Here is a 248,587-nt window from a genome sequence, read left to right as displayed (position 1 = left end):
AGGAGGCAGGGCCTTGGCCTTCCCTGCTGTGCTGAGCCTGGAGCCTGCTGGCTGGATGCGCTCCCCTGAAAAGCCCACATCGCCTCCCATTGCCCGCAGAGGGGTCCCAGCCACTACCCATGATGACCAAGCGCGTCTCTCCGTCTGATTTCTTTCCATGTGTCTCTCCATCTGATTTCTTTCCACTTGTCTCCCAGACCTCTGCCCGGGTCTCGTGGAGCCACACATGGTTTCCATAGCAACCCTGCCCAGGCCTTTTCCTTGTCTTCTCATGCTTTTCCTGCCACCGGATTTCTAAGTCCTCCCAGCCCACCAAGGCCTCCCTTAGCCTCCTCCTCTTCCAAGAGACCTTTTCTCTGAAGGGCCACGAGCTCTCTGTCTGTGGACCCTCACTTGCTGCCCTGTATTGTATGTCGAAAGTGTATCTTGCTTGGTTCCTCCTGTCCTGTGTCCGTGCTGTCTGGCTGTCCTTGGGCACCGGGCACTCAGCAGGCCCCAGGGAATGTTTGTTGAGTGAGTGAATGGACAGGAGGGGCAGAGTGGAGAGGACTCAGCCGTGGCCCCGGGTCCCCATTCAGACTTACGAGGCAGCTGGTGTGGTTCTTCTCGGCTGCCACGGAGAGGGACCCTGAGATGACGAACTGCGTGGAGACGAGGGGACCCCGGTGAGGCTTCGGCCGGGACACGGGGCAGGTCACACCATGCCTGGGCTCTGTCAAGGCCGTGGGCACCAGGGCGAGGGCAGTGGCCCCTTGGCTGTCACCTTCCCTGCCTCCCGGCCAGCAACCTTGGGATCTCTCTGTAAGGGTGCCCCCTGGTTACTAAGGGGCCTGTCCCGGGAACTAGGGCGGTAGCTGGTGAGGTGCATGTTTTCGAGGGACATCATTCACATCTCATGCAAATCTGGCTCTCTCTAAAGGGGGAATTGTTGCAAAGTGATGGTCACCATTTGCTGGTAATTAGCTCCTACTCGCATTAGTTTTTTGATTTCCTCAAAACTAGAGGACAGGCAGGGCCAGGACTATGCTTTTCAGACGAGGACGCCAGGCCTGGAGACTGAGTGACTCCATGGTGGCCACAGTGGTGCTGGGATTCAGACCCCACTGGCCTCATTCCCAAGTCTGCACGCCCACACCCCCTCCCCGGGGCAGCTGGGGAGACTCCTGTCTCGGATGGGGCTATGTAAACCCCGAAGTGCTCTCTTGACGTTCGAGATTGCCCACTGGCCACGTGCTCCCTGATTCTGCTGGAGTGGAAGGGTAGGCGGGCCGGGCGGGATGTGAGCACAGGAATGGGCTGGGGTGGGGGTGGGGGGGGGTTCGGAGCTGATCAGACTCCCAGGGGACGGAGCTCTTGCGGGGCTGGGACCCATGAGGGGGAGTAGAAGGGTTTCTGGGGGTGAGGCTTGGCATTCAGGTAATACCCAGGTGGTTAGTGCCCTTTAGCCCTGCGTCCCATCCTCTTGGCTCTTGGCTGGGAGCTTTCCTAGGCAGGAGTGGCGCCTGGAGTAGGGTTTGTAGTTAGGAGCTGGATGTAGATTCAGGCCCCTTCCTCCCGGGGCAGCTGTGCCCCAGGGAATGTGGGAGGGGGCAGGTGCGGAGGTGAAAGGCGAGCCCCAGATAGCCCCCCCCCCCCCCCCCCCCCGGCACTCACGCAGGCTCCTCCCCAGAAGGGGACGCCGCCTTCGATGAAGAGCATCCCACGTGGCCGCGGCGCACCATGAGCAGCACGCTGCCGAAGCCCAGGTGGATGAGGCCGATGAGGATCTGGACGGTCTGCGGGAGCAGGCGCGGCTCAGCAGGGCGGGCTCCACACCGCCCCCTGCCGGCCGCGGGGAGAACCTGCGCTCCCCCCCCCCCCCCCCCCCCCCCGTGATGCTTGGAACTAAACTCCGATTCTGCTCTCTTGAGGAGACATCCTTATAGCAACCATCAAGGACTGTCTTAAGGAGGAAAGCCAGCTCCTACATCTGAGGGCCCCCCCACCCCTCGCCTGTTGCCGCGTTCTACAGATCTGCATCTGCTTTGTGCTCTGACCCGTGGATGTCCGGCACCGCTGGGTTGCTACCTGGTTTTCTGAGCTCTCGTTTCAATGGCACAAGATTCCCTGCACCGGATGCCTCACCCTTTCCTCCTTGTCGCCCTGCATCCTGCAGAGAATATCTCCTCGAGCATCTCTCTCATTTCAGTGCCTGTCACCGATCCATTCCAGCTGTGTGCTGGGAGCTGACATCTGGACTCGGATTTGGGTTTTTCGAAGCTGATCCATTCCCAGAAGTAGGACGGTTTTCCCAAGGAAGGGGACATGTGGGCTTCTGCTAAGTTCCGCCACGTTTTTTTTCCCCCATATGTTTTCGTAACGATTGAGTTCTAGAACGGAGCAGGGACGTTGAAGGCCACCCCCCCCCCCCAATTCAACCTCTGCCTAACTCAGGTGCCCTTTCCAGCTCCTGACTTGTTAATAGCACCCCCCAACCCTCAGTGGGGAGGTGCCCACCACCACGCAAACCACTGTGGTCCGTTTACGGCAGTGCTGACTGGGAGCAGATGACTGGGGAACGTTTTCCTTGGATCACGTGGAATAGGCATGTCTTTCCGCGTGCCAAGGATTTGGATATTTATAGGCACCCCCCCCCCCCCGGATATTCTCTCCTGTTCTCTCTTCAGCTGCACATCTTTCGTCTTTGCAGTTTCCTTATGTGGCACGGGGTCCCCCGCCGCCAGCCCGGCTGTCCTCTGCGGGCTCTTCTCCTGCTCCTGGACACTCCCACCCCTGCCATTACTGCTCACGGAACACCAGCTACCTCCAGCCCCATGCCCATCCTCACTAAGCAACGTGCTGCGTGTTTATAGACGTGGCCTCCTCGAATCCCAACACGGTGAGGCCGGTGTTATTATCCTAATTTGGAGATGAGGACACTGAGGCTCAGAGATGTCCAGCGACTTGCCTGGGGTCTCCCAGCGCAGAACTGGCTGACCAGCCACCTCGAAAGCTGGTGTTCGTCTACTGGTGACACTCCCAAACACCCATGCGTAGTTTCCACTCTCTGGGTTCTCCGGCAATGTGGATTTGTCTTGTTGGATTCCTTTGGAGGTCATGGCTTCCTAGGTCTCTCTGAGGCTTCGGGATTCCAGGGGCTGATGACCCCGTCTCCCGTGCACGGTGTCTGGTCCCTTTGCACACCAGTGGACGTGGTGCAGCCTTTAGCGTAAATCTCGAATTCCAGCTTGTTCAAGCCAGAGCTCCTGCGTGCTACAGAGCGGTGGGTTGGAAACAGAACTGTACGGTCAGGCCATCCTGGGGTACAGGATGCCACTTAGCAGCTGGGTGGCCTCGGGCCAGTGACTTAGCCTTGATAAGCCTCTGTTTCCTAATCTGTCCGACGGGAGCCATGGTCACCGTCTCACAAGGTGGTGATGGGAATCTAAGGAGCCAGGGCCTGCACATTCCATGTTCAGTGCGTGCCCGGGAGACGACAGCTGTCATCACCGCCGTCATCACCACCGCCATTGCCTCAGCTATGTTTACATCTTCCATTTGGGGAAACTGAGGCCAAGGGACAAACTGAAGACACTATATATGTATGTATGAGGATGAATATGTCTGCCTCTCTGCCTGTCCGTCTATCTACCTATTTGATATTTTCTTCCCGCCCGGAGACCAACAACTCAAGGCCATCCGAGATTGGCAAAGACCTCATGGGACATCTCTCATGGACCCGCAGGAGCTGCCCCCTGCCCACCTCTCCAGCTTCCATCTCCTCTCCCTTCTTCCTCTCCCTCTTGTCATTCCAGCATGTTAACCTTCCATTTCATCTTGAACAAGCCGCACGCGTTCCCACCTCAGGGCCTCTGCACCTGCTGCCCCCTCCACCTGATGAGCCCTTCCCCTTGCTCCCCGTGTTCCCGTGGCTTTGACCTCCAGGTTGTAGCCTCCCTGCCATCTCCCCACGGAGACCTGGCTGTCCCCCATCACTAGCGTTGTCCCTCCCACATCCGTCATTTTTGACCGAATGACCCTGTTTGGAGTCATGTTCTCCATTTCTTGGCTGGTGTGGTCTCTGTGCGCTCCAGGGGGGATGGGTCTGTCTGTCTGGTGCACAGGGGAATCTTCAAGTCCTCACTAAGTATAGATGGACTGCCTGCCCCTTTCCGAGGCGTCCGTGAGCGCTCTGGTGCTGGGACGCTCCCTCCCGGCACCTGTGCGCACAGGCCTCAGGTGGCCTGGGAGGGGGGTGGGGGGTGGGGGGTGTCTCCTTACCCCTAAAGCTTTGGGCTCTCCCGTCAGGAACGTCTCCGTCTCCGTGGGCCGCAGGTTGGGCGGCTGGGTGGCCCTTGGGGTCTGTGCCCCCAGCGGCGGCTCCTCAAACTGCATCACCCCGGGAGGCTGGCACAAGGGACTGGACAGGATGGCTGGAGGCGGGCGGAGGCTGCCGGCATCGCTGGGCGGGATGACAACGAACACGCCGTTGCTGGCGGGAGCTGCGGACATGGTGCTGGACGGCCTGGGCGACGAGGGCTCAGGAGAGAATGACGATGCTGCTGGTTACACGTTTGCAGAGAGCCTTTTCATGTATAAACAACGTGCCTGCTCACTGCGGTCCCTGACGATGGCACCCGAGTCACCGACTGTCCTTGGCGAAACTTCGCCCCCCAAGAAGTGAAGGGATGTCTTAGATCAAGGCCTCTAGGAGAGGCAGGGCCAAGACTTGAATTCCCGTCTCTGACCCCAGAGGTCCCGCTCTCAGTCTCTGTGCTGTATTGCAGGGAAAGGACCTTTAAGAGGACCATGTACTTAAACCGCCTCTCTTCTCCAGAGAGGGCAAGTGACTTGCCCAAGGACACACAGTTAGTATGAGGCAGAGCTGATCTACCCACCTGCCATTTCCCGTCCCTCAGCCCGGGCTCATGAGCTTGTGTAAGTAATGCCCCTGGGTCATTTCTGGCCATGGACCCTTTCTCTCTGGCCACCCAAACAACTGCTATTAATGTAGCTGAGAAATGCATGCCTTATGGAAGCGCTGTGTGTGGTTGACCCGAGTGAACACTTTGGGGAGAAGCACCCAGCTGTCAGAAGGTGATCTTACTCGGGCACAGAAGAGTGACCAACGAATCTGCCAGATCACACGGTGACATTAAAAAGTCAGCCTTCTCATTGGCATCGGTTGGTTCAGTGCAGGCTGAGGAGACAGAAGTCAGCGTTTGAATCCTGGCTGCCCTTGTTACTTGAGACATGGGACAAGACGGCCACCTCCCCTTGCCTCGTTTCCTTATCTATAAAGTGGGGATAATACCACTATGATCAATCTCATAGGGTTTGGCATGAATTAGATGAGATAATGCACACCAACTTGATTAAAGCCGTCTTTTAGACTGATGTGTTATAATGCTGTTTGCATAAAATGTTTTTTTTTTTTTAATATTATGTATGGGGACACTTGGGTGGCTTCATTAGTTAAGCATCTGACCTTGGGTCAGGTCATGATCTCACAGTTCAGGGGTTCGAGCCCCATGCCAGGCTCTATGTTGACAGTTCAGAGCCTGCTTGGGATCCTCTGTCTCCCTCTCTCTCTGTTTCTTGCCCCTCCAACTCCTCAAAAAAAAAAAAACATTAAAAAGAATAGATGTAAACAGGTCACGATGAGCAGTTAATTTTTTTTACCTCTTAAAAAATGTTTTAAAAATGTTTATTCATTTATTTTTGAGAGAGAGAGAGAGAGAGAGAGCGAGTAGGGGAGGGGCAGAGAGAGAGGGAGAGAGAGAGAATCCCAAGCAGGATGCATGCTGTCAGCATAGAGCCCGATGTAGGGCTCGATCCCATGAACCATGAGATCATGACCTGAGCTGATATCAAGAGTTGGACGCTTAATTGACTGAGCCATCCAGACGCCCTGAAAAGTTACTTTTAGTGCCTTATTTTCCTGTGCTCTGAGTGCTATCACACCCATTTCTCTGGGAGAGAGCCAGCACATAGACCAAGCAGCAAATTCTCTGTGGTTCTGCAAAGGCTCAGCTGACGAGGGCTCAAGCCTCCCTGTCCTGGGGTGACCGTGCTCGAAACACGTGTGTGTCTCCTGGAGAGCCTCTGAGCCACTTATTTGCGATGCGTCCGACCTACATCGGTGGACAGTGTAGGGCCTGCTGCACAGAAAACAGAGTGACGAGCACCCATAGGCTGTTACGCAAAGTTTTCCACGGCTGGAGGCACCCCGCCAAGGACTCAGATGCGGGAACACAGGGCAAACGTCTGCCGGTGTTTAGGGGGTGACGGAAGTCATCTGTCATTTCGAAAGGGCTTCCGAACATGGCTCCCCGCACCCTGGGAGGAGTGACAATGTGCGGTGGCAAGGATCGAGCTGCACACCGGTTATGCTGTGACTTCCCCATAAAGCGCCCACTCTCCTGGGGCTCTCGTTCCTAGAAACTCACACTGAAATGATCATTACTAGATACGAAAACTGCTTAGAACGGGGCTGGCAAATGTCTGTAAGGAGTCAGACCGTAAATATTTTGGGCTCCGTGGGGCCCCAGGGCCTCTGTTGCAATCTCGAGGCTTCCACAGTAGCTCTAAGCGGACACAGGCCACACATGCCCGGACTGCATTTACCAAGACAAACGGGGCCGGATCTCATCTGTGGGCTCCAGGTTGCCAACCCTTTCTCAGAACACTGCCTGGCATGGTGCCGGGCATAAGAAATGCTCAGTAAATTTTGGCTACTGCTTCAACTATTGTTGATATTGATTATTTGCTGTGCGTTGGGGCAGGATGTTGAACTGCTCCGAGCCAGTCTACGAGCCTACGAAACAGGCATAATGATGGGTGTGCACCTGCCTCAGAGTTTCATGGTGAGTTTCATGGATGGATAAGAGAGTCTTGGAAATTGGCAAAGTGCTGTGGGGGTGTCAGGGGCCCCTTCCGGGTTCCCGTTTCAAAGCAATGTTGGTACGATCCCATCTCATCGTGAATGTCTCTGGAACTTTCTAAACCAATTCACAGTGATGGAGCTCTATCCTGCTTCACGCTGCTGGCTACAAGGTTAACAAGAGCTTATAATAGATATATTTTTTAATAAAGTTTTTTTTTATGTTTATTTGAGAGAGAGAGAGAGAGAGCCTGAGCAGGGAGGGGCAGGGAGAGAGGGAGGGAGAGAATCCCAAGCAGGCTCCATGCTGTCAGCACAGAGCCCAGTGTGGAGCTCGGTCTCACGAACTGTGAGATCATAATCTGAGCAGAAATCACAAGTCGGATGCTTAAGCAACTGAACCACTCAGGTGCCCTTAGATTTTTTTTTTTGAGGGCTTACTCTTTTCTAGGCACTTCATAAGTGGTATTTCTTATCCTCAGAAGGATGCTTTGATAATTGTTGGAGGCTTATTCTACAGATGAGACAACAGGGGCTCTGAGCAGTAGAGGGATTGCCCCAGGTGACAAGGTTGCTAAATGGCAAAGCCAGCATTCAAGTCCAAGTTAGCCCATCTCCAAAGCCTGCCCGTGTCCCCCTGTTGCTGCCCTAGTGGCAGCCATGGTTACCGTTTGCTCGTTGTTCTAGCTTTTCCAATCTGGGCACCATATATTTGGTGTGGCCACATGACTTGTTTTTGTTAAATAAATGTGGTTGGAAGGACATACACACACACACAGCTTCTGGATGGAGGCATTTAGGTATCAGAGAAAGACAGCACAGGGCTCTTTTTCTCTTTGTCACAGTGACTAACAATATCCCAGACAGAGGCTGCTCTGTCTGCCTGGGTCCCTGAGTGAGGACCACGGAGAGAAGAGCTCCCAGGGGACAGGAACATGAGGCAGAGATAAACCTTTATGGAGCTGTTTGTTACAGCAGCATCACCTAGCTTCTCCTGACTGTTACACTCTCGAGAAATGAATGTAACTGGGGGTCAGACGCAGAGCCCATGTCCTCCAAGGAGCCTAGCGTCTAAGAGGAGAAGCAAGAGAAGTTTGCCATTCAGTCCCACAGATGGCTAATGAGCATTTATCATGAGCACCAAATATAGGGGCTGAGAATACAGAGGTGAGTCAAGACTGGCGTCCTGCCCTCACAGCACCTCGCAGTGGGGAGCAGGGCCAGTGCCGGGAGAGGTTGGTGGAGGGAGGTTGAAGGGATATGGCCCCGGAAGGATGGGAGTCTGGGGCGAGGGGGACCGCCGGCCCCACAGGTCCTTGCCATGTGGTATGTGAACATGGAACACTGAACCCTCTTCTTCCTCTAAGGGAGAGACAGTCCTGGGCTATTAGCTGTTTTAGAGATGAGGAAATGGAGGTTCAGAGAGGGTGAGGGTGTCTCCCAAGGTCACACAGCACCTCAGTGGAAGAACTGGTCTGGGCCCTGGACTCCTGCCTCCCTGGAGGAGGAGCTCTGACTTTGAGGAACTCGCTCACTCCTGGGTTTGGCCCCTGCCTTTGTCAGAGGGAGGGGGCCAGCGCTGGAGCCCCACTCCCTGGAGTGACGCTTCTAAAATGCTTAGAGTCTGCAGAGCAGCAAGCACGTTCAAAACAACCGACCGAGCGAGCCTCCAACCTTCTGCCTCCCCAAGGCAGTTCACTGGCAACCACCCGTGTTCTCGCCAGCATCTAGAAAGGATCGGGAACACCCGAGAGCAGAGAAGGACAGGATTTTAGGGTAGAAAGACACAAGGTTTCAATGGAACAAACCTCACCGCTTTGTCTGTGGAACTGTCGCTTCACTGGGGACGGGGACGGTGAACACTGCCCAGACACCCAGGGCAGGTTGTGGCTCATGTAGGAGCCTTCCCTGGGGCTCCTCCTGGGCGCTGAGCAGCCCCCGGAAGGGAGCGAGTCGGAATTAACAACACGTCTCCGGGGCGGGAGGTGAGACCTCGCCCTCCTCCGGAGAAGAGAAAACACCTACAGAAATAGGGTCTCGGGTGCGAAGGCGGGCGGGGTGGGGCTGCCCGAGCACAGACTCATCACATAGCTCCCCTCTCTACCCACCCCTGCAGCCTCGGCCAGCACCTCGGCACCCTCGGGATGTGTCACATAGCTCCTGAGACTTGCAATCTCTCCTCTCTACCCACCCCTGCAGCCTCGACCAGCACCTCGGCACCCTCAGCCTGGGGGCCACCCCGCTGCTGCACCTGGGCCGTGCTGCCAACTCTGTGACACCCAGAAAGAGAATTCTTCTTTTTTTGCCAACCAATCAGCCAGCTCGCCTAAACACTGTGCATGTGTGCCAAGGTCAGGCAGGTGGAAAAGAGGGAGAGTCATGGTCCCCTGCCTCCAGGAGTTTACAAGGTGCCCACCAGAGGACATGACTGCCTGTGACAGATGCAGAAGACACCTAGACATCACCAATAGGCAAGTTACGAGTGGCTGAATGAGCAGGGGTAGTGCTGGCCCCTCGTAGGCACTGCCCTTTACAGTTTGTAAAGAACTGTCATCTGTACGGGAGCCATGGACCTTTACAATAGCCCTGCGAGGTAGGTGTTAGTCCATTTTGCAGACCGGTACACGGAGGGTCAGAAATAGCGATGTGGTTGAGAGGGACAGGCTGTGGACCTCGCCCTTGGGCATATTTGTCAGAGACGTTAAAACAGAGGTCTCCACTGAGACCATGCTAAGGGTGAGCTATGCCACGGATGGCCTGGGGTGGGGGACTTGAAAAGCAGGGGGCCGAGGAGCTGCTAGATGATGTCATACCTGCATCTGCAAGGTGGGGAGTGGAGACTGGGAGAGGATTTGGGAGGGAACATTTAGAGTGATCTGGGCACTGTGTGTTCACCTGGAGACAAGAATGACTGCCGGCTTTAGGGAGGCTTGGAGAAACTGATAGGCATCCCCTGCAATTTGGACCGGAGGGAGGAGCTGGGGGGGGTTCCCAGGAGACGGGGGTGTCTCCATAGATCCCATAAGACCCCTCTGCAGAGAATCGGTGTCAGGGAGGGTGAAGCCAGCTGACTAGAGCAGCGGTCAGGTACCCGTCTCCCTGCCCCCACCTCTCCTTCCCATTACCCAGACCCTGCTGTTCCCCAGCTGGGGGGAGGGGGAGGGAGGGGAAGCCGGTGGAAAAGCACATGCACCAAGTCCCCTTGTTACATGCGGTGTGCCGGGCTGAGGACCACGCGCCCTAAATCTAGCCATGCCATGACACAAGACCGGTGCCCCCAGGTGGGCAAATTGGGGCTGATTGTCTCTTCTGAGAGCATCCAGAAAAGCCACGGGGCTGCCCTGATTCTGCCCGACACAGTCACTGTTTTTATAAGACAGGGTGCCCCACCTGGCGCCCAGCACAGGGCCGGTCCAGCTTCTCCGTTGTTAACGACCTATTGAGTTAGATACTATCCTCCTTCCCATCTTGCTGGTAAGGAAACTGGGCTCAGAGACATCAAGTGAGGTGTCTGATCGGGGGCAAGTCACTTTTTCTTCATGAGTCTCAGCTTCCCCATCTGTAAAATGGGGCCGGGGGATGCTGGGTCCCTAAATCCCCTGCCAGCACTCGGATTCTGCGGCTCTGGAGCTTGGGGTGAGGTGAACGGTGCCCTGGCTGGGGACTGTTCTCCAGGACCCTCCGGGATAGGCAGGGGCCCAGCGGCCCAGCACATTCCACCCAGGAGGCGGGGCTCATTACCTGTCTCTTTGAAGATGAGCAGGTGGCTTGCCCGGGGTCACCTGGTCTGGAAGGGGAACTGAGTGGGGGCACAGACCTAGGCCCTCTGACTCTACCCTCTGCTCTTCCCCAACTCCCTGCGGCCTCCACCTCGATCTAGGGGTCACACCATTGGGGCAAGAGGTTGCCCCAGGTGGCATCAGCGAGCCCGAGGGCACTGACTGCACTGGCTTCCCTGCATTGATCCAATGTCCTTAGTCTTCGACCGCACTAACTCATGGACCTCACTGCCTTTGGCTGCAATCAGAGTCATAGACTGACCCTCCCCGCTCCCCTGCAGCCAGGACTTGTCTCATGAGCATCTCAGGGCATCACCTTTATTCACGAGGAGCCTGAAGCAGCTTTGCTCATTCACAGTTGGAACAGCATGGAGCGGTGTTACCATCTGGAGGAGAGAGGCTCGAGAGGAAGAAGACTTGGGTAAAAATGTGCAGGAGCACATCTGGTGGGGGGTGCTGCACAACTAGGAGGAGGCCTCTCTGCCTAGTGGTAAAGGTCATAGGGCCCAGGGTTAACCCGGGAAGAATCCACCGGACCACTCTACAGCTCAGTCAGCTGCATGACCTGGGGCAAGTTGCTTAACCTCCCCGGGTCTCAGATTCCCCATCCGTCAAATGCGTGGCTACGATGTTGGTGGCAACGGAGGTGCTCTAGGCTTCCAAGGATGTCCCGTCCGCTTCCCCTGTCTAGATCCCTGCTTCCAGACCCCGCCACTGTCGACCAGGCAGGAATGTGCGCCTTCTAAGTCTGACCCTGTGGCATCAGGCTGCCGGGGTGGGGGTGGGGGTGGGGCTGGGGGTGGGGGTGGGGGTGGGGGGAAGGGGGGGCCCCTCCGACCAGGCTCCTCCAATCCCAGCCCTCCGGGATCTGCCCCACTGGCCTGCAAAAGACGCCAGCAGATGCATAACATGTGATGGAGGAGGGCGGGCCTCGCCGCTCCCCACACCCTCCACCCTCCACAGCGGCCCACGCCTGCCCCTTGGCCCCTCAGCAGGGTCCCGCTCTGCTCTGCTGCGCACACTCCCTGAGGACCTGTGGGCGGGGACAGCCCCTTCCCTTGGGTAGGCCTCCCTTCCCCCATCTATGAATGGGGGTCCGGACAATATTTGCCCTAAGCCCCTTTCCAGCTCAGTTTCCCTGCACGTCCTTCTCTTTCCCTTGGAGAAGCAAAAGGGCAGGGTGCCTATGTCTGGGTCGGAATCATCTTTCTGCCCCACTTGGGGTGGAGAGGAAGACTCCATATCCCCAGAAGGATGATTAAGGTCCTAGGGTCTCTAGGGGATACCTGAGTCATCTCAGACTGGCTTTGAGGAGAGCAGACAGATGTCCCTCCTTCACCCGCCACTGGGGGTCCTGAGCCGGCAGGTGCTGGTCAGCGGGAGGCCAGTAGTTCAGATGGGGCCCGGGAGGGAGCTGTCCTGCCCCCTCTTACTGCCAGGTGGGGTAAGAACCCCGGTCACAGCATTCTTGGCCCAGTGGTCTCTTCCTCAATCCCTGTGGGATCCGATGCCCCTGCCCCACTTCCCAGTATACCCCCCCTCCCCCCGGGACCAGGCAGCTGGCCGCTGTGCCTCGGGTACTCACCGAGCTGCCTCCTCCGCTCTGCCCGCGCTGCTCGCTCCCTGCTGCCTCTGCTCGCCTCTTCTGAGTTCACACATATTCCTGTGAAAGGCTTCCTATTCGCGTGGGGCTTGGAAACCCGCTCTGCTGGGGGAGTTGCTGCCTCTGGGAGGTTCTCAAGCCCCTCCTGGCTCTGAGCCCTCCACGCACCTGGCAGGGGCTGAGGAAGCTGAGGAATCGCCCAGGAGAGCGCTTAGTTCCTTCCTTCCGTGTACAGAAGGGGAAACCGAGGCCCAGAGAAGCAAGTGGGCTGCTGGGGTCCCGCTGTTAGCACCAGAGCCGTGAGCGGGATCCACACTGGCCTTCACCCTCCTGCAGCGAGGAGGGACGCTCTGAGAGTCACCAGGAAGCTGCCGGACTTCCTTCCCCTGAACTTGCCCCACGTTAGATCAGAGAGGCCAGGTGCACAGCTTTCCGGTGACAGGGGGCAGCGTGTGTGAGTGGAGGGGCGAGTATGTGAGCCGGTGGGGGCATGGGGATGGATGTGTGAGTATGTTTGCAACCTGTGTGTGTGAATGTGTACGTGTGAGCATGTATAGTATGCATGAGTGTATGTGTGAGCACATGTGATGTGTGTAAGTGAATCGGCATAAGTGACTGTGCATTTGAACGTGGGTACACGTGAGTGTGGGAATGTATGGGTGTGTGAAAATGTTATGAGTGTATAAGGATGTGTGTGAGGTTGTGTGAGCGTGTTTGCGTGTGTGCGTGCGTGTGTGCGGACAGGGTGGTCTTCAAGTAGCACAGGCACGGAGAATTTGTGCATCGGTTTCCGGATTCAGGTTCGTGTCACTATCACCCTAGAGGCCTCTGCAAAGTCAGGAGGACCACACGGGACCTATGGCATCAAGATGGCACGGGAGATGGTCGAAGGGCATAGCCTGGGCCAGCTCTCACTTAAACCAGGGACAGAAGTGTGACAAGTTGACTGAAAAAATGGCCCCAGTTCTCTACTGCATCATGTATCCACACCTCTTGCAGCTAGAACTGGAGTCCGTTCTCCCAGAACCTTGAATCTGGGCTGCCTTGAGGCATCCTCTGCCAACGGAAAGAGGCAGACACGGCCATGTGCCGGTTCTGACCTGAGGCCTCAGGAGGCCTTGGCTCCTTCTGTTCTGTCCTGGAAATTTACATTTGCCACAGAACATGTCCAGGCTGGCCTGCTGGAGGATGAGACCCGGGCTGCAAAGCCAGTCTGCCCAGTTGTCCACACTGAGGCCCATGCGTGTGAGAGAATGCTGCCAAGGTCAGCAGGGTCATGTAGCTGACCCTCAGCTGAATGCAAACGCACTTGGGAATTCTGCCAAGCCCGGATCAGATCAGGAGAACTGCTGTGCTGACCTATAGACCCGTGAGCAAAAATAGATGCTGCTTGTGGTACGCCCATGAGGTTTCATAGTTGTTTGTTACACAGCCCTGTTGTGGTGATAGCTAACTGAAGCCATTCCTGTCTTTATGGTGGCTCTTTCATCTCCCACATCAGTGACCATAGGCCAGGGATCAGACAAGCTATATTGGCCCTCTAAGAACTAGAAATAGCAAGAGAAATGGAAGCTCCAGACTGAGCCCAGTGTGAAGCCCGACCCCATCCTCACCCACCACTTGGAGCTGTTGTCCCCGCTAATGATCTGTGGACAGCCCTGCTCTCTAGCAGAGTGATTCCTACCCTTGCTTTTCCTTTTAGGAATGCTCCATTCTCTCCTGTTATTTGCCAGTTTTTAGAATAGAGGGTGTGGCCTTTGGAAACCTCTAAAGGTGCCCTTTTTTAAAAAATTTAAATCCAAGTTAGTTAGCATGTGGTGTAATAATGATTTCAGGAATAGAATTAAGTGATTCATCACTTACATATAACACCCAGTGCTCATCCCAACAAGTGTCCTCCTTAACGTCCATCACTCCTTTAGCCCATCCACCCTCCCAACACCCCACCAGCAACCCTCAATTTATTCTCTGTCTTTAAGAGTCTCTTATGGGGGCGCCTGGGTGGCGCAGTCGGTTAAGCGTCCGACTTCAGCCAGGTCACGATCTCGCGGTCCGTGAGTTCGAGCCCCGCGTCGGGCTCTGGGCTGATGGCTCAGAGCCTGGAGCCTGTTTCCGATTCTGTGTCTCCCTCTTGCTCTGCCCCTCCCCTGTTCATGCTCTGTCTCTCTCTGTCCAAAAATAAAAATACACGTTGAAAAAAAAAATTAAAAAAAAAAAAAAGAGTCTCTTATGGTTTGTCTCCCTCTCTGTTTTTATGTTATTTTTCCTTTCCTTCCTTATGTTCATTTGTTTTGTATCTTAAATTCCACATATGAGTGAAATCTTATATTTGTTTTTCTCTGGCTTATTTCACTTAGCATAATAACTCTAGTTCCATCCCCATTGTTGCAAATGGCGAGCTTTCATTCTCTTTGCTGAGTAGTATTCCATTGTGTGTGTGTGTGTGTGTGTGTGTGTGTGTATACACCACATCTTCTTTACCCATTCATTGGTTCATGGACATTTGGGCTTTTCCCATAATTTGCTATTGTCGATAGTGCTGCTCTACCACACATTTAGAGAAGAGTTAACACCTATTCTTTAGAATGTTCCAAAAAATAGAAATGGAAGGAAAACTTCCAAACTCATTCTATGAGGCCAGCATTACCTTGATTCTAAAACCAGACAGACCCCACCAAAAAAGAGAACTATAGACCAATTTCCTTGATGAACATGGATGCAAAAGTTCTCAACAAGATACTAGCAAACTGGATCCAAAAATATTTAAAAGAATTATTCACCACGATCAAGTGGGATATATTCCTGGGCTACAGGGATGGTATCCACAAATCAATCAATGTGATACATCACATTAATAAAAGAAATGATAAGAACCACATGATCCTCTCAATAGATGCAGAGAAAGCATTTGAGAAAATACAGCATCCTTTCTTGATGAAAACCCCAAGAAAGTAGGGATAGAAGGATCATACTCATGATCAAAAAAGCCATATATGAAAGACCCACTGCCAATATCATCCTCCATAGGGAAAAAACTGAGATCTTGTTCCCTAAGGTCAGAAACATGACAGGGATGTCCACTCTCCCCACAGTTACCCAACATAACGTTGGATGTGCTAGCCTCAGCAATCAGACAACACAAAGAAATAAAAGGCATCCAAATCAGCAAGGAGGAAGTCAAACTTTCACTCTTTGCAGATGACATGGTATTCTATGTGGAAAACCCAAAGCCTCCTCTCAAAACCTGCTAGAACTGATCCATGAACTCGGCAAAGTCGCAGGACATAAAATTAATGTGCAGGGGCGCCTGGGTGGCGCAGTCGGTTAAGCGTCTGACTTTAGCCAGGTCACGATCTCGCGGTCCGGGAGTTCGAGCCCCGCGTCAGGCTCTGGGCTGATGGCTCGGAGCCTGGAGCCTGTTTCCGATTCTGTGTCTCCCTCTCTCTCTGCCCCTCCCCCGTTCATGCTCTGTCTCTCTCTGTCCCAAAAATAAATAAACGTTGAAAAAAAAATTAAAAAAAAAAAAAATTAATGTGCAGAAATCAGTTGCATTTCTATACACCACTAATGAGACAGCAGAAAGAGAAATCAAGGAATCGATCCCGTTTACAATTGCACCAAACCCCGTAAAAATGCCTAGGAATAAAGGTGACCAGTTTTAAAAATACCACCACTAGGAGGCCATGTATTTCAGTTCATCACAGGCATTGTTTTGTGATTCTTATTGCTGTTGTCATTATTCTTGATTTTCAGATTATTCCTTTTTTGGCCAGTGGGAGCCCCTTCTAACTGGCTCTGGCATCCTTCTGAGATGATCGCTGTGGCCACTGGCTGTTTCCTCTTTCTGGTCCAACGTATTCCTATACTTTAGTCCATTCTTCAAGGAGACTTGCTTCTTTTTATTTTATCTTATTAATTTGATTATTTTTAAAAAGTTTATTTATTTTGAGAGAGAGAGAGCACGTACACGCATGAGTGGGGGAGGGGCAGAGAGAGAGGGAGGGGTCAGAGAGGGAGAGAGAATCCCAAGCAGGTGTCTCGCTGTCAGCACAGAGCCCAATGTGAGGCTTGATCTCATGAACCGTGAGATCAAGACCTGAGGTGAAATCAAGAGTCAGATGCTTAGCCGACTGAGACACCCAGGAACCCCAGCCCTGCTTCTTTTTGGCAGGAAATGATATTTAGAGGCTACAATCTGAGCATCAGGGTATTTATCAAGCTGAGTTGTTATTGTTTCTAGTGGGCTTTCAGTGAGGAGAGCTATTTTTTCATGGTGAGAAATAAAATATTCTTTTGTATTGCTTTCTTTTAAAAAAAATTTTAAATGTTTATTTTTGAGAGAGAGAGAGACAGACTGAAGTGGGGGAGGGCAGAGAGAGAGGGAGACACATAATCTGAAGCAGGCTCCAGGCTCTGAGCCTGATGTGGGGCTCAAACCCACGAGCAGTGAGATCATGACCTGAGCTGAAGTCAGACGGTTAACCAACTGAGCCACCCAGGTGTCCCTACTTTTGTATTTATAATTCAAAATTTGTTTAATATTAGAAGAAAAGTGCCTGGCTTTTGAATATTTAGGTTTTCCCAGTGTTTAACTTCACTTTTTGGGTGTATAGTTCTATATAATTTGGTCACATGTGTGGATTCATGTCCCTGTCACCACAATCAGGACACAGAACTGTCCCTTTGCCACAAAGATGCTCCCTCTTTTGGGCCATTATTACAGCCTCCTTCTACAATTTTTTAAAATGTTTTAACTTTATTTATTTTTGAGAGGGAGAGAGAGAGAGAGCACAGGTGTGCATGAGTGGGGGAGGGGCAGAGAGAGAGGGAGACAGAATGGAAGCAGGCTCCAGGCCCTGAGCTGTCAGCACAGAGCCTGACACAGGCCTTGAACCCACAAACCATGAGATCATGACCTAGGCTGAAGTCGGAGCTTAACTGACTGAGCCACCCAGGCACCCCACTCAGCCTCCTTCTAACCATAACCCCTGCAACCACTGATCTGTTCTCCATCTGTAATTTCACCACTTTGAGAGTGTCATATACATGGGCTCATACAAGATGCAATCCTTTGGGATGGGCTTTTTCAAAACTCATGATATGCCTTTGAGATCCAAGCTGTGTGTATCAACAGCCTGTGTGTATCAACAGCTTGCTCCTTTTCATTGCTGAGGGGTATTCCACTGGACGGATAAGGTAGCTCCAGCATTCATCCAGTGAAGCACATTTGTGTCACTTGCAGTTTTTGGTTATTCTGAATAGAGCTTCTATGAGCATGTGTGTTCAGGATTTTGTGTGAAAATAAATCTCACGTTCTCTAGGATAAATACCCAGGACAGAGACTGCTGAGTCACAGAGGAAGCATGATATGGAACTTCGTAATAGTCCAACAAACTGTTTTCCAGAGTGGCAATGCCACTTATATTCCCACCAGCAACGCATGCGATTTCCAGTTGCTCCTCACTCTCATCAGCACTGGGCATTATCAGTATATTTTATTCCGTCCATTCTAGTAGGCTTGTGGTGGTGTCTCATCATGGCGTGGTGACTGTGTTGAACATCTCTTCAACTGCTTATTTGCAATTCTATATTCTTTAAGTGCCTGTTCAAGTGTTTTGCCCATTTTATAAGTGGATGATTTGTTTTCTTACCATTTGTTTTTTTACCATTTGTTTTCTTTACCATTGAGTATTTGTTTTCTTACCATTGAGTGTGGAGAATCCTTTATATATTCTGAAACATTGCTATATTGATAGGAAACTACACAGCATCAGGAGCTCTTTGTACTTCGTTCCGCTGACTTTGTCATGGTGGGACTCTGGGTGAGTTATTCTCTGCGCCTCTGTTTCCTCATCTGTAAGTTATGTTTTGGGGATTCCACAAGACAGCAGGGGTAGAGAGTTCCTTTATTGTAAGAGTTCTTGCTGGATGGTGAGCTCTAAGAGGATGGGGGCCATGTTGGTTATGTCCATTTTGTACCTGGGATAATGCCGCACCAGGGGAGACTGATGCACAGCATACTGGTTACTGTAATAAGGAAATGCTTTCATTCTTGTCACCATGGGCCCCTGAGGCCTCCAGACTCATCTGTCCAGTGGTTAGGCCCTCTCACTTCCTCTTGATCCAACAACTAAAGGACTAATGCCTGGCCAGAGACGTGCGCCTCCAGAACCCTGTTCCATCACTGGGGCCTTTGCTTATCCAAATTTGTTGGTGCCATTGGTGTATCAGTTGTTAAATATTTGGATTTTCACCTGGGTGTACTCTTGGCCTATGGCAAGTACTGAACCCCTATCTATACAAGATGACAGTATCTACGTGGTGCCCAGCACATGGTCGTGTGTCCCTCCCCTCCTCTTTCACTGTCCTGGCAGTGCTCTGAATCAGGGATGCAGCCCAGGGGCTGCTTGGGGTGCAGGTCTTGAGTAGGGATGACGAAGAAGGTGCAGCCTTGAGCTGGCATTTTGGATCCCCGCCTCCAAGTTTTCCTCCCTGGTGGAGTGACAATAGATTCCCCCAGGGGTTCCTCCCCACTACCCTCCCTAGCACCATGCCCGGGCACTGCTCTCAGGCCAGCAGTGCTGCTTCCCTACCTGTGGGGTATACATGGGAACTGAAACCTTTTAGAGAAGAAAGGGAGCAGAAGGAACTGGAAAACAGGGGTGGTCAAAAGAGCTCTGGGGTGTGGGCCTGTTTTGTGTCCACTGCTCTGTGGCTGAGGCTCAGAGAAGGATTTTTCTCCGAGTCTCTGTTTCCTCACCTGTGAAATGGGCTGAGAATACCCACCTGGATTATTGTTGGGGACTAAATACCCAAGCTTCGTGAAACGTAGGTGCCGCACACATATTAGGTGCCCATCCCACTTGCCCTCCTAGCCCTCTAGCTCTTGGATTAGAATGGTGTCTGGAAACACACTCGAAGGGGTCCATGGCGGTCACAGGGCCCTCTGGTGATTGGTGACAACAGTGTGTCACCCAGAAGTCCTGGCCTGGGAGGCTCCAGGCTCTCAGGTGTGATAGGATGGGGTTTAGACTCTCCACACATTGTGCTGCCCACTCTTCTTTACTCCTGGTAGAAAAGAAATGCCTGAGCATCATTATTGGTTGAAGTTCTTTGAGGAGCAGATATCACGTTAGCAAGAGAAAGGTTTGTGGGTCCTCTCCTCGATGCGTCAGTTGCAAATCATCCTGGAGTCTGTAAGGAGCCCTGCCGCCCTCCTGCGTGGCACCAGGAATATAGTTTCCAGCATCTTGACCTTGTCCCTGCTTGTAGACTAGAGCCAGGGCTCTGGAGGAGGGCAGAGATGAAGGGGCGCCTCCCACAGCTGTCGATGGGGTGAAAGGCACATGCGGGGGCCCTGTTAGTCCATAGGGCTTCTTTGTGCCAACGGGGAAAGGTACCTCTTGTCAAGGAAGAGTCGTGCTTTAAATTAGCATGTATGTCTTGCACATCGAATAGCTCGCCCTTTGGGGTGGGGGTGGGGCACGATTCCAGAGCTCCAGCAGGCGGCGTGTGTGTCCATTTCCCTCTTCCACTCATTCCCCCACGAGTGCTGGCCGCAGTGTGCGCCCCCCCTGCTGCTCCCTCTGCTTCTTGGGGGTGACAGCGTGCCTGGGGAAGGGGCCGGAGTTGGACCTCCAAGCGCTCTGTGTGCGCACACACCAGGAGCCCGGGGGCAAATGCACCCTGCAATTCACCAAGGTCAAAAGATGCCTAGAGCCCGGGGGACATTATTTATGAATTAAAAAAAAAAACCCACAGACATCAATAACAAACAGAAATGAAGCTGAGGAATAAAAGGGAGAAAATGGTTGTTCGTCTGGGCCCAGCAATGGTGTTAAGGCCATGGGCACAGTGGTTTCAGGGAGAAGGGGAGATTTCTGCCGCAATGGCTCCTCCTTGGCGCTGAAATGGGCAACCTGTGTCATCTATTGCTGGACAAAATGAGCTACACCTTCGGGGTGTTTTACCACTGGAGTGTCATTGGGGAAGGAAGGGCTGCAGGACCTGTAATGTTGGCTGGGCCAGTGGTAGGGTTGTTGGCTGGGTTGGCACTGAATATGGTTGGAATTGTCTGAAAGGCAAAGGATCTGAGGCCATCACCTTCCTCTGGCATAAATTGTACAAATGGCCACAAATTCTTCCCTTCCCTGTTTCCGTGTCTTTGGGTGGACCTTCCCTCCTGGATGCTGGGCTTGGACACGTAACCTTCTTTGGCCAACGGAACAGTGGTAAAAGTGTGATGCAAGCAGAGACCTGGAAAGCGTTTGCGTGTTGGGGCTCATTCTGTCTTGTTGCTCCTTGGACTACTGAGGCTGCCTTGTAAAGAAACCCGGGCTCGCCTGCTGGACAAGGAGACAAGCGGACCGGTTGTCCCTGTTGACAGACAAGCTTTCCAACCGCCAGACCTGCAAGTAAGACCATCTGAGATCCTCTAGCCACCAGCTAGTCTTGGAGCTCACAGTAGGGATCAGCTGAGCTGGCCCAGGCCGGAGATCGGCCCAACAGACCCAGAGAATCATGAGCCACATAAGTTTTGGGGTTGTTTGACAGGTAGCAAGGGCCAACTGACAGAGAAGTTGGTAGCTGGAAGTGGGGTAACAAAAATTGAATGCACGCATTGTCTTCGGGACTAGGTGGCAAGAGGGGTCTGGAGAAACAGTGAGAGCCCTGCCGTGGAAGGCTGGATCCACGGTTACCCACGGTAGGCAGTGATGGAACACTGTCCCGTTTCGGAAGACAGGAAATGCACGTGACAGCGTTTGGATTTGGCTGAGGAGACCATCAGGCAGGACATTGGGAACGTCCGCCGGGTGCTCCTGGAGGCGTATGATCAAGTGCTGCAGGAAAGGGATCAGACGGAGAATTATTCAGTTTGCAAGTGGCAGTTACAGGGATATAGAGGGCCTGGAATTTGGTGGGTCAGGAAATCACATCATCTCTTGTTTCCTGGGTCTCCAATGTAGAAATGATACGCTAAGTAAAACTAGACCCGAGAACAAAGATCACCTCAAGGAGGGGTCTATACAGGTGTTGTTAGGGTCTTTGGAAGACTTGCACAGTGGCAGTGGGCCCCTTCAGCTAGACTCAGAAGCTTCTAAGAATCTTGGGTGCACGGACTGACAAAACCAAGTCCCCAAACAGATGTGGGTAGATTTTTAAAAGAGAATTTTTTTTTTTACATGTATTTATTTTTGAAAGACAGAGAGCAGGCAGGGGAGGGGCAGAGAGAGAGAGGGAGACGCAGAATCCCAAGCAGGCTTCAGGCTCCGAGCTGTCAGCACAGAGCCGGACGCGGGGCTCGAACCCACAAGCTGTGAGATCACGACCTGAGCCACAGTCGGGTGCGAAACTGACTGAGCCGCCCAGGGGCCCTGATGTGGGTAGATCTTAAAGAGAGGCGTGTCTAGGGGCGCCCGGGTGGCTTACTCAGTTAAGCGTCTGACTTTGGCTCAGGTCATGATCTCGCGGTTCATGAGTTCGAGCCCTGCGTCGGACTCCGTGCTGACAGCTCTGAGCCTGGAGTCTGCTTTGGGTTCTGTGTCTCCCTCTGTCTCTGCCCCTCCCCTGCTCATGCTCTCTCTCTCTCTCTCTCTCTCTCTCTCAAAAATAAACATTAAAACAATTATAAACAGGAAAAGAAGGATTCTAATAAAGAGCATATGGCTACGTGGGAAAAACCCAGAAGACTTGGCGAGTGTGGTGTCCTGAACGCCAAGGGAAGAGAGGCTCGAGAAAGAAGGGCGTGGCCGAGGGAATGAAATGCTGCTAATAAATCAGGGAGGCTGAGGACTGAGAACCTGCTTCAGATTTAGCCACGTGGGCATCACGGGGATTTTGACAAGAGAGGTTTTTGGTGAAGAGACGGAAAACCCCGACTAGAGTCAGTTCGTGAGGGATGGGAAGGGCATGCAGACATGTTGTTCTGCAGACAACAGAGTTGCAGAAATTGTTCTGAAATCTTCCCCGTAAGGGGAAATGGAGAAACAGGGCAGCGTCTTTAGCTGGCTCTGGCATCAGGAGAGGGTTTCATCTTGCAGAGGGGAGAAATCACATGTCTGGGGGTTGTTGAGGGGGGTAATTGAGTAGCTTGTGAAAAGTGATGATGTGGATAAGAGTGAAACGGAAGGTGGAAGCAGGTGGCGGGGTGGGGGGGGGGAGCCAGGACATTTTCTCTGTAATAAATGGAGGGAAGGCAGGCCATGGTTTCAGCGAGGGCTTTGGTCAGGGCTTGTAATTCTCTTCTGAAGGCATTCAGTTACTTGGTGGAAACGGGAAGCAAGCTCTTTAGGAGCGAAGTGGGGAGGAGGTCTTGGGGTTTGCAGAGAGAAGGTAAGATACAAGGTTGTTGTCTAGAGGTCGGGAGAGTACAGACCAGGGAAGGAAACAGAATAGCTAGACGGGTTTTCAGGCACCAGGGAGGCAGCCAGTTGGGCTGAACCAGGGTTGGGGTTTTGCAGAGCAAACTGGGGTGGGAGGGGCAAGGGACTTGGGAGCTGTTGTAATGTTTGAGCCACGGGGGGAGTCTGAGCTGAGCCACGGAGAGCACGGAGTGGAGATGGTGAGAGGGTGGGAGCCTGATGGGCTGCAGGCCCCGCGGGAGCAGGAACTACAGGGCTTGGCGGTGAGCTGGAAAGCTAGGAGGTGGAGGTCGGCATTGACCGGGTTCAGGTGTGACCCTGAGAGTGAGTGACTGAGGCAGGGTGGAAGAAGCCATTACCAAGGGGAAGGGGGACTAGTTTCCATTTCTTTTCTGAGTAGGCTTCGCACCCAGTGCGGAGCCCAACGTGGGGCTTGAACTCATGACCCCCAGATCAAGACCCGAGCTGAGATCAAGAGTCGGATGCGTAATGGACTGGGCCTCCCAGACACCCCATAGTTTCCTTGTACTCAGTGGAAAGGGAGGTTGCAGAGAGGCGAGTCTTGCAGACATATTTCTCTTCTCCTCCTCTGCCTTATTGGGTTTGCCCTCATTTGTGTGGGGCTGATGGTTGGTGGAGGAAATCCTCTTTATGGCCATCTGGCTTATTTCCTGCCTGGACGTATTTTGCTGACTAATATTCGCTGAAAGCAATCACAGAGTCCCATTAGAGATCGGCGGATGCACCCTGCTGACATTTATTTGCTCCACTCTTTTTATTGCCTCCCGTCCCTGGGGGCGGGGGGGGGGGGCTCTGATTATCAAGGGCACAAGAGGATGGGTGGGTCAGAACTAATTCATTCCCACCGTGAGCGGGTAGCTGGGGACATCATGATTCTAGTACACAGAGGACAGTGACTGTTGTCTTCACCATCACCACATGCTTCTCTTCTGCTCCAGGGCCAGCACTGCGGACATGGCAGGATGAGGTGGCCAAAGAGCAACATCTTTGTAGGCAGGGGACATAGATTCAAATCCACCTCCCCCAGTTACTAGTGGTGTGGGCGTGGGCAAACGACCCTTCCTGAGGTCCAGATTTTCAGATTTCTTGTTCTTAAAACATAGTGCCCCTCTGTATCGTTTGTGAAATGGGATAATGCAGGTGAAAGGGCACGGAGCAGAACGATTTAGTAGATAGTAAGGACTCGACATCAATTCCTTCTTTTTCAGAAGACTGAGTCTATCCGTAGGTATTGTTGGGCACCTACATCCCTGTGCCGTGTTCAGTAGTAGTGGGTGAGGGATACTCTTTGATGGTAAAAGACTTCTGGCAGCCTTTGGACTGGCCCCACGGGGAGTCCTTTATGGAGTTTTATTGGTGTCTTACCTGGGCAAAGTCTAAACTTGTTGTTCCTGCCTTCGTTGCCCTTCCATCTGTCTAGGCTCTCCCTATTGACCCCTGGTCGCTGATTTAGCTTTATGAGACACAAAAAAGGGTACTTGGCAGTGGCCTCACCTGGGCAGGAAGTGGGGAGAAGAGGAGGCCCGAGGGAAGGTGAGGGACTTGGGTGTTCTGGAAGCTTTGGTGGGAAATAGATGGGCTGGGACTGAGTCTTATCCAGCACTCCGGTTGCTCAACTCCAAAGGGGAGAGTTATCCTTCTATCTTCCAGGTGACAACTCGGGGAGTGTCTTACTTGATTTTAGACATAGTTTATTCTTTGGCAAAGCTTCTCAGCGGAGTTGTCTAAGGACGGTATGGGCTGCCTTCGGAGGCACCAGCATGATATATGCCACCATATAAGGGGCTCAAAATCAGAAGGAGCAGTCATTTGAGAAGATGCTATTGGGCAAAGGGTCTCAAACCTGAGTGAGTGTTGGGATCATCCGGCAGACTTGCGGAAGCACAGACTGCGGGGCCCCATCCTCAGAATTCCTAAGTAAGCATGTCTGGGGTAGGGCCAACAGGCTCCCAGGTGATGCTGATATTATACATATGGGGACAATGACAGAGGATATTCAAGCATCAGATGGAGATTATCTTTAAGTTCTTGGTCACCTCTGGAATGCTATGTGCCTATGAGCTTTTGAGGGGAATATTACTGAAATTTGGGTTTTTTCCTGAAACTTTTTCCAGCCTTCCCCATTTCAGTAAGTGGCTCTTCACCCAGTTACCTAAGACAGAAACCTTGGCATTGCTCCCAATTTCCCCCTCTGATTCCACTCACCCCCCCCCCCACAGTCCATGAGCCCTAGAGGTCTCCCCTCCAAGCCATGTCCCAAATCTACCTCTTTGTCCCCACTGTCACTACCTAGCTCAGGCATTCAGCGGATTGTTAATGGGCACCTGTGTCCCCAGGCACTTCCCGGAACTGTGGTTGAGTGCCTACAGCTTCCGTCTGAATTGATTTCACCAGAACAGTCTGATTACCAAGGGCAACAGAAGGTGAGTGGGTCACAGCTAATCCTTTCTCACCATGAGAATAGCTTGGAACATAATGATTCTGGCACACAAAGGACGATCCTCCTCCTCCTCCTCATCGTCATTATCTATCTCCAGGGTGGGCACATGTTTCTGCAAAGGGTCCAATAGTAAATATTTTAGGCTTTGCAGGTTGTATGGTCTCTGTTGTAGCACAGAAGCAGCCAGTCAACCAATGGGCCTGGCTGGTGTCCCAATAAAACTTTATTTACAAAAACATTTGGTGGGCCAGATCTGGCCTTCCCACAGGCCTTACTTTGCCAGCCCCTGTACTGGACTATCACTAAATCTCCTCCCAGGTCCACCTGCCTCCTTCCTTCACCCTCCTCCTATCCTTTCCCTACAAATCAGGCAGGGTGGTCTTTCAGATTGTAAACCAAATTACATCACTCTCTTGTATAAACCACCCCATGGCTTTTAGCCCTAGAATAAAATCCAAAGCCCTCTGTGGCCCCTGCCAGCATTTCCAGCCCCTTCTTGAGACATTCTCCATCTTCTTCACTAGGTTCCAGCTGCACTGGCTTTCTTTCCAGTTCCCTGGATACTCCAAGCTCTTTTCCGCAGGAGCGGCTTCACACAGCTTCCTCTTCCTGCCTGGAATGGTCTTTACTGCCTTCTCTGTGTGGCTGGTTATTCTTAGCCTTCACGTCTCCTCTTTGGAGGGGCGTTCCATGCAGAAATTCTGCCCTCTTCTCCATTTCCAGTAATGCCTATACAAGCACTCTGTTTCCCCATGACTGTCCGCACTCAACTGATCATGTGACTTGCCAGTCCAGCGCTGGGGGGGGGGGGGGGGGGGTGTGCTCTCCAGGAGGGCGGGAACTACCTCTGCTCCATCCAGCCCGCAGCATACAATAGGTACTTCGTGTCACTGAATGACTGAGGGAGTGGGTACATAAGGGATTCTTTCCTGGAAGCAAGAGGAGACTCTTCATTCTAGGGAGTGTCTGGTGATAGCTGCTGTGTCCCATGTCTTATCCTGAGCCTGGCAAGACAGCAGGGAGCTGTCGAAGATGTTAGGTCTGCACCCAGGGAGACATCCACGTGGATGCTATAAACTGTGGGCAGCACGAGTCCTGGGAGGGAAATGTCAGGGAAGTATGGGCTGCCTCACGGCACAGGGGCTGGGGTCCCGGGAAACAGGTGCCTTTCCTTGACACCCACACAGATACTGACACTGTAATGCACCTCCCAAAGAGTGAGCCCGCTTTCCCAATGGAAGGTCGCAAAGTTCTTAGGGAGGTCGAGAGGGGCTATAAATGTCGCAAGTGTGAATTAGCTACTGTGACACATAGCCACAGTCATATTTTTTCAACTGCAACACAAACACCAGGCTTTTTTTTTCCAGTTAAGATAAAAAACAAAACAAAACAAAACAAACCAACAGCCCTCGAAGTTAAGCCCTGGACGTCATCACTGCCAGGTCACATTGCGCACCTCTCCGCTGCTCCCACTCTAGATGCCTGCTTTTCCTTTGGAGGCTTCAGGCTTTAGGAACCTAAGACAGCCTCCCTGGGGAAGTAGCACTTGAACTTACCAGTGGAGGAGATGGGGGCAGGCATATCAACTAGGAAACAGAATGATCTCTTCCATAAGAAATCCCACTTTGGGGGATGATGAGCCCTCAATTCAAGACCTGGCTGGAAAGCAGTGTAAACACTTTATAGAGCTTTTGTGCAGTGATGAACACATTTGAATCCCAGTCTCACTCGAGAGCTGGATCTCAAGTTCCCAGGAGACAGGCTTGAGTACCTGGGCTGGGAAAAGGGGCCAAGGGCAGTGCCATGTTGGAGAGCAATGCTGGAGGCCCAAGAGGAGAGAGAGGAGCTCATGCAGGAGAATGAGGAAGGCACTTGGAGAAGCTGGAGTGGAACTAGCCTAGTGTTTTAAGGAGAGGGCAGTTTGCTGGGTCAAATCCTACAGAGGTCAAGTAAGATAAGGACAGGAACAAAGCCCCTGGAGGGCATTGGTGACTTTGGTGATAGCAAAATTGTCACTGGATGGGGAGTTGGGGGAGAAAGCCAGTTGGGGGGAGGTGCCAGCTGAGGAGGCAGAGACGGTGTCTCTGACTATCATCACCTTGTTTTCCTATGATGTGTCCCTGTTTCTGCAGGGAGCCCTGGACCGGCCATCTGGAGTCTGGGTTCCAGTCCTGTCTGGGCTCCTGGCTGCTCTGATGATGCTAGATGGCCAAGGTCTCTTCCATTTTCTATGCTCCGTTGCTCTAGGGAGGCTGGGAGTGAATGGCATTGTGCAGACGGACCGCTTATGACGTGGTGCAGAGCAAGGATAAACATTTGTTGCCCACAGGAAGCTGTGAGCTGTCACTTCAGGTGGAAGGCCGTCTGGGATGAGGGGTCTAGCTCCCAGCACATTATCAGGGCAGGTGGTGGGATGGGAAAAGGGCTCTGCTCCAACAAGCTCCATAATGGTTTCAGCACGTGGCAGGTGGCAGGTGCTACGTATCCTGAGATGCACCAGGTGCTCGAGAAGATTCGATCTCCAAGATGACCCACACTGTAGGAGGTGAGGCTTGTCAGGAGTGTCTAAGTTAACTCACAGGTCGGACAAGTCAGGAAAGAGACTCTGAGGACCGAGTAGGAGATCAAGGTTGAGGGTTTGAGGTCTGTGGAGGGAGCAGGTGTAGGATGAGATAGGGCAGTGAGAGGCAGCAGTAAGGAAGAGGGCAGAAAGAAGGCCAGACTTGCTCTGCTCACCCAGACCTCGAAGAGTAGTCTAACTGGGCCAGTCCCTTTTGGGGAGCCCAGTGTACTAACATCTCAGCTTACAGAACAGATGAGTGAAGGACTGGTCTAGAAGCAGGATATTACATGCCCCGTATTACATTTTGATTGTCCATGATTTCCTGAGACCTGGTCAGTTCTAGCAAATGACAACCCACCGCAGCCTTGGAACCTGACTAGCCGATGGGCATCCCAAGGATCCCTGTCAGAGAAGATGCAGAAGAATTCTGAACAAGCCACTGAGAAGAAACTTTTTAGAGAAAGCCAGAGGCTAAATATATTTACAAGAGTAAAATCATGTTCTAACCTTTTCGAAACCAACTGCCATCATGTATATTTAAATAAATATTTAAATTAATGTGTGCAAACCTAGAAGTTCTAGACATAGCCAGTTCTCTTTGGATTATTCTCTTTGCCTTTACAAATAAAGGTGTGTGAGCCTCATAATTTTGGAAGATACCTTAGCATTGCCTGAAGACAATGTTTATTCATGAGTACTGTTGCATCCGGGGTAATAGCATATAAAAGGAGTGACCATTTTGTGAGCTTTCTTTCCAAGCTTTTGTGAGCTTTTTTTTCCATGGCTCACTTTCTTCCAAGGTCTTCCCAATGGTGTGGCTCCTTATTGCACTGAAAACCCCTGCTCTCTCCTTTAATGCCCCCCTCAAATTTGCTTCCTCGACCAGACTTGTTCTTTGCTTTCCCCATCACTGCCAGAATAAATCATATCCCTCTCAGGGTGCCTGGGTGACTCAGTCGGTCTAGTGTCTGACTCTTGGTTTCAGCTCAGGTCATGATCTCATGGTATGGGAGTTCGAGCCCCACTATCAGTGTGGAGCCTGCCTGGGATTCTCTCTCTCTCCCCCCCTCCTCTCTCTGCCCCTCCCCCACTCGGTCTCTCTGTCTCTCTCTCAAAATAAATACACTTAAAAACTCTCTCCTTCTCCCTCTGCCCCTCTCCCCTTGTTCACGTGTGCTCTCTCTAAAATAAAATAAAATAAAATAAAATAAAATAAAATAAAGTAAAATAAAATAAAATAAATCATATCCCTCCGTTGTATCTCTGTGTGTCCCCACGTTCTGTCCCGTGTTAGGGAAAATTGCTTGCACGTTGTCCTCTCCGTGAGGCCAGAAGTTCCCTGAGGTCACGGACTTTGCTGTGTTCACCAATGTTAAACTTCCTTGAACATACCAAATGCTCAGGACATATTTAATCACCAAATGAATGATTGAAAGAATGAATATTGGGTTGTCTAGACATTTGCTTTTCCAACCATGAGCTCACACAGGTAAGCACACAAGGCCCCAGGTGTAGACACCCCGGGGAAGGATCTCTTCATTAAAATCCACTTTCAATTTCTGTCTCCTTTTTAATAGAGTCATTGCACGATTTACCAGGCCGAATGGAACGAAGTCACGATGCACACCCGTTAGAGAGACATTTCCCTAACATTGTCAGGGAAGGAGGATCCTGGGTTTCAGAAGCCCAGAACGGGGAGGTCTTCTTTTGGTCTCAGCGAAAGATGCTTCTAGAAGCTGTGGCTTTGCTTATCTGGAGCCCTGGGCCTCGTTGGAATAAGTCGGTGGCAAGTTCACCGGTTCTGGGACGACCACTGGGTTTGCCATATAGACATTCGGGAGGACCACGCCCACCTGGAAAACACAGGCGCACAGGAGGGGCGCTGGGAGGGGTGCAAGAGGGACCAGGCAGGTGCGGAGGCCTTGAGGCCCTGGGAGACTTCTCTGCTCCTGGGCCGGAAGGGGAAGCATGGTGACCCTGGGGTCTCCGCCCCCTTCCGGGCGTCTTCCCTCCCACCCAGGAACCTCGGGACTCACGTTGTGCTGACAGCAGACCAGTTGGCAGCCCAGGTGGGAGGATGCACAGGCAATGCCGAACTCGAGGAGACAGAAAGTGAGCAGCACGCCCGAAATCGCCACTCCGGGGGTCTGGAACCAGAGCGGGTAGAGGTCAGGAGTGCTGGCTGTGGTGTTCCAAATGTGGCTCTGCCGTGGACTGTCCCTGTGGCTTGGAGGAAGGCCCCTAACCTCGTCTCAGCCTTGTGGGGACAGTGTCTCACCAGGCTCGTGTGAGGGTCAAGGGTGTGTGGACGAGACCTGGTCCTTTGACACTCACTGCCAGGGCTCCTCTAGAGGGAAGGGTGGTCATCCTTCAGGAAAACACCTGGATCACGTGAGCGGGGAGGGAGAGGAGGGGCGGCTGCGCAGATGCAGAGACAGCGTCTACGCGGACCCCTCTGTAGTTGCAGTCAGTCACCAATCCGGCAGCCACAAGCCCTGTAGCCGCGAGTCCCGTGTGGCTGCTGAGCACTTGGGATGTGGCTGGTCCCAAAGTGACAGGTGCTCTAAGTGCAGAATACACCCAGGATTTCAAAGACCGAGTAGCCCGAATGCAAAATAGCAAATTAATATATATATATATATATATATATATATATATATATTCATTTTGCACGGATTACATGTTGAAATGACATTTGGGATATATTGGGTTAAATAAAACATATTATTAAGATATTTTCACTTGTTTTGTTTTCTTCTTTTTTCTTTTTTGTTTTTAAAAAATTTTTTTTAACGTTTATTTATATTTGAGACAGAGACAGAGCATGAACAGGGGAGGAGCAGAGAGAGAGGGAGACACAGAATCTGAAACAGGCTCCAGGCTCTGAGCTGTCAGCACACAGCCCGACGCGGGGCTCGAACTCATGGACCGTGAGATCATGACCTGAGCCGAAGTCGGACGATTAACTGACCGAGCCACCCAGGCACCACCTTCTTCTTTTTTCTTAAGGCGGCAACTAGAAAATTTTAAATCACACACACAGCTCACATTATATTTCTACTGGGCAGCCCTGTTCCATAGCACAGGTTGGTCCATGGGCCAAATTACGATCCATGGGCCAACTCCTGGCAGCTGCCTACTTTTGTAGGTAAAGTTTTATCAGAACACAGCCATGCTCACAGCTTATGGATTTTCTATGGCTGCTTTCCCACTACAGGGCGGGGTTGAGTAGCTGCCGTGGAAACCAAATGGCTGGGACACCTGGGTGGCTCAGTCGGTTAAGCATCTGACTCTCGATTTTGGCTCAGGTCATGATCTCATAGTCGTGAGATCGAGCCCCACGTTGGGCCCTGTGCTGACAGCTGGAGCCTGCTTGGGTCTCCCTCTCTCAACAAACAAACAAACATTAAAAAAAAAAAAAAAAAAGAGAGAGAAACCAGATGGCTTGCAAAGCCTTAAGTATTTATTCTCTGGCCCTTCACAGAAAACCTTTGCTGACCCCTTGTCCATAGTCATGGGCAGCAAGGTGAGAACGTGAGCAAGGATTCAGGTAGAGGCACGTGTGTGTTATTGTCACATTTAATTCTCCTCATAATGTCATAAGGTAGATTACTGTGTTGTAAAGGCAGAAACTAAGGCTGAGAAAAGTCACGTGCTTAAAGTAACACAACAGTAAAGCGACATGTCGGGGACTTTAAACATTCTTCTGATTCTTGATGGTACTTCCTTCTGCTGTAGTGCTGTGTGAAGAAGCTTGGTGTTTGGGCCTTCTAACAATTTTCTAAATGTAGCTGAGTCTGAACCTGTGGGGGGATGTTGGCTCAGAGGGGTACTCACCACACCCCAGGTGTCATAGTAGGGATAAGAGTCAGGGCGGGCATAGATGGGAGGGAGACTCATATCCATGATGAAGAGTGTGATTCCAACCACAGAACAGATCGCGCTGACAATGTTCAAGCCCAAACTGCCATTCCGCTGAAGAAGACACAGAGGGTCAGGGTGGGAGAGGAAAATCATTGTAGCTGGGATGAACAGAGACTCGAGCTTCTTAATGTGAATCCCTGGAACCTCAGTTCTGTGGCAAGTAAAGTGATGTTCTGTGCAAAAAAGTGTGGGCGTAAGTTAGCTTTGAGAAAAGCTGGGCTGAACAAAGTGAAACAGGCCTTTGCAGTAGGACTTCTCAGAGCCTTTAACAAGGATCACGGATCTTGTGGAGAGGGGACTACTCAATCACGGTTTCCCCGAGTTTACCTACCCATCTTCGACTTGCTTATCCCACTGGGGATAGGTAGGAAGCTCCGCCCAGTGTCTTGGGATGCGACAGGCTCTGATGTCCCATGATTCTGGGCCATGTGCAGAAAGACATGCCCAGATCTCATGAGGCACAGGGACCTGGCCATCCTGAGGCCCCTCACCCTAGACAACCTGCCGCGAGGGGAACCAAGGCGCTTTCTCTGCCCATTGTTAGGGGACCTCAGAGTCTTGTTCATGGGATTGGCAGAGACCGCTTGGCCGGATTCCTGAGGGAAGCGGGTGGTTGGGCCTCCCCTGGCTTCCCTGCAGAGAGGGCCAGAGGCCCGCTCTGTGCGCCACGGCCACTGGCAGTGTCCGCTCTGTTGCAGGGGAGCGTGGGCCCCCGGGACTTTTGTGCCCCCTCCGGCACGAGCCTCTGAGGGACGGATGCTGTTCTGTCTCTGCCTCCACACCCTGATGCCTTCACTCAGGGCTGTGTTGTCCTTCCTTCCCTTGAACCCTCTGGACTCCTTCCTGCCATGACTCTGGCCAGGTTCACGTGCTCCTGTGTGTGAGTACGAGTGAGCACATGTGACAGCGTCTGTGTCTGGTTAGAAGTAAGCACAAGGAGGGGCGTCTGGGTGGCTCAGGCGGTTGAGTGTCTGACGTTTGGTTTCGGCTCAGGTCATCACCTCACAGATGGAGCCCCACATCGGGCTCTGGGCTGGCAGTGTGGAGCCTGCTTGGGATTCTCTCTCTCTCTCCCCCTCTCTCTCTGCCCCTCCTCCCCCCACACACTCTCTCAAACTATGTAAATAAAAAAAAAAAGCCTTATAAAAGGAAGTAAGTGCAAGGATGAGGGGGCTTGTGAGCTAACCTTTCCCCACCGTGTGTGTCTCCCATAGGTCCCGCTGGGAGAGCCCGGGTCGGGAGGTGACTTACCAGGTAAGAGGATTTTGGCTGATTTTCGGCTGACACTGAGAGGGATCCTGAAATGATGAACTGGCACAGAAGAGTCGGGGTTTAGAAAGAGGTCAGAGGTTAGGGCCCCGTCTCCAGGTTTCCATGATTCTGGTCACACGTATTCTCTCATGCACACTAGGTTCCTCTGCTGGGACCTCCAACTCAACATGGGGGAAAGGAAGGAAGGATGGAAGGAAGGGCGGAAGGAAGGAAGGAAGGAAGGGAAGAAAGAGGGAGGGAGGGAGGAAGAGGAAGAAAGAAAGAAAAAAAAGGAAACAGAAAAGGAAAAGAAAGGAAAGGAAAGGAAGGGAAGGGAAGGAAAAGGAAAGAAGAGAAAGAGGGGAGGGAGGGAGAGAGACAGGGAGGGTGAAAGGAAGGAAGAACAAGCTCTCTTGTACCATATGACAAGGCAGCAAAGTGAGATAAGTACAGATTCTAGGACTGAGCTGACCTGGTTTTTCAGTTCTGGCTTGAAACTCATGTGAGGTGGGTAAGGGATTAATTTCTTGAGGTCTTTATTTCCTCACACGAACAGCGGGAAAAACTACCTGTCCTCCTAAGGGTGACCGCCAGGAGCTGATCCATGCCTTGCGTGGGTCATTTGGCATTCATTACCTTACACGCAGTCGAGCTTGCACATAGGAGATGTGCAGGAAGTATTATTTCTTTCCTTGTCTTTTATTTGCCCACAGGCACATCTTGTTGGCTTGCCATCCTTCCCTTGGGATTCGTTAGGCACGGGGGCTTTGGAGGGAAGGAGGAAGGTCACCAGCATCTTCACTGCTTTGAGCTAGAAGCCCAACGTCACCTGGGTGAGGACTCGAAAGGTAGCGTCGCACCTCTAAGATGCTCCACCTCAAATATGAAGACAGGGAGGTGGACTGTGTGCCTTTATTTCGACACTGGTATTCTGCAGGCGCGGTAGATGGCGGGCTCACTCACTGTCATGAGCCCAGTGTGGTGGCAACGGTGGTCTGAGAGGGCATCGGCTGTGGTTGAACAACAGCTTCGCCGACCGCTCCCTGTGTGGGGTGCTTTTCAAACCTTGCCTTATTTAACTGCACGGTGGCCCATCCAGAACTATTATTTATTTATTTATTTATTTATTTAAAAAAATTTTTTTTTTCAACATTTATTTATTTTTGGGACAGAGAGAGACAGAGCATGAACGGGGGAGGGGCAGAGAGAGAGGGAGACACAGAATCGGAAACAGGCTCCAGGCTCTGAGCCATCAGCCCAGAGCCCGACGCAGGGCTCGAACTCACGGACTGTGAGATCGCGACCTGGCTGAAGTCGGACGCTTAACCGACTGTGCCACCCAGGCGCCCCCAGAACTATTATTATTCTCCTTTTTGCAGGCTGACGCTTGTGGAGTTTAAATAACTGACCCGAGACCATCCAGCAGATGGCTGGTCCAGATAGTTGAATCCAGACCCCATGTTCTTCGCCTTTACCACACAGACCCTCCCACCACTCAGGGTAGATGCGTGTACCTTGGGGTGGAAATGGTTTTACAATGGAAAGTTACTCTAGCTTCCTACGCCTTTTAAACAGAGTGTGATTTTTCCTATACGTGGAAAAATAAATCTCAGTCTTACAACCTTCTGTTATGGAGACTTGATGGGAAGGGAAGGGAACAAGAGGCTGGCCTTCTGCGGGCCTTGCTGGTCCTTTTAAAGTGCCAAAGGAAATGGGCCTTTGTTATGGGAGAGGACATTAGTGATCTTTAGGAAATACATAGTCCTGGACAAGGTAACCAAGAACAAAACTGCTTTGCAGATAAACGGAGGGGGGCAGTCAAGAGAGTTTAGCAACCTGGCAGAAGGGGAGATGCCAGGGCAATTGCCAGGCACTTAAGATTATTCAATAGCTTTTTTTTTCTCCTCCCCTCCCCCATGGTCTTCTGTTAAGTTTCTCAAGATCCACATGAGAGTGAAAACATATGGTATCTGTCTTTCTCTGTATGACTTCACTTAGCATAACACTCCAGTTCCATCCACGTTGCTACAAAGGGCCAGATTTCATTCTTTCTCATTGCCAAGTAGTATTCCATTGTGTATATAATCCATAATTTCTTTATCCATTCATCAGTTGATGGACATTTAGGCTCTTTCCACAATTTGGCTACTGTTGAAAGTGCTGCTATAAACATTGGGGTACAAGTGCCCCTATGCATCAGCACTCCTGGATCCCTTGGCTGAAGTTAGAGAGGGAGAGAGCCAAACCATAAGAGACTCTTAAAAACTGAGAATAAACTGGAGGTTGATGGGGGGTGGGAAGGAGGGGAGGGTGGGTGATGGGCATTGAGGAGGGCACCTATTGGGATGAGCACTGGGTGTTGTATGGAAACCAATTTGACAATAAATTTCATATAGAAAAAAAAGATTATTCAATAACATCCAATGCTTAAGAGCAAGCCATTCTTTGGCTGTGATGTCAGCCTCTCCTTTGCCCCAAACTCCATTAAAATTGGTTGTACAGACACAGGGCTTGGGGGGGGAGGAACAGGGGCTGAGTTCCAAGTCTAGGTCCATGCAAAGCAGAGAGAGGACTTCAGCCTCAAGAAATGAGACCCAAATGGAAACAAAAGAGAGCAGGTGCTCACAGAAAGATGCTCCCGAGAACATAAGCCCTACCATGTTGCAGGCGTTGTAGGGGGATTATGGTGGATGATAACACTAGGCTATTTTATTTAAATCTCATGGGATAAGAAGGATTTTGGTTAATTATCTAAGGTTACTTGGGAATTCTGCTATTTATGAGAAAAGTTGCATCTGAATCATAGATAGGTGTGTGAGTCCAGAGACGGCAGGCTGTGTAACAGCAGAGAGAAAAAGGAGGTGGGAGGGAGGACGGGGAGAAGGGAGGTGTGTGTGTGTGTATGTGTGTGTGTGTGTGTAGCTAAGAGGACACTAGAGAGAATACAAAAGAATCAAAAAGGCAGTAAAGTGGAGAAGATAAAGGACTTGTAGTTTTTAACTTTTATGGAGTCATAGATCACCCTGAGAATCTGATGAAAGCTATAGACCTTTCCAGGAAAAAAAAGTACACACTCGCATATCAGATATTTTGCCACCACGGGGACTCTGAAGCCCATCCGTGCACCTAGGTTGCGTCCCCATTGCTTAATGACTGTTTTGTGGCTGGGTAGCCACTCTCAAACATGGGTGGAAATGTCTTTTCTCTTGGAGCTCAGGCTGGGGGCCTAAGTTGAGCAACACTCGAGGGCTATTACCAATACATTTTTTACACAGGGGCATTGTTGTGTGAATTGGAAAAAGGTGCCAGCCCTGGGTTGATGAATAAGAAGAAAATTCGCTGACCCATGGCGTGAACCAATTAGAAAAGGTGCCCACTCCAAGTGAACGGTGCCCTGTAGGGCTGTCACTTGGTGTTATGGCTGAATCGTGTCCCCTCAAAATTCACCTATTGAAGTCCTAACCGCCCCCCCCCCCCAGTACCGCAGAATGTGACTGTCTTTGGAGAGGGGACCTTTAAAGAGGTGACTAAGTTTCAGTGAGATCACTAGGGTGGCCCTAATCCAATGTGACTGGTGTTCTTATGTGAGGAGGGGATTAGGGCACAGACACACTGAGGCCGCGTGAAGACACGGGGAGAAGGCAGCCATCTGCACGCCAAGGAGAGAGGCCTCAGAACAACCCTGCAGACGTCTCGATCTTGGCCTTCCAGCCTCCAGAACTGTGAGGTAACGCATTTCTGTTGTGGAAGCCACTTGGTCTGTGCCCATTGGTCACAGCAACCCGACCAACTGACATGCTTGTTAGGCGAGGCCTGAGCCAGATTTGCGCCCTGCTGGCTCCCTTGGCTGGGAAGCTGCTGCAGAGTGTAAGCCACACAGCTTGACAAGGTGGCCCCAGGTGTGCTGGCACTTTCCGGGAGCTCACTTGTGGGGTGACCTCAGGTTACTTACCCAGACGCCTCCCCAGAAGGGAAAGCCTCCGTAGAACGAGATTGCTGTGTAGTGCCCTGAGAGGACGGTGGCCATGATGGAGCCAAGGCCCACGTGGATCAGGCCAATCAGGATCTGGATGGCCTGTCAGGAGAGCCACAAGCTGAAGCCCTGGTTTCTGAGGCTGGATCCTGCCTTCCCTTTGTGCCTCCTTTTTATTTTCATAAATCGTTTGTTTTCCTGGTCTAACAAGTAATACGAAAAGTAGAAAAATGAAATGAAAACTTCCCACAATTACCCTCCGCTCGGGGGAAACACCCCACTTACGTTTTGGTATCTAGCCTCCCGTGATTCTTTTCAAATATATATTCCGAGAACACAAAATGGCTCTGTACATTTAACATCTTATCGTGAACACATCCCCATGGCAGTAAGCGTTCTTCAAACATATTTTTTAAAAGGCTGCCTGATTCCATCTTGGGATGTTTTGGGGAGTAGTTGGAACAGAGATACTGAACAGGTAAGATTGTTCCTCCTTTTTCCCTATTATAAATAATACTATCATGAACATCCTTGTAGATAAGTCTTTGTGTTCATCTCTTATTTCTTTTAGGGATTGAATTGTGTCCATCTCTCCCTCACCAAATTAATATATTAGAATTCTAACCCCCGGGACCCGAGAATGTGACCTCATCTGGAATTAGGGTGGTTGTGGATGTAATTAGGTAATCCGATGTATACTGGAGTAGGGTGGGTGCCTCATCCTACGGGACTGCGGTCCTTTTCAAAAGACAGATACGAAGAGACACACAAGCACACAGGAGAATTCCATGTGTGCCAAGATCGGCACTGTGCTTCCACAAGCCAAGGAACCACCAGAAGCTGGGAGAGAGGCTGGGAGAGACCTTCCCCTGGTGCCTTCACAGGGAGCATGGCCTTGGGGACAACTTGATCGTGAACTTTTGGCTTCCGCAACCGTGAGACAACTTCTGTTGTCCAAAGCCACCCAGTTTGTGGTACTCTGTTATGGGAGCCCTAGGAAACTAAAATAGATATATTCCTGCACAAGTGGTATTTGGACATTTACATAGATATATTAGGTATGTATACGTCTCTGTGTATACACTACAAATATGGCGGCACACACAAATATATTATTTCCTCAAATTTGTACAAATGGTAACAGACTATACACAGACTATTTTTTCTTTTCTTCAAGGATGTATCCTGGGCTAGGTCCATCTGTTTACGCAAAAGCCTTCCTTGTTCTTTTTTTATAGCTGTAGTACGTTCCATTCTTTGAATAATACATCTATGTAACCGGGATATATTGATGGATATTTTGGCTCTTCCCATTCTGTTGTCCACACAAACCGTGCTGCAGTTAATAAGCTCATCCACATCGCAATTCTTGTGTGCACGGGCGTATCTGCAGGACAGTCTCAGAAATGGAATTATCGGGTATTTGGTAAATTTGGAGGATACAAATTGCTCTCCACACAGGCTGTATCGACTGACCCTCGCATTAGGCCCTGAGCTCAGGCTGCCTGGGTCGGAATCCGTGGTTGTCATCTTTCAGCTGTGCAGTGAAATGTGCCCCTGCTGGTCCCGCCCAGGATGGCCTTGCAGGGGGAAAAACCGTTGTGAAGTGTTATTTTGTTGGCTGTCTAACCTGATTTCCCCCCCCCCCCCCCCCCACCCAATGGCCAAAGATTCCATTCGAGAAAGCTGGGTTTAGCCTCCACCTAGTGGCTTGATACACCCACTTTCTTCCAGAGGCCATGTGGATTGACATGTACTCTTGCAACAGGACCAACATTCCAGTTTACCACTTTTTTGTGGCTTTGCTTCCTCTTTCTTAAAGTGCCTAAAGCAGAAATTACAAGGCCCCACACTGAGACCCTGGTGATGTTGCACAGCTGAGATTTCTAGTAGATCTGGGTTTGGCAAGGCCGGATCAGCTCCTACCCCTCCTCCTGGATTTGAAGTTTCCGTATTTCCAAGCTTCCCACTTGGTCCGACTCCAGCCAGGGACCCCTGGCCTACAGAGTGAAAAGTCACTTACCCCTAAGACTTTGCCCTCTTTCAAGGCTCTCTGGGCAGGTTGCTCAGTTACAGATGACTTCAAACCAGGGGGGTTCACAGGAATGAGGTGGACTTGGGGCTGGTTGCTGGGATACGGGGGCACCTGACACATGCCTCCTTGGATCTCAGGATACCCGTTGGGGGGTGCCACCACAAACATGGAATTGGCCATGGGTCCTGCTGAAGCCATCGGGTTCCTGCTGCTAAAGAAATGTGATAAATATAAATGTGATAGGGGCGCCCGGGTGGCTCAGTCGGTTAAGCGTCCGACTTCGCCTCAGGTCATGATCTCGTGGTCTGTGAATTTGAGCTCCACATCTACCCCTGCGTTGGGATTCTCTCTCTCTCCCCCCTCTCTCTGCTCCTCCCCCATTTGTGCATGCGCGTGCTCTCTCTCTCTCAAAATAATAAACTTAAAAAAAAAAGAATACATGTGATAGACTCATCTTTTTAAAAATTAAAAAAGATGTTTATTTATTTTTGAGAGAGAGAGAGAGAAAGACAGAGTGCAAGTGGAGGAGAGGCAGAGAGAGAGGGAGACACACAGAAGCCGAAGCAGGCTCCAGGCTCTGAGCTGTCAGCACAGAGCCTGTTGCGGGGTGTGGGGGCTCAAACCCCCGAACCATGAGATCATGACCTGAGCCGAAGTCGGAGGCTTACCCAACTGGGCCACCCTGGCGCCCCTAGACTCATCTTTCACATAAGCACTAACGTTTGCATTAAAAAAGGACTTTTGCCTCCAGGAGCTCATTTGAGCATCTTAACCACTGATGAATGTATTAATCCTACTTTAAAGATCATATCAGGTACCAGTTATGGGGCACTTATATAAATGGCCAGGCAGTCAGCGCTTTCCAAACACATTTCCTTTAATCCTTAAAACACCAGACCAGCTTTATAGGTGAGAAAACTAAGGTTCGAAGGAGCTAAACGCTGCCAGAAGGTGAGAGCTGTGTCTTTCTCGTTTTCGAATCTCTTATAAAGCTTAGCATGGAGTAATACCGTCTGATTACAAAACTTTAGAGGTGGAAAGTCTCTTGGAGAACACTGAGTCCAATTCTCTCAATTTCTGGAAAGGGATACTGAAGCTGGGGGAGTGGACATGAATCCCCCAAGGTCCCAGTCACATAAATATTGGTTAAATGGAGAGCATACTCTTCAGAGGAAGCCCTGTTGTTAGTGCGGTGTCTATTCACTGCATGTCCCACGCTGCTCAGTTTTCTGGGCCACTTACAAATTCTGGTCTGGTTTTTAAAATTTCTTTAATTTTTTCGGAGCAGACAACCCCCCCCCCCCAAATGTTTGTGCAATAAACCCTGCTGCATGCTCCACCCCACACCCAGATTCATCGTGTCTTGTTTGGCAGAAAGATCTTATCACCATCCCTCCATTAGCCATAGAAACCATTGGACGACACATACTCACTTTGCTCTGCTGGCGGCTAAGTCTCTCTTGCTCCTGTTCCCAACTCTTTGCTGTAGGCAACCTGATTTCCCGAGAGAATGAACACACGAGGCTCGGTTGAGTGATAATGTTTAGAAAGATCTAAAGTCCCTTTCAATTTTCTCCCAGGTGCAGGCCAGGTCACCAGCTGCTTAGAGCTCAGCCCCCCCCCCCCCCCCCCCCGTGTTTGCTTCCGGTTTCGGTCAAGGAGCCAATTAAATGCAATTCAACCGGCCAAGTGTTTAAATGGTATCTGTGCAGAGAAGAAAGGTTTGTTTTTGGTGCTCTGGGAAACACAGAGCGAGCTGGGCACTCAGGGATCATGTACATGGCTGTACCACAAGACAGAATGACCTAGATGCTACAGTTAACTACAGTTGGAGAAACAAGAGTCCCCAAAGGAGAACAGAGGAGAAACTCACTTACTGGACTTGAAAACAGGGAAGACTCCAAACAGAAGGTGGAATTTTGAAATCGATAAATGGCATGAGAGAAGGGGAGTCACAGCATGTGAAATGAGGATTGCAATGAACTTCAGTCTATTTTCATCTAAGCCAGAGCCTACAGGAAATCAGAAAACACCTGGGGTGTATCCATGATGCACATCGTGTGACTTGCATGAAATGTAAATGTACAAGAACTGCTGTACTAGGCAATGAGTATCTTGATGGAATAGTTAGTGCATCGTGTTCACCTTTGTCTTCCTACTGGCGTATAATAGGGACTCAGCAAATGCTTATTGAATGAACAAATGAACAAATGAGGTCGATGAGATGGCTGGAACTTTGTAAAATGGTCAACAGAAAGGCCGCTATTGCAGACAGGGAGCATGGAGGGCAAAGGCATGGAAGAGAGGGGTGGAGGACAGATTCTGGGGGTGGCTGAGAGTGGCAGAAACATTCTGTGGGAGAAAGGATATTGAAAGTCGTGCGGATGAAAAGGTAGACAGAGCGAAACTTCATGTCTTTACCCATTTTTATATCAGATTTCTGGACCCTTGTTCTTCTGTGTTTAAGAGTCCTTTATACGGGCACCTGGGTGGCTCAGTCAGTTGAGCATCTGACTTCGCGTGGGGTGTGATCTCACGGTTCGTGAGCTCGAGCCCCATATTGGGCCTGCTGCTGTCATTGCAGAGCCTGCTTCGGATCCTCTGTCCCCCTCTCACTGCCCTTCCCCTGCTTGAGCTTTGTTCAAAAATAAATAAAACATTAAAAAAAAGAGTCCTTTATATATTTCAGGATATTAACACTTCATCTGGGATATCTTTACTCCAAATTTGACTACTATCTTTTTTAAAAAAATTTTTTTTAATTTTTTTTTCAACGTTTTTATTTATTTTTGGGACAGAGAGAGACAGAGCATGAACGGGGAGGGGCAGAGAGAGAGGGAGACACAGAATCGGAAACAGGCTCCAGGCTCCGAGCCATCAGCCCAGAGCCTGACGCGGGGCTCGAACTCACGGACTGTGAGATCGTGACCTGGCTGAAATCGGATGCTTAACCGACTGCGCCACCCAGGCGCCCCTACTATCTTTTGATTTTTATGGTGGCTTTTAATTATGTACACTTAAAAAATTTCTGTAGCGGCACATGAAAAAATGCTTAACGTCGCTCCTCATCAGGGAAATACAAATCAAAACCACACTGAAATATCACCTCACGCTAGTCAGAGTGGCTAAAATGAACAAATCAGGAGACTATAGATGCTGGCGAGGATGTGGAGAAACGGGCACCCTCTTGCACTGTTGGTGGGAATGCAAACTGCTGCAGCCGCTCTGGAAAACAGTGTGGAGGTTCCTCAAAAAATTAAGAATAGATCTACCCTATGACCCAGCAATAGCACTGCTAGGAATTTACCCAAGGGATACAGGAGTGCTGATGCATAGGGGCACTTGCAATGATTATAGCAGCACTTTCAACAATAGCCAAATTATGGAAAGAGCCTCAATGTCCATCAACTGACGAATGGATAAAGAAATTGTGGTTTATATACACAATGGAGTACTACGTGGCAATGAGAAAGAATGAAATCTGGTCCTTTGTAGCAATGTGGATGGAACTGGAGAGTGTTATGCTAAGTGAAATAAGTCATACAGAGAAAGACAGATACCATATGGTTTCACTCTTATGTGGATCCTGAGAAACTTAACAGAAGACCATGGGAGAGGGGAAGGAAAAGAAAACTTAGAGAGGGAGGGAGCTAAACCATAAGAGACTCTTAAAAACTGAAAATAAACTGAGGGTTGATGGGGAGTGGGAGGGAGGGGGTGTGGGTGATGGGTACTGAGGAGGGCACCTGTTGGGATGAGCACTGGGTGTTGTATGGAAATCAATTTGACAATAAATTTCATATTAAATAAAAAAAAATTCTGTAGTGGCACACCTGGGTGGCTCAGTTGGTTAAGCATCCGACTTTGGCTCAGGTCATGATCTCATGGTTCTTGAGTTTGGGCCCCGCATCGGGCTGTGGGTTGAAAGGGCAGAACCTGCTTCAGGTCCTCTGTCTCCCAGTCTCTGCCCCTCCCCAGCTCACACTCTCTATCCCTCTCTCAAAATAAATAAACATTAAAAACAATTTAAAAAAATTTCTGTAGTAAAATTTATCAATCTTTTGCTACTGCTATAGACTGAATGGTTGTATCCCCACTCAGCCCTGCAATTTGTATGTTGAAATATAATTCCTCATGCAATGGTGTTTGGAGATGCGGCCTTTGAGGATGATTGGGGAGGAGCCCTCATGAATGGGATTAGTACTTCCTGTCCTTGTCATGTATGGGATTAGTACCTTTATAATCTCAAAGAGCTCACTAGCCCTTTCTGCCATGTGAAGACATAGTGAGATGACCATCTGTGAACCAGGAAGTGGGTTCTCCCAAACACTAAATCTACAGATGCCTTAATCTTGGACTTTCCAAGCTCCAGAACCATGAGAAATAAATGTTTACTGTTTAAGCCACCCAGTATATGGTATTTTTGTTACAGCATCCCAAACAGAACAAGACAACTACCTATGGAGTTTAAGTCTTTGTTAGAAAGCCTTTCTTGGGGCTCCTGGGTGGCTCAGTTGGCTAGGCATCTGACTCTTGGTTTTGGTTCTTGTCATGGTCTCACTTTTTGTGGGTTCGAGCCCCGTGTTGGGCTCTGTGTTAACAGTGAGGAGCCTGCTTGGGATTCTCTCTCTTTCTTTCTCTCTCTCTCTCTCTCTCTCTCTCTCCCTCTGCCCCTCCCCCGCTTGCACTCACACACTCTCTCTCTAAATGGATAAACTTAAAAAAAAAAAAAAAGAAAGAAAGCCTTCCCAAGACTAAGATTAAATAGGAATCCACTTGTATTTTCTTCTAGAACTGGTATGGTTTAATTGAAAACAACAACAACAACAACAACAACAACAACAATTCATAAATAATCCAAATAGGCTTTATTTTCCCCTCAGACAGTTTAGTATTTGGTGTCAATGTGCCTTTTTCCTACCATAGTGCTTCCTTCCCCCAAACTATTCGTTTTTTTTTTTTTATGAATAATGCAGTATGTGATTTAGCTTTTTACATTTTCATTCCTAATACATGTAAAGTTTTGCTTCTGTGTAGTGTGAGGTATGGATGTGATTTTATATTTTCCCAAAAGGCTACCTTGTTGTCCCAATACCATTTATTAGACAGTCTATCTTTACTCTGGGGATGTGAAATGCCGTCCTTGTCACATGTTAAATTTCTGTATGTATTTGGACCTAATTCTGGCCTTTCTCTTCTATTCCACTGGTCCGTTTATCTATACATGTGTTAGTTCAAGCATTGTTTTAATTATAAGCTTCATAGTAGGCTTTAATATCTGACCGGGCTAGTTTCCCCCCATAGTATTTTCTTTCTCATTATTTTTCTGGCTATTTTCTATGGTTTGTTTTTTTTTTTTTTCATGTGAACTTTAGTACTAATTTGTGTACTTCCATAAAATAGCTTGACAGCTTTTTGTAAAGATGTATGACATGAACCAATCCATATTGAATGAAGTACTAAGAGGCATCTGAATAGGAACATGTCAGTGACTAAGCCTCAGTTTTGGGGGACCAGGCTTAACCAGGCACTGGAGAAGACAGAATTGCCCACCTTTTTATTGAGTTTGTAGAAATAGCACCAACTTCCTGAAAGGAACTGGAGACATACAGGAGAGAGGATTGTTGTTCAAACCTATGGCAGCAAATGCTACTGATGTCCCATCCACATCCCATTCTGGATATGGCCCATTCTGGAAGTCATCTTCAGACTGTTCCCATACCAACAGGTAATTCCTGCGTCTCTTCCTGAGGATGCTTGAGAGGGAAGGCTGAAGGTGCTGGGAAGTTAATAACCCAGGACTTTTTCTTAACAAAGGAAAGGCGGGTATTGATGGATAATTACTCTGGCTTTTTGACCCCCAGAGGGAAAATCCTGAAGTGTATTTCATTTGTCTTTTAGAGAGTCCTCAGAAAGACTGACCCCTACTTCCCTGTACCAGTAACCCACTTCTGAATGCATACTTCCCTGACTTCTCTCTCTTCCTATATCATTTTTCCGTTATTTCACAGTAAGTCTTGAGATCACCTCCTGAATAAACTGCTAGCATCCAAATCCTTATGTCAGAGTCTGCTTTGGGGGAAACCAAAATAAGACACCCCCTGCCTTGATTTTTGAAATAACTGCAAGAATAAGAGAATATGAGACTCTAAAGAGACTAACGTTGATTATGGAGGCTGTATGTCTAGTTTAATCCTCCCCATCCCCCAAATGATGCTCACCTGAAGGCAGTGGGTAAGGAAAGGTAGTGAATGAATTACCTTCCCCTACTGACCTAGAGAGAACATCATATCCTTAAAAGATTGTCCCTTTAGGCCAGCATTACCCTGACACCAAAACCAGATAAAGATACTACAGAAAATAAGTAAAAAAACAAACAAAAAAACTGATAAACAAAAACAAAACAACAACAACAACAACAACAAACAAAACAAGAGAACTGCAGGCCAATATCCCTGATGAATGTAGATTCAAAAATCCTCAACAAAATATTAGCAAACTGAATCCAACAATACATTAAAAAAGTCATTCCCGCCATCAAATGGGATTTATTCCTAGGATGCAAGGGTAGTTCAACATTTGCAAATCAATCAGTGTGACACATCACATCAAAATAAAGGATAAGGTCCGTATGATTATTTCAATGGAGCAGAAAAAAGCATTTGACAAAGTACAATGTCCACTCATGATAAAAATCCTCAATGAAGTAGGTTCAGAGGGAATACACCTCAGCATAATAAGAGCCATATAGGAAAAACTCACAGCTAACATCATATTCGATGGTGAAAAACTGAGAGCTTTCCCCCTAAGGCCAAGAACAAGACAAGGATGTCTATTCTCACCACTTTTATTCAACATAGTGCTGCAAGTCCTAGCCACAGCAATCAGAAAAAAAAAGAATGAAAGACATCTAAATTGGTAAAGAAGAAGTAAAACTTACACTATTTGCAGAAATCTATATATAGAAAACCCTAGAACTGATCAATGAATTCAGTAAATTCACAGGATACAAAATCAATATACAAAAAATCTGTTGTATCTCTATATACTAATAATGATGTAACAGAAAGAGAAATTAAGAAAATAATTCCATTTACAATTGCACCAACAATAATAACAAATCTAGGAATGAACTTAACCAAGGAGGTGAAAGACCTGTGCTCTGAAAACTATGACATACTTATGAAAGAAATGGAAGAAAACCCAAACAGATGGAAACATATCCCATGTTCATGGATTGGGAAAACAAATATTGTTAAAATGTCTACACTACCCAAAGCGATCTGCAGATTTAATTCAATCCCTGCAAAAAATCAACAGTATTTTTCATGGAACTAGAACAAATAATCTGAAAACTGGAGGTATCACAATCCAAGATTTCTAGATATACTGCAAAGCTGTAGTAATCAACTCAGTATGGTACTGGCACAAAAACAGACACATAGATCAATGGAAGAGAATAGACAGCCCAGAAATAAACCCAAGTTTATATAGCTAACAAATCTTTGACAAAGAAGGCAAGAACATGCAATGGGAAAAGGACAGTTTCTTCAACAAATAGTATTGGGAAAACTGGACGGCTACATGCAAAAGAATAAATCTAGACTATCTCTTAATACCATATACAAAAATAAATTTACAACGGATTAGAGACCTAAATGTGAGACCTTAAACCATAAAAATCCTAGGAGAGAACACAGTAACTTCTCTGACATCGTTTGTAGTGACATCTTTCTAAATATATATCTCTTAAGGCAAGGGAAATAAAAGCAAAGATAAACTATTGGGGTGACATCAACACAAAAAGCTTCTGCACAACAAAGGAAACCATCAACAAAACTAAAAGACAACCTACTGAATGGGAGAAGATATTTGCAATGACATATCTAATAATGGGTTAGTATCCAAAATATATAAAGAACTTGCACAACTCAACACCCAAACCACAAATAATCCGATTAAAAAATGGGCAGAAGACATAGGCACTTCTCCAAAGATGACATCCAGATAGCCACCAGACATAGGAAAAGGTGCTCAACATCACTAATCATTAGGGAAAGACAAATCAAAATCACAATGAGATATCAGTTCACACCTGTCAAAATGACTAAAATAAAAAAACACAAGAAACAGTAAGTGTTGGTGAGGATGTGGACAAAAAGGACCCCTTGTGCACTGTTGGTGGACGTGCAAACTGGTACAGCCACTGTGGAAAACAGTATGGGGGTTCCTCAAAAAATTAAAAATACGATTATATCATCCAGTAATTCCTCTACTGGGTATTTACCTAAAGAATATGAGGGGCACCTGGGTGGCTCAGTTGGTTAAGCATCCAACTTTGGCTCAGGTCATGATCTCACAGTTGGTGAGTTCGAGCCCTGTGTTGGGCTCTGTGCTGACAATCTGTGCTTCAGATTCTGTCTGTCTCTCTGCCTCTCCCCTGCTTGTGCTCTGTCTCTGTCTCAAAAAAAAAAAAAAAAAAAAAAAAAAAGAATATGAAAACACTGGGGAGCCTGGCTGGCTCAGTTAGAAGAGTATACAATTCCTGGTCTCAGGAACGTGAGTTCAAGCCTCAGGTTGAGTGTAGAGATTACTTAAATAAATAAACTTAAAAAAAAAAGAATATAAAAATGTTAATTCAAAAAGATATGTGCACCCTATGTATATCATAGCATTATTAATAATAGCCAAAATATGGAAACAACCCAAGTATCCATCCATAGATGAATGGGTGAAGAAGATACACACACACACACACACACACACACACACACACAATGGAATATTACTCAGCCATAGAAAAGAATGGAATCTTGCCATTTGTAACAATATGGATGGAACTAGAGGGTATAATGCTAAGTGAAATCAGTCAGTCAGAGGAAGACAACTACCATATGATTTCACTTATATGTGGAATTTAAGAAACAAAACAAATGAACAAAGAAAAGAGACAAACAAACAGACTCTTAAATATAGACAACAAACTTATGGTTGCCAGTAGGGAGGTGGCCTGAAGGTGGGGATGGGTGAAATAGGTGAAGGGTAAGTTGGTGAAGCGGCCCATTTCAGCTCAGGTCATGATCTCGCGTTCCGTGAGTTGGAGCCCCGTGTCGGGCTCTGGGCTGACAGCTCAGAGCCTGGAGCCTGCTTGGGATTCTGTATCTCCCTTGCTCTCTGCCCCTCCCGCACTCGTGCTCTGTCTCTCTCGCTCTCAAAAATAATAAATAAACATAAAAAATTAAAAAAAAATAAGTTTTAGTCTTTTTACACTGATCCCATCCATTCCAGGTATGCTGATGGCTTTTGCATATCTTTGTGCATATTTCTGTGCATTGTTGTATTATATGGGGCCCCAAAAGAAAACAGAATACAGCTTTTTTTAAGTTTATTTTATTTGAGAGAGACAGTGTGAGCAGAAGAGGGGCAGAGAGAGAGAGAGAGAGAGAGAGTGAGAGAATCCCCAGCAGTCTCCACACTGTCAGCTGGATGTGGGGCCCGAACTCATGAACCCGTGAGATCATGACCTGAGCCAAAATCAAGACACGGACGCTCAATTGAACGAGCCACCCAAGGCACCCCAAGAATGCAGTCTTAAGTGTTTCATTGTAGGGGCACCTGGGTGGCTCAGCTGGTTGAGCATCCGACTCTTGATTTCGGCTCCCATCACAATCTCACAGTTTGTGAGTTCAAGCCCTGCACTGTCAGTGCAGAGCCTTCGTGGGATACTCTCTCTCCCTCTCTCTCTCTCTCTGCCCCTCCGCTGCTCACATTCTGTCTCTGTCTCTGTCTCTCTCTCAAACATAAACATTTAAAAAAGTGTTTCATTGTAGATTAATGAAGGAACTATTTACAGAAGTGTGGGCAGGGTCATGAGAACCACGTTGGCACACACTGGGAAGCTGTTACAGGGAAGCTGTTACTTCTCCTAAGCCCTTAAGGGGCAAGAGGCAATAACTGTGTCACTGTAGTAACAAGAGTTGTAGCCAATTCAGCTGCCTATTCCGCACAGCTACTGCCGAAACTGAGCAGAAAAGGGGAGAGTGAACTTGGACTTCTTCCTCCTGACTTCCAATTTCATTGGTTGAACACCACCAGAAGGACAAGAATAGGGAGTACAGATGACACAGTCCACATTGGTCACCTTCCCGGGGTACAGAGCAGGGCAGAGGTCCTGCTGGCTATGTCTCACCCGCCCCTCCAGATCTCCTCTCCACCCTTCTCTATTCTCGTGTCCCTGGAGACTAGTCTTTTTATGGATTTCATCAACAGGCTCCCTAGCTCTCTGGCTTCTGATGGGTCTCCAACAACAGGACACCCTGTTAGGAAACTGGAGGGGGAAAAAGGGGCAAATGATTTATTGCCTCAGTTTCCTCCCTGTGCTTTCGCCAAGGGCCGGTGGGTCCCTTGACCATGGGTCACGACTGTCCAAGTGGCCCTCTCCATGCAACTCTCTTCTTCTGGGTCTGGGGTGCCACTCTTTTCACTTGCCTATGCAGGCTTCCGGGGTTACGATTTAACAGCTTTGGGACATTATTCTGTCCCTTGTGGTTTCTCTACACCCTGTCCACATTTTGTAGAAAACTGCTATATTAAATGTCCCTCCAATCTTACCCCTTGTCTCCTCTTGGAGAAGGCCTGGGTCATGGAAAGCTCAGGGCAACTATGTGAACATGACTTTTAAAATAATTTAATGGACACATTTTTTCTTTTTTTTTTTTAACTTTTTTTTTTTTAACGTTTATTTATTTTTGGGACAGAGAGAGACAGAGCATGAACGGGGGAGGGGCAGAGAGAGAGGGAGACACAGAATCGGAAACAGGCTCCAGGCTCTGAGCCATCCGCCCAGAGCCCGACGCGGGGCTCGAACTCCCGGACCGCGAGATCGTGACCTGGCTGAAGTCGGACGCTCAACCGACTGCGCCACCCAGGCGCCCCTGGACACATTTTTTCAACGTTCTCTTTGGATAAAAATTCATGCATATGGATTTCTCACTCATCCAAGAATTAAAAATTGTTTTCTCGTCGTTTGAGAAAATTCTTTTCCCTCTAGTGAAAGCCCTTATGAATTGAGAGCTGGGAGTAGGGAAATCCAGGAAGATGCTGGAATACCAGTGGGGGCTTCAGTCTTTTTGGTTCAAAGGCATCATATCTGCAGGACCTATGTATTTTCCAAGAAAAGAACATTGGAGAGAGTCAAAGTGTACAGAGGTGAATCGGTGTGTAGATTTCTAGAATTCTCAAATTTAAAGAAAGGCTTAGATTCTACTGCCCAATCCCCTCCCCCCCCCCCCCCCAGTAAATGTAAGCGTTTCAAATGCTGAAGCCATATAGTTGTAAAAGCTCCCTGTTCTTCAAGATTAAGTTAGATTTATGAAGGATAATGAAGGAAACGTCTCCTTTAGGTTTCCTTTGAATTGGGTTGATGGACCATCCTTGGAGGGCATTATGGGATACAGGTTGTAAAGTCTCTCAAGACACTGGAGCTCCATTTCAATCGGTTTCAAGAAATTGGTTAGCCCTTCTATGCAAAAGAAGGTAAAGGATTTAAAAAAACACTCTAAGGGGCGCCTGGGTGGCTCAGTCGGTTGAGCGCCGACTTCTGCTCAGGTCACAATCTCGCGGTCTGTGAGTTCGAGCCCCGTGTCGGGCTCTGTGCTGACAGCTCAGAGCCTGGAGCCTGTTTCAGATTCTGTGTCTCCCTCTCTCTGACCCTCCCCCGTTCATGCTCTGTCTCTCTCTGTCTCAAAAATAAATAAACGTTAAAAAAAAAATAAAAAAAAAAAACACTCTAAGAAGTGCTTGCTTCGGCAGCACCTATACTAAAAAACCTCTAAGAAGTAAAAGAAAAAAATAGTTAAGAAAAATCTCTCCAGGCTGCGACAAAATTAAAATATATACTTTGTAGTCATTGTATACGAAGAGAGCCAAATAGTGAATTACAATCCATAATTTGTACAAATACGCTAAATATTGTTGTCAGACAACAGAGTCTTATAATGATTTTCTAATTAGAAAAAAAAACTTCCTAAGTGAAAAACTAAATAATAATAAAGCTGTGGTTTGAAAGTAAAGATTACACTTGGAAACTGTAAAACAAAATAACGTACAACTATCGCATGGAATAAAAGTTTAAATAGGATTCAGTTTTTTAAAGCATTACCCCTTCTTTGCCTAAAAATAACCCATTAATTTTTTTAATGTTTATTTATTTTTGACAGAGGGAGACGGGGCGCGAGTTGGGGAGGGACAGAGAGAGAGAGAGGGAGACATAGAATCTGAAGCAGGCGCCAGGCTCCGAGCTGTTAGCACAGAGCCTGACGTGGAGCTGGAATTATGAACCAAGAGCTCATGACCTGAGCTGAAGTTGGACGCTTAACCGACTGAGCCACTGGGGCACCCCCCTCATTTTGTTTTTTAATGATAAAAAGAAACAATCTAGTACATGAAGACCTCATGTTCTCTGCCTAATTGACAACAGGCTGACACTCTGTACTCATGAAAATAATTATATTTAATTTAATTATATATAACTATTCTTATACAGGTGACTGTAGCATATTCTTTTTTTTTTTAGTTATTGAATATGGTTTTATTGCATGAATTCAGTCTCAAATATTGAGATATAAAGCTAAGTCAATTTTTCATGTTCTCGAACACAAGGATGGGTTTTCTCTTGCCCTGTTAATTCCCAAAGATGTGCTTAACTTAGAGTGTTTCCCTTCCCGTAGGTCAATTCCTTCTTCGTATATATGTACAAGAAATGTCGACTATTAGATGCTCCATGGTCTCTGGGGAGTCCAGATGTTCCTGTGGCTTCTAATACCTCAATCTATATTGAATTCTTCATAAGCAAACATTTCTGGAATGATTCACCCACAGCCAGGAAACAGAGTGTTTGTATTAAGGAGAGGGAAATTACGGCATAACCAATATGACAAACAACCCTTCTTTGAAGGTCAGGGACTGCTCACCAGTACCGTGTATTAAGAACACGGTATTAAGAACACTGTATTAGCAAACAGGCTTAGATGAGACCACAGAAGAGGTGCCTGGGTGGCTGAGTCAGTTGGGTACCTGACTTTGGCTCAGGTCCTGATCTCGTGGTTTGTGGGTTCAAGCCCCACGTCGGGCTCTGTGCTGACAGCCCAGAGCCTGGAGCCTGCTTGGTATTCTGTGTTCCCCTCTCTCTCTACCCCTCCCCCACTCATTTCTCTCTCTCAAAAAAAAAAAAAAAAAAAGACAAGGCCATAGAAAAGCAAGTATGTAGACAAAACTTATAAAAATAATTCCTTAAAAGGTCAAAAGAATAGCATGGGTTTAGAAGTAAAGTCCTTTATCCACCATGTTATCTTATATGAAATTTTGAGTGATGCATTTGGGAGAAAACCTAGAAAGTCTCTGGTCTGGCTTTCTTATTTCACACGTGATTTAACTGACACGCAGAGAAAGGCAGTGACTTGCTTACCAGGACACAACCCGTTAGTGGCAAAACCAGGCTTGCCCTATCTTCCAGCCCAGTGTAAGACCTTCACTGTAATATAAGGTACAAAAAAATTATAATAGGGGCCCCTGGGTGGCTCAGTCGGTTAAGCGTCCGACCTCGGCTCAGGTCATGATCTCGCGGTCCGTGAGTTCGAGCCCCGCGTCGGGCTCTGTGCTAACCGCTCAGAGCCTGGAGCCTGTTTCAGATGCTGTGTCTCCCTCTCTCTCAGGCCCTCCCCCATTCATGCTGTCTCTCTCTGTCTCAAAAATAAAAAATAAAAGTTAAAAAAATTTTTTTAATTATAATAAAATATCTATTTCATTGTATAAAATTTAAAGGCTGAATATATTAGAAGATGTAATAGATGCCTGAACATTTTTATAATCATAAGTTTATATTTAAGAGAGGTAAGAAAATCAGAAGCCATCTGTATAAGAAATGCAAAAAAAAACAAACCCAAAAACGAAAAAAACAAAAGGATCAGAGGTGGGAGCGAAATTATTGCAGTAAGCGATAAAGAACAGAATTAAAAAACAAACAAACAAACAGAATTCTTAGTAAGATAGCAGAAAGAAGGATAAATGTTAACCCACGTGGGCAGACCGGGCCGAGGCCAATTTCAGAGTGCTGAAGCTAGTATCCGAGTATGACTGAAGAACAACGGGGAAAAACCCAGGTGTGTAACTTCGATATGGGATGTTGAGGAGAGAGTTTTTACCATGTGTTATAAAATATTAAAATATGCATGTAAGGTGATGTATTAGGGTTCTCCAGAAAAATAGAACATATGTATATCTTTCTTTATATTTCAGACATCTATATAAAGAGATTTATTATAAGGCATTGGCTCACATGACTATGGAGGCCCAGAAGTCCTGTCACCTGCCCTCTGCCAGCTGGAGCCCCAGGGAAGCTGGCGGTGTGGTTTGAAAGCCTCAGAGTCAGAGGCAGATGGTGTAGATGCCAGTCTGAAGGCCTGAGAGAGGCGGAAGTATGATGTCCCAGCTCCATCAGTCAGGCAGAGAGCAAATTCAGTCTTCCTCTGCCTTCTCATTTTATGCAAGCCCTCAGTGGATCGGACGGTGCCCACCCACACCGGTCCGCTTACTCAGTACACCAACTCCAATGCCATTCTCTTCTGGAAACACCCAGCCATGATGCTTAACCAGGTAAACATCATTTGGCATCCTGCCGGCCCCTCGAGCTGACACACAAAATCAACCACCACAGATGGCAACAATATGCACCACGTTTAGAACAGCCACCTGGGTGGCTCAGTTGATTAAGAGTCAGACTTTGGCTCAGGTCATGATCTCACAGTTTTATGAGTTCGAGCCCCGCATTGAGCTCTCTGCTCTCAGCACAGAGCCTGCTTCAGGTATCTGTCCTCCTGCCTCTTTCTGTGCCCTCCCCACTCCTCAAAAATAAGCATTAAAACGATAATAAAAATCAAATGAGCTCCCTGTATTTCTTGTTTTTTTTTTTTTTTTTTTTTCCAATTTGGTAATTCATTTTACCTTAAAGCTGTCTTAGATCTCTTCTGTTACATGTTTGCATGAGACAGTGACAAATGCAGGCTGATACAGTGTGTTGTGTGGGTAACTTACATCCCACGGGTAGCATGACCTTTTCTCCTATTATTTTATGTGGTTAATCCCTCTTGGGGAAGTCCCAAGTGAAAAACAAAGTACACGGCGGCTACCTTCCTGGGAACTTGGATATAGGATAATTCCCGAAAGTTATTAAGTTCTGATCTTAGATAATCATAAATAAGTTCATCTTCCTTATGAATGGCTGGTGGGACACTCAAAAGTCCCAAGAGACAATTCATCATCGTCTGGGACTGTCCTGAGCATTGCAGAAAGTTCTAGCACTCCTGGCTCTCTTTCTCTAAAAGCTTTTATTGGCGTGTCAACCTGCTTCGCTCACCGCGACAAACAAGAACGTGCTCATAATTTCCCCAGAAATCCCACGATGGGGTGGTCCTTCCTTTGCCCGAGAGTTGCTGCGGTGTGCTTTTTCAGCATGAGTGGAAGCACGCCCACGTGCAAGAACTGACATCATGACAGGCCGCGGAGTACTTCTGAAAGTCTGTCCTAGGTTTGGGCTAGGTTTGAATAGAGAGCGGGGCACACGTTTTATGGGAAGATGCTAAAGGAAGTTTGTAAAACCACAGACTCATGAATGCCTTTGACTGTGCACATCATCTGAGATCAATGGGGGCGGTAAAGCATGCAAACGGAGTTAACAAAAATTAACTAGGCAGAATTTGAGCAGCATGTGAGCTAAACCGCCTAGAGGCTCTGCCCCCCACTCTCTTAAGAACTTGAGATCTGTGGTCAACACGACACTTGAACTCTGGCCGCCTGAAATGCTCATGAGCCCGCCCGTGGGACTGCTGATGCCCCTCTGGCAGCTGCCACCGGCAGGAATTCATGTGCTAGCAGATGTTGTGTTAGAGATCACAGAGTATTAGTTACGTGTGCCAGTGGATTCCACGTTTTAGGAATACGTGTTCATGGGAGAGAACTCACAAAAGGGCTGACGGTCGTGACCGTGTGGGGTGGCGTGTCCGCCCTGGGGGCGCTCAGGTTCCTGCAATGGAACTGACGCTGTTTTCTCCTAGGGAGCGCAGGTGAGTGGATGGTCCTTCCAGTCCTGATGATTGAAACATCCTCGTTTAAGCTCTCAAGGCTCAGAGTTGACGATCTTAAGCCTTCCATTTCACATCTGAGTCCAAGTTTTGCCCCCCGCCCCCTAACAAAGAAGGGTGGGCCGGTCTTTTGGCTCCAGTGGCTTGTAGAATGGTTCGTGGGAGGGCTGGGGACCGCTCCCACCCCCACCTGATTCCTTTACTTGCAATTCGGGCACCCAGGAGATACCTGAACTGTGACTGCTCGTGGAGAGGTGACCGTCTTCCTCGCTCACTACATGCCTTATTCCCTGTGCATATAACCCCATGTCAGGATACGGTCCTCTTTCTGTAGATTCTACCTTCATTCTAGGTGGGTACGTGGAGGCTTCCACTGTCTACAGTATCAAGTAGACAGTTCTGAGCAGTTTTTTTCAGGTGGCGGTGGCCTCTTTTGTAACCTGGCGTCATCTTCCGGCTGACATCAGCAGCAGCATTTTGCAGAGGTGCCTTGCTGCGTGTTCTATCAAATACGTATCCCCCATGCTGTGGGACGTGGGGGTGTGAGGATCACCCCCTCTATAAACCTAACACTCTCTAAGGAGGGGGGATGTAGTGCTCATTACAGTGAAAAGCCACCTGTGGTAGTTTTCTAGGCTACCGTAACAAAGTATCACAAACGGGGTGGTTTAGAACAATAGAAATTTATTGTCTCACTGTTCCGGAGGCCTGACGTCCAAAATCCAAGATCAGGGTGTTGACAGGGTCATGCCCCCTCTGAAACCTTTAGGAAAAGATCCTTCCTTGCTTCTTCCTCGTTTCTGGTGATTTCCCAGCAATCTGGTGTTTCTTGGCTGGTAGATAGATGTATCCCTCCCATCCTCTGTCTTCATGTTTTCTCTGGGTCTTTACATACTCTTTCGTGTGTGTGTGTGTGTGCGTGTGTGTGTGTGTGTGCCTCTGTGTCCACTTTCCCCTTTCCATGAGGACACCGGTCATTAATATGGGGTCCCACCCTAATGGTCTCATCTTTATTGTAATTACCTCTATAAAGACCCTATTCCCACAAAGGTCACATTCTGAGGTACTGGGGGACTGGGACCCCAACATATCTTTTTGGGGGGACACAATTTGACCACAACAGCACCCCCCCCCACCCCAGCAAGCTCTCCAGTGGTTTTTATGGACTTAGAATATTGAGCACATCTGCTTTCAGAGGGGGACTCTGGTCACTAATTCTTGGAAAATAACAATTCCACCTAGCCTCCTATATCCTCGTCCTACAGCTATAATGAGAAGAGCTCATAAATGATAATCAATAATCATTTATTGAGGGATTAGAATAAACCAGAAGCTCTTCTAAGTCCTTTAATGATGTATTATAATTTAATATTTGCATCTACTCCGTGGGCTAGGAACTATGATTTCTGTGTTACAGGTGACGAAATGAAAGCACAGTAAAATCAGAAGTCTTGCCATTGCTACCTTGACATTATGCCTGCCTTCAAAGTCAGAGCAGTTCCCGTTCTCAGATGACGGCGTCCCTTCGCTCAGACCGATCTCCTCCAGCCTAAGATAAAGTAGCCATTCACCTTTACTTTCCTATAGTCCCTGGACCGGCTGTATCTGTCTATGCTCACTCAGATCGTTTTTAAAAAGGGTGGAGTCGACTTGTGATCAGATTGCATCCTTTATTGAAGAAGTAGGGAGAAGGCGCACTGGGAAGGACTTCAGTAGCCTGTGTTTTCCGTGAGGCCTCTTGAGAACAATCGCGGAGTTCTTCCCCAGTTCACGATTAATCTTTCGTTCTTGATGGGAGTCACACTGGTTCTTTGTGAGCTATGTAGAGACACTGCACTGCGACAGCTATGGACCTGGGGGAGTGGGTGATAGCAGAGTGATCACCGTGACACCAGAAGATACGAGCTTAGTCCCGAGCCGCTGAATCAAAACAAGACAAAAAACAAAACAAAACAAAACAAAACAAAACAAAAACAAAACAAAAACCCCAGCAATGACAAACACACACATATGCAAACCTAAAATGTGACCAGTTGAAACCACACTGAGAAGATAACACCCACTCTGTCCGGGGGGAGAGGTAAAAATGCCACAGACCTGTGGCCCGTCAGAAACCAGAGGTTTCATTGAATTACAACCATCACATTCAACTAAAATATAAGTCTTCAGAAAATGACTTGAACCTTCGGCTGGCCTGTGGTGGGTGCTAAGAATCCTCTGGGGTGCTCTACTTCCTATTCTAGGTCAGAAGGAGAAACAACCAACGGAGAGGGGAGCTGTCTGGCTTAGACTATAGGATTTGGGGGGGCGGGATCCCCGCAGAAGGCATTCTGATGGGGAGAGCCCACGAGATGGTGATGGGATGAGCGATGTGGGCTGGTGAGGTAGCCTTAGGCTTCTGACCATCTGTCAGGAGGATCTCCCCCTTCTGGCAGTGGTGGACTGAGGATAATTGAACCCCTGGAAAGTGAAACCACCGATAAGGAGGGACTACTGTATATATAACAGCAAAGTTTGATCGAGAAACCCTCCCTGCTGCTAGAAAGGCTTCAATAGCATCCTGGTACTTACAGGCTAAATTCCAAATTCTTTTCTAGGGGTGGCTGGATTCTATTAAGATCTGGCCTCAATTTGCCTCTCCAGCTTCATTTTCTATCACTTTCCTCTATTTATTTATTTATTAAAAATTTTTTTTTTAACCTTTATTTATTTTTGAGACAGAGAGAGACAGAGCATGAACGGGGGAGGGTCAGAGAGAGGGAGACACAGAATCTGAAACAGGCTCCAGGCTCTGAGGTGTCAGCACAGAGCCCCACGCGGGGCTTGAAATCACGAACCGCGAGATCATGACCTGAGCCGAAGTCGGACGCTTAACCGACTGAGCCACCCAGGCACCCCTCACTTTCCTCTAAATACTAGCCTACAGGAATCCCTCGAATGTGCCATGCTGGCTCCAGGCAGAGTTTTAGGCTGATTTACCAATATGTAGGTTTTGGTGGGAGGGATTTAATGACCTATCTTGAAAGAATTTAGACAAACTCTGTAGGTAAGGAGATAAGATTATCAGCCATTACAACCTATTTCCTTCTATCACAATTTAGTGATTGTTTCTATCCTTTATTCTATCCATGGCGTGTATTATATTGACTCTTTCCAATTTAAAATAAATTATGTGTTAAAATACACATAATAGTTATTATCATAACCATTTTTAAATGCACAGTTCAGTGGCATTAAATACATATATGATGTTGTTGCAAACATCACCACCATCCGTCTTCATTGTTCTTTACTTCCTGTAAAACTGAAACTCTACATCCATTAAACAGTAATTCCTCACTCCCAGCCCTTGGCAACCCTCATTCTCCTTTCTGTCTCTACAGTTTTGACCACTCTATCTCCTATGGAGTAGAATCACACAGCATCTGCCTTTTTGTGACTGCTTTATTTCACTCTGCATAATGTCCTCAAGGCTTATCCACGATGTAGCACACGTCAGAATTTTCTTCCTTTTGAAGGCTGAACAGTATTCTATTATAGTTGTATACCACATTTGGCTTATCCATTCATCTGTTGATGGAAACTTGGGTTGCCACATTGTAGCCATTGTGAATAATGCTTCTCTAAACATGGGTGAACACATAAATACCTCTCGGAGACCCTGCTTTCAATTCTTCGGGGTATATATGCAGAAATGGAATTGCTGGATCCTATGATAATCCTATTTTTAAATTTTCAAGGAACAATCATATTGTTTTCCACAGCAGCTGTACCGTTTTATGTTCCCACCAAAAGTGCACAAGTGTTCTATTTTTTCTCACATTCTAGCCAACACTAGTTATTTTCTGTTTTTTCTGTCTTTTATTTTTTTGATAATAGCCATCTTTATGGGTATACAGTAATACCTCATTGTGGTTTTGATTTGTATTTCCCTAATGGTCAGTGATGTTGAGCATTTTTCCATGTGCTTATTGGCCATTTGTAGACTTTATCTGAAGAAATCTCGATTCGAGTCCTTTGCCCATTTTTGAATTATTTTTGTTGTTGAGTTTGAGGTGTTCTCTATATATTCTTGATATGAACCCCTCATTATATATGTGATTTGCAAATGTTTATTCATTGTGTTGCTTTTTTACTCTCTCTTTAAAATGTTTATTTTTGAGAGAGAGAGTGCATGCGAACGATCAAGCAGGAGAGGAACAGAGAGAGAGGGAGACACAGAATCTGAAGCAGGCTCCAGGCTCTGAGCCGTCAGCACAGAGCCTGATGTGGGGCTCGAACTCATGAACTGCTAGATCATGACCTGAGCGGAAGTCGGTGCTTAACCCGGGCGCCACCCAGGCCCCCCCTTTTACTCTGTCTTTTGAGGCACAGCATTTTTAATTTTCATGAAGTCCAATTTATCTGTTTTTTCTTTCATTGCCTATGCTTTTGGTGTCATATCCAAAAACATCACTGCCAAATCAAATGTCATGAAGCTTTGGACTCATGTTTTCTTCTAAGAGTTTTATTTTTGGTCTTACATTTAAGTCTTTGATCCATTTTGTGTTAATTTTTGTACATGGTGTTAGGTAAGTCCAAATTCATTCTTTTGCAGGTGGGTAACCAGTTTCCGAGTACTGTTTGTTGAAAAGACTGTGCTTAACGTGGTTTTGATGATTGTATCTCTGTAGTAAGTTTTGAAATCAGGAAGTGTGAATCTTTCAGCTTTGTTCTTTTTTTTCAAAGTTGTTTTTGCTATTTGGGATCCCTTGAGATTCCATATAAATTTCAGCATGGGTGTTTCTGTTTCTGCATAAATGGCATTTAGATTTTGATAGGGATTGCATTGAATCTGTAGACTGCTTCGAGCAGTATGGTCATCTCAACAACATTGATTCTTCCTATCGTGAACTTGGGATGTGTTTCCATTTACTTACATCTTCTTTAATTTTTTTCAGTAGTGTTTTGTAGTTTTCAGTGTGTAAGTCTTTCAGCTACTTGGTTAATTCCTAAGTATTTTATTATTTTTGACGCTATTATAAATGGAATTGTTTTTGTGATTTCCTTTTCAGATTTATTCAGGATTTATTTCTGGACTCTTGGTTCTACTGCACTAATTTTTACGTGCAGTAAAAATTACGATTTATCCTTATGCCAGTAGCACAATGGGTCTTGGTTATTATAGTTTTGTACTTCCTTTTGAAATTACGAAGTGTGAGCCCTCCAACTTTGTTTTTCTTTCTTTTTTTTAAAGACTTTATGTATTTATTATCATTAAATAAATATTATTATTAAAATAAATGTTATTAAAGATATTTATTTATTAAATATAATTTTTAAATTTTTAAAAATATAATTTATTGTCAAGTTGGCTAACATACAGTGTGCAAAGTGCGCTCTTGGTTTTTGGGATAGATTCCTGTGGTTCATTGTTTACATACAACACCCAGTGTTCATCCCAATAAGTGCCTTCCTCCATGCCCATCACACATTTTCCCCCTCCCCCACCTCCCTTTGTTTATTTATTTTTTAGAGCAGTTTTACGTTTGCAACAAAATTGAGAAACAGGCACAGAGAGTTCCCATATATCCCTTGTCCCCACACATACATAGCCTCCTCATTATTGACATCACTCCCCAGAATGGTAGATTTGTTACCAAGGATTCACCACCACTGACATACCATAATCACCCGAAGTCCATAGCTTACCTTAGAGTTAACTCTTGGTGTTGTATATGCTGCAGGGCTTGGGAAAATGTATAATAACATCCATCATTATATATGTATACATCCATGTATAATATCCATCATTAGATAATATCATACAGAATATTTTCACTGCGCTAAAAATCTTTGTGCTCTGCCTGTTTATGCCCCACCCCACCTTGGCAACCACTGATTTTTTTACTCCATAAAAAGTAAACGTACCCATAGTTTTGCCTTTTCCAGATGTCATATGGTTGGAATCATACAGTGTGTGTACTTTTCAGGTTGGCTTCTTTCAGTTAGTAATACGCATTTGAGGTTTCTCCATGTCTTTTTCCTGGCTTGATAGCTGATTTATTTTTAGCACTGAATGATATTTCATTGGATGGATGGACCACAGTTTATTTGTTCATTCACTCACCGATGGGCATCTAGGCTGCTTCCAAGTTTTGGCAACTATGAATAAAGTTGCTATAAAAGCCCGTGTGCTGGTTTCTGTGAGAGCATAAGGTTGCAGCTCCTTTGGGTAAACACCAAGGGACTGATGGCTAGATTGTATGGTAGTATGTTTAGTGTTGCAAGAAATCCTCAAAGCCACTGCCTTCCCAAGTGATTGTACCATTTTGCTTTCCCACCAATGCAATGTTGCTCTCTATTCTCACCAGCATTTGGTGAAATCAGTGTTCAGATTTCGGCCTTTGTAATATGTGTGTAATGGTTTGTTTTCTTTTCTAAAGATCGGTTTGGCTATTTTGGGTCCATTCCATTTTCATATGAATAGTAGGATAAGCTTGTATAAAAATCAGTGGAGATTTTGGTAAGGCTTGGGTTGAATTATAGATTAATTTGGGGACTATTGCCATCTTAATATTAAATCTTCTGATCCATGGACATGAATTTTTTCCATTTATTTAAATCTTCTTTAATTTCTTTCAATAATGATTTCTAATTTGTGGTAGACAAGTCTTACACTAATCTTAATTTTTTTCCTGAATATAAATTACATAAACATTTTACGTTTTGATGTTATTGTAATTGTGTTCTCATGTATAGAAATAACAACTGATTTTTTGAAAAATATGTTGATCTTATACCCTTCCAACTTGTTGAACTTACTTGTACTAGATTTTCGTGTGTGGATTTCTTGGAATTTTATAGCCACAAGATCTTATCAGCTACAAAGAGAGTTCGTGTTACTTCTTCCTTGACCAACCAAACTGAATATTTTTATTTCTTTTTATTGTCTAATTTTCCTGGCTAGAACCTCCAGTACAATGTGGAAAATAAGTGGCAAAAGCAGACATCCTTGTCTTGTTCCAGATCTTAGAGCAAAAGGATTCAGTGTCTCTCCATCAAGTATAATGTTAATTGCAGATTTTTTCCCCACACCTAACTGCCGCTTTTCAGGTTGAGGAAATTCCTTTCTACTCCTAGTTTGTTGAATGGTTTTTTTTTTTTAATCATGAAAGGGTGTTAGATTTTATTAAATTGTTTTTTTCTCTGTCTATTGAGATGGTCATGTATTTTTTGTTTTTATGTTATCAGCATGGTTATTACACTGATTGATTTTAATGTTAAACCAGCTCTGAATTCCCACGATAAATCTTAATTGGTCATGATGTCTGATACTTTTGGTATGTTGCTGGATTGTATTTGAAACATTTTTTCCTTTGAGGTTTAAAAATTTATATTCATAATGGATAATGGTCTATAGTTTCCTTTTGTTTGATATATTTGTCTGGTTTTGGTATCAGGGTAATACTAACTTCATAGAATGAGTCAGGAAGTATGTTCTCCTCTTCATTTTTAGAACAATTTGTTAAAGACTGGTGTTAATTCTTTAAATGTTTAGGAGTATTTGCAGTGTAACCACCTGGGACTGGGGTTTCTTTACAAAAAATTTTTGATTTTCAGTCTCTTAACATGACGGATCTATTTAGATTTTTATTACTCCTTGACACAGTTTCAATAATTTGTATATTTCTAAGAATTTGTCCATTTTATGTAGGTGAACTAAATTGTTGGTATATCATTATTCATAGTATCCCCTTTTAGTCTCTCTCTCTCTCTCTCTCTCTCTCTCTCTCTCTTTTTGTTTTAGTAGGCTTCATACCCACACGGTGTCCAAAGCAAGGCTTAAACCCTGAGGTCAGTACCTGAGTTGAGATTAAGAGTCAGATGCTTAACTGACTGAGCCACCCAGGTGTCCCCTACTCTTTTACATCTGTTTATCTATTCTGTATTTCATTTTTTCCACCGTAGTCTTGATTATCTACATTCTTCTTCTGACTTTGGGTTTAGTTTTCTCTTCTAGTTTATGTTCTTAATATTTATTGTTTTTAACTTTAATTCCAGTAGAGTTAACAGAACATACAGTGTTATAGCAGTTTCAGCAGTGTTATAGCAGCACTATAGCAGTTATAGTGCAATATCGTGATTCGACAATTCAGTACGTTACTCGGTGCTCATCATGATAGGTGTGCTCTTAATCCCCTTCACCTGTTTCTCCCAGTCCCCCATTCCCATTCTAGTTTCTAAAGGTGGAAAGTTAGGTTTCTGATTTGAGACTTGTTTCTCTTTTTAAAAATATAGTATTTATAGCTATGAATTTCCCTCTAAGCACTACTTTAGCTGCATCAAATAAATCGTGGTATGTGGTTTGTTTTATTCATCTCAAAATGTGTTCTATTCTTCTTTTTGATTTCTTCTTTGACTTTTTTGTAATTTAGGAATGTATTGTTTCATTTGCACATATTGGTGATAGTTTAAAATGTCCTTCTTTTACCAGTTTCTTTTTTTTTTAATGTTTGTTTATTTTTGAGCGAGAGAGAGAGAGAGTGAGCACACAAGCATGCAAGCAGAGTAGAGGAAGAGAGAGAGGGAGACACAGAATCTGAAGCAGATTCCAGGCTCTGAGCTCTCAGCACAGAGCCTGATGTGGGCCTCAAACTCATGAACTGAGATCATGACCTGAGCCAAAGTCAGACACTTAACTGACTGAGCCACCCAGGCACCTACTTCTTTTACTGATTTATAATTTAATTCCATTATAATCAGAGAACATACTTTGTATGAATTCCATCCTTCTAACTTATTGAAACTTGTTTTATAGCCTAAAATATGGTCTGTCCCAGAGAATATTCCACATGCACCTGAAAAGAACGTGTACTTTGAGTTGTTGGATGGAGTGTCGTATAGATGTTTGTTAGGTCTAGGCAGTTGGTTAATAATGCTGTTCAATTCTCCTATTGCCTTTTCTCTTCTGCAGAGTTTTCCTATACATTGTTGAATATGGGGTATTGAAGTTTCCAGCTGTTGTTTTTTAAACTTTGTGTTTTCCTGCCCAATCTGCCAGTTTTTGCTTCATGTGTTTTCGGGACTCTGTTGTTGGTGCATATATGCTTACAATTGCTATGAGTTCCTGGCAGATTTAACTTAAAAAATAATTATAAATATGTCCTTCTTCATGTCTACTAACAATCTTTTGTCTTAATGTCTATGTTCTCTGACATTATTTTTATAGCTGCTCTAGCTCTCTTTTGGTTTCTGTTTATATGGCATATATTTTCCATACTTATATTGGACATATTTGTGTCTTTTCTTTTTTCCTTTGTAGAATTCTTGGCATCATCTCATCTATTCTGACCATAGAGGTTTAATTTTTTTTCAACGTTTTTATTTATTTTTGGGACAGAGAGAGACAGAGCATGAACGGGGGAGGGGCAGAGAGAGAGGGAGACACAGAATCGGAAACAGGCTCCAGGCTCCGAGCCATCAGCCCAGAGCCTGACGCGGGGCTCGAACTCATGGACCGCGAGATCGTGACCTGGCTGAAGTCGGAAGCTTAACCGACTGCGCCACCCAGGCGCCCCAAGAGGTTTAGAAACTAGAGTTCCGTGAAATTGAGCGTCTTGCCCAATGCCAGTATCTCTTTAGGTCAAGGTCGGATAATTAATGTCTTTCTCAACCATATTTTCCAATATTTGTCTTTGAATCTAAGGTGTGTCTCTTGTATATATCATTTAATTGGAGTTCATTTTAAAAATCCATTTTGCCAGTCTCTGCCTTGTGATTAGAGTGTTCAATACATTTACATTTAATGTAGTTACAGATAAGATAGGGTTTATGTCTGCTATTTCATGGTCAGTTTTCTATATTGTATGTCTTCGTTCTTCTGTCTGTCCTTCTATCTGACTGCTCTCTTTTACGTTAAATAAATGCTTTCTTTCATACCATTTTATTTTTTTTCTTCTATACCACTTTATTACATTTTTATTTCTGAATTATTTTTAGTTTATTATCAATATTATTTTGTATTAATAATGTTGTAATATTTATTATATCTAATTCTTGATTGACAGTGTTTTTCTTTCAGTGTTCTGAAGATGTCATACCACTTACTGTCTTTTGGCTTCCATAGTTTCTGATGAGGAATTTTATTAAAGATCCCCTTTATAGGATGAATTCTTGTCTTCTGCTGATTTCAAGATTTTCTCTTGGTCTTTGTCTATTAGCATCTTGGTTGTGACGTGTCCAGGTTTGGATCTTTTGTAATTTCTCCTTTTTGGAGTTTGTTGAGCTCCTTGGATATGTAGAGTAATGTTTTTCATCAAATTTTTAACTTTTCATCCAATATATTTTCAAGACTTCTTTGTGTAGCTTTCTCTTTCACTATCTCCTCCCATTATGCCAACTTCCATTATGCACATTTTGGTATGACTGATGGCATTTCAAAGGTGTCTGAAGCTCTGTTCAATTTTCTTCGTTTGTTATCATTTTGTTCCACAGAGTAGACGATTTTAATTGAACTTTAAAAAATTTTTTTAAATGTTTATATATTTTTGAGATATAGAGACAGAGACAGAGTGTGAGAGAGGGAGGGGCAGAGAAAGAAGGAGACACAGAATCCAAAGCAGGCTCCAGGCTCTGGGCTCTCAGCACAGAGCCGGTTGCGGCTCAAACTCACAAACTGTGAGATCATGACCTGAGCTGAAGTCGGATGCTCAACCAACTGAGCCATCCAGGTGCCCCTTAATTGATCTATCTTTAAGTTGGTGGATTATTTCTTCTGTCAGATCACATATTCTGTTGAGCCCCTTGAATGATGTTTTCATTTTAGTTACATATTTTTCTGCTCTAGAATTTCTACTTGATTCTTTTCAATAGTTTCTGTCTTTATCGATATTCTTTATCATGAAACATTGCTTTCTTACTTTCCTTTAGACTTTTTAGACATGGTTTTTCAGTTCTTAGAGCATACTTATAATAGCTGATTTAAAGGGGTTTTTTTTCCCCTAGTAAGTCCAATATCTAGGCTTCCTCTGGTACAACTTCTATTGCTTTTTCCCCAGTGTTTAGGTCATAGTTTTCTGTTTCTTTGCATATCTTATAATTTCTTTTGTTAAAAATTGCATATTTAAGATAATATAATGTAGCAATGTTGGAAAGCAGATTCTCCCAGGGACTGGTTTTTGTTGTTGTTTTTGTTATTCTAGGGGTGGCTTTCCTGAACTAATTGTGTGCAGTATTCATGTCCTGTATGGGCACTGATGCCTCTGTTAGCTTAGTGTCATTACATGATTGGGCATAGATTTCCTTAACTGCTTTGAACCAAGAAATTTCCCAGGCTTTGTTGAGAAGCTGTGTGTGCGTGTGTGTGTGTGTGTGTGTGTGTGTGTGTGTGTGTTGGGGTAAGACTTTAAAGGCTTGGAAGACAGGTTGCAACTCTATATTAGCTATCACTTCCTGTTTGCAGACAGCTTCAGGTCAGCCAGAGGTGGGAGGTTAGCATATTGACAGGTCTTTCCTGGGCACACACACATCTCCACATATGCACAAGGTCTTGATTTCCAAGTATTACCACCGTTTCAAGGTCCCCAGCGGACATCTTGTGCCCTAGTTTTTTTCTATTATCTTTTTTTTGGTAAGCGTCTTGTTTTCCCCAACTCTTATCCCTGCTCTAGGCAAACACAGTGTTAAAGGCCACTAATTGTTCTGACAAACATCCCAGAAAACTTTTCACTGTGATTGAGCTCAGAGGTGAATAAAGAGCCTTGCCAGTGGGGATTTCCAGGGACCTGCCTGACAAATCAGAAACCATGCTCTGGGAATGTTTTGTTTTTGTTTTTGTTTTTGTTTTTTGTTTTTTGTTTTGCTTTGTTTTGATTTTTGGGCAACTCCAATCTCAGTTTTCCTCTGCTTGTGGTTGTTAGGCTGGTGTTTTTTTTACAGGTAGTGTGGTCGCAAGGTTATTTCATTTGAAGGTTACTGTGGAGATGGGACAAGGGGGATGGGCACCGGGCAAATGATAACCACAAAACTCGCTGTTCTTACTAAGGTTTAGCCATGGTTTCTTGCATAAGTGTTCCCTGGATTGTCACAAGTCTTTGATTAATTCCCAGAGGTAAGAAATGTTAATTCTGACAACTTTTCCCAGTGTTCTCATTTATTTTATGGAGGAATCGATTTTTAGAGAGCCTCATTCTTCTATTCCAGAAGCAGTCTCTTCAGCGTCCTCTAAAATCCTCTAAATTTTCTGAAGGGACAGGAAGATCTCAAACTTTGGCAACAAAACTTTATAACTAAATTTGAATTTCACAGTCTAGAACATTCAGTGTCCCCATATTGCTTTTCAGTCTATGTAAAATCTTTTCAGTCTATTTATTTCCTCTAGTAATCTTCTAGGTGATGCAAGTCTAAAAGACCTCAGGGTGCATGTATCCCTTCTAATCAGATTTTTGTATCCTTTGGGTAAATACCTAGTAGTCCAATTGCTGGATCATAGGGTAGTTGTATTTTTAGCTTTTTGAAGAACCTCCATACTGTTTTCCAGAGTGGGAGCACCAGTTTGCATTCCCGCCAACAGCGTAAGAGGGCTCCCCTTTCTTCATATCCTCACCAACACCTGTAGTTTCCTGGGCTATTAATTTCGGCCATTCTGACTGGTGTGATGTGATAACTCACTGTAATTTTGATTTTGATTTCCCTGATGATGAGTGATGTTGAGCATCTTTTCATGTGTCTGTTGGCCAGCTGGATGTCTTCTTTGGAAAAAAAAAATGTCTACACATGTCTTCTGCCCATTTCTTAAAAACTGGATCATTTGTTTTTTTGGGTGCTGAGTTCTTTAGATGTTTTGGATACTAACCCTTAATCAAATACGTCCTTTGCAAACATCTCCCATTCTGACGGTTGCCTCTTAGTTTTGTTGATTGTTCCCTTTGCAGTGCAGAAGCTTTTTATCTTGATGAGGTCCCAATAGTCCATTTTTGCTTTTATTTCCCTTGCCTCCCGAGGCACCTCTGGTAAGAAGTTGCTATGGCTGATGGCAAAGAGGTTACAGCCTGTGTTCTCCCCTAGGATTTGGATGGTTTCCTTGCAGATCCTTAACAGAAGCTGTTTTCTCCTGACTGACCAGCCAGAAACAAAATTACTCACTTATGTCACTGCATTCTACAGGACGCAATGCTGCTTCAATCCACTTGACAGTCACGTATGCACAGATCACTTCCACGATCGTGGTGAAGAGTATATATTGTAAAAGCATACTACCAGCTATCTGAATTAGGAAGAAAAGAAACATTCCTCATATTAATTAGCCATTTAAAAATTATACAAGAACAACACTTCGCAAGCAGGGAATAAAGATCATTCATCCTATCAGTCTCACACAACTATGAGGATTTTTGTGTATTTTTCCTAAGAACAAAATATGTTTTCAATTAATCAAGTACTCTTATATGCACCTTACATTATGTCAAGTCCTACTTCTAGTAATGACTGTACAAGTTGGATACTTTTATTTCTCTTCTGCATGTGACCAGACTGGAAAGCAGAGAGATTACCTTAGTACCGTGGGCTGGGTGAAGTTCTTCAGGGTTTGGCACTGAGTGCCCATCTTTTCTCTCTTCATACTTTCTCTTTTGGTAAGACTCATTGCGTGCTTTGTGTTTCGTGCTTTTCCATTTAATGCACATATAATTTGCATGTTCTATTTTCTCTTAACCTATGTACCATAAACATTATTACATGTAGTAGGTGGAACCATTCTCTCTCCCTTTCCACATTTCTACCACGGCCCATAGTAGGACTTTCTGCTCTAGGAGTGGCTTCTAGTGTTTCTTAACGCTCCTCATTTACAATTCCCCATTTGAGAAGCAGAGATTTATCTAACCCATGATTTCCCAAGAAGGAACCCAGCCCCTTCTGGGTTGTTTCCCCTTTTTTTTTTTTTTTTTTTTTTTCAGAATCGTTTTGTCTTTATGACCCCAAGTTCTCCTCAACCTCTGATACCTGCCTGGTCCCAGCACAAGGAGACCTGTCGTCTACCTGTATCTAGGTAGATAAGTTTAATTCATGGAGGGAGGTTGCAGCAAGTTCATTTGGTCAAAGATTTAAAACGTGTTCTCCAACTATAATAATCATCATAAAGCTGATAGTTTTTATTTACATCTGCTTGAGTGTCGTATTTTATCTCAGTTGGTTCAGAATGTGAGAGAAGAAAAGTTGATGGCTATTTACTGGCCTGCTATACTAGTGTCCCAGGGGCCCTGTAATAAAGTATCACAGCTGGGTGGCTTAACACAACTGAAATTTATTGTCTCACCGTTCCGGAGGGTCAAAGTCCAAAAAGCATGTATTGGCAACAGAATGCTCATTCCAGTCTTTAGGAGAGGATTCTTCCTTACCTCTTTCAGCTTCTGGTAGCCCCAGAAGGGTTCCTTGGCTTGTATCAGTATAACTACAACCTCTGCCTTCACGTAGACATGGCCATCTTCTTTCCAGGTCTGTGTCCAAATTTCTTTCTTCTTATAAGGACACGAGTTCTATTGGATTAATGGCCCACTCTATTTGCGTATGACCTCATCTCAACTAATTACATCTGCAAGACTTTGTTCTCAAATAACGTCACATTCTGAGGTACTGTGGGCTAGGACACATCTTTTTGGGGGACACATTTCAACCCATAATAGTTTGTCTCTGCTCTGCCTCTAAGTTCATGTCCCTCCCACGTACCAAATCTATTTGCCTGATCCCAATATCTCCAAAAGTTTTGACCCATTTTAACATCAACTCCAAGTCAAAATTCTGACCTAAATATCATCAGATCAAAAAGCCTCAAATCCTATCATCTAAATTATCTAAATCAGTTATGGATGAGACTCCTAGAATGGTCCATATTGGGGTAAAATTCCTCTCCATCTGTGGACCTGTGCAATCAGAAAACCAGTTATCTAAGACATAACGGTGGGACAGGCATAGGATAGATATTGCCATTCCAAAAGGGAGATATAAGAAGGAAAATAGGGCTGGGGTGCCTGGGTGGCTCAGTTGGTTAGGCATCTGACTTTGGCTCAGGTCATGATCTCGCAGTTTCTGAGTTCAAGCCCCGCATTGGGCTCTGTGCTGACAGCTTGGAGTCTGGAACCTGCTTCGGATTCTGTGTCTCCTCCTCTGCCCCTCCCATGCTCATGCTCTGTCTCTCTGTCTCTCAATAATAAATAAATGTTAAAAAAATTAAAAAAAAAAAGAAGGAAAATGGGGTAATGGGCCCCAAGCAAGCCCAAAACCCAATAGGGCAATTCTTTAGATGTCGAGGCTTGAGAATAATCCTGTGTGGCTCCATGCTCGGTCCACAGGGCCTGCTGAGGAGGTGGCCCTGCTTCTTCAGCTCACCGTGGTGGTGGCCCCACCCCTGCAGCCTACTGGTTGGTGGGGAGTCCCACTCTTTGGGTTATTGCTGTCTCAGCCTGTAGCATATCAAAGACGTAAATATTTGTGACGTGAAATGTGTTTCTTTTTCCCCATTCTTGGTTTTCTCATTTGCTTTTGTAACAGATGTACTAATTCCATACTTTATGCCATTTTCCAATGGCTTTTAGGCTTGTTCATTCATTTCTTTCCTTTATTTCTTTTTCATTGCTCATTCATGAAATTTTATTTCTTTTTCATTGCTCATTCATGAAATTTTATTTCTTTTTCATTGCTCATTCATTGAATCTGTGATTTCTTTTTACACACTGCCAAGTAGAGCCCATTACTATTTTCTTGGAAATGGAGAGCTTATTGATTGAATATTATTTTATTAAACTTCACTTTTTCCATATTGACTGGTAAAGTGATCTCCCATAAAATAATGTTTTTGCCTATATTAGGATTTATTTCTCAACTCTCTGTTCTTTGATTAATTTTTCTTTTTGTGTGTAAATACTATACCATTTTTATTATACTGCATCATCTCTTGATGTAACAAGTTGCCTGGCCCTCCCCAATCATTATGTGGCTTCTAGAATTTCTTGGCCCTTTTCACACAATCTTTTTTTCCATCCATACACATTTTGGAGCAGTTTTATTTCATTCTCCCCAAAACATTTTTGGGATTCTAAATGGAATCACCTCACATCTATGTATTAATTTATGGAATCTTGTAATTCTATGACATTGTGAATTTGCATTCAAGAATGTAGTTTCTCGGGGCACCTGGGTGACTCAGTCGGTTACATGTCTGACTTTGGCTCAGGTCATGATCTCACAGTTTGTGAGTTCCAGCCCCATGTCTGGCTCTGTGCTGACAGCTCAGAGCTTGAAGTCTGCTTTGGATTCTATGTCTCCCTCTCTCTGCCCCTCCTTCACTCATGCTCTGTCTCTCTCTCAAAAGTTAATAAATGTTAAAATAAAAAAGAATGTAGTTTCTCAAAGTATTCAGTTCTTATATTACAACCCTCATGTTTTTAATATTTTTGTTGTTATTTTGATTGGGTTATTCATTTTTTCTACTTCAATATTTAAGTGGTAAGTTCTAGTGTAAAGACAATGTATTGTCTACATTTTTCTTTACTAAATCATTTTTTTTTAGTTGAGTCTTTGGGGTTTTCTAGGGATCCTATCACTTTATCTTCACATAATGACAATTTTGATCTCTCTCTTAAGTTTCTAGTGTTTCCTTAGTTGGACTGAAATTGATTTGTTAATATTCCCATGGCAAAAATTTGGAGGAGATACAGTTTGTTTTTATATTTCTAGGCCAAAGATATCAAATTTGGTTGTCATTTCCATACTTTACCATTGCAACACACATCATTTACTATAGTTTTTCCACTTATATGTACAATTTTAATCCAGTTGTTATTAAACTTGGTACTTACATGTGACCACAGGTATTCATTGGTGTCTGGATAATACGTTAAACTTGCAATACTTAATATCATTATACCAAGTACAGAAAAACAGGCACTTAGGATGTTCATAACCATGCTAGCAATAAGCTGTAACAGACATACAAAGAAAACTGGTCATGTGCAGCATAAACAGGTTTTGATGAAGCAGTCAGTCAGTCTGCTGTCCTTCCTAGAACATTCAAGTTGGAAATTTTTTATCTGACTCTCTGGAGCCTTACTGTGGTTGATATCAAGACTCTGCCTCAAATTTGTCTGGAACCCAGCAGGATTAAAAATATTTTTTTTTTCAGAGGAAGTATTTAGTCGACAAATTATTAAACAGGGCCTGCAACATGCTGAACACTGTGTTAGGGATAAACGCAGGCTTCTACTTGAAAGTCTTACAAACTAATGCGGGAGGCAAAATTACAAACAATATATTTCATTTGACAAAATTTCATAAACATCATGCTATGAATAAGCCTCAGGTCCAGGATTTGCCAGTGTCATTCGTACCCCAGTAAGGTCACCTTACTACTACTTACTACCTTTCCATAGTTCCCAGCTTCCCTCAAGAAGCTCTCTCTTTTTTTTTTAATTTTTTAAAAAGTTTATTTATTTAAAAAAAAAATTTTTTTTTTCAACGTTTATTTATTTTTGGGACAGAGAGAGACAGAGCATGAACGGGGGAGGGGCAGAGAGAGAGGGAGACACAGAATCGGAAACAGGCTCCAGGCTCCGAGCCATTAGCCCAGAGCCCGACGCGGGGCTCCAACTCACGGACCGCGAGATCGTGACCTGGCTGAAGTCGGACGCTTAACCGACTGCGCCACCCAGGCGCCCCAAAAGTTTATTTATTTTTGAGAGAGAGAGAGAGAGCATGAGCAGGGGAGGAGCAGAGAGAGAGACACACACACACACAGAATCCAAAGCAGGTTCCAGGCTCTAAGCTGTCAGCCCAGCGTGCAATGTGGGGCTCAAACTCACGAACCATGAGATCACGTCCTGGGCTGAAGTCACTGCTTAACCGACTGAGCCACCAGGCGCCCCAGTATCTGCTCTCTTTTGAATGGCACTGTGAGCCTTGCATGACCTGTGAAGAGAAACTCTGCCCCTTTGAGAAGGGACTCCATGGATTTTTTTTTTTTTTTAATGTGTAAGGGATCGTTACATTTTAAAGAGGATTTTTTTTTTAAATAATGGGAAGAAGGAAGTGATTTGATACTGATCAACCAAAGAAAGAACTTAAGTAGGCATATTAAATTTTGATTGTTCAGCAGGCAACTGCCCTTTCATTTTGGGAGCTCTCACTTGTTAAGTCTTTATGAAAGAAGTTTATCAAACTTTGCTATGACTTCAATCTGTAGGAGGCAGAGCCAGGGCATTGCCAATGCAGTCCGTTTCCCAAGGATTGTGAATCTTGAGCAAGTAACTTAAAGATGAACAGAAGACTGGAATTCATACCTAGAATGGGCAGCTCAGATGTTATACGGTGGGGATGGTGGGGCACTTGGGTGCTAGAGACAAGCTGTGATCTCTAGTGATGGTAACAACTTGGCCAGATTCTCCTTGCTAAAAGATAGCTTGCACTTCTGGGTTTCTGTTTCTGGCTTCTGGAACTTTCTCAGATCCTATGTTCGTTCTTTCTTTCTTCTTTCTTTCTTTCTTTCTTTCTTTCTTTCTTTCTTTTAGTGTTTATTTTATTTTTGAGAGAGAGAGAGAACAAGCAGGGGAGGGGCAGAGAGAGGGGGGACAGAGGATTCGAAACAGGCTCCAGGCTCTGCATTGACAGCGGAGAGCCCGATGAGGGGCTTGAACCCATGAACCATAAGATCATGACTTGAGCCGAAGTCAGACACTCAACTGAGACACTCAGGTGCCCCTCAGATCCTGTGTATTTTCTAAGTTTGGTTCTTCACTTCCCAGATGCTAGGACCCTGGCTTCTTCCCAGTAGAGCCTGTCTTTCCTTGCTATAGCCAGGTTTCAGTTCACAGTGGTGGACAAATTGAGTGGTGGACAAAATTGAGAAAATGTCTTACGGAAGAGAGAAGGTGTATACAAAATTTCAGACGCGTGGGAAAGAAGGTCTTCAGGAAAATGAATCGTTTGGTGTGGCTGGAACGTGGGGCATGAAGGGAAGTTGGATACAATGTGGGTGAAGTGGGCAGGGCTGGATTATGAGGAATCTGGCAGGCTGTGCTAAGGATTCCAATTCATCTTTTCGAAACGTAGAGCTATACTCAGGGCGTGTCAGCTAGAAAGACCCTTCCTTAGTACAAAGCCAGGTTGTGGTATGCTCCAGAAAATGCACACTTATAATGCTTCTGCACACTTACCCTGTGTCCACATATGAGGTCAGAAAGGCTTATGAGCCAGGATCACCTATAGAGAGATATTTATGTTCCAGGGGCGCCTGGGTGGCTCCGTCGGTTAAGCGCCCAACTCTTGATTTCAGCTCAGGTCATGATCTCATGGTTCGTGAGTTCGAGCCCCACAGCACAGATGCCTGCTTGGGATTCTCTCTCTTTCTCCCTCTCTCTCTACCCCTCCCCTGCTCATGCTGTCTCTGTCTCTCCGAAAATAAATAAATTTAATTGAAAAATTAAATATTTATGTTCCCCCCAAATCCTGATCAAACATTTGATTTAAATATACAACATTATTATTTTTGAAGCATTCCACTTCCAGCATGAGAGTGTGAGGGACTCCACGGATCAACTCCTCAGCCAAATTTGTGAAAATTACTAAGAACCCCAACATTTAAAATCTTTGGAGTCCTAAAGGCCTACAACAAATGACGAAACGGTTAGTCAAGAAAATCTACTAGGGGCGCCTGGGTGGCTCTGTTGGTTAAGCATCCGACTCTTGGTTTCAGCTCAGGTCCTGATCTCACGCTTTCACGAGCTCGAGCCCTGCATCAGGCTCTGTGCTGACAGTGCGGAATCTGCTTGGGATTCTCTTTCTCTCCCTCTCTTTCTGCCCCTTCTCCACTCACACGGTCTCTGTCTCTCTCAAATAAATAAATAAACTTAAAAAAATTTTTTTAAAAACCTACTAAAAGTCAAAAAACTGTAGGAGTCTGCAGTATCTGAACCAAGAGCCACGCCCACTCACCCCCTTCCGGGTTCCACAAGAACACTCTGGGTTGGTGCAGGTCCCTTTTCCCCAAAATCCCAGAGTGCTAGCTAGTGCTCTCTCTCCCCCCCAGCCCCCCACCCCCAGGAGCAGATCATCTGCTTAGCATTTCTAATCATGCTCCCAGCTATTTGCTACTGAGGCTAAGTCCGAGTGCAGCCAGGAGAGGTGGACTCTCTCCTTTTGCCCCTACTTGTGGGATGAGGGCCTTCTCTTGGTGGCAGTGCCAGTGAGGTACCAGGTCCTGATCACTCTTGCCTTCACTTATGGGGTAGGGGTTCCACATCATGAGAGGCAAGCTGTCCCCCTCCACCAAGCCCTCAGCTCTTACAGTGGGGGTGTCACTCAGAGAGAAGCCCTCCATTGTCCCTCTGCACCGCCCCCCCCCCCCCCAATCCTAGGAGCAGAGCTTTGGCTCAGAGATTTTGCCTGGGGGAGAGGTGGGTTACAGAATAGAGAACAGCATCCTAGGGCGACTGTGGATATACCTAAAGCTGCACTCACCCCTGAGGAGCAATTTAACACAGACAGGGAGAAACAGACTGCAGGAAATTATTTCAGCCAGCCATTAAAACAAAACAAAACACATCAAATAACAATCATAAGCCCTTGGGCTGGGAACTCTGAGTTCTGAGTGCCCAGAGTTGCTACAATGTATTTGCCCAGTTTCCAGAGCATCTATGGCTCAGTCAGTTGTGTCTGACTCCTGATTTCGGTTCAGGTCATGATCTTAACGGTTTGTGAGATTGAGCCGTGTATCGGGTTCTGTGCGGACAGCATGAAGCCTGCTTGGGATTCTCCTTTTCTCTCTCTCTGTCCCTCCCTGGTGCATGCTCTCTTTCAAAATAAATAAATAAACATAAAAAAATAAAATGCCCAGTTTCCAACAAGAAATTTATGAGACAGGCAAAGAAACAGAAGTATATATACACCTATGCACTTTGACCTACACATCAGAAAAAAAGAAAAAAAAGCAGGTAACAGAAACTGTCTGTGAGAGTGGCCAGATGTAGCCTTCATTAGCCAAAGACTTCAAAATAGTCATAAAGACGGTCAGAGAACTAAAGTAAATGATTAAGCAAGTAAAGCAAGATTTGCTGATGACATTGACTATGGATGATTATATGGCAACAAATTATACAACCTACATGAAATGGACAAATTCCTAGCAATGTACAAACTATTGAAACTGACTCAAGAAGAAACAGAAAATCCAAACAAATCTATAACAAATCTGAATTAATAATAAAAACCTTCCATGAAGAAAAAGCCAGTTCCAGATGACTTCAATGGTGACTTCTACCCAATATTTAAAGAATTAATACCATTGCTTCACAAACTCTTCCATAAATAGAATAGGAGGGGACACTTCCTAACTCGCTCTAGGAGGCCAGTATTACCCTGATACCATAACCAGACCAAGCCATCACAATAACAAAACTATAGACCAATATTTCTTATGAATGTGAATGCAAAAACACCCCCCTAATCCAGCAACATATAAAAAGCATTATATACACCACGAGCAAATGGGATTTATTCCATGAATGCAAGGTCAGTTCAATTTCCAAAAATCAATGTAATACATCAGACCAATAAGATAAAAAACAGCCATATGACTATCTCAGTAGATGCAGAAAAAGCATTTGACAAAAAGCCAAGACCCTTTCGTGATTAAAACACTTTGGCATGTTCCTTAATGTGGTAAGGGTATTTAGGAAAAACCCATAGCGAACTTACTTACTGGTTTGCTTACTTCCTGCACACTCACTGGATGCTTTCCTCCTAAGATCAGGAAAAGACAAGAATGTCTGCTTTCACAGCTTCTACTCAGCATTGTATTAGAGGTTCTAGCCAGGGCAGTTAGGCAATAAAAAGAAATAAAAGGCATCCAGATTTGTCAAGGATCTATTCACAGATACCTGTTTTTCTATCCAGAATATCCTAAGGAATACACTAAAAATGATTAGAACTAATAAACGACTTTAGCAAAAAGGACAGGATACAAGATTAACATAAAAATCAATGGTATTTCTATACACTGGAAACGAACCATCTGAAAATAAAATTTAAAAAAAATTCCATTTACAATACCATCAAAAAGAACAAAGTATCTAGGAATAAACTTAACAAAAGAAGTGCAAAATTCTGAAAACGAAAAAACATTTTTGAAAGAGTCATGCAAAAATATCCACATTCACACGGATGTGAAGATTTAATACTGTTAAGATCAATACTCCCCAAATTGACTTGCAGATTCAGTGGGATCCCTATCAGAATTCCAGCTGTTTTTCCTTACAGAAATTGGTAGGCTGATCCTAAAACTTGTATGGCATTGAGAAAGACTTGGAATAATAAATAAAAACCTTGAAAAAAGAAGAGAAAATGGAAGAACTCACACTTTCTGATTTTAAAATGAACTACAAAGCTACAGTAATCAAGACTTTGTGGTACTTGCATAAGAAAAGACATGTAGATCAATAAAATAGAATGTGAAGTCCAGAAACAAACCCACAAAGGTGCCAAGACAATTTAATGAAGGAAAAATAGTCTTCTCGACAAATGATCCTGGGACAACTGGACATTCACATGCAAAAAATGAAATAGGGCCCTAAGGTTACATCATCAACAAAAATTAACTCAAAACGGATCAAAGACCTAAATATAAGACCTAAAGCTATAAAATGCCTGGAAGAAAACAGGCATAACTCTTTGGGTCTTTGGTTGTGGCAATGGATTCTTAAACATGACACCAAAAACAAGAACATCAAAAGAAAAATTGATAAGTTAGGACTTCCACAAAATTAAAACTTCCATGCTTCAAAGGATACTATTCAGAAAGTGAAAATATAATCCACAGAATGGAAAATATTTGTAAATCATATATCTGATAAGGGGTTGTATCTAGAGTACATAAAAACTCTTATAACTGAATAATAATAAAAGGCTAATATCTAATTTTATTTTATTTTTATTTTTGTTATTATTTTTTTAAATGTTTATTTATTTTTGAGACAGAGACAGAGAACGAGAGGGGAGGGGCAGAGAGAGAGGGAGACACAGAATCCGAAGCAGGCTCCAGGCTCCGGGCTGTCAGCACAGAGCCCGACGTGGGGCTCGAACTCACGGACCATGAGATCATGACCTGAGCTGAAGTCAGATGCTTAACGGACTGAGCCACCCAGGCGCCTCGCTAATAACTAATTTTAAACGGGCACAGGATTTGAACAGACCTTTCTCCAAAGAAGACAAAGAAGCGGCCAATGGCATATGAAAAGATGCATGACATCAGTAGTCAACAGGGATATGCATAGCGATACCACAGTGAAATGCTACTTCAGACCCACTCGGATGGCTAAAGTCTGAGGTCAGGTAATAATAAGTGTTGGTGAGGATATAGAGAAATGCGAATCCTGCTGGTGGAGTAGAGAATGGTGTCATCACTTAGAAACCATAGACTGTCATTTCCTTCAATGGTTAAACAGAGTTACCATACAACCCAGCAGTTCTATTCATAGGTATATACTAAAAAGAATTAAAAACACGTTCAAATACAATATCGTACACACGTGTTTACAACAGCACTGCTCCTGGTGGAATAAACCCAGATGTTCAGCAACTGATGAATGGATAAATGAAATGTAGCATAGCAGCACCATGGAATATTATTTAGCCATAGAAAGGATGAAGTACTAATTCACATATGCTACAACATGGATGAACCTTGAAAGCATTATGCTAAGTGAAAGAAGCCATTCATGAAAAATTACATATTATATGATTGCTTTTTTTTATGATTACTTTTTAAAATTTTTGAAATATTTTATTTTATTGTTAATTTTACTTTTTATTTTTTAAAATTGACATCCAAATTAGTTAGCATATAGTGAAACAAAGATTTCAGATGTAGATTCCTTAATGCCCCTTACCCATTTAGCCCATCCCCCCTCCCACAACCCCTCCAGTAACCCTCAGTTCTCCATATTTATGAGTCTCTTCTGTTTTGTCCCCCTCCCTGTTTTTATATTCTTTTTGTTTCCCTTCCCTTATGTTCATCTGTTTTGTCTCTTAAAGTCCTCATATGAGTGAAGTAATATGATTTTTCTCTTTCTCTGACTAATTTCACTTAGCATAATACCCTCCAGTTCCATCCACATAGTTGCAAATGGCAAGATTTCATTCTTTTTGATTGCCGAGTAATACTCCATTGTATCTATACACCACATCTTCTTTATCCATTCATCCATCGATGGGCATTTGGGCTCTTTCCACACTTTGGCTCTTGTTGATAGTGTTGCTATAAATATGGGGGTGCACGTGTCCCTTTGAAACAGCACATCTATATCCCTTGGATAAATGCCTAGTAGTGCAGTTGCTGGGTTGTAGGGTAGTTCTATTTTTAGTTTTTTGAGGCACCTCCATACTGTTTTCCAGGGTGGCTGCACCAGCTTGTATTCCCATATGATTGCTTTTTTTATGATTGCTTTTTTAATGAAATGTTTAGACTAGTCACAGCTACAAAGACAGAACACAGATTAGTGGTTTCCTAGGGCTAGGGAAAATGGGGGTTGTGGTATGGGGAACAATAAATAGATAAATGATACAAGGTTAGTTTTTGGGGCATTGAAAATGTTCTAAAATTGACTGTGGCGGCAGTCACACACATCTGCGAATACACTAAAAAAAAAAATCATTGAATTGTACACTTAAAAAAAAACCCAGAATTGATTAAGATGGTATATGTTTACCTAGGCAGCTAAAGATTTTTCCAGGTTAACATGAAAATAAGTTGGTATGCTTTCAGAAAATAACAGTTGTTGAACTCAAATATCTATACCCAACTAAGGGGCAGCCTAATGGGTTTTATTTTTAAAAAATAATTTTAAAAATTTTAGGGCAGAAGACATATGCCCTACATTCATTTTCAGCTTAAATTTGAAGGGATACACATGAATAAAATATAAGTAACATTGTACTCTTTAGGAAATGACAGTAAATTAGGAAACTTTTCAACTAAAAATATTATTTTTCTCCTCTTCTTCCTAGTCGTCATCTTGGAGTGCCCTAGGGCTCAGCCTTCTCTTTTCTTCTTTGCTTTTCCCTTCCACTGGAGGTCTTGGCAAGTCTCATTGCTTTCAATATTATTTCATATCTTGAGATTCCCAATTCAATCCTTTCAATTAATTGCTCAAGACAAAAACTTTGCTTTAGTTCTTGGTTTCGCTCTGTTTCTCACACCCTATACCCATCAGGAAATCCTGTTGGCATCACCTTCAAATATATCCAGTAGCCAAATACTTATCATTTCCTCCGCTTCATCTATTCTGTTCAAACCACTGCCATCTTTTCCCTGGCTGACAGTAGCCCTGTAACTGGCCTCCCTGCCTCTAACCTGGCACCTCTTGCATGTAATCATCAAGCGAATTTCTGTCAGAATGATCCTTTTAAGGCACACCCTCATCAAGTCTCTCCTCAGAATACTCCAGTCTCTCCCAATTTTCCTTAGGGCAAGAGCTCATCAAAGAGGCCCTGCAGGATCTGGCTCCCATAACCTAAGCTACTTGGCTGCAGCCACACTGGCCTGCTTGCCAGAAGGTGCCAGATATGCTTTCACTCTGTGGCTCTTCCAATGGCTGATCCCTTTGCTGGGGATGCTATCCTGTCTGCCATCAGTGTGGCTAACTTTCTCCCTAAAGTTTTGTCCAATTGCCACCTACTTAATAAGACTAATTTGGAGATGTGATACACACACACACACACACACACACACACACACACAGGAATATTACTTGGCAATAAAAAAGAATGAAATCTTGCCATTTGCAACAGCATGGATGGAACTACAGTGTGTTATGCTAAGTGAAATAAGTTAGTTAAAGACAAATATCATATGATTTCCCTCATATGTGGAATTTAAGAAACAAAACAGATGAACATAGGGGAAGGGAAGGAAAAATGAGATAAAAACAGAGAGGGAGACAAACCGTAAGAGATTTTTAAAGACAGGGAACAAACTGAGGGTTGCTGGAGGGGAGGTGGGTGGAGGGGATGGGCTAAATGGGTGATGGGCATTAAGGGGGGCACTTGTTGAGATGAGCACTGGGTGTTTAATGGAAGTGATGAATCACTAAATTCTACTCCTGAAACCAATACTCCACTGTATGGTAACTAACTTGGATTCAAATAATAATAAAAAAAAGACTTAACTTGGATAATCTTACTTAAACACCCCCCAGTGACAGCCCCTATCATGTCTCTTTTTTTTCCATGGCAGCTATCACCTTCTAGCACACTGTATTGTTTCCTTACTTGCCATGTTTATTGTCTTTATTCTGCTATTAGGGTCTCAGCTCCATGGAGGCAATCAATCTTTGTTTGCTCATTGATACATGCTACATACACAGAACAGGCCTGAAACTCAGTAACTATTTTTGATTGAATATTGGAATTTGAGCACACTACAGGTGCATGATGGTACCTAAGTATAACAGAATATTGTGCTGCCATTAGGATAATTTTTTCCACAGCATTTGTTCATGACCTGATAAATCATTATTTGATTTCTTCTTATGAAGTTGAGCCACATTAGTCTGGGAAACTCCTGGGCAAGTGTCCCTGAGGTAGAAGAGTGTCTGCACTTCTGTGAGGAGTGATGTTAAGTGTTTCCAGAGAAGGAAGTAGAGTTACTCTGCGCGAGTCTCGAAGAAGAGTCTATTTTTGCTTCTTGAGGTGGAGTGAGGAGAGGGAAAGGGAGAGAGGAAAACAGCGAGGCTGGAGGTTGGGGGGAGAGTTACAGGGGGAGCTGGATCATGGCTAGACCTTGCGAAACTAGAGTCATGATCTTCCCCCACCATCCCTCAAGGAAGAAGCAAAAACAAAACAAAACCAAAAAAACTTTTTGTGAGTTTTTGTGAAAACTGAGCAAGAGGCCAAGTTTAGCCAAGTTCAGTCATGCCTGGGTTTGTTTTTTCTGTGGGTTATTTTGTTTTTTGATGTTGTGAAGCAAAATTGGAGCAGTATACAGGGCGCCTGGGTGGCTCAGTCAGTTAAGCATCTGACTTCAGCTCAGGTCATGATCCCGCGGCTCGTGAGTTTGAGCCCCACGTCGGGCTCTGTGCCGACAGCTCAAAGCCTGGAGCCTGCTTCAGATTCTATGTTTCTCCTTCTCTCTTTGCCCCTCCCCCGTTTGAACTCTGTCTCAAAAATAAACATTAAAAATTAAAAAAAAAAATTGGGACTCTATGCTCAAACAGAGAAACCGAAGCATGAGAGTGTCAGTTTCAGGGATCTGCAAAATCTCATCGGGCCTTCCTGGGCTTTGAGGTCCACTGTACTTATATCCCCGGGGGAAAAGCAATGCCAGGTAACACCTGGGTCACATGTATACTCTGGAAATCCACGGCAAAGCTTAGAAAAAGGGCTACGATAGAAAACTATGTTAATAGTGGTAGAAGTTAAAAAAAGATATAAAAGCTTAATGCCCATGTTATAGCCACTAAGTGGCTGCTGAGCCAAAGAGCCTCCTGTGTCTCTTTGGCCCTATCTTTTTGGGGCAAAACCCGCTAAAAGGGCAGGCAGACCTTTCCCTGAATGATGAAACAAGAGTTTTCAGTTTTTTCTTTCACCAGTCCCTGAAAGCACCTTGTTTCCTCAGTAGGTTCTGATTTGCAGAGCTAATAAGCATTGGCTGCACGCCAAGGACTGTTGCTCATTTACTCACTTTTAACCCTCAAAACAATCCTCTGAGGCAGGTGGTATTAGTGGCCATATGTTTTTCAGACGAGGAGTGTGAGCACAGAGTAACTTGCCCACAGTGTCAGTGGTAAGGTAGTCAGAACCTGAATTCAGGCAGGCGACCTCCAGAACTGTGATCCCAACCGCCATGGGGGGAAGAAGTTCTCAAGGCGAATGTGACTCCTTTAAGTATATTTTAATGATGCCTGATCTGTTCGCCGAAGGCAATTCTATTTTCACACGTTGTTCTGTCTTATGTCCTTCCCTAATGAAACACTGATCTCCTGAGCTTGCCCGACCCACCTTGCCTCCCTTCCCAGGTCAGTTTTGTTTGGTTCTATCTACCCCTTTAGAGAGCTCGAAATGATTTATTCCATCCAAATCCTCACACCAGACGCCTTATAAAACCGGTTCCTCACGCTACACCCTCCTTAACACCCATACTCAAAATACACACTGGAGGGCGTCCTTATAAAAATCAAATGACTTTTTTTCCTATCCAAACGTTTGGAAAAGCCCCCCATCCCCCACAAAAGCAAAACAAAACAAAACAAAAAAACAAAAAAAACAAAAACCACAAACAACAACAAAAACAAAAAGCAAACAAACAATCAAAACCAAAAAAACACGTGGCTCAGAAGTAATCGCTTCTCTCCAGTTTGTGCCAGGGGACCTTTTTATCTTTGGCATTGTTCCAAGCATTTCAACATACCTTGGATTTTGTAGGATGCTTCTGTGCTTGTACGCTGATGGAGCCCGAGCTGATGAACTGGGGATAGAAACAGGCATTTGTAAACCCCCACTCCTGTTGACGGTCCCGAAAACTTTCCCAATCCCAGTGACATTCTTGAGATCTAACGTATCACTGAATTCTCAGAGGAAAGCGGTTTTCACTCCTGCAGTCCTGGGATGACCACCAGCGGACGCTCTGAAAAATGAACGTCCCATTCCTCTGTCACAGGTGTCACAGAGACGAAAAGATATTTTAACGTCCCTGGCCATTAAGGGAATTTTGGGTTGGCAACGGGACCTAGCCACCTCACAATGATTTTATGAGGTTGATACTTCATTGGTTTGGAGTGTCATTTATTAAGCTCGTGACCTGCATCATTAGAAAGTCATCCCTAGCAGCCAGTGGGGCGCCTCTCACTTGCAAGAACTCTCCCCCCATCACGCTGTGGAAGAAAGATGTCATCAACAGAAATAGCTTCAGAAAACATTTGATCTGAAGAGTGACAGGTTGTCTCCCACAAACATCACGTCCTGAGTGCTAACGTCACCTGCTGGCACCCGTCGAAAGATTTGTTGTGTCTGGTATATCAAGAATTTAATTATCTTCCCCAACGGTATTATAGCTTATACCCGCCTTCAACCTGCCCACAGCATTAACAAAAGTTTGACTCAGGGCTGGGGATCTCACAGTCCCGGAAGATGAGATCCTGTCATGGAGGCCCGGGCATCTTGACCTGATGTTTAAAAAGTCTCTGACACTTTACTGCTGGGTCACTCTGTAGAAGTTTATGTACATTTTTTTCTAAGTCTCGGTTTCCTAATTTGTAAAATGGGGATCAAGAGTAGGGATCACGGAGCTGTTGGGGCAATTATATAAAACAGACCTGAAGCGCTTTTGGATGGTGCCTGATACACGCTAGTATGAAATCGAATAATTACTATTTGTGGCTAATTTCTGCTGGTACAGCTTCTCTTCTGTGGCTTGGGCTTCGGATCCTTTCTACGTGATTCACGGTACTCTCTCAGTTTAAAGCATTTCTCTTTATGACATACCATTCTTTCCAGAGATCTCTGAGTGTTGGTAAATGCCCTCAACTTGGGGACTAGCACTGTAAGAAAGCCCCTAAGGAAATGTCTCCCTTCCAGACCACTTACTACTTGACCCTCCCCGTAGGTGAAATTGTTACAGTTGCATGTGTCAGAGGCCTTTTTGCGAAAAGTCATTACATTCAAATCTTCTCTCCCTTGAAGCCCAGTTTTTGGTTGAGGAGTGCAAAAGGGTGGATAAGGAACTAATAAGACCCTTTCTCCTCTAAGGGGAAATGTGGCCTTTGGTTAACTTTCTGGCTCTGCTCAGTGGGGCTCTTGATACAATTGGAATATCGGTTGTGTTATTAGATCACATTGCTTATGAATCCGATCACCCCGATTGGTCATTTGCTTCTGGATTAGATGTAACTGTGAACAAAAAATAACTTGTGCGAAGCCATGGCTTTGGGCTTCCCTGAGATTTGGGCATGTCTCTGGTGGGCACTTTAGCAACCATGGCCTATGGAAATATTACAATAGCCTTACTCGAAATACTCACTGTATTTATTTTATTTAATTTATTTTTTAAAGTTTACTTTAAAAAAGTTTTTAATCTTTATTTATTTTTGAAAGAGAGAGAGAGAGCGAGCAGGGGAGGAAGAGAGAGAGAGGGAGACCCAGAATCCAAAGCAGGCGCCAGACTCTGAGCTATCAGCACGGAACCCGAGGCGGGGCTCCAACTCACAAACTGTGAGTTCCTCACTTGAGCCAAAGTCGGATGCTCAACCGACTGAGCCACTGAGGCACCCCTGAAAGACCCACTTTAGAAATCTCTGTTTTCCATAAGAGACTCTTAAATATAGAGAACAAACGGGGCGACTGGAGGGGTTGTGGTGGGGGGACTGGCTACATGGGCAAAGGGCATTGAGGCAGACACCTGTTGGGATGAGCACTGGGTGTTATACGGAGGAGATGAATCACCGGAATCTACTCCTGACATCATTATTACGGTAGATGCTAACTAACTTGGATGTCAATTAAAAACTAAAAATAAAAATGCAAAAATAAATAAATATGTACTTATTTAATTCCTGAAAAAAATGAGGAGGATGAGGAAACAGAAATAGAACGATACTGTGTTGGCCCTGTACATAGATTCTCCTACTGGATCCTCAAAGCAATAATCTAGATGGTGACTATTAGCCTCCTTTAACAGATGAGAGAACTAAGCTTCACAAATTAAGTGGCAGAACTGTCTGACTTGGAGGCTTTGCTTTTGAAAAACAAGATCCGGGGCGCCTGGGTGGCTCAGTCGGTTGAGCCTCCGACTTCAGCTCAGGTCATGATCTCACGGTCTGTGAGTTAGAGCCCCGTGTCGGGCTCTGTGCTGACAGCCCGGAGCCTGGAGCCTGCTTTGGATTCTGTGTCTCCCTCTCTCTCTGCTCCTCCCCTGCTCATGCTCTGTCTCAAAAATAAATAAAAACATTAAAAAAAAATGAAAACAACAGCAACAACAAACTACAAGTTTCATGGATATTAGTAGATGTTAGTCAACAAAGGGATAGATAGTGAGTCAAATCGCAAGTGTTGTAAACGGCCACTTAAATACCTTTAGACAAGTTCCTCTCCTGCAATACCTCTCCAAGTCTTTAATATCAAAGTGGATACTATGAATCTGCAAACATGGGTGTGATAGACTATATGACCTCAGAGCTCCTTCTGCGCAGACTATCTTGTGGTACTCGTGTTCTGTGGCACACATATTGGGGAATCCCATTCTATGGTATACTACCTTTCTAACTGATAAATACATAAAAGTATGAATGAAAGACAGAAAAAGAAATCTCTGTTTTCATTTCCCCAAATTCTTGACGGCTCTCTCATGACCCTTTTCTTTCCGTATGTAACCTCCCTAAAAATCACTATAGCCCCAAACATTAAGCTCAGACCTTTGGATTTTCACTCTGCCTCTCCTCCCTCATCCCCCAAAAAGCCTTATAGTCACTCTCTCTATTGTTCTTAAAGCATACTCCTTCAAAATCTTTTCTGCCCGCACACCCTCACTCTCGCAAGGAACTTCTCAAAATGTGCAACGAACATAAAAAGACTTTTCCTGAGTATCTACTCTGCACTCCTGCCCACCATTTTGTTTCCATAGTAAAATGAGCTCCTTAGAGTCAGACATTGACTGAGTCTTTAGCTCATCGCTTGATCTCTTGAGTAATTCCCTGGATACGTTAGAAAAAAGAAATAGGTTAAAATCAAGAACACCACGTTTTACTCACAAATGTTGATGAACAAAATACGTAAGTTAGTGTAACAATGACAGGGATATAACCAGTAGCTTCTCTGTTCTCTTCTTCGACAAATAATGCAAAACAGAGAAAGCCCAACGCGCAGTAAAACAGGCCATTCATGATTTGCACGGCCTGTGAGAAGAGAGAGCCATTGTTATTACTCGAGTCAAATCTACCACGGATGATTACAATACGATGACTGAAAGGTCATGGCAATATCCAGCTTATCCCGGTATTTCTGAAGTTGCAATGAAAGAATTATGTGTCAGAGAAGAAAAGGGCAGCCACGAATGGAGGGGGAGGTCTGCACATTTATTTAAACCGAGAGTATCTGTTTTGGTTTCATAGAAATCTTCAGAGATATTTAATTTTCTAGTTGGTTCCTGTTAAATAAAGAGCAGAAGTCTATTTGTCTGTTTGGTTCAGGAGGACACGTGACCAAAGGGAGGGCTGTTGGCCCTGGGGATCTCTCAGGCTCTGCCTCGACACCCCTCTCCTTCCTACCATTGGATCTGTGAGATCAACTCTAGCTCGCAGATGAGTTCTCATCCTCCACCACCAACCCAAAAAGGTACTTTTTGACCTTGCCCTCATTCTTTCGTCCTCGCTTGTTGCGGAATTAAGCTTCTGCTCACTTTCATACTCTGTGCTGACTTTGGTAATTACGCTCTGGACCACAGCCCTTGGCTCTGTTCAGAAAAGCATGAAGGAAGCCTCTCCTGTGACCTCTGATTTTCTATAACTCTTAAGTATTCTCAGGGGCCATGCGTGGAGCCGGGCCTTATTCTCCAGATGGAGCAGGGCCACGTACACACACAGCAGTGACGAGGGCGCCTGCAACCCCTGAAGCAGGCAGGGAAGGTCAGCCTCTCATTCTAGCCAGGCCTTCCCCTGATTGGATGAGGCCCACCCACAGTATGGAAGGCAATCTGCCTGATTCAAAGTTCATTGATTTAAATGTTAACCTCCTCTAAAAAAGCCACCTTCGCAGGAGGTGGTGGGGATGGGCAAAATGGGTAAGAGGGTGGGGGAGACACAGGCTTCCAGTTATGGAATGAATAAGTCACGGGAATAAAAGGGACAGCACAGGGAATATAGTCAATGGTATTATAATGTTGCATGGTGAAAGATGCCGGCTACGTTTGCAGCAAGCAGAGCATTAGGTATAGATTTGTCCAATCACCATGTGGTACACCTGACACTCATGTGACACTGTGCATCAACTATACTTGAAAATAATAAATAAATAAATAAATAAATAAATAAATAAAACACAGTCACAAAAACACCCAAAATAATGTGACCAAATACCTGGGCACCCTGTGACGCAGGTAAGTTGACACATAAAATTAACTGTCACAGAAAGACAAGAAGTGGCTATTGGGTGATGATCCTCCTGTCCCTTGAAGTTTACATTGAGACAACACAAAACCACGCATTTACTGGTGACCCCTGCCTGGATCTGGCACATGGGGGGTGGCCGTTTGGGACGGGATCCCATGGACTTGCCCACTATTGCCACACTCTTCTGAATCAACTCCTTTCTGGGCCATGAATCCACTGACTTACTCTTGAGTTCAGTGGGAGGCTCAGGAGGGTTTAGTAGGAGGCACCCAGTAGAAGATCCTAAACCCTTTATCTTCTTTCAGGTGGTGGATCTTACTGGTAGGTCAGTGGATGGCCAGTGACAGGCCTATACCTTCTCCCTCATATTGCCATGACTGCCGTCCAGGCCAGATACAGAGACAAGGAGCAAGCAATCCAGCTGTAAGACACCATGGCAAGGGGGGATGAGGTAGAGAAAACACCAGCAGCCCCTCCTTCCTGTCCCCCCATACATGAGGCTCTGCTACATTCAATTGTACCCTGCGTTCTGGCAGTGGGCCAAATCGCTTCCAGCCAGCTGGAGATAATCATAGACTTGTTATGTTGGGAATTTTCCTAGGCCATGCTTTAATTTTGCTGGCTTATACTGAAATGTGTTTCAAGCCCCCACAGATATCAGCGCATGATACAAAAGGGTATAGCATTCTAAGCTTTAGGAGAGGTGAGAGGGAGAACACATACGCAATATGACCTCAGAGCTAAATACAAGGGGAGCATGTTTTGAGCCCAAAGTTATCAAATGGCCACTGGCCGCAGAGCTCCAGTGTCTCCAGCCCCTTCTGGTTTTGGGTCCATTGCCTGAGTCCAACCACCTCATTTATGATCTATAAGTTTGTTTTGACCTGTTTATAAACAAAGGCAGAAAATGGACCTTCTCATTGCTTATGAGATTCATAACCCATCTCAGAGCATATTTGCTAAAATAGGTCGTGGCGTGGTTGACCTATTCAGAAATGGTTTGTGGATCCGTAATTTGTGTCCAATTAGCTATAGGCTCAGAACACTTTAATCAACTTTCCTTCCTTTGGGGAGTTCATGGTGGATGTGGCCAATGTCTCTTCCCTTTTATGTTAGGAAGATGGAACACTCACAATTTATTAACCTAAGTAGCACTTGGTCCTTACCCCCAGTGCTCTGGTCTCCAATTTTAGGGTGTATCCTTCTGACATTTTAATGAAGATACGGTATAGAAATTGTAGAGGGTGAATGGACTCTTTTTCTGTAGAGAAATATAGAGAAAAGGTAAACTAATTATTTTTGAGAAAAGGCACTTCATAGTGCAGACTCTACTTTTACACTACGTTCCTTGAAAGAAGATTTGAATCAACCCACTTATATCACTCTTTGTTACGTACCTAATAACTTCCTGTCAAAAACCAAGAGCTACTTCTCAGGTGTTACACTTCCTTCCTGGTCTTTAAATGAGACTGAGTTGTTACCTTTTGGTGTCAGTGCCCCACTCCCATTATTTTCACCTTTTCTAGGAATTACCTGCTCCCACAAATCCCTAGGGTCACCCAAGTTAGGGTTTCCGGCTGCCATGTTTGGTCTTCACAAGAATGTCTCTCAATCTAGCCATAGTTGCTTGGATAAGATGTGGGCATCTTGGGGCGCCTGGATGGCTCGGTCAGTTAAGCATCCAACTTTGGCTCAGGTCATGATCTCGCAGTCCGTGAGTTCGAACCCTGTGTCAGGCTCTGTGCTGACAGCTCAGAGCCTGGAGCCTGTGTCTCCCTCTCTCTCTCACCCTCCCCCATTCATGCTCTGTCTCTCTCTGTCTCAAAAATAAATAAACATAAAAAAAAAAAGATGTGGGCATCTTATTCTGATTGAGCCAATCAGAGTTCCCTTCCCAGGAAGTTATGTTTAGCACCAAGGCAATATAGTCCCGTTCTGGGCTCGGAAAGAAGAGTAGAGAACACCCAAAGAGATGGAGTGAGAGGACTCCCTAAAAATCTCTAACAGTTCTCACCTCCCTGATTCTAGTAGCTTTCTTAGACCTATCTACGAAACACACCTGCATCTTTAAGACAAATTCCTCTTTATTTTAGTTAAAACAGGTGTAAGAGGATGAACATCCAGCGAGAATTTTCATAGTGTTCCAGAATAATGGCTAGGTATTAAAGCTTAAAACAAAAGGCAGTATTTTGCATCTTAAATTGACAAAATTGCCAGAGGCCCTGTCCAGTAGCCTTCTCCAAGGGCTTTTGGTGGGTAAGGTTGGCAGCTATGGTCAATTGAATTATTGTCTCCAATTGTTTTCCCTTTGTTACAGAGTTATACACCTTCACATGTTGCCTTATGCCTTGCAGTGTCCACGGTCCACTCCATGGAAAGAATATATCTCTCTACCTCGCTGATATTGGATGTGACCTTGGAACGTGTTTTGACCGGTCCAAGGTGAAGGCCAGGACACAAGCCAAGCCTGAGCCCAAACCTACCGAGGTATTGGAAGATTCTATCATTTCCCTCTGTTGTGAGGACATCATTTCCCAGGATTGGCTGTACGTGAGTGCGGATTCCAGAAGGAAGTCATACAGAGGCAGGCCCATAACTGACCTGCAGCATTGGACAAAACTCCCACAAGTGAAAAATAAATATTTGTCCTTACAAGCCTGAAATGTTGTGGCTACTGTATCTGATACCCTGGCACCAACCAATACCGCTGGGCGATGTAAGAGGAGGGGGAGGGGAGAGAAGACAGAATTTTGGGAAATGACATGGTGGTAAAGCTATGGGAAGATACAGTAATCACACTCGGAGTATGAGTGTGCTTGTGAGACTAGCTTTAACGGACCTACTGGTGTCTGTTTTCCAGCAGATGTAGTGGCTTGCCCTTGTGTTGGTTAAACAAAGGAAGAGAGAACTGGAGAGAAATTACATGGAGGAAATGACTGTTTAAAAAGACAAGGCTGGGACCGAGCCAACCCTCTATGCTGCAGCTGCAGGCATAAAGTTTTGGGAGAAAGATCTGTCTGGTGGCCCTGGGCTGACAGATGTGACTGGGGCTACAGTTTTGCAGAGAATACTGTTAGTATGAGGGGGAAGGGCGGGTGGCAAAGACAGCAAAAGAGGGACTCACTTCCGGGAAATATGGCTGGATTCCACAAATTCAGATGTAATCAGTAGAGAGTTTTGATAGTCAATAACGTCTCAAACAAAAAGGATAAGTGTGAACCCAGACCGCTTCCAAAATAAATATCATTTCTAGCGTGGTTCCCAAAATGTGTCCAACAGAAATAGAGCTTTTGGTCACTGTGCACTCTCACGTGTAACCCTAGTGCTCATGCTTGGGTCTCCAGTTGTCTTTTCTTGCACAAGGAATCAGGAGGGTTGTTGCTGTAGAAAAACATCATGTGTCTGGACATCCTCTTCTTGAAAGAAAGCAAGGACGCTGTTGAGAATGTTAGAAATAGTGCCCAAAAGACAAAGAAACCAGGTTCATGGGCTCTCACAGGCTAAGTTGAGGCCATTTGAATACTGCCCCCCCAAAAAAGAATAAAAATCATCATCATTTCAAAGGACCTGTCTACAAAAGGCCACAAATTCATCATGATAACACAAAAGAGAAAACTTAAAGTGTTACTAAAGATGATTAGGACACCTACGAGATGTGGACATGTTAGGATGCATTTCAATTTTCACTGATTTGAAGTGGTAGGAAAGTGAAAATGTGCATATATGTATTTCCTTTCTCCTTTTTAGTGGATATCCATTTTTAAAGCACAAATTAGTGTATAAAGACATAGATGACATATAAAGACATACACGAATACATATGAAAGACGTACTCGAATATAACGCGTCAGCTCTATGGTCCACTGGTGGTTATTTTCAGTGTCAGGGGCATCAAACAGTTGTTTGTCACTACAGGTTTCATTCATTTCCCAGGTAAAAAAAAGAAGGGCAGAAATTAGCACTGAAGGTTATTTCCAAACAATCGCGAGTTCAAGGATAGGTCCACGCTGCATTTCAAGACGATCAATTAGCCAAATGTCCCACAGAAGAGAATTAACACTCAGACTCAGCCTGCCATCACTTATTCAGTGTAAACCCTAGATGACTGTACATATTACAATGAAAGTTTAAGAGGGCATTCATACATTTCCAATTATTACAGTCGGCCAGGTCAGTGACCTGTAACGGTGGGATAAAGGAGGGGTAGGAGGTGACGGCTAAGCAAAACTGAAAGCTTTTCTTATTCATGTGAGAGGCACGGAACTAAATGTCCTGTGCTGTAACAGAGACTCACTTTCTTTTTTTTTTTAAATTTTTTTTTTCAACATTTATTTATTTTTGGGACAGAGAGAGACAGAGCATGAACGGGGGAGGGGCAGAGAGAGAGGGAGACACAGAATCTGAAACAGGCTCCAGGCTCTGAGCCATCAACCCAGAGCCCGACGCGGGGCTCGAACTCCCGGACCGCGAGATCGTGACCTGGCTGAAGTCGGACGCTCAACCGACTGCGCCACCCAGGCGCCCCGAGACTCACTTTCTGAAGAGACTCAGTTTGATGACGGGTGCTCAAATATAAGCAACTTTGGGCTGCTGAACCAGATCCTATAACTCCACCAGCCATCCAGGATCTGACAACCCATATACTGTAACCTTGCTTGGACTGAGACACTTTATTTTTCTTTTGGGTCTGCTAAGATTATTTGCAACCCCCAGTATGTTTAGAAACTATTGGGGGGCACCAGGCTGGCTCAGTCAGTAGAGCACGTGACTCTTGATCCCGGTTGTAAGCTTGAGCCCCATGTTGGACGATGGGATTGCTTAAAATTAAATCTTAAAAAATAAAAACAGTATCTGTTAAAAATGCTGTTACCCCAGGAATAAAGAAAAAAGGAAGTTAAAAATGACCGAGTGCTCGCCCTGCTGGGTACTTTTCTAAGTTCTATACATGTATTAACATATAGACTACTCAGTAACCCTGTGCATTAAGCACAGTAGAGGGCACATTTTAGGAGCTCAATGATTGTTGAATAACTGTATCATACAAACAAATGTCCGCGTGTTCTGCAAACATAACTGAACTGACTTTCATTTCATGGTATTTTAGGTGACAATTCTTAGTATATGGTATGTGGGCTTATACCATTCATGAAGTCAATATTAAAGGGAAAGAGGGGCGCCTGGGAGGCTCAGTCCGTTAAGCATCCAACTTCGGCTCAGGTCATGATCTCATGGTTGGTGAGTTTGAGTCCCGCGACGGGCTCTGTGCTGACAGTTCAGAACCTGGAGCCTGCTTCAGGTTCTGTGTCTCCCTGTCTCTCTCTGCCCCTCCCCTGCTCCTGCTCTGTCTGTCCCTCTCAAAAATAAATAAGCGTTAAAAAAATTTTTTTTTAAAGAGAAGGAAATTAGAAAGGCGTTTGGCACGTAGTAAGTATAGAATATAGCCATGATTGTATTATTATTATTACTGCCCTAAAAAGCAAGCTCAAACTCGACATAGCCTTTCATCACATCTGGACAGCATGTCTGCCGCTGAGTGACTTCCATCTAAGCTATGGGGACATATACAATTCCCTTGGGGGACCCTGCAGACACCCCTCCAGGTGATAAAACACTGACCACACAAAACAGCCGAAGCCCAGACTCAAGAATCTCTCATTATGGAGATGTGGAGCATTAGGATAAAAAGAGAAAGCAAATGGTTTCAAACAGGAACCCGAACTGGGTGGAGCCTGAGAACTGCAGGAGTCACAAGGTCAACTTTCCCTCCGGCCATTACTTACTTCCAGGGACCGAAGATTCTCCCAGGCAGAGCGTGGTAAGTCCCCCAGCCGTCCGAATGGGGGCGTAGGGAGAGCATGGATCTTCTCCGCTCAAGTAGTGTTACCCGTACAACATTCCCAGCGACGCGAGAACCCAGGACGAGGCAGTCCAGGGCCTGGCGACCTCCGTCCGGTTCAGCGTGACCGAGAGGCAACCCGGCCAAGGCTGCCTACACCGATGGCATGCCTTGAGCACAGGGCCAGAGGTGCGTGATCCTGCAGGTGGAACCCTCAATTCGGGGCCTCCCAGCCCGGGGAGCCGGGTGGGGCGCTGCTTCCTCGGTTGTGCCCCTCATCCCCCACCTCGCGCGGTTCTAACGCTGCGGTTGCGGTCAAGAGCGCGGCGTCGGAGGTGGGGGGCGGGGGAGGGGCGGGGCGTGCTGCGCGAGGAGCCCCGCGCGGACCCCTGCTGCGTGATGAGACCCGGCAGCTCCCCGGGTGACCTTGGGGTAGTGGGCGGACAGCGATGCCACCCTTCACTGGTCGTGTTTGTACCATGCTGTGTCCTTGGACCTGTGCACACCCAGGGGAGGAAGCCCAGCTTGACTCTACCCTCCCGCTGATAACTCTGCAGAGACATCCCTCTGGAGAAGGGACGTCATGGAAGTTCCCTGCCGCCGAGAATCTTCCACAGTCCTTCCTCCCTCGCCACTGGAATAGCAATCAGCTATTCCCAGGGTGTAGCACTATGTCTGGCACAGAGTAAGAATGAATGAACGAGGAGGGGTGCCTGGGTGACTCAGTCGGTTAAGGACTTCGGCTCAGGTCATGGTCTCACAGTTCAGGAGTTCCAGCCCTGCATGGGGCTCTGGGCTGACAGCTCAGAGCCCGGAGACTGCTTCAGATCACAGCTGTGTCTCCCCCTTTCTCTCTGCCCCTCCCCTGCTTGCACTCTTTCTCTCTCTCAAAAATAAATAAACATTTAAAAAATTTAAAATATTACCCCATCAACATTATGCTTCCTCCCTGCCTCCATCTTGTTATGACCAAGCCTCCTTTGGAGATCTTGTCCCTATTCCCTTCCTGCCTCCCATCCTTCCTTCCTCCCTCCCTCCCTCCCTCCCTCCCTAGAGCCCATGTTCATATTCAGACAAGCCTCATTGCAATAATTCCTCCGTCTGAGCTGTAAGAACTGTGTTCCCTTACAGCTTATTTCTGGAAAACAATACAGGGCTGCTAGCCCTAAGTTTTCATTCTGATGTGGCGTTCATAGCAACCACTGTGTGTGAGCCATGAGAACACTGATGTTGCCACCTTCTTTCCAGACTGGAGAAAGTCTTCTCAAGAGGATGCGGCTACATCAGGGCTTTTCCGCCCAGTCCATCTGGTCATGGGTGGGTGCGACAACTGGGACCGCCAGTGGGACTGTGAATCCTGAACACTCAGTAAAACAGATTCTGGAGTCTTCATCTGGGCAGCACAGCCCACATGAAGGAAATGTTTCTTTGGCCTCCCAGTTTGGAGAGAACTCATTGTTTCCTGTACTGATTTTCAAAACTATAAGCAAAAGAATTACTACTCTTAAGATTCTCTTCCTATTTGGAGGTCAATGTGCCTTTACACTTTTTTCCCAAATGTTTAGTTTTGAGAGACAGCGCAAATGGGGGAGGGGTGGGGGGGAGAGAGAGAGGGGGAGAGAGAGAGAGAGAGAGAGAGAGAGAGAGAGAGAGAGAGAATCCGAAGCAGGCTCCAGGCTCTGATTTGATAGCACAGAGCCCAACGTGGGGCTCAAACCCACAAACTGTGAGATCATGACCCGAGCCAAAGTCAGATGCCTAACCACCTGAGCTACCCACGCACCCCCAGTAAAAGAAGTTCCAAAGCTTAAAGGCAGGGGCTCCTGGGTGGCTCAGTTGGTTAAGCATTGACTCTTGGTTTCCTTTCAGGTCATGATCTCATGGTTCATGGGTTTGAGCCCCCTGTTGGGCTCTGTGCTCACTGATAGCTCTGCTTGGGATTCTCTCTCTCTTTCTCTCTCTGCCCCTTCCCTGCTTGAGCTCCTCTCTCTCTCTCTCTCTCAAAATAAATAAATAAACTTTAAAAAAAATACTGTACTGGAGGAATGACTCCAATTAGAAGTTTTTGTTCTTCCAAATGTTTATTTTCCTCCAAATTTATTGTGTTTCCTGTAATGTTGTGAAAAGTCTCCATTTCGTTTTTCCCAAGTGTTGACATTCAAAAAGCCAGCTCTCGACTATAGACCCGTCTTCGTTTCTTCAATGTCTTCTACGTCGATTTAGTTTCCTATGTATTTATATGAGTGTTCCTCAGATATACACGTTTTTTTATCCTCATCTTACCACTTGACAATACAGCTGTTCGTACGTTTTACACAGCTGTGCCTTGATCAAGGTTATCTCTTGGAGCAAGTGGATTTCTGAAGAGATCTTGTCTGGAGGGTGAAGGATCCATTGAAGGTTTCTCATCAGTTTTATAACCTGTATTCTGACCCATTAAACCTCAATCTGGGAATGGGAAATCTGTGATGTCACCACCCGCCACAAGGACCACAGAAATCTTCATTGGTTGCATTCCCATTTTTCTTAAAAAAATTTTTTTTAATGTTTATTTATTTTTGAGAGAGAGAGAGAGATAGAGCACAAATAGGGGAGGGTCAGGGAGAGAGTGGGAGACACAGAATCCGAGGCAGGCTCCAGGCTCTGAGCTGTCGGCACAGAGCCTGACATGGGGCTCGAACCCCCGAACTGTGAGATCATGACCTGAGCTCAAGTCAGATGCTTAACTGACTGAGCCACCCAGGCACCCCATTCCCGTTTTTCTTTTAAAGAGCTTTTTTAAGGAGCTGAGAAATCCCCCTTTCTGGTCTTATCTGGGGTTTTGATCGCTGGAAGATGTTTGTTTACTTTCTCTTTCTCCCTTTGGGCAGAATCTGGTGGTGTCTTCTAAACACATCTCTTCCAAATAGGTCTGCTTCTTGCTTTGGGACTCTTGCTGGGGGAAGGACCCTTTGTTGGGGGAAGGTATATCTTGGACAGTGGCCCTGGGGTTTTCTTGAGTAAAATAATTCTGTAACTCAAGACCACTGGATCCAAACTGGGAGAACTTCGCACTAAACATCCCCCATACGGAAAATAGAACCAGAGTCGTTCATTTTAATTTTCATTTACAGAACCGGGAAAAAGACACATTGGGACAAACTTTACTAAAATGTATTTCTAGAAAGCTGCTTGAACAAAATGGTGATATTCTTCCTTCATTCACCATTAAACTTTTTTATTCTGGCCTGAGGCCATGATGGTTCTTTTGTTCCTTAATGTGTAATAAAAGGACTCTCTTGTATCATGAACCTGAGATAAGTAGAGTGTTAAATTGATAATTAGTGCATTTTGAAAAGTGTCATTGAATTTTTCTACTAAATGACTTTCCAAATTCATCCCAATTAAAGACCTACTCTGATTCGGTAGTTTGATTCAGAGACACAGCATGCAGGGACTCAGAGAAAGGACGCAATCAGGTTGAAATAAACATTACTCATTTTGGCATATTCTCTGCTTTTCTCAGGTTATTCTTGAATAAGAATATTAATTCTTGGACTCTGAGAGACACCTCTTCGTGAGTCATCTCTTCTCTGGGCAGACAAGACATATCTGAAAAACTGATCAAAGAGGACCGTCTATGTCAGACCACAGGATTTTGAGTGGACATTTTGGAAGGGATGTTAATGGGAATATTCTCACCATTCAGGACCCTCCCCTCCCTCGCTCCCTCCCCCCAGGAATCAACAACCCATTTGCTCTTGGTGTTTTTCTTTGCCTTTTTTCCCTTTTAGGTTGGAAACTAATGACCATGCTTCATAAACACTAAACACCTAGTATAAACATACATGAATGTTTAGTTTTCTGGTGAAACTAATAAAATTTAAACTAATCAAATTTGATGCTATGCTTAATGGTTACTACGTGATGAAAGAATTCAGAAAACATGTGAAATATAACTTCATTTTTTTAAAAATTTTTTTTTTTTTCCAACGTTTATTTATTTTTGGGACAGAGAGAGACAGAGCATGAACGGGGGAGGGGCAGAGAGAGAGGGAGACACAGAATCGGAAACAGGCTCCAGGCTCTGAGCCATCAGCCCAGAGCCTGACGCGGGGCTCGAACTCCCGGACCGCGAGATCGTGACCTGGCTGAAGTCGGACGCTTAACCGACTGCGCCACCCAGGCGCCCCAATATAACTTCATTATAGTTAACATCAAGTTGTATTTTATCCAGTGCCATTTGCTATGATGGCATAACACAAAACATGATTTCACATTCAAAGTTGTCTTGGTGCGTCTCTTCTCCCTTGCTTCCTACATTCCATTCTCGGTTGGTCCTCTCCATCTCCAAAGCCAACCCTCCAGCAGAGGGTCAAGACTTTGGAACCCAAGGGCTAAAATTAGCTGGCATTCATTGTTGCTGTGTATATGTTGTTTCTTTGTTCCATTTTTAGCTAGGAGCATGATTTCTGCCTTTGACAGTTGGAGTGATGATCGTAGAGACCAGATCTTTGTGATGCCAGCCACGAAAAAGAAATGATAATTATGTGATAGGATAGAGGCACTAACCATCGCTCCCATGGCAATCATATTCCAGTATATAAATGTATTAAGCCAACATGTTGTACATCTAAATTTACAAAATGTTGTATGTCAAGTATATTTCTATTAAAAAAAATAAAAAAGGGCACCCATCACTTGATTTCTCTGGCCAGGTTGCTGAAAGCTACTTTCAAATCGAAACGACTGGAGAACCCTTTTGATGCGACATCCTAAACATTTTTCAATTCTGTCTTCCTTTGAGATGTTTTCTTTTATATCAGGTTACTTTCATATGAATCGCTCACACCCCAGAAGCCTGGATGGAGTTCGGTAAATGGTGAGAACCTGGGTTTACGCCTTCTGTTCCAACTGCCCATACACACCTCCGACCTGAGTTTCCCTGAACTTCTCTCATTTCCTCACCTGATTTTGGTTTGTATTTCTATTCCTTCTCTCCTATTAAAGGTTGACACACTTTCAGTTAGTTGTGAATGAGTTTGAATGTCAAAGCATGCTTGGAGTGGAGAAATAAAGAATTGAAGTATTACTGGTTTCTTCCAGGACTAGTGGTATTTTTTTTAAATTTTTTATGTTTGTTTATTTTTATAATTTAACTTTATTTTTTATTTTTTAAAATTTACATCCAAATTAGTATATAGTGAAGCAATGATTTCAGGAATAGATCCCTTAATGCCCCCTACCCATTTAGCCCATCCCCCCTCCCACAACCCCTCCAGCAACCCTCAGTTTGTTCTCTATATTTATGAGTCTCTTTGGTGTTGTCCCCCTCTCTGTTTTCATATTATTTTTGTTTCCCTTCCCTTATGTTCATCTGTTTTGTCTCTTAAAGTCCTCATATGAGTGAAGTCATATGATTTTTCTCTTTCTCTGACTGACTAATTTCACTTAGCATAATACCCTCCAGTTCCATCCACATAGTTGCAAATGGCAAGATTTCATTCTTTTTGATTGCCGAGTAATACTCCATTGTATAGATATACCACATCTTTATCCATTCATCCATAGATGGACATTTGGGCTCTATTCATACTTTGGCTATTGTTGATAGTGCTGCTATAAACATGGGGGTGCTTGTGTCCCTTCAAAACAGCACACCTGTATCCCTTGGATAAATGCCTAGTAGTGCAATTGCTGGATTATAGGGCAGTTTTATTTTTAGTTTTTTGAGGCACCTCCATACTGCTTTCCAGAGTGGCTGCACCAGTTTGCATTCCCACCAGCAATGCAAAAGAGATCCTTTTTCTCCACATCCTCGCCAACATCTGTTGTTGTTTGAGTTGTTAATGTTAGCCATTCTGACAGGTGTGAGGTGGTATCTCATTGTGGTTTTGATTTGTATTTCCCCGATGATGAGTGATGTTGAGCATTTTTTCATGTGTCAGTTGGCCATCTGGATGTCTTCTTTGGAGAAGTGTCTATTCGTATCTTTTGCCCATTTCTTCACAGGATTATTTGTTTTTTGGGTGTTGAGTTTGATAAGTTCTTTGTAGATTTTGGATACTAACCCTTTATCTGATATGTCATTTGCAAATATCTTCTCCCATTCTGTCGGTTGCCTTTTAGTTTTGCTGATTGTTTCCTTTGCTGTGCAGAAGCTTTTTATTTTGATGAGGTCCCAGTAGTTCATTTCTGCTTTTGTTTCTCTTGCCTCCGGAGACATGTTGAGTAAGAAATTGCTGCAGGCAAGATCAAAGAGGTTTTTGCCTGCTTTCTCCTCAAGGATTTTGATGGCTTCCTGTCTTACATTGAGGTCTTTCATCCACTTTGAGTTTATTTTTGTGTATGGTTTAAGAAAGTGTTCCAGGCTCATTCTTCCGCATGTCGCTGTCCAGTTTTCCCAGCACCACTTGCTGAAGAGACTGTCTTTATTCCATTGGATATTCTTTCCTGCTTTGTCAAAGATTAGTTGTCTATACATTTGTGGGTCCATTTCTGGGTTCTCTATTCTATTCCACTGATCTGAGTGTCTGTTCTTGTGCCAGTACCATACTGTCTTGATGATTACAGGTTTGTAGTATAGCTTGAAGTCTGGGATTGTGATGCCTCCTGCTTTGGTTTTCTTTTTTCAAGATTGCTTTGGCTATTTGGGGTCTTTTCTGGTTCCATACAAATTTTAGGATTATTTGTTCTAGCTCTGTGAAGAATGCTGGTGTTACTTTGATAGGGATTGCATTGAATGTGTAGATTGCTTTGGGTAGTATTGACATTTTAACAATATTTGTTCTTCCATCCAGGAGCATGGAATCTTTTTCCATTTTTTTGTGTCTTCTTCAATTTCTTTCATAAGCTTTCTATAGTTTTCAGTGTATAGATTTTTCACCTCTTTGGTTATATTTATTCCTATGTATTTTATGGTTTTTGGTGCAACTGTCCGTGGGATTGATTCCTTGATTTCTCTTTCTGTTGCTTCATTGTTGGTGTATAGGAATGCAACCTATTTCTGTGTGTTGATTTTATATCCTGCAACTTTGCTGAATTCATAAATCAGTTCTAGCAGTTTTTTGGTGGAATCTTTGGTTTTCCGTATAGAGTATCATGTCATCTGTAAAGAGTAAAAGTTTGACCTCCTCCTGGCTGATTTGGATGCCTTTTATTTCTTTGTGTTGTCTGATTGCAGAGGTTAAGACTTCCAATACTATGTTGAATAACAGTGGCGAGAGTGGACATCCCTGTCTGATTCCTGACCTTAGGGGGAAAGCTCTCAGTTTTTCCCCATTGAGGATGATATTAGTGTTGGGTCGCTTGTATATGGCTTTTATCATCTCCAGGTATGCTCCTTCTATCCCTACTTTCTTGAGGGTTTTTATCAAGAAAGGATGCTGTATTTTGTCAAATGCTTTCTCTGCATCTATTGAGAGGATCATAACGTTCTTGTCCTTTCTTTTACTGATGTGATGAACCATGTAAATTGCTTTGTGGATATTGAACCAGCCCTGCATCCCAGGTATAAATCCCACTTGGTCGTGGTGAATAATTTTTTTAATGTATTGTTGGATCCAGTTGGCTAATATCTTGTTGAGGATTTTTGCATCCATGTTCATCAGGGAAATTGGTCTATAGTTCTCCTTTTTAGTGGGGTCTCTGTTTGGTTTTGGAATCAGGGTAATGCTGGCTTCATAGAAAGAGTTTGGAAGTTTTCCTTCCATTTCTATTTTTTGGAACAGTTTCAAGAGAATAGGTGTTAACTCTTCCTTAAATGTTTGGTAGAATTCCCCTGGAAAGCCATCTGGCCCTGGACTCTTGTTTTTGATTGCTAATTCGATTTCCTTACTGGTTGTGGGTCTGTTCAAATTTTCTATTTCTTCCTGTTTCAGTTTTGGTAGTGTATATGTTTCTAGGAATTTGTCCATTTCTTCCAGATTGCCCATTTTATTGGCATATAATTGCTCATAATATTCTCTTATTATTGTTTTTATTTCTGTTGTGTTGGTTGTGATTTCTCCTCTTTCATTCTTGATTTTACTTATTTGGGTCCTTTCCTTTTTCTTCTTGATCAAACTGGCTAGTGGTTTATCAGTTTTGTTAATTCTTTCAAAGAACCAGCTTCTGGTTTCATTGATCTGTTCTGTTTTTTTTGTTTTGATAGCATTAATTTCTGCTCTAATCTTTATTATTTCCTGTCTTCTGCTGGTTTTGGGTTTTATTTGCTGTTCTTTTTCCAGCTCCTTAAAGTGTAAGGTTAGGTTGTGTATCTGAGATCTTTCTCTCTTCTTTAGGAGGGCCTGGATTGCTATATACTTTCCTCTTATGACCACCTTTGCTGCACTTCAGGGGTTTTGGGTTGTGGTGCTATCATTTTCATTGACTTCCATATACTTTTTAATTTCTTCTTTAGCTGCCTGGTTAGTCCATTCATTCTTTAGTAGGATGTTCTTCAGTCTCCAAGTATTTGTTACCTTTCCAGATTATTTCTTGTGGTTGATTTTGAGTTTCATAGCATTGTGGTCTGAAAATATGCATGGTATGATCTCGATCTTTTTGTACTTACTTAGGGCTGATTTGTGTCCCAGTATGTGGTCTATTGTGGAGAACGTTCCATGTGCACTGGAGAAGAATGTATATTCTGCTGCTTTAGGATGAAATGTTCTGAATATATCTGTTAAGTCCATCTGGTTCAGTGTGTCATTCAAAGTCATTGTTTCCTTGTTCGTTTTTTGATTAGATGATCTGTCCATTGCTGTGAGTGGGGTGTTGAAGTCTCCTACTATTATGGTATTACTATGGATGAGTTTCTTTATGTTTGTGATTAATCAATTTATATATTTGGGTGCTGCCACATTTGGCACATAAATGTTTACAATTGTTAGGTCTTCTTGGTCTATAGACCCCTTGATTATGATATAATTCCCTTCTGCATTTCTTGATACAGTCTTTATTTTAAAGTCTAGATTGTCTGATATAAGTATTGCTACTCTGGCTTTCTTTTGTTGACCATTAGCATGATAGATGGTTCTCCATCCCCTTATTTTCAATCTGTAGGTGTCTTTAGGATTAAAGTGGGTCTCTTGTAAACAGCATATTGATGGGTCTTGTTTTCTTATCCATTCTGTTACCCTATGTCTTTTGATTGGAGCATTGAGTCCATTGACGTTTAGAGTGAGTACTGAAAGATATGAATTTATTGCCATTATGATGCTTGTAGAGTTGGAGTTTCTGATGGTGTTCTCTGGTCCTTTCTAATCTTTGTTGCTTTTAGTATTTATTTATTTATACGTATATATTTTCATCTTTTCTCCCCTCAGAGAGTCCCCCTTAAAATGTCTTGCAGGGCTGGTTTAGTGGTCACAAACTCCTTTAATTTTTGTTTGTCTGGGAAACTTTTTATCTCTCCTTCTATTTTGAATGACAGCCTTGCTGGATAAAGAATTCTTGGCTGCATATTTTCCTGATTCAGCACACTGAATATATCCTGCCACTCCTTGCTGGCCTGTCAAGTTTCTGTGGACAGGTCTGCTGCAAACCTGATCTGTCTTCCCTTGTAGGTTAGGGACTTGTTTTCCCTTGCTGCTTTCATGATTCTCTCCTTGCTTGAGAATTTTGTGAATTTGACTATGATATGCCTTGTTGATGGACGGTTTTTGTTGAATCTAATGGGAGTCCTCTGTGCTTCCTGGATTTTGAGGTCTGTGTCTTTCCCCAGGTTAGGAAAGTTTTCCACTATGATTTGCTCACATAACCCTTCTACCCCCATTTCTCTATCTTCCTCCTCTGGGACCCCTATGATTCTGATGTTGTTTCTTTTTAATGAGTCACTGATTTCTCTAATTCTTAAATTGTGCTCTTTTGCCTTCATCTCCCTCCTTATGGTATATCCATAAAATGAAGCTTTATTTGACAGTGAAACAGAAGACATTACTGATTCATTCTATAACATGGACAAGCCTTGATAACATTACACTAAGTGAAAGAAGTCAGTCACAAAAGACATTCTTATGAAATACCCCAAAGAGGCAAACCCATAGAGACAGAAAGTAGATTAGTATTATTCAGAGGCAGGGTGAGTAGTTCAGGAGTTGTTCAAATGACTGCTAATAGGTTTGGGGTTCCTCTTTTGAATGACAAAAATGGTACAATGCTAGGTAGGTAGTAGTATTTGCACAACTTTGTGAATATATGAAAACACTACTGAAGTTTATACTTTAAATAAGTGAATTTATGATATGTGAGTGATATCTCAGTGGAAAAAAAATGTAAAGCAGGATGTGTGCCTGATTTTGTCTCTTTAGTTATGAAGTTTTGGAATAATGAGTCACCCTCAGTGACTCTTTCTTCTTTTGTGGAGGCCCCCAGGGTGGGCAGGAGTGGCTGTTTAAATTTTTGTATGTTTGATTTGCTGACCAGAGTGTGATCCAAATAGTGCTGCTGTCTTCCTTTCCCTAGTAAGGAAAGAGGATGGGGTCTTGATTCTTGTTTACATCTGTGTTCCCAGAAGCAAGAATTATGTCTGATGCACAGTAGGTAGTCAATAACTAGTGTTGGATAAATGAATGAATGAGTGCCTCCAATAGTTCATCACTTGGAACTAATTCTCTCTGGTTTCCTAATTCTAATATCTTGCTCTGTGATCACAAACAACCATTCTCTAGTTTCCATATATTATGACTCTGCCTAGAGCTACTCTTCGTGTTATTCTAGACCAGACTGTACAGCAAGGTGCATGTCAATGAGGGCAAAAATTGAGGTTGAAATTCCACCTGGGCTCCAGTTGCAGAGTTGGCTCCCCTTGTGCTAAAGTTGGTCATCCAGGGAAAGGGGGCCTCAATTCCTAATTTTACTGTCCAAAGGGGGACCCATCTTCTAATTCAACCCAGAAGGCCTACTGTTGCACAATCTCTCCTCTTGGACTGGGTGCTTTTTTCTAATTCTCACAAAGGCATCTTACGTGTTGGTAGCCATGTTTTCAAATCATTGGCCCCCTGAACCCTATGTTTCTTCCAAAATTATTGGCCTTTTCCTGGCATCATATCCTTTTTCATTCAGGCTGGATCCCATAGATCCAATTATTTTACCTTCTTATTAGAACTCACAAATGCAAGTTTCCCACATTGTAATTTCACCTTCTCTGTATGGAGTGTTGTAGGGAAACCCTCACAATCACATGGATAAGCAGCACAACAAATACATGGTTTCAAATCTCATTGGCTTTATCTGTGTTTTTCATCTGCCCTTTGACTATGATTTGATCATTTCTGTATCTGATTCATATAACTCTTAACCCAAACAAGTCCTTTACCAACTACTACCTTTCACTCTTAGATGACTGCCTAGCCATTTATTTCAAAGGAAAAATTAAGGCTGTCATGCCCTTCCCTTATGTCTCCCAATATATGTATTTACATGACAATTATTTCCTATTTGTTTACTTGCTGAGAACCGGGTATCCTTCCTCTGTTCCTAAAGTGTATATCTCTATGTCCCTGTGCTATTAATCTCATTTCCTTTCATGGGCTCATGATCCTTATTCCATCAGTTACCTCTTTGTCTGCAGTATATTCAAATCTTACTCCCTATTCTACATTTCCTCTTAAACTATATACGTACTCAAGTCTCTCTCCCTCTTTTTTTTTTAAGTTTATTTATCTTTGAGAGAGAGAGAGCATGAGCTGGAGAGGGGCAGAGAGAGAGAGGGAGACACAGAATCCAAAGCAGGCTTCAGACTCTGTGCTGACAGCTCAGCTGGGGCTCAAACCCACGAAACATGAGATCATGACCTGAGCCAAAATCGGGTGCTCAACCAACTGAGCTACCCAGGCGCCCCTCAAGTCTCTCTTATAGTTGTAGTTTCTAGTTGATGGTTGGCTGAACAGATGCTACTTCTTTCTCATGTCAACTCCAACGCCAAGAAATTAAAAAAAAAAAGCCCTTGCTACATTGGAAAACAGGAAGTGACATTATTGTTGAACCAGAATCTGTGAATTCCTAGGCAACAAAAAGTATACAGACTGTACTGAAGAAAGAGTGCATAACCTAAAGACACTGCAACAGAAGATGGTTCTAAATGGTGGAAGTTCCTGCATTTCATGAGCAAACGACATACACATATAGCACACAGGTATATGTACACATATAGTACACATATTCCACTCCTGAATTCATTTCTTAAAGAAATTATTCAAGGGGCAAAGAACTGTAGGCAACCTAGATGTTTATCTCTAGGAGAGTTAATGTGTACAATGTTCTGGATGCGTGCCGCAGAGTGTTGGGCAGCATTTAAAAATCAATTTGATAGATGTACTGATAGCAGTGTGGATAGATCTTAAAAACGTACCGCTGAGAGAAAAAAAAGTACGTTGTGTATGTATGTTGTGTGTTTGATCTACACGAATTACAAATACATGCTTACCGTACAATGTCATGCATTGTCTGGAAACACTTAAAAATATGCATATTGTATACAATGGAACAGTTGCTCTTGGAGGGAGGGAAATGTGAGTGGGGTATGGGGGATGGGACATGGTGTTTTTTAAAAATAGAGGAGGCTTACAGACATATAAAATTTCTAACAAGGTAATGTACCTAAAATGTTTATAAAATTCAAAGTGTGATAAAACATAAAGTAAACTTGGGGGCAAAGAAATGTAACATTTTGGGAGTTGGACTTTCTAGAAAAATGAAAATCCAAGAGACATTCATTCATTTAGTCCCAATAATATAGGGAGATATTAAATTATAATACACTCGACTCTGGGCAAGCAATGCAAATGTTAGCAACATCTAGGAAGAAGGAAATATTAGAATTTGTATTTCAAGCTAATCTATTAAGAGACACTCACAGGTAATGGGATCTTTTATAATTTATACTGACTTTATTTTCCACAATGAGATGATTTCCTTGAGTCAGAATTTAGCATATCATCATATAATATTAGATCTAAATCCCACTCCAGAAACATTATACCCATTTTTAGAATTTCTATTGTATGGAAGAATCTATGACCAGATTCAACTTGAGATAAATTTATGCTCACCTCCCCACAGAAGAAAAACCATATTTATCAATTAAAATTTTTATTAATGAAATGGGGGAAAGGAAATACTACGATGGACTTCATTAAAATGCATTTTCCAAGAAGCCTCTTGAACAAAATGAAGTTCTTCATTCACCACTATGCTTTCCTCCTTGACTCAGGTCATTACGGTTCTTTAATATGTAGGAAAAGGATCCCCTTCTGCCGTGTACCTGAGGTAAGTTGGATGTTAGTAAACTGAATCATTAATACACTCCCAAATAAATAACTGCAGGATTTGGGGTAGAATTTTGGAAAGAATGCTGATTGGAAAGTTCTCATCCTTGAGATTTAAAAATTAAACTATGGGCTTTTGGTGCTTTTAAAAAATTTTCCTTCCTCCTTCTTCCTCCTTTGCTGCCTTTTTCCCTTTTTTCCTTCTCTTTATTTTCTTTCTCCCTTCCTTCCTTTTTGTTTCCTTAGGTTGACAGCCAAAAATGATGTTATAGGAATAGATACATCCCTTAAAAATATTGATCACATAAGAACATATAGTTTTCTACTCAAACTAAATTGCATTATTTAGTATAGCGTTGAATACCTATCAGTTTAAATTCTAATTGGGTCGAGAGCTATATACATTCTCATAGGTTCAATTCATGATTTTTCTCTTTCAATTTATTCATAGGGAATTATGAAGTTGACGTGTGTGTATGTGTGTTTGGTGCGTGTGATCTAAATATACGCGTCCTCTTTTTCTCCATCTCCCAGTATTAAAATTTATGGCAGCCAACACTTACAGCATGAGAGTTTGATATTATAGCACAACATTCATTTCTGTAATCATTTAGATCCAATCTACTTTCTTGAATCGCATTTCCCACCACTCACCTCCACAAAGACTATACTCCATGCTAATTAATTTATTTACCATTTCATAAATATGCCTTGTTTGGGTTGCCATCTTAATCTGCAGAATTGCTTTTCTTAAATAACCTCTATTTTGAATTAATCTGATAAAACTATTTGGAATAGAGATGGGATTATCAGAAAAATTTTTCCCTTCGAATTTTCCACTTTCTCTTGATACTCAGAGGCTACATCTCCATTTCTACTGCAAAAGGCATTTCCTTTTGAAAATACGTGAGAGGTAATTCCATAGAAATTACAAGGGTGTTGAAAGCCTGATATCTGGAACACTGATTGCCTTTTAATACATTTTCTATAAAGTTTCCCTCTCCATTGCTAGTTTCTGGGAACCTAAGAAACATATCATTTGAGGATGTTTTCCCATATTTTGGTGTTCCATAATTTCCATAATCATACATTCCACACATGACACTTCTGATAGGAATGAAACCTAATAGTCTTGGGTATAGCTTTCAAAGCTGAGATTTACCCATATCATTCTTACCTCATCTCATAGCTTAGATGAAAGGTTTCCTTGGGCTCCTTCATTTTTTTCACATTATTTGGCAATTTGCATTTCCATTCTCCTATCAGAGCAATGGTTGATTTGATCTCAGTGATTTGTACTTTAGTATGAATGTTTCAATGCCTATCCTTACTTAGCAGATGCTTGAGGTGGAAGAAAATATTATCTGGGTATCAATGGCTTCATCCAAGTACATATGAAGGCTTAGAACCAGAAATATTTGAAAACAAGATCTGTAAGTATCTCCCTTCCCCTTTTCTCTCAACTCTTTTTTCCTACTTCTGCTCCAAGACCCCCGGGGTTCTAGGCATTCTGATTCTTTTTTTTTTTTTTTTTTTTTTTTTTTTTTTGTTAGTGTTTATTTATTTTTGAGAGAGGCAGAGCATGAGCAGGGGAGGGACAGAGAGAGAGAGAAACAGAATATGAAGCAGGCTCCAGGCTCTGAGCTGCCAGCATAGAGCCTGATGTGGGGCTTGAACTCATGAACAGCAAGATCATGACCTGAGCAGAAATCGGTCGCTTAACCGACTGAGCCACCCAGGCGCCCCTAGGCATTCTGATTCTTAATGATCATTTCCTAAATCTCCCTATGTATCTGGTCTAGAATACATAGATAAACCCCTCTTTCCTCCACATTAACGTTGCATTCCTTCTGAGTTGTTCTTCTGATTCAGTGATCCTTAAACCTGGGCCTCTGATAGGGGAACTGGGGAGGAAAGGGCAGATGTATCTTTTACCAAAGTTCTCTGATTCTGTGATGTTGAGGTCAGTTGGAGATAAAGTTTGTCTTTAGACATGAAGTAGTAGATGTGGAGGAAGTAGGAAAATGGATTTTACCATCTCTTCCAACTTCTCAGTTACTGTAAAATTGTGGTTTCTGAAAATGCCAGAGTCTACACTTTGCTATTCAACACGTTTTCTCAAACTTTGAAAATTAAAGGTATAAGACTTCAGTATTCCCATATCCCTGGACCTGCTTATAACCTCCAAAAAGTTCTTTTTGTTTGTTTCCAGTGAAATATCTATTGACTTAAGCAGACTCAAGCCAGAAAATCATCTATCTTCTATCCTGTTCTCTTACGAGGTGTGAACATAAAAAAATTATGTAATACAAAACATCTTTGTCTAGGGCAAATTATCGTCCCTCAGTTGTGTAGAAACCTGTTCAGTGCACATTAGTACAGTGTGTTTTCAGCTACCTTTAACACATCTTAGAGACGACACTAAAATCTTATTAAAACTTTAGTTCAGTTCTTCAAACAGGTTCATAATGGAAGCCAGTATCTTCTAATTCACCAAGGGAGAAAGGGGATACTTACCACATCTTTATTATCTGAGATGTTTAGCTTTGTATATCCAATGGGCCACTGTGCACGCTGTAAACAACTCCAAGATGGTGAATAAAAACAGATATTCTGAAAGGATTTTACCACTTCTCTGTTTCCAAAAATAAAATGTACATTCCTTACAGATATTTATACGTTAACACTTTTAAAATAATCAAAGCATTGTACAATTAATTGCAAGAAGATAAAAAACTAAGAGAAAAACTACTCAATATATCCTCAGCCCCCCAAACTGTGGTTATTTATATATATTTTCTTGATCATAGTGATAACTCAGAATTATTGAGGATGAGCATAAGCTGACAGTTTTCTGCCAAACGGATAAAGAGAATTATCGATTATGTTTTCCTGTGTGTGGTTTTGGGTAAGGTCAGCAAATTTTCACTGAAGCCAGTGGACCTCTAGAGAAGATGGACTTGGAACACTCTTGAAGTTCGGTGTTACAGAACTTATTTAATGGAAAGATGTTTAGAATTAGGCCTGTTTTAGGAAAGGGCCCTAAAGAGGAGCTTACAGTGGAGGGGAAAAAAAGGTTTGGGTTTATGACTAGACTCAACAGAAGGGCTTTTGTGTCCTATGGGTAGCTGGTTTCCTCCTGGGATTGTGCCTCTGACTATAAACCCCAGTAGACCCATATCCTTGTAGGACACTTGGATAGTTGCAGGCCAGAAGGGCCCAAAGCACTTTGTGACAAGGCCACCTTGGGCTATTGACACCAGTTTTCAATACTGACACCATTTGATAGCAACTGAATCCATGACATGTGAAATTATGGGCATGTTGGTAGATCACTGAGGTAGTCTACTACTACTCAACTAGAGGTTTGGAGTCCATACTGAATCTTTGGCTGTCAATGTTCTTGAATAATTTGAGATGGTCAATGGGGAAGAAGACCTTGGATTTCTTGCTTATATAAGCATTGGTGGTTCGAGAGATAAATTGGAAAAATGAAAGAATCAAGATTATAATTGCACTCCAACCCAGTAAAACGAGACATTCCTATTGTGTAAATATAATCTGAAGCAATATCTGGAGGCTTATGTTTATTCAAGGTTTTACTTTAAGGTATCCTTCAGGGTATGTGTCATAAAATATTAGCATTCCCTGCAGCCAGAAGATGTTTCTCTGATGTGTCATTTAACTGATTTCTGTTAGGGCTCAATTTTGTGTAGTGAAATAACTTGGAATTTAGACAATTTTTTATTAGAATGAATGTTCTGCAAGTAAAGAGCTCTGACCATGAGTAAGTAGATTAACATTTCTTTTCTTTTTTTTTAATGTTTATTTATTTTCAAGAGAGAGAGAGCATGAGTAGGGTAGAGGCAGAGAGAGAGGGAGACAGAGAATCCCAAGCAGGCTTTGCATTGACACAGGGCTCAAACCTACAAACCATGAGATCATGACCTGAGCCAAAATCAAGAGTCAGTCGCTTAACTGATTGGGCCACCCAGACGCCCCAACATTTCTTAGCTTATTTCTGTAATTGAGTCAGAGACATAAATCATTCCCTGAGGAAGTTTACAATCCCACTTGCTGTAAAATCACTTTCAAAGCTATGTAGAAATAAGAAAAATTCATCAAAATGCAAACCAATGTATGTGCTTTGGAGCTAGCTAATTAACTAAGAGTTTGAGATTTTGAAGTAAAGAGAGCTTGATGTATTAGGCTAAAAATTTAGAAACAGGCAACATCTGGTAGGCTCAAATCAGGAAAGCTGGTTTCTAGGTTTTGGTCAAAAGCCCATCTCTTTTGACCTCTGTCAAGCTCTGGGCAGATAGGATAGAACAGAAAGACAGGAATCCACAGAGAAGGTTTTAGAACTTATGGTTTTAACTCCCACCCAACTTGCTTAGCACTGATTCCTATCTCCTTGCCATCATAGCTTCTTCTCCCCCCCACATGAACAAACATATATGGTTAAATGCACAAATGTCCACAGTCCCACGTGGATAGAAACACAGCTATACACACATAGTGAAACACAAACATAGACACACTTAAAACAGACTCAGACCTGCTGACAGGAAGATTGACAGACACGAAGCAGGAAGTTCAGAAAGATCCATATAGTCGTGTGTATACAGAACTGATTACACATAACATTCCAAATCACATCCATTTATAGCGTTCGACTTTATTCTGTCTGAAGATCACATCCCTGGCGAGCATAAATCCCTGGGTCCCTGGGTGTCACAAGTACATAAGGATGTTATTTCCTTCTTTGAAGATCAAATCTTGCTAGAATACACTTGATCATTTAAGGTCTGGGAAAACTGGCTTCCGAGATGAGGTACCTAGGAAGAACTGAGCTGCCCATTATGAAAATACTAGGTGGGCCTATTGTATACCAGAATTGGTATATAATACCAGTTTTGAATACAATACTAATTCAATACCAGAATTGAATATAATGCCAAACCACTCAAAACACATCTATTAATATTTAGAATACATTCCATTTGCTTACTTGAGGTTTGGGGTGATCCTAGATTTAGAAAGGTAACCTGTAGTTTGAACCACATTTGTAGCAGAAAGCACACATCAGAGTACACTAATGATAAAGGTCACTGCCATATCCTGCCTAATACTTAACTACTTCGATCGCGCACCAAAGAATTTAAGTGTAACTCTAAATCTCTGACGAAATTCTCATAGAAACCTGGTATTTACCTCGGGCCAAATAGGAGCTTGTGTAGTCAAACTGTATATTATAAACTCAAATGATAGTATAAGCAGACCAATCACGGCAGCGCAGGCACTTACGATGTTCACTGCCATAGTATAGGACATCTGGAATAGAAAGAAGCGAGTCACCAGTCACCGGAAGTTATCCATATACATCACTGCCAGGTACATTCAAGTAGAAGATTTATACAAATCCTGATCTTTCCAGAATAGTAAAGGCCATCAAAAGGACTGTCAGAACTGCAGATTTGTCCCAATAACTGAACAATTTGGGAGAAAATAAAACTTTTGATGTAGCGTGCATATATTTATTCCTTCTCTGACAACTAATTGTTGAATGCCAATTCTGTATCATGTAAACTGTCCTCTGTGTTGTTAGATAAAGAGGCAGAAAAGAAGTGGTCCTGCTCTCAAGGAAGACTGGTGAGGAAGGTGAACAAGTGCCTATCAGATGTGAATAAGATGGAAAAAATGTTAACAATAGAACCAAATTTTCAGTGCCACACAGGCACAGATGACCAGAGAGCTAATGTTCCAGGAGTTTGCCATGGTTCATTTAACAGTGCTAGAAGGGGAGTCATGGGGAATTTTGCTGGAGAGATAGGTGTCATCTAGATAGATAGGATTTTATCTTGAAGATAGTGGGGAATTAATTACATCCCTCAAAGTGCCATTGTTTTCAGGCCACATCTTGTTAGGCTATGTACTCAGGACAATGCATATGTAAATGTTGCTGCATAATCACACTTTGTCCATAGATGAAGTCAGAGGAGAGATAAGCCCTATGATACTTTTGGAGGATGTCCTTGTCTTATACTTATTTCCTTGTAATCATTTGCATCAGTGGAATTCTATCTTTTTTTTTTTTTAACGTTTATTTATTTTCGAGACAGAGAGAGACAGAGCATGAACGGGGGAGGGGCAGAGAGAGAGGGAGACACAGAATCTGAAACAGGCTCCAGGCTCTGAGCTGTCAGCACACAGCCCGACGCGGGGCTCGAACTCACGGACTGCGAGATCATGACCTGAGCTGAAGTCGGATGCTTAACTGCCTGAGCCACCCAGGAGCCCCAAATCATACGTTTATCTATATGCTGTTCACTGTTGTACACTGATCTTAATTTATTCTTTTGGAATAAATTCCCCTTAGAGATAATTACATTAAAATAAAATGTTCATTAACTCTTAAAACCAAGTATTATTAGTTTTACACTTTCTTTCTTTTTGATTATTTCCACATAGATTTTGAAATCAACTTATCAACAATGAGAAAAAAATCCTTTTAGGACTTTGACTGGGATTGTATTGGATCTATAAAATCATTTGAAGGAAAACTGACATCTTAAAAGTGTTTGTTTTTCCATCCATGAACATACCCATTTATTTAGATACTGTTCAGTTTCTCTCTGTGATGTTTTGTAGTGGTCTATGCAAAGGTTTTGGAAATATTTCATTGACACTTAGGGATAAATTCTTGTTTTTTAAGTTTATTTATTTTGAGGGGGGGGAAGTGTGTGGGGAAGGGACAGAGAGAGAGGATCCCAAGCAGGCTCCATGCTGTCGGCTCAGAGCCCGATATGGGACTCATGCCCATGAACCATGAGATCATGAACCGAAATCAAGAGTTGGATGCTTAACTGGTTGAGCCACTCAGGTGCCCCTAGGGAAAATAATTTCTAAGTGTTTTATTTTTGAGTGCAATTGTAAAGGTGTTTTTACAAATTTCATCTCCAATACACAGAAATACAGTGGACTTCTTAATGTGAATTTGTATTCCTCAATGTTGATAAATTCTAATTAGTTGAATATTTTTTTTTGTAGACTTCTTAGGATGTATAGGAATGTCTATGAATAAAGCAGGTATTACCATTAACTTTTTAAACTTGATGGTTTTTATTCCTTCTTCCTGACTTAACTGCACTAGACAAGAACTCCTGTACAATATTATATAAATTTGGTGAAACAGTAATTACTGGCAACATTCAGATCCAAGGGAAAAACAGGTTTTTACCATTAAGTATAATATTAGCTATAGAATTTTTTGTAGGTGCCCTTTAGTGGGTTGAGGACATTCACTTTTACTATTTTGATAAGATCCTTGTAAAAAAAAATTTCAAATGCTTTTTCTTCATTTCTTTAATTACCCTAATATATTGAATCACACTGATTGTTTTTCGAACGTTGAACCAAGCTTGCATTCCTGGAATAAATTCTACTGCATTATGATTTAAAAAATATATCACTGAATATGATTTATGATATTTTAAGTATTTTGACATCAGCATTCATTATGGGCAGTGATCTTCTATTTTTCTTTTTCTTTTAAGGTCCTTGCTAATTTTTGGTGTCAGGATTATGTTGGATTCCAAAAATTCCATTGGAAAATGTTCCTTCTCCTTTGTTTTCTGAAATATTTTGTGTACCATGTGATATCATTTGTTCATTAAATCTTTGATAGATTTATTACTTAACATGTGTGCCTAGAATTTTCTTCATGGAAAGATCTTTAATGATTAATGCAATTCCTTTAACAAATACAGGGATATTTAATTTTCTATTTCTTCTTGTCCTTTTGGTAAGTTGTGTTTTTCACAGTTTATTAGTATAATGTCGTTTATAGCATTTCCATGTTATTTCTTTACTGTCTCTAGTATCTGTACTGATATTTCATCTTTAATTCTTGATACAGTAATTTATGTTTTATCTTATTGTTTCTTGATCAATCTTACCAGAGGTTTATCAATTTTATTAATCTTTTCAAAGAACAAATTTTCAGCTTTGCTAGTTTCTTGTGTATCTGTCTTCTATTTTATTGGCACCTGCTCTTATCTTTATTGCTTCATGCCCTCCACTTACTTTGTATTAAATATTCTCTTTCTTTTCTAGTTTTTAAGTTGGAAATTCAGATAATTGGACTTTAAACCCTTCATTTCTTCTACTATACACTTTTAAAAGCTGTAAATTTCCTTCAAGCATTGTTTTATCTCAAAAATATTGATATGTAGTGTTTCTGTCATTCAGCTCAAAATATTTTCTAGTTTTTTTGTGATTTTTTTATTCATGTGTTATTTATTAACTGTATTGTGTAATTTCCAAATATTTGGATTATTTCTTGGATATACAATGATTAATTTTTAATTTAATTTGCTTTCATTTTAATTTAATTCTATTTCAAGTTATTTCTGTTCCATCAGTAGGTTGCCTATAGTAAGAATAATAAACCTATTCTATAATATTTCGTGCAGTCATGTGAAATTTGTTATTATTTTCTGTTTCAGTGTATGCTGTATCTTGGTGAACTTTCTATGTGCAGTTTAAAAGAGTATGTATTCTAGAGTCTTTCTCTGTGTAGTGTTTTACAAAGATTAACTAAGTCAAATGTTTCAATTTTCTACTCCTGGTTTTTGTTCACCTGTTCTTTCAATTACTTAGAGAGACATGTCAAAATCTATTATGATTGTGGATTTTTCTACTTCTCCTTTTATTTCTTTTGTTTTTGCTTCATTTATCTTAAACTTCTAATATTAGATACCTACACATTTGTGTTAGTTATGTATTCCTGATGAATTAACACTTTATTACACTGAAATGTCTCTATTGGTAGTCACATGGTATGTCTTCATATTTATTGGTTCTTAATGATTATAACACATGAGCTTCCTTATGCTTACGCATGTCCATCTTTTCATGTATATTTTTTGATATTCTATTACTTCTAGTGGGCATTACTTGTTTGGCTAGTCTCAGGATATTGGAATTTTAACTGGAGTGTTTGTCTATTTACATGTGATATGATTATTGATATATTTGGGTTGTTCTATTTTTTTTTTTGTTTTTCTTTCTCTGCTTTGAGTTAAAATATTGTTTTTAAGGTTTTTATTTTACTCATTTGAGAGAGACAGAGATGGTACGAGTGGGGTAGGGACAGAGAGAGGGAGAGAGTGAATCCCAAGCAGGCTCTATGACGCGAGCGCAGAGCCCAATGCAGGGCTCGAGCTTACGAAACACCACAAGACCATGACCTGAGCCGAAATCAAGAGTCAGATGCTTAACCGACTGAGCCACCCAGGCACCCCTGGGTTAAAATATTTTTTAAGCTTTTGTTTCCTTAATGGGAAATTTTTTTATTTTTATTAATTTTTTTAATCTTTATTTATTTTTGAGAGGGGGGAAGCCGGAGTGGGGGAGGGGCAGAGAGAGGGAGACACACAGAATCCAAAGCAGGCTCCAGGCTCTGAGCTGTAGCACAGAGCCTGATGCAGGGCGCCAACCCATGAGCTATGATCATGATCTGAGGCGAAGTCTGACACTCAACCAACTGAGCCACCCAGGCGCCCCTCCTTAATGGGCTTTTTAACTGCATAGTTTTGTATTATTGTATAGTCTAGGTTCTACTATATGTATCCTTAATATATCACTCAGAATTAATATTGTCCCACTCCTTGTAAAACATAACACATTTATGGTATTTTAATTCTATTTACTTTTGTGTTACTTTTGTAAAATATTTTACTCACACATGTTATAAAATTGAAAATATAATGTTAATTTTTAAAGTGAGGTATATAATTGACATGCATGATTATATTGCTTTCAGGTGTACAACATAATGATTTGATATTTGTATATATTACAAAATGATCACCACAATAAGTCTAGTTAACATCCATCATCATACATAGTTAAAAAAATTTTTCATCCTAGTGATGAGAACTTTTAAGATTTATTCTTTGGGGCACCTGGGTGGTGCAGTCGGTTAAGCGTTGGACTTTGGCTCAGGTCATGATCTCATGGTTCGTGAGTTCAAGCCCCACATCGGGCTCTTTGCTGTGTGCACAGAGCCTGCTTCAGATCATCTGTCCCCCTCTCTCTGACCCTCTCTTGCTTGTGCGTGCTCTCTCTCTCCCCTCTCTCTCTCTTTCTTTCTCTCAAAAATAAATAAATAAAAACTTAAAAAAAGATTTATTCTTTTAGCAGCTTTCTAATATGCAATGCAGTATTATTAACAATATCAGTTGCCATGTTGTGTATTACATCCCTATGATTATTTATTTTATAATTGGAAGTAGACACATTTTGACTCCCTTCACTCATTTTGCCCACCCCCACCCTCCACTTCTGGCAACCACCAATCTGTTCTCTAGTTGTATAAAGGTTTGTTTGTTTGTTTTTTTTAGATTTTTAGAAATTTTAGACTTTTTGTAGAATATTCATGTATATATGTAAATTTAGATTTTTCTAGGCTGAGATTGCACTGTATTTATCTTTCTCCATATGACTTAGTTCATTTAGCATAATGCCCTCAAAGTCCGTCCATGTTGTTGGAAAAGGCAAAAATTCATACTTTTTTATGAGTGAGTCATATTCCATTGTGTATGTGTGTGTGTGTTGTTCTTGTATCTTGGCTATTGTAAATAATGCTGCAATGAACATAGGGATGCATATATCTTTTCAAGTTAGTATTTTTGTTTTCTTCAGATAAATCCCTGGAAATGGAATTGGTGGATCACATGGTAGTTCTAGTCTTAACTTTTTCAGAATCTGTCATATTGTTTTCCATAGCGACTGCACCAATTCATTCCCACCAACAGTGCACGAGGGTTCTCTTTTCTCCACATCCTCTCCAAAACTTATTTCCTTTTTTTTTTTATTGTAGCCATTCTAACAGGTGTGATATTATGGTTTTGATAGGCACTCCCCTGGTGTTTAGTGATTTGAGCATCTTTTCGTGTACCTGTTGGCCTTCTGTATGTTTTCTTTGAAAACAACAGGTGCTAGTGAGAATGTGGGGAAAGCAGAACCCTTTTGCACTGTTGGTGAGAATGCAAACTGGTACAGCCACTCTGAAAAACAGTATGGAGTTTCCTTAAAAAGTTAAAAATAGAACTACTCTATGATCCAGCAATTGTACTACTAGCTATTTACCCAAAGGATACAAAAATACTAATACAAAGGGAGACATGTACCCCTGATGTTTATACCAGCATTATCTATAATAGCCAAATTATGGAAATAGCCCAAGTGTCCAAAGAAGATGTGGTATATATATGCAATGGAATATTACTCAGCCATAAAAAGGAATGAAATCTTGCCATTTGCAAGGGTGTGGATGGAGCTAGAGAGTATTATGCTGAGTGAAAGAAGTAATCAGTAAAAGACAAATACCATATGATTTCACTCATATGTGGAACTTAAGAAACAAAACAAATGAGCAAAGGGGAAAAAAAAGACAGAGGCAAACCAAGAAACAGACTCCTAACTATAGAGAACAAAGTGATGGTCACCAGAGGGGAGGTGGGTAGGGGGGATGGGTAAAATAGGTGATGAGGATTAACGAGTATGTTTGCTGTGATGATTACTGGGTGTTTATGGAAGCATCAAATCACTATATTTTACACTGGAAACTAATATTACACTATATGTTAACTAACTGGAATTTAAAGAAAAACTTTTTAAAAATGTCTATTTCAATTCTCTACCCAACTTTAAACTGGTTTGGCTTTTTTTGCTATTGCTTTGTGCTTGATCTTTATATATTTTGGATATTAACTCCTTATCTGATATATGATTTGTAACTATTTTCTCCCATTCAGTAGGTTGGCTTTTCACTTTGTTGATGGTTTCCTTTGCTGTGCAGAAGTTCCTAATGTGATGCAGTCCCATTTGCTTATTTTTGCTTTTGTTGCCTTTGTCTTTGGTGTCAAGTCCAAAAAAAAAATCATTGTCAAGACCAATGTCAAGGAGCTTATGGCCTATGTTTTCTTCTAGGAATTTTGTCTTCAGGTCTTGCATTCAAGTCTTTAATCCATTTGAATTAATTTTTTGTATGGTGTGAGATAGTAGTCTAGTTCCATTCCTTTGCATTGTGGCTGTCCAGTTTTCTTTAAAATTTTTTAAAAAGTTTATTTATTTTGTGTGTGTGTGAGAGAGAGAGAGAGCACACAGCAGGGGCAGAGAGAGAGAGGGAGAGAGAGAGAATCCAAAGCAGGCTCCGCACTGTCAGCACACAGCCCGATGTGGGGTTCAAACTAATGAACCGTGGGATCATGACCTGAGCTGAAACCAAAAGTCAATGCTCAACTGATTGAGCCACCCAGGTGCCCTGGCTGTCTAGTTTTCTTCACACCATTTATTGAAGAGACTGCCCTTTCCCATTTTATATTCTTGGCTCCTTTATCATAAATTAGGTGACCATATATGCATGGGTTTATTTCTGGGATTTCTGTTCTGTTCCATTGATTTATGCGTCTGTTTTTATGCCATTTATCATACTGTTTTGATTACTATAGCTTTGTAATATAGTTTGAAATTAGAGACCACGATGCCTCCAGCTTTGTTCTTCTTTCTCAAGATTGCTTTTGGCTATTTAGGGGTACATTTTTTTTGTTTTTAGTAGTCAGTAAAGATATTAAGAAATAAAAAACACAATATTTTATCTTTACCTATATGTGGTAGGCTAAATAATAGCTCTATAATAGATGTCATAATCCCCAGAAACTGTGACTATGTAAATATGAGGCAAAGGGGAATGTATAGATGTGATTAAGTTAAAGGCCTTGAGATAAGGTTATCCTCAAATATCTGGTTTGGCCTAATGTAGTAACAAGGGTCCTTGTAAGAGGGAGGAAAGAGGACAACAAAGAAAAGACAATGTGTTTATGAGACAGAGGATAAGAGATTAGAATGGTGTGGCTCCAGCCGAGGAATGTGGCAGCCTCTAGAAGCTAAAAAAAGGCAAGGTACAAAATCTTCCCAATAGCCTCCAGAAGGAAAACAGTTCTGTCAACATTCTGATTTTGAGACTTTTGATCTCTAAAACTCTAAGATAATAAATTTATGTTGTTTTAAGTCAATAAGGTTGTGGTAATTTATTACAGCAGCAATAGTGCACTAACCTACTATATATTTATAATTTCTGGTGTTCTTTATTTCGTCTTGTGTGTCCAAGTTTCCATCTGCCACCACTTCCCTTCAGCCTGAAGAACGTTAATTTCCTTTGGTATTGCAGATCTGATAATAGAAACATTTCTCAGCTTTTTCTTATATGAAAATGAATTGATTTCACCATTGATACTAAGGGGATATTTTCAGTAGGTATGGAATTCTAGTTGACAGTTTTTCCCCCCAGTGCTTTAAAGATGCCATTACATTGTTTTCTTGTGTCTTTTTTAGAGTAGAAATCTTGCACATATGTTGATATATTTGTTTCTATGAGTCTTAACAGTTTTAATATTAATGTAAATGGTATTTTAACATTTGTTTATCCACTGGTTTCTGCAAGCATATAGAAAGATAACTTATTTGGTTTTTATATATCGAAGATATAAAATTCATTTATTTCTTAAACTTTGTCATCCAGAAATATTTTTTCTTCTTTCCAATATCATATACTTCCTTTTTCTTTGCCTTATAGCAATGGATAGGACACCTTAAATAAAATACCGAAGATATATGATGATAGCCTATATGCTTCTCTTGTTAAAAGATAAAGCATTAGGGGAAGTATTAAAATTTTCAGTTTTCACTATTAAGCATGATATTATTTCTCCCTCTCTCTTTTGACAGATACCTTTTGTTTTTTTATTCATTCATTGAGTTGATCACTTGATTTTTATGTTTTTAATGTGGTAGATCACATTGATTTATTTTCAAATGTTAATCTAACCTTGTATTTCTGGAATTAGTCATGATGTATGATCCTTTCTATTTGCATTTTTCACTATATTATCCTTTCTATTTGTATTTTTCAATATTCTATATTTTATTTGCTAATATATATTTTTAGGATTTTTACATCTATGGTCATGAGGGATTTTAGTCTGTAATTTTCTTTCCTTATAAGATCCAGGTAGAGTTTTAGAATCAATGATATATTGTCTTCATAATGGGTTGGGAGGTATTTTTCTTCTTTTTCTATTCTCTGGTAGAAAGTCACATAGCTTCTCCAAATATGATTGTAGATTTCTCTTTCTCTCTTATTTTGTCAAAAAATTTTTTTTGCTTATTTTAAAGCTACCTTAATAGGTAAATATTTATGGGGCACCTGGGTGGCTCAGTCAGTTGAGCATCCAACTTTGGCTCAGGTCATGATCTCATGGTTTGTGAGTTCGAGTCCCGCATCAGGCTCTGTGCTGACAGCTTAGGGCTTGGAGACTGCTTTGGATTCTGTGTCTCCCTCTCTCTCTGATACTCCCCTGCTCACACTCTGTCTCTCTCTCAAAAATAAATAAAGATTAAAAAAATTTTTTTAAAGAGGTAAATATTGGGGCGCCTGGGTGGCACAGTCGGTTAAAGCGTCCGACTTCAGCCAGGTCACGATCTCGCGGTCCATGAGTTCGAGCCCCGCGTCGGGCTCTGGGCTGATGGCTCAGAGCCTGGAGCCTGTTTCCGATTCTGTGTCTCCCTCTCTCTCTGCCCCTCCCCCGTTCATGCTCTGTCTCTCTCTGTCCCAAAAATAAATAAACGTTGAAAAAAAAAATTAAAAAAAAAGGTAAATATTTAGGATTATTATATATTATGTTGAACTAAACCTTTTAGTATTATGCAGTGTCCCTTTCTAATAAAAATCTGATAACTTTTGCTTTAAAGCCTAGTTTGTATAATATTAATAAAGCTTTCTTTTGGTTGGTGTTCACAACAAATATTGTTATTCCAACTTCTACTTAAACCTGTCTATATGTAAAGTATGTTTTTAAAATAAATAACAGCGGTGTAAGATGAGGATCCAATTTTATCATTTTGCGTATTGTTTATTTGGTTTTCCAGTACCATTTGTTGAAACGACTATCCTTTCCCCATTGGGTATTCTTGACTTCCTTGTTGAATATTGGTTGACTATAAACGCAGGGATTTAATTCCAGGCTCTGGATTCTGTTCTGTTGGTCTGTCCTATTTTATGCCAGTGCCATACAGTTTTTATTACTATAGTTTTGTAGCATAGTCTGATATCAGAGGTGTGATGTCTCCAGCTTTGTTCCTTCTCAAGTGACTCAGAGACAATGTTACCTGCTTACTGACTCTCCTTCTTCTGGCAAATAAAACTGTTATCTCTATAGTTGCTACAAGTATTCTGACTTACCAAGAATGTTGAACGCATCCTCTCTGTTAATACTGCAAAGACTCCTGAGAAGAGAAACTGGAAACAAAAATCACATTTATTAATATGCCAAGTCATTATTTTTATATATAAACTTAAAGAGTAAAAGAATTCTGGAATGCTGTAACATGAGGAATATCATATTAATTCTTTGGTGGGACCATTGAGAAAATCATTCCAAAAATAATTCAATTTTCTGTATTACAGAGATGGAGAAGGCAAGAAGTCTCTGTTCAGTAAAACAACACATGCATTGGAAATGGAACCATGTGGATCTCAAGTTGACTTCATAGGGCAAAAGGAGTGTCAAATTTTACTTAGATTTTGTCAATCATAATCTAGTGATCCCATTAGGTGAATTATGAGAAAATATATCCCATTAATGAACTTACTACTAGACAATGATATATACTGGTGATTTCACATGGAAGTACTTTTATTACAATGTTAAAAATATTTTAGTAATGGAAAATATAATTCAGAAATTATTGAAGTTTCATTTTACACGTTTAAATATAAGAATTATATAATGTCTTCCATGAGTAGCTTGTGCTGAAACCTTCTATCATTTCCTAAAACTTGTTAGAAAGATGACAGGGTGTACCAGAAATTTATTCATTTCATTGGTACAACTTTACGCATGCATGGAAACTTCCCATAGCATTAAAACATTAACTATTCCATTAGTGGTAAAGGGAAGGAATGCTCTTTCCCCAGAAAAATGGGGCCACTAACATGTCAATACTAAGTAGCATTTTGGGGTCAGAAGGCTCTGAATTTGAATCCTTGCATTTGCTTTCTATGTGACTCAGTGGAGTCACATAGACTCTATCATTAGTTTTGCTTTTTTCATTGGTAAAATGGGGATTCATATTTTCTGTCTGTTTTACTGTGTTGTTGTTGTAATAATTACATAGAGAGCAATTCGCTGAATTATTTATACCCAACTTGGTCCTACTAGCTTCCACCTAAGGCTCAGAACTACATTTTCTAGAATTCCTTTCCTCTGATGGTCTCTGCTTACAAGTGGCCAAAAGAAAATCTGGAGCAGTATTTGGAAGAGAGAAGGGAAGGAGAAAGTATCACTCTCACAAGATCATGGTGATCAGATATGGCAGCCATGGCCTTATTTTTTTTTTCCCTCCTATTCCTCTGTTATGTTTTCAGTTTTGTCTTCCACAGGCAGTTTCCAGACTTCTCCATAACCTTCTCTCGGCAACCCCACTCTGGTGGCCAGGAACCCATGGCTTCTTAGATTTAATTACAACTTCAACCTTTCCACTCTTGCTGGTGCCTCAGGCAGAAGCAGTTAGAGACTCTCCTTACGATTCTCCAACTCTCCTTTCCACGTCTTCTCATCTCCAGGAACTCCCACATTTGTGAAGGCTCCGATTCTCATACTAGTTTCTGTATTTTCATAAATCTTGTGGTGGTCCTGTTTTCTTTAAAAAAAAAAAAAAAAAAAACCCTGCAGTGAAATAAGCACTTTACCAAGTGCTTTACCAAGTACTAAGCACTGGACCAAGAAGACTCTGTTCTTCCTTAGCATCTTGGACTTTCTCCACTTGAGGTTCTCATTCTGGAAAAGCCTCCCAGAAAACCAAAACATAAAACAAAGTCATCAGAAAGAAAACCATCACCAGGATGTTTTCTTTTTTAATATCAGACAGAATCATGGTCATAAAGAAAATTACTGTAGTTATTTCTTGTATATTGCAGGCCTCATCCCAAAGTGCAGAGCCTGAACACACATACGTTCATTCACTTTTGCAGCTCCATTTCTGGATGATGGTCCATTAAAAACATCAAAGGAGTATATGAACAACAGTGAATTCCAAATGATGTATAGTTAGATCATCAACTGTTTCAAAGATGTCAATTCCCCTGAAGAAGGGCTTAGGACATAGAGACCAGCTAATGGGATGTGGTATGGCAAACAAACAAAACAGAAACAAAAAACCCTTGAGTTTATGGGCTATAACTGATTTATAAAATTCCCATTTTCTCTATTCATACATTTATATTTGTCGGACTCAGGCTGGTGGTATATAAGAGAATATTTGGGGGCCACTTTAAATAGGTGAATCAGGCACCTGGGTGGCTCAGTTGGTTAAGCATCTGACTTGAGCTCTGCTCATGATCTCACAGTTCGTGGGTTCGAGCCCCGCATCGGGCTCTGCTGACAGCTCAGAGCTTGGAGACTGCTTTGGATTCTGTGTCTCCCCCTCTCTCTCTGCCCATTTTGTAATAATATTGATTTTTTTTTTTTTTTTGGTGTTGAGTTGCGTAAGTTCTTTACGTATTTTGGATAGTAACCTCTATTGGGTATATCATTTGCAAATGTCTCCTCCCATTCGGTAGATTGTCTTTTAGTTTTTTTTTTTAATTTATTTTTTATTTTTTATTTTTTTTATTTTTTTTTTAACGTTTATTTATTTTGGGACAGAGAGAGACAGAGCATGAACGGGGGAGGGGCAGAGAGAGAGGGAGACACAGAATCGGAAACAGGCTCCAGGCTCCGAGCCATCAGCCCAGAGCCTGACGCGGGGCTCGAACTCACGGACCGTGAGATCGTGACCTGGCTGAAGTCGGACGCTTAACCGACTGCGCCACCCAGGCGCCCGATTGTCTTTTTGTTGATGGTTTCCTTTGCTGTGAAAAAGTTTCTTATTTTGATGTAGTCTCAATAGTTTATCTTTGCTTTTGTTTCCCTTGCCTTGGGAATTATATCTAGAAAAATGTTGCTACTGCTGATATCAGAGAAATTACTGCCTGTGCTCTCTTCTAGGATTTTTATGGTTTCAGGTCTCCATCCATAGGTCCTAAGACCTATGGTTTTAGGTCTTTCATCCATTTTGAGTTTGTTTTTGTGTATGGTGTTAAAAGGTGGTCCAGTTTCATTATTTGCATGTAGCTGTCCAGTTTTTCTAGCCCCATTTGTTGAACAGACTGTCTTTCCCCCATTGCGTATTCTTGCCTCCTTTGTCAAAGATTAATTGACTATATAAGCGTGGGTTTATTTCTGGGCTCTCTATTCTGTTCCATTGATCTATGTCTATTTTTGTGCCAGTACCATAGTGTTTTGCAGTATATCTTGAAATCTGGGATTGTGATATATCCAGCTTTGTTTTCTTTCTCAAGATTGCTTTTTCAAGATTTGGGGTCTTTATGGTTTCTGCAAATTTTAGTATTATTTGTTTTTAGTTTTGTAAAAAATGCTATTGGTATTTTGATAGGGATTGAATTGATTCTGTAGATTGCATTGAATCTGTAGACATTTTAACAGTATTAATTTTTCCAATCCATGAGCACAGTATATGTTTCCACGGGTTTGTGTTGTCTTCAATTTCTTTCATCAATTTTTAAAAAAATTTTTTAATGCTTCGTTTTTGGAAAGACAGAGAGAGAGAGAGAGAGAGAGAGAGAGAGAGAGAGAGAGAGAGAGAAAGGAGCAGGGGAGGGGCAGAGAGAAAGGGAGACAGAATCTGAAGCAGGCTCCAGGCTCTGAGTTCTGAGCTGTCAGCGTATGGACCTACGCAGGGCCTGAACCCATGAACTGTGAGATCATGACCTGAGCTGAAGTTAGACGCTTAACCGACTGAGCCACCCAGGTGCTCCTCTTTTCATCAATGTTTTATAGTTTTCAGAGTACAGGTCTTTCACCTCTTTGGTTAAGTTTGTTCCTAATTTTTTTTTTTTTGGTGTAATTGTAAATGGTGTTGTTTTCTTAATTTCTTGTTCTGCTGCTTTGTTATTAGTATATAGAAATGCTATTGATTTCTGGGTATTAATATTGTATCCTGCAAGTATACTGAATTGACTTATTAGTGGAGTCTTTAAAATTTTCTATATATAGTATCATGTCACCTGCAAATAGTGACAGTTTAACTACTTATTTACCCATATGGATATGGATGCCTTTTATTTCTTTCTCTTGTATAATTGCTGTGGCTAGGACTTCTGGTACTATGTTGATTAACATACACAGATTTTCAACTGTACAGGGGTCAGTGTCCCTAACCTCCACGTCACTCAAGGGTCAACTGTACTTTTGTTTGTATGCCACTGGGTTTTGTCATGGTTTGTTATATAACAATAGGTTACTAATAGTAACTTTTTCAATGAGAACTACTTTGACCATTCAATTTAAAACAGTAACCTATATCCTTTCACTACTTCCCCAGAATCTTCATTCCCCCTTACTCTTTTTCTTTTTTACTTCCATAGCCCTTGTAACATACTACCCCTGCTAGAATAAAGCTCCCTAACGTCTGGGATCTGTTTTGTTTGCTGATGCATTTCAGGCACCAAGAACAGGACTTGACATATAGTAGGTACTCTATAAGTACTGGTTGAATGACCAAATTTCAAATTTCTTCTCCTTCTCTCCTTCTTCTTCTTCTTAATATTATTATTATTATTATCATTATTAAGATTTTCACTCAGGATTTTGTGGGGACAATGTGGCATTATCCACCATACTCGCAGACATAGTGAATTTTTCTTTAGAGATTTCTTTTCAATTCCACCAAATTCTTCTCAGATCAACAGAACAAAAAGACTTCAGTTTTCTTTCCCTATGCAAATTCTGTATGTCCCACTATTTCCTTAGCAATTGTGCTAGCTCATATTACTTGCTCCACTGGCAAAATAAATGGCCTATGGGTAGTGAAATAGTCACCAACCATTTTCTATTTTACAAAAATGCACCTTATGCACCTTACTGTTACTATTGTTCCCATTATCCAAAGAGCATGTAAAAAGTATCCTGTTAACAAAGACATACTCTTATTATGAAGGAATATTACTGGTAAGGATCTAGGTTCTTTTCCTATTGATAGATTCCTTTTCAACTAAATATAAGAATGCATTCATTGAGAATAGAGATTGTGATTTTTTTGAGTGTTCTATCTCTGACACACTGCTTGGTTCGGAAACAGTCACTAAATGTGATGAATAAATGAATAACAATGAAGGAATAGATTATTCACTTACACACACAGATGACCAATATGCGTATCTTGTTATTACTACAAGAGGAAGATACGCTTTTCCAAATGCAATAACTTGTGTGGTAAACAAATACGTCCAGAGCTGTCCCACGAAGTGAACAATCAGACCAGTCATTATTTGTATGGCCTGGGAGGAAAGAATGCCATTAATTAATTACTACTATTCTAGTTCAATCTTTGAAAGGAACAAACATCAAGAAAATGTCAAGATGGAGAAAAAGGCGACTACCTAACAGAATTTTAGGATTCTCAACATTTAATTTAAATGAGGAGGCTAGGTTATTATTTCAGAGCAGTTTTCAGATACAATGACTATTCACATGCCCAATAAAATTGTACTAGGAGCTTGTTTATCTACTTGGTTAGCTAAGAGATCATATGGCATGATTCTTGGAGCCCTGAAAGAATTGATCTCCCTCAATGTTCATCAGTGCCTATGTGGCCAACAATCTACACCTGCAGATACAGCTACCAGACTTGGCATTTCTGACCTTACTTGTCCTTCTCTCATCCTCCTAAAATTGAGATTTTCTTTTACCACCCCCATGCCCATCTGGACATATAGTAGAGTCCTCTGTCCTTTATAAACAGGAGTCAAAAAAAGAGATAGTGAATCCTTGGGATTTTGGGTTTCTTTTTTTTTAATGCTTATTTATTTTAGAGGGAGAGAGGGATAGAGAGAGTACAAGCGAGGGGCAGAGAGAGAGGGAGACACAGAATTTGTTTTTTTTTCAATATATGAAGTTTATTGTCAAATTGGTTTCCATACAACACCCAGTGCTCATCCCAAAAGGTGTCCTCCTCAATACCCATCACCCACCCTCCCCTCCCTCCCACCCCCCATCAACCCTCAGTTTGTTCTCAGTTTTTAAGAGGAGAGACACAGAATTTGAAGCAGGCTTCAGGCTCTGAGCTGTCAGCACAGAGCCCAACGTGGGGCTTGAACTCATGAACCATGAGATCATGGCCTGAGCTGAAGTCGGTTGCTCAACCTACTGAGCCCCCAGGTGCCCCAAGGGATTTCTGGTTTCTTATAACTCTTCCTAGGAAACATTATCAGGTGTGGAGATTGAGGAGGATTTCTGCCCACTAAAGCCAGACCAGCTACGATCATTTCCAAGTCAAAGGAGGAAGAAATTTTTAAGCTTGCTATGTAGAGCCACAACTCGCTGTAGGGACTTTCCATTGGTTTTCAGATAGATGTTTCTCAGGTGTGCCTCCTTCTGCCACAGCTGAATCAACCACCCCTCCTTGCACCTCCCTACCACTGAAACACAGGGGTTAAGCCTGAAAAATCTGAAGGAGTTATATTGGAGTTCAGATCCTAGTACCTCTTGCTTTACTCGTGTTTCTACAGTGCCTGGGGACACTGACATCTTTTTTTCCTCACAGATCCTCTTAAACAGGATAACTAACTTGAAATTTGCAACAGGCTTCTGTTCTGGTATATGATTATAAGGAGAGCCAAAAAAGTGGCTAGTTGGTGGGGATATCTCTCTCATTTGGAGAACACTTTGCCATCCATGCAACACAATACCATGCATTATGTGGCACTTCTGACAGGTTGTGGCAGGGGAAGGAAGCAAGGGGTCTTTGGGGTAGATAGGGCTTTTCCCACATGGCAGTGGTGTAGAGTTTCATAGGATACAATAAATTTGTCTGAAGTCTGAGTTTAGTGAAGGATGTAGGATCTTTAAAAACTTATTTTTGTGCCTTGAGTTTGATACACTTTTTATAGATTTTGGATACTAGCCCTTTATCTGATATGTCATTTGCAAATATCTTCTCCCATTCCGCTGGTTGCCTTTTAGTTTTGTTGATTGTTTCCTTCGCTGTGCAGAAGAGTTTTATCTTGATGAGGTTCTAATAGTTCATTTTTGCTTTTGTTTCCCTTGCCTCTAGAGACATGTCTACTAAGAAGTTGCTGCTGCCGAGGTAAAAGAGGTTGCTGCCTGTTTTCTCCTCTAGGATTTTGATGGTTTTCTGTCTTTCATCTATTTTGAATTTATTTTTGTGTATGGTTAATAAAGTCATCCTGTTTCATTCTTCTGCATGTCACTGTTCAGTTTTCTCAACAACATTTGCTAAAAAGACTGTCTCTTTTCCACTGGATATTCTTTCCTGCTTTGTCAAAGATAAGTTGGCCATACATTTGTGGCTCCATTTCTGGGTTCTCTATTCTATTCCATTGATCTATGTGTCTGTTTTTGTACCCGTACCATGCTGTCTTGATGGCTACAGCTTAGTAATACAACTTAAAGTCTGGAATTGTGATGCCTCCAGCTTTGATTTTCTTTTTCAACATTGCTTTGGCTATTCGGGGTCTTTTCTGGTTCCATACACATTTTAGGATCATTTGTTCTAGTTCTGTGAAAAAATGGTGTTATTTTAATAGGGATTGCATCATGGAGGCTCCTCAAAAAATTAAAATTAGAACTGCCCTATGACCAGGCAATTGCACTACTAGGTATTTATGCAAAAGGATACAAATATGCTTGTTTGAAGGGGCACATGTGCCCCAATTTTATAGCAGCACTATCAATAATAGTCCAACTATGGAAAGAGCCCAAATGACCATCAACTGACGAATGGATAAAGAAGATGTGGTATATAGATACAATGGAATTCTACTCATCGATCAAAAAGAATGAAATCTTGCCATTGCAACAATGTGGATGGAACTAGAGTGTATTATGCTAAGTGAAATAAGTCAGTCAGAGAAAGACAAGGGTCATGTGATTTCACTCATATGTGAAATGTAAGAAACACAACAGGTGAACATAAGGGAAGGGAAGAAAAAAATGAGGTAAAAATAGAGAGGGAGGCAGATCGTAAGAGACTCTTAAATACAGAGAACAAACTGAGGGTTGCTAGTGGGGAGATGGGTGGAGGGATGGACTAAATGGGTGATAGGCATCAAGGAGGGCACTTGTTGGGATGAGAACTGAGCATTATATTTAAGTGATGAATCACTGAATTCTACTCCTGAAATCAATACTACACTACGTGTTAACTAACTTGAATTTAAATAATAAGAAAAAAACCCCTTTTTATTTTTAAATGATTATAAATTCACAGTAATTTGCAAAAATAGTACAGGTCTTGTGCACCCTGAACCTGGATTCTCCCAGTGGTTACATCTTATGTAATTTATAGTATAATATCAAAATGAGGAACTAGACCTTGGTATAATATGTGCCTTAGGGCAAAACATGTTTCTTATCCCCCCCAAATCACTATCAATAGGCTGGGATGACACAACAAAAACTTAGTAGAAAATATAGGAGACAAGCTTCATGACACTGGATTTGGCAATAATTTTTGGAAAAATAGATTGAATTATGTCAAAATTTAAAACTTCTGTGCACCAAAGAACACAATCAACAGAGTGAAAAGGCAACTCACAAAATGGTAGACAGATTTGTGAATCATATATCTGGGAAGGAGTAAATATCCAGAATATGTAAATAACTCCTACCACTCAACAATAGTAACAAAAATGGACAATCCAACTAAGAAATGGGCAAAGGACTTGACCTTTCTCTAGAGATATGGAAATGGCCAATAAGCACATGAAAAGGTGCTCAACAGCCTAACTAACCGTTAGGGAATTGTTAATCAAAACTACAATGCCACACCACTTTATACCTATTAGGATGGCTATCATCAAAAAAGAATACAAATGTTGAAGACCATGTGGAGAAATTGGACCCTTTGTGTACTGTTGGTGGGATGTAAAATGTTACTGCTGCTAGGGAAAGAGTTTGGCAGTTTCTCAAAGGTTAAACATAGAACTACTCTATGACTCAGCATTTCCATTCCTAGGTATATATATAAAAGAGTTGAGAGCAGGGACTTGAAGAGCTACTTTACAGCTATGTTCTTAGCTGCATTATTCACAATAGTCAAAAGGTAGAAGCAACCCACGTGTCTATTGACGGATGAATGGATAAACAAAGTGTAGTTATGCATACAACGGAGTATTATTCAGCCTTGAAAACAAAGGAGATTCCACATCAACTACATCACGGATGAACCTGGGACCCATTATGCTGAGTGAAAGAATCTCATCACAAAAGAACACGTGCTACATGATTCCAAGTATCTGAGGTATTACAGCAGTCAAATTCACAGAGACAGAAAGTAGAATTGTTATTGCTAAGGTCCATGGGCAGGGAGAGGGAGTGGGGGAATTATTGTTTAATAGGTACAGAGTTTTAATTTTGCAAGATGAAAAGAGTTCTGTGGAGAAACTGTCAGTGGTGATGGTTGCCCAACAGTGTGGATGTACTTAACGTCCCTGCACTGTACATTTAAAAATGGGTTTGATGGTAAATTTTATGCTTCTGTATTTTAGTACAGTTTAAATCTTCTGTTTCAGCAAATCTTCGTGTGTATTGTGTTGGCAAGGACATGGGGGTATGGCCTTGTTACTGCTAGGAGTCTTCTTATATCTGTCAAAAGTTTTAGCTGTAATTAGTGATAGGAATAGGGAGAAGTGTGTCTATTCCATCTTGTCCTGGACGCTGGAAACTGGAACTGGAGGCTAGAATGTTTTATTAAATGAAATGAGACCTGAACTCTTGGGTAATGGTAGATCTCATTAGAAGGGCAGTAATGTAGCCAGCAACCGTCCTATTTATTCTCAGACACACTTTAACTATTCCTTCTCAATATCCTTGCCCAGATAAGTGGGCAAGAAGGTCAGAAATAAAAACCTTTAATATCATATTATTGGGAAAGAGGAGAAGAAATTTTGGGTTCATTGCGTGCTTTAACGTAGAGTCCTCGTCCAATTCTCTCAGAAGATGAGGTAGATCTTAAATAAGTGAAGGCAATAATACACTTGAGATGTTGGGAATATTCCTGGACCAAGCTTTAATCCTGTTGGTTTGATTCCTAATCTGACTCGATCACCCAGCAAAATGGGGAGATCATGCGAAAGGATAGCCTGCTACATTTGCTGGGAGCTGATTGGGAAAACAGTGGCATGTCCTGGGGATGAAGTCAAGAACACATCGCCACTATGATCACTGGCCACAAAGCCTTATGTCGGCAGCTTCTCCTGAATACAGTTTCTACAATCTGACCATCTCATCTGGGGCCGTGTTATCATTAGCTTAACATGAAATAATTTCTAGATGCCCAAAAGGGATTTTCTACCCATAACTCAGAGTATATTTTTCTTGGAGTGTGACTAAGTTGTAATGGTTTGGAATTATTTAAATGTAGTATTTAAAGTTATGTAGCTTTAGCCTGATGTACAGTTTAGATGATCGGCTTGCATGTGGAAAATGCAGGCATGATGTAACCATTAACCCTCTTCCGTTTGGAAAGTTCACAATAGAGGTGGTTAAAGTCTCCTCAGTTTTGCATTTAGAAATTGCGACACTACAGTCATTTAGTTGTTCAAGAAGCATTTTGCTCTTACCCCCAACAATCTTGTTTCTTCTCTTATCCACAGACGACGTCTTGGCATTTTTCACTAAGATACAATAGAGAAATGGGAGGCTGAAATGTGTTTCTTTTCTGCAGGAAAATTTAAGGACAAGTTAATTTTAATTATTTTCTTGGGTTAAAATTAAGAGGAACATCTACCCCTAGAGTTGCCAATTTTTCACTGTTTTGTAGTCCCCCGAGAGAATGTTTTTCCTCAAACCATCAAGATTGCAATCTTGAAAAAAAAAATCCAGTAATTGTTTCTCAAATAGTCTTACTCATTTTCCAACCTTAAACCGGACTGTAGCAAATTGTTGTGCGGTGGCTTCCCTGATCCATCGATCCCTCTAGCAATTACCCATATCCCCACCTTCATGATGTCAGGGAGATTGGACTTTTGTTTGCTGAGCTTTGTTCCCTCACTCCACGCTATTTCTCTCCAAATTAGAACCTGGTGCAGGGGTACCCGCAGAATCTATCCATGTGCCTATATTGGCTGCAAGGGAAGTTGAAAAATAAAATGTCATATATTCTACTTTGGAAAGGTGAGCTTCACAAGTTAGGGATCTACAAAAATGCAGGGGAGGTGTTCAATAGATAAGACAATTAAAAATAACAGACAGCTACCATTCAATTGTGGATAACCTTTGAGATTTCTATATAACTCCTATCAGTCCTCCCTAGACTGCATATTTAACATCCATGAGGATTTTTCCTTGATCCTAGCTGATTGGGCCAAAGGTGAGCATCTAACTTGAACTGGGTCCATAGTATAAGTATACTCCTTCCTGGATTGTTTGGGCTGGTCTCCCGATGAGAAGATAGACCTTGGGAGATGTGATTTGTCACGCCCCACCGTAATGGACAAAGTGGGAGAGAAGGTGAGTTTTGGGAGGGAGGTGAATGGAAAGGACACCCAGAGAAATGAAGAGACGGACAAGGAACAGAATTTCCTGAGTTTCTGATGGCTTTCAATCTTCCCCTTCCAGTTTCTTTTGGAAAACTGGTTGACTTCTTGCCCTTACATTATGTAAACATAGCTATTCTTATATTACGATAAATATATCTTCATTGTGCTAAAACTAGTAACAGAGAGTTTCTGTTTCTTGCAGTGAAAGTCTTTTTATTTTTTTAATGGCCTCGTCTTCTAACTTTTCTCACACGGCTTTGAGAATCTGCTCTCCAGAATCTCCAATGGCTGATGGCTCTTCTGTTTTTCTCCGGCCTCTTATCTATAACTATACCTTAAGTCTAAGATGGGTCTTCAGATTCCTCACTTACAAACTTTCCCTTCCATTTACACAAACCAGGAAATCTATGGCTTTGAGTTGCCCCTGACATGGCCTGTCAGCGCTTGCAACTGAGAAAATGTAGAAAGGCATAGTGGAAAGAGTCAAACTGAAGTTCAAATTTTGTCCTTACCAGTTACTACGTGGTCTTGCCCATATCACTTATTCTTTCGAAGGCTGTTTCCTCAGCAGCAACCCGCGCCCCCCCCCCCCCCAACAAAAAACAACAAAAACAAAAACAAAAAACAATCCTGTAGGATTGTATTGGGGGAGGGGGACCAAATAAGAGAATTGGCACAGAAGTGAAACCTGAACAAGAGCCAGCACTGGGAACACCTGCCCTCAGAGTGGTGCGCACGGACCATGGATCCCTGCGGTCACTTGATTACAGGGCTAGAGGGGCTCGATCTCACAGGTGGTGCCCTTAGTTCGGTGCCGTCCAGCTCCGGGAGTCGTGGGGGCGGCACTTGCCCAGTGGGCGCCACTTCTTCCGCGGCGCCCCTCATTTCCCCTCGCGGGGCCCTAACGCTGCGGTTGGAGCCAAGAGCGTGGCTTGTGGGCGCAGCGCGAGGGGCCCCGCGTGGACCCCTGCACGGCGGGGTCCTCCAAGTTCTGCTGAGCGCAGGCTCCCAGGACACTGTCAGGGCGTGAGATGAGAGCTGACTCAGGCCAAGCTCTTCCTGCCTGGTGCTCTGACCACGGATCTGGGCCTTTCCCTGATTCCCTGGCCGCCTCCGCAGAGACCTCCCCATCAAACAGATGTCCTCATCTCCCCTTTTCTGCTAGGTTGGGGTCAGCGAAAGTCTTTCCACCTTTAATCTCGACGCAGTGTAGCGGAGACAGTACTGGTCCGTAAACCTGGGCCTCGGTCCTTAACTCTCCTATTAGATACGTGAATGCTTGCGGCAAAATATTTATCTTCCCTGTTCCTTAGATTGTTTTTCTGCACCCTGAAATAATCTATGTTCTGTGTACCTCCCACATGTACGAAATCGTGTAATACAAGCTTCAAATTTGTTGTCATCAGCTCCCAACGGCTAATATATTGGAATCCTAACTTGAGCGCCAACTCCTTGAGGCCAGGTGCCATTTATAACCTTATTTATTTATTTATTTATTTATTTATTTATTTATTTATTTATTTATTTATTTATTTTACTTATACTTCTATTTTTTGAGGAGATCACACATGCTAGCACAGGAGAAGGGCAGAGGGAAGGAGAGTATCCAACAGGCTCCACACTCAGCCTGGAGCCTGATGTGGGGCTCCATCCCAGGACCCTGGGATCCTGACCTGAGCTGAAATCAAGAGTCCCACACCCAACCAACTGAGCCACCCAGGCGTCCCAGGAATATTTAATTTTTTAGTCAAAATAATACAAATGTGGCTTGGAAGTACTAGAAATTATGTTTAAGTGTTAATTGTAGGGGCTAGAAATACATAATTGTTATTTTAAGCTATTATGGTTAAAACAACTGTATTTTTGTTTGTTTGTACCACTTGTCAATGTCTTTCTTTACTTTCCAACATTTGATTTGCTCCTTGTTCTCTTTGGGCTCCTGTGGACTCCCTTCCATGGCCTTATGTTTCGGTCTTAAATGATATTCTTCCCTAGGGTCCCTTCTATTTTCATTCTCTTCAGAAACTACAATTAGAAAGATCCTTGAACTAAACTTACCAATTTAGCTTACAAACTTTAAGGGGTTTTGTTTGTTTGACTAATTCTGTGATTTGGTTTCTTAATTCTGATTTTAAGGGCCTTTATAGAAGGCTTGGGATCTCTAAGATATCATCTGGCTACTACTTTATAAAGTTTTATACTTGGTTTCTTGTGGACATTTGGATTGCTGGGCCTGGGTTTCTCAATGGGACATGACATTTGCACATATAGAGTGGACCACAATCTTGCCTCAAGATCATGAAGATATTCACCTATATTAAAATCTAAAAGCTTATTGTGTTATCTTGTTTAAAGATTATGGTACAATATATGTAACATTTATCATTTAAAGCAATTGTAAGTGTACAATTCAGTGACAATATGTTCCCAATGTTATATACCCATCACCATTACCTGTAGCCAAAACTTTTTCATCATACCCAACATAAATTCCATATCCATTAAAATATAACTTCCCCTCTTCTTTCCTAGTGCCTGGTAATATCTATTCTGCTTTCTGCCTTTATGATTTTGACTATTCTAGGTACCTCTTACAATTGGAATCATACAATATTTACCCTTCTGTGTCTAAATACTTAACTATGCACAATGTTCTTCAAGGTTCGTTCATGCTGTAGCATGCATCAGAATTTCACTCCTTTGTAAAACTAAATTGTTACTTCATTGGATGTACAGACCACATGTTGTTTACCCATTCATCTGTTGATGAATATTTAGGTTGTTTCCATGTTTTGCCTACTGCAATCATGTTGCTTTGAACATTGGTTTATATGTATCTGTTTGAGTCCCTGCTTTCAATTTCTTGGGATATACACCTAAAAGTGGTGTCACTGGAATGTATGGTAATGCTATGTTTAATTTTTTTGTTTAATTCCACTGCTTTCCAGAGACTACATTTTATATTCCCACCAGCACAGCACAAGTGTTCCAACTCTCTACATACTCACCAACATTTGTTATTTTATTTTAAATAATAGCCATTCTAGTGTGTGTGAAGCAGTATATCATTGTAGTTTTGATTTGTATTTTACTAATGGCTGGTGATGTTAAACATATTTGCATATGCTTATTGGCCATCTGTACCTTTTTTGGAGGAGTTTTTATTAATCTGTTGCCCATTTTTGAATGTTTTGTTGTTGAGTCGTAGGACTTTTTATATATCCTGAATAGTAATCTCTTGTCATATATATGATTAGCAAATATTTTCTCCCATTCTGTAGGTTGTTTTTCTTCCCCACTTTTTGGTAGTGTCCTTTGATGCACAAAAAGATTTTAATTTTGATGTAGTTCAATTTATCTATTTTTTCGTCTGTTGTCTGTGCTTTTGGTGTCATACCCATAAAATTGTTGAAAAATCTGTCATGAAAATTTTCCACAATATTTTTTCCTAAGAATTTTATAGGTTTAGCTCTTAAGCTTAAGTCTTATTCTACCTTGAGTTAATTTTTGTATATAAGGGTCCAACTTCATTCTTTTGCATGTGAATATCCAGTTTTCCCAGTACCATTTGTTAAAGAAATCCTGTCCTTTCCCCATTGGATGGTCTTGGCAACCTTGTCAAAATCCATTGGCTGAATATGTGAGGATTTATTTCCGTCGGTCTATTCTATTCCATCGGTCTATGTCTATCTTAATGCTGGTACCACACTATTTTAATTCCTAAGCCAAAATGGCATAAATCAAAGAAACAGTTACCACTCACTCATATGGAAAACATTTTGAATGTTCCAGACCCCCAAAATAACCTCTTAGGCTTTTCTGACAACTTAGGATACATCTTGCTAATGGATACACAAAATAAATCAAGATAAAGCACAGATGCTCACAGACGCAATTCAAAGTGACGGTGGCTTGATGCTGAGATGCTAAGTATAGTTCTCTGGGGAAGGAACATGGCAGAACTTCTGTTGCTGCTCAGGATGCACAATGTCTCTATAATGGCTCACTGCAAAACAAATGCTAAACATTATTTTCACTTTTTGTCCTTTTTTGTTAAAGTATAAACCAAACTAAAACCTTTGGATTTCTTTCAGTTAGTGAAAACAGGCACTAATGTAGATCTCTTATAAAAGCAAACTGACAAAACATGGACTTTTGAAAAGCAGGGGATACAAGTATAATTAAATTAACTTATAATCAGAAAGTGTAATGCCTTCACTTTGTTTTTCTTTCTCAAGATGGCTTTAGCTATTTGTGGTCTTTTGTGATTCCATATGAATTTTAGGATAGTTTTTTCTATTTCTTAGAAAAATACCATTGGAATTTTTATGGAATGCATTGAATCTGTAGATCTGTTTAGGTAGTATGGAAAAAAAATATATTTTCAGTTTTATTTGAGAGAGAGCATGCACAAACCGGGGAGACGGGCCGAGGGAGAGAGAGAATCTTAAGCAGGCTCCACGCTCAGCACAGAGCTCAAGACAGGGGCTTGATTCCACGACCTTGGGATCATGACCTGAGCTAAAATCAAGAGTCTGACGTTCAATGGACTGAGCCACCCAGGCACCCCAATAGTATGGATATTTATAAACACTATTGATTCTTCTCTTCCAAGAACACAGGGTATCTTTTCATTTATTTGTGTCTTCTTCAATGTTAATGTTTTCAGTGTACAAATTTTTCAGCACCGTGGTTAAATTTATTCCTGAGTATTTTGTTTTTAATGCTATTGTGAATGGAATTCTCATTTCTCTTTCAGTTAGTACATTGTTAATGTAAAAATGCAATGATTTTTTTAAATTCCCCTAGAGACTTCTTGTTTGACCTGTGGCTTATTTAGAAGTGTGACGTTTAATATCCATTCTTTCCTCTGCAAAGTTACTATACTGACTTCCAAAAGGTCTTTTACTTGCTTTGATCTTTAAGCAAATTGAATCCTGAAGTATATAATACTTGGTGCTTGGTATTTTTGTTCAATATTAATCGATTCTATTATTGATGAGTATTTGGATTTGGAATTTTAGATTTTTTTCAGCTGGGCTTTGGAATTCTGATTCTATGATTATTCTATGAATCTCTTGTCTTTTGTTGAACATATGTACTAATTTTCAGGCTATAAACCTAGGAATGGAGTTTCTAGTATTAGATATTCTTAAACTGTTATCACAAGTGGTTGTAACAATTTATGTGTTTCTAAAAGCTGGGTATATAAGTTACAGGTTCTCTACATGATCCAAAAGAGTTGATTCTATCATTCTTTTTAAATATGTTTTTGCCATCCAGGTGGGTGGATACTATCATGTTTTATTCAATCCTATACTCTGATTTTTTGTCTGCTTGTTCCATCAATTATTGAGAAAAGTTATGAAAATTTTCCTAGTATAATCATGGATGGTCCATTCATTATTTTAGTTCAACATTTGCTTTATGTATTTTAATGATGTGTCATTATTTACATACAAATGTAGAATCATGTCTTCCTGATGGATTGACACTTTTGATGAAATTTCCTTTGCATCTTAAGAATTTTTTTGCTTTAATATTTACCCTAATACTAGTTTGTCTTCCTTTGTTCTATTTCTTTTCTTTCCTTTCTTGCCTTCCTTTGGATTTCTCATTTTTATTTGTTTTATAAACTATTAGGTTGCTATACAGTCTTTTATTATTCTTTAATGTTTTTATTTATTTTTGAGACAGAGAGAGACAGAGCATGAGCAGGGGAGGGGCAGAGAGAGAGACACAGAATCTGAAGCAGGCTCCAGGCTCTGAGCTGTCAGCACAGAGCCCGATGTGAGGCTTGAACCCATGGACCATGACTTATTTGCTTTTATCTCTACTCTCCTGAAATTCTAAATACATGGTATTAGAATTTTTCATCAGTGCCATAGGTCTCTTACTCTTCCCACTCCCCACATTGCATTTTCGATCATTTTATCAATGCTTTAGTCTGATTTTTCCTTCTACTTTTTCTTTTATCTCACTGATTTCCTTATCAGCTATGTTTTTTTTTAAATTTTTTAATGTTTATTTATTTTTGAGAGAGAGAGAGAGATTGCTAGCTGAGGGGGGGGGGGGGAAGTGGGGGAGACAGAGAAGGAGACACAGAATCTGAAGCAGCCTCCAGGCTCTGTCAGCACAGAGCCCGACGTGGGGCTCGGACTTACGAACTGCAAGATCATGACCTGAGCTGAAGTCAGACACTTAACTGACTTCCAGGTGCCCCTCCTTATCAGTTATGTTTAATAGCTGTTACATTCACATATTTAGATCTTAATTTGTTATGTCATTTCTCATTTCTATTTAATTTTTATAATTTTCATTTCTCTGCTGAAATCTTAAGATTTTATAATTTTGTTATTTGCATCTATTGTGGGCCTGTGGTTTCTCTTGGATTTCAGTTAATTTTTTAAATTGTTTTTTTAAAAAAAATTTTAATGTTTATTTATTTTTGAGAGAGAGAGAGAGAGAGAGAGAGAGAGAGAGAGAGAGAGAGAGAGAACGAGCATGAGCAGGGGAGGGGCAGAGAGTGAGGGAGACACAGAATCTGAAGCAGACTCCAGGCTGTGAGCTGTCAGCACAGAGCCCAACATGGGGCTTGAACTCATGGACTGTGAGATCATGACCTGAGCTGAAGTCAGACGCCTAACCAACTGAGCCACCCAGGTGCCCCTTTAAATTCTGGCTTTGACTGAACCCCCATTGTGTATGCAAAACCTTAGTGATAACTTGATGCTCAGGATAATGATGTTTTCCTCTTGAAATTTTTGCTTTGGTAGAGTGTTAGATTTAGAGAAGCTCGCTTTAGTACAATCTGTAACTGAGCTGGTTGGGTCTCAGCATCGGTCTGTGAGAGAGATGGCCCGCTTTTGCTCACTTTCACTGCTAGGATATAGCCGTTGTAGGGAACACAACAGAGAATTCTGGATGTTTATGAGTTTCTCACTTTTCAGTGAGCCTGAGCTCCAAGTACTTGTCTCCACAACCCAAAAGAACACTGGAAACTCCTCTAGCTTCTTAACCTCTCATCTGCTGTTTGTGATCCAGAAAATGCATCTGGTGGAAAAGCTATGCCAAAAGCTTGTATTGTGCCTTGTTTTCAACTCTGGAATCTTAGCTCCTTAAATCCAATCTCCCTAAATCCTAGATCTCAGGTTATCTTCGAACAGATGGTGTTTAAAAATTGTGGCTTGCCTTTGTTGCGTTCTTTGTAGGATGTCTGGGCTGCAAGAACCTAGTCCTTAATTGCTGAAAATGGAAACTCTCATTTTCATATTTTTAGCTACTACCAAAATCAATCTCTATAGTGAGCTTTCATTCAACTCCTAGGTATGTATTTTCAACTGCCTAATAGATCTCTCTACTTTAATGTCTCATAGTTATCTTAAATTCAATTTATCCAAAAATAGAATTTATCATATTATTGAAGCCTGCTGTGTCTTTTACACTTTGTATCACTCAATCCAGAAACTGGCGGTGGGGGGGGGGGGGTTGTTTTAGATTCTTTTTTTCCTTTATCACCTATGTTTAATCAGTCATTATAGCTAAAACTTACCCTCTTTTTCATTACTTTTCTGAATCATTGTAATAGTTATCCATTACTCCCTCCCACACTCTAGCCGTTCTTATCAAATTTAACCTTTCTAATGCATTTCTCCCTATTCTATACTTTTTCCTCAAAAATAAATCCAAGCCTGCCATTCCCTACTTAAAAACTCTTCAATGGCTTCCCACTATCTTCAAGATACAGTTCAATACAATATAGTCATCAATCTTTGATGATTTGACTTAGTATCTGGCCTTTTCTTCCCTCTCCCAACTTTCACTCGAACTGCTCCTTCTTGTCATTGTGTTTTAATTATATTTTAGTTATTAGAACATACTATGATCGTTCTCACATTTTGGTTTTTGCACTAGCTACTCTCATTTGAAATGTCTCCCCACCTTCCAATCTGCTTCATCAACTACAATTAACCCCCCTGCTCAGAGGCCATATCCTTCATAAAGCTTTATTTCCTCTTATATCCCAACAGAAGGATCATTATCTCTTCTGTGCCACTTCATTTGTTTCATACTTCTGTTTATATACATACATCACACTGCATAGTCTTGATTTGTTACCGGTTTGTTTCTTCCCCTAAAACAAAAAAAACAAAAAACTCTTCGTGGTGAGGTCCCTTATTAGTCTTTGATACTCCCGAGTTTAATATAATCATTAGCACACGGAAGACACTCAATGTGTGTTGAACTGAAATTCTTAGACCCATGAAATCTTTTTATAGCAACTGATGAAACCTTTTGAGAGACAAGGCCGAAAACCAACAAAAAAACGGCAGCACATTTAAAAGAGAGCTACATGAACTCACTGGCATGATTGATTCTGCTGAGCAAGGCTTTCTGAAGTGCTGTTCCCTATTAGAAGAGAGGGGGAATCTGAATTCAGAACAGATTCTTGGGAGATTCTCCTGATTATGAAAAAGCATCCTGTTCACTTTGAAAAGCAATTGAACAGATGATCGAAGCAATGATGAGAAATAAGAAGCAAGGGAAATGAAAGGGAAGAAAGACAGCAGAGACTTTCAGGGCAGGAAGGAACTTTAATGAGGAGAGAGACAGTCAAAGAGGAACAATGAAGGGACTATGAGTCGGATGACTTTGGATTCATCCTTTGTTCAAGTAGAAGCTAGTTCTGGTAGAAGAAGTCATACTGAAATGTACTCTTTACTTGTATTTTAAAGTTTTCCTGAGAATTACGTAGTATCACTCACCAAGTCTTTATAGCCTGCCCTCTAGAGACAATCACAGATCTTTTTTATGGTCTCTTACAAAAGCTCTCTTAGGGAGAGGTGACAGCTTCAGAGTTAAGACAGGGTTGACAGGTTCAGAGTACTAGAAGATAATTTTTCCCTCATAATAACGTATTTAAATAGGGAAAAGCTTTCTACTTGGAGCCTACAAAAATATGTGCAGAGAAATTTCTTGAATACCGAGAAGAAAAAATCCAACTTGTTTTGTATTTTCTTTTGCACAACACCTGTGGGCTTTGTAGCAGCTTTGTTATACAGAGATATCATTAGGGCCCACAGCAGGTATGAGCACCAGGAAAAATCTCACATTTTTAAGGTTCTTAAAAAGTACTCTCAAATTCCTCTGGGACAGCTGTGAGACTATCTTCATTATGACGACTCTGAAAAAAAAATTAACCTCATGTAAATCATATCATGCTTCCTAATATCACACATCTAATAAAGACTTAGTTTAAAAAAATATATAAGCAGTACTGATGTTTATAGAGTAAAATGTCAAAGTTCCATTTGTTCTCTTTCTGTCCCATCTCTACTTCAACCCACTCTCTTAATTCCTACTAGACACTGGTAGATTTGGCAGACTTCCAGACTTTAACAACAACAAAATATTCTTCTTGAACATGAACAGATGCCAGCACCCCTCACGATATTTCCCAATTTCTACCCATTTCTTCCTTCCCAAAGTCACTGTCATTTTGACTTTTAGGTAATTAATCATTTCTTCCTAGTTTTACTAGCTTGCATCCCTCCGTAAACATTACAGTTCAGGTTTAGTTTTGCCTGGTTTCAAACATCATATGAATGGAATCATAAAGCATGCATTCTTTGAGTCTCACTTTCCATACTTAACATTGTGTAAATGAGAGTCATCATGTTGTTAAGGGTAGGTACAGTTCATTTTAATTACTATGTCGAATTTTGTTAGAGTAACATTCCTCAATATATTCACCACTCACCCATTTACACTGTTTCCACCTTGGGACTATTATGAATTAATATTGGTATTTCCCTGAGAGTATACCTTAGTACATTGCCACACACATTTCTGTTGGGTACATACTAAGAACTAAAATTACTGATAGGGTATGTACACCTTAACTTTCCATAATAATGCCCCAAAAGTTTTCAAAGTCGTTGTAATATTTTATATTCTACGTAGGAGTGAAAGATTTCTTTTACCCATAGTCATTATCATTAATTAGAATTGTATTTTGAAATGTAATCATTCTGTTAGGAAATTAATATCTCAGTGCAGTTTTAAGTTTAATCTTATTATTGAAACGGTTGGATTTATGTCTAATACCTTGCTATTTCTTTTCTATAGGTCTTGTGTCTTTTATGTTCCTCCCTTACCTATTAATACTTTCTATATATTATCTTAATTTTTTGTTGACATTAATTTCTTATAATTTTTCAGTGTTCTTACTCATTAGTCTAGGACTTCCAATGTGCATCTTAATTTACCACAGTGTTTCAGATGAATGCTAATTTAATTCCAGTAAAATACAGAAATTTTGTTCTCGTATAGCTCTATTCCTTCCACCTTCCTTTGTGTTATTATTGTCGTATTACACCTACATGTCATATAGTCAACAATACAGTGTTATAATTATTGATTTTGTAAACTTATTTCTTAAAATTTCAGAAAAAAAGGAGAAAATATGTATCTATAGAACAGGGATTGGAAAATTATGGCATATGGACCAAATTTGGCCCACTGCCTGTTTTGGAAAGTTTTATTGGAATAAAGCCATATCCATTCATTCATATATTGCCTATGGCTGCTTTAATGCTACAAGTTAGAGCTGAGTCATTGTGACAGATGGAATTAAGGTTGATAATCACATGACTTGAAAAAAAGATTATTTTCGATTGTCTGGGTGAGTTCAATGCAATTTACGCAATTGTCTTTTAAATCAGTTAAGAGAAGCACAAAAGATATATTTATATTGTTTTTATAGTCATCTGTGTAATTACCTTTACCTGATGCTCTTTATTTCTTCAGGTGTTGAGTTCCATCTGATATTACCTTCTTTTAGACCAAAGAATTTCCTATAGTGTCTAAGGCAGTTCTCCTAGCCACACATTCTCTTTGTTCATCTGTGTGTGTCTTTATTTCACCTTCATTTCTGAATGGATAGTTAAAGGATATAGAGTTCATGCTTGACTGTTTTTTCCTCCAACACTTTAATATGCCATCTCACTACCTTCAGGCCTCCATTGTTTCTATTTTTTAAAAAAAAATTTTAATGTTTATTTTTGACAGAGAGAGGGAGAGAGAGAGAGAGAGAGAGAGAGAGATGGAGTGTGAGTGGGGGAGGGGCAGAGAGAGGAGACACAGAATCAGAAGCAGGCTCCAGGCTCTGAGCTGTCAGCACAGAGTCCCATGTGGGGCTTGAACTCACAAACCGTGAAATCATGACCTGAGCTGAAAAGTCAGAAGCTTAACCGACTGAGCCACCCCAGCGCCCCAGGCATCCATTGTTTCTGATGAGAAGTCAGCTGTTAACCTTATAGTGGTTCTATTGTATATGAAATCAATTTTTCTCTTGCTGCTTTTAAGATTTTCTCTCCTTTTAAAATAAGTTTGGTTCTCAGGTGTCTAGCAGTGAATCTCTTTGTGATTATTCTAAGTGGATATTATTAAGCTTCTTACATATATAGAATAATACTTTTCATCAAATTTAGGAAAATTTTGGCCATTATTTCTTCAAGATTTTTTCCTGTTCCTCCACTTTCTGGGATTCTCATTATGCATATGTTGGTGTACTAGATGGTGTCCCATAGATCTCTGGGGCTCTATTAAATTTTCTTATTATTTCCTGTTCTTCAGATTGGATGATCTATATTGTTCTATCATGTTTGCTGATTTTGTCTTCTGTCAGAGATCTGCTCTTCAGTCCTTCTAGTGAGTTTTTCATTTCAGTAACAGCGTATTTCTAAACTCCAGAATTTCCATTTGGTTCTTTTTAAAAATTAGTATCTCTTTCATTTATATCATTGTTTATTAAAAATTAATAGCTTTATATAAAGAACTGTACATACTTGATGCAATTATATGAATTTAGGTGCAATTAGATGAATTTAGACATACACAAACACCATGATACCATATGACCACAATCAAGGTAATAGACATTAAGACTCTTATTTGATGAGTCATCATTTTTAATATTAATATGTTAATTAACATATTAGTCAATCTGTTTTTCTTTAGTTCTTTAAAGTATTTCTTTGTGAAGCCCATCATTTGTCATTCTCCTCCTCCCTAAGACTGTATCTATTGACTGCTTTTTTTTAAGGGTGTCACTATTTCCTGTTTTTTGCATGTCATATTTTTTTTTCTTTTTGTTGAAAAGTGAATATTTTACATAATATATTTTAGCTACTCTGGATTCTGATTCCCTAAGAGTGGTTGTTATTGCTGCCCTTTGTGACTTGCCTCTATCAATTTTGTGGAGTCTGTGTCCCTTGCAGTATATGGCCTCTGATATATCAATCTACTTACTTTTTTCATTTATGTTTTTAATCTTAAGACTGGTTTAATGGGGTTCTTCCTTGGTCAGCATACGTGGTCAGCCAATCAGTGGTCAGAGGTGTGCTTAAACACCTTGTGATGTGCTGTACTGTGTCTCCCTAAAGTTTATATATTAAAGTCCTAACTCCTAGTGCCCCAGAATGTGACTGTATTTGAAGACAGAGTCTTTAAAGTAGTAATAAAGTTATAATAAAGTCATTAAGGTGGGCTTTACTCCAAATGACTGATGTCCTTATAAGAGGAGGGAAGACCATGTAAAGACCTAGGGAGAAGACAGACATTTAAAGCCAAAGAGAGAGGCCTCCGAAGAAACAAAACCCTGCCAACACCTCGATTTTGGAATTCCAGCTTCCAGAAATGTGAGAAATGAACTTCTAGTTGTTTTAGTCATCTAGTTTGTAATAGTTTGTTATGGTAGCCCTAGCGAAGTAATACATATTTTGAGCCAGTAACATTTCCAGCCTTTGTCAATGAATCAATGTAGCTTAGGGGATGTATTCAAAGTTTAGGCTGTTTGTAAATCTGCCCCAGCTTTTAATTTGTGTTTGCAAGGTGTCTTATTCAGCCAGGGGTGAGCAGTTTACTAGGACCCTCTCCAGTGTCCTAATGCATGCATAGCCTAGCCCATGCACATTTATTATGTTCCAGGAAACAAGGATAAGTAGGATATTATCAAGGCCCACTTTGGCTCTCTTGCTCTCAGGATCTCCCCGTTAAGTTTCTGGCTGGTTGCCAGTCAATTCCTACCCGAACAAACATCATGAGCTCAGTTAGGTTGAGTGTTATATTGGCTTTCCTAGATTTTTGGCCACTGAGATGACTACTGTTTTAATAACACCCCTGGTCATTAAACTTTCTGTACTCTAACAGAGTAAAACTAAATAAAAACCAATCCTATGTAAACTTCTGCAAAAGGGAACCTGGGAGTGGAGGCTGGGAGGAATTGGAGCAGCCCCAAACTAAAATGTTTAAACTATTCTTAGTGAGATTTAGTGAATTTTCTTCAGTAAATGCTTCTCAATACTTTGTATGCTTTGGTAAATTTCCAGAATCTTTAAAAGATTGTTTATTGACAGTTTGTCCAGTTTTAGCATTTATTTTCAGGGAGCATTACTATATCCTCACTCAACCATTCTGGAAGCCCCACCCATCCCCTATGTTTAGAAAACTCTTTTTTCCATGTAGTCTCAGTTACTTCTGTACTTCAGTTAGTCCCTGCATGGAGGCCTTTTCTTACTATCCTATGTAAAAATAATCTTTGCTTTGTCTTTTTACTCCATTTCCTTTTACTCCATAAGTTTTCCACTTCCTTAAATTATTTATATATATATATATATGTATACATACATATATGTAGTATATATATAAACACTCAAAAATATAGTACTATAATATATATAATATATAAAATATGTAATATATAAAAGTATAGTATTAATCTAACATATAGATATATAGTACTATAAATTAATATAATATAAATATAATATGTATATAAAGATATGTATATGTGTGTATATATATACATATATGTACATATGTTTGTGGGTGTATATATGTGTGTGTGTGTATGTTATTTGTTAATTGTCTTTCTCTTCCACTGAAATGGAAAGCTTTCTGATGGTAGGGATGTTGTCTTGTTAATCACTGCATTCTTTTTTTTTTTTTTAACTTTTTTTTTTCAACGTTTATTTATTTTTGGGACAGAGAGAGACAGAGCATGAACGGGGGAGGGGCAGACAGAGAGGGAGACACAGAATCGAAAACAGGCTCCAGGCTCCGAGCCATCAGCCCAGAGCCTGACGCGGGGCTCGAACTCACGGACTGCGAGATCGTGACCTGGCTGAAGTTGGATGCCTAACCGACTGCACCACCCAGGCGCCCCTGCATTCTTTTTTTTTTAATGTTTATTTATTTTTTGAGAGAGAGAGAGACAGAGTGTGAGTGGGGGAGGGGCAGAGAGAGAGAGAGGGACACAGAATCCAAAGCAGGCTCCAGGCTTCAAGCAGTCAGCATAGAGCCCCACGTGGGGCTCAAACTCACAAGCCACTTGAGCCAAAGTCAGCTTAACTGACTGAGCCACCCAAGTGCCCCTTAATCATTGCATTCTTAGTGCCTATTACAATGCCTAGTAAAGAGTAAGCCCTCCATAAATATGAAAGAATGAATGAATGTAGGTACTTAGCTTTTTTAAGCTTGTGACAAAATAATCATTCTCATAAACTTCTGTAGTACTGTGGATTCTGACAGCATTTTGGGATGTTATCAAACCTGTCACTACACTTCTAGAAATCAGCTACCTACAGAAATACTAGTTTTATATGCAAAGATCATTGCTTATAATTTTTAAAAAACTGGAAAAAAGATAAATATGCAGCCAAAAAAATGTTGAAATAGATACTAAGGAAAAGTATGATGCTACTAAAAGGCATTGTTTTATTTTATCATGGAAAGATGTTTATGATAGTTGAGAAAAAATGCATGTGAGAAAGCAATATGAATAGGATCACACAGTTAGTAAAAAAGAAAACTGTATGTGTGGGTCTGCGTGTGTGTTTGCGTCTTTTTTGTGTGGACTTGGATGTGTGGGTATGATGAGGACAACAATTTACTCTAATTTTACTTGATAGTTTCAGGTATTACTTTGGTAACTTTATAAACAATAAGGAAAAACGTTAAAAAGAAATAGTCACATATTCAATTTTCATGAGTTCTAACACATCGTATCATCTCTTTATAGAATGTGTGCTAGAAATCAATATCTCTTGACTTGCCGGAGACTACACGTACACTTACCAAACCAATACAGCCAAAGATTGCGTATGTTAACGCAACAGAAATCTCAAAGGAGTAAGAGAGCAGTAAAATACGTGAAACTTCCCTTCCAAGTTTCTGAAAACAGAAAATAGGGAGAAATCTTGCATTATTATCTTTAGTAAGTGCAAGTACATTCACAGAAAGAGCTCCTACCGTGACAGTCAAAGAAAACAGGAAAAATAAGTAAGATGCTTTCACCATCTGACTTCCCTAGTCATTTTCTACTCCTTTGCCTTTGGCTCCACTTTTTTCTAGCCTTAATTCCCCCAGTTCACCATCTACAGCTTCCGTTTTTGATCTTCGTCATTCAGCCTTCTAGTCTTGCTTCTTAGAACTCTTCATTCTTGTTATTCTCTTCATGACAAGGGGCTCTATCCAAACACTTCAGTCAATAAGATTTGATTCTTGTCTCCAATGGTAAGATGCCTAATAAAAGATTTTATCAAGCAATCTTCATGTATTAAAACAACTATTGTTAGTTACAGACCTACTTAAATGTATCTGTGTGGTGATAAAAATCTCACATAGAAATTGCTGGAACATGATGTGGAAGGATGGGTAAACACTCAAACACCAGCATCTCACTTGGAAGTATGAGGTGATTATGATTTTGCTGGGATAATAAAGCAGATCCCTTCTGTTGTTGTCAGAAAGATATTTTCTTTTTTTTTTAAATATAAAATTTATTGTCAAATTGGTTTCCATACAACACCCAGTGCTCATCCCAACAGGTGCCCTCCTCAATACTCATCACCCACCCTCCCCTCCCTCCCACTTCCCATCAACCGTCAGTTTATTCTCAGTTTTTAAGAGTCTCTTATGGTTTGCCTCCTTCCCTCTCTGTAAAGAAAGATATTTTCAACTACATATCAGGATGAATGATACTGGTCTTAATCCTGAAAATAAATATAGTTTTTGTGCTGGCTGTAGAAAGACAAGAATGATATGCAGATGTGGAAAGAATAACATTACAATTTTCTCTCCTTCAGTTCTTTCTCTTCCTCCTTCTCCATTTTCATTCAGTTTATTTGGTATCTCTTATGCAAGAAACTATTAGGTGGTAGGGAATAGACGGTAAGAATGAAATGACCAAAAATTCTAGCTTTATTAAGGTTTATATTCAAGTAGAAAAGACATATAATGTAAGGTAACATATGATAAGGTTAACTATATCAAAAGGGATAAAAAACTTGCTCGGTAATTTTAGGGGACCAGAGGTTTACCCTAAGCCATTCATACCTAGGAAGGCTTCATAAAGAGGTAAGACATTGGAAATAAGAGTAGGACTGAGAAAAATGAAGGAGGGAATACAACATTCTAGGCAGCTTTAAATTTTCATTTACTAGTTTCAGTGTAACCTATCTTGTTCTGGAAAAAATGTAATAGCACACATTACAAGTGTGACAAAATAATTAAGAAATGGAGACATAAAATAGAAATGATAATAAAGTGAAAATACATATCACACGACCTATGGTTTGATAATATGAACAAAAAATTGAATGCAAGAATGACCGTGTTTTGGGGCGTCTGGGTGGCTCAGTTAAGCATCCAACTTCGGCTCAGGTCATGATCTCACGGTTTGTGAGTTCAAGCCCTGCATCGGGCTATGTGCTGACAGCTCAGAGCCTGGAGCCTGCTTTGGATTCTGTCTCCTTCTCCCTCTGCCCCTCCCAACTTGTGCTCTCTCTATGTCTCTCAAAAAATAAATAAATGCAAAAAAAAAAAAAAGAGTGACTTGTGTTTTAAGAAAACGATAAAGGGAATTTAACTCGGGTGTAGGGAGTGCATGATGTTAACAGGAGGATAAAGAAAAGATTATAGAGGGTTTGAAATGGCAAGTTACCTTATCAGAATTCTGATCTAATTCTGTTGGCAGAAACACAATTGTAGTATCTTAGCTGGGAAGTTCTCGTGACCTCTTAGCTGCCAAGATTGTAAAAAGTCATTTTGTCCACGCTCCTTAATTTATACATGTGAAGTGTTACTCTCAAATTCTCCCCGCTTTTTGCCAGAAAAGTTCAAACAGGCAAACAGCAGAGAGTGACTGAGTTCTTGACACGTGATTTAAGCCTTTGAATCCCACATAAATCAGTGAGTGCCCTTTTCTTGCTTAAGTCAATTTGCATTGTATTTCCTGGCACTTACAACCAAGAGAGCCCTAATTAATAAAAATTAGAGTAAATAATAAATAGTACTTGGTAATTGGAAAGACAGTGGAGAGATAAGGGTACAGGATTACATCAAGGTTTTGAGCTCTGGAGGCTGAAATAAGGGAGTCTTGCAGTGCAGTACTTTTGAGGAGGCAAATATTTTCCATTTTATATCTGTTGAAATTCTGTTTGACACCAGAAGCATATATCCATATGAGATATACAGGCATATTTGGAATTACAGGCCTGGAGTCTGGGAGACAAAGCAGTTTAACTAACAGGTATATGTTATCATTTGCTCCATTGACACATAAAAAAACTAAGGAACAGGGAAGTTAGGAAACTTGTCCGTAGGGTTACATACAACGAGTATTAAAGACAGTGTTTGAATAAAGTCAGTCTGGTTCTGGATTTATACTAGCAACCATTTTCCTATCTGAGAAGTATGTTTCAGGGGCATGCACTTTTTGGGATAGCTGAACCTACCTGGAAACACTGGTAACTTGATGAATTTGTGGGGTTAGCCAAGCAACTTGCTTATGTTAGAAAAGCTGGCATATGGGAAATACTGTAAAATGTTGGCTGCCTTAGTAAATGCAGGAGTAGAATTCTATAATGCCTCCAGGAAAAGATTGTGGGTCTAATATATAAGTTCATTTCATGTAATTAATCACAGCAAACAAAACTGAAACGTGTGCATTTGGGAGACTGAAACTGATCATTAATACTGAGTTCAGGTCAGCACTGATGGTCCCTTTATAATACAGTGCAGGTAGAGAGCGCGATGGGGGGAGTAGGAAGTTCATCCCTCATCTACAATGACTCTTCTCATTAGAATTATTTTTGGACTAAAACTTTCTTTTTTTTTTTTTTTAAATTTTTTTTTTTCAACGTTTATTTATTTTTGGGACAGAGAGAGACAGAGCATGAACGGGGGAGGGGCAGAGAGAGAGGGAGACACAGAATCGGAAGCAGGCTCCAGGCTCTGAGCCATCAGCCCAGAGCCCGACGCGGGGCTCGAACTCACGGACCGCGAGATCGTGACCTGGCTGAAGTCGGACGCTTAACCGACTGCGCCACCCAGGCGCCCCTGGACTAAAACTTTCAAATTGTTATTTTTTGTTCTGTTGTTCTAAAATAAAGAGGAGGGCCATCTGGGTGGCTCAGTCAGTTAAGCGTCTGACTTTGGCTCAGGTTAAGATCTCACGGTCCTTGAGTTGGAGCCCTGTGTTGGGCTCTGTGCTGACAGCTCAGAGCCTGGAGCCTGCTTCAGATTGTGTGTCTCCCTCTCTCTCTGCCCCTCCTCTGCTTGTGCTCGGTCTCTCTCTTTCAAAAATAAACAAACATTGAAAACAAAATTGAAGAAAAAGAAAGTAAGGAGGAGCCCCACTCTAGTATGTTCTCATTTGAAATGGAAGATTTTTATTTGTAAGTATTGCTGAAGTCTTTTGCAGCACTACTATTCTGGGATTCTGAATTTAAAGCCAACACAATTGAAACAGATTGTGATATCAGTGAAGATACTCATATTTAATGGAAGATGTTACTATCTTACAAAGAAAGGCAGTTATTTCTCTAGTACAAGGTATACGATTGGTTATTCGATTAAATGGAAGCAAGACAGATTCATGTACATTTAGCATTTGAGGACACAAGGCAAATTGATGCGAGACACAAAAATAGGCTACACATGAAAAGCTCTGTGTTAAACCAGAAATTACTAGGTGTCAACAATTCCAACTATAAGCATTGGTAAGCAGAATTCTTTTGTTGATTTTGGGAATCGTTTTAAGGTCTAGGATTATACTTTTCTTTCATTAAGAGAATCATCAGTGACCCTACGCCTAATGCATATACACTTATCACTGAAGCCTTCACATTATTTACTTGCTTTGTTTTAATTAGGCATGCCAGGAATTCAAACATTCCAGTAATATTTACCAAAAAATCATGTCAGAATTATTTTTGAATTAAAATTTTCAATCAAGGGGCGCCTGGTGGCTCGGTCAGTTAATTACCCGATTCTTGATTTTGCCTCAGGTCATGATCTCATGGTTCATGAGACTGAGCCCTGCGTTGGGCTCTGCGCTGACAGTGTGGAACCTGCTTGATATTGTCCCCCCTGCCATTCCGTCCCTCCCTTGCTCATGCAGGTGCACATGTACTCTCTCTCTCTCAAAGTAAATAAACATAAAAAAACCCAAAATAACTTTCAATCAAGACCTTATTACTTAAATAAAAGAATTTCCTGAAGACTAGTAAAAGCTTTGTTTTACTTCCAAAGGCTTTAAAACCTTGGAAGAGAACTGTTTTAAATTAAGATGTTCCTAAGGAATTGGCCACTTACCGCTTGTCCATAATTCCTATATGACACCGAATTAAAAGAAGACAACTCAATTATTGTTAGAACTGATGCAATAACTGAAGTAATTATGCATGAGATGTTCATGATCAAAGCAAATGTAATCTGTAAAGAAGATACATGGTAAGTTTGTTATATTCAAAATAAACACTTTGGTTGTTTGTACTGCTGAAAAAAAATCATCTAGTCAAAATGCTGATCTAGTTTCTGAAGTTTCAGAGGTGTTAGTATGCTTGCCATTACAGTAAAGTATTTTTCTGGTTTACATGATACCCAGTTAATCTGGAGGGAACACTGAAATATCACACCAATAAGCATCCATCTTCCATTTGGGCTTAAAAATGTTGTATTTTACAATATTCCGGGTCATATGAAAGAAAGATTAAGATAGGGTTTGAACAAAAGGAGTTCCACTGCAAAGAGGGAAAAGAAAAAAAAAGATGGAAAATGACTGCTTGTAGAAATAAGTCAAATAAGAGTCAATGATTTTTAACCCAGGATTTTCATTCTCTAGGGAGATCCATCAGTATCTTTGGATGTAAGATTTTATCTGTAAAACTGTGAGATCAGACTCATTGATTTCTAAGGTATCTTTGAGCTCTAAGATTCTGAGAGTTTTTTTCTTTCCAATATCTTACCTGTACCATAGATGGATCCTCTGGGTAGATCCTCTATCTTATTACAAGATCCAATACTATCCCCAAACTAGATAGACAGTTTGGAAAATAAAGTTTTACAGTAGTATTATGTCTATACATAAAGGCATTATTAGGTCCTATTAAATTTTTTCTACTAGTAAAGTTCATACAACGTTAAAATAAGATAGACTACTAAACCAAAAACGCCCTATCTTTAAATTTAGAAACCTTTGCATAATGATACGGACCACTATAGAATGTCTACATTAAATTATGTGTTCCTAGATTTTCACTTGATTCTTTATTTTACAAGCACGGCAGATTCCTTCATTGTTTAGATACTCACTAAAACCTTTTAGTTTTGTGACAAGTGATTTCTAGGATACCCTAAGCATCTCCACTTACCACGCCTGGAGTTGGATGCTTTGCTACTCTTATTATGGAGACTCCTGCAATGATAAACTGGATATAAAAACATATTTATAAATACTCATTGATGATGCTCATCAACTTAAAACATATTTTTAACAACTCCTCTTCTAAGTCAATTATTTTTAGACTACCAAGAATTATAAAATATAAAGAGGTTTCAGTAGAAGGGGTCAGGACAAGTTTCCATCATATAGTCATGAACTGAAACGTTATAGCAGGGTCACTAATCACAGAAACTTATGGGGAACAGTGGGCAGAATTCAGGTTGTGGGTTATGCCAAAGATGACTTCAAGAGTCCCGAGTCAGGGACCAAGTTTGCTTATATCTGCACAGACTTTCTGAACTCACTTGATTATTATTTCGAATGCTATCCTTCCTAATAAATTGAAGCCACTGATTGTAATTACTGTGCATATATCCAGATGTGGAAAAAGTGGTTCATGAGTCTATTCCAAATTGTTTGTACAAAACATACCTCCTGAGACTGTAGTCATTATTAAGGTAACAACTACATTTCATGTTTTTGCCTTTTTTTTTTAAGAGTTTCCATTATTTCATACCAGGTTACTTTGTCTATTTCCCAGAAGTGCAAAGCTATGCCATATTGTTTGAAGGTGAGCTGTACAATTCCCTTGATATATTCCTTTTGTCTTATCTGTTTTAGGCATTTTCACAAAGATCTAAGTCAAAGAATAATTTGTGGGAACACAGCATTCATGCTATCCCGTTTACAGGAAGGCCAAACCTTGAAGCTTACTAACTCCTAATTATCTTTAAGGATAACTTAAATCTGCACACTCAGCACTTCATTCTGTAACATTCTGTAAGCTGAGATTTCTAAGAAGTACACAGTGAAAGGAAGAACTAATATAAAGTTGAATTTTAACGTTTGTTTATTTTTGGGACAGAGAGAGAGAGAGCATGAACGGGGGAGGGGCAGAGAGAGAGGGAGACACAGAATCGGAAACAGGCTCCAGGCTCTGAGCCATCAGCCCAGAGCCTGACGCGGGGCTCGAACTCACGGACCGCGAGATCGTGACCTGGCTGAAGTCAGACGCTTAACCGACTGCGCCACCCAGGCGCCCCTAAAGTTGAATTTTAAACTAGAGTGCTCTCTAGCTAATTACCAAACCATGTGCTTCACAAAATACCTTTCAAAGTTTATGACCTCAGTGAGAAGTTTTGAAGTTTTAGATAATTTATTCTAGGAGCTACACATGCTATTTTTGTAACATGTATGATTAAACGCTGAGGGCCATGAATCATTTATCTGGATTTTGACTGCAAATTCACTATTCTACTGTTCTGTAAAGCAATGCATTGACACCTGTGAACCAACATATAAAGGCAGGGGATCTCCTAGAGGCCACAACTTTCTCTATAGCCCTCTCAAGTGGTGGTCATTTTCTCTTACAGCCCTGATACCATTGGTTCTAGGCATAAGATAAGTGGTCTCCTTGCTCCTCATTATTACTTTCAACTCTCTCTCTCGTCAAATATTGTCAGATTCTACCACCCACTATCTGTCCTGGTTGAAGTCATCTATTGATGACTTGGTCACTCCTCTTGGTGATTTTAATTCTTGTCTCACTCTCTCACACCTCTTACATCTTGGTAATTATCCTTCTAACACCCTGGGCTTGTGGTTCTTTGACTTTCTCTTCTCCAGACCTCCGACCCCATCCTATCTCAGTCACTCACTCCCATATTCATTCTCTTGTGCTTGTTTCTACCAATAAGTGTAACATATTTCAAATCTCAATTTAAAGTATCCTACTAGGACCACCAGCTTCTATCTCTATACCTCATGCCTGTAGTATCACAACTCTAACAGTCCTTTGGATTGGATTTATAATCGAGACCCTCACCTCTCTGTTATATTCTCTCCTTTGCCAGTTTAAACTCCATGGTCAACACTACATTCACTTACATACACTTTTAACTCCTTTTCACAGTTCTTGTTTGATCACAGATCATGGTTAAATCCAAATCCCGATTAAATGCAGTTCTCCTTCCTACTGAATGCCTGCACCCACGTGGCCAAACATGATCTAAGACACACAACCATCATGACCCATCTCACTACACACAAATCATGTTCCTAAAGCTTAAGTGAGCTCTTAATGCTTAGCGAAAGGCAAACTACTTTTCCACAATGCATGCACTCTCTTTTTCTGGATGACTATTTCATATCCTTTCTTCAAACAACCAGTCCATTATCCCATTCTCATTCTCAGCTCATGATCTGACTTCCTAATTCACTGAGATATCTGAAGCCATTGGAAGAAAAGTTCCATAAGCTCCCAATGTCCCATCTACTTGCAAATCAAAATTTGTCCTTTCTGTTCCTCTACCTTTCCATCCCATTACCCACCTTGGCTCTGTTTACATTATAGATGGACAGTTCTTTGTTGTGGGAGCCATCCTATATGTTTGTGAGGTATTTAGTCATATCCTTGTCTTCTGCCTGCTAGAAGTTCACCCCAGGTGTGAAAACCAAAAATGTCTCCAGACATCACCAAATATTCTCTGCGGGGCAAAACCAGCTCTCATTGAGAACCACTGCTAGAGATGAACTGCCCATGGACCTAGCTATTTTATGTATTAAAATTCATCATCTCTTGCCTACACCAGTACATGATTCTAAAAATCCCAACCTGCTTCCATTTATTTCATATCCATTTTCTCTCTTCTGGTTCAGTCCCCTCGATAAAAGACATGATACTTCCAACTTACTGAAGCAAATAAGCAAACCCTCTCTTGACCCAAAGTTCCCCAGCTACTACCTCATTTCTCTACATACACTACATTACACTGAACTCCTTAAAGGAGTTGTATCTGCTGTCTCTAGTTCTCCTCCCGTTATTTCTTAAACCAACTCCAGTCAGGTTTTTGCCCCATCATTCAACTGAACCTACATGTCAAGTTTATTGCTGGATTCCATATTGCTAAATCCAATGGTCAATTCTCAGCCCTATTTGGCAAAATAACAGATTTCAATATAGTTTATCTTTCCTTAATTGTTTACTTGGCTTTGAGGATGCTGTATTCTCCAAAATTTTTATTACTTTACGGCTGTCTAGAAACCACAGAATACACACATTAGAAAATGTGAGTGTAGACTCATTGTGTGAAGGACCCTAAATATGAAAACTAACCAGGATAATGGATATTATAATTCAGATTCTTTGTCTTTCACATATCTAAGGATAATCCAACCTGTGGTTGTCACAGTCTATTCCCTCCTGTATCCACATCTCTTCAAATAGCACTGGTAAATTAAAGGGGCTCAAAAAATATCTGTTGAAAAAAGGAATTTGATTTTGAATAAGTTACCAACATGGGATTTACTTACATAATTCTGAAAACTCTGTTTAGAAATTGTTCCCTATCTTCCACTAGTAGCACGAATAGTATTTATGGCATGATGAAATCATATAAATATATTCTACTCACGATGACTCCCCATAAAGGACATCCTGCTTTGTAAGTTATAGGTTCGTATGCGCCAAAGACTCCTCTAATTTGTCCCATATACAAAATCAGTAGGAAGTACCACATGAAAACATGAAATATGCCAATCATAATCTGGACAGCCTGTGAGAAGAGAATGGTATTAGTACTGAAACCATGCAATTTACAACATAATTCCAGTAAATGTTAACTAGAAGACACGTTCAAGGTTTTTATGAAAGATAAAAGTAAAATAGCAATGCACTTACCATGTATTTTCTGGATTGGTTAGCTTCAAAAGACAGCCCTAACTAGAAAGTACTGAGGTTTACCAAATAGGAGTAAGCCATACTTGGAGCAGCAGAATGTTCAATGATAATTCTGGTCAATTCTCTCATAAAAAAGTTGACAGTCTGACTCTACTACTGGCTGTCTTCCCTACCTATCAAGTAATGGCAGGAGAAGAGAAAACTGAAGGTATTTGAGGAAAACTGTGGTTGCAATTGATTTGCATGCAGGAAGCCATGTGGCCAATATTTGCTTGTACATTAGTAATTTATTAAGGTTGAGTCACTTTTTGCATCTTTTATTTATCTTTTCCTTCAAGGCATACTTGTTGTGTATGTTGTTCACAGCATGCTGGGGTGAGGCATGGTCCAACACAGAAATACAAAGAGGGGCACCTGGGTAGCCCAGTCAGTTGAGTGTCCGACTCTTGATTTCAGCTCAGGTCATGATCCCAGGGTCGTGGGATGGAGCCCTGTGTCAGGCACTATGCTAAGTGTGGTGCCTGCTTAAGATTCTCTCTCTCTCCCTCTGCCCCCTCCCCTCCCCATGCTCTCTCCCTCTCTCTAAAACTAGGGATAAAAGAAAAAGAAAACAAGAAATACAAAGATTTCCAATGTAGACTTCCTTGTACGAGGTCTTCCTTTTGGATAGGGGAGGGGTTGTGTAGGGGAGAATTATTACTCAACTTTAATTTGTAAGAAGATAATTATAATCCAAGTAAATAGGTGCCAGTAAATTTATTCCTCAATTTATATGTGGACTGGTATTTCATATATTGGATCACATTTTTAACTACTCTTTAAAAATTTCAGAGGGCACATTATTTTCACTTTAACATAAATTTTAATAGGACACTGCTTAGTGTTTTAATAGTTCCAGCTCTTGGTAAAGCAAGTAGTCTAAAAACACATAAATGCAATTGGCTAATATTAGAGATACACTTTAGAGACTTTTCTTTTATAGAAAGACCACTTTTGGGTAACAACCTTATGCACTTTTTACAGATTTAGAATTTAGGATTTCCTCTGCATCAAATTTGGAAGAATGGCATTGTCTTCAGAGATTCTTTGGATTTGATTGGGAGAAAATCACAAAATCCTTGAGGGCCCGGACTTCAGTTATCTCCCCGTTGTCACCAGCCTCTAATACGGTGCCCGGCATAGAGCAGGCATCCAGTGAATACTTCTTGTAGAAGCACATCAGTATGAAGAACATTAATTCCACATGGCTTTCCAACTGTTAAGAGAGTGGGCTTGAAAAAGTGTCTCCTTGGCAGTTTTCCTGTATAATACTATGAAACATCCAAGTAGCCAAAGCTTGAAAAGGACTCTACAAGAAAGCAAGGTTGCTGGTGTGTGAAGGACAAGATGGGTTTTCTTATTTAAAAATGGTTCTTAACCTAGAGTCAACAGATGGGATTCTAGGAGGTCACAGTCCTCTTCCCCCAACACAAAAATATGAGGGCCAAAGATTATTATATACACATGAATCTGGGGAGAAGATTCAGAACCTTCTTCCCATGTACAAAGGGGTCTGCGACTACAAAGAGATTAATAACCTCTGCTGAACAGTCAGGTGGGAGACTTAGACAAGTGATCTACACAGCAGCCAAGTTCAAAGGAAAAGTTCACATCCAGTGGAGAAGTTCTTTCTCCTTCAGATATGAAAGGGCATGATCTTCCTAATTCCTTGGTGTTTATTAAGAGCTAGCTAAGCTCTCTGTTTATAACTTAAGAGATGAATTAGTAACCATCCTCCTGCATAGACATCAATACAGTAATTGAAAGAGATCAGCAATGGATCTCTCTCTTAGTTAAAAAAAATACCATGTCTTTGATTTCTTTTGGGATTTATTTATTACCCTGTGTATATTGGTTTAGTCAGTATGCTTATATCTAAGCACGTATTTCTTTATGAAGAGACAGAAGAGAAGTCAAACTTTGTAGAAGGCAATTAGCATTAAAAAACATTTTTTGGGTGAAGGGGAGTGGGAGATACAGGCTTCCAGTTTTGGAATGAATAAGTCACAGGAATAAAAGGTACAGCACAAGGAATATAGTCTATATCGTAATAGCATTGTATGGTGACAGATGGTAGCTATGCTTGTGTTGAACATAGCATAACAGAGTCATGTTGAGTCACTACGTTTTATACCTGAAACTGATGTAACATTGTGTGTCAACTAAAACAAAACAAAAAAAACCCCAAAAATCTTAAAAGCCCATTTTTTACTTTTTTATCTTAACCAAATATGCCCCTCTTCAGATGGAAGAACCATCCTCGCTCAACTGAAATAGTGCATGTTCCTGAATTTAATCAAGAGCGAAGTCTTACTTACCCCTAAAACAAGACCATCTGCTGTAGAGAGTTTTGAACATACACATACAGCCATACTACCAGCATTTCCTCTGGATGATTATGCTTCGAATCTTTGGTGGTATCTTTATTAGCAAACTTCTACAAAACGACACAAAACACATATACACGCTTTGCTTAAAAGACAGTTTGATTCTTTCCCTACTGTTTCACAACCACCTCCCCAAACTCTGAAGCAATTGCTTTCTTCTTTCCCTGCCTTACTTTGTAAAGGTATCAGTTTGCATCTGCCTGTTCTGAATAACAGCCTCCATAAGTGAAAGGTCTCTCTCTATGACTAAAAAGTATAGGTATATTACAGTTATTTTTCCTGAGTGGGCAACAGTGGCTCTGGATGATAAGGTATAAAGAACACCCAGGGAACAGAGCTAGAGAATTTTCAGTAAAGCTTTTACAATTCATTTGCAATGTGTAATCGATTCAATGCAATTCATAATGCCATGTTTGCATTTCAAACCCAAGTTCTTGTACTTAAATTCATCATGGGCTCATGATTTTTTTCTTTTTTTTCCCACACACATTTGCTATCTAGTTCTTCTTTCTGTGTGAAAGAACTTTTTCTGCCATCAGACAACTTACCAGAGTTGCTTCTACAATCCTAAAGGCTTCTCCTGTTCTTTTGTTATTGTTTTTTCCTGTTATTCCTGCATTTCTCCCTCGTGTTCAGAAAACCTGGCTAATAATTGTATCCTTTATGGATCTGATGTTACATCGTCCTACGTCTTCTAACATGTCATACTTAGGTCAATAACATGAATCATGCTACTTAGCCCGGTGATCATCTAAGGTATGATCTTAAACCTTGAGTCTTGGTCCTTTCAGAAAGGAGTGTTTGAGTAAATGATCTCTCATTCCCTATACCCTTAAAATCTCATGATTTGATTATTTTAATGAGTCGTTAGTTTCAAATATCGGTTTTCTGAGTGTCTCTTAAATCTCTTAAAGTATAGAGACAGAAAAAAGCTAGGCAAGAATTTAAGAGCTACTGACAGCAGAGAAAACAATGTTAATAACCTAAGTATAAATAGTAAGTTTTGTATATTAAAATGCCACCTCTGAGAAATACCAAAGAAAGGGTATAGGCCTAGACAGCAACCAAGATTGATCATTTTGTCATGCTTAAATAAAAGGCATAGAATTTCAGAATTCATATATAAAGTAGTGAGGAAGTCATATCTAGGTTGCTAGGAAAATAATAAAAAATAATTAGCCCTTTGGCGTACTCAGAAAAAATTCTTTTCACAAAGCTGATAGTGGAAGCACCACGAGTGACTTGGGGAGAATATTCAGCACCTTTAGCGTCTCCATCAGGCCCCCACCAAAACCACCAAAACTTTAATGAAGTACTCATTAAAGTACCAAGAAAAAACAGGTTGTGTGTGTGTGTGTTTAAAATTCTTTAGCTTAACTGCTGGAAGGAAGAAACTAAGAAATTCGACAACATATTGCTGGAATAAAGGATAGTTAGCACTTTTTCAAATGACATTCTATCTACATTCAGTTACCCTACAACCCAGTTAAACATCTCATTTTTGTAAAATTAGATGAATAAAAAATAAAAAATAAATAATTTATTTGTATTTATTTTCTGGTGGTCCCATCCCTAATCCCAAAAGCCAGCTGCAGAACAAGCCCCTAGCCCTTATTCCCAGCCCTATCTTCATCCCCTACACTTGCCTTATTACATAGTAATTCTGGAACAGTCACAGAGAGCTCATGTCTAGAAACCTCTTGTCCATCTTTAGCACGCAACGCCTCACTGTCTTCAGAATGAAGTTCAAACTCTTTGGAAGGGCAGATAAAGCCCTTCATCAAATGTTCTCTGTCCACCTTCTCAGCCTCATCCCTGTCACTCCCTGGGGTTCAGCCCCAACAGCTCCAAAACAACCTTCCTTGGGAAGCCTCTGCCCCACCAGTCCGTTAATACTCCTCTCCTTGCTCCCCTAAACTACATCACCGTGTCACCTCACTTTGGATGATCAGGACTGGCTCCCGAGGCAGGGTGAGCTCCCGGAAGTGGAGGGATTCGTTTCTGCACTTCCAGGGCCAGACCTGGGCTGTGACCCTGGGACTCACACTTGATGAAACGGACTGGCTGAGGCCATCTGCACAAAGATGGGCGGGGCAGAATAGGGGAGGTGGGGGACACCCAATCCTGTCTCCATGCCCCGAGGGCTTTTAACACCGAAGAAATGGCGGAAGCAAAGCGACATCATTACCCCTCATTTTACTTGGTCAAGGTCCTAAGGATCGAGTTTTGCCCTCTCAGGTCCAAGCCGAGGCTAAGAGGCGGATCCCCGCAGGGGCTGGTCTCCCTGCCCAGCAGCGCTCCTCCAGCACCCCGTCCGGGTCGTCCTGCCAGTACCCAGGCCTAGCTCAAGACGCAGATTTCAGCTGGCGGCGCCCTCAGGGCCAGGCCCCCAGACTCCACCGGGCGAGCATCACTGAGCTTGCCAGGAGCCCAGGACCCAGCAGGCCCGCAGGCTCTTCAGGCCACGCGGGCCTCCAACGGCAGCAGCAGCAGCTGCACCTTCCTCTTGTGCCTGCGCCTGCGCCTGCGCCTGCGCAGGGACTCCTGGTACAGGACGGCAAAGAGGGCGGGGACGGTGGGGAGAAGGGCCGTGTGCGCAGACTCACTAGGGCTCTGCGGGCCACGTGGTCGGACCCGCTTGGTGTCTGGAGAAATGGCCCTTCCAAACTTCGCCTTCTGTTACTGACCCTTCCGGTGCATGTTCTATATAATGAGTGGCCAGGATCACTGATGAAAAGTCAGTCCCTCACTTTCTCTGTCCTCAAAGGAAAATTGTAGCACAAGTGGCGCAAATGCATTTTAGGAGGTGTACCTGTTGAAAACGGCAGGTAGTTGGGTCGATGACTACCCTCCACCGTTTTTTTTGTGTGTGTTTGTTTTTGTTTTTTTTGTGTTAAACGGAAGAAGCCAAGGAAGGAAATTAATGAAGAGACTATTTAGCGAGACACCGGCATGACTTTTTGATCCTCTTGCTGAGGTGAGTTTACCTTTCAGGTTACACCGGTATCAGTTTTCTGTTTGATGTGGAGAGTCGTGAAAACAATCTTTAGGAAAAGATGTGTAGAGAAGTAGAGGTAGCAGCCGGAGGATATAGAAGAGTCTGGTGTGGGAAGGTAGATGAGGAAGTCAGAGGTTGGGGGGAACCTTAAGCAGAAAATGTGATCTTAAATTAACTGACAAGTGCAGGTACTCCTGTTATGCAATTAGCATGACTTACTGAGGCAGTAAAGTCACGGCAGAGCGGACATTCCTGCAGCCACAGAATGGCTTAATGTTATAAAGTCTCTTTTGTTCTAGGAAAATTTACATTGGTATTTGGGAAAATTAAAATTCAAGCTTGGGATGTAAATATCTAGTGAGTGATAATGAGCAAAGCATTCAGAAACAGATTTTTCTTTTATAAGGAAATTACCTAAAGGTCGCTAAAAAACCCCTTTGTGCCAAAGGCAAATTACCAGTATATGTTAAAGCCACCAAGATCTTTTAGGATCATGCATAGCCTGAAAATCAGTTACAAACTCAGTAACTTTATTGTTAGCCCCACAGTTAGGTTCCTTGCATTCTGACTCTACAGTCCCCTCAACTGAAAGAAAAGAAAATATGTCCAGGCTGTTCTAATGCCTTTACGTCTTGTATTGGTCAGTGTATCACCGAGGGTATTTGTTTTAGTGCTGTAATAGAACACTTCAGTTTCTAACATTAGGATTGTTGTTTTGTGCTTTACCTGTCTGAGCAGAGAGCGATCGGACAATATTAAGCATTCTATGCGCTATAGAAAGAGGAACTCGCTTGAATATGTTATCGATATCAGGATTATGGATTTTGTAGAAATGAGAGTCAGTTTTGATGAGATAGTTCCCTATTGGAATTGGCTGCCATGATTGACTGATTGTAAGAGAAGTGATATATCTTTTCTTTTCATTTAAGAAAGGAAGTTACCTTGGATTTGAGGATTTTCTTGGACGGTGGGGGGGGTGGGCAAATATGTACTCGTCTTTATTCAGTGAATACAATACATATTCATATGTATTCGGTGTGAACATAGGCAAGAATAGATGAGTAGGTCAAACTGTGGGATGGGCAAAGTTCCTTAGTACTTAATTCCTCTGATAATATTACAGATCAGTAAACCAAGTTTGCTTTTCTCAGTCCCCATAAACTGGGTTTAGAAATTGAGAATTAATTTCATTCTCGTTTTGTCACTTGGTTCTCAAAACGCTGCATCCTTCAACAATAAAGAGGCAGTCAGTCATGGTATGACATCCAATATGACTTACTTTTTTTTTTTTTGACTTTTTAATTTTTGTCGTTTAAACTATTTTTCCATGCCGGTTATATTGTTAGTTTCTCTTGAACTGGTTCCAAGGATAACAAAGACATTACGAAGGTAACAAAAGTATTATGAGGAAATGTGATGATACCAGTACGCTTCTTGATATAACATTGTTAAGATCATTGTTGGGTCTTATTGCAAGAACTCCACTGGCTATAAACCTTGATAGAATATTTTGTCAAAGTTGCTGTGAGCAATTTAATTTCACTTATGTATAGGAGAAAACAGTTAACTTCCTCTGGGTAAACATTAGGTTATTCTAGTAAGAAAAATGGAAATAAATCTGTATAACACTGGGGAAACTAAACAATTGAGTTTATTGTAGATATGCAATAAATATATATGTATATTTATATAAAATATAGTATTTATGTATATGGATACATATACTTGCACACATATATACTTATGTAGTAGATTTTAATTTCCATATAATTAGCATTATTACTTAAATTCAGTTCTTTAATGAGATGCTAATTAATAGCATAAAAATTATTTTGCCTTTTTTTCCTGCATTTTCTATGTCCAGACAGTATGTTATGTGCTTGACGTGTGTTTAAAGGTAAACTGAGATACATTAAAAGTTTGAGGAGTTGAAGCAAACACTGATTTGAATTGGGCAACACAAACCGAAAAAAGGAGCACTGTTAGCAGGAGCTAGGGGAAAGGTTTTTGTGTAGATGTGGATGCAAAGCAAGGAAGTTATGTGATTGGCTATAGTTTAGGCAGCTGCCTTCTTTGGAAGAGCCTCGTTGGCTGTTTGTGGTTAGTTGCTCTTAAGTTTAATTTTCTGAGATTGGAGTGCATTGATTCTGGTGTTGGTTGCAGTTTGCTTATGTAGGCTGTCCAGGCATTAGAGCCACTCTGCTCTAATGGCCTCCTTGTTTAACAAGGTTGATCACATTGGTTTATCTACTTAAACTTTACCATTATTATTTTAACTGGTGAGATTACTGAGGCTTAGAGAAGTTGAGGCTCTTGTTCAGAGTCACGTAGCTTATAAAATGTGCAAGTTTGCCGTCCTAACTATAGCAGTCTAGTTCCAGAATCTGTGCCCCTTCGCGTTCTCAGGCCTGCTTCTGGAAGAGCTCTGCCTTGAGGCCTGTCACGGAATTGTGCAAGGAATACTGTTGGTGGAATCACAAGGTCTAGGATGGTTCTCAGCTCTGGTTCTGACAGCGCGTACTCCCTTGTACTGGTCTTTGACTTTGTTTTCTCCCCTGTAAAGTTAGGGTCTCATGTCTTAATGTCCCTGACATTAAGCTTTTGATTGCTAGTGCATCCATTTCAAGGATATTCCTCTCAAAGAAACAATTGCCAGCTGCATGACACAGCTACTAGTGAAACAACTGGAGAAGAAACAGGCCGCTTTACTTATGATTTCCTTTGAGAAAGCTCTGGTTAACATGGATTACTAACTGCTTGAATGGCCCCACTTTTCCCTTCCTGTGTCCTCATTCCTGATCTTATATTTTTTTAATGTTTATTTATTTTTGTAATTTTTTAAAATGTTTATTTATTTTTGAGAGAGAGACAGAACGTGAGCGCGGGAGGGACAGAAAGAGAGGGAGGCACAGAATCCGAAACAGGCTCCAGGCTCTGAGCTGTCAGCACAGAGCCTGACGCGGGGCTCGAACTCAGGAACCATGAGGTCATGACCTGAGCTGAAGTCGGCCACTTAAACTACTGAGCCACCCAGGTACCCCTTAACGTTTATTTTTGAGAGAGAAAAAGAGTGCGTGTGCGTGTGGGCGAGAGAGGGAGGGGCAGAGAGAGAGGGGGCAGAGGATTCAAAGTGGGCTCTGTGCTGATAGCATCGGAGCCTGATGTGGGGCTCGAACCCACAAACCTTGAGATCCTGACCTGAGCTGAAGTCGGAGGCTCAATGGACTGAGCCACCCAGGTGCCCTATCCTGCTCTTATGTTTAAATTCACCCATAAAGGGGCTCCTGGGTGGCTCAGTTGGTTAAGCCTTTGACTCTTGATTTTGGCTGAGGTCATGATCTCATGGTGCGAGGGTTTGAGCCCCACATTGGGCTCTGTGCTGAGAGCGTGGAGCCTGCTTGGGATTCTCTGTCTCTCTCTGCCCCTCCCCTGCTCGTACTCTCTCTGTCTTTCTCAATAAATGAATAAATGAATAAATAAATGCACCCATAAAGAGCGAACCCCAGAAACTGTAGATATTCCACCCTCAACCCTAATAAAGGCAGAACCCCATGTTTGTGCTTTCTTTCTCCTTTTCTCCCTCCCTCCCTGTGAACTTGCTACCTGGCCCTTAGGGCATGCTATGTACCCTCCAGGACTTGTGAGTAGTAAATCTTGTTCTTTGGAGTTTCCTGATGGTTGCTGCCGAGGTGCAACCTGCATTTACAGTAAGGACCACAAGGACTGTGCCAGTCCAGCCACAGCATTGGCTTCAGGAGGGGACATGTCTGTGGGGACTGCCACAAGCGGTAGGGCCCAGGCGAGGGCCGCAGACATTCAGGTCGATAGCATCACTATCAGTAGGCCGCGACCAACGGGAACTAGACATTGCAGCTGGCATTCAATGACTACATGAAGTGGCCTTTGGCCTAAAAGTCTGTACCAGATTATGAGTGTTGCTAAATACTTGAGGGCATGGCGGGAGTTGGGAAAACACAGCCACATTGTGAGTGAGGTGTAAGCTGGGTAGATACCGGGGTAGAGAAGGAGACTGATGCAGCTCGCTGAGTACTGGTGAGCTGCTAGAATTGAGTAAAGGGCTGTCGGTTTTTATTTTTTATTTTTATTATTATTTTTTGATGTTTTTATTTATTTTTGATGGCTGTCCGTTTTTAGAGTGAAGTCAGGAAACTGGGGAGCAGAGAAGAGGTGGGCTTGGGGAGAAGAGGGAATACTTCAAAAATATAAATTGTCTTGTAGAGAATAGTCTGGGGGAGAGGAAGTCTCTGTTTTAATTGCAAAATGAAGGGAGAAAGGCAGAAATGAGCCAGTTTTAGGAAAATAAATGCTAATGTCCGACTCCTCTCCAGCCTGTGGGAATTAGGACACACTGGTGGTGTGGCCACATCTGCCCGCCTTGCCCCCCTATCTGCTCAAGCACACCTCAGTTCTCTGCAGATCCCCACTTCCACAGTACTTTTGGGAGTCCCCAGAGTTTGCACCCTGTTGTGAGCACAGCAGCCACTTTCCTTCAGGGCTTGCAGGTGCCTTTTGTTTGTCTGTTTTTTAAAAAACAATTTTTTTTAATGTTTATTTATTTTTGACAGAGAGAGAGAGAGAGAGAGAGAGAGAGAGAGAGAGAGAGCGAGAGCATGAGCGGGGGAGGGGCAGAGAGAGAGGGAGCTGCAGAATCTGAAGCAGGCTCCAGGCTCTGCGCTGTCAGCACGGAGCCCAACGCAGGGCTCGAACCCACAGACCACGAGATCATGACCTGAGCTGAAGTCGGATGCTCAACTGACTGAGCCACCCAGGTGCCCCATTGCAGGGGCCTTTTGTGAGGAGGTGGCTCTGCCCCAGGTGCTGTCCCCCACTGCTTCTCAAGCTGTAGAGCCCGGGGGGCCCAGCAGCCTTGCATTGTCTTCAGTCCTCCTCACAGAGCAGGAGCCTGGGTATAGTCCATGTGTAAATGAGAACACAGCTTTCCCCATGGAGCTCAATCCCGGTCATGGTCATGGTCATGGAGGCCAGGCTGGCAGCTGGACTCTGCTTCCTGCTCTTCGAGCTCCAGCTTCAGATACTTGAGCTCAAAACTTCCTGTAGGATCTTTCCCCCGATTCGAACCGCTTCTCCAAATAGATGCCTGGGGATCCTGGGCATCTCCCTCCTGGTCATCCAGGTTTAGGATAGCTTCATCTGCTCCATGGGAGTAGGGGACAGTTGTGACCGGTTGATTTTTAGAGGGATGTAACAAATGCAAAACACACTGTGGAGAAAAGAGCTTTCGGAATTGTTGTGTAGGCCTTGAATGAATCAACGATACGTACGTATCCGTGATGTATGTGTGGATTCTGGAAGGAGGACTCTGAACCCATGTATCTCATGCTGAGATCTTGACCTTCTTGAAGTCTTAGAATTTAGAATTGGTAGACACCCTGGAGCCCTAGAGATCTAATCATAACCTGTGTTGTTCTGAGGTGGGAAGACAATAAATATATGGTAAATGTGGGTTCTCCTCGTATAGCTTCACTTACGTTTCTTGAGTGAAGTCTTGTACTCAAACCCAGCATTTTTTCCTTTCATATGAAAAAAACCTGTATATACTGGCATTTAGATAAGGCCTGCCCTACCCCATTTTATATTACCCCAAATACAAGGTATGCAAAACCTTAACTTTGTGTAATAGCCTAGAACAGTGTTTGGTCACAAAGTAGTAATGTGTTTTTTTGAGCAAATGAATGAAGAAATGAATATGTTTTTAGATGATCCAGAACGAACATGATGGCCCATAGATCATCATGGATCCATCCAGCATGATCCATAAGGCCTTCCAATAGTGATTTAGTATTAGTAATAGGCATATGACTTTTATGCTAGGGTATAATATTTCTACTCCAGTCACTTTCCCAGGTCTCAGATCACAGTTTTTAGAAAGCTGAGGCAATTTAAAACTTAAAGTTAAACTTACTGATATGATTTTCCATAGGAAGTCTAACACTTAGAGGGTATAGGAATCCAAGAACAGAAGCTTTGTTTTTCTCAAGCGCACAGAGCAGCACCCTCTACAGAGTAGGCACTCACTAGCTATATGATGAGTGAATGAATGATTGAATGCTTTCCCCAATTGCATAAAAACATGTTTGCTTTGTTTAAAAGGAATCTACTACATATGAATGTTATGCTTACAGCAGTGTTAAAATTGCAGAAGTAGGCAGTCTTTTTTTTTTTATTTACACTATCCAAGGCCTCAACTTAAAATACAAATTTTAGATGGTTGAAACCCGTATCTGTTAGCATCTTTTGAGTATCCAGCCAAAAGAAGAATCAGAGGGGGCAAATCAATTGACACGCTAGATATTGAGTTAAGAGACTCAGGTGTGATTAAAAGGTACCAGGGCAACTTTCAGGAAGCAAGTGATGACCGTACTTATTATATTACTAAACTCCTTCTCTCCCATCGGAGTCAGGTGGTTCCTTCAACATGGACTAGAAGTTTACTATAGAGAAACATTGTTTGTTTGTTTGTTTTGGAGCTACAAATCTCTCATTCTACCCCAGACCATAAGAAGAGTGGGAATAGGGGTTAGGAACACTGTGTGGACTTGGGAGCCAGACTGCCTGGGTTCAGGTTCATGCTCCCGTCTTGCCAACTGCATGTCTTAATGGCAAGTTTTTAATCTCTCTGCTGTGGTTTTCTCATCTGAAAATGATACTTATTAAAAAAAAATTTTTTTTTAATATTTCTTTTTTAGAGAGAGAGAGAGAGAGACAGAGTGTGAGCAGGGAAGGGACAGAGAGAGAGGGAGGCATAGAATCCAAAGCAGGCTCCAGGCTCTGAGCTGTCATCACAGAGCCTGATGTGGGGCTCGAACTCATGAGCCATGTGATCATGACCTGAACCAAAGTTGGATGCTTAACTGACTGAGCCACCCAGGCCCCCCCAGAAAATGATGCTGATTATAGTACCTATTTCACAGGGGTGTTGTGAGCATTAAACGTATTAATTTTTCCTAAGTGTTTGGGATGTGCCTGGAACATAGAGTGGTCTAAATATTTGTTATTATCATTATTACGGCTACTAAAGTAAAGTGAGAAAAAGAATATGGAAATTTATTTGATGGAAATTTATTTCAAAAATCAGCTTTGCTAGACATGCTTCTCTTCCCTAAAGCAAGTCTTACTTTTTAAGTTGTTTATCTAGATTTACAGTATGCTACCCCTCCAGGCATTTTGGGTGCTATTTAGTGCCCTCCGACCATGGGGTGCGTGTCTTTATTTTCATTTAGCTGCTAAGCTTCATGGTGAAGGGCACAGCATTCCTGATTACCCAAAATGCTAAATAGTGGGGACCCAGGCAGACCAGGAAGTTTGGAACTGTGTATTAGTCACCTGACATAATACATCTGCTTTCCCAGATGCAAAAATTCCATTCTTCTCATCTGCCTCTTCCTTGATTTCAATTTCTCTGCCTACTCTTTCCCTATATATTTTGTCCCATTTGGCTTTTACTTTTTTTTCTTTTTCATTTTATTTATTTTGAGAGAGAGAGAGAGAGAGAGCGCACAAGCAGGAGAGAGGGGCGGTGTGAGGGAGAAATAATCTCAGCCAGGCTCCATGCTGAGCATGGAACCTGACTTGGGGCTCGATCCCACAATGCTGGGATCATGACCTGAGCCGAAATCGAGTCGGACGCTTAACTGACTGAGCCACCCAGGTGCCCCTGTCCCACTTGGCTTTTAAAAATAATTCAGAAACTTTAAAAATGGGTAATACTTTGCTGTTTCCAAACTGCTTTCACATAATGTTATCTTATTTGATCTTTACAACATCTCTACTGGAGAAAGGCAGATAACAATTTTTGATCAATCTATCTGTCCTTTCTTTTTCTTCCCCTCTTAACCTAGTTTAGATTTCATAATCCATCATTTCAGTAATACTTTTGGCAGTGTCTCATGCTTTTCTGCCCCTTTGGTATTTTGTCATCCTGTCTTGCAAAACCCTAATCCTGGATGAAACCAAATAGGCACTTTATCTAGATTCGCATCTGAGCAGCCCAAGCCGTGTCTTTCTCCCAGATAGGTTATTCTCTTTCAACGTAAAAATTCAGTGATTCTCTTCGTTCAGGATTTTTTACTCAGTATCCCTGGTTACTTTTTTTCTGTACCATTTGTTGGATTCTCTACTCAGGGAAACCAAGTATTATTATGTTGGATGAAACTTGCCTGTCTGCCATGTTTATCATCTTCTTTCTATTTAATATATTTCTCATTGTCTTCTGTGAAGACTGTGATAGCACGTTTTCTCTCTACCATAGTTTTTGAGTCCCTTGTGTTTCTTGCTGTGTGTGATTTCTTTATTAGATCTGTAATGGTCTGGGCTACTCGGTTTCTCTAGTGCCACAGTTCTTTTTATTTCATCCTGTCATTTTCTCTCTCTTTTAGAGAGAGAGAGAGAAGAGAGAGAAAGAAAGTGTGCACAAGTGGGAAGAGGGGCAGAGGGAGAGAGAAAGAATCTTAAGCAGGCTTCGCATTCAAAGCAGAGCCCGATGCAGGGCTTGATCCCATGACCCTGGGATCATGTCCTGAGACGAAATCAAGATCGGATGCTCCGCCAACTGAGTCACCCAGGCCCCCCCCATTTTATTTTCTTATTAATTAATGATTTTCAGTAGTATAAAAATGCTCATGAGAAATCTTCTATTGATAATTGGGTAATGTTTTCTCCCGTATTGTTTTCTGTTGGTAGTATTGTTTTGTTTGTTATGTGTGCCACTGCTGCAACATGGTATAACATGGCTTGACCTGCTATTGGAAATTTCTTTTGTTGTCTCTGTGTTAAATGGAAAAACCTATACCTGGGATTGAATACCAATACCTGAAACCAAAGAGCTGGTTCATGTGTTAATCACAGAGTAGAGTCATTCTGTCAGAGAACAGGAATTTGAGCTAAAATTTAAGGAAGTGGTTGCCCAGACTAGTAAGGAATCTAACCACGAGAACGAGGACACTCAGTGGATTCCTCATTGGTGTGACTCACATCTCCATCAAACCAGGGCACATCTTGTGAGGAAGAGGGAAGACACGTGTGTTTGCATCCGTTTTATCATCTGATACGTCTTTTGTTCTAATCAGTTGAGTTGTGTATCTTTTATTCAAAGTTAATAATAGGCATCTGAGTGTTTTTGGTGACCCATTAACCCGCAGGAATCTTAAGTTTTCTTTCCTCCTCTCTTCCTTTTTTTCCTTCCATTTCTTCCTTTAATCACTCTGATGTATTTAGTTTCCTACCACTTTTTTCAGTTTTCTCATTCTTCAAGTGAACAACTGTGTATAGGCCTTATGTTTGTTCAGATATAGTACAGGTGAGTTTTCCCCGATTATATTTCTCCTTAACTTTGTCCACTTTGTCTTCCTTGTTTCCAGCTTCAACTTAAGGGCTAGATACAGTTTTGTGTACATTTTGCTCAATGCTAACTATGCAGCTGCAGCAGTGAGAAAAATAGCTTAGCTGGCACTGAGCACAGTTCTTGCTGGTGAATGTGGGCTCTGCTCTCTCTCTCTCTTTTGAGAAATGCCTATAGTAACACTTGCTCCAAGGTCAGAGGTATATCCTGTTCCTGTGGATTTCTGCTCGCTCCTCTATGTTTTCAAGGTGCTCTGGAAGAAGTTAACTCTGGTGACCTTTCCTACTTCTCTTGAGGTCCTGGGATACCATGGGCTTTTAGCATTCAGGATTTGCTGTATACCTTCTTAGAATTGACTGCTCTCCACCTAAGTCTCCTTAGCCCTCGATCAGAGAGCATTAGCGAGACTTCTCTGTATATTGTCATTTCCTGCTTTTCCTAGTTTTGTTTCTGGGGAGTAGGAGTAAGAAACCAGGTCAGGAGCTGTGCTCTGCCACCTTGAGACACAGCAGAATCATTTGGTTTTTCACTTGGATGCCTATTTAAATGGTGATTTTTGAGTAATTTGTGTTCTTTGGTTTGGTATTATAGAGGATATATATTGTGTTCTTGCTTCACTCCGTGGTACTTACCAAGAAGTCCCCTCATATTCTTGCCTTCTTATAAGCACTTCTGTGCACTTGGCTTTTGGGGAAATGGTCAGAGTCCATGCTTTGCCTGACTGTGGTAATGAATGGATGATTCTGTTTGGAGAACATTGAGAGGCACGTGCTTCATTTTCAAGTTGCTTCATTTTCCGAATTTCTCTAATACAAGTTGAACATCCTTCTTGTGGCCAGTTTACCTTCATCCCGTTCTCAGTCTAAAGTGAAACTACTCCATAACTTGACTGTCTTTGTTACGCAGAATTTCAAACCTCTAGAAAATACTGTCTGGGCGTCTTTAAGTCTCTTCAGCTGTCTTCCCCATCGTTCATGTGATCAACAGTGAGAGCAATAGAGGGTGTGCTTTCTACCCCAATCCATCTGCAGAAGTGGCTCTTCCACTTTATTCTACAGTCCTAGTGATCCTGTGACGTAGTAGTGGGGCTGCTATACAGTCATGCGAGATACGTGTGAGAATGGCCAGAGAGGAGACGTGTGGTGGATGATGGGATACTTACGATTGCCCAGCAGTCTTGGCTGAGGATCCCATTCATACCCGCATCCAGCAGCAGCAGAGTCACTCCAGTGGAGACAAAGATCGCACTGACCGTGTTCATGCCTAGGCTGCCTCTAATCTAATGGAGGTGACAGGAAAAAGAAACCATACGTAGGAGAAAAACGAAGCAAAATGAAATAAGAATCAGTTAAATATAATGGCTCTCAATCCTTGAAATCTTCAAACAAATTTTGAAGTCGAAATGACTTTTGTTTTTCCTGCCTCTCTGAGTTTTCTTGAAAACTGTGCTGTATGCAGAGTGAAGGTAGCGTACTTCTAGTATCTGTAGAAAAAGGTACATAATACAGAGCAGAAGCTCATCCATCGCGTTTGTCTAAAAGCCTCACACACAATAACAAGTGTGTTCCCGGTTTAAAATACTAAAACGACAAATAAAGCTTCAATGAGCATTTTTCTGTGGCACGCATTGTGTGAAATTATTTACGTACATCGTCTCATGGAACTCCTAAAACCACCATACAAGGCAGTACAACAAAGCATCCAGTGTTACATAGATGGAAAAGCGTGTCTGCAAAGACATGTTTGCTGATAAATTTAGAAATTGATGAAAACCCTGAAGTCGTTCTAGGGACTCGATAAAAAAAACCCCAGGTTTAGAATGAGGAAGTCATTAGGCTTTTGTGGGTAGAGATGTATGTGTAGAGTACAAAATTTTCTTCAGTTTCTACAAGAAGATTTCGACACGCAGCAGGATAATTGGGAAGCCAAGTCTTCAGCCAACTTGCTAGCAGTGGCTGAGTTAGTTCTTTAGAATTCACAAGAGCTTTGGCATGCCTTAGGGTCTCCCACGGGCCTCTAAAATGCTGCTGGAAAAATTGCTTCAGGTACCATTTTAGTAGCTGTCTTCTCCAAATGGACAGATTCTGTGCCTGGACAACCTCAGTTAGAGGGAAGGATCCATAAATGATGCAGAGAAAGGGTGCTTTATTTTGTTTTTTAGATGACGACAGGAGTGGTTAATCGAGGTTAGACTGATTTTAGTTTTGTTTAGTCTAGCCTAGTCCCTAGTCCAGTCTCTAGTCTAGCGTTTAGTGTCTAGTTTAGTGTCTGGTCTAGGAGAACTTGAGCAGCAGGACTCTGTGTTCCCATTTTTCCATTCTTTCCTCCTGCGCCGGATTAAATACAATCCTGAAGCCACCTCTGCTCTGGTTGTCACCATGTCTCGGCAAATCACGTTCCTGCTCCTGTTTCAAAAGTAGACCAGGAAATTGCCAAAGGTGGGGAGCTGTGGCCAAGAGAGTTGAAAGACCTGTCTCAGTGATTGGTTTCATAAACTTTTTCTGTACCCAATTGGTGCTTTCAGTGATGACTTAACAAACTGTAAAACAAAAGTCACATCTGAGTAAAAATAGGCTGTGTGCAAATAAAAAATAAAAATACAAGGCAAGGCAGAACTGAGAAGTGGCAAATGAATAAGAGAGTCTTTGATACCAAAGTGGCGGGTGGGTATTTCCTGGCTCCTATATTCTGCTTTGGAGTTCCCCTAATGCAGTGTGATCCGGTGGAACCAGGGAGCCCTAGGATAAAGCTAAAAACCTTACCTATACCAGTTTCCGCTCTTGGGAGTTGGACAGTCAGGACATGGGGCTCTGCCATTTCTGAGTGGCAAATAGTGTGGACCGTGCTGGGGCACACATACCATGGAGGCAACCGGTAGAAATATTTTTTGGGGAAAGAGTGCTCCCCTTTGCATTTTCTGAATCCACTTTCTCAATTTTCCTCTCCAGATCAATTAAATGAATCTTTCAAAGAGTTTAAAAAGTAGAAACATTCTGACTTACCAGACTAGGGGAAAACTGCTTGGATGCCAGTATATAGAGAGCACTGGTAGCAATGAACTGTAGAAACAGACACACTTATTTGTGAAACATGGGTTCTTTGGTCGTGGGAGCTTCTCTTTTAGTAGGAAAGATTGGTCTCTTTATGTTCATCTAGTTTCCCTGTCAAAAGTTCCTCTCATACTTCTCCATTTTCTGGAGTAACTTTCTGAGATTGTTTCCTTTGGACTTCTCCCTTTTTTTCTCTCCTTAGTTTCTCGCATGTAAAGAACTCATTCTCTTGTGAGCTTACCATGTGTGATGACTTCTGAGCTCACAGCTCCGTCTCTTGTCATGATCGTTTGCGTGTTTTAATCATGTTCCCGATCACCTCCTTTTGCCTCTCTCCACCCAGTACATACATTTCCATCTAAAACATAATCAGGAACTAAAACTTTGGCTTGTTGGTTACTTGATCAGTGTAAACTTGAGGGTATGAGTTTAAACTGCAGGTTAAAATGGAGAAGAAAAGCTCTTCTTTTTTAAATACTCAACCAGAGCTGCTATATCTCACTTTTACAGTGGATCAGATGTGGGGCTTTTATAAAAAAAAAAAAACAAGGGCTATGCATAGGCTCGGGACAGCGGTATCTGATAGACTGAGAAGGAGAGGTGTTCTAGCAGTCTACTCACAGAGATGCCACCCGGATCGCATATCCGCTAATAAAAGCAAAGGAAAGAAATGCAAAAACTAGTCCATAAATAGCGTCCATTAAACCTAAAATAATTCTGAAACCAATGTGCATCAATCCAATCAGGATCTGGATTGCCTGAAAAAAGAAAACGGGCATTTTAAGGTTGCTTCTTCATTTTCAGGTATGAGTGAGGCATCACTGTCATTGCTGCTGCTGCTTTTTTGTTGTCAGCTCCGTCAAGATGCATGCTGTCCTTTATGCATGTATATCTGTACCGTAGGAGGTGGGCCACAGAGATTTTGGCAGATGCTGGAGCCAGGCCCTCGGCAGAGGCCTTGTTTGAGGTATTTGGGGAGGCTTGTAAGGATGGCCCAAGGAGAGTTCTTCAGGTGCATGGCTAAGCATGCAATGGTGTCCCCTGAGAGCCTCTAAAAGACTCTTAGGAAAAAATACTTAAAAAAAAGTTTATTTTGAGAGAGGCAGAAAAAGCACACATGCATGAGGGAGGGACACAGAGAGAATCCCAAGCAGGCTCCACACTGTCAGCGCAGAGCCCAACGTGGGGTTCGAGCCCACAAACTCGTGAGATCATGACCTGAACCAAAATCAAATGTCAGATGCTTAACCAACTGAGCCACCCAGGTGCCCCTGGGAAAAAATGCTGTAACTTTTTTTTTTAATATTTTTTTAATGTTTATTTATTTTTGAGACAGAGAGACAGAGCATGAATGGGGGAGGGTCAGAAAGAGAGGGAGACACAGAATCGGAAGCAGGCTCCAGGCTCTGAGCTGTCAGCACAGAGCCTAATGTGGGGCTCGAACCCACGGACCTGAGCCGAAGTCGGACACTTAACCGACTGAGCCACCCAGGCGCCCCCCAAAAAATGCTGTAACTTTGATGGCCGTTCCAAATGGACCTGTTTTCTGCTTGGGAAATCCCTGTTATGGGGAAAATATCAACGAAGGAAGTATCGGTGAATTTATGGGGCATTAAGTACATGTTTGATAATATTCTAAACCCTTCACATTTATTGTTTCATGTAATCTTCCAACCGATTGGATGGAGACACAGAGCTGTCTGTCTTAGTTTTCTCAGGCTGCTGTAACAAAATACTGTGCTACCTACTGGGTAGCTTATAAACAACGGAAATTTATGCCCACAGTTCTAGAGGCTGGGAAGTCCCACGTTCAAGGTGGTTGCCTTCTGGTGAGGGCTCTCTCCTGGGTTCATAGCGGGGGACTTGTCACTGTGTTTTCACATACCGGAAAAGGCTAGGGATCCCTCAGGAGCCTCTCTTGTAAGTCACTAATCCCATTCATGAGAGTTCCTCCTTCATGATCCAATAAGTATTTCCCAAAGGCCCACCTCCTAATACTATCTTTAAAGTTAGGATTTCAACATAGGAATTTTGGGAGGACATTCAGAACACAGCAGTGTCCAAGGTCATATAATTCCTGAAGAGCAGATCTGGAAATTTAATATAGGAAATTGATTCCAGAACTTGTGTCTTAAATATTGAATCCAGCCTCCCTGAAGGTGCAGCTCCACCTCTCCACAAAGTCATCTTGATTATACTGGTCAGCGTAAGCTCTTCTTTCTTTCTAAATTCCTGTTTTATCTTATGGTATGGATTATACACCTTATTACTTGGTCTTATGCTTATTTATTTGGTCTTTTTTAAAAAAAATCTTAGATGCACAAACATTTTCTTGTTGGCCAAGACATAACCTCAAAGACAGGGAATACATCTTTGTACCTCTTAGAGCACCTTCCTTCATCCTTAGAGCACCTTCTCACAATCCTCATTTGTGAGAAATAAGTACTGTTAGATTGGGCCAGAAGTTAACTGGAGATTTACCGTTTGTTTCTTCCGAAATGTATGCCTTAATCTGCCCAAGAAGACTGCAGATACAAAGATTGCTGTGTTTATTTCTTCAGTAGCTTTGCGTTGAGTACAGTTAAGTTATTAAGTTGAATCAGAGTTGGAAAAAACATCACAGATTCCTAAATAGTGCTAAGAGATTCCTATTTTCTTTGAATAATGAATTTCCTTGAAATTCAGACTAATGAAAGCTATGAGCCTTTTCCCTGAAAAACCATTCTTAAACATCCATCCATACACACATCACACTTCTGTATAGAACTTCAGAGGTGTCATGGGCCTCTTTTAGCCAACCACGGGTCTCAGTTGAAGCGATTAGGCATTATATTTGGCTTTTACAGACTCTTCTTTAGAGCAGAAGTTCAGTCATCTGACCTCAGGCTTCTTATCCTCACCCTTGCCATCATCTTGATGGCAGTTAGATGTTGGGTTAATGCTGGTCTACTCTTCTCCTGGTATCACCCTGGCTGTACCATATGCCGAACAAACTTGCCTACAGGCCAGATTTGGTAATTTGGTCATTTAACTCACTCTTGATTTTTGGCCACAGCTACTTTACGTTCTGAGTCTGCTGGGGCAGATGCCCCAAGTCCTACCACCTGTGGCTCCTGTACTGTTGTGGTGCTTGGGGGCTACTAATAGTATAGATGTACAGTCTTCAGGGAAAATAAATAGCTTCTGTCAACTGGAACTTTTACAAACAAAACGGCAACCATCACTGTAAAGTCCTTCCCCTGAACACCTCTCTGTGACCAGTTAGAATGCCCCAGTGGCTCCCCATTTCCACTCAGAGTACAAGCCAGAGCCTCTGTCCTCCAGGCCTCACAGGGTCTGGCCCCCACCCCTCCTCTGCCCTCCTTGAGACGACCACCTCCCTCCATCATACTGTTCTACTTAACCGGCCTCCTTTCTGTTTTCCAGACACAGCACATGTTCTCCTCTAAAGGCCTTTCCAACTTTACCTGGAAGCTCTTGCCCTGATGTCTGCATGGTGTGCTCCTCCCTTCCTGTCTTTGCTCAGATGTCATCTTCTAAGGAAAGCCTGCTCTGATCAACTTGAAATTGCTACCCCTGCCCTTCACTGCCTGGTACTTCTTATACTTTTTATGCTTCTTTATTTATTTACATTGGTTGTCATCCCCCACTATACAGTTTCTAGAAGAATGTTCAGAAATTTTTAATGATTGGACATGTAGGTCATGAGATCACAAACTTCTCTCCACCTATAACTTATAAGCACAATCAAACCTTGCAAATGCAAAATTAAAATTCTCATAGTAAGTAGACTTACCCCTAGTATCTTTGCTTCTTCTCTAAAGTTTGTGGTTGCTCCTCCTGTAGCTGGGTTTACCATTTGTATGTTTCCTTGGCCCTGCTGACTCTTGGTGATGATTCCTGGAGACCCAAAGAAGGGAGGCTGGGCACTCTGAGCTTGTTTTGTGGGGTGTGTGAAACCCAGAGGTGGTGGAGACCCAGGAGCCATGGTGTTGCTTGGTGGGTAAGGACTGAGTGTGGTTTCATATGTTTGAGGTTGGTTTGTTGGCTGGGATGACATCACTATGTCCTAAGTACTACAAAACATAACAAACTTGTAAATTTACCCACGAAAGAAATTAAAGACAATCTTGTCAAGTGTCAGTTTTCTGTGTGAACACTGTAGAGCAAGTGAGCAAATAGTGGGTGATGACAACCAATGTAAACACGATCCTCGTTTGACTTTGGAAGGTATACCTCCTATAGTTCAAAGGAAGCGAAGGAGGGGGAAGACAGGGATGGTTTTATTTTCCAATGATTGTTCAATTTTGTGAAGTATTTATACATACTAACCTTCCCTGAGTTCATTGCTTCTGAAGGACAACAGAGGGAGGGAAGTGATGGTGGGCAGAATTACGCACCTTCTCTCCCCCAGAGATGTCCACATTCTAACCGAGGAAGCCGTGAATATGGTGGGTTACACGGCAAAGGGGGTTTAAAGCTGCAAATGGAATTAAGGTTGACAATCAGCTGACCTTAAAACGGAGATTTCCTGGGTTATTTGGGTGGGCTGAGTGTAATCACGGGGGTCCTTAAAAGTGGAAGAGGGAGGTAGAAGAGAGAGAAGGAGGTGTGGAGATGGAAGCAGGGTTGGAGAGAGGCTGTGCTGCTGGCCTGGAGTGGAGGGAGGAGCTGGGAGCCAAGGACTAGGGTGGCCACTAGAAGCCGGAAAAAGCAAGGGAAACATTCCTTCCTAGGGCCTCCAGGAGAGAATGCAGCTCTGCCCACACCTTGATCTTAGCTCAGTGGAACTGGTGGGCTACAGAACTGTCAGAGAATTTGTATTGTTTTAAGCCACTAAGTTTATGTTAATTTATTATGGCAATAAATAGAAAACTAATACAGGGGCCAAGGATACAATTGGATGGTAAAAAAGCGGTCCAAGATTTAAAATAATCTGTCACTGCTTTTCCAAATAGATAATTCACATATGGCCAATTAAATCGTCTTGTTCTATAGGAAAAATACTCTTGAGGTTCCCTATTCATTTTTGTCCTCTGAAGCACAGAGTATCTCGGGCCCTTTGTGGCCAAGGGGAATTTTGTTGTAAATCAACCAGCACAACTATATATGGACACTAATCATTATTTACCCTTGAAAAAAAAAATATATGATACTTAAAAAAGTTTGTCTTCGGTGTCCTTAGATTCCTTTTTTTAAGACTTCTTTCCCAAACCATTTTCTCGTTACATTGTAAGTATTAAAAAAGTAGGAGTGCTGAACGCCTGCATCATTGCGTGAAGTATGAGTAGTCTGCTTGGCGCATTCCTCCCCTGGTGTTTAATCAGTGACGCTTATTCAGACTATGTCCTAGCATCCTGAAATTTCAGAGTCTTGCCAATTGTTTTGTCTTTTACCTTGGGTTTACAGAAGAGAATTTGGAGTAATACGGATTAAATGCCGTGATTGAGGTTGCATAGAAAATGTGTGGCAGAACCAGGACTAGAAGGTTGAGCTCTTGGTTGTTGGTGTGGAGCTCCCCATTCCAACCACACTGCTCACTCTGGATGCTGGCAGAGCTGGCCTGTTTATTTTTGAGACAGAGAGAGAGAGCGAGAGAGCATGAATGGGGGAGGGATGGAGGGAGGGAGAGAGACAAAGACTCCAAAGCAGCTCCAGGCTCTGAGCTGTGACACAGCACAGAGCCTGATGCAGGACTCGAACCCCAAACTGTGAGATCATGACCTGAGCTGAAGTTGGACGTTTAACCGACTGAGCCACCCAGGGTGCCCCAGAATTACGGTCTTTTGATGCAATGGAGAAGACTTTACAAGCCAGACTGACTTCTTAATGGTTCAGTGATTAACTTTGTAAGGCCTCAGCCTCAAGTGAGCTGTCTAGAGAGCTAGCATTTTATGAAACACTTATTATAGGCACAGTAGGGTGTCATGGTCAGGAGCAAGAACTTGGGGGTAGGATCCTGGCTCTGACATCAGCTCTGTGTCTTTGGCAAGCTTGCTAACCCCTCTTTGCTTTAGTTCCTTATCTGTAAAATGAGGATCATAGGAGTACCTTCCTTACAGGGTTACTTGGAGTATTAAGGAGTCATTCCGTGTAAAGTTCTTAGAGTTGTACCTACTAGAACTTCATGGGTTGGCTCCATTACTGCCAAGCTGATGAAATACATTATCTCTCTTAGTCTTTAACCACCCCTGCTGCCCCCGGTGAGGTAGGTACTAATATCATCCTCATCGTACAGTGAGAGAATTGCATCAGAACCTACACTTGTAACCCTTAGCTTTGAGCTGCTTAAGTGCTAGATACAACGGAAAAAGGTGGAAAATTAAGGGGAAAGGTGGAAAACACATTTTGGAAACCTCTGAGTACAAAGGGATTCCTTTTTCAGAGCGGAAACACATTTTAATTCACAAAAGGTTATTTATTTTAATTTTTTTAAAAACTTATTTATTTTTGAGAGAGAGAGAGAGAGACAGAGTGTGACCAGAGGAGGGGCAGAGAGAGAGGGAAACACAGAATCCAAAGCAGGCTCCAGGCTCCAAGCTGTCAGCACAGAGCCCGACGTGGGGCTCTAACTCATGAACAGCCAGATGGTGACCTGAGCTGAAGTCGGACACTTAACTGTCTGAGACATCCAGGTGCCCCACAAAAGGTTTATTTTAAACAAACAAACAGTTCCGTAGCTGTGATTCTTGGAGTGACTCCCAATAGCTCTCAAATAACATTTGAGAATATGAGATTTTATAACCCATGGATGTGGCTTCTGTGACTGTTTAGTGCTCAGGCCCTATCAATGTGCTATTTCCCTAACTCCCCATCTGCTCCTTCACTAACTCTGGGGCCTGGAGCAGCTTTCTTAACCAAATCCGTGTTATCAGTCCCTGTGTCTCAGCTATGAAATGAGACTAACGATGTCATTCGGAGTGGCAGGTATGAAGATCAGGTAATCTCAATTCCTGTGAAGCTGTTGGAACGGTGCCCATCTGGAGCTTGATAAAAGGCAACTATATTCTATTCTCAGAACCCAAAGTCTAGGTTGAAGAAGGGGATGTGGGCATATGAAAAGTGTATGATGGAGATTGAACTCAAAAGGTCAGTGCCAAGACCAAGGAGCTAGGAGATGGGAGCTCATGGTTTGGTAATTAACCAGAACAAAATTTTTCTTAAGATTTTTTTTCTTTAAGTATTACAGCAATTAAATGATCTGGGCATGGAGGTGCTCTCGTTACCTCCTTCGTTTCCTGTCGATCATTGTCATTTTTGTTTGTTTCATTGGGAAATTTAATAAGAAATTTCAAGGTTTTTCATTTACTTATCAACATTTTTTGATTTCACATCTTCTGTTTACTTCTTGGACTAAGGCCTGTGTGTTCCATATAGAATCCACACTATTAATAGTTTGTAAAGAGTATGCTAGTCTTAGATGCATTCTTATGGGGGCAAGTACTGCTTGTAGAAAAAGGTTTAAAGAGCTGAGCCAGTCTCGATCCTTTGACTTTATACTAAAATGACTTAATGTACAAACAGCTCTACTGGTTACCTAGTTGGTACAAAGGGAAGGGAAAATGCTCAGGGGAATAACTAAGTAATAAGTCAGTTGAAATGAAGATAATCCTGAAAATGATGGAGGAAAAGGGAAACCAATGAAATGACTTTTTTCATCAATAGCGCCTTTTGTGCGATATTTTTTCTTGACCGTTGGTAAAATATTTACTATCAGTTGTCCTTTCTTCTAAAAATTAGAGCAACTGTAATTATTTGTAAACCCAAACAACACATCAAAAATAAGTCCAATGAGGGGCGCCTGGGTGGCTCAGTCGGTTAAGTGTCCGACTTCGGCTCAGGTCATGATCTTGTGGTTCGTGAGTTCATGCCCCGCATTGGGCTCTGTGCTGACAGCTCAGAGCCTGGAGCCTGCTTCGGGTTCTGTGTCTCCCTGTCTCTCTGCTCTTCCCCTGCTTGCATCTGTCTCTCTCTCTCAAGATAATAAGTAAACATTAAAAAAAAATAGGTCCAATGAGATCAAAAGCACAGGACTGTTGCAAACAAAAATTGGAAACATTTACTTTATTCTAGTTTCTTTTTTCCTCCCTTCCACATGAATGTCACTTTTAACGTTACAGGGTGAGGATGACCGCCATCTTTGAGAAGAGGTTGTAGCACACAGTGGATCATACTTCTAAATCATTTCTACGGCGTCCCCCCCACCCCCGCCCCCCGTGGATACATAAACAGGAATACTGACCTAGTGAAAATGAGTGATCTTCCCCACCACGTTGTTTTCTCCCCGTAACAAAGCGCCTCAATCAAAAAGTATCGCAGAAGCAGCGCTACAGTATTTCTGCTGTGCTGTAGTCCTGTGGTAGCCGCATTATCATCAGATTGCTCACAAATGGGACATCGCTTTCCCCTTGTTGATTAATGTTCGTGGAATGGCACACATTTGAACCTCCTCTGTCATCTCTCTTAGCATTAACTTTTGATTTTTTTCCCCTTGAAGTATCTTTATCCTGTGTTAGAGCAACTGACATTCTTTTTCATTTCTTTCTTGTTTTGCATTTTCCCCTTATTTCACTTCTTCCCTCTCGTGGTCTCTTTTCCCTCACTTATCTGCTTGGCCTGACTTGGAGGCCAGAGTTAGCTTCATCCCTCCAGCCTAGAGAACGGGATGCTGTAGAGAGCCCACCTGGGGACAGACCGGCGCTGCTCTTTCTGCCCATTGATTTGGGGGAAGAGACAGAGATGTGTCGGTGGACTTACTCCGTTCCTTTGGCACCCATCTGCTTCCTCGTTTTCTTCCAAGTTCTGTGCCAGTCTGAGATGTTTATCTGGTTATTAGAGGCACTTTTCACTTCCTTACTTCAAATCAAGCTGTCTCCTCTTTTTATTTAATTCCAAAGTCCTTCTGTCCTTGACTCTCTTCCACCCCAAGTGGGTACGTAGGCCCAGCTGTAAACTTGGAAATAGGCTGCGCTTTGACGCTTTCCTCCCCTTTGTCCTGGAAGCCCTTTCTGACACACCCAAACACGTAAGTGCTCATTTCTTTCCAGCCCTTTGGCACTCTCTGATACTCATTAGTGCAACATCCTACTGCATTTCAGCGCCTTTTAAGTTAGATGAACAAAATTGGAAAATGCAGATAAGAAACAAAGAAAAGCATCCATACTCCCACCAGCCACATGTAATCAATGATAATATTTTCATTTAGATTTTTAATATTTTGTTTGTAAATACATATTTTACATAGAGACATTTATGATTTTGGACCATAAATTAGGATGAAATTAGGATCCTATTAGGATCCTAAATTAGGATCATAATCATATACATTTCATAACCGGATTTTTTAGCTTCATGTTTTATAAACATCTTTTCATGTCAGTAAGCTCATAAGTATTGTAATTCCTTTTTAAAAAAATTTTTAATGTTTATTTTTGAGAGAGAGAGAGAGAGAGAGACAGCATGAGTCGGGGCGGGGGGTGGGGGGAGGGCAGAGAGAGAAGGAGACACAGAAACTGAAGCAGGGTCCAGGCTCCATGCTGTCAGAGCAGGGCCCGATGCAGGGCTCGAACTCATAAACCATGCGATCATGACCTGAACCAAAGTTGGACACTTAACCGACTGAGCCACTCAGGCACCCCATCATTGTAATTCTTAATAGTGACATGCTACCCCTTTTTGGGGAAGTGTCCTATTACATTTCAATTATTTATTTTCAGGACTGTCTCACAGTGACACCTGAATGCCTTGAGGGCAGAGATCCTTGGGCAGGGACCAATGTCCCATCTCTAGCCCTGTGTATTATACAACATCTCAACCATGATAAGATTCATTAAATGTATGTCAAATGAGTTAGTGGAGTGAATACAGATTCCTCTTCTATGTTTTTTTTTTCCTTATCTGTTTCCTTATCTGTACTGTTGAAGGTTTTCTTTCTCTTGTGGTTTTTACATTTTGATATATTTTTCTAAAATGGAAAAATAGATACTGAAGATTTATGAATGCTGTGAACTTGGGAAAGTGACAGTTTCAGGCAATAACATTGCTCAAAGACTGAAAGTGATTAAAGGAACAAGAAATCAACGTTATTTTAGAAAGACCACAGAGGCATGGTGGTACTTGTCTGGCAAAGTATCACATGCCTAACATGATTCATGTTATCCAGATAGCGGAAGGAGAAAGGTGAAAATAAATGGTGTTTTTTAAACCTAGAATGCCTTCCCTTATCCTGTGGCCTTTCAGACCCACCTCCATGCAGTAAATCTTACTTATTAGTAGACTTCTGCATTGTTGTGTCTCCTTCCTGGTCCCATAAGTATATAGTAGGTGCTGTTGGTGATGTGATTCTTTCACGTATTATTTTGATTCTTCTTCAACCTATCTCTGACTTCCAGGAGGGCAGAAGATACAGCATCATTTCATAATGCCTTGTGCCTCACTAGCTTAGACACATTCTTGTAAAACCGAGTTTAACGTTAAATACAGGTGACAGATGTTACTAGTTATTTAAAATAAAATGCTTACTTTATTTTTATAAGGGAAGAAAAAGCTTCTTTCTTTCTTAAGTGAATATGGAACTCATTATTCAGAGTTCAGATTTCTGAAATAAGGGCTACCAAGAAAGACAAGTATTCCAGAACATGTGTTTTCTTCTCTTTTCTTTTTTATTAAAAAAATTTTTTTATGTTTATTTATTTTTGAGAGAGAGAGAGAGAAAGAGAGAGAGCGCGCGCGCGCGCAAGTGGGGGAGGGGCAGAGAGAGAGGGAGACACAGAACCCGAAGCAGGCTCCAGGCTCTGAGCTGTCAGCACAGAGCCCGATGCAGGGCTGGAACCCATGAACCGTGAGATCATGACCTGAGCCGAAGTCGGACGCTTAACCGACTGAGCCACTCAGGCACCCCACAACATGTGTTTTCTACCTTCGGTGATCTTCTCCACTAGCTAAGAGAAGGTTGTGCCCATGGTGGTATCCCATGGGATTGCAATTATATGACCTGTGACTGAAAGGATCTCCAGAGAAAGTGTGGGAATTAACATCATTAGATAATGAACTTCCAACTAAACAAGGGATATGTGATAGTAGTTGCTATTATTATGATAATAATGTAGCTAACAATTACTAAAGCTGAGTCAGAGGGAACTTTCTATAGCTGAGTCAGAGGGAGGTTAAGTAACTTGCCCAGGGTGTTAAAGCTAGTAAATGCTAAATACTAAGTCTCCACAAATAACCACTTGTACATAGGTTGTAACACCTGCCTTTCATAGTGGACTGCTCTCTGTCTGTAGTAACATCGCTTGGAAACTGAGCCTGGACGCTTCAATATGCAAATATTTTCCTTTCGACACATTTGAGTGTAGTTCTCTCACTAGGCTCCCTATCTTAGGGGTACTCCCTAGGGTAACCAGGTCCCAAATGGAAATTTCTCTCATCTGCTCTTTTTTGATCACATCCCTTTGTTTCACAGAAGGAAATTAAGATGTTGATACATGAGTTATATTTTGTTAACATTCATTCTTGGATCAAAGGCCAACACGCCTTTCTTAAAGAGTTACTTCTCTTGGGGCGCCTGGGTGGCGCAGTCGGTTGAGCGTCCGACTTCAGCCAGGTCACGATCTCGCGGTCCGTGAGTTCGAGCCCCGCGTCGGGCTCTGGGCATATGGCTCAGAGCCTGGAGCCTGTTTCCGATTCTGTGTCTCCCTCTCTCTGTGCCCCTCGCCCGTTCATGCTCTGTCTCTCTCTGTCCCAAAAATAAATAAACGTTGAAAAAAAAAAAAAAAAAAAAAAAAAAAAAAGAGTTACTTCTCTTTTCTCAACAGGGTAATACCCTTGCTGTTTTTCTCTGGATTTTCAGCATGATTTCAAATATTCACATGTAATTAATATCAACTATATTAATTTCTTGGTCAACTAAAAGTACACCCCTACTCCATTTCTCTAAAAAGGGAACAGTATTGCATTGAATTCTTCCTGCCAAATCTCTATTGCAAATTAATAGCACATTTCACTGACTTTATGCTGTCATTAGATTATCATTTTAGAAGTACATTAATCTGTGCTTACCTGATTTCTCAAAACCTGGAAACGACCGGAGGAGTAGTATGGTCCTTGTGAGAGTACCGTGCATATTCACAAAGTAGTGTCTGTCTTAGGTAGCCTCTGAGCGGTGCAGGCTAGTGGTTCAGGTGGCTTCTTTATACTGCAAAGTGGTTAGCTGTTTACTGGTTTCTCCTGTTTGTTCCTGTATAAAGACACCTTGTTGGGGAACCTCGGTGGCTCAGTTGGATGAGTGGATGAGTGTCGGGACTTCGGCTCAGGTCATGATCTTGTAGTTCATGAGTTCGAGCCCCGCATCAGGCTTGCTGCTCTCGGCACATAGCCCACTTCAGATCTTCTGTCCTCGCCTCCCTGCTCCGCGCCCCCCCCCCCCACCTCCACAGCCATCCCTCCCCCACTTGTGCTCCCTCTCTCAAAAATAAAGAAAACTAAAAAAAAAAAAGACACCTTGTCACACAGTAACAGTTAAATTGCTGGCCAGTTTATGAAACTGCATACATCCTAATCTTCTAAGCTTTGCGTATAAGTAACTGAGTGAACTCACATGGCAAGAATATTATGGAATCAAGTGATTTGTTCTCTTAGGCGGTGAAATTTTCACTTGTGTATACTTATTAGAACTCTTGTATAACCAGAGCCCTGTCATTACAACTTAAGGACAACAAAAACGCTTCTCTAGTTAGCTTTTCTAGGAAGTAAGTGATCATTTTAAAAGTTTCAAGTCTGGGGAAATCCTGGAGCCAGATTCCTAAGAAATGAACCAACGGTCTGAATTTCAGACAGGCTTGGTTTTGGGCAGGTGTGAGGCCGCACCCTGGTTCTGCGGTGGGAGTGGAGGAACCAGAGCACTGGCCCAGAACGGCCCTCCAGGTCAGTGCTTCACAAACTACCTGCGAAGAAAGACCATTAAAAAAAAAGTGTTTTCCATCCATTGGGAACTAACACTTTTGGGGAATATGAAAGAAATTATTCGCTAGGAAAAATAAAAAAGACAACAAGTCAAGCCCAATTCTTTTGTTAGAATCAGTGGGCGCAAAATTGTTATAATAAAAATAAAGCAGTCATAACATAGGAAAATAGAAAAGTCACAAATTTGAAGGCACTGATTCATAAGCAATTAATATAATTATATTGCACATAACTTTTGGTCTTCAAACTCGTAGCTGAATGAAAAGTTACAGAGTAAATCAAGAGTTTCCACTTTAAAAATCTATACTCATGGTTGGAACACACATTGTGTGTGTCACTAAAAATTCGAAGTTCCACATTAAAAGATATTTTTTTAATATTTATTTATTTTTGAGAGAGAGAGAGAGTGACAAAGTGTGAGGGGCTGAGAGAGAGGGAGACACAGAATCTGAAGCAGGCTTCAGACTCTTGAGCCTGACGCAGGGCTTGAACTCACCTTGAACCTTGAGACCATGACCTGAGCTGAAGTCAGACGCTTAACTGACTGAGCCACCCAGGCGCTTCTAAAGTTCCACATTTAAATGAGCTTGTTTCATACTTATTAGTTTGCTTAATATAAATTGTACTGAAGGCAATGCTACTTGCAGAGGATAATGTATTTTTAAGCTGTTTCTGTTTTGTTTTAATAATACTCAGAGTAGAGAAATCAATCACACAGCAGTATGTCTATAGGAAAAGGAGAGATTTAGAATATTTTCAGCAAATACACAATAGTTATTTTAACATTTATAATAAGGTAATTGATGCCATATTCTCAGTACACGTCTTCAAGCCATCAGTAGTCAGTTCCAACAGTTTATCCAGTGCAGTTACAGAGTAACTATTTTTTTTCTTTTGGCTGGAAAAATGGACTCTGGAAAGATTAACTGTTGATTTATGGAGCTACTTTTGATGGGATATAAAATTCGTAAGGTGATTTGTCATGGCTCTTTGCAGATACGTTAATGTCAAAACCATCCACCATTTCCTTTCTGGTTGCCGTTAAGTTAGATTACCTGCCATCACTGTCTGTAAACACTCTGTTTTCCTAACTCACTGGCATTTGCTTTTGCCCTCTCATCTTTTCATTGTAAAACATTTTGCAGTCCTCCTGGCTTAGAAATATTCAGATTATTCCCCTCCAGGGAACTGGGTCTCTGAGACTGTAGGTCAAATATGAGCCAACCAAGAGGAAGGGAGTTAGCCAGAGGCCGGGTGCACTCATGAATGAACGCATGTGGCTTCCATGGTGTGGCTTTTTACAAGGCTTGGAAACCGTGTGTGTGTGGTTTCTGAGCCTGAGTTGTAGCCTCAAGTGACAAGTGCAGTATGGAGAAGTAACTGTGACATAAAAGTGACAGATTTCATCACCAGATAGCCTTCAAGTTTAGTGGGTTGTTTTTTTTGTTTTTTTTTTTTTTTTTTTTTTTTTTGCATTACAGTTTTAATTCTTTTTATGGAATATCAGGACATTATTGTGGAACCTTCAGAGACAAGAACACATGTCCTTCTGCTTCTCCCCTGACATTGTACAATCCTAGAAAATAATCAACAGTTGGGAATCTTATAATAATGCTTGTACAGTATGTCTATTTGGTTCGCATATCTTGAACCTAAAGAAAGCATTTGTCTATGAAAGACCTTGAATTCTAGTAGGTAAGGGTTAAATTGGTTTTGTGACTCTAGCTAACACTATTAAAGTGCAGAAGAACAGAGCACATTTAAAAATTCACTAGATATTCATTCATGAGGGCCGATTCAGGGCCCGACACTGCCTTGCATTCTGATGAGTGAACATGACAGAAAGTACTTTCACACTCTGTGGTTCTGTGTCTTTTAGGTGCTTCTCTTCCTACTGTTCTGCATTAAAGCTTCAGCTGAGCAGACCAAGTTTCTTCCTCAGATAGGATCCTATCATCAGAGCCCTCCAAGTTGATGGCATAAGTAAGGGTAAAGGCTACAGACATTTTCAGATACTTGTATTCTGTTCGGGTCAGGTTGGGTGGGGGAGTTTCTGAAGTATTAATACCTTTCATTTCACCAGTGGGAACCCATTTCTAACATGCCAATGCTGTGGAATAAGCCACCCGTTTTCAAAAAAATTATGACATTTATTGCTCTAATTAGCAGAAGGTCTAATGTCAATCACTGTAACTAATTGCCTCCGGAGAATGTGTTTCATCATCCAAATGCCAGTTAACCATCGCCATTTCTAATGTCAACAGTAGCTACTTGGTATCTAGCTTAATACAGCTAACAAGTAACCATTTTTACAGTGTGAATTGAAGTATTTGAACATAGATATCGTAACCCCAGGTCTTAACCCACAGATAGTCAGATTGAATGGGTCTGAAATGGGGTTCAGAGTTTTTAATAATCACTCCCAGTTGAAGGGAGGCCACCATATTTTGAGAATCACTGGATTATTATAGCAGAAGCATAGGGGGCTGGAAAAAGCTATAGTGGCAGATAAGCTGTGTACCCATTCAGCGGAATACTAGTCAGTAATAAAAAGTAATAAACTGTTGGTGTCTACAGCAGCTGATGGATCTCAGGAGTATTATGTTGAGCGAAAAAAGCCAATCTCAGAAGGTTACATACCATATGATTTTATCTACAGCGTGTACAGTCTTAAAATGACTACATACGGTTGCCAGGGTTAGCGGTGAGGGTGTAACTAGGAAGGGAGAGCATGAGGGAGTTTCTTTGTGGTTATGGAAGAGCTCTATATTCTCAAGGGAGTGTTTTGGGGATGGTTTGACCGTGCTGGTCATTACATGAATCTATGCACGCGATAAACTATATAAACATAAAAAATACCGTATGAAAAACTGGTGAAATAAGTTCTGAGGCTTATTATTTAATAGTATCATACAAATGTCAGTTTCCTGGTTTTGGTAATTGTGCTAAGATTATATAAAATGAGAACATGGGAGAAGGTGAGAGATGGGTACCAGGGAGGTTTTGTGCCATGTTAGCGGTCTGTTCCTGAATCTAAAATAATTTCAAGATAAAAAGTAAAAACAAAAGACAAAGCAAACCGAGGTGGATGTGAGGCTATAGATGTGAACGTTAAAGATGGCGTTTGAAAAGAGAAAAGGAAGGCCGAGCCCATGGTGGAATCTAATGCAGATACTCCGGGTTCAGATTCCTATTTCCCCCCTTGCTAGTTGTAACCTTGGGCAAGTTGGTTAGCCTCTCTGTCCTTTAGTCAGCTCATCATGGGAAAGGGGAAATAGTATCCATGCCAGAGGCTTATGGTGACAGTGAAGGGATTATGCTTACAAAACACTCTTACAGTGTTTGATACATAGGGAAAGACTCGGAGAGGTGGGGAAAGAACCGTGGAGATGTGGGTTAGAGTGGCTGGGGGAACAAGGGCAAGTTCAGGAGCCCAGAGGATCGACAGAAACACCCTGCAGGGAATGGGGAGGGGTGCCGGGTTGGGGAGGAGAACAACCTGGAAGACTGGGAGAATACATGGGTGGGGTGCACCTGTTGGCTCGGAAGGTACAGACAACAGGATTAGCTACAGGTAGCGATTTGAACTACCTCTCCGGAAGTTTGAGCCAGCAGAATAAAAGCTCAAGTACTTGGAACTGATGTCGGGGATACTTGGAAAAGAGGAAGGTTGTGTAGAAGACAAAGACACGTTTACTTTTGTTCTGATCTGAGCGCCCTGAGAAGTTAGTGTTGCTGATGGAAGCTGTCTCGGAGGTGATTCTCGGAGGGGATTCCACTAGGTTCTTAAAGAATAAAGTCTAACATAATTATTCAGAAAGGATTGGTTGAGCAGGAGATGGGATGCTGGGGTGAATGAAAAATGGCCTTTACCTTCAGACAGCTGATATCCTAATGGGAGAGTAAGTGAGTGAAAGTCAATGAAATATGCAGTTACTCTGAAATCCAACTAGTTCATCAGATAAGAATTCATGGTGCTTGGTGGGGAAAGCACTTGCCTTTGAGCAGGACTTCCTCCGAGGTAAGAGGGTCCATGGGATCCCTGGAGCTAAGAAGCAATCTTTGTTTAAAAGCAGCAGCATGAGAATATAACTTTGTCTAATACTGGGAACCATTAGTGGCCTCTGCTCTCTTACTCGTTGACTCTTCCCCAAAAGAATCAATGAAAAAGGATGAGCGGTCATGTGTGGTGATCACTTTTCATAATCTCCCCTGGGTTTTTGAGTGGGAGAAGGGGAGCCCACCCTCTCCCTGTGTTAGGAAACAGAGGTAGAGGTGTGGGGGCACACAAGACTGGTCAGCCCCTATCTGCACCCCCCAGTGGACATCGTGTTCACTTCCTTTCCTGTCCCTCCCCCGTGAGTTACTGCTTTCTGGAGTAGGAGGTGAGGGAGGTACGGTGTGGGCCTAATCTCTTGGGGGCCCTGAGTTTTTTCCTCCATGATCTTTGTTTGATTTTACAAGATACCTCCCCCCTGCCACCAAGCACACCTTAGTTTTTGCATTATTAATAACAGACTCTTTTTGTGGGTGTAGTCTATCAGGAAATGTTCATTTTTTTCAGACGAGCAAAGAAAGCAAAAGAGCTTCTGTAGAAAATGTTTTTTTACCAGTTATTGGAATGTAGAATATTTCAGAGAGAAGAGTTATCATTTAAGTGTAAAGAACATAGCCAAACAAAGAAACCATCTCTGAGAAATTTTCAGTTCCAGACCCCTGCCATCCATCCAAGAGTGAATATTCAAATATAAACTGCTTTGTTATTTTATTTTTATTTTTTTTTACTTAAAAAATGTTTATTTTTTTATTTTGAGAGAGAGAGGCAGAGGGAGAGGGAGAGAGAGAATTCCAAGCAGGCTCCATGTTGTCAGTGCAGAGCCTGATGCAGGGCTTGAAGTCACGAACTGCGAGATTGATTTTGAGCCAAAATCAAGTTGAACACTTAACCAACCGAGCCACCCAGGCACCCTGCTTTGTTATTTTTAAAAATATCTCTGCCAGAACTTCTATGAAGAGGCAGTCCTATATCATATTTCATTGACTCTGTCACATCATTAAATTATAGAATTGATATAAGATGGCACATCTTTAGAAGGAAGACAGAGATTTTCCTTTTTAGCCTTAAGAGAGACAGTAGGAGAAAAGATGAGGCGTTTGTGATTAGACTGAAGTGTGAATCCCAGCTCCCCTCTTACCAGATGGGTGACCTTGGGAAGTGACATTTCTTTAAACTCCATTTCTTTGTCTGTAAGATGGAATCACAACCACTGCAGCTGGGCTGAGGTGAGGAGTAAATAATTTACTGGGTATAATGCTTCCCTCCTAATGCCCGTTACATGGTGTATGTTTAACAAAATGTAGTTTCTCTTCCCCTTATTTAAACTATTATATTTATATTTCTTGTATTAAGTGCATTTCCTCGTTTTGGTCCTCTGATGTGCAGGCATGGTTCTAAACGGAGATGCCTTATGAAGAGCAGTCTTAGAGCAGACCATTGCTCTTTCCTGCCACTGCTGTCCCTTTGCTCTTTGTTCTCATTCCTGCCCTGCTGGTTGAAATGGAGACCTCAGTGACCATAACCCGACAGATTCATTACCTGGACTGCTTTGAACCTAGACGGAAGCGGGATGGGCTCAGCCATTTGCCTCTGGATGTCTCATCTAGTCCTTCATTTTGCCTCCTCTTGTTAAGACTATCTGCTTCCATCGTAATCTCTGATTGCCTCTAAGAGCTCCCGTGGGCCACCTCATTCTCTGCTTGCTGAATATCTGAAAAGAGCAACTCTCATTTCTTCTATTATGGACAGCGGCTTGGCTCAGCAAGGTTATCCCCTACATTCAGTGTCTTCCTCTTAGGTAATGCTACAGAATGTGGTTAAATATTGGCTTTTCATTTTCTCTTTTCTCTCTGCTAACATTCTAATCATATCTTCTCTAGCTCATTGAATCTTTTCTGTCACCAACTCTACTCTCGCTATTAAATTATGTCTTCATTATTTCTTTTATTTCATTTATTCCATTTATTCAGAAATTATAGCATCCACCTTTTTAAAGGCACCCTCTCCAAAACAAAACAAAACAAAACAAAAAAAACCCCAAAAACAAAAACAAGAAAAACAAAGAAGGAAGGAAAGAGAAAGAGAGAAAGGAACATAGCTTTATTCCACACTATATGGATTTTGTGCTTTGTTATGTCTTTTATTTCCACTGTGTTTCACATATTTGATATTATTAATTTAATAAAAGCATAAACAAAGGTAAAAAACATTTTGGTGCACAAATACATACAAAAGGGAAATGCTATTAGAATGCTTTTCTATTTCACTAGCAATAAATTATTAAGCTGACATACAATTTTCTGCTTAATGAATTAATAAGGAAGAGAATATGAGAGAGAGTGGCAATTTATTAAAACTATTCTAAATTTAGTGAGCAGGGTACACCTATCTTTTAGGGTGACTGTATATCTTTTCTACAAACGATATGGAACAAATTGTCACATGTGAGAAAAAGTATTGAAATCCCTTTGATTCAGTATTACCCTGACTTCTAAGGTAAATTTATTTAATAAAGGGATAAAAGGAGAATACAACTGAGCATATTTTAGCATTAAATGAGAAAACAGATACACAGATGAATAGATATCTAGGTAGAGCATACAGCCAGATTCAACTGTAGTGTTCACCAACAGGACAGTTGGGTAAAATAATGTTGGCATTTCTAGTGCAGCCATTAAAATGAGAATAGAGAGGGGTGCCTGGGAGGCTCAGTCAGTTAAGTGTCCAACTTCAGCTCAGGTCATCATCTCAACAGTTCATGAGTTCGAGCCCTGTGTCGTGCTCTGTGCTGACAGCTCAGAGCCTGGAGCTGCTTCAGATTCTGAAGATTCCCTCTCTCTGTGCCTCCCCTGCTCCTGCTCTGTCTCTCTCTCTCTCTGTCTGTCTCTCTCTCTCTCAAAAATAAATAAACGTTAAGAAAAAATTTTTAAAAATAACATGAAACTATAGAAAGATGAAAATACATACACGAAACACATTAGAAATGTTATGCGGAGAAAAGAGTATGTCTCTTAATTAACAGGAATACAAATAACCATTAGCAGAACTGATTTTCAAGCATCATTATTTAATAAATATTGTTTGAGGACCTTCTCTGTACCACACACTCTTAAGTGCTGCAAGTTCAGTGATAAACATCATACACAAGTCCCAGCTCTCAGGAATTTGTGTTCTAGGAAGGAGAAACAAACAGACATGTCAGATTATGGCAAACAAGTGCCAAGTGGAGAGTTACGATGAAGTGTGTAGAGAACGAGGTGAAATCGGGTGGTCAGAAAACTAAGTTTTATGTTGTTTTCTTCTCCATCATTCCTTCAAAATTCTTGAAATAATGCCTTTCCAATTCAAAAGTGCATTTTAGAAGCTGTTTAAAGTGATAAGAAGTTACCTAAATTCTTTGATCTTAATGATTTGGATTCCATGGAAGGAATTTAGACCAATGGTCCTGAAACCAAAGCACATTAGAATCACGTGAGAGTTGAAAAATGCTCCAGTTTAATTAAAAGAAAAATACACATGTGTCTACTTCATTCAATAAGCTTTAACAAAGTTTTCTACCGTCTTGTGACTTGGATTGTTCCTGTCATGAACTTAGATTCACTGCAGCTGTTTCCTGCGAACGCAAAAGGGTAACTTCAGCCAAGTTTCATTTCCTACGAAGATGAAGGCACAGAGCTGTGGACGGATCTCTCGGCAGCTCGTTCACCGCAGGAGCTGCTGAGAAATGCTGCCACAGTTATATACACTAGGAGAGCTTCTAGACGTTTTAGGGCCAGCGACATCTCTCCACCGTCCTCTCACCTGGTCCACAAATCTGGTCTGACTGCTTTCCCTGTTGGTCGTTCCTAACCAAGCCGAGAACATACTGGTGAAGATCAAGGACGTTGTAAAAGCCTCTGTGAGTAAGCCGCGACTGCACAACTGAACCCCAGCTCTTGAGTAAACACAAGCGTCCCCGCTTTGCCGCGTCCTCTTCACCACTCACGAGGGACAGCAGGTCAATGCATCTGAACGCAGTAGACCCCACAAAGGCAGGGATGTCTGTCTGTGCTGTTCACTGCCTATGGCCTCATCACGTAGAACAGGACACATGGTAGGTGCTCAGCAGATATTTGAACTTGTTAAATGAACAAAGCCTCATGCTTACCTGTGCCTGCAGGTTTTAGGCCGTCTTCCGTTCAGGGTGATTTCCTTCCCTGCTCGTCACTCAAACCACTGAATCATCTCTCTCCTTCCTTTCATGACTAAACTTCCCAAAGCAGAGTCTCCTCTCACAGGTTCAGTGTTTTCCTTCCACATCCATTTTTCAGTGAATGGCAGTCTGTCGTCTTTCCTGACTGTCTTCTACAATTGTCCCTCCTAACGCTGCCAGTGACCTCCCAATTCCTGATCCCGGTGGCCTCTACTCGTCCTCATTCCTTAGGATTCTTCCCGGCAACACTGCTCTGCTGCCTCCTTCCCCTTTGAGACACTTGTCCTTCCTCAGCTTCCGAAACAGGACACTCTCTTAAGTCCCCCTCCTGCTTTCCTGGACGTCCTCAATTTCATCTTCACTGATTTCACTTTCTCTGACAACAGCTAAACCTGGGCCTTCCTTACAAAGTGTCTGTCACCTTCTCCTGGGAGCTTCTATTCATTAACTCTGTCAATTTGTAAGTGAATCTTTTGTGCAGTTCCATCTTCAATCCTGTTCTCCCATCTGATTTTCAAACTTGTATTTGCAGGTATTTGCATATCAGAATGACCCTTCAGTCTGCAGTGTGAAATTGTAGAACCAGCCCAGTCTGAGCTCGTGATCCAATTCCCAAGCTTCGGGTTTCTCGGCGTCCCATCTCTCTCCACTAGCCCTGTCCCTATTTCATGCCCTTCCTACCCCTATCATCCAAACTCAAAGCTGAGAGAGATCTTTGATTACTTCCCTTTTATAGTTAATAAAGTCCTTCACATCCATTAAGTCCTGTCTACCCCCAAATATCTTTAAATACACTTTAAATATCTCTAAACACTCGCCCTTCTCTCTACTTAATGCAGGACTAGTTTCTTATTTACTCCTGTTGTTTCTCTTATTTTCTACACTATTAATTATAATTTCTTGCTTTCCTACTCAAACATCTGCAGCGATTCCCTGATGCTTATGAATTCAAGTCTGGATGCTGTGGGGATTTAAGATTCCGCACAGTGTGGCCCCGGCCTTTCTCTACTGCCTTGAGTCTAATTACCCACTAATTTAACCACAATCCATCTAGGTGATTCTGTTATTGCCTCTGAACACAACTAGGATGTTTCTGTTTTCATCCTGTATAGGTATTGCCCCACTTACCTGGAGTATTTGTTCCTTACTCTCCTACTATAGAATTTCTACCTATTCTCAATTCAACTCAAATTCCTCCCATTCCATGAGATTTTCTTGTGATGTGCTAAGCCTTCATAGAGCTCAGTCCTATCCCGTAACAGTATTGAGCAATTGTTTTGTGCTATGAACTAGGGCATTTGACTGTTATTTAGTCCTTCCTGGCTGTCTGTCTTCTCTTTTAAAATTATTTTTATTGGAATACAATTCACACATGGTAAAACTCACCTGTTTTAAGTGTTTTTAAATGGCATTCTCAGAGTTTTATGACCATCACCGCTATCAATTCCAGAGTATTTTCATCACCTCCAAAGGAAACCTGAGAGTTACTCTACATTTCCCCCTCCTCCCAGCCTCTGGCAAGCGCTAATCTACTCTCTGTTTCCATAGATTGCTTATCATGGGCATTTTGTATAAATCGAATAAGAAATCTGTGGCTTCTGTATCTGGCTTCCTGTACTTAATGTGAAGTCTCTAAGGGTCATCCATGTTGTGGCATGTACATGTTGTGGCATGTACCAGTACATTGTTCCTTTTGATGGCTGAATAATGTTTTATTATAGGGATACACCACATTTTCTTTGTTCATCGGTTGGTAGACATTTGCGTTGTTTCTGGTTTTTGCCTGTTATGAATGATGCTCCTGAGAACGTTTGTGTAGACGTTTCTGTGTAATCATATGTTTTCAGTTCTCTTGAGACTATGGGTGGCCCACTGGGTCTTATAGTAGCTTTACATTTAGCTTTGTGAAGAACTGCCAAAGACATTTTTAAAGAAGTTACACCATTTTCTATTACCACTAGCACTATATGAGGTTTCCAGTTTCTTCAAATACTCACCAACACTTCTTACTTCCGTTTTGTTTATAGCCACCCCCGTGGGTGTGATGTAGTCCTCATTGTGGTTTCGATTTGCATTTCCCTAGTGACTAATGATGCTGGGCATCTTTTCATGTGCCTATTGACAATTTGTATGTTTCACTTGGAGAAATACGTATTCAGATCCTTTGCCACTTTTTAAGTTGGGTATTTGTCTTTTTAATTGTTGAGTTGTAAGCTTTCTTGATACTTTTGGATACTAGACTCTTATCAGACATAAGATTTACAAATGTTTTCTCCCCTTCGATGGATTCTATTTTTACTTTCTTTATGGTGATGTTTGTGGCACAAAAGTTTTATTTTAAGCACATAAGTTTTTAATTTCAGTCATGTCCAATTTATTTTTTCATCATTGCCTAATCTAATATCATGAAGTTTCTACCTAGGTTTTCTTCTAAGAGTTTTCTAGTTTGGGCTCTTATGTTTAGGACTCTGATCCATGTTGACCTAATTTTGTGCATGGTGTAAGTGTCCAATTTCATTTTCATGTGGCTGACCAGTGTTTCCACCACAATTTATTGAAAAGATTATTCTTTTTCCATTGAATTTTCCTGAACCTGTGGTGGTTATCTTTTTTACCCCAACAAAATAGTTTTTATTTTATTTTATTTTATTTTATTTTATTTTAATTTAATTTTACTTTATTTTATTTTTTATTGAAGTAAAATTGGCATATAATATCCTATTAGTTTCAGGTATACATATAGTGATTCAGTATTTTTATACATTCTGAAATGATCCCAAATTAGTCTAGTTACCATCTGTCATGATACAAAGTTATTACAGTGTTATTAACTATATTCCATTCCCAGTGATGCAAATTACATGCCCATGGCTTATTTATTTTACAACTGGAAGTTTGTATATCTTAATACCCTTCACCTATTTTGCCTACCCCTCCCCCTCCCCCCAATCCCTCCTCTGGCAGCCACCAGTTTGTTTCCTGTAGCTATGAGTCTGTTTCTGTTTTGTTTATTCATTCATTTTGTCTTTTAGATATCACATATAAGTGAAACCATGTGGTATTTGTCTTTCTTTATTTCTTTGTTTCTTTCTTTTTGTTTTTTTGAGAAAGAGAGAGAGGGAGAGGGGCAGAGAGAAAGACAGAATCTTAAGCAGGCTTCATGTTTGGTGCAGAGCTCTACTCAGAACTCAATACCATGACCCTGGGATCATGACCTGAGCCAAAATCAAGAGTCAGACGCTAAACTGCTTGAGCCACCCAGGCACCCCATGCCCCAAGATTTCATTATTTTTTATGGCTGAGTAATATTCCATTACACACACACACACACACACACACACACACACACACACCTTTCTCCATCTATCAGTGGACACTTAGGTTGCTTCTATATCTTGGCTGTTATAAATAATGTTTCAATGAATATGGACTTGCCTATATCTCTTTGAAAATTTGAATAAATTTTTTTATTTGGATACTCAGAAGTGGAATTGCTGGGTTGTATTATAGTTCTATTTTTAATTTTTGAGGAAATTAAACCTCCTTACTGTTTTCCATAGTGGCTGCACCAGTCTACATTCCCACCAGCAGTGAATGAGGATTTCCTTTTCTCCACATCCTCACCAGCACTTGTTATTTTTTGTCTGTTTTGGTAATAGCCAATTTGATCTGTGTGAGATGATATCTGATGTGGTTTGCGTTTGCATTTCTCTGATAATTAGCGATGTTGAGCACATTTCCATGTGACAGTTGTCCACCTGTATGTCTTCTTTGGAAAAATGTCTATTTAAGTCCTCTGCCCATTAAATTTTTTTTTTGATATGGGACAAGAATATAGATCATAGAAGTGTAGGTCTATTTCTGGGGTTTCTATTCTATTCTATTGATGTATATCTGTCTGATTCCATTGATGTATATCTGTTTTGTGCCAATACCATACTGTTTTGATTACTATAGCTTTGATTACTATAGCTTTGTACTATAGCTTTGAAATCAAAGACTGTGATAACCTCCAGCTTTGTTTTTCTTTTTCAAGATTGCTTTGGCTATTTTGGGGCTTTTTTGGTTCCATACTAATTTTAGGATTCTCTGTTCTAGTTCTGTGAAAAATGCCATTGGTATTTTGATGGGGATTGCATTGAATCTATAGTTTACTTTGGGTAGTATGGACATTTTTAACAACATTAATTCTTCCAGATCATGAGCACAGTGTATCTTTTCATTTATTTGTGTCATCTTAAATTTCTTTCATCAATGTCTTACAGTTTTCAGGTACGGGTCTTTTAATTCCTTATTTAAATTTATTCCTAGGTCTTTTATTTTGTTTGATGCAGTTGTAGATGGGATTTTCTTAATTTCTCTTTCTGGTAGCTCATTATTAGTGTATAGAAATGCAACTGATTTCTGTATGGTAAGTTTGTGTCCTCTGACTTTACATATTTCATTTGTTAGCTTAAGAGTTTTTGGTGGAATTTTTAAGGTTTTCTATATATAGTATCATGTCGTTTGCAAATAGTGACAGTTTTACTTCTTTCTTTCCAATACAGATGTCTTTATTTCTTTTTCTTGCCTAATTGCTATGTCCAGGACTTCTAATACATTGTTGAATAAAAGTAATTAGACTAGGCATACTTATTCCTGATCTTAGAGGAAAAGCTTTCATTTTTTTCATTGTTGAGTATGATTTGGCTGTGGGTTTGTCATAAATGTTCTATCATGTGGAGGTACATATTTTTTTAAATTTTTTTTAACGTTTATTTATTTTTGAGACAGAGAGAGAGACAGAGCATGAATGGGGGAGGGACAGAGAGAGAGGGAGACACAGAATTAGAAGCAGGCTCCAGGCTCTGAGCCATCAGCTCAGAGCCCGACGCGGGGCTCAAACTCACGGACCGCGAGATCGTGTCCTGAGCTGAAGTCGGACGCTTAAACGACTGAGCCACCCAGGCGCCCCTATGTGGAGGAACATATTTTCTATACCAACTTTGTTGAGAGTTTGCTTATAATAGGTACACTTTTAAATCATCTCTAATTAAGCACTACAAGTTTTGAGGACTTGGAGCTTCTCTTATCTTTAGGTATACCCCTCTATACTTTACAGTATTCCTTACCCATAGTAGGTGCTTGGTGGATATTTTGCTACTGTCTGTTTCTCCAATCAGATAGTGAGGCTCTAAGAGGAGGGATCTCTGCTTATTTTTGCTCATCAGAAGCCTGAGATCAACAAATATTTTTGGATGAATGAATTACTTTAGGATTTTTGTTCTCTCTTGCAGAAGAATGCATAGGAGGCATGAATAAGTTTCTTCTAGTAAGTCAGGAAGGGAAGTGATGAGTGAAGAGCAAACATAACTCCAGAAATTAGCTTTGATTTTGCCACCATATGATCCTACCATATTCATTTTATATTACTTGGTCCTCATTAGCTCAGAACATACAACCAGCTTTTAAATTAAAGGAAACCTGTTTAAGAATTTTAGCCTTGGGGCACCTGGCTTGCTCAGTCAGAAGAGCACACGACTCTTGATCTCAGGGTTGTGAGTTTGAGCCCTGCATTGTGTGTAGAGATTACTTAAATAAATAAAAGTTAAAAAGCACTGCAGACTAAATGTAGGAAAATTTCTGATTTGAACCTTCCCCATCAATGTTTTAGGTTTTTAAAACATATCAAATCCATAAATGAACTCATGCTAACTCAGTCTGAAGCTACCATTTATATGTATTGGATCTTTGGCTGTTTACCTGCCAAAGTGTAAAATTAATTTCATGACTTTTAACATATGTCATTACAGACTTTGTCAATGTTTGATGTGTAAAATCACATTCTGCAGCTCCAAAAGTGATTTGCAAAAAAAAAAAAAAAAAAAAGGCCCTTAGTACTCAATTATAGAGGAATATTGAATTGTTCTATATTGATTAATGAAGTACTAAGTTGCAACTAAATAGCTTATGAGAATTATATGTCATTAAGGAACAATATTTATGATGTAATGTTAATTATAAAAAACATTATATTATGTAGTGATTGCAGCCAGGTACAATTATGTATTACTATGAACTGGAGTGATCAACCATCCTGGTTTGCCTCTGACTATTTAGGTTTTAGCACTGAAAGTTCTGCATCTCAGGAAATCCCTCAGTCCCAGACAGACTGAGATGGTCAGTCACCCTCTTAGGAACAAATTGCCAAAGGGATAATTGGAGAGAAAAGTCATAGCAATGATTTTCATTCTTCTTTAACAATAGACATTAATGTGTCTCAAAAGGAGTTATGTGAGGTTAGTACAAATTGATTATGATTTGAGATCATAAAAATGAATAAAATAACTAATATAACATTACGTTAATTATACTTGAACAAAAATACATATATATAATAAAATTTATTTTTTTAAACTTTTTTCTTTATATATTTATTTGAGAGACAGAGACAGCATGAGTGGAGAGGGGCAGAGAGAGAGGGAAAGAGAGAATCCCAAGCAGGCTCCATGCTGCTTGTGCAGAGCCTGATGAGGGTCTCAAACTCACAAAACCAAGTTGGACGCTTAAGTGACTGAGCCACCCAGGCGCCCCAAGAAAGTAAAATAAAATTTTTAAAGACACAATGGTTTTGGAGAGGGATCCTCACATATATTTCAGAAATGGAGAAAATAAGATAAAAGACAGAGCTTATCTTCTTTGAAGATTTTCTCATTAGTTTTTTCCTTGGTCTGCCATTGCTCTCTTCCCTTTTCTCTAGTTCAGGCACATTCCGGAGTGCTCAGTGTGAGAAATCAGTTATTGTATTATTAAATCTTCTGTGAAAACTTTCCTTGGGAATGCATGTGTGTAAGAATACACTGACACCTGAGGGCACCTGGGTGGCTCAGTCCATTGAGCGTTGGACTTTGGCTCAGGTCATGATCTCACAGTTTGTGAGTTTGAGCCCCACATTGGGCTTGCTGCTGTCAGCACAGGGCCTGCTTCGGATCCTCTGTCCCCCTCTCTCTGTCTGTCCCTCCCCCACCCACATTCTCTGTCTCTCTCAAAAATAAAAATAAATATTAAAAAAAAAAAGAATACACTGATATACATAGTTGATGTCCTGACATCCCACAGTTCAAACCCGTATTGGGATTATGTGAATATAAACTTAAGGCTATAGGAGCCTTCCTTGTGGTCTGACGTTACAAGAATAGAGAAGACTGGGAAAACACTGTGTTGGAATCATCTGTTTCAGACAAGAACACAAATATAGTTTTATTTATTTAAGGCTAATTTTCAGGACTTTACATATAGAGATGTTTCATCTCTTTTTTTTTTTTTTCTAAGCACAGGAAAGATCTCTCGGTGGTCCCTAACAAAGTAGAAATATCACAAGGCATGGAAATTGCTTTGACTGTTGACCTGCCGGAATCTGGCAGGGTTTATCATATAGAAAATGCCCAAATGTAATTGATAGATTATAAACATTCTTCCTATGTAGGGTACTAGTATCTCTGAATATGAACAGGAATTGAGAAGTAGGGTAGCTATTGCCTGAGATTTGGCATTGTAACTAATTACATTATTTTCAAACATGATCTTTTTTTGAGAATGTCCATAGTACTTAGTGTCTGCATTATGTAATCTAACAACCAAGTATATATTAATGATGTGAGTAGTTTTCCAAATGTTGTGAATGTCTGTGTTTTTTATCCCTGAGAAGCAAAACTTGATTTCTGACTCTTCTGTGTCTCTCCGAACACCTATTTTATGCTAATTAGAGAGTAGGTGCTTATTAAAACCTGTTGACTTTGCTCAGGTAGTTTATACAGGCTGTTTGGTTATTTAAAACATTTTAGGATTAGAGTAGGAAGATATGGGTACAAAAGAAGTCTCTTAAAATTACTAGCTGTGACCATTAGCAAATTACCTTTACTTATTTTTAAGTTACTTAGCCTCTTTGAATCATTTGTAAAATCTGGATAGGGATTTTTTTTTCTTGATGATGGAAGATCAAATGTAATTATTTGATAAACTACTCTGTGAAATGGAAATTACAAATACAACCGTTGATTATCATTTAAGATGTGGGTACTCATTATGGCATCTTCTTTGATTCTTTCTTCTCTTGCCTAAAGGCTGAAAGTAGGTAGACAGTGCAACCAAGAGCCTAGAGCAGGAGTTAGGGAAAGTTAAGACAGATACAGACATGCCCATTTATAAGCTGCGCTGTTTGTACGAAGAAAGAGCTGGGTGTTGGCCACTAAGAAGTTCCCTGGTGGGGTGTAGGCACTCGAAGAGTGTACCACAGTGTCAGCCCCGTAGAAAGATAGCTGGACTAGTTCCTTATCTCACCTCCCTACCATTACCTTTTACTCTCTTTAGGACAGTGGTGCACAAGGGACCCCACAACATACGTAGATGTAGAAGGAATTAAAGGAAGTGTAGGAATGGCCTGCACAGTGGTTTATCTTTTTCATCAGGGGCAGAGTCTCTCTGTTGCAGAGGGACGAGGTGGAACCTCTACTCCGACCGCTACTGCAAAGCCTCGCCCGGGAAGGAGGCCGGTGAGCACTGCCGAGGTGCAGCCCTTGCTCTGCCTTGTTTGAATTTCAGTAAGCTGCCCCAGACAGGAAACGTGCCGACATAGTCGCCTGCCATGGCTGGATTCTCTGCGTGAGAGAGCGAGCGAGCGCGAGCGAGTGCCAGTGAGCTGTGGTCACTCCGTGCGAAGGCCAGAGAGACATGTGGAGGGTGCCTGCAGAGGGCCTCAGGAAATGAAGGTGAATACGTCTCTTGGAAGCTGTGAACACTAATGCCTAAGAAAAGGAAACAGAAGACAGAAAAAGAATAGTTTAAGGAATGCTATCGTTTTCTATCGGTGAAGGTTCCTGGTCTTGAGGAGGTTCCGGAAAGTTCATTTCCGTTTCCTCCTCCTCTTCTTGGACTGGAATGATTTCAATGTCTTCTTCATTCTTTGGTTGGGAAGATACTTCAGTCAGCTCGACCGCTTCTTCTGTTATTTCAACTAGCTGTTCTTTTTTTTCTTCGGCAGCTAGCAGGACAACTACATCCTGGAATACAAAATTAAACAAGCGTTTCTAGACCTTTACTTTTGGTGCATTTGTCAGCAGTGTCTGTGAATGTCTATCAAAGACCTCCTGTTTTCTGTGCCATTTATGCTTTTTCCTATATGCCTCCAGATACCAGGACTGATTTCCCACGTGCCCAGATCCTCACCAAATCACCCATCAAAGCTCATCTGCAAGATCAGCAGATATTTGCCACTTTGCCTGGAATGATCACACGGTATTTTGGGAAAGAACGCTGCAGTAATGGGCGAATTTAGATTCGAGTTTTGATTTGCCTTTTATTGCCTATAACCTTGGGAAGGTAATTTTCTCTCTAGTCCTGTTTTTCTCATCTGCCAAATGAAGGACTTGTGACAGTCTCTCGGTTGTATCGTGAATCTAACATTCTGTGGTTCTGAAGCAGTTGATGCAGCTCTGTCACGGGGATATTCGTATCTCCCAATTGTGGAGCCTCTTTGACCCATAGTTTTGGAAGTGGGATCTGATGAAAGGGTGGCGGTGGGGCGGGGTGGGGAGGGGAATGCTGGGAAATGAAGTGGACGATCTGTCCGGCTTCCGCACGTTACATGTGGGATCACGAAATCAAGATGGACGCCTGGAGCGGGGCAGAGCTGAAGGCTCGTGAGCACACGTACTGCAGGGCTGTATCCTCTGTCTAACCTTTAGACTGGCTTCAAATTTCAAGACACTTTTTCCTCATTATTGGTATTCTCTGCTTTCCAGAAATCTGCCAAGACCATTTTTCATGAAGCTCCTAGTCTCAAAGTTACGTCAGATTACAGTCTCCAGAAATGAGTTTTTGTAGACGTGATTTCCTAGAGGGGCTTAGTGGACAGGATGGCTACTACTCACAGCTTTAGGTTTGGAGCACAGTTTTTTCCATTCATTCTCAACAATGCCAGCTGTCACAAGTTTCTGGAATAAGGTAAAGACCACCATCACGGCAAAAATGCTCTGAGGAACGACAGAAAAAGTGAAGGCAAGAATGTGGTAACAGCTTAAAGAATACGGTTGGTACTCAGTAAATGACTCTTGGCTACAATTAAATGATTAAAAGATCAGTTCTGTAGAAGATGGGTTCTTTAGAAGATGAATTCTATAGGTGAGTAATGACCAACTGTAAACACTACTAGTTATCTTCATAACCCCGACCCTTAGCACAGCTGCCTTCACAGACGGTTAATGCATGTTGCTGATAGGAAATAAGGTAGCAGCAATTAGTTGAAGAATCAATTCTATGTAGGAAAAATTAATCAGTGACTCCCAAATTAAGTTGTATCCAGCTTTAGGTGTTATGGTATCACAACCAAGGAAACCTGTCTATACTCGCGAGATGCATTTTTCCCCTTCAGAGTCTCCACTAAAAACTCACTGAGGCAAAAGGTGTTCATAAAACTTAGGTGCTTCTTCAATGTTCACCTTAATCGTGCTAATAAATGTTAACCGATACTAATATAAAAATGTGAAACAAACACGTAGCACCTTCTGTGTACCAGTTCTAAATGTTTTTGTATATGTTAACTTACTGCTCAAAACAGCCCTGTGAGGTAAGTACTGGTACTTTCCCCATTTTACAGTTGAAGAAACTGAGGCAGAATGTGATTAAAATTCTTGCCCCAAAGCCAGACAGGCAGTAAGTAGCAGATGTAGCCAGTCTGGATCCAGAGTTGGCACTCGTAATAAAAATGCCAGACTTCTTTCCTGAGAAGAAATCCAGTCTCACACTTACCAAGAAAACAGATCGTATGCTGTCGCAATATTTTATAGACAGAGAGTTTTTCTCAGAGGGCTTACTCTCTGGTTGACAGGTGTGGATGTCAATATATGGCTTGGGACTTTTAAGAAGATTCAGATTCTCCATTTTAAAAAAATGGGAAATTGCAATATTAAATATGTCCATGATCAAAAGAATCATTCCAGAAATAGCAGCAAAGAGGCTCAGTGAGTTCATTATCATTTTCCCTTTGACCTGAAATGGAGACATAAAGACATGTTAATGGGGTTTGATTTCATCTGGAGAATACAAGGTAGGAAGGAATTCCAGATCCCATTCCTCCCATTCATAAAGGCACTGCACCCAAATCATCCTAAGCCACACTTCTCTCAGTGGTTTTTAATGTCCTTGTCACCGTAAAATGAAAACCTTCATCTCTCATTCCCTTTCCTTCCTCAGTCTTCCTCATCTCATTTTACCCTGTCACCTCCAATCAGTTTATCAAGAGAAAATTTTAGGGATACTCCTAAATTCTTCTATGTTGCATCCTTGCAGTTCCTTTCACTGCCCCTACCACCACGCTGGTGGCATTCGGTAAATACTGGCTAAGTGAAGATAAATAGTCTTCAGCTTATATATGTCCGCATTAGAAGGTAGAGGGAAGAAAGGAAAGGAGGTTCTTGCATCACCATGAAGTGGGTGTAGGGAGGGAAAGCGCAGATAGAGCCCTCTGGGTCTCTACCATCAAGTGGAAACTAACAGTAGCAAGAACACCACCACCTACTCCCTATTGACATGGGTTGCAATCAGCCTCAGTCTACCATCTTCCAAAACATAATTAGGTCCGATGCCTCGGGGTAGCACCGGTGAAGGGTGTCAGAATGAGTTCTACCTGCAGGGATGATAGAAGGTCAAACCAGGAAAATATAAGTGACAGGTACCATAATAATCCCATCAATGGGATTATTGATGGTTATTTTAAGACCTATATAGTTCATCCCTGGCTGTAGGACCTACAGATTGCAAGACAGTAGGACTTGCTGTATCTGGAGAATAAAAACAACTTGATCTTCCTAAATATATTTTTTTTAATTCAAAAACTGAGTTTCGCAGACCACCTCTTGAGAGGAGCCATTTCAATCCACTCCATCCGTCACTGGCTTTGGAAGTGCCACAAGTCAGTAATAGCTTGTTAGTAAGTATAAAAAACTTGGGGGAGGAAACTTGCTGGTAAGCTCATGACCTGGGTGTAAGTGTGTTGGGAGGGTTATAGGACAAGACCCTCTGTAGCTCCTTATATAGCCCCTGAAGCACCTGTGTGTATGTTACTCCATTACATACTCATGACCATATGGTAGCACCATTTTATAGAGGTACGGAGGGGCAAACTGACTTGCTCAAAGTTAACGAGGATTGAGTTAATCACGGTATTGATTAGAGTTTTCCTAAACGGTGGTCTGAGAGAAAGTACACGGCTTTCAAAGAGACCTGTTAGTCTCACACATTTAACATTCATAAGACCATAAGCATGTGGCTGTTCTTTGGTCTGCCTTTAATTCTGTTTCCGCGGACATAATTCAGGTAGGCCTCATTTCCAAGTTTTTCGTGAATAAAATCACAACAGCTTTCTAGAGAATCTTTTGCCTTTTGGGGTTGAGAGAGAACTCAGTGCTACTGTGATTCCAAAGGTGTGTGAGGGTTTTTGTTTTCAACTGAGAAAGTAGGCATTTCTCGGATGCGTGGGGAAGAAGGACATACGATTACTTGCCAAACTTTTCCTGGGGTTTTTCTCCGCTGCTACCAGGAGTGATCCAGAAATGATATACTGTGAAAAGAGAGGTGGTGGGTGGGGAAGGTATGGGATAGATGGGAGAGGAGGCAGACAGGGAGGGAGGCAGAGAGGGAGATGGCTTTTAACATGGAGAACTGGTTGTTAAAAAGCTATCCACATTTCCAACCACTTTCACCAAACTGTCCAGCCATTTTTGCAGTATTCATTCATTTTTCAGCAGTCATAGTTCTCCTTTTTGCATGCTCAGCTATATTCAGCTGATGCCTTTTATGCAACTAACTGGGGAGCTGCGACCAGGAATATAGTAAGACCAGAGGCAGAACACAAGTTTTTGTGCCAACGAATACTAACACTGTGAATTTAAAAGCTTTATTTTTAGTTTCTCTCTTTTCTAAGTTTGTGGAATTTCTCTTTGGAGTTCACAGTGATTTCACTGATTGTGATGCCAGGGAAGAATGAATCAAGGTGGCCTGAGTGCCACGGGCACACGCCATTAAAACGTTTGCTGCTACAGGAATTGATGGTGATCATTTCCCATCTTCCTTGTTCAAGCTATGAAATGGAGGGGACACTTGCTCTCATCAATCTCTCTTTGTTTTGAAAATCTCAGTCCTGAGCGTATCTTTCTGGTAGTAACTGTGAAAGTCTAATGGGGATATAAACATGACTCCTCTGTACCACACCCAGACACGGCTAGAAAACATGTACACGAAACAGTCATGAGGATTGCTCATGACAGATTGCTGCTCTGCTGGTCAGCCAAAGGAGATTCATTTGCGATGGGACTGATTTCACCACCTGAGATAGTAGCTAAAGAGAATTGTAGGAAGAAGGAATAGGTGGGAGGAAATGGGATGCGCCTGCTCCTTCCTGCTTCCGGAAACACCCCGCCGCACAGTCTGAATGTTTAGTGCCCTTCTCACCCCTCTCCACGTTGACTTTGGAGAGTCCTGCTTTGAACAGTCTTCCTTCTCTGTGTAGATCCATGCAGGGCACCTCTTTCTGAATTTACATGAAGTGTGACCACTGACTCAGGGAGATTCATACTCGGTTCCGTCAACCTCTCCTTCCACTAAATTATTGTCGCCTCATAACCTATTTCTCAGCCACATACTTGCCTCATCACAGAAATAATCTAGCATGCTATTGTGGAGCTTTTAAACCTTTTTGTCTGCATCACTGCCCAGAGGGCTGTTAGTTGTTACTCACCATAATACCTCCCCAGAGAGGGTACCACACAGTCATACAGATGGGTGCATAGACCTCCATGTGGATCATCAGGAGGCCACCTAGGGCCATGTGGAAGAGCCCGTTCATAATCTGGACAGCCTGGAGAGAGAATTAGGGGTCTGATGAGGAACTCAAGTCATCATCAAGTCAGAAAGCAAAGGCTGGAAACCCTGATTCCGGACCCGGGGCTGTGTAAAACGCCTAAAGGAAGTGGGGAAGGTGCCAAGATCTTTGTCTTGTTGTGATCCGCTTTCCTCACCACCTGGGGCATTTCCAAGACAGATATGTCTGGGATGCTGGTGACAAACTGGGATGGGAGACCCCTAAATATCCAGACCGCAAAATCAAAAGGAGACATAAGATCACCGTGACAACTTCTCTGTACATCCCTGATTTGGCACGCTGTGTCCGACATAAAGGACACCTCACGTTGGATTGCATCCTGTACCTGGCCTATAGCCTCTGCTTGTCTAGGCCAGAGAGTCTCGCCGATATGGAACGGAGCACAGTTGACTTACCCCCAGTGGCTTAGATTCCTTCATGAAGAAGTTTTGTGTAGGGCCCACCACTGAAGGCATCTTTTTGGGAATTATTTTTTGAACAGGATTCATGGCAGTCGGACCTTTCATAGCATCTTCTGGGAGAGTTCCACTCATTGAATTTCTGGGTGTTGCCATTTCACCCTCAGAACTCCTAAAAATAAATAATAAAACGGGGGGGGGGGGAGAGAGAATAGGATTTTCAGCGGTCTTTTGTCTCATGCATTGGCATACTTTTCCCTTTATTCTCTCCGTGAGTGTCGTTGAGGATAGACATGGACTTTTCCCAGTGGCTTTGGGTCTGAGGCAAAGCCTACTACTATGTTCTAGCATCTCAGGCAAGGACATAGGGCCCCTGGAAATCCTGCCGGTATTCTTGACAACAATGTTTGGGGCATACTTTATCATGGAAGAGAACACCATGCTCATGTGTCCACATGTCCTGCTTGTTTCTCATCCCTGAATGCTTTTCTTACGCTCTCATATTGGAAAGTGTATTTTGTATTGACTTTTCCTTGTCCTTTTGCTTCTCTGCCTTTGTCCATTGTGATGGGCCAGAGGCATCATGAGAGATAAGTGTCTGGCTTCGGCTCAGGTCATGATCTCGCGGTTCACGAGTTCGAGCCCCTCTCTGCCCCTCCCCCACTCGTGCTCTGTCTCTGTCTCTCTTTAACATTAAATTTAACATAACATTAAATTTAAAACATTTTAAAACATTAAATTTAACATAATGTCTCTTTAACATTAAAAATGTTAAAAAGAGAGAGAGAGGGAGAGTCAGATGAGGACCGTCCTTAGTCAGCAGAGGCCGATTCTAGTCTTCCTTTACCACCAACTCTGCAACCTTGAGTAATCACTTTAAGGAGGTTCTCAGAGGTTGTATGTAAGACTGTGGCCTCCTGACACGGGTTGCCTAGGTTTAAATCAAATTCTATTTGCAGTGAAACTACAGGAAAATTCTTTAAACTCTGGGCCTTATGCTTTTCAGCTGTAAGATGGGAATAATAATTCTTGTCTTATGGTATAGGGTTTCTGTAAGACTCAAATGGACTGATGAGCTGTGTGTGGCTGGTGTCTTCATTTAGGTATATCTCAAATGTCAGCCTCTCAGAAAAGCCTTCCCCAAATCCTCGGTCCACAGCGCAGTCTTTTTCACAGCACCCGTTTTATTTGTGTACGTGGCCCATATCACTGCAGGGAATTACCTTGATTATCTGCTTGCTTGTTTACGGTCAGTCTCTTCCCACTAGAATATAAATTCCTTCAAAGCAGAGACTTTATCTGTCTTGTTCAGTATCTAAATGGTACCTGGATTGAATAGTTTCTTAATATTACTGAGGAAATAAATGTATGTAAAGCACCCATGTCTGAATAATTATTGCCTGTTTTTGTCGCTATTCTTGTTTTTACTATCATTACCTCAGTAGGCATTAGTTTCTATATTTTTCCCCATTGGAAAAATGAGAACAACGTCCCTGTCACAGACATGTTGTGAGAAAGAAGTTCAGACGTGAAAATGCCTCCTACATGGGGAGAAAGGAGCAAGTGCTGTTTCTTCTTAGAATTCATGCTTTATTCATTTCTGAAGTTAGATGGTGATTATTGCTGAGACCCCTTCCAGCTCTCATGTTTTAAGACTGCCCAGTTTTCTTCATCTTGTGCTTCGTCTTGGAATTTATGTTTGCGTCAGCTACTTACGTGAATTCTATCGGGTCTTTCCTGGGCCCTGGAACTCTCCTTAGAGATGCACCTTTGGTCTCGTCCTTGTTGGCTGTCAGTCACGTAAGGAGCCTTGGAGACAGAGACTGTCTGTCCAGCTTGCTTATCGTACTGAAGTCACACCAAGCCCGGCACTGTGGTATAGGACAGGTCCTTGGGAGTCACCCAGGCCTTACGTTTGCACCCAGTGTGTGGTTACAAAGAGATTTCGCATCCTCAGTTCATTGAAGCCTCACAGAGTAGACAAGGGATGAACTGTTGCTTTCATTTTGTAGAAAAGGTGGCAAGGGCACAGAATAGTTAGTCCCTTGTTCCCAGTTACATGACTGCTGGAGATCGAAAGTGAGGGCTTGGACCTCTCCAACGAGGCATCTATGGCTGCTTTGTCCCCCGTGCAGGCCAGGGGTTCAGCCTTTCACTTATGAACCTCTCCCTACTTCAGGTGGATGTGCCGTTTGGATGACTACTATAAAGCAATTGAAAACAGACTCCCTGTCAGGAGGACAGAGGAGACTTCGGCTGGGTGTTCTGCACTTGATTTCACCCCACCTGCCGATTACCAGATGTCATGCGGTCTTGGAGGTCTCGGTGCTTTGCACCACAAACCACACCCAACAAGATGACTGACAAAAAGGAGTGTACTAAGGTAGGCCTCTAAGGAGCCTCCAGATTGATTCTGGCCAGCAGGCAGAACTTTGGGAGCTGGTCAGAAGCTCAGAAACCATTGTGGGCATTTGATAAATGAGGAAACTGTGGCCCAGGGATGGGCCGCGCCTCGTCACAGACCTCGCACCTGGTGACAGAGCCGACCAGAAGGCAGTCACCGCGGCTCTGAGGCCGGTGCTCTCTCTGCGGCCCCACAGCCAGACCATGTCGTGTAGTTGTTTATGGAGCATCCTCTATGTGCCGGGGTTACCGCACATCTAGTTCCAGGTTGCCCAACACCTGTCTTACCCAGAAGGCATCTTGTCTTTTTTTGCAGGTGTGGAAATGCAGGTGCAGAGGGGTTGGTTCGTTTCCCCATTTGTAGGAAGGGAATGGGCTGGGAGTCACCACATTCCTCTCCAGGGGGCTCATTTTAGCGAGGACAACTTAAAGAGCAAAGGTCATCAATTATCTGGACAGAAGGAAATGATGGGGCTAGTGTGGTTTGAATTTCTCCTTATTTTTCAGCTGCCCGAGGCTGTGTCACTGTTACTGGTGAGATAAACCTCTTAACGTAAGCAAGTTCTGCTGCGGCTGTATCTGTAATGGCTAATGGCAGTAATGACCACTGGGGGGAAATATTTTATTTCACTGGTAAAAATGTGCCTGGGTGGCTCAGTCGGTTAAGCGTCTGACTTCAGCTCAGGTCATCATCTCACAGTTCGTGAGTTCAAGCCCCTCATCGGGTTCTCTGCTGTCAGTGTGGAGCCTGCTGCGGAACCTCTGTCTTTCCCCCCTTCGCTCTCTGCCCTTCTCCCATTTGTACTCTCTGTCTCTCCCAAAATAAATAAATAAACTTAAAAAAATGATGTCTCATTATGGCAACCGTACTCCTCTGAAGGCTTCAACACATATTACCGTAAAATAGTTTATAAACACAAACATACCCATCATTTTGTATGGAAATAAGCCTTCTAAAATCTGTACATATTTCGATGCCAGGGCATTGTCGACCAGGAAGTGAAAATTTTCATTGTATGGGAATACGTAAAGTTAGACCACATACTCCCAAGGATATTGTAGATTCCCGCAGCTTTGCCCTGTGGTTGTTTCTTAATTGTTCACGGTGAATTTAAAACGGTGCCCAGCACACAGCTCTGCTCAAAGCCCGGTTTGTACATCCGTAGGGGTGACTGAGCACATTGGCCAAAATGTGGTAACAGCAGGATTTTGTGCTCACTAAACTATATCACCCTCAGGGCTCGGTTTGTCTGACACTGCCTCACTCTATTACAGCGACTTCTGCAAATCGCTTCTGGTTTTTCAAAGGCACCACTGTTTCTGGGTGCATCCACTGCAGGACAGTCTCACAGCCTGTATAGGTTTGGGTTTGAATAATGACTGTTTAGGTCCAGTAATTACATCACTTAATGAGAAGTTCAAAGCTGCCTAGCTTTCGTTACCTCCACTTCCTCCCCTGCCACTCAAAATAGTTCTGTGTTTCTGCCCTTTCTGGTCCTGTGCGCTGAGCTCTGAGGAGGAATGTTCTTACTTCCATTCCCTCTGCCTGGGCTCCTCAGCCCCTCTCCAGCCCCCCTCCTTCCTCCAGGACGGCAGCCCCTCAGGGCAAGTGGGTCTTGTGTCTTCAGTCCGTGTGCACTCGCGTGCCACAGAAAGTGCTAGTCCCAGCTCTGGGGCCTGCCACGTCTGTGACCTCGCTACTCAAAGTACTGTCTGAGAACGTGGGAGAATTTGCAATTTATGATATGGTAAACTCTCAGAGGATAACTGTGTCTTTTGTAGGACTGAGATGTACCGCAGCAGATGTACCGCTGCTGAGATGTACCGCAGCGTCCCCATTCCCAAAGCCCCTTCCTTTCATCCAGCAGCCACTGCCCAGGCCCCCCTCTGTCATCCCCGGCGTCTTCAGAGCCCCTCCACTCTGTTCCTCCACTTCTTCCCTACCCGTCCCCTCTGGGGGCCTCGCAGCAGGTGGGCAGAGCCGCTGGGCTGAGGCCACTTTGTGCAAGGACTGCCCTGCAGAGTCAGCGGCCTTTCCTCAGGCGTGAGCACTCAGATGGCTTTATTTCTGTCCCCCTGGCCAAGAGCTGGAGCCGCGGTTCTCTCCAGCCCCTTCAGGGCCCAAGTCCTGCTGCTTCTTCCTCTGTAAGGTGTCTTCTCTTGCATGCGGACCATTTTCTACCTCCAGTGTCACCCCCTGAGTTTCTCATTTCCTCCGCTGGTTGAGCACAAAAATCGTACTCTTCTGCCTTCAGTCTTGCTCTCGTCTAATCCATCCTCCATAGGGGCGGCTAGAGCAGGCCCCGAATCACTGCTTTAAGTCCTGCTCGACCTGAGCTTCAGCTCTTTGTCTAGTCTGTCTTGGCCTCCTGGGAAAACCTGCGCCTGGCCCCCCCACCCCATGGCCTTCACGGAGCATCTCGGCGTCCCATTCGGAAGCCACACCGCACCGCTCCCCGCTGGACCGCTGGTCTGGAGGTATCTTCCTCTCTCTTCCCTCTCCGCTTTGAAATGCTCCCCTCCTGCCCCCTTCGCGGTCTCCCCATTAGACATTCACATCCTTGGGACTGTTCCCGGCACGGACTCCTTCAAAGGCCCCAGCTCTCTGTATCCCTTACTTGTCCTCAGCTGTTTTCTCCTCTAACTGGGAGTATGTTCCCCAAGGGCTGTCCTGCTAGGGTTACGTGGAGAACCTGCTTTCCATGTACTACGAGCTCGATAGATGTTAAACCGAACGACTTCCTCAGCGAAGATTCCCACGCGAGCGCGCAGGATGTTGGACCAAAAGGTGGTCATTTCACCTCACCTGATGATCAGTGACATCAGGCCATTTTGTGGAAAACAGGGAAAGGTGGTCACATTATATACTGGTTCAGGAAACAATTATGACATGGCTAAAGCTCATCTTTGTTGCCCTTCATTAGATCTTCCTCATCTGCAGTGCCCACTCTCACTGCAGGCTTCTGTGATGGATTTGAGGCAGGATCTGACGCTCCGTTTCATGTCTCCCCCCTCCCCCCCGTCCTCCAGTCCCCTCCAGAACATGTTAGCCTGCGAGGTTTAACAACATTTGGGATATTCACATTTAGCAGCATATCTTTGGAGACCAAATCATTAAAAGCAAGAGAAATGGAAATATTTTCATTATAACCACAGCTGATTATTTTCTTCTTCAGTGCCAGGTGGTTCTAAAAACCTTAGGATTTTAGCTCATTTAATCTTATGTAAAGCAGTGGGTGTTAACCGTCACCCCCATCTTGTGGGTGAGTAAAACCAGGGATGTAGAGGTTTGGTGACTTGCCTGTATCTATCAGAGGCCCCAGGCCTGCCCTGTGTCACTCACCTCCTGTGTACGTGGGACACCAGCAGTGGAAGTGAACCACTGTAGATACCTTATAGGCGGTGGAGCTCCGGTTGGAGCCCAGCAGATTGGTAACCACGCTCTCGCCTACGTGCTACAGTCTGCTACTTTTGTTCGGGACACCCAGTTCACTGGCCAGCATCTTTCTTGAGGGAGGGAGTGGTTCAGAAAGCGGGTGGGCAGCAAAGCCTGGTACCCCTCCTCAACTTGTGACACTGTCAGAAAACCCTACCGGGGAAGCCCTAGGGTGAAAGCCGAGAAACTCGAGTCTCCAAAACCATCCTATGCTTTACGCATCACTCTCTTTTAGTCTTTTTTTTTTTTAAGTTTTTATTTATTTTGAGACAAAGAGAGTGTGCAGGAGGGGCAGAGAGAGAGAACCCCGAGCAGTCTCCACACCGCCAGCGCAGAGTCCAATGCGGGGCTGGAGCCCACAAACCGTGAGCTCATGACCGAAGCCGAAATCAAGAGTTAGACGTTTAACCGACGGAGCCCCCCGGACGCCCCCTTGTTAGTCGCTTAAACAAAGCAAACTGGTTGCTTACCTGAGTGTCTGAGGCCTTAGGTCTCAAGGCTGACTCGGATGCTGGCTGCCGAGTTCACTTCCACTGCTGGTGTCCCACGTACACAGGAGGTGAGTGACATAGGGCAGGCCTGGGGCCTCTGATAGATACCAGGTGACAGGAAATCAGTGGCTTCTGCTACCTTGGCCTTTGCCCCAATCACTTTGGTTTAATGCACACATGCCAGAGCCAAAGGATATACAAAAAAGTTTCTGCCTTACCACGAGGTTTCACTTCTCGAAAAGGATCCCAGGGGACTGCCTGGCGTACTTTACGCTCCCCTAATTAGAAGAACTTTGCAGCCCCCACCCTGTAAGCAGGTGTGGACGGTGGGTCCCCAAGGGCAAGAAGGGCTCTAGAAACTCTCTACAGATGGGCTGCTAGGACTTTTACCTTTTTACTTCACTTTTAGGAGTGAGTGGGTGGGAAGAAGTCATCCAAGCAGAGAGATTCAGGAATCAGTAAGCCCGGTTGCTCGGGAGTATTGCAGGTATCCCTCTGCAACTGTTGTCCACATTTGCCCGCGCTTAGGGTCCTCGTGGGACCACGTATGTCTCGTGTGGGATTTACTAGAAATGGCCTAAAAAGTATACTTTGGTATTGTAGAGCACAGACCCAGAAGCTTGAGGCAAGAGTTGCGTGTTTGGGGATACAAACTCAAGTAGCACTTTTACCTACAGACTCACTTTTCCCACCATCTTTCTGGTTCTCTTGCGTCGCCTCTCTCTTCAGTCTGGCCTGGAGCTGTGCTAGGGGTAGATCAAGTGAGGGATGGAAGAAGCCGGCGGTCAGGAAAGTGTGAACATTTGGGAAAGGAATTTTTGCCCAAAGGTTTCGTACTCCTTGCCTCCACCCATACAACCCCTATGTTCACGTTGTTGGATTTTTTTTTTTTTATTGCTTTTTAGTTTCCTTGTACATCACTTTATCTTATTAGGGAGTCAGGGCTGTAACTAAGCAATTGTTTGCCTTCATCTAGTGATGAAAGAAGGCCGCACTCCTGCCAAATCTGAGTTAATTCCTATCTTCCCTCCATCTCTCCCTCCCTCTGTCCCTCTCTCTGTTCTCCTCCCTCTCCTCCTCCCTCCCTCCTCTCTTCTCTATTTCTCCTTCTCACTCTCTATTCTTTTTTTTTTTTAATTTTTTTTTTCTCAACGTTTTTTATTTATTTTTGGGACAGAGAGAGACAGCATGAACGGGGGAGGGGCAGAGAGAGAGGGAGACACAGAATCGGAAACAGGCTCCAGGCTCCGAGCCATCAGCCCAGAGCCCGACGCGGGGCTCGAACTCACAGACCGCGAGATCGTGACCTGGCTGAAGTCGGACGCTTAACCGACTGCGCCACCCAGGCACCCCTCACTCTCTATTCTTTAAGATGGTTCGGACTGGAGGGTCATAAGCAATGGGCGGTAATCGTTCTGGAGTGGCTGGTCTGGGTGCAACATAAAAACAAACGACACCTCCCCACCACTGAAGCAGGTCGTCAGTGGAACGGGCTACCATTTGAATAGAGGACTTGCTGTCATCAGTGGCCACACGTGAAAGGCACGCAGTCACCTCCCATAAATTTCGTAGAAGGAAAGCGGGACCATAAGCTCCACCATCCATCCCAGATTCTGGTTGTGGGTCTGAGGATCCGCTGAACTGCTTGAACGGTCGGTGCCGGGGATGATCATTAACGTGACATCGGAGTTGTGGATGATGGGGAGGCGTGAGGCTGGAGTCCAGGACGGTGGGTGGTCACTGGAGCGCACCTTCATTTCGGTGAGCATGGAAACGGGGTCCGGGCTTGCTCACGTATGGCATCAGTGAGGCTCGGACTGGGTTTGCACAACCTGAATTCCACATCCTTTTCTCGTGTCGGCCCTGTTCTGCCCACGTCTGGCTTAGAGTGTTTGCTACCCTGTTCTTGGTGGCCGGTGAGATCAGTTAGGTGGCTCTATGATAAATAAACTTGAATTTGAAGTTTGAATAAATTTTAATTTGAATAAACTTGAGTTTGATTCTGCATAAACAAACAAACTTTCACTTTACCCTTGCTGGTTTGGATTGATTGACCTTTCAGTGCTTGAGTGTGTCGACATCCCCATCACAGTTTGGATTTGTCGGTAGCACTTGCTCTATAATTTTTTTTCTCTCTGTAATGTTTGAGGATATTGGGTCTGCCACCCATTTAAAATCTCTCCCCCTCTGAATGCAACCTCCTGTCATTACCTAGTGGCTTTCTTGCTTCCTGATGATGGTCTCTCTCTTAAAGTCTACACACAAGTTTATTAACTAAACTTTAATTTAGTTCAGTTTACCTTCCTTTTATCCCCCCACCTCCTAACACTCCTACTTTTTTTTTTTTTTTAATCCTTGGGACATTTTGCCTCTCCTATGAAAACTACATTCTACAGCACAATGATATCTGTCCTTGCCTCACTCAGTCAGCCTTATTACACGTCCCTTGAAAGCAGGGCCAGTTTTTCTGATTGTTGAGAGATTGTGGTTCTGTTTTGGTTCTTTCTCCCCCTCCAGATGATTATCACAATGCTCTCTCCAGTATCAGGAGGTAATATTATGGTGTGTTCCCCAAGACAAGGTGCTGCTCAGCAAGGCATCGGGGACCCCGAATTATCTGGTGTTGGAGGGTTTCGGTTTCAGAGAATTGGTAAGGGAGAAGCAGGGTTCCTGAGAGGCGAAACTAAAGATCTTACTGCAAATAGATCTTGGTTATGACTTGGAAAATGTCACTGTTGTGTTTGTAAATCACTGATACCAAAGGAAAACGTAAATTCAAATGCATAAGAGCTTTGGAGTTTGTGAGGTCTTCCTTTTGATCCGAGAAACTACTTTATATTTTTAACAGGCAAATACTACTAGTTGAGCACCTACTTATATGCCAAGCACTGTCCGTATAACACCTGTAGTATTGATTCTGTTTTAGGATTGTGGAGATGAACATTCAGGAAATGAGGAAAACTGGCCTCGAGTCACATAAGTGATGAAATGTGATGTTGAGAAAGCAAGAAACCCTCAATTACAAATTTGAAAGAAATCCTGCCGTTTACGACGTGATTTTTAAGTTCTAGGCTCTGGTTAAATTAGTTCACATTTCATTTAAAGCTCACGGCAACCCCATTAGGTAGCTATTACTGTTGCATTTTAGCCTAGGAATTCAAAGCTCACAAAGGTTAAGTAACTTGTTCAAGTCCTTAAGCTTTAAATGGCAAAACTAACACTGAGACCTGGATCTGACTTAAAAGCCCTTACCATTAGGCGATGGTGTTCCCACCCTTAAATAGATCTCATATATCCACACATCTCAGCCTTACTTGGCTGCCACGTAGTTTTCATCAGAACGGGACTCCACTGGAAATAGATATTTTAAGTAAATAAAATGACTATTTTTCATCAGAATCTTGCTCGCCCGTCTCCTACCGTCACACGTGTGCATAGGCCTTTCTCCTTCCAGTTTATGGCAGAAACGAAAACCTGATAGTGTATTTCTTTGCATATGCTAAACGTTTTCTGCGCCAAAAGCAGCATAGGATGATGAGATTTGGAGTTTGGCGTCTTGATTCAAATCCTGGTTCTAAATCCTACTCCCTTTTGTAGTCTCAGAAAACTCAACCGCTTTGAGCTTCAGTTCGCATGCGTAAGGGGCAGGCTCCACATAGCTCCCTCAGAGGGCTGTCCTGACAGGTGGAAAGACAGAGGGAAGATCCCCAGTACTTGGCGGATAGTGTCAGCGGAAGGAAATGCAGTGTAAGGCGGCCGTCTCTGCATGCAGCCTGGGAATCTCCCGGCGTCCTTGAGGCTCTTCTCTTTCAGGGGGTCTGTGACCTCAAGATCGCTTTCATAATAATACTGAGACCTTAGTTCCCCTTTCCACAAGTTTAGAGCGGTCTCTCCACAGGCCGCAGAACATGAGCCATCACATCAGACGGGCTGCGAAAGCAGTTACCAGAATCCAGTTGCCTTCCATTAAGCTAGAGAGAAGCTCTGCACTGGAACCACCTGGAAATCTTTACAAATTATTGATGCCCAGCTCTCACCACATTCTTATTTGATTGCCATGGGGTGGGGTGGTGCATTAAGGGGGGGGGCGTTTATAAAAGTTGCTCGGGTGATTTGAATGTGCAGTAAAGTTAAATGGGCATTTGATTCTCAATGGGTATAAAGTTTTTGTTATTCAAGATGAGTAAGTTCTAGAGATCTGTGCAACAGAGTACTTAGTTACTAATACAGAATTGTACACTTTAAAATATGTGAAGAGAATAGACCTCACATTAAGTGTTCTTGCCAAAAAACAAACAAAAAACAAATAACCCCTCAAAAGAGCACAGGAACATTTTTAGAGGTGATGGATATGCTGAGTACCTTGGGTATGGGGATGGCATCAGGGAATACGTATACATGAAACGTGTGCATTTTTTTGGTATATAAACTATACCTTTAAAAAATAAAAATAAAATAATGTTAAGTAACCTAAAAAAAAAAAAAGAGGATTTGTAAAACTATGTAACAGCACCACTCTCCACACTAATTTTCTTTTTTCTTTTGGAAAAAATGTCAAGTTAATAAAATGTTGTGTTAATAAAATGTTACTTGTATTATGTGTGATGGGTCTTGAATAATTGTTTTGAGTGTAAAGGGGTTCTGAGACCAAGAGTTTAAGGGATGTTGGTACGTGGGTGTAGGGATCAAAACCCTGGACTCTGGAGCCAGGCCGCCTGTTGCTGTCATGGCTCTGACATTGTGGGCTTTGTCACCGGGGGCACTTTACTTACCCTCTCTTGACTTCAGCTCCCTGGCCCATGAAATGAATATAACAGTAACATTCACCTCTTAGACTTTTTGTGAGGTTCAATGAGTAACACACCTAAAACAGTTAGCACAGTGCCCGGACCGCTCTAGTGGCTTTTACCGATATATACCTTCATTGTTAACTGTTCTGGTTATTATGAGTGGCTAACATTAATGATCTTGCAGTATCATTGTAAAATGTGTGGGTCGAGCCATTCTTCCAGACCACCTCATTTTTCCATACAACCATGGAGAAGGAGCCGTTAGGTAGAGTCTCTTGGAGAGATCGGCGGGAGACGTCACGGACCTGCTCACCCCACACCGTGGGCTTTGGCTCATTTCTCAATTTGTACGGTGGCGATGCTGTGTTGCTCAGTGGATGCATGAATAACAGGAGGCGACAGCAAGGTGACCATGTGATTGAGGGAGAGGAGGACCTGGCAAGGATGTGTTTTATTAGCCAGAATGTTCCCAGAGCCCACCCTCCGAAGTCACTCCCCTTTTGCTTCAGACAGTTGCCAGCCTTGAGGTTCTATGTTCCCGCTGGCTTTTTCTCCCACACGGAACTCACCTCTTTAGGAGGTGAGGAGGAACTCACCTAAAGATTGTAACACATCTTTATTCCCACAGTATGCTTCAGCACTATTAGTCACAGTTGCAACAATAAAAGCATCTCTTCAGAATTGAGAAAGACAGAGAGATGAATAATTCAATAACGCTGAAGGCCATCAACATAATCAAAATTCCCTGGAACGGAAGAAAAAGAAGAAGGAAAAAAAAGGAGAATCATGGTATTAGCACAATAATGATTTTTCTGATGACAGTGAGGTGGAAATGCCCAGGTGGGAAAAGCTCTCCCACATGTCTCAAGTGCATCCCGTGCCTACGAAGCAAATTAGTGCAAGATCATAAGAATATACAGCCATTTTAACACAGCGCAGGACGGCGTATTATTTTCTTCGAGAAAGTCATACAAAACAATACATTTTCTGTATTATAGGCTGGAAAGCCTCCATTTCATAAATATATACCAATATAAAAAATGATATCAAAAAAGTAGTCTGTTGAAGGAGAAAGATTAAGAAATAGGAAAAAAAAAGAAGCAAAAATAGAAAAGGAAAGAAAGAAGAGAGGGGAAAACCCTACAGGGCCCAGAAAAAAGAGGAACATGTCGAAAAAGGCATACAGATCGAAGCATAGGCTAATAGTACCATCTTCCGTTCTTTTTATAACTGCCAGAGACCCTTAAAATGCTTTGTATCTTGGCACCAAAGAGCACGAACAGCATATACACTTTGTTGGGAGCCCAGAGGCTGGACACGCAGTGTTCTGCCAGTGAAAGTTTGTGAAGATCATAGGGTTCACATTCTGTTCTGCAACCGTGTCTACGTGGTGTGAGTATAGGTTGACAAACTGTTTATTTTAGAGTCACATGGTTTTTATTTTATTTTATTTATTAATGTTTATTTATATTAGAGAGAGAGTGTGTCTGTGCGTGAGCGGGGCAGGAGCAGAGAGAGAGGGAGACACAGAATCCGAAGCAGGCTCCAGGCTCCGAGCTGTCAGCACAGAGCCCGACGCGGGGCTCGAATCCACGAGCCAGGAGATCATGACCTGAGCTGTACTCAGAGGCTTAACCGACTGAGCCACCCAGGCGCCCCTCTGTTTTGTTTCTTAGTAATATCCTGCTGTTTGAATAGTCTGTTTCTTTAGCCACTCTGTTGTTGATAGACATTTGAATTGTTTCTAGTTTTTACTATTAGAATAGATTTTCTGTGAATATTCTTTTTTTTTTTTTCAACGTTTATTTATTTTTGGGACAGAGAGAGACAGAGCATGAACGGGGGAGGGGCAGAGAGAGAGGGAGACACAGAATCGGAAGCAGGCTCCAGGCTCTGAGCCATCAGCCCAGAGCCCGACACGGGGCTCGAACTCATGGACCGCGAGATCGTGACCTGAGCCGAAGTTGGACGCTTAACCGACTGAGCCACCCAAGCGCCCCATGAATATTCTTATATATATTGTGGAGACATAAAATAGGCCTGATTAATTTTCATAAAAACTGCCAGGTAGTTTTCCAATGTGGTTGAGCCATTTTACATTCCCACCAAAAATGTACAAGAATTCCATTTGCTTCACCTTCCTGCCAACGTTTGGTTTTGCCAGTCCTTGTAATTAAAGTCATTCTGGTGTGCATACAAATGTTGTGATTTGAATTTGCGTTCTTCTCATAACTGATAATGTTGAACAAATTTTTACGTGCTTACTGGCCATTGGCATGTCTTTCTTTGTGAAGAGCTTGTTCAAGTGCTACTCTTTTTTTTTTTTTTTTGTCTTTTTATTATTGATTTTCAGGAGTGCTTAATACTTTCTGGATATGGGTCTTCAGTCAGATAGATGTATTGAAGAGATTAACTCCCATTCTGTGCCTTGCCTTTTCACTTACTTTTTTTTTAAATTAAGTTATAATTGGTATATAAGCCTGTGTAAGTTTAAGGTATACAATATGTTGATTTGATACACTTGTATATTGCAGCATGGTCACCACCACATTGGTTAGCTAATTACTTCCATCATGTCACCTAATTATCAATTTGGGTTTTTTTTGGTGGTGAGAATATTTAAGATCTAATCTCTTTGCAACACTAAAGTATATAATACAGTATTGTTAGTGATATTGACATTGCTGTGCATTAGACCTCCGGAGCTTATTCATCTTCTAGCTGGAAGTTTGTACTCTTTGACAAGCATCTGTCCGAATTCTCCACCCCGCAGCCCCTGGTAACCACCATTCCACTCCCTGTTCTCATGAAGTTGGCTTTGTAAGATTCCACATGTAAGAGATATCATACAGTACTTGTTTCCCTCCATCTAGTCGGATGGAGATTTCACTTAGCATAATGTCTTCAGAGTCCATTTGTGTTGTTACAGACAGGTGGATTTCCTTCTTTCTCATCACTGAATAATATCCCATTGTAAGTGAACCACATATGCATCTGTTCATGGACGTCTAGCTTGTTTCCATGTTTTGGCTATTGTAAATAATGCTGCAAAGAATATGAAGGTGGCTCATATCTTTTTGAGTTAGTGTTTTCTTTTCCTTCTTATACATACTCAGAAGTGTAGTTGCTGGATTATATAGTGGTTTTATTTTGAATTTTTTTTTGAGGACCCTCCGTATTGTTTTCCATGGTGGCTGCACCAATGTCCATTCCCACCGCCAGTGCACAAGGGATCCCTTTTCTCCACAGCCTCACTGACTCTGGTTATTTCTTGTCTTTTTGATAATAACCTTCTAACAGATGTGAGGTGATATTTCGTTGTGGTTTTGATTTGCATTTCCCTGATGACTCACGATATAGTGTGTCTTTTCATGTACTCGTTAGCCATCTGTATGTCTTCTTTAGAAAAATGTCTATTCAGATCCCCTGCCCACTTTTTAATTTTTTTTTGCTGTTGTACAAGCTCTTTATATATTTTGTATATCAGCCCCTTATTAGATATGTGACTTGTAAATATTTTCTCCTATTCCATAGGTTGCATTTGCATTTTATTGATGGTTTCCTTTGCTTTGCAGAAGCTTTTTAGTTTGATGTAGCCCCTCTTGTTTATTTTGCTTTTGCTGCCTTTGCCTCAGGTATCAAATCCAAACCATCATTGCCGAGACTGATATCAGACAGTTTACTACCTATGTTTTCTTCTAGGAGTTTTATGATTTTAGGTCTTACATTCAGGTCTTTATTTTGAATGATTTTTCTATTCATTCAAAATAGATAGATTTTATCTATTTTGAATTGATTTTTATGTATAGTGTAAGATAGTGGTCTAGTTACATTTCTTTGTGTGTGGCCTTTTAATTTTCCTGATAACCATTTATTGGAGACACTGTCCTTTCCCCATCATATATTCTTGGCTCCTTTGTTGTGAATTTTTAAAAAAATTTTTTAACATTTATTCATTCTTGAGAGAGAGAGAGAGAGAGGGAGAGAGAATGAGTGGGGGAGGGCTAGCGAGAGAGAGAGAGAGAGAGAGAGAGAGAGAGAGAGACAGAATCCGAAGCAGGCTCCAGGCTTTGAGCTGTCAGCACAGAGCCTGACGCAGGACTTGAACCAACGAACTGTGAGATCATGACCTGAGCCAAAGTCGAATGCTTAACTGACTGAGCCACCCAGGTGCCTCTCCTTTGTTGTAAATTAATTGATCATACATGCATACGTTTATTTATGACTCTGTATTCATTCCATTGACCTGTGCGTCTGTTTGTATACCTTACTGTTTTTGAGAACTATAGCTTTATAGTACATTTGACATCAAGAAATGTGATGCCTTCAGCTTTGTTTTTCTTTCTCAAGATTGCTGCTCTGCTCTTTGGGTCTTTCGTGGTTCCATGCAAATTTTAGGATTATTTTTTATTTCTGAGAAAAATGCCATCGGTAGTTTGATGGGGATTGCATTGAATCTGCAAATTGTTCTGGGTAGTATATGCATTTTAACAATATTAACCCTTCCAATCTATGAACAGGGGATATCTTCCCATTTATTTGTGCCTTCTGTTTCTTTCATCAATGTCTTCAAGTTCCTTCACCTCCTTGATTAAATTTATTCCTAGGTACTTTATCTTTTTTGATGCAATTGCAGATGTGATTTCTTAATTTCTTTCTCATAGATCTTTATTAGTATGTGGAAATGCAACTTATTTTTATATATTGGTATTTGGATCCTGCAATCTTATTGAATTCATTTTATTAGTTCTGATAGTATTTTTGGTGGAGTCTTTAGGGTTTTCTGTGTATAATATGTCATCTGCAAACAGAGACATTTTTACTTCTTCCTTTCTGATTTGGGTGCTTTCTCTTCTCTTCTCTTCTCTTCTCTTCTCTTCTCTTCTCTTCCTTCCCCTCCTTCCCCTCCCCTCCCCTCCCCTCCCCTCCCCTTCCCTCCCCTCCCCTCTTCTTTTTTTTTTTCATTTTTTTTCCCTTTCTTCCCCCAATTGCTCTGGCTAGGATTTCTTGTACTTTGTTGAATAGAAGTGTTAAGAGTAGGCATCCTTGTCTTGTTCCTGTGGGCTTGTCATATATGGCCTTTATTATGTTGAGATAGGTTTCTTTATCTCAGTGTGTTGAGAATTTAAATTATGTTTAAATTTTGCATGTTAAGTTTTGTCAAATTCTTTTTCTTCATCTATTGAGATGGTCATATGATTTTCATTGTTCATTATGTTATTGTGGTATATCACATTGACTGATTTGTGTATGTTGAACCTGGCATCCCTGGAATAAACACCACTTGATAATAGTGTATGCGACTTTTAATATACTCTTGAATCCAGTTTGCTAATAACGTGTCGAGGATTTTTACATCTATATTCATCAGGGATATTGGCTTGCAATTTTCTTGTGGTGTACTTGTCTGGTTTTGGTGTGGGTATTCCTGGGCTTATAAAATGAATTTGGATGCTTCCACCTTTTAGAAGAGTTTAAGAAGAATTGGTATTAATTCTTCTTTAAATGTTTGGTAGAATTTGCCAGCAAAGCCATCTGGTCCTGGATTTTTCTCTTTTGGGAGGTTTTTGATTACTGATTCAATACTCTTCAGGGCTAATTTGCCAATGCCAATTGTCTTCAGTTTGTGTTGGTTTGATATCTCTATTTCAACTTTACTTTTAAAGAACATTTTCACTGGACATAGAATTCCACGCGTTATTTTATTTCGGCACTTTAAAAATGTCATTCTGCTGTCCTGCGGCCTCTATCAGGCCTCCAAGTGAAAAGTCAGTTGGAAGTTTACCTTTATTCCTTTGAATGGGATGTCCTATCTTCTGGCATGAGTGTTCTCTCTGGTTTTTGTTTGTTTGTTTGTTTACACTTAAACGTAATATGCAAAAAATGGTAGAAATTCTAAATTATGTTGTCTTCCTCTGGAGATGATGTAACTTTCTTCCATCAGACAGATTAGGGGAAGGTTACCTTGATCAGAATAATTCCAAGGATGGATTTCAGTTTTGTGGGATGGCTGATCTGTTTCTTTTGTCCTTGGTTCTAGGATGTAGTCTTTCTTCAGAAGTGAAATTTCGGGGTGTTTCCTAGACTCCACCACTGCTGTTGGTGGACTCTGAACAGTTTGTGTGTCTGTCCCCAGCACTGCATGACTGCTGAAATCTATTCTTGGCCTTTTAGCCTCTTAGCTTCCTATCAACTTGGCTTCTGAGCTTTGCATCCTACACGTTAGGAGTCAGCAAATAACTTGTGGAGGAATGCGATGGAGCATTTTGGGTTTACTTCAGTGTGTACAATTCTTACATGATCCTTGCACTTCAAATCCTGGTGGCTGTGGTATCTTTCATGTATATTCAAACAGCTGGAAATGTTTTGAAATTCTAATAAGCTTTTAATTAAAGTGGTTTTCACTAGAGGGATGCTCTGATATAAATTACTCTGTCATAGCCATAAAAAAAGATTTGTATATTTAAAAATTCTTTTTAATGTTTATTTATTTTTGAGAGACAGAGACAGAGCATGAGTAGGGGAGGGACAGAGAGAGAGGGAGACAAAGAATCTGAAGCAGGCTCTGAGCTGTCAGCACAGAGCCTGATGTGGGGCTCAAACCCACAAACCGTGAGATCAGGACCTGAGCTGAAGTCTGATGCTTAACTGACTGAGCCACCCAGGTGCCCCAAGGATTTGTATATTTTATGAGTATTTTCTGTAAACCAGTCATTGGCTGTCTTACTCCTTTCTAATGTATGCATGATTTCCTTTTTACTAATTTCCATTCTTGTCATTATATATTAATTTATTCTTCTTTCTTTGGGCTAACTTTTCTCTCCTTTAATCCCTGAGATTAATGTTTGGACCATTGTTTTTCAAAGTTTCATAATTTATAGTATCTACATTTCTAAGCTATGAATTGCCTTAAAGTATTGTTCTACCTTCTGCCCTCAAGGTTTTGAGCTTTCATTTCAGAACATGTTTGGATTTATATTTTAATTTTTTCTCTGATCCGATAATTCCTTTGAAGGACACTTCTTCATATCAAACCACGTAGGGGCTTTTGAAATTATTTTAAATCATTGTTTATGGTTTTATTGCATAGGACATACACTATGACTTCAACCTTTGGTATTAATCTGAAATTGTCATATTTACCAATATATAATCATTTTTTGTGTGTGTGTTACAAAAATGTGTATTCTGTTGTTGTTGGAATAGTAGACAAAATATATCTGTGAGCTAGTTTTTTACTTTTGATGATACCATTAAGTTTTAAAACATATCAAAGTCTAAAGTTCTTCAAACCTTCACCCTCTTCTCAGGGAAAATGCAGGCCCTTAGCAAACTCAAATAGCAAAAACACGATTTGCTCCCTTCTCTATTTACATGTTAATTCTGACTGGTATTTTATTATTATTATATTTTTAATTTAAAAAAATTTTTTTAACGTTTATTTATATTTAAGACAGAGAGAGACAGAGCATGAACGGGGGAGGATCGGAGAGAGAGGGAGACACAGAATTCGAAACAGGCTCCAGGCTCTGAGGTGTCAGCACAGAGCCCGACGTGGGGCTCGAACTCATGGACCACGAGATCATGACCTAAGCTGAAGTCAGCCGCTTAACCCACTGAGCCACCCAGGCGCCCCCGACTGGTATTTTAAATACTTTATTTTTAATCTCAGTGTATCTTATTATTGCTGTATTACACAAGCAGCCTTCACTCGTATTTGTCCATGTGTTTATCACATTCTTTGTTCTTCCTTCCTTCTTGTGTCTCATTGTGCTATCATTTTCTTTGTGCTTGGAGTTCATTATTATTCCTTTAATGCTGCTCTGCAGGAGACAAGCTTGAATTTTGTGTCTCTGAAGAGACTTCATTTCATTTCATTCTTGTAAGATATTTTAATGGGCCATGAATGATAGGCTCTTGGTTGGTATTTTTTTGTTTGTTTCAAAACACTGAAGATATCGTTCAGTCTCTGGCTTTTATTGTTGCTTTTGAGAAGTTAACTGTTAATCCAGTGGCTTCTACTTTTTTCCTTTTGGTAATTTTCATAGTCTTTAGTTTTAGTTAAGATTATTAAGAATTGATCATGGAAAGAAACCATGATTTGAAAAGTAACTGTACTTTGACTCAGCAAATTGAAGTGCACCAAAGCATGATATGGATGCAAGACCAAATATCTAAGTTCAAGGTTTTAACATAAGGCTTCTCAGAGCCTTATGTTCAAGGTAAGACCACAGAGAAATGTCTTAATGGTAATTCCATGTGAATTAATGTTTTCCAAAAATTAGACCACTGACTATCCTTGCAACTATTCTAGTTTGCAACTCTGACCAGATCCTTTCCAGACTACTGTTCCTCTCCCCTAAAATTACCTTGTGACTACTCCAGCTGATGAAAGCCTATAAATGCTCTTTTCTCTTTCCCCTTATTGCATCTGAGACCCTATGCTCTCCTTTGATTAGCAGATTTAATACATTCAGCTTTTAACTGCCTTTGATTTTCCTGGTGGTCTTTGAAGGTGCCAGACAGTCACAGAGACCCCCAGAGAGGTCTAGCCAGACCCCTCACCATTTTGGTCCTGGTCCTTTGACTCATTTAGTGACTATTCCACTGAATCTGTTTGAGCAACCCTGTGCAGGGTTTGCACATCCGTGTTGATGAGGGGAGTCTAGCACTTTTTATTGAATAGTGTTTATTTGTCTTAGATCAGGTCTCCCAGGACTTTTTCATTAGCCCTTCACATTTGTTCTTGTTTACTTTTTACTTGGTGGGGGAGGAAAAAGACAGTCTGACAAAGCTTTGCCACTAACCATCCTGTTTTCCAATCTGCCTTTTATCTATGTTTTTGTGTATCTATAAGAATAAATCATGGGGTGGGGGAGCGCCTGGATGGCTCAGTTGGTTAAGCGTCCAACCTCAGCTCAGGTCATGATCTCCCGGCTTGTGAGTTCAAGCCCTGCGTCAGGCTCACCTGTCTTGCTGACAGGTAAGAGCCTGGAGCCTGCTGCAGATTCTGTGTCTCCCTCTCTCTGACCCTCCTCATTCTCACTCTTGTGTGTCTCTCTCTCACAAATAAACACTAAAAAAAGAATAAATCTTAGGGAAGGAATAATTATAGATTTAAAATTCTGTCTTCTTATTCAGCCACCAGGACTAATGAGTAAAATGTCTTTTTGACCAGTATCCTCTCTAGGACCAATTATCTTGGATCGCTTAGTAAAAACTTGTAAGAAACCTTTTCCAGTCTTGTCTATGTGTAGGAAATTGGCTGTAGGAGAGACTCTTCTTCATATATTCCACCTGTTGGAGGCTGCTGATTCCTTGTATCTGCAGGCAGGGGTAGATTTTCTAAGGCTTTTGCTGTCCCTGATATCTTCTTACTTCCTGGTAATCATTGACTAAATCCTCAGGAATTGATTCTGTGTTATATCTTGGTGAATTATATAACTTCTTTTCTGATAACTGGTTATAAAATTTGTCTTGCCCCCCCCCCCCAACAGATGTGGACTACTTTCCCTTGCCAGCCAGCTAATCGTTTTTGTGTGACCTTAGGCAGGGGATTAGTTATTTTGGAAATACCATCAGGGAAAGAGTACACTTGAGTCTTTTTTCATAAGATCTTATGGAAACCTCCACCACCACCACCACTACCACACTTATTATAGACATCAAGCTATAATCTAGAAACCTCACGGAAGCAAATGGTCTAAAAGATTAGGACAGCTAATGCACAGGTGGCCCCGTGCTCCTCACAATTAGGAACTAGACTGCTTCCTCTGCTCAAGATGACCAGAACAAAATTATTCCCCCTTCAAAATGACAGATGCCATTGATGGCGATGGGTTTATCATCTTGGCTATTTTATCTCCTCTGTGCTAGTTCAAGGTGTTAGGTTATTGGTAGACAACCCTACATACACAGTATTACCATGGCAACCTTCCTTGAAAATCAGTATTGTCATGTTTCTTCATTCACTCAGGCCGACAATAAGGGACAAGCTCCTGAAACTGATCCAAGAGGAAATAGAAAACCTAAATACACGGATGACAGTGATTGTAAAAACATCCCACAAAGAAAAACCCAGATCCAGGAGACTTCACCAGTGAGTCTTCCTAACGTTTACAGAAAATTTGATACCAATTTTCACAAAATTTAACAAAAAGTATGAGGAAGGAATATTTTCCAACTCATTCTATAATGCCAGTATTAACCAGACACAAAAACAAAGACATCACAAGAAAAGATGACTATAGGCCAGTATCCCTTATAAATATAGATGCAAAAATCTTTAACAAAGTACTAGAAAGCTGAATCTGATAACATTTGTAAAGGATTATATACCATGACTGAGTGGGATTTATCCTAAGAATGTAAGGTTTATTTAAGACAAAAAAGGCAATCAGTGCAATGCAGCATAATAATAGAATAAAGGACAAAGACCTCATGATTGTCTCAGTAGATCTAGAAAAAGAATTTCACTAAATTCAACACATACATTTAACAAACTGGGAAGAGAAAAAGCTTATTCAATCTGATCAAGTCCATATAAAAAACCCTCAGCCGACAGCATACCTAATGATGAAAAACTGCATGCTTTCATTCTTTTATTTTTTTGATTTTTTTTAATGTTTATTTATTTTTTTTTTTTTTAAATTTTTTTTTTCAACGTTTATTTATTTTTTGGACAGAGAGAGACAGAGCATGAACGGGCGAGGGGCAGAGAGAGAGGGAGACACAGAAATGGAAACAGGCTCCAGGCTCTGAGCCATCAGCCCAGAGCCTGACGCGGGGCTCGAACTCACGGACCGCGAGATCGTGACCTGGCTGAAGTCGGACGCTTAACCGACTACGCCACCCAGGCGCCCCAATGTTTATTTATTTTTGAGACAGAGAGAGACGGCATGAACAGGGGAGGGGCAGAGAGAGAGGGAGACACAGAATCTGAAGCAGTCTCCGGGCTCCAAGCTGTCGGCACAAAGCCCGATGCGGGGTTTGAACTCACAGACCGTGAGATCATGACCTGAGCCAAAGTCGAATGCTTAACCGACTGAGCCACCCAGGTGCCCCATGCATGCTTTCATTCTAAGCACAGGGAAAAGATGAGGAAGGATGTCTGCTCTTGCAATGTCCATATTTTACTTTTTAAAAAAAAATTTTTTTTAACATTTATTTATTATATTATTTTGAGAGAGAGAGAGAGAGACAGAGCATGAGTGTGGGAGGGGCAGAGAAAGAGGGAGACACGGAATCTGAAGCAGGCTCCAGGCTCTGAGCTGTCAGCACAGAGCCCAACGCAGGGCTCGAACCCATAAACCGGGAAATCATGATCTGAGCCAAAGTCGGACGCTCAACCAACTGAGCCACCCAGGCACCGCAATATTTTACTTTAAAAAAAAAATTGTTTAATTTTATTTTTCAGAGAGAGAGAAGCAGAGCATGAGCAGGGGAGGGGCAGAGAGAGAGGGACCCAAATCTGAAACAGGCTCCAGGCTCTAAGCTGTCAGCACAGAGCCTGACGTGGGGCTTGAGCTCATGAGCTGTGAGATCATGACCTGAGCCGAAGTCAGACACTTAACCTAGTGAGCCACCCCAGTGGCTCATATTTTACTTCTGTAAGGACTCCCTTTTCCTCAGGTGATTACTTTCCAGCTTTCTCTGCAAATTTTGATGGGTCTTGTTGACTGTTTTTTTCTGTAGATTTACATCTTTTACATTACCTTAAACTAATATTAGTGGTGTTTTGGAAAGATTAGAAATAAATCCCTGTTTTCAATGTATACCATGTTTTGTCAGAAGTCCAGACTAAATATTAACGCCAAAACCAAAACCATAAAAACATTCCCCTCGTGATTCTAATGTACCTCTAGGGCTATGAATTACTACCGACCTGCTCTACCTGTAGTTTTCCTCTTGTAACACTCGGTCTTTTATATTACACTCATTGGTACATGTTTTACCTTCTCTACTCATCTGTGAAATCCTAAAGGTGGGGGTCATAATGCGTTTATTTTTCTATTCCACAATGCCTGGTATAACCTAGAAGATCCTATTATTTCTGTAAATGTTCGTAAATAAAAGACAATGCATGTGTCTACAATGTTATTTAGATTTTGCTGATCGGGTGCTAATAAATCTTTACAATTACCCCCATTATCCCTTACTGTAAAAATGTGGCATACTTACAATGAATAGGGTATTAATGGCCCGGCACCGGCTATTTGTGTCTTCATGGCCACAAAAGTAGTTTTGATCTAGAACGAGACCAAGTGCGATGAGAATAATTCCAGCTGTTGCTGCCAAGGCACTAAGAGAATTCATTGCTTGGGTTGTCTTCACCTGAAAGAGATGAACATAACACGCAGGCTATAGGCAGAGCAGCAGTGGGAAGACCGGGAGAGGGTTTTAGTCACAGCATTGCAATGCCACCAGGCAGCTGTGTGATCATCTGTGAGACACTTCATCCCTTCGGGCTTCGGGCTCTCAGCCTCAGAATAATGGGATCCAGGGAGCTCTGAAAAATCCTTCTGTCCTCCATGATCTGTACCCGAGTTAACTCCCATTTACTTGGGGGAAGGAGTGCACACTGGACAAAAAGGGACTTAGGCGTTGTCACCTTGCATTGCATTTTGATGCCCTGGTAAAAGTCATGACCTACTTACATTTTTGTTTCATGACTCTAACTAAACATTGTATTTCTTTGCAATTTTTAGTTCTTCCCCAAACTTCAAACCTGCAGGGGACACCCTGGGCTGGAATTACTTTCTTGGCTTGTTAATTAATATCTCACATTTTTTATTCTTTGAGAAAAGTAAAAATATTCTACTTATAATTTATCTGTAAGTTAAAATCTCACCCTCATTAACACTATATTATTTATTTGAACTTTTGCTTATAAGGTTTAATTAGATTGTCTTCACGGTATGCCTGTCATGTGAGCTAATAAACTCGTGCCTGTTGAAATGTCTGGCAGGAGATAGGACCACAAATACTTACAAAAACAATGACTGAGTGTGTCACTGAAATGCTGAGACCCATTTTACCTTTTGGCTTAGGAACTTGGGGATTTATTCTATGTTTCAGTGTTTTCATAAATAAGAAACTGGATTACCTAGAAAACTCTCCTGGCACTAGGGGCGCTTGGGCGTCTCGGTCAGTTAGGTGTCCAACTTAGGCTCAGGTCACGATCTCACAGTTCGTGGGTTCGAGCCCCACGTCGGCTCTGTGCTGACAGCTCAGAGCCTGAAGCCTGTTTCAGATTCTGTGTCTCCCTTCTCTCTCTGTCCTTCCCCCACTTGCACTCTGTCTCTCTCTCTCCCAAAAATAAACACTAAAAATTTTTTTAAAAAAAGAAAAAACTCTTCTGGCATTAGTGTTTTATGATTCTATGGACAAAAAAACCCAAAATGCCATCAATTGGTATCAGTACTTGACAGTTTGTGGAATTGTAGTGGTTTAAAGTTTTTCCAAATTCATTTTCAAGGCTAGACTTAATTATTTCAATGTTACACATTTTTTAGGAAAGGAGAAATCTAACTCACCAGGCTTCCTGTGGGTTTTCTTTCCAGTGCAACTAGGAAGGCTCCAGAATTAATGAACTATTAAAAAGAATAAATATCTTAGTGATGGGCTTGTTTAGCTGATGCTAAAGAGGTCTCAGAGAACAGACCTCTCCGTGTTTCTTGTACATGCCTTCCTAATTCCTATGATTCTCAAAGCAGTGAGCGAGATGCCTCAGGTGACTATCTACAAATGAGCAGCGGACAAAATACTGAACTAGAAAGTAGCTTTAGTCTTAACTATCTATTTGAACACCGGGCTTTAGTTTTCTCATCCATCTTCCTTTTACAGCTATTGTGGACTCAGCTTTGATATCACGACACATTGGTGTCAGATCAGTTCACAGCCAATAGGATCAGGTTCTGTGATCCTTTTAAGAAACGTCCTCCTTGAGGAGGGCACCTGTTGGGATGAGCACTGGGTGTTGTATGGAAACCAATTTGACAGTAAATTTCATATTAAAAAAAAATAAAAAGAAACATCCTTCATGCCCATTTGCGATCCAGTGTGTTCTCCCAGCTAATAGGCTGGGCATTCTGAAAAAAATCCCCAGGATTTTCATGGAGGTGAGTCATACCTGGTAGCATCATTACCTGGCAGAAACTCCAGATGGGATTACAGCACACCCATTTTTAAGTTTCTGGTCCCACTGCCTGGTATTTCTTCAGCCTCCCCTCTTACCCTCACTCTCTGTGCTGAACTCTTACAGTTCTCAGAATAGAAAGTGTCCCTTCTCCCTTGGCAGCAAGATATCCCTACCCCTTACCCCCAGCCATTCCCCACTCCCTTTCTCTGTGTGTGCCCTCCTCCTGCTTAACCACTGGCCCTTTAAAACTCCCATGAGACTGGAAGTATCCCTGGGAAGTCTCCCCTCCTTTTTGTGGGTGCCCTTCCTCTAGAGGCAGCTTGCGTGTCTGTTCTCAGTCATCGCACCATATGGTAATTATCCTACTCTCCACTTGAGAGACCTCGAGACCAAGAACTGCTTTTTCTATGAATTCCCACACACTATCTATTCTCTGGCACTATACTAGGTCCCAAAATAATGTTTACTGAATGTTATGAAATGTGATTAAATGTCTCTGTGCAGCTCAAAGATACCTCTGTTTCTTTACTTTTCTAAACAGTTCTAAAACGTTTTTTCTAAAAAGTTTCTTGACTTTTCTAAAAAATTCTAATTAAGAATTCCCTGCTTTACTTTCATCTCGACTTCTGTAAGCACTTTCTACACCCTCTGTGGTATCATTAATCCCAGTACCTTGAAATGACCTGTTTACATGTTTGCTTTCTTGGTAAATTGAGAGCCCTTTGAAGGAAGTGCCCATGTATTACTTTTTGTTTGTTTATTACCCACCCCCCCCCAGATTAATTGAGATATAGTTGGCATCCAGTGCTGTTTAGGACGTACAGCATAATTATGACTTAAACATAGTGTGAAATGATTATAATGAGTTTACTTGACATCAGTTATCTCATATAGATACAACCCCCCCAAAAAAAATGAAAGAAAAAGAGGAAAAATAATATTTTTCTTTGTGATGAGAACTCTTAGAATTGACTCTCTTAAAAAATTCTATATGTATCATACAGCAGTGTTAACTGTAGTCATCCTGTCGTACATTTGTCTTATAACTGAAGTTATGCTTATTTATCTCATAACTGAAGTTTGTGCCTTTTGAACACCTCCCTCCATCCCTTCTCTTCTCACTCTCTGCCCCTGGAAACCTTAAATCTGAGCTCTAGTTCTATGAGGTTTTTTAAATTCTAAATATAAGTGAGATTGTACAGTTTTTGTCTTTCCCTGTCTAACTTATTTCACGTTAACATGATGCCCTCAAAGTCTAACCATGTTATTGCAAGTGTCAGGATTTTCTTGGTTATTTATGGCTGAGTAATACACACACACACACACACACACACACACACACACACACAAGTATGTATATACACTTCTTTATCCATTCATCTGTTGATTGACACTTAAGTTGTTTCCCTATCTTGGCTGTTTTGAATAATGCTGCTACGGACATGGAGGTGCAGATATATCTTTAACATAGGGTTTTCATTTCCTTTGGATATATTTCCAGAAGTGGAATTTCTGGATCATATAGTAGTTCTATTTTTTATTTTTTGAGGAAACTTCATACCGTCTTTCATAGTGAGGGTCCATGTATTATTAACCTCTGGATCCTCATTGCCTTCCTCCATGTGTCCGGCTTATAAAGATGGCAACTTATTTTGAATGAATTAATGGACAAATAATGTCAAGATCCAAGGAAATGTTCCCAAAGGAACTTCAAGGCCCAGTGATGGAACATCAGCAATTCTGATGAATTAATGGGGAAAAAATTTCAACAAAGTTGATTTTTATTTTACCTTTTCAAAGCATATCGTGCAACTGAATGCAACTCACTTTGTAATTAAGAATTCCCTAGTATTCCTGTTGGCGTGGCCTCAAATTTAACTCAATTGCCTATACTCACCAAAACAGAGCTCCAGAATGGATATCCTGAAATAAATATAAAGGGGAACCTTGGGTATGGGTTTTCAAGGGTAAAAAGGAAAACAACTCCAAAGAAAAAGTTCAGCAGTCCAAACAGGATCTGGATAGCCTGTAAATAGAGGAAAAGTCATGATAAGGAGAAAGCAAAACGGTAGGTCCCCTTTTCAAAAATGTGCACGATCCTCTTTTGGTTAAAAGGATTTGGCAATTACCTTCCTTTTAAATAAGGGAAGGATAGCAGAAGCCCTTTTATGATACTCCCACGTGTTTTCTTGATCCCTTTATCTGATACTTGTAATAGGTAAAGTGATCTAAATCAGTGTTCTGGAAAATGTAGTCCATGGACTGGCAACATTAGGATCTGCTGGGAATTAGAGATGAAAACTCCCAGGCCCTGTATCCTATATGCTATACTTAGTGAGTAGAATCTCCAGGTGAGGCTGAGAAGTCCATGTCAAACTCCAAGCATCAGGGAAATGCACATCCAAACCGCAAGGAGATAGGACTTCACATCTGTTAAAATGGCTATCATCAAAAAGACAAGAGAGCAAATGCTGGTGAGGATGTGCTGCCCTGTTGGTGGGGATGTATTACCATGGAAAAAAGTGTGGAGATTCCTCCAAAAATTAAAAATAAAGCAAATAATGAATACAAATAAAGCCAGGGTTTAACAACTGCTAGGGAAGATTGGTGAGCGTGACATAAAGAATGGAAGGTGTACCGTGTGTGAGTCTGTTTTCTCTGCCCTCTTATTCTCCGTCTGTCTTCTCGGTCTGAATAATCTCATTCACTCCCATGGTAACTATGACCTTTAAGTAGGTGAGTTGTGAATGAGATCCTTTTCCTCAAGTCCAGGTTCCTTTGAGTAAGTTCAACGCAATAGCCACCGCCCAGTCCTCTAAACTATTAAAATTGTTTCCTGCCTGGCTTTTCCGCACCAGCTTCCTTTTTCTCTATTCCAGTGTTGTGTCAGTGCTGAAGTAGGATAGCAAGACAGAACCAGTCCGTTTGAAACAAAGCTGCCCAATCTGGCGGTCATCCAGTTCAGAGAAGTGTTTAAAAATTACAGATTTCAACCACCACCACCACCACCACCACCACCCTCAAAATCGCTGTTCAGTGGTTCCGGAACAAGGCCCAGGGACCTGATGTATATATTTTATAAAGCTCCTTAGGTGATTTGTTGGTTTCACAGATTGGAAGCTACTTGTCTATATTGTAAAATCAAAGTAGGGGTGGGATATAAGATTCTTGGCAGTTAGGTCTCCACAAATTACCTTCCTGGTTGTTTCCTTTTCTCTCCCAGTTAGTTCCTGAAGGTGATTTTTCACATTTCAAATAGTTTTGGTAGAATATACATAACAAAATTTACCATACTTACCATTTTATTTAAATGAAGAGGCTTTACTTTTAAAAGCGGTTTTAGGTTCACAGCAAAATTGCATGAAAAGTACAGAGTTCTCATGTACTTCCTGTCGCCTTCCCCCACTACCAACATCCCGTACTGGCACATTTGTTGTCATTGATGAACCAACACTGACACATCACTGTCAATCACAGTCCATAGTTTACATTAGGCTTCACTCTAGGTGTTGTACGTTCTGCGGCTTTTGACGAATGTGCAATGGCGTGTATCCACCATTATCGTATTGTGCACAATAGTTTTCCTGCCCTAAACATCCTGCCCTCCACATATTCAACCCTACCTCTTCCCTTCATCCCCTGGCAACCACTGATCTTTTTGTCTCCATACTTTGGCTTTTCCGGAATGTCACATAGTTGCAATCATATAGTTTGTTGTCTTTGCAGGCTGGCTTCTTTCACTTGGCAATGCATATTTTAGGTTCTCCATGTGTCTCTTCATGGCTTGATGGCTTATTTATTTTGACCATCAAGTCACATTCCCTTGTGTGGATGTACCGCAGTTTATTTATCCATCCTGATTTTTCTTATTTCTTTTTTGTTTGTTTGTTTGTCTTTTAGTCAATCCCCTTAAATCTTTCAAGTCTAATTTGCTCTCCCAGCTCTCCTTTGCCATTCCCAAACTACGCTACCATGAGCTCTTTGTTCACAGTGCTTTCTCTATCTAGAAAATTCTGCCTTCTTCCTTTCCCTTCATTTCTACTTATTAAAATTCCATCACTTCTGGGGCACCTAGGTGGCTCGGTTGGTTAAACATCCGATTCTGGCTCAGGTCATGATCTCAGAGTTTGTGGTTCGAGCCCTGCGTGGGGCTCTGTGTTGACGGGCCAGGGCCTGGAACCTGCTTTGGATTCTGTGTCTCCCTCTCTCTCTGCCCCTCTCCCACTCATGCTCTGTCTCTCTCAGATAAATAAACATTAAAAAAAACTTTAAGAAAATTCCATCCCTCCTTCAGGGTTCAGATTAAATGCCAAATTTGCTATGATGTTGTCTCATTGCTTTTAACCTTTTTTTGTTTTTTTTTTACATTTATTCATTTTTGAGAGACAGAGAGAGACAGAGCACAAGCGGGTGAGGGGCAGAGAGAGCGGAAGACACAGAATCCGAAGCAGGCTCCAAGCTGTCAGCACAGAGCCCGACACGGGGCTCGAATCCACAAACCACAAGATCATGACCCGAGCCAAAGTCAGACGCCTAACCGACTGAGGCATCCAGGAGCCCCAGTCTCATTGCTTTTAGGTAGAAGTAACTGTTCCTTCTCTGGGTTCCAACCCCCTCACCCCCCCATCATATATGGCTCCTATTAGATGCTACTTTGAAATGTGGTTTTTAATATTGTCACTTTATTATTTCTAAATTATGTATTTATTCTTCTCAATGAGAGAAAGTGGGTTGTGTTTATTTCTGTAACCCCCTATAGTGTCTAACATAATTTTTTGCACATAGTTCAATCCATATTTGTTAAAGTAATATGAACTGTTTAGTGGAAGTTTGAGTACCATTATATTTAAATAGATGTGAAAGCAGTTTAGACTGTTGGCCCTTTCCTGCATGTCAGTGGGCCCTCTTTCTCTACTTTGTTTTTTTTTTTCTGAAAAAAAAAAAAATCAAAAATTTTTCCTATTTTCCATCCTTGAAGGCTTGGGATTGAAAAGACAAATATGTTATGAGATACAGGCCCTGTCACAGCCTCAAACATACTGAATCACATTGTCTGAAAGGAGGATTGGTAAATAAAAAATAATTAATATTCAAGAAATGGATAGGTGGGTGGAGAGATGAACATTTACAGTATTAAGGGGATTTTCTGCAAAAGCCCCGCATATAAAAATACCATATCATGTTATCAAAATGAATTCTGAGTTCTGATTGGGAAAATATAAAACCGTACAACTCAGTAACCCAGGATATAGAACCTGATCTGTTGACTTCTACTTGATTTTCTCTTCCTTTTCTCTGAACTTGACTAGGAAAAAACTCCTAGTTGGTCATTTTGCAGATTTTTACTTTACTTGTGACCTTCAAGAGCCGAGAGGATTCTTTTCCTCTCCATAGAAATTTGTACATAGTTGGTTTAGAAATGTGACACTTCCTGATTTGAGTGGAAATAAAAGTTGGAATTAGCTCCTACCTTGAAACATTGCACCACCAAATATTTTTTTCTCTTTCTTCTCCCCCCCCCCCAACCCCCATCTTAGTTTAGGCTTCTGAACAAAGTAATAGAATCTATAATACCCTGATGAGGTGGCTGATTAGGCCCATGGTTCATAGACTGGATGGCTTATAAACAACAGAAATCTATTTCTCATGATTCTGGAGGCTGAAAGTTTGATAGCAGGGTGCCACAAGGTTGGGTTCTGATGTAGACCCCCTCTGGGTTACAGGCTGGAAACTTCTCTTTTGTAACTTCACATGGTGGAAAGAGAGCTACTTACCTCCCTGACATACTTACCCTCATGAACTAATTACCCCGAAAAGATCCCACCTCCAAACACCATTACATTGGAATTACGGTTTCAACTATGAATTTTGGGAAACACAAACATTCAGTCCCTAACACACCCTCAGTAGAGTATACATTAGGGCAGATCTTACTTACCCCTAAGGTTTTCATTTTTGTGGTAAGTGATTTTGGAAAAGGGCCGCTAGATTCATAGGTTGTGGCTATAAACTCTGGTGACTGAAACTTGGAAACAGTGATCTCCGGAGGAAATACAAGAAACACAGGATTGTGTGCAGAGTTTGAATCCATGATGGTGTAGTTGATATTTTAAAATGAAAAAATGTTCTTGTTACTTCAGTCTAGACCATGTTCTTCTCCTGTTCCAAGGCTGTCTGGAGCGCTGGCATTGTTGTGCTTTGTCTTGGAATTATAGAACCACAGCATCATAGAGTCATAGAATATCAGGACTGGCCGAGATCTCAAGGTTAGTGAGTAAAATTTCCAGGACTGGGGGTCAGAGGACCTGCCCAGTAGTTCTAGTGCAGTCAGAACCTCACCATGACCTTGGACAAGTCATGTGCCCTCTCTTAGTTTCAGATTCCATATATTCACATTGATCAGGCTGGGCTAGATGATCTGTGAGGACATTTTCCTTCCCAAATAAATGAGTATTAGGAACATTCATTCTAGTTCTCTGTCTTCAGGAGGTAGGGGACAAGAGCTGTCAGGCCCTCAGAATTAATCAATAATCCACCTCTTGAAGTATATAGTGGCTGTTTAGGTTGTCACTTTGTTTTTGCCACCGGATTTTATTAGCTTTATCTGTGAACAAACCCCTTCAACACTGAATGGTGTGGAACAATCACCATTTGATTTTGCTTACAATTCCATGGGTCATGTGGGTGTTCCTACTGGTCTGGTCAAGCTCAGCTCTTACCAGCCAGGTTTTCTCTGTATCTGTGGTCAATTGGTGGGGTGGCCAAAGCTAGATGATTTAGTGTGACCTCAGTCACATAGCTGGCAGTTGACAGACTCTTGGTTCTTCTCTAACTCACAATGTTTTCTAAACTTTTGCAGAATCATGTGTGCTAATCTCTCATTAACCTAAGCAAACTGCAGAGATGGCCTATATTTAAGGATAAGAAAACAGACTCCATCTCTTCATGGGAAGATCTGTACTGTCATATGCAAGGACGTGCATGAAGGGAGGAGAAAAATTTGTATTCATTTATATACTTTCCTTTGTCATCCTCTGGTGTTTCCTTTTTTCCTCTTTCTTTCTTTCTTTCTTTCTTTCTTTCTTTCTTTCTTTCTTTTACAGTTTATTTATTTATTTTGAGAGGGGGGGAGAACATGAACAGGGGAGGGGCAGAAAGAGAGAGAGAGAGAGAGAGAGAGAGAGAGAGACAGACAGAGAGAGAGAGAGAATCCTAAGCAGGCTCTGCACTGTCAGTGCACAGCCTGATGCAGGGCTCTCTAACTCACAAACTGTGAGATCACGACCTGAGCTGAAATCAAGAGTCAGATGCTTAACTGACTGAGCCACCCAGGTGCCCCTGGTGTTTCCTAGTAAGATCAGGTCTCCCTAAATTGAAAATCCTGATGTGACAGCCTCTAGCCACTTTCCAGTTAGAACATACTAAAGTACCAATCCCCTTATAGTTTTTCTGAATTTACTTTCTTGCATTCAGTTTTTCAGAACATGGAATCCTAATGGTGATCTTCCTTTATGACAATCCTTTGATATTGGGTTAGTGTTCTCTCAGTTAAGCAAACTCTATTCCAGTATACTTTGTAATATACCATTTCATCCCCATTACTCATGTTGTAGCTTTCCTATAAACCTTTTTCAGTCTCTCTTTCTCTGTCTCTCTCTCTCTCAGCATGATGACTGGCACAATGTTGTAATAGTCATAAAATGGTAGAAAGATAACCTGAAGTTTTGATTATGCTTTAATTCATGCAAACGAATTCTGGAGATGCAGTTCTGGAAGTCTCAATCCTTGGAACATAAAAACCTAGAATTAATTCCCAGGCCTTTTATTAACTAGGTATGAGGTCTTGGCTAAGTGATATATTAACTTACATATTCATATTAAGTTACCTATTTATTAAAATATTGCACCTTTTATCTAAAAATGAGAATAAAAATTGTTACCTTGTAGGGCTTTTGTGAGTGAATTATAAAATATCTGGCAGGTAGTGGATGCTAAACAAATTATACTTATAAAAATAGCAGCAGTTAGCATTATTTTTATTATTACTGCTGTTTTAATCATGGTGGCTAAATGCTTTGTTTTACTTGGTGTTTGCAGTATTTCCAAAGTTTATTTTGGCTGGCTCTTTATCAGATAAGTGTTCAACGGATTTTTGTGAGCTTAGCTATAGGAGCTTTAGAAATGTCAGAAGTTATTTTACCTCATTTCTACATTTCAGGGTGGCCATGGAATGCTGTAGCCCTCCTGATAATAAAGCATCTAGGCCCTTCGATACATGAGTGAGATAAATTTGTGCACTACTTCTCTTTCTTCCTAAAACTTTCCATTTCTTTTCGTTTTCCAATATGCTAAAACCTACAATTTCCATGAAAAATGCTCTCGTTCTAAAGTGGCTTATGGAATAATGTATAATACCCCTGTATTCCTCAGTGTTCCCAAATCAAGCTTCATTTGAAGCCTCTTACTGCTGGCTTTTCCAGGAAAGTTGCAATGATCCAAGCGACCGACCTTCTCTGATTCACAGTTACTGGGGTCAAGTCTCTTATTCCCTCAGCTTCCCTAATTCCCATGCTAGAAAGTTGCATGAAAGGCCCTCTGTGCTTTCTCTTATCCCTCTCTTCCTGTAGCTGAAGCTCAACTTTGCCTTTAAGTTTCTTGTCTTTCTCTCTGGTGCAAAATCTTCCCCTTTTTAAAGACGCATATTCATACTCTAGGCAGTGGCAGCTAACTATTGAGACCAGATGTCACCTGCTTAGGTGTTTGCAGATCCTCTGGTTTTCTCTTGCTCTTGCAATTACAGAGATCTTATCCCATGAATGATGATGAAACCCAGTGCCCCTCCCAGGTATATCTCGGAAGGGGTAATTGGATATGAGGGAAGGGGATTATTTTAACCAGGGACTAAGGGGCAAACAAAATCATTTCCCAGAACATCATATACGTAAAAACATACAATATATCAGAAACTAAAAATAAAGCCTTTAATCAGAAAGTAAGAAGGATACTGAAATGTAGGGTTTCTTTCCTTTTACTTTATTTTATTTTTTATTTATTTTAGAGAGAGAGTGCAAGCAGGAAAGAGTGGCAGAGGGAGGGAGGGAGGAAGGGGGAGAGACAGAGAGAGAGAGAGCATGAGAGAGAGTGTGAGAGTGTCCCAAGCAGGCTTCACGCTCAGCATGGAGCCGGATGCGGGGCTCCACCCCAAGACCCTGGGATCATGACCTGAGCCTAAAACAAGAGTCAGACGCTCAACAACTGAGCCACCCAGGTGCCCCTGAAATGTAGGGTTTCTGAAACCAGTGATACAGTAAGTATATTTAACAGAGAAGCTTACAGATGGCGAATACTGTCTGTGTGTTCCAACCTTTCAAAGATAAACTTTTCTCATATTTTCCTCTATCATGTGAGCAGACAATGAAAAATTACTAGAAATAAGAGGAAATGTGAAATACAGAAACTGAAAGAAAAAAAGGTCAGAGACTATGTAAGAGAAGAAAACTTGACAAAAAAATCCATTAATATACTCAGAAATGTAGGAAGAAATATTGCATCCATGAAATGGGAAGAGACACTACACAATGGAAATAGAGAACAAATAGATCTCTTGAAAATGAAAATGAAGGACGCCTGGGTGGCTTAGTCGGTTAAGCGACCGATTCTCGGTTTTGGCTCAGGTCATGACCTTACGGATTCATGGGATTGAGCCCCGTGTTGGGCTCTGCACTGACAATGTGGAGCCTTCTTGGGATTCTCTCTCACCCTCTTTCTCTCTGCTCCTCCTCTGCTAGCATGTGCTTTCTCATGTGCTCTCTTTCTCTCTCTCTCTCTCTCTCTCTCTCTCAAAAAAAAAAAAATAATAAACCTTAAAAAAGAAAAAAAAGAAAGAAAACAAAATTGATAGCCAAAAAGAAAATATCAGTAAAAGTATTGGGATGTAGTAGAGAAAATTAACCAGAATGTAGGGAAAAAAAGAGCAAGGTAATATAAAAGAGAGAAAATACAATAGTAATAATAACAATAAACTGGCTAATTGAGGACATTCAATAGCAGTTACAGAAAGAGAAAAGAGAAAAAACAGAGGAGAAAATCATTTAAAATTTTGCAAGTAAATTCTCAGAATTGATGAAAATAGAGCCACATGAATAAATTTCAGTATAATTGGTACAAACAAAAACATCCTTTAAGATTCCAAGAGGGGAAAAAATTGAGTCACACCTAAAGGACTAGAAACCAGAATGGCTTTGGACTTTTCAAACAGCAATAGTAGACTTGAGGAGACAGTGAAGCCTTAAACATTCAGAAGAAAAAGCTGTTCTAATCTATAATTTATAGCCAAGACAACCCATCAAACTTTTGAAGATATCTAGATTAAAACATTTTCAGACATACACATTTTCCAAATGTTACTTTCTATGTGCTTTTCTTCACAGGGCCACTGGAGACATGGAAGGGTATTCGAACTCATCAGCCATTAAGGAAAATGTAAATTAAAGCCACAATAATATATCACTACAAACTCATTAGAACAGTTAAAATAGAAAAGTGATAATACCAAATGCTAGTGTGGATGCAGAGAAATTGGATCTCTCATATGTTGCTGATGGGAATGTAAAAATTGTAAAGTCACTTTGGAAAATAGTTTGGCAGGTTTTGTAACTCAGGAATTGTACTCTTGGACATTTATCCCAGAGAAATGAAACTTCACGTTAACACAAAAACCTGTACGGGAATGATTCTAACAGCTTTCTTCATAATGGAAAAGTACAGGAAGCAACCAAATGTCCTTTAGTCGATGAATGCTTAAAATCTGGTGGGAGCATACAATGAATGGAATGCTATAAAAAGCATAGACTACTGATACACACAGCAACATGAATGGGCCTCAAGAGAATTATGCTTAGTGAAAAAAAAAGCTCTCAAGAGCTTGAATATTGTATAATTTTATTTAGGTAATATTCTTGAAATAGCAAAGTAATTGGAAGGAAAAATAGTGGTTGCCAGGAGACAGAGGTAGGGTTGGTGGTGAGGTGATAATACAAGGAGGAATCAAAAAGGAGTTGTTTTGTGGGTATGAAACAGTTCTGTATCTTGACTGTTGTGATGGTTTTGGAAATATATACATAAGATAAAATCGTATGGAGCTAAACACAGCTAAACACATGCACGTACACACAAATGGATGACAAAAGATGTCAGAAACTGAATAATTTTAATTAAATGTAAATGTACCAGTGTCAATTTCCTGGTTTTGATATCGTGTTACAGATATATAAGATATAACCAATGGGGGAAGGTAGGTGAAGGGATACATCAGATACTTATCTTTGCAGCTTCAAAGAATTTTGAATGAGCCTAAAAATATTTCAAAATGTAAAGCTAAAAAAACTTCACAGACTTTGAAAAGTAAAAAAATATATATTATTGAGGTATGTACCAAAATAAAGTATATGTGGGTATTAATTTTTATTTTTATGTTAGAAAATGATCAGAAAACAGTTCTTAGGAACATTAAAATCAATGTGCTTCCATATCTTGGCTATTGTAAATAATGCTGCGATATGCGTGTGAGTGCATATATCTTTTCAAATTAGTGTTCTTGTTTTCTTTGGCTAAATAACCAGTAGTGGGATTACTAGAGCATATGGTATTTCCATTTTTATTTTTTTG

General features: G+C 42.1%; 7 protein-coding genes and 1 long non-coding RNA gene across 40 annotated transcripts in view; 1 reads left to right on the top strand and 7 right to left on the bottom strand.

Moving 5' to 3' along the window:
* MS4A15 (membrane spanning 4-domains A15) overlaps positions 1 to 4,491 on the bottom strand; it is an 8,975-nt gene extending 4,484 nt beyond the window's left edge. The window contains 4 exon segments of the mRNA XM_047823292.1: positions 585 to 641; positions 1,654 to 1,697; positions 1,700 to 1,775; positions 4,261 to 4,491. Of these exon segments, the coding sequence (XP_047679248.1) occupies positions 585 to 641; positions 1,654 to 1,697; positions 1,700 to 1,775; positions 4,261 to 4,491 (408 nt within the window).
* A 24,815-nt stretch (positions 4,492 to 29,306) lies between these two features.
* On the bottom strand, positions 29,307 to 94,192 carry MS4A8 (membrane spanning 4-domains A8). 11 transcript variants are annotated; one of them, XM_047876692.1, is made up of 11 exons: positions 93,845 to 93,933; positions 89,231 to 89,325; positions 86,709 to 86,852; positions 83,375 to 83,431; positions 40,246 to 40,306; positions 38,801 to 39,023; positions 36,757 to 36,879; positions 32,805 to 32,864; positions 31,467 to 31,604; positions 29,666 to 29,776; positions 29,307 to 29,482 (listed from the first exon to the last, which is right to left on the bottom strand). In XM_047876692.1, exons 6-11 carry the CDS (start codon positions 39,008 to 39,010, stop codon positions 29,378 to 29,380), a joined length of 747 nt encoding a protein of 248 aa, XP_047732648.1. In that variant the 5' UTR covers positions 39,011 to 39,023; positions 40,246 to 40,306; positions 83,375 to 83,431; positions 86,709 to 86,852; positions 89,231 to 89,325; positions 93,845 to 93,933; the 3' UTR covers positions 29,307 to 29,377. The 11 variants fall into 11 exon arrangements, 1 of the variants encoding a protein (XP_047732648.1); XR_007156079.1 differs by lacking the exons at positions 29,307 to 29,482; positions 29,666 to 29,776; positions 31,467 to 31,604; ... (2 more) ...; positions 38,801 to 39,023; positions 40,246 to 40,306 and adding exons at positions 56,599 to 56,801; positions 68,074 to 68,194; positions 71,781 to 71,900; positions 91,898 to 91,973 and having other exon boundaries at positions 93,845 to 94,192; XR_007156077.1 differs by lacking the exons at positions 29,307 to 29,482; positions 29,666 to 29,776; positions 31,467 to 31,604; ... (2 more) ...; positions 38,801 to 39,023; positions 40,246 to 40,306 and adding exons at positions 56,599 to 56,801; positions 68,074 to 68,194; positions 71,781 to 71,900; positions 88,290 to 88,485 and having other exon boundaries at positions 93,845 to 94,192.
* Positions 93,954 to 97,781, top strand: LOC125175988 (uncharacterized). Its single transcript, XR_007156089.1, has 2 exons — positions 93,954 to 94,089; positions 97,406 to 97,781. It is a non-coding gene; the product is annotated as an uncharacterized LOC125175988 (long non-coding RNA).
* Positions 97,782 to 106,973: 9,192 nt separating this feature from the next.
* On the bottom strand, positions 106,974 to 137,815 carry LOC125176953 (membrane-spanning 4-domains subfamily A member 14-like). 18 transcript variants are annotated; one of them, XR_007156434.1, is made up of 8 exons: positions 134,328 to 134,724; positions 132,898 to 132,995; positions 127,450 to 127,593; positions 122,437 to 122,493; positions 112,344 to 112,463; positions 109,647 to 109,764; positions 108,307 to 108,388; positions 106,974 to 107,125 (listed from the first exon to the last, which is right to left on the bottom strand). XR_007156434.1 is itself a non-coding variant. In XM_047878908.1 (8 exons), exons 3-8 carry the CDS (start codon positions 132,943 to 132,945, stop codon positions 107,042 to 107,044), a joined length of 510 nt encoding a protein of 169 aa, XP_047734864.1. In that variant the 5' UTR covers positions 132,946 to 132,995; positions 133,264 to 133,401; positions 134,328 to 134,724; the 3' UTR covers positions 106,974 to 107,041. The 18 variants fall into 18 exon arrangements, 13 of the variants coding, with proteins under 13 accessions (XP_047734864.1, XP_047734866.1, XP_047734863.1 ...); XR_007156435.1 differs by having other exon boundaries at positions 109,647 to 109,713; XM_047878908.1 differs by lacking the exon at positions 108,307 to 108,388 and adding an exon at positions 133,264 to 133,401 and having other exon boundaries at positions 109,647 to 109,703.
* A 4,574-nt stretch (positions 137,816 to 142,389) lies between these two features.
* On the bottom strand, positions 142,390 to 163,225 carry MS4A13 (membrane spanning 4-domains A13). 5 transcript variants are annotated; one of them, XR_007145057.1, is made up of 8 exons: positions 162,897 to 163,225; positions 160,640 to 160,758; positions 158,017 to 158,157; positions 154,533 to 154,589; positions 153,475 to 153,594; positions 148,954 to 149,049; positions 144,597 to 144,748; positions 142,390 to 142,999 (listed from the first exon to the last, which is right to left on the bottom strand). XR_007145057.1 is itself a non-coding variant. In XM_047824294.1 (7 exons), exons 2-7 carry the CDS (start codon positions 160,691 to 160,693, stop codon positions 142,940 to 142,942), a joined length of 528 nt encoding a protein of 175 aa, XP_047680250.1. In that variant the 5' UTR covers positions 160,694 to 160,758; positions 162,897 to 163,225; the 3' UTR covers positions 142,390 to 142,939. The 5 variants fall into 5 exon arrangements, 3 of the variants coding, with proteins under 3 accessions (XP_047680250.1, XP_047680251.1, XP_047680252.1); XR_007145058.1 differs by having other exon boundaries at positions 144,603 to 144,748; XM_047824294.1 differs by lacking the exon at positions 144,597 to 144,748.
* A 5,453-nt stretch (positions 163,226 to 168,678) lies between these two features.
* Positions 168,679 to 180,195, bottom strand: LOC125146592 (membrane-spanning 4-domains subfamily A member 12-like). The gene is made up of 4 exons (XM_047823291.1): positions 179,932 to 180,195; positions 176,768 to 176,893; positions 174,248 to 174,364; positions 168,679 to 168,948 (listed from the first exon to the last, which is right to left on the bottom strand). The coding sequence occupies exons 1-4, from the start codon at positions 180,193 to 180,195 to the stop codon at positions 168,679 to 168,681; spliced, it is 777 nt and encodes a 258-aa protein (XP_047679247.1).
* Positions 180,196 to 204,560: 24,365 nt separating this feature from the next.
* MS4A1 (membrane spanning 4-domains A1) lies at positions 204,561 to 218,156 on the bottom strand. Of its 2 annotated transcripts, XM_047878416.1 has the most exons (7): positions 217,970 to 218,155; positions 211,658 to 211,832; positions 211,119 to 211,238; positions 209,886 to 209,942; positions 208,133 to 208,372; positions 207,256 to 207,357; positions 204,561 to 206,385 (listed from the first exon to the last, which is right to left on the bottom strand). In XM_047878416.1, the coding sequence occupies exons 2-7, from the start codon at positions 211,814 to 211,816 to the stop codon at positions 206,167 to 206,169; spliced, it is 897 nt and encodes a 298-aa protein (XP_047734372.1). In that variant the 5' UTR covers positions 211,817 to 211,832; positions 217,970 to 218,155; the 3' UTR covers positions 204,561 to 206,166. The 2 variants fall into 2 exon arrangements, with proteins under 2 accessions (XP_047734372.1, XP_047734374.1); XM_047878418.1 differs by lacking the exon at positions 209,886 to 209,942 and having other exon boundaries at positions 217,970 to 218,156.
* A 5,223-nt stretch (positions 218,157 to 223,379) lies between these two features.
* On the bottom strand, positions 223,380 to 243,107 carry MS4A5 (membrane spanning 4-domains A5). Its single transcript, XM_047878423.1, has 5 exons — positions 242,859 to 243,107; positions 238,818 to 238,946; positions 236,316 to 236,372; positions 234,961 to 235,113; positions 223,380 to 223,525 (listed from the first exon to the last, which is right to left on the bottom strand). Exons 1-5 carry the CDS (start codon positions 243,009 to 243,011, stop codon positions 223,424 to 223,426), a joined length of 594 nt encoding a protein of 197 aa, XP_047734379.1. The 5' UTR covers positions 243,012 to 243,107; the 3' UTR covers positions 223,380 to 223,423.
* Between the last annotated feature and the right edge of the window lie 5,480 nt (positions 243,108 to 248,587).

Source organism: Prionailurus viverrinus, chromosome D1, assembly GCF_022837055.1.
Source record: "Prionailurus viverrinus isolate Anna chromosome D1, UM_Priviv_1.0, whole genome shotgun sequence".
Classification (NCBI taxonomy): domain Eukaryota; kingdom Metazoa; phylum Chordata; class Mammalia; order Carnivora; family Felidae; genus Prionailurus; species Prionailurus viverrinus.
This window is presented reverse-complemented; position numbering and strand designations above follow the sequence as displayed.

Excerpts from the sequence above, each read along its gene's own strand:
- MS4A8 (XM_047876692.1), bottom strand. The coding sequence starts at position 39,010 with ATGGCTTCAGCAGGACCCATGGCCAATTCCATGTTTGTGGTGGCACCC. Across the intron at positions 36,880-38,800 it reads AAGAGGGCAAAGTCTTAGGG|GCCATCCAGATCCTGATTGG; the intron begins GTAAGTGACTTT and ends CTCTCCTGACAG. Across the intron at positions 31,605-32,804 it reads AGCCAAAATCCTCTTACCTG|CGGAATGGCAGTTTGGGCTT; the intron begins GTAAGTCACCTC and ends TGTCTTCTTCAG.
- LOC125176953 (XM_047878912.1), bottom strand. The coding sequence starts at position 132,945 with ATGCCAAGACGTCGTCTGTGGATAAGAGAAGAAACAAGATTGTTGGGG. Across the intron at positions 122,494-127,449 it reads CATATTGGTCATCTGTGTGT|TTTCTCTTCTCAGGAGTCTT; the intron begins GTAAGTGAATAA and ends TTTTGTTTCCAG. Across the intron at positions 112,464-122,436 it reads GGATGCGTTCAACATTCTTG|ATGTCCTATACTATGGCAGT; the intron begins GTAAGTCAGAAT and ends TTTCTATTCCAG.
- MS4A13 (XM_047824294.1), bottom strand. The coding sequence starts at position 160,693 with ATGGCTGTATGTGTATGTTCAAAACTCTCTACAGCAGATGGTCTTGTT. Across the intron at positions 149,050-153,474 it reads ATAGGAATTATGGACAAGCG|AAACTTGGAAGGGAAGTTTC; the intron begins GTAAGTGGCCAA and ends TTCTGTTTTCAG. Across the intron at positions 143,000-148,953 it reads TCTTTGGCTGTATTGGTTTG|AGTCGTCATAATGAAGATAG; the intron begins GTAAGTGTACGT and ends TTTTTTTTTCAG.
- LOC125146592 (XM_047823291.1), bottom strand. The coding sequence starts at position 180,195 with ATGTCATCCCAGCCAACAAACCAACCTCAAACATATGAAACCACACTC. Across the intron at positions 174,365-176,767 it reads TTAGCGGATATGCGATCCGG|ATTAGAGGCAGCCTAGGCAT; the intron begins GTGGCATCTCTG and ends CACCTCCATTAG. Across the intron at positions 168,949-174,247 it reads GCCAAGACTGCTGGGCAATC|TGTGTTTTGCATTTGTTACA; the intron begins GTAAGTATCCCA and ends TTTTCTCCACAG.
- MS4A1 (XM_047878416.1), bottom strand. The coding sequence starts at position 211,816 with ATGGCAACACCCAGAAATTCAATGAGTGGAACTCTCCCAGAAGATGCT. Across the intron at positions 208,373-209,885 it reads AAAACCCCAGGAAAAGTTTG|GTCAAAGGGAAAATGATAAT; the intron begins GCAAGTAATCGT and ends TCTCCATTTCAG. Across the intron at positions 207,358-208,132 it reads GCATACGATCTGTTTTCTTG|AGCATTTTTGCCGTGATGGT; the intron begins GTAAGTGTGAGA and ends GTCGTTCCTCAG.
- MS4A5 (XM_047878423.1), bottom strand. The coding sequence starts at position 243,011 with ATGGATTCAAACTCTGCACACAATCCTGTGTTTCTTGTATTTCCTCCG. Across the intron at positions 238,947-242,858 it reads CAAAAATGAAAACCTTAGGG|GCTATCCAGATCCTGTTTGG; the intron begins GTAAGTAAGATC and ends CTCTATTTACAG. Across the intron at positions 235,114-236,315 it reads GAAAACCCACAGGAAGCCTG|GTGAAGACAACCCAAGCAAT; the intron begins GTGAGTTAGATT and ends CATCTCTTTCAG.